The 238,626-nt window shown below is 52.3% G+C and overlaps 4 protein-coding genes and 2 long non-coding RNA genes across 12 annotated transcripts; 1 reads left to right on the forward strand and 5 right to left on the reverse strand.

Annotated features, from left to right (window-relative positions):
- Positions 1 to 8,296: 8,296 nt before the first annotated feature.
- On the reverse strand, positions 8,297 to 54,493 carry LOC109494175. Of its 2 annotated transcripts, XR_006589598.1 has the most exons (6): positions 54,039 to 54,493; positions 47,206 to 47,328; positions 46,475 to 46,571; positions 41,856 to 41,926; positions 10,798 to 10,887; positions 8,297 to 9,694 (listed from the first exon to the last, which is right to left on the reverse strand). It is a non-coding gene; the product is annotated as an uncharacterized LOC109494175 (long non-coding RNA). The 2 variants fall into 2 exon arrangements; XR_002738261.2 differs by lacking the exons at positions 8,297 to 9,694; positions 10,798 to 10,887 and adding an exon at positions 38,347 to 38,777 and having other exon boundaries at positions 54,039 to 54,191.
- A 684-nt stretch (positions 54,494 to 55,177) lies between these two features.
- Positions 55,178 to 67,589, reverse strand: CCDC42 (coiled-coil domain containing 42). Of its 2 annotated transcripts, none has more exons than XM_023244099.2 (8): positions 67,494 to 67,589; positions 66,654 to 66,914; positions 66,269 to 66,374; positions 65,909 to 66,013; positions 64,210 to 64,407; positions 58,788 to 59,009; positions 58,544 to 58,702; positions 55,178 to 55,462 (listed from the first exon to the last, which is right to left on the reverse strand). In XM_023244099.2, the coding sequence occupies exons 1-8, from the start codon at positions 67,562 to 67,564 to the stop codon at positions 55,385 to 55,387; spliced, it is 1,200 nt and encodes a 399-aa protein (XP_023099867.2). In that variant the 5' UTR covers positions 67,565 to 67,589; the 3' UTR covers positions 55,178 to 55,384. The 2 variants fall into 2 exon arrangements, with proteins under 2 accessions (XP_023099867.2, XP_023099868.2); XM_023244100.2 differs by lacking the exon at positions 55,178 to 55,462 and adding an exon at positions 56,777 to 58,327.
- A 22,298-nt stretch (positions 67,590 to 89,887) lies between these two features.
- On the reverse strand, positions 89,888 to 92,029 carry MFSD6L (major facilitator superfamily domain containing 6 like). The gene has a single exon (XM_003996281.6). It carries the CDS (start codon positions 91,935 to 91,937, stop codon positions 90,174 to 90,176), a length of 1,764 nt encoding a protein of 587 aa, XP_003996330.5. The 5' UTR covers positions 91,938 to 92,029; the 3' UTR covers positions 89,888 to 90,173.
- A 2,323-nt stretch (positions 92,030 to 94,352) lies between these two features.
- Positions 94,353 to 155,499, reverse strand: PIK3R6 (phosphoinositide-3-kinase regulatory subunit 6). Of its 3 annotated transcripts, XM_023243588.2 has the most exons (20): positions 155,301 to 155,499; positions 139,211 to 139,318; positions 130,259 to 130,342; positions 129,736 to 129,827; positions 129,063 to 129,131; positions 128,069 to 128,201; positions 123,887 to 123,956; positions 122,504 to 122,687; positions 119,535 to 119,700; positions 119,170 to 119,256; positions 117,439 to 117,862; positions 117,065 to 117,143; positions 116,222 to 116,344; positions 112,503 to 112,613; positions 110,604 to 110,691; positions 110,253 to 110,323; positions 109,675 to 109,765; positions 107,966 to 108,081; positions 95,622 to 95,734; positions 94,353 to 95,047 (listed from the first exon to the last, which is right to left on the reverse strand). In XM_023243588.2, exons 2-20 carry the CDS (start codon positions 139,221 to 139,223, stop codon positions 94,894 to 94,896), a joined length of 2,268 nt encoding a protein of 755 aa, XP_023099356.2. In that variant the 5' UTR covers positions 139,224 to 139,318; positions 155,301 to 155,499; the 3' UTR covers positions 94,353 to 94,893. The 3 variants fall into 3 exon arrangements, with proteins under 3 accessions (XP_023099356.2, XP_044900435.1, XP_023099357.2); XM_045044500.1 differs by lacking the exons at positions 139,211 to 139,318; positions 155,301 to 155,499 and adding an exon at positions 131,778 to 134,797; XM_023243589.2 differs by lacking the exons at positions 130,259 to 130,342; positions 139,211 to 139,318; positions 155,301 to 155,499 and having other exon boundaries at positions 128,069 to 128,235.
- A 9,328-nt stretch (positions 155,500 to 164,827) lies between these two features.
- Positions 164,828 to 235,653, reverse strand: PIK3R5 (phosphoinositide-3-kinase regulatory subunit 5). Of its 3 annotated transcripts, none has more exons than XM_023243500.2 (19): positions 235,502 to 235,653; positions 189,539 to 189,654; positions 187,427 to 187,527; positions 185,132 to 185,200; positions 184,142 to 184,280; positions 175,908 to 175,977; positions 173,323 to 173,497; positions 172,745 to 172,898; positions 172,107 to 172,190; positions 171,114 to 171,837; positions 170,836 to 170,986; positions 170,496 to 170,603; positions 170,139 to 170,264; positions 169,930 to 170,023; positions 169,762 to 169,838; positions 167,497 to 167,590; positions 167,340 to 167,422; positions 166,793 to 166,905; positions 164,828 to 166,677 (listed from the first exon to the last, which is right to left on the reverse strand). In XM_023243500.2, the coding sequence occupies exons 2-19, from the start codon at positions 189,639 to 189,641 to the stop codon at positions 166,530 to 166,532; spliced, it is 2,613 nt and encodes an 870-aa protein (XP_023099268.2). In that variant the 5' UTR covers positions 189,642 to 189,654; positions 235,502 to 235,653; the 3' UTR covers positions 164,828 to 166,529. The 3 variants fall into 3 exon arrangements, with proteins under 3 accessions (XP_023099268.2, XP_023099265.2, XP_023099266.2); XM_023243497.2 differs by having other exon boundaries at positions 170,139 to 170,267; XM_023243498.2 differs by lacking the exon at positions 235,502 to 235,653 and adding an exon at positions 234,715 to 235,385 and having other exon boundaries at positions 170,139 to 170,267.
- Positions 175,168 to 177,705, forward strand: LOC123381860. Its single transcript, XR_006589364.1, has 2 exons — positions 175,168 to 176,871; positions 177,427 to 177,705. It is a non-coding gene; the product is annotated as an uncharacterized LOC123381860 (long non-coding RNA).
- Positions 235,654 to 238,626: the final 2,973 nt, after the last annotated feature.

Consider the following 238,626-nt stretch of genomic DNA (forward strand, 5'->3'; position numbering starts at 1 on the left):
ATGGGGCACCTGGGTGGCTCAGGCGGTTGAGCGTCCAACTTCAGCTCAGGTCTAGATCTCATGGTTCGTGAGCTCCAGCCCCATACGAGCTGTCAGCACAGAGCCTGGACCCTGCTTCAGATTCTGCGTCTCCCTTTCTCTGTCCCTCCCCTGCTCATGCTTTGTCTCTCTCTCTCTAAGAATAAGTAAACATTAAAATAATAAATAAATAAATAAAATAAAAAGTTATTGTCTTCCACTGGCTTCCATTGGCCTTCCAATACCTGTCTCGGAACCCAGCTTTCTTTCTTTTTTATTTTTTTAAGGTTTTATTTATTTTTGAGAGATCTACAGAGTATGAGTGGGGGAGGGGCAGAGAGAGAAAAGGAGACACAGAATCCAAAACAGGCCCCAGGCTCTGAGCTGTCAGCCCGGAGCCTGACGCGGGGCTCGAACTCACGAACCTCAAGATCACACGCAGAGGCAAAGTCAGATGCTCAACCAACTGCACCACCCCAGCTACCTCTGAACCCAGCGTTCAAGGCTGCCTGATTCCCCCGTCAGACTTCTCATCTTCTACAACTGTGCAATTTTTGGCCTGTCCCCTTGTCCCTTTATAGTTTTTACCTTATTCAAGAAGTTCCTCCTCTGGGAATGCCCCTCCATTCCACATTATAATTTGGAAACACGCCTTTAGCATTCCTCGTTGCCCAGGAGGGCCCTGAAGATGGGGCTTCTGTCTTACTGTATTCATTTTAACTCATTCTTGAAACTAGCAAAGAGCCTGGCTCTTTGTAGATCCTTGATAAGGATTTGTTGGACAGACAGGTGGATAAATGGATGAACGGGGCCTGGTCTCATTCCTCCGTTATCACAGGTCAGCAGCAAACAACTCCACTCTGATGACCCCTGTAAACCTCTCCCTCAGTCTGGTGGGAGATCCATTTGCCACAAATATGTCACCAGGCCACAGATTCTGTGTCTCAGCCCTGCTTTCTTCCGTCTTGGTTCCTTTCAGAGGCAGGCTGTCCCAGGCAGGGGTACAGATGGTCCCTGGAAGCCTCACATCCTAACAGTTTAGCAAACCCCCGCGGAAAAGAACGCTTCTCTCTACCAGTAGTTCTAGAAAAAGTCTAGCAATGAGGACCCACCAGACACACCGGAGGCCTTTCTCGGTGCCAATCGCTGTGGCCAAGGGGGTGACGGACTGTGCTGATGGCCAGTCCCGGCTTTTCAGGAGACCACCCCGGCCCCCCCAGAGCTGGAACGGAGGTAGTGGGGGGATTACCCTAAAGGAATATGGCGGTGTTGTTACCAAAGGGAAGGAGAATAAAAGCAAGATAGGGGAACTAGCAGATTCCACCCCACCTGTTCTAGAAGGAGATATACCAAGCTTTGCACAAAAAGAGTGATTTTCTTTCAGACTGATGCTGGGCACCTGCTTTTTTTCTTGTCGTTGTTTTTTTTTTTTTAATTTTGATCACTGAAGTCTAGGTAACATCCAACGTCATGTTAATTACAGGTGTACAGGTACCTGTTATTTCCCGAACCTTAAAAAAAATTGTTTTTTAAATGTGTATTTGTTTTTGAGAGAGAGAGAGAGAGAGAGAGAGACAGACAGACAGACTCTGGAAGAAACTAGCCTTGCTGACGCCTTGACTTCAGACTTCTAACGTTCGGGACTGTGAGAGAGGAGTGTCTGAGGTTCTATGCCACCTGGTTTGTGGTCATTTGTTGGGGTCTCTGAGAAGGAAACCTATTCCTGTGTTTCTCCTTGACTCTCTTACGACTACCGCACTCACGCACCTCTGACTCCAGATGCGGTGGGGGGGGGGGTTCTCTCCCACCAAGCACTTCTCAGGCACCAACTGGGCATCGTAGGACTCGGCTCAGTTCTGGCACCGTCCACATCAGAGCCCCCCCCCCCCCCCCCAGCTCAAGGGCTCCATCCCGCAGGTGTGCCCTCGGGCACCAACTCCAAGTCCCGGTTGTCACCTGTGCTTCCCAACGAACGGCCTGCTGGAGATCGGAGGTTCTGACGACCTCCCCTCGGGCTTGAGTGATTTGCCGGAGCGGCTCACGGAACTGGAGAAACCTTTTATTTACTAGATGACTGGTTTGTTATACAAGGACCTAGCTCAGGAACACAGCAGGTAGATGGGATCCAGAGGGTGGAGTATGGGGAAGGGGCTCAAAGCTTCCATGCCCTAAGTGCACCCCCCCCCAAGTGCCCAAGGACTCCGAAGCCCCTCCTTTGGGGTATATACAGAGGCTACATTACGCTGTCACAGTTGACGAAATCACGGGTCTCTGGCGATTGATTCAACCTCCAGCCCCACCCTCGTCCCCAAAGCTCCCACCCTCTAATCCCACCACTGGTTGTCCAGAAGACGCCTCTTGACCGTAACAAGGCACGTTTTATGGCTCTCATCCCTTAGGTAAATCCAAGGGTTTTTGGAGCTTTGTGCCAGGAACTGGGAAGAAGACCAAATGTCTATTTCTTATTACACGTCACAGTGTCCCAGCAGCGCTAGCAAAATCACATGCCCCCTCATTTTCTCCCCCCGTCTTGCGAACCAATGCATTGCCAGGTTGCCTAAGGAAACTGTTTCCGTCACTTGCTGCCGACGTCCTAAATAATCCGTGTTACCTACTCTGTGGGGTAAGGATGCAAAGGAGATTAGACCCTGTTCCCTACCTTTGGGTCATCCTTCCTGTGGCACTAAGCCCAGCACCGTCTGACATGACTGCGGCCCAAACTAGTGAGGAGGACGGGGAAAAAAAATCCAATTTCTTACCCCCTGATTAACAAAAGTAAGTCACTAGGGACAGTTCGACTCTGATCAAAAATGCTAATGGCTTCCCGTCTCATACAAGATGAAGGCTGAACTCCTTAACCTTGCGCTTGAGGCCCCAGCCCGTATTTCCACCATCTCCCACCATCCCAGGCTCCCTCCGTTCTACCGCCTTGCCTCCAGCCACATCCAATTACTAATTATTCCATGAGGGCACCATATGCGTCCGAAAGTCGTGAGAATCACTAGAGGAACCTCGTGCAGTCTTTTTCTGCGTCTCGGAGTCCGACCCATCTACACTGGTTTCCCGGGGCTGATGATAAATTACCACCACTAGCTGGGTGGCTTACGTGGACAGGGATTTGTTCTCTCGTGGCTATGGAGGCTCAACGTCTGAAATCAGGGGTTCGGCAGGGCTGTGCTCGCCCCAAAAGCTCTACGGGAGGATCCCTGCATGCCTGCTCCTGGCTTCTGGTGGCTGCCAGGAATGGTGGGAGTTCCCTGGCTCGTAGACCCATCACTCCAGCCTCTGCCTCTGTTGTCACATGGTGTTCTTCCTCCATACCTGCGTCTGTGTCCGACTCTCCCCAGTCCTTGGATGGGGGCTCACCCTGCTTCAGTATGACCCCCGCCCCCTCCACTCGATCACACCTACAAAGACCCGAAGTTCACATAAGGTCACATTCGCAGGTGCGGGCGTTAGGACTTGCGTAAATCTTTTTGGGGGACGCCACCCTCCAAAGCCCAGCTGGAATCCACCTGCAGAAGCTCGCAGCCTTGCCTCATGGGCAATTGTGAACTTCCTGGCGCTCGCAAGCCACAGGACAAGACTTCAACCCTCGTCCGTACGGCCCAAAGCCCTTGGCCAACCGGTAAGCAGAAACGCGGTAAAATGAGACAGAAGATAGCTGTACTGTGAGCACGCCAGGATGGCTTTTGAGCCACTAGAAGGGAACAAAGGTAAAGCCGTCCTCCTAAGGACTGACGTGGGTTCAGTGTCTCTATCCCTCTTTTGCAGGCAACTCGCCTGCCTCGGTTTCCCACTTGTAACAGGCAGCGTATCTGCCCTTGCACCCTCTAGATGGGAGGGTTCTGAAATGCTCTGAGGCCCGAGAAGAGCCTTTGAGACCCAGGAGTGGCCCCTGTCCCGCGCCCGCAGCAGCCTGGAGGCTCCAAGACAGGCAAGAATCCCCTCGCTCCCTACCATTCCGTGACGGCCTCCAGCCCCAGACTCTGACGACCCCGTCGAAAACCCCAAATCAGACGCCCACCGGGAAGCCTTCTGTGCCAGCCTGCCCGATGGGGCGGCGCGGATCCCGCGATGCTTCCGGAAACCCATGGGCCAGTGACTGAGCCCCGATGGTGCGGCCCCCAGCAGCACTCCCTCCCACCCCCCCGTGGCGTAAACACTGACAGCAGTTGGAGGCATTGTGTCTGCCGGGAGACGAGAATAACACTGCGGAGTCCTACGCCTCCTGAAATAACTGAGAAATCATCGCCTGGTACCTTGACGCCTGTCTTTCAGGGCAAGACTTGCAGACAGTGGCCCAGCAGCACAGCTCGGTTTCCGCCTCTTCACTGGACTGTTTCCATCGGACCCCGAATCAGGCTCTGGGACCCGGATTCCAGCAACCTCTCGGTTAGGGTTCGGCTCTGCTGTTTTGGCGGTTCTTGCAGAATTGGGCGGTTGACATACGGACTGAGTGTCTGAGAGCAGCCGGCCTCCTTAGGAAAACCACCAAGATAGTCAAGAGGAAAAGGAGATGCTGGTAACGGTCCTTTCCTAGCACTGACACCGCCTCATCAAGCACTGTTTTAAGCGTTTTGCACAGGTAGGTATCGCAACAGATTGCTGGGATCGTCTCAAATAGTCTCTGCCTTCTACTCCTTGTGGGAGAATTCTGTCTCCCCCACCACACTGACACCAAGCTTAGCCAAGGAAGTGTTCGCAGAGAGTAACATACGCCATTTTCAAGAACGAGCCTTAAGAGCTATTAAATGGATCCACCCTTAACCACCCTTTCCCGGCTGCCCCGATGCCAGCAGTGTTCCCGGTAAGAAACATTCCTTCAGTCCCGTCCCAGGGGGAAGACCCAAAGTCTTGCACATGTGACATGAGCAAGAAACAAACCTTTGTTTTCCTGAGCCACTGAGTGTTTGGAGATGTTCTCTACTACAATGCAACTTAGCCTAAGGTGTTTCTTATGGTAGGTGTCGCCTGAAATCCTACAACCAGGATTCCCATGCAGGCAGTCCCGCCTTAAGAGTCTATGCTCTCGACCACTTCACCACGTCCCCTCCGAAAGCGTCTTGTCGTCTTCCCGCAAGACCCCTTTAGCTGACAAGGTCCCCACGTAGGCTCTGTTTTTCTTCATCTCCCATGGAGTTAATGAAAAAAAATCAGATTGTTTGGCCCTCGGGAGGTAGAATAGACCAGGTAGGCAGACTCCGCACGATCAAACACAACTGGTTATTGAGTGAGCCGGACTCATTGGTACGTAAACAGGAAACGATTTTATCTTTCCCACACCGGAGTCTCTCAGGAATTGAGAAACTCTGAAATCAAATTTTGCATGAGAACGCCGATCTCAGGGTGCCTGGATGGCTCCGTGGGTTGAGCGTCCGACTTTGGCTCACGATTCAGGAGTTCGAGTCCCGCGTCAGGCTCTGTGCTAACAGCTGGGAGCCTGGAGCCTGCCCTGGGATTCTGTGTCTCCCTCTCTCTCTGCCCCTCCCTTGCTCGTGCTCTGTTTCTCTCTCTCAAAATTAAATAAACATTAAAAAAAAAAGAGAGAAAGGAACTCTGATCTCTCAGCCATCTGATCTCTTTGATCTCCCCTGCCCCAGGTTCGGAAATTTGCAACAGGCAAGGGGTCACGGAGGTGAAGGGGGGTCCCCCTGATTTCGCTCCTCACTTTCACTGCCTCAGGCTCTTGTAGAATTAGGGCTGAGGATAGCATGGGGAATGAGGGGCAGGGCAAGTTTTTCTTGGCTTGAATGCTCTCTGCATGTGGCAGCTGGTCAGATTCTGGCTCCTTGTGACAAGGGGTTCTTTTATGACTTCCCCAGAGAGCCTCCCACTGGGGACAGCCCACAGCACTACTTTGTGGTCTGGATAATGATCCACCTGGCTCACCACTCAGGGCTAAGTCAGCCCTCTTCCCCACTAGCTTCTGTATCCAACCTCTTTCTGCTGGAGTAGACGGGCTCTCCGCAGAAGGTTCTCTTATCCTGGAGTCCTTTTTTGGTTCAACAACTGTATCTGGATATGTGTAGCTGGCATACAACAGATTGCACATATTTAGAGTTTATTATAAGTTTTGACTTTTTTAAAATGTTTTTTAAGTTTTTAAGTTTTATGTTTTAAGTTTATTTCTTTTGAGAGAGAGAGAGAGAATGGGGTTGGGGCCGAGAGAGAAGGAGAGAGAGAATCCTAAGCAGACTCTATGCTGTCAGCACAGAGCCCCATGCGAGGCTCGAACTCCCGAAGCAGCGTGAGATCATGACCTGAGCCGAAATCAAGAGGCGGATGCTGAGCAGACGGAGCCACCCCCCAGGCGTCCAAATAAGTTTTCACTTCTGAAGGAGCCCTAGGAACCAAAATCAAGATAATGAACATTCCATCACTCCCCCAAATTTCCTCATGACCTTTGGCGATTCCTCTCTCTCAACCCTCCCCAACCCCCGGGGGAACCCTGACCAGCTCTCTAGCGCACTGTAGATAATATGGCGCTTTCTAGAATTTCATATATAAATGGCACCACACACAGTGTGGGCTCTAAGTGGGCCACGTCTACTCAGCATCATTGTTTTTCGCTTCTTCATGGAGGCCCTTTTCAAATAACATAAGCCTGGCCACTTTCCATGGGCACACAGGGACCACCGGAAGGTCCCTGCACCTGTGTCCGGTCACTCAGTGGAACTGCAGCTGTCCTGAGCCCCTTTGCTTTCCAGGTGTGGCAGGCTCTGGCGAGAGGCCACCCCTCGGAGGAAGCCAGGCTCTCCAAGTACTTGAAGGTCCCTTTCACCGGGCTCCAGGAAGGGAAGATCACCCCCTCCCTTCCTTTGCACCTCATCGTGGATGACTCAGGGAAAGCCTTCCCTATCCAGTCTCCTGTGCACGCCTCAGTTTCCCTTGCACAACCTTCAGTGGCTGATGCTCCGAGGGTCCCCCACCAGTTTCTTGGATCACTTTAGGGAGTTCCACACAGATGGTTCCGAGCCTGTCTTTAGTAGGTACGTGGGCACCTGACATCCCGTGTTCTCAGCGTGGGCGGCTCGGCTGAACCAGAGACAACAGGGTAAGTTTCATGTCAATACCCTGTGTGATAATTCGGAGGCTCAGGGAGGCCCTTGTGTAGAAACGCCCCTATGAGGGTTCTGTACCCAATTCCAACATCGGGGTGTGTGGGAGCGGGGAGGGGAGGGGAGCGGAGGGGAGGGGAGGGGAGGGGAGGGGAGGGGGGGCCCACCCCCGACCCCCCACCCCAACCAGCTGGGTTTCCTACAATTCAACTCAGTCACCAACTACAGGTTATCACCTGCGCTTCTGCCGGACCTGCTGGAGATGGGCGGTTCCAACGACCCCCTCCTTGGGCTCGACTGATTTGCTGGAGAGGCTCACAGAACTCGGGGAAACGTCTGTTTTGCCGGATTACCGGTTTATTATAAAAGGATGTAATTCAGGGCCAGGGGGAAAGAAGTGGGACAGGCAGGACGCGGGGGAAGGGGCTCCGAGCTTGTGTCCTCTCCAGGCACCACCCCCTCCCCCGCATCTCCGCGTGTTCACCAACCTGGAAGGTCTCAGAAGCCGTCCTTTTGGGTTTTTATAGCGGATTCCTTGCACAGTCATGAGAGTCACGGTTGATTAAATTAGTGGCCTCTGGCAATGGATTGGAGCTCCAACCCTTTTCCCTTCCCAGAGGTGGGGGTGGGATGAAAGTTCCAACCCCCTAATCACGTGGCTGGTTGTCCTGGCAACCGGCCCCCTCCCACAGGTGTAGCCCGAGAGAGTCACCTCATTAACAAAAGAAAAGGCACCTTTTATGGCTCCCTTCATTTAGGGTATTCCTAGAAGTTAAAGAAACCCCACGCCAGGGGCACCTGGGTGGCTCAGTCCCTTAAGCCTCCGAGTTTGATTCAGATCATGATCTCACGGTTCATGGGTTCCAGCCCCACATTGGGCTGTGGTGCTGACAGCTCCGAGCCTGCAGCCTGCTTCGGATTCTGTGTCTCCCTCCCTCCCTGCCCCTACCCCCCTGGAGCCCTGTCTCTGTCTCAAAAATAAATAAACATTAAAAAAATTTAAGAGCTCTGTGCCAGAAATGGGGTCAAAGACCAAACATACATTTTTATTATACATAACGGTATCTCAGTCCTTAACCCTGATGCCTCATGTTGGAATTGTAACCCAAGTGTGACAGACTTCAGGTCAGGAGATCACACCGCCCTTTAATGTCCAAATTCCAATAGCCCAGGGCGCCCCCGCCCCGCCCGCCCCATCACCGCCTCCCTGACCACAGACTTTTCCTGGGTTCTCCTCTGCAAGTTTTCCCGAACTCCAGAAGAGACGCGCACAAGAGCCTACACAATTTCAACTTCAAATAAACAACAAATGGTTTTGCAGTGTAAGTATTTCCTGTGCAATATTAGGAACCATGCAATATTTGGGATGTACTTATGTTAAAATATTATCTGTTGTTGATCGGGAATGCAACCGTACCACAGCATCCGGCATGTGAACTGGGAACCCTGTCCCCTCCTGGTGTCTTTCTGTGGCCCTTGTCACGTCCCCCCGTGCAGATTTCAACAATCTCCCACGGGGGGAGTAACTGGGGGAAACCCTCCCTAGAGTCTAGGCTTTTCAGACCACAAGGCTCCAAGAACGAGAAATGGTTTTTCCCTTGGAGAGTCTAAGGCGCCTTCCAAGTTCCTATTTCGGGGACCCCAGGGTGACATTTATGGGAGCATCCATTCCTTTTTGGGTAAACCCCACCCACACCCGGAAGAATGTGGTCCTGCTCTTTGTCCCCAAAGGGCATCCGAGCAATATTCTGGAATCAGCACATTTCCAAAAGTCTAGATGACACGGTTGTTCTAGAATAATGTGGCCTGGGGGAATTTTAAGGATTGACTCAGGTCATACCTATCTGTCTGCCTTTAGGGGACCTCCGCCAGCTGGCAGTGAAGATAAGCCTGTAGACATCTTTCCTGGACCCTCTGATAAGTGTCCCCAGTCTTGGACAAGACCACGTCCGTCACACGCGGTCCCAGTAGAAACAATTTGAGGCCCTGCCCTGATACAGCCCTGCCCTTGGGGAAGACACTGGTTTACATTACCATGCAGAGAAGCAAAGCTCCCCCGTTTCCCTAGCAGGGGACACGTTGACAGAATCAAAGACCCTTTAGAGGGTTTCCTTAAACGAATGCAGCAAGGTGCCGTTGGGTTAAAATCCCAGCTTCTGCCTACACAAGAGGACCACCCTTGCGTTTGAGATGGTGGTTTTCCCAACATTTGGGAAATCTAGGAGTTAGTCTTACCCAAGACTTCCCCTGCTCCCCCTGCTTGGGGAACACACCAGTGGTGATTCATCCAACTGATAGATTTTTTAATCTATCTTTGAATGCCTTGCTAGGCTTTTTGATTCAAAACATAATGGCGCTTGACATTTCAATTATAAATAGCTCTGCTGACACCAGATTCTTCAAAAACAGTTAAGTTTTCTAGGTAACGGAGGCTCATCTTTACAAAAACTGGACGCTTACTTTATTCTGGCCGTTTTGATTGGGGGGTCTGTCGGAAATGTCACAGCGCAGTGCATCATGGTTTTTTTAGTTTTCCTGTCTCCTTTGTCCCCAGGCGATCAGATGGTTTAGCACTGTTGCTGTCTGTCTTTAGTAGCCCCCTCCCTGTTATCCGTCTGTTGAGAAGGATGCATTAAAAAAGAGTAAACAGAATTTCCAGGGCTAAACACTTTTCTCACAAATACAGCTCTGGTCTTTAGCGCGAGACTTTATGAAGGTTATTCTAGGGGCTCCAAGGGTTTCCTTCTGCCTTGTGGCTTAATTTTAGATTTCCATCCTTTTGAAAGGTTAAAATTTCTTCCCTTCAGGATCATGGAGGTGTTATTTTCATGAAATCCACAAGTTCCTTTAGAAGGAGCTCCGAGCAGGCTGTAAAAGTTAGAGCCGTTGCTAAGGGAACCAGGCAAAGCTTGCCTCGTGTATAAACCTGGTTATTATATTTAAAATTCAAGCAGCAGTTGGAGATTCCTAACGGGAGAGAGAAGTCGGCTCTTGAAGAAGAAAGTAGGAAATCACTCCTCTCTCACAGAACAGGGCTGTCCCCGAGGCTCATCTTTTGTGGCCTAGAATAAACTAGGTGACTACTCTTCTCTTTGTGAAAAAAAAAAAAAAAAAAAAAAAAAAAAGGTGGAGTGATGGTGGAATTGCAATGGTGGAAGGGAAGGGAAGCCACGCCTGTGGTAGGAACGTAGGAACGTGGAAGAGGAAACATCAGCAGCCCTGTCTTCCCTGTTAGCAGTTTGCTGATTGAGGTGGGAAAGGCCGAAAGCAGACAGTCTGGAGCTATGATACCTGGTCTGCAGAGTTTTTAAAATTATTTTTAGGGAGAGAAAGTGTGAGCATGAGCAGGGGAAAGGGGCAGTGGGAGATGGCATTAAATCGCCCCTACTTCAAAAGCTCATCTGGTTCATCACACTTCATTAACCATGGCCGAAAGTAGGGACCGCAGGGGTCCTCCTCAGGGAGGCGCGGGAGTACTAACTCCTGACCCGGATGCTTTCCCACCGAATCATTTAAGGCAGGAATGTCCCTGGCAAATTTTCTCGCTTAAGAGGGCTCCCTCAGATCTAGAAAGAGCATCGTTTCCAAAGCATGTTCCGCAGAACCCTCGCCCAAGAGATGTACTAGCCGTCGCTTCTGGGTCTATGTTACGAACGTCAGTGAACATCAGGGACAAGAGCTGACTGAAAGGGGACAAATATCGTATGATCCCACTTACGTGAGGTCCCTAGAGGACTCAGATGCACACAGCTGGGAGGGGGACGGGAGTTGAAGGAGCAGCGTTGCCAGCCGGGAAGACGAAACCGTCCTGGAGAGAGAGAAGGTCATGGCCGTCACACAAGGGTGTGAGCGCGCTTAAGGCTCGCGAGCCGCGTTTCTTTCGCCTTACGTGTGCCTCGCCTCACACACGCAGAAAGAGCCGTTTCCACCATTTTCGGGGTGTCACCAAACAAACCGGCCTGAGGACGTCTGAGTCCTACCCCCTCCAGCCCCCCACACGCCCCCTTGGTCCTGGCGGAGCGCAGCGCATTCATAAAGGACTCAGAGAAGTCCTAGATTGAAGGCTGTTTAATTCAGTTTAAGTCAGGCATTTCCTCCACTGACTACAGACACTTTTCTTTTCACGGAAGACTGTTAATAGCCCGCACAATGGTGCACACTCCGGGAGCCGCTGGTGAAGAGTTTTATACTGTTCAACATCCTTCTATCGATGCCTCGCTGGATGCTGTTGGCAAGCCTAAGAGTTAGACCCGGGTGATGTTCCCCGATTACCATAAATATTACAGTCTATCAATTACTTCAGCAGTAAAGAAACGGGGGCTCAGAGAAGCCAAGTCCTGGCTCAAGTTCAGCGGCAGAGACGAGCCAGAACCCCTGTTTCTGAAACCTGGATCTGGAGAGAGCCCCGCAGGCTCCCTGCTCGTCACCTGCTACCCCTTCTGGGTGCCCGGATGTGTGAGCAAGTCCCCCGAAGAGACTCAGAACCCCGGGGCTGCTGAACGGCAGGTCAGGTGGGAGACACCACAGGTGACGGAAAGACCCCAGGATTGCGGGCTCCTGTCCCTCACAACGCAGAGCCCTTGAAGACCCGTGCTCCCAGCCTCTTCTCCTCTGTTCCTTTCTCCAAAATAGGGCAGGGGGAGTTTAGAGAGGTCCCGTCCCCTACAGCAATTCCTGAATTTTCTTGAGGGAAGACTCATCAGGGTACCGACTAAAACAGAGATGCCGGTGAACTAAGCCAGACACGGAAAGACGAATGGCGCATGATCTCGTTCATAAGTGGAATCCAGAAACCTCAGCAAACTCGTGGGAACAGAGATCAGATTTGGGGTTGCCACAGCTGGGGGTGGGAGGGATCGGGCAAAGGTGTCGAAAGGTAGAAACTTCCAGCTGTAAGGTAAATAAATACTGCGTGACTGTGGTCAACCATGCTGTATGGTATATTTGAAAGTTGCCAGGAGGGGCACCCGGGTGGCTCAGTCGAGTGAGTGTCCAGCTTTGGCCCAGGTCATGATCTCACAGTCTGTGAGTTCAAGCCCCGCACCGGGCTCTGTGCTGACAGCTCGGAGCTTGGAGCCTGCTTGGGATTCTGTATCTTCTCTCTCTCTCTCTCTCTCTCTCTGCCCCTCCCCTGCTGTGCTCTTTCTCTCTCTCAAAAATAAATAAAAATGTTAAAAATGTAAAAAAAAAAAAAAGAAAGAAAGTCGCTAGGAGAGTAGGTCCGAACATTTCTTATCACAAGGAAAAGAGAATTTTTTGGTAACTGCTTAATATTAACCCACTGCAATCAGCATTTTGCAACATATATGCACATCAAGTCATTATGCTGTACCCCTTAAACTCATACCGTGCTGTACATTAATTACATCTCAATAAAACTGGGTACATAAATAAATAATGCTGGGGCGCCAGGGTGGTTCAGTCGGTTGGGCGTCCGACTTCGGCTCAGGTCATGACCTCGCAGTTCATGGGTTTGAGCCCCATGTCGGGCTCTGCTGACAGCTCAGAGCCTGCTTGGGATTCTCTCTCTCCCTCCCTCTCTCTCTCTGCCCCTCCCCTTCTTGTGTGCTCTCTCTTTCAAAAATAAACATTAAAAAAATAAGGCTTTAAGGCATCTACTGAAATCATTGCTTCACTATATACTAACTAATTTGGGTGTAAATTAAAAAAAAATAAAGTTAAATAAAAAAAATAAGACTTCAGTCTCCTCCTCTCTAAAAAATATTAAATAATTAGTAAAATACAATACAGATTCTCAGGCCCATTCCCTGGAGACTCTGACTAGTAGGTCTGGGGCAGGACTTGGGAAGGTTTGAGTATCTCTGACCTTCACACTAAATGGGGTCAAAACAGAGCTTCTCTCTCTCCCTCTCTCTCTGCCCCTCCCCCCTCCCTCCCCAAATAAACAAATAAATAAACGTTAAAAACATTAAAGGGATCGTGGGGCGCCTAGGTGGCGCAGTCGGTTAAGCGTCTGACTTCAGCCAGGTCACGATCTCGCGGTCCGTGAGTTCGAGCCCCGCGTCAGGCTCTGGGCTGATGGCTCAGAGCCTGGAGCCTGTTTCCGATTCTGTGTCTCCCTCTCTCTCTGCCCCTCCCCCGTTCATGCTCTGTCTCTCTCTGTCTCAAAAAAAAACAAAAAACAAAAAAAAAAAAACAAAAAAACATTAAAGGGATCGTAACAGAATATCCTCTGGTTTTGTTCCCCATTGCACAGGTAGGAGGCTCAACAGAGCTGAAATGATCGTCCAGATTCACAGAGCTACTTTTCCTAACTTTTAAAACAGACACAGAAGCAAAATACTTGTTTCCTCCAGGAAAAAGATGCGGGTTCATTAGGGTTTTATGATTTTATTGTAAGTGTATTTATTTCCTTTAGAGACAGAGAGGGACAGAGCGCAAGGGGAGAGGGACAGAGAGACAGGGAGACACAGAATCGGAAGCAGGCTCCAGGCTCTGAGCTGTCGGCCCAGAGCCCAATGCGGGGCTCGAACCTCCGAACTGTGAGATCATGACCCGAGCCGGAGTCGGACGCTTAACTGCCTGAGCCACCCAGGCACCCTGGGTTTTTAGTCTTTAAAGAAAAAATGCATCTGTACGCTCCCCTCTGTCCGTCCCAGCAAACCGGCCCCGTTCCATCCCTCCTGGCCCAGGGGGAGACCCTCTTTCTCTCTAGCTTCCCTACCTCTTTCCTGCTCTTTCGGGAGGTCCAGCCACCGCGGGGAACATCCAGGCCGCCATCTTCCTTGCTGGAGACCCAACTCTGCCTGGAGCCCTGACCCAACTTGCTTCCTGCGTGTTGATGGAGGCCACACGGTGTTTGACTCTGACTTCCTTCTGAGCGCACGGCTATCTGGGGGTCCAACTATGCAGCGAGAGGGAGCCGGCAGCCCGGAGCTCTCCCACCCCGAGGAGCTCACCCCCACCCACCCCGGCTGCAGGACCTGTGCCCCAGCAGGATGAGCGAGCTGGATGAGCCTCGGGAGGCTGGGCACACGCAGGGCATTGCATTCCGCGGCCGCTTGGCAGGGCTCCGCCGGAGAGCAGGTGGAGAAGTCTGAGGACACTCAGTTCCCCAAATTCCTCTTCTGAGAGCCTCAGCAAGTTAGAGTCTTTTCAAACGAGTTAAAACCCAGCTCCTCCCCACGCACATCTACACCAGTTCTCTTTATTTTGGGTCACAGGAGCGGCGTAGCTGAGATCTAGATCCATAGATCACTGATGCTGTGGAACTAGGAACTGTCCTCCTGCCTTTGCCGGGGACGCTCTGCTCCCGATTGGGGCGAAGGAGCCTGGGATCAGAGCTGCTCTGTCCGCAGGGTCTTCCCTGAGCGGGCTTCCCCCCCGCAAGGGCCTCAATGCTGCACGGAGCCCTGGGGTCCTTGCCAGGTAGAGGGACATGGCTAGGAGCCACAGACCCGGCTTTCAACCCTGGTCTTCGGGCTGCCTGGGGATAGCGCTGCAACGGTCTGGGGCTGGTTCCCATCTGGAAAATGGGCATAATGCTATCTGGTTCACGACGTATTACACGAGAGGCTGTGTGTGCCGTGCTGGGCGCCCCGCTGAATGCCAGCAAACGGCAGAGATGATTATTTCCTTGAGCTCTTGGAACACATCTCACTTTTCCACGGCTCCCCTTTGCTACGAGGAATGCCACCAAGTACGACGAGACGGGAGCTAGACTGTGGCCATCACGGAGCCTAAGTGATGACCATCGAGAAGTAATTGATTCAATCAAGTAAAAACTCACTGCACACACACACACACACACACACACACACACACACACACAGGCCATTGGGGATCTTAATTTGTGGGTTTTCCAGTAAAATAAACTTGGGGGATGTAAGGGTACCTGGAATTTGACCCAAGAATGAGTAATTTGAATTTTTTTAAATGTTTTTTTTTGTTTGAGAGAGAGAGAGGAAGAAAGAGGGAAAGAATGAGTGGGCGAGGAGCACAGAGAGAGGGAGACACAGAATTGGAAGCAGACTCCAGGCTCTGAGCTGTCAGCACAGAGCCCAACGCGGGGCTGGAACTCACGAGCTGTGAGATCATGACCTGAGCCAAAGCTGGACGCTCAACCGACTGAGCCACCCAGGTGCCCCTAATGTTTATTTATTTTTGAAAGAGAGACAGAGAGACAGAGCACGAGCAGGGGAGGGGCAGAGAGAGAGAGAGAGAGGGAGACACAGATTCGGAAGCAGGCTCCAGGCTCTGAGCTGTCAGCGCAAGCCTGCCGCGGGGCTCGAACCCGGGAACCATGAGATCGTGACCTGAGCCAGTGTCAGATGCTCAACTGACTAAGCCACCCAGGCGCCCCCTTGCAGTTGGACTTACGCCCATACAATCACAGAGTGACCTTATCTGGCTCCTGTTTTCTCAACTCCGTCCATCTCCCATCAAACTCTGTGCTCTCACCAGACATAGCAGTTCACCCTTGTGCACCCAGGCTCTCGCTCTTCTCCCTATCACCGTGCATGTTCCTCTCCCTGGAACTTGCTCCCCTGATCCACTCAGGACTCTGGCTCCTTCTTCCAGCTCAAAGCTCCCTGTCTGCGAAGCCCCCTCTGAAGCCCACGGGGAGATGGAGACCCTTCATCGACTGCCGTGTTTTTTATGTTCCTATGATGGCGACTGTGTATCTGTTAACAAGTCTGTCTTCTCACTATGGAAGACAATTTGAGGATGAGGACTGTGACCTTTCCACTTTGAATTCCCATAACCTGCCACAGTACTTGGGCTCGGGGTCCTCACTCAAGCGAATGTAGGGCGACAAAGAGCGTAACTCGCACAAGGCTGGAAAAGTTGAAGCGATACCTGAATTGGAGGACAGAAGCAACAGAAAGCCAGGAACCGGATAAGAGGCCATGACGACATTTCGGGGCAGACAGAGGCAGGTCTGAATAAGGGCGAGGGGCTGAGGCTTGGGAAGGAGGGCACATTGTTGAGGGACGACGCACGGTTAGAACGATCAGGACGCTGAGGTTGGACAGAGCCAAAAGTGTGACCAGGAGCCGGGAATTCTCATGGAATTTTCAATGCTTTTACGTGTTTTGTGTCATTTGCAAACATCGCAAGGGATGTTCCTGTGAAATATAAATGAATTATTACAGGGTCGCCGATGACTGTTGTAGAACCAGCTGAGGTACCTGAGCCAAGTCTTTGTCACTGTCTTGTCGCCTGTGAAATGGGATCATCATGGTGGCCCCCCTCCACCCCTGCCTTGGGGCTGTGGTAAGGATTCAGTGAGTTAACCCTTGGGACGCTCTTGGAGCAGCGTCTTGCACACAGTCGATGCTCCACAACTGTTGGCTGTTTGAAATATTATTATTCACACATTCCCATCTCAAGAGGCACCCATTCATCCCTGTATCTACGTAGCTCCCTACTTGTGACAAAAAGTCACTAGTCATTCAGTGGCTCCCGGAGACTTGCATGGGGCAACTCATCGAAGGCTTTCTGAAGGGTGTGGCTGGGGGACTGAAGGCCACATAGATGGAGAGAAAGGAGGCCACCCCAAGCAAGAGCCACTCATGTCCCAAGAGGAAGGGCAGGATGCTATTTTTTCCACATGGCTGCCAATGGGCAAGCCTCCCAACGTGAGTTGAGAGGGAGAGACTGGAACTTGAACCCCTCTCGTTCTTCCAACCCGCCATTAATCCCACCATCTTGCTCATGACAAAAGTGAACATATCACAGGGTTTTGATTCTGTCCTCTTACCCAGAACAAGGGTGAGAGGTGCCACTGTCTCGATCAAAGCTGCTATTGGTCCCTCCTTGTGAACGGAGGTTCAAACGTCAGAGACTCCGTGGAGCTATTCTGGAACTCTCCATCCATTCTGCCCTTGCCTTCAGACTTGCCTGTCTCAGTCCTCCGGGACAGGACTCTGACGCTGTAAGGTCTTTGGTTAGCACTGCCATGTTTTGAGGGGGTCACACAGTTAATGCCTTTGTGTTGGAACAAGGTCTCCACTGTGCCTCTCTGGGTGAAAACAAAATCCCTGAGACACAGAGCTGACTTCCAGAAAAGACTCCCGTGCTAAGTCAGCCAACAGACTCCAGAGCTAATCGGAACCAGATGTGAGTTCTTTCACTGAAATATATTGCAGATCACAGATTTATTTTTTGAGAGTACCTATAATAACAATTAAAATCATAAAATGTGTTTTCCCTAGATATTTTCTCCTAGTCAACCAAGCAATATAGTCTGATAAGTTGGGGCTAACCTGTGCCAAAACCAACATATTTGCTTTGTTAGAAATCTGCAGAATGTGTCTGTCTGCGGAGGTGTGCTGGTCAGACTAGGGACAGCCGCCAACATGCAAACAGTTTCCTAAAATATCCGTGCACGCAGGAATGATAAGCAGACTACACGGGTTTGCGGCTGGGAGATGGGGAGAGAGAAAAGCCGGGGGGAGAGGCACACAGGAAGCGGCATTAAGCATAATTCGCGTAATGTGGCGATACTTCCTGCGTTTACAAAACGGGGTCTCCCAAAGAGCCCAGCGGCCCATGACTTTCTCCGCACCGGCATCTGTCCCAAGGTCAAACACTGGGCTCACTGGCCACCCCTGGGAAGCACAACTAGGAGATTCACCAGGTCATCCCGCCAGCAGGAGTCTTTTACCGAGGCTCAGTTTTGTTTTGTTTCGTTTTGAAGATGTGTTCCGCTTTCCCAGGAGCTGATCCCCCGGCCCCCCGAACAGCCTACTCAGCCAGCTGGGGTCAGCTGGCCCCGCTTGGGTCCCTACTTTAGGGACAGTGACCCAGCATGCAACTTGAAACACCAGCAAGCAGGGGCCTCCCGGGCCCCGCACCGTCCGGCCCTGGGGGCCTGTTGCTTGACTTGCTGGCATTCAGTTCTATTCCTCTGTTTCCCCTCCTTCCCACCTCCAGTCACAGCCCCTTGTCTGTATGTTGTTGTTTCCACACCCGCTATGGTCTTTCATGACTACTTTCTGTTCTCCCTGCTTTTGGTAACAGCCACCCACCTCCATATAGAAGAGCAGCGCTCCCACTCTCAGCCCTGGGTCCCACTGGGGTTGATGACACCCGCCCCTAACCCCACGCACATGCCCAGGCACCTTGGGTGGCACACACCCTCAGCCTGGTCAAAGGATTAATGATGGCTTCGGTGAAGGCGTGTGATCGGTGACGGTTTTAGACTTCAGGTCCTTTCTTTTAAAATGTCCCCTTTTGGGGGCTGCCTGGGTGGCTCAGTCGGTTGAGCATCCAACTTCAGCTCAGGTCACGATCTCGCGGTCCATGAGTTCGAGCCCCGTGTTGGGCTCTGGGCTGACGGCCTGGAGCCTGCTTCCGATTCTGTGTCTCCCTCTCTCTCTGTCCCTCCCTCGTTCATGCTCTGTCTCTCTCCGTCTCAAAAATAAATAAACGTTAAAAAAATTTTTTTTAAATGTCCCCTTTTAGGGGCGCCTGGGGGACGCAGTCGGTGAAGCATCTGACTTTGGCTCAGGTCATGATCTTATGGTTCATGGGTTCGAGGCCCTCACTGGGCTCTGTGCTGACAGCTGGGAGCCTGGAGCCTGCTTTGGATTCCTCGTCTCCCTCTCTCTTTGCCCCTCCCCTCCCCACCCTCTCTCTCCCAAAAATAAACATTAAAAAAAAAAAGTTCCCTTTTAGGGGCCCCTGGGTGGCTCAGTCGGTTAAGCATCTGACTCTTGATTTCAGCTCAGGTCATGATCTCGTGGTTCGGTTTATGGGATTGAGCCCTGAGTCGGGCTCTGGGCTACCAGTGTAGAGCCTGCTTGGGATTTTTTCTCTCCCTCTCTCTCTCTGCTCCCCCCTTGCTTGCTCTCTCTCTCAAAATAAATACATCATCATTAAAAAAAAAAAAGAAATTATTTAAAAACAATAAAAATAAAAAATAGTTTTCAAATAGTTAATACATTCACACGGTTCGAAAAAAAAGTAAAGCTTAATAAGCTAAAGAAAATAAAATAGGGGGGCGCCTGGGTGGCTCAGTCGATTAAGCGTCCGACTTCACCCGGGTCACGATCTCGCGGTCCGTGAGTTCGAGCCCCGCGTCGGCTCTGGGCTGACGGCCTGGAGCCTGCTTCCGATTCTGTGTCTCCCTCTTTCCCTGTCCCTCCCCCGTTCATGCTCTGTCTCTCTCTGTCTCAAAAATAAATAAACGTTAAAAAATTTTTTTTTTTAAAAATAGGGACCTATGAGTCTCTACGTTAAAAAACGAATGCACTGAAAATCTGAGATGGCACAGGACATTTTACATAGTCTCAGAGGACCTCCCCACGAAACACCCGTTCGTTACAAAGGGATAAAGAGTAATTTTACGGAGGAGAACCTTGGCAGACAACACCTTAATGAAGCCGTTAGAGTTGATGACCTCATCAGCGACGCGACAAATCAAAATCACGTGCCACCTGACGGGATGAGATGTGAGAAGGTCACAGATCACTTCGGTGACGGCCCTGCCGGAGATTCCAGAACCCAAATCTAATCGTGAGGAAACGTCAGGCGCACCCAAGTTGAAGGACCTTCTCTAGGGCTACTGGCCTATAATCTCCACGTCCTCGAGGGCTGAGAAGGCTCTTGAGGACTGTTCTAGGCTCTCGGGGACTGTTCTAGACCGAAGGAGACCAAAGACACCTACACAGTCATGCGTGATTATGAACCGGATCCTTTCATTTCTAGGAAGGACGTTGTTTGGCCCTTGGCGAAACGTGAATGGCGGAAACGGGTCTAATGTTAATTTCTGGTTTTTATTGATCGTATCGTGGCTATGTCAGAGAAGGTCCTGGCCGTAGGGGATCCACCAGGGATGATGGAGACATCCTATCAGCAACTTATTCTCTTTTCTTTTTAAGTTCATTTATGTATTTCTGAGAGAGAGAGAGAGAGAGAGAGAGCGCGCACAAGCTAGGAAGGGGACACAGAGAGAGAGGGAGACACAGAATCCGAAGCGGGCTCCAGGCTCCGAGCTATCACTGCAGAGCCCAACGTGGGGCTCAAACCCACGAGCCGTGAGATCATGACCTGAGCTGAAGTCGGACGCTCAACCGACTCAGCCACCCAGGCGCCCCTCGGCAACTTATTCTCAAATGGCTCAGGAAAAAAAAAAAAAAAGTTTTTTGCTTTTTGATTTTTTTGCCTTGTTTTGGTTTTTTGGTTCATTTGTTTTTCGTTTTTACCATACCTGCCGCTTTCATATAAAGTGGAGATTGTTTCAAAATAAAAACAATTGTTTGAAGCTACCTGGTAGAAATGTTGCCTCTGATCCCTGACCCCCTCCCCCTCCCCCTCCCCAAGAGTAGGCAACCATATAGCCTGGTGTATTCTCTAGAGATCCTCTCTCTCCTGTACGTGTAAGAATGAAGAAGTCAATGCCCATGGTTTAAGAGGCACTGTTTGCCACCAGGTTCTCTGAATCACAATCTGCTAGAGGGTCTTAAAACTTTGCCGGGGCTCAAGCCCCAGTCCTGGGTACCTTGTCCCTCATCCCCATGGCCCTTGGGGATTCCCAGTGTGGCGTGTGAAACATCTGGCTCACAGCTGACCCTTTCCAAGTCACCCTGCACTCTTGGTTAGCGCTCTTTATCTCCTCCGTCATCAAAAGTCACACAGCTTTGCAGAAATGAAAGGGACTCCGGCTCACATAGCTCATCGGTCCAAGGCCACCAGCCCATGGGAAACATATAACACGGAAGAACCTCATTTGGGGACACGGAGGGACGCTTAGATTTTTTTTTTTTTTTTGAGTGCGATATTTCGAAGAGTTCAACGCATCCAAACGTTGAATAACATTAGGTTACTTGAAACAGATAGAGTCACTGACGAACAAGTTTTCACTCCAAGTGAAGAGGGAGACAAGGAAGGAAACAGGGCTGAGAGAGAAAAAGGTTGAGAGAAAATTTCCGGCGCATCCTCAGAGGCCAGCGGCCCTGTCAACGGTCCTGACAGGACCGGCTTCCCGTTGGCTTCTTGTGCCCTAACCTGGGGGGTGGAGAGAGGGAATTTCTCCTTTTGAGACTGAGTCACGGAGGCCTTTCCCACAGTAGAGCTTTCTCTGTACCTCATCTGTGGTGATTTCTCATCGACTCCCAGCTCAAGAGCCAAATTACCATTCCTCAGGAAGGAATGCCTAGTGTACAGATTCTCTCCTGTCAGAGGCCCGTCTCTAGGTCAGGCCCTTGGTACAGACGCTTCCTGGTGTACGAGTTCCTCCCAGACACGGCCTGGGATTTTCCACCGCACGGCTCCTCTTTGCGGCTCCCATCATGGCTGACCCTCCTGCCAGTTCACACTGCTGTCATCCCCTGGCTGGGAACCAACTTGGCCTTTCAGGGACCTCGCTCCTCAGGGAAGCAGGGCCTCTTTGTTTCGGTTTTTCATCGGGCAAATGTGTTCGGGAAGCCCTCTGGGTGCCCGGCGATGGCGAAATGCTGAGGCTGCCGTAGGGCACCAAGATGGCGCCCCGTAGCCGTGGCCCCTTCATGGGGCCCGTCGGAGGGCACGGGAGGCCACGATTTAAACCACACATTCAAATATTTCATTACCAGGGTAGCCGGTGCCCTGACAAAGTATCACGTGAGAGGCTCCTGACTTAGGTTGAAGACGAGATATCGGAAGGGAGAGAAGAAGGATGATGGGGAGTTAGCCGGGGGTGTAGGAGACGGAGGAGAACAAGGAATCGCTGAAACATTTTCCACAAAGAAGGTTACGTGACCCAATTTATGTTTTTTTAATGCTTATTTTTTTTTTAATTTTTTTTTCAACGTTTTTATTTATTTTTGGGACAGAGAGAGACAGAGCATGAACGGGGGAGGGGCAGAGAGAGAGGGAGACACAGAATCCGAAGCAGGCTCCAGGCTCTGAGCTGTCAGCACAGAGCCCGACGCGAGGCTCGAGCCCACAAACTGAGATCATGACCAAACTGAAGTCGGATGCTTAACCGACTGAACCACCCAGGCGCCCCTAAAGTACCTTTAAAATTTTTTTTTTAATGTTTATTCATCCTTGAGAGAGAGAGAGAGAGAGAGAGAGAGAGAGAGAGAGGTAAGCATGAGTGGGGGAGGGGCAGAGAGACAGGGAGACACAGAATCCGAAGCAGGTTCCAGGCTCCGAGCTGTCAGCACAGAGCCAGATGTGGGGCTCAAACTCATAAACTGTGAGATCATACCTGAGCCAAAGGTGGATGCTTAACCAACTGAGTCACCCAGGCACCCTGACACAATTTATGTTTTTAACAGATTGTTCTTTTTTTTTAAATGTTCATTTGAGAGAGAGAGAGAGAGAGAGAGAGAGAGAGAGAGAATATGAACAGGGGAGGGGCAGAGAGAAGGGGGGAGAGAGAATCCCAAGCAGGCTGCATGCTGTCAGTGCAGAGCCTGATGCAAGGCTCGATCTCACAAACCGTAAGATCATGACCTGAGCCGAAATCAAGAGTCTGATGTTCAACCGACTGAGCCACCCAGGCGCACACCCCCCTCCTCCGCCCCACAACAGGTCATTCTTTTTTTTTTTTTTTTTTAATGTTTGTTTATTTTTGAAAGAGGGAGACAGAGAGCAAGCAGGGGAGGGGCAGAGAGAGAGGGAGACACAGAATCCAAAGCAGGCTCCGGGCTCTGAGCCGTCAGCACAGAGCCCGACGCGGGCCTTGAACCCACAAACCGTGAGATCGTGACCCGAGCCGAAGTCAGACGCTTAACCGACTGAGCCACGCAGGCGCCCCTCATTCTTAATAAGAAGATAACCCAATTTTAACGAGCAGAAGACTTAAACAGACGCTTCCCTGAAGATACGTAGATGGCAAATAACGCATATGAAAGGGTGCTCAACATTATCAGGCGTTAGGAAAATACAAATTAAAGCAACAATGAAATATTCCGCCAGAATGGCTGTGATGAAAAAGAGTGACGATAACCAAGTGCTGACAAGGACATGAAGGAAATGAAACCCTTAGTCCTTGCTTGTGAGAATTACAACCATACAGTCACTTGTGCAAACAGTTGGGCAGATTCTTAAACATCTTTCTTCTTTTAATGTTTATTTATTTATCTTGAGAGAGAGAGAGAGTAATAGCGGGGGAGAGAGGCAGTGAGAGGGGGAGAGAGAATCTCAAGCAGGCTCCACGCTCAGCACAGAGGCCGACGTGGGGCTCGATCCCACAACCATGAGCTCATGGCCTGAGCCGAAATCAACAGTGGGGCGCTTAACTGCCTGAGCCACCCCAGGCACCCCAGATCCTAAAAGTCTTAACAAACTCACCAGATGACTTGGCAATCCCATTCTGAGGTCATACACCCCAGAGGAATTAAAGCGTGTGCTCATACAAAGTCTCGTATCAAAAGTTCACGGTAACGACTTTCGTAATAGTCCCAAACTGTAAACAACCCAAATGTTTTTGTCAGCTGATGAAACATAAACAAAACGTGGGATAAGCATACGATGAGAGACGACTCAGTAATGGCATGAACACGACGTCAGGGTGAAGGACTGATGTATTCTACAACACAGAGGCCCCTCAGAAATCGGGCGCTGACCGAAAGAAACCGCGCTTATGTTAAGACTACATAGGGTACGGCTTTATTGATATGAACTTTCTAGAAAAGACAAAACTATAGAGCCAGAAAGCAGATCAGTGGTTGCCTAGGGCTGGCGGCGGGAGCAAGGCACGAGATAAATCTTTGGGGTGACGGGAAAAATTCTAGAAACTGGACTCTGGTGATGGCTGCACGGCTGTCTAAGTTTTACTAAAACTTGTCTGACTGCCCCTTTAAAATGGGTGGGTTTTACGATATGTAAATTATGCCTTCATAAAGCTACTTAAAAAGAAAAAATATTTAAAAATCATTGGGGGGCAGAGTTAAAGATAGAAGACGATTTGGAAGTCTCAGAGTTCAGAGTACCTTCTCTGGTGCTTTGTTCCTTAGACTCTCGTCTCCAGAAGTCAACCTCCCTTAAAAACTAAGCCCCAAACCACCTCTCTGTAGAAAAGGCCAGAACACTACCACATTCTTACACACTCTGATTCAGCAGACAAAGAGAATGGCACGAGGAACCCACCACAATTAACAAAGGCACTCAGGGCGTGTTGACCGCACAGCGTGTCTAAGAAGAGTGGGTGCGTACCTGCGTCATAGTCGCACGACAAAGGGTCAATTCTAGCGTTGCTTGGCCGAGACAAACGATGATAAAAAGCAGTTGGTCTTAAAGAGAAGTTGCAAAGTCCCTCTTCGGTAACAGAAAAGTTGTTCCTAATTTTTAAATTGCAGTCCCCGCTGCCGCCCCCTCAAAGTTTCTAAATTCATAGACTCTCTTCTCCACCCCTCCTTACCCTGGTATTCCTCACTGCATCTAGCAGAGGGAAGGCAATGGCAAACATATATCAAGGACCAAGTGGTTGAGTTTTAGAATGTCTCTAATTCCACCCCCACCCCCCACCCCACTGTCTGTCCCTTCTTCCCCTCAATCCATCTTTCCAATGTTGGTTCTATTTTTGGTATCACCCTTTTCTTCTCCTGGGTTCTGTTATTGTTGGGTGGCCCTGGTTGTTGGGGCCTGGGCCAAGAGTATAAATGGAGGCCTGGTCTGTTATATGTCTAATTATTTAGAAATTGCAAACCAGGGGCGCCTGGGTGGCTCCGTCGGTTAAGCGTCTGACTTCGGCTCAGGTCACGATCTCACGGTTCGTGGGTTTGAGCCCCGCATCTGGCTCTGTGCTGACAGCTCAGAGCCTGCTCGGGATTCTGTGTCTCCCTCTCTCTCTGCCCCTCCCCCACTCATGCTCGGTCTCTTTTTCTCTCAAAAATGAACAAACATTAAAAAACACCCTTTTTAAATTAAAAATAAAAAAAGAAATTGCAAACCAGCATGTCAAATTGTTCAATAAAGTATGTGCCACCCTTGAGGGCACGGACCCAGGCAGCCCTTGAAGTGGGCTTGGGGCCAACTGGGCGGGTCATTTTGGAGTCCCAGTACCGAAAGTGTGGTCTACTAGGGAAGAGGGAAGGACAAGTTCTTCTTGGCTGAGAGGAATCCTTTAACCTTTGGGAGGAGGGCTGGAGGTTGGTGGGGGGCCGGGGCGGGGGGGGTGCTGTTGTCTTGGCCCAAGGGCAGTACTGATTGTCTCGATAGATTATATGAATAGATTTCCTGATATTCATCCATCCTCGTGATTCTGGAATGAACCCTGCTTAGTCATGCTTTTTTATATACTGCTGGATTCCATTTGCTAATGTTCGACATAGGAATTTTCCATCCATATTCAGAAGTGACATTGATCCCTAGCCTTCTGTATTTGTGCTAACGTTGTTGCGTTTTGATATCAGGGGTGTGCTAGTTTTGTTAATTGAATTGGGAAGCCTTCCATCTTTTTCCGTGTTCTGTAACAGTGCTTTCTTTTCCTCTTAATATGCGAGGCATTTGTAAAAACATTCCCACTGTGAAGAATTCAAACCATACCGAAAAAGCAAAAATTCTCCTTGACTCTCCCTTCAAATCCTAAGCCCCTGCCAGAAGTGACCACATTACCCATTTGCTGGGTTTTCTTCCAGAACATTTCATTTCCATCCATACATGTACCTATATATAACATGGTGCCTTTTTTTTTTTTTTTACATAAATGGGATTAGGGGCGCCTGGGTGGCGCAGTTGGTTAAGCGTCCGACTTCAGCCAGGTCACGATCTCGCGGTCCGTGAGTTTGAGCCCCGCGTCAGGCTCTGGGCTGATGGCTTGGAGCCTGGAGCCTGTTTCCGATTCTGTGTCTCCCTCTCTCTCTGACCCTCCCCCGTTCATGCTCTGTCTCTCTCTGTCCCAAAAATAAATAAACGTTGAAAAAAAATTAAAAAAAAAATAAATAAATGGGATTAAATTCTACATACTGGATTGTAGGCTTTAGGTTCTATGTGTTTTTTGTTTGTTTTTACTTAACAACATTATATCTTGGAGAATTCATCATGATGTCAGTACATAGAGACCCATTTCATCCTTTTAAGATTCTATAGAATGTATGTATTTATTTAAAAATATTTATTTTTGAGAGAGTGTAAGCAGGGGAGGGGCAGAGAGAGGGGGACAGAGGGTCTGAAGCAGGCTGTGTGCTCTCAGCACAAAGCCCGACGTGGGGCTTGAACTCATGAACTGCAAGATCGTGACCTGAGCCGAAGTCAGACGCTCAACCGACTGAGCCACTCAGGTGCCCCTTATTTATTTTGAGAGAGAGAGAGAGACCCAGAGACAGAGGGAGAAAGAGATAATCCCAAGAGGGCTCTGTGCTGTCAGCACGAAGCCTGACCTGGGGCTTGAACTCACACACCCACGAGATCATGACCTGAGTCCAAAATCAAGAGTTGGATACTTAACCGACTGAGCCATCCAGACATTCCTAGAATAATTTATAGTATGGGTATTTTTAATATATATATTTTTAGACAGAGAGAGCAAGAGGGAGAGAGGGGCAGAGGGAGAGAGAGAGAGAGACAGAATCCCAAACAGGTTCCACACTGTCAGCACAGAGCCCAACACGGGGCTCGATCTCACGAACTGCGAGGTCAGGAGCCGAGCCGAGAGATCAAAAGTCAGACGCTTAACCGACTGAGCCACCCAGGCGCCTCTGAAAACGCTTTTCCTGATGCCCTGTTCTTGTTGTGTCTAAAACTGTGGTACACAGTAGGCACTCGAGAAACATTCACGGAATAAACAGGTGAACGAAAGACATTTTTGTAAACGGCTCTTTGGATGAACGGATTCTTCAGATTAGGTACCAAGCGGCGGGGCTCTCGAGGTGGGGGGGGGGGGACGGGGGCAGGCATTACAACTTCAGTAGATACTGTCCGATATCTCCAGACCCCCAGTCCGACCAATCTACAGTTCCAGTAATACCTGAGAGAATTCGCTTCCTCTGTGGTCAACATTTGCCATGAACACACTTGACTCTTTGTTCAATTTATGAGTGAAAAACAAAAAGGTATCTTACTGCTGTTCTAACTTGTTCTTCCTTGACCATATTTTTATTTCTTGGCCACGTGGAAATCCTTATCTGCGAACTACTGTTCCCATTTCCCCCTGGTCATTGCTGGTACTTTTCTTACGGACTTGTTGGAGAGTTTTCTTTATTTTGGAAAAACATGTGGCCAGCATTTTCTCCTAACCTGTAGCTTTTGACTTAATTTTGTTTCGCCGCATTAAATACATTCTGTTTTTTTGTTGTTGTTGTTTTTTTTTATTTTATTTTTGGGACAGAGAGAGACAGAGCATGAACGGCGGAGGGGCAGAGAGAGAGGGAGACACAGAATCGGAAACAGGCTCCAGGCTCTGAGCCATCAGCCCAGAGCCCGACGCGGGGCTCGAACTCACGGACCGCGAGATCGTGACCTGGCTGAAGTCGGACGCTTAACCGACTGCGCCACCCGGGCGCCCCTACATTCTGTTTTAATGAGTCAAACTTGTGAATTTTTCCTTTATGCTTCCCCGCCCCCCCCAATTTGCATCTTGTCTAATATCAGACTCACCGCTGTGGATAACGAGACATTTTCATACTCAGGGAGCGCCTGGGTGACTCTGTCGGTTGAGCGTCCGAATCTCGATTTCGGCTCAGATAGTGATCCCAGGGTTATGGGATGGAGCCCTGCATCGGGCTCCATGCTGAGTGTGGAGCCTGCTTTAGGTTCTCTCTCTCTTTTCCTCTGCCCCTCTCCCCTGCTCACTCTCTCTCTTAAAAAAAAAAAATTAAGGGGCGCCTGGGTGGCGCAGTCGGTTAAGCGTCCGTCTTCAGCCAGGTCACGATCTCGCGGTCCGGGAGTTCGAGCCCCGCGTCGGGCTCTGGGCTGATGGCTCAGAGCCTGGAGCCTGCTTCCGATTCTGTGTCTCCCTCTCTCTCTGCCCCTCCCCCGTTCATGCTCTGTCTCTCTCTGTCCCGAAAATAAATAAATGTTGAAAAAAAAATTAAAAAAAAATTAAAAAATATTTTCACAGTCATAAAGATTACGTTTTCAAATAATAGTCTTTATTAAAATTTTTTCTTAATGTTTATCTTTATTTTTGAGAGAGAGAGAGAGAGAGAGAGAGAGAGAGAGAGAGAGAGAGAGAAACAGAGCATGAACAGGGGAGGGTCAGAGAGAGAGGGAGACACAGAATCCGAAGCAGGTTCCAGGCTCTGAGCTGTTGGCACAGAGCCCGACGTGGGGCTCGAACTCGTCAACTGCGAGATCATGACCTGAGCCGACGTCGGACGCTCAACCGACCGAGCCACCCAGGCTCCCCACAAATGAGAGTCTTTCAATACTGACTATAGACTTTTATTTAAGAGGACAGAAAGGAGCTCTCTTTCTTTTCATTGTAGTGGAACGTGGCTTGCTTTATAAACCACATAAGGGACTTAGCCTAGGTCCCGATGTCACAGAGCATCTTTGTGTTTTAGCATCATCTGTCCGTTAGTCCTCTCTTGTTCACGGATAGACTCACAAAGTATGAAAGTGACCTGTGCGACAACAGGCTTAGGTCTTGTAGTAGAAGTCTGTTCTTTCTTACAGTCAGACTCTTGGCTCCCCGGTCTAAACTTTCAAGCCGGCAAGTTGAACCTCTTTTATCTCCCCCCCCAACAATGCCGTTCTAGTCTAACTTAGTGCTAGGTGCTCAGTAGCTGTCTGGTAACAACTCCTCCTCCCCTCCCTTCCTCTCCCTGCCCCCCTCCCTCCTGCCCTCTTTCTTCCTTCTTTCTCTCCTTCCTCCTTCCCGCCCTCCTATCTTACCTTCCTCCTTTCCTCCTTATTCCCTTCCCTCCTCTGTCTCCTCCTCCTGTCCCTCCTCCCCTCCCTCCACCCCTCCCTCTTCCTCTCCCTCCTCTCCTCCTTCTCCCTCCTCCCATCCCTCTTCCTGTCCCTCCTCCCCTCTTGTGTCCCCTCCCACCCCCTCTCCTCCTTCTCTCTCCTCCTCTCCTTCCTCTCCTCCCTCCTCCTCTCCCTGCTCTCTCTCCTCCTCTGGGATAATCAGCAGCCCTTTTTGAGAAAAGCCCAACTATGGGGTCAGTGGTTCTCAACCAGGGGATACACAGCAGAATCAACAGAGCAACTTAAAAAAAAAAAAAGAGGCTCCGGGCTCTACCCTACATTTGCCGAACCAGAACCACTAGGGGCAAGGCCACGGATTCTGAAATGTTGCACATCTCCCCAAGTGACGCCGATGCGCCTCGAGGGCTGAGAAAACCCAGGTCCTGAATCCAAACGTATGCTTTTGGGGCGCCTGGGTGGCGCAGTCGGTTAAGCGTCCGACTTCAGCCAGGTCACGATCTCACGGTCCGTGAGTTCAAGCCCCGCGTCGGGCTCTGGGCTGATGGCTCTGAGCCTGGAGCCTGTTTCCGATTCTGTGTCTCCCTCTCTCTCTGCCCCTCCCCCGTTCATGCTCTGTCTCTCTCTGTCCCAAAAATAAATAAACGTTGAAAAAAAAAAATTAAAAAAAAAAAAAAAACAAACGTATGCTTTTACCCTCGAGGGACAGCTAAGGCACTCAGCGAGGACACAGTCAGCCGACGTGGCTAATTCTACAGGACAGATGACCCCGTTTCTTCAACGATAACAACAGAACGACATGAAAACCAAAGCGTCATAAACGAAAAGACCCAAAACATCTCACCCTGAGGCCGCGCGCAGACCTTGTCTGGACCCCGAGCCGAACAAGGCCAAAATAGGCATTTCTGAGGCAACCAGACGAAACAGAACACGGATTATTTTATCTGAAGGAATGACGGTTGGTTTTGTGGGATGTGATGACCGTATGATGGTTGTGTTAAAAACAAAACAAAACAAAGTCCTTATCTGCTAGAGATAAAAACTGACGTATTAATGGGTGAAATAATATATCTGAAATTCCCTTTAAATATTCCAGGAAAAAAACCCAAAACAAACAACCCGCATGTGAGGGGGTCATCAGGCAAGAGCTCGAGTGTTGCTAAGTGTTGAAACAGGGAGGTTGGTATGAGGGGGTTCTCTGTACTGTTTTCTCTGCTTCTGTCCATGTTTGAAAATTCCAAAGGGGCACCTGGGTGGCTCAGCCGGTTAAGCATCTGACTCTCCTTCTCTGCTCGGGTCACGATCTCGTGGCTCGCGGGTTCACCACAGGGAAGGAAGAGAGGCAAGAACCCTGGGAGTCTGGCCTCCATGAAACGGGAACAGGTTTGTTGTTGTTGTTGTTTTAAAGTGTGTTTTTATTTATTTTGAGAAAGATAGAGAGAGCCAGTGGGGCAGGGGCAGAGAGAGAGAGAGAGAGAGAGAGAGAGAGAGAGAGAGTGTCCCAAGCAGACTCCACGCTGTCAGCCCAGAGCCCGAGGCGGAGCTCGAACCCACGAACCGTGAGACCGTGACCTGAGCTGAAATCGTGTCAGACGCTTAAACGACAGAGCCCCCCAGGCGCCCCAAAACTTGGTTTTCTTGATTTTTAACTTAAGCATAAGACGATAAAGCATAAGACCTAAATTCCTCCTCCTTCCGATTTTGCTCAAAAGAAGGTAGAGGGGCACCTGGCGGGGCGGGGGGGGGGGGGGGGCTCGGTCGGTTGAGTGTCTGACTCTTGATCTCCGCGCAGGTCATGCTCTCACGGATTGTGGGTTCAAGCCCTACCTCGGGCTCTGGGTTCACAGCGTGGAGCCTGCTTGGGATTCTGCCTCTCCCTCTCTCTCTGCCCCTAACCCACTCACATTCTGTCTCTGTCTCTCTCAAAAATAAATAAACATTAAAAACAACAACAACAACGCAGAGGCAGGCTTTGAGACCCACTCGTCAGCAGCCCACGGCGGAGGGCATCTCTCTGCATGGCCTCAAGCACTCTCCCAGAACTGGTCTTGCCTGGGTTGGCCTTGACATCCCCCCAAAGACGGCCAGGAATAAGTCTGGTGTGTGCCTACCAATCGTGGTTTATAGGCACGCACGCTCTGGAATTGTATTCCAGTTCCCACACGCGGTTAGTGACCTTGGCCAAGGGACTTAGCTTCTCTGGGCCCCAATTCTCTCATCTTTGAAGTGGACAGGGTAGCAGAAGCAAGTGAAAAAACACGTCTTCGGCACCCAGCATCGTCATTGTCCAGTTGTGTCCCTACTGCGTAAATGATCTCACTGGTCTTTATAAAACTCGCCTGGCTCCAGACCCTGTGGTGGAAGAGACTGGGGTTTTAAGAAACTGGGAGGGTCGAGGAATGGGCTCTGGTAATTCAGGGCAGAGACGGGCGGGAGTCAGGATTCTTACTACCAGTCTGGGACTCGTCCTTCCTGACCAGCTAGGTCCCGTCTGCCTCCTGGTCAGTGGCTTTGCTAGGGGGACCTAAGGCTGGCCCGGCCTGCGATCAGGAGCTGGGGGTGGGGGGGCTCATGCCCCAGGAAGCCCCAGCTTGCTTTGTGGCACGCACACATCAGGTCACCAGGACAGCTTGGGGAAACAGATATATATCAGATCACACGCCAAAGACCTACCCCAGACCATTACGTCACAAGGCATCGGGCCTGGACACCCGCGGCTTATAGAAGTTGCCTCCGGTTTTTCGCGTGCAGAAGGCAGTGTGTATATCCTGGAACAACACGTCCCTGGGATTTGGAGCGAATTTAAAGACGGGGGTCACCAAAGCCACACTTCCCCCAGAGTGCATGTGCTCTGAAGCTGGTCTCTTCACACTGGGGGCTCGGCCGCTCCTGCGAACACCCTCAAACGTGCACCCACCACTCAAGAGCTGGTCTAACCTCGATCCGTCTGTCTTTGTTTTAGGCTTTTAGGCTTGGGTCCCCACCTGTGACGCCAGCCTGGGGCTCTGGGGGAGATCCGGGCTGGAGGTGCGAACCTCAGAAATCCAGAGACCTCAGGCTGGATGGAGAAAGTGAAGTCCTGACACTGGCTTTGGGGGAATCCCAGTATTTATTTATTTGGGTCTCTTGGAATTTCAGGATTGGCTTCCTGTGCTGGCCTTAAAGCGACCTTCAGGTCCCTAGGAGGGCTGGAGTGCCACCTCCTGCTTGGTCAGACAGTCTGGGGGCGGGGGGACACGACCAGCCTCCAACATCTGGCAAGGGCAGGCTCTGGGAGCTGGGGGGGCTGTGTCCACACTTTGAAGCCCGCCCAGCCGTGGGCTCCTCTGCACCTGGCCAGCCTCACCTGGGCTGGAGGGGTGGGGAGTGGCAGGGGTGGGGGGTGAACGAGGAGAGTCAGCAGAGGGGGGCCCCTCTGCGGTGGCGGTGGCTGCGTGAGAAAGACTTCAGGGGGGTAGGAGGGAAGAAGGCGAGAGGAGGCGGGGAGGGTCACAGGCTCAAGGAAGGGAAATGACCCGCGTCTCTCTTCCCCCCACATTCCTGCCGGGATTTTTTTTCGGTTCCCTTGGTTATAGAATAGCAATTAGCAAATTCAGTAAAAAGAGCCAGAAATGGAGATTGTTTGCGCATTTGGGGGCCAACATGCATTAGTGAAGGAATGTGACCAGAACTATATATAACCCCTCTCTTGGCCCACCCACCTGTCCGGCCCAGTGAGCGATGGTCTGTTTGTTCTGAGCTGCTATGTAGCTCATTTCGCTCTGGGAGCCCACCATCTGGGCCCGAGCCTCGCTGCCAGTAGCGTTTGGTGACCATATATGGCAAAATGATATATGTGATAAAAAGAAGCCAAATTCTCCAGTTGCGTCAGCCCCCGGAGCATGCGGCCTGCCTGGCTCGAACCCCTCGCAGCCGGGCTCCCGGACTCCTGCCCCCACCCCTCGCTCCGGAAACCCCAGGGACTCAGCGATTGGCTGGGGGAACGGGGCGGGGGCTCGGGAGGCCCCGCCCCGCTCGCCCAGGCCCGGGGCCGACTTCCCCGGGAGTTTGGGGTGGGATTGAGGACGGTTAGGGGAGGCTCCGAGCTGCAGTGTGTTTGATCCTGGCCCCAAACCAGCAAGTTTAGAATTTAGGAGTGATAAACCCACGTTCTTTCCGGAAAGCAGCCTGGTTGGGGGGGTGAGGGGGAGGAGGGTGCCGGTGTGTATGTGGGTAGCGGGGTGGGGGGCACAGTCCCCCTGCATCTCCAAGGATATGATGAACCCTCATTCCTCGGACATCCCTACAGTGGCCTTGACCTTAACACACCAGGAGAAAGTTTAGGCTAGACTGTTTAGTGGGGGGAAAGAAAAGAAAAGAAAAGAAAAAATATATATATATATAATATATATATTTATATATTTATACATATTATAAATTTATAAATATAAATTTAGAAATATAAATATTAATTATAAAATATAAATATTTATAAATATATATTTTATGTGTATATTATATATATTTTTACATATATTTCATATATATATATATATATATATATATATAAATTTTTTTTTACCCTCTCCAATTCTTTCTAATCCCAGTGCCCTGTCCCCAGCAGCCAAACCCCACAGATACGTTCACCCCCTGTGCCCTGAGTTCCCACTCTGGGCCAGGTGCTGTTCTGGATGCTGGGGGGACGGTCACCAGCACAGGCAACGGCCTGGCCCTCCAGCAGCGCCCCCCCCCCCCCCCCCCCCCCGGGTACCTAGCCATTGCTGTAGGGGACACCCAGCCCAGACTCAGGGGCTCCAGGAGGGTCCTGGGAGGAGGTGACACACAGCAGAGCCTTAAAGGACAAGCAGTAATTTGCCTAATAGTGGCTGGGGATTGGGAACAGAAATTCCAGGCTTAGGGGCAAGAGCTGGGGGAGTGTGGGGTGATGCGAGGCAGGGGGTGGGCAGGGGCCAGAGCAGGGAGGCCTCTTCCGGCCCCAGTCTCCTGTGGCATCTGAGCCCATCCCCCCCCCCCCCCCCCCCAAGCAACACGGGCACATACCCCCACACCGGCTTCCGGCATGCGCACGCACACAGGGAGACGCGCAGAGACACGCGCTCCTGCCCTCCCACTGCCCGTGACATTAACAAGGAAATTTAGCAGAAGGGAAGAAGAGGACGTTGGAGTCCAAATGAGGACGGGAGAGAAGGCAGGCCTGGAGGAGGCGCTCTGCCAGGAAGCGGGGCGTGTGGGCGGGAAGGCCAGGAGTCGTTGGAAGGGGGTGGACGTTCTAGCAGGCTCTGGGCTCCCCCTTTGGAGAAGGCACCGACAGGGAGGGAGACAGCTGGTCAGCAGAGGTGGGGTGGGGGACCCGAGCGGAGGCTAGTAGCTCGATCTCCTGACACTGACGGTTCAGCTCAGGACGTGTGTGTCTATGTGTGGGCACCTGCTTTGGGACGGCCACCGCTCCTGGCCCCGCGGACTGTGGCCCCTCCTTCAGCTCCACTTCTCTGAGCTACCGCAGAGGCAGGGGGTCCCCGAGGAGCTGCTCTGGTGTGGCCCTGCAGGAAAATTGGGGCTGGGGGCCTTGGCTGGCTTTCTGCCCTGGGGGGTGCATACATTGACGAGAAGTGTCCCTGGGCATCCTAGAAAGCTCAAGAGACCGTCCTGAGGGGTGAGTCTCATCACCGAACATGCCTTCAGAGACCTGTGTCCACTGAGCATTCGGAGAGGAGGATAAGACTTTAGGGTATGGTTCGATCGTTGCTTCCTCCAGGAAGCCCCCCAGGGCTGTGCAGTGGGAAACGCCCAGCGGGAACAAGGGGCAAAGCGCGATGTCTCTTACGACCCCGACTGGAAGTCGCACGTGATCACTTCCACTCTATTCTGTTGGCCTCAGCAAGTCACCTTGATAGGACATGGGAGGGGACTGCACCAGGGGCATGGTTACCAGCCAGTGAGGATCTTTCAGGGCCGTCTTAGAGGCTGGTCACTAAGTCTGGGATAACTCGTTATGCAGCGGTAGATAAGCAAACGGCGGATGCCCTTGAAAGGGTACTTGGGCCCAGGGTGACAGGCAGATAAGGTTGGGTGGGACGAAACTCTGGGTCTCTATAATTAGGCAGGATTCTTTCCATTACCAGAGGAAGAAAATTCACTTCGAAATGAAGTCTCGAGAGAACTCTATGGACTCACGTTGCAGAAGAGCCCAGAGATGTAGTCGTGGTTTCGGGAGTAGCTGAAACTGAGATTTTGTGACAAGACGCAGGATGGACTGCCGGCGGGGGGGGGGGGGGGGGGGGGGGGGGGCGCACAGACAGAGGTGTGCGGTGGAAGGAGGGGTCAGTCCTAGAGAGGATGACGGGTTCTCGGAAGTTCACGGCGCTAGTCTCTCCGTCACCGTCCGCGTGTTCAAGCGTCTATCACGAAAGTGAAAGGGGGCAACAAGAAATCAGAGAGGGCACGCTTCCTACAAGGGCGTCACTTTCTCGATCCATCTCTCTTGCTTTGCACGCATATGATCGACCGCACACAGCTGTACGTCACAGCCCTCAAAGCCCAGAGAGGTTCTCTGCATCGAGCTGCCCCAGAGACGTATCTGGACACACACACCCCCTTTCCCCAAAGGCCCCGAGACGTTCCCCATGACAAACCCTCCCCAACAGCCCTCTTCCTGGTATGGGAAGTCCGTTCCCCCCTGGCCCCCATATCCGTCACGTCTATGGGTCCAAACCGAGGGCACCTGCCTCGCCAAAGAGGTTGGGATCTGTCTTCTTGACTTTTCTACCTGCAGCGCTCAGGATCAGGCTTGGCCCATGGCACATACTCCATAAATATCTGTTGGACGGATGCACGAAATATTTTCAAGAAAAAGGGGGTTGTGAGGCTCCAGAGGGTCCAGAACTGGAAGCCACCCCAGGGACCACCAAGACTCCGCTGCAGACTTCCCCCCTCCCGCCGCTGCCCCGCTCTGTTCCCTCCTTTCCACTGCCTCTCCCCTGCTTCCTCTGCTGGCTTGTCTCCATCGCACGGCGCCTCCCTCGGTCTGTCACCTCCGGTTTCCAGGTCCCGCCTTCCAGGAACCTCACCTTGTCCCTGACCGCCTTCTCTTGTGCATTTCGGCCCTTGCAGTCAACATCTGAAGGTTCTCTAGCTTCTCCCGCCGAAAGAGCACACGAGTCGTCTCTACACACACCTCGTTCCCCTCCAGGTAGACAGCCTTCTTCCCCTCCCCGCCAGCGTCTTCAAAGGGTGTCCGAACATATTCCGCGCTCCTGTCTCCACCTCGCGCTCAGTTCTTACCCCTTCCACTCTGGCTGCCTCCTCTGTCGCTCCACTGACATACTGGTGACGTCTGGTGACGTCCTCATTGTTCTCACCCTTGTCTTACGTGACCCCTCGTTCACGTCGGAAGCAGTGGGCCCATCTCATCACGAACACATTCGGTCCCAACCCCACCCCTGGTTACCCCATCTTGGCCTCTGTCACGGGCTCATCCCCTCTCTCAGGGTGGTGGCATTTTTAAAGGCCAGGTCCCAGGGTCCCCGTGTTGTCCACTCTGTCCTCTCTCACTGGGCGAGTCACTCGCATTGGGTTATTTAGGCTCTTCTGTCACTATGTATAGGGCTGTGGCTCCTGAGAGAGTCACTGTCCCTTCTCCCTGGCTGAGCACATGTGAGGACTTCCCCATCTCCTTGGGACATGGTCATGAACATGAGCACAAGTGAAATAGGTCATTTCAGGGCAGAAGCTTTAAGAATCGGTATGCAATTCACCATGTCTCCTTTCTCTGCCGTGATCCTAGTGAAAGCAGGCGTCAAGATGGGTGTTTCATCCACCTGATCCTTGAGTGTCTATGACAAGCACAGCCTTCCTGATGACCTATTTCTAGATAGGTAGCATAGGAAGAAATAAATCTTATTGAACTGAGATATGGAGACCTGGATTCCATCCGTCCATCCGTCCGTCCATCCATCCATCCATCCATCCATCCATCCATCCATCCATCCATCCACTTATAATCTCTTTGTTGTTTTGGTGTCAGGGTATTGCTGGCCTCATAAAATAAATTCAGAAGGGGTGCTTGGGTGGCTCAGTCGGTTGAGCGTCCGACTTCGGCTCAGGTCATGATCTCACAGTTCACCAGTTCGAGCCCCGCATTAGACTCACTGCTATCTCCCTCTCTCTGCTCCTGCCCCCCCCAAAATAAATAAACATGAGAGGAAATAAAAATAAATCAGGAAGTGTTCCCTCCTATTCCTTTTTTTTTTTCCTCACAGATTGTGTAAGTTTGGTGTTGTTTCTTCCTTAAATATTTGAGAGAATTCACCAGTAAAACTATCCGGGCTTGAAGTTGTTCTTTGCTTCTGTTTGTTTGTGGGAAGGGTTTTGATCATGAATTCAATTTCTTCGATAGATAAAACTATTCGGATTTTCAATTTCATCTTGTATCAGTTTTGAGAGGTTGTAAATTGTTTTTTTTTTAATTTTTTAATGTTTATTTGTTTTGAGGGAGAGAGAGAGAGCATGAACAGAGGAGGGTCAGAGTGAGAGGCAGACACAGAACGCGGAGCAGGCTCCAGGCTCTGAGCTGTCGGCACAGAGCCCGACGTGGGGCTCGAACCCACAAACCACGAGATCTCCTCCTCTCTCTCTCCTTGATCCATCTAGTTAGGAATTTACCAATTTTCTTGATATTTTCAATGGATCAACTTTTGGCTTTGTTAATTTTCTTTTCATCTGTTTTCTTTTTTTTTAATTCTTTTTTTAATGTTTATTTTTGAGAGAGAGAGAGAGAGAGAGAGAGAGCAAGAGAGAGCAGGGGAGGGACAGAGAGAGGAGACACAGAGTCCAAAGCAGGCTCCAGGCTCTGAGCTGTCAGCACAGAGCCCGACGCGGGGCTCGAACCCATGGACCACGAGATCATGACCCGAGTTGAAGTCGGACACTTGACCAACCGAGCCGCCCAGGCGCCCCTGTTCGTCTGTTTCCTATGTCACAAATATTTGTTCTTATCATTATTTGCTTCCTTCCTTCTACTTACTGTGGGTTGACTTTGCTTTTCGTCAAATCCTCTAGCTTTTTGAAGTAGAATCTCAGACTACTGACTTCATATCTTTCTTCTTTTTTTTTTTTAAATAAAGCCAAGTGTGTTCCCTTAAGCACCCCTTGAGCTCTCTACTACAAATTTTGATGGACTATCTTTCCATGTATCATTCAGCTCAAAATATTTATTTTCTTATTTTCCTTGTCTTAAACACAAAACAGACTCCATCCAAACTGAGCTGTTTATGCTAAGCCCCGCGTCCCCAAACCAAGATTCAATTTTTTTAAGGAATTTTTTTCAAGTTTCCTTATTTGAGAGAGGGAGAGAGTGCAAGTGGGGAAGGGGCAGAGAGAGAGAGAGAGAGAGAGAGAGAGAGAAAGAGAGAGAATCCCAAGCAGGCTCCACGCTGTCAGCACAGAGCCCGACGTGGGGCTCGAACTCATGAACCGTGGGATCGTGACCCGAGCCGACGTCAGACGCTTCACCGACGGAGCCACACCCAGGTGCCCCCAAGATCCAACTTAATTCCAGTCTCGGCTCTCCCAGAAATGGCATCTTGGGCCAGTCAGCCAAGAACCACCTAATCAGCACCGATGGTCATCTGCCTGGTAGACCCCAGCCATCCATTAAACGAAAGTGACCCGGTAATAACCAACCCACTTCTTATTTATTTATTTTTGCCAGTACAGAACTTCCTTTTTCCTGCGCTCCTCTGCGTATAAAAGTCTTTCATTTTGTACCGCAACTCAGAGCTCCTTTCTCTCTGCTAGATGGGACGCTGCTGGACTCATGAACTGTTGACTGCAGCCAACGAGACCTTCCAGATTTACTCCGTTGAATTCTGTTCTTCGACAAGAGGCAGATCCCCAAGTGATGTGAAGGGGGCAGGGAGGGGTGGGGAGCCTCTAAGTGGGGAGAGGGAAACATGAGCTTCAGATTACACTACAGCCTTGAGAGCGTCCCCGCCGGCAGGTGGCCCTGCCACGGTGTCCCCCCCCCGTGCTCCCTCCTTGGCTAGCAGCTGCCTGGGGAGGGAGCACTCGGTGTGAACACTGAGGCTGAAGGTGTGGCAGCCGGGGGCCACCAGCCAAGTACGTCCCTCGCAAGAGGGCCTCTGGAAGGGACAGGCGAGCGGTCCCCCTCCGTGGCCACATGGCTCCCTACGCTAGATCATGTTCCTCTGAAACATACCGTCACAGAACCCTGTCCTTTCCCTTCAGAGGACTTACTTTGGCTGCAAGGACACCACTCGGGAGCATTATCTTTAAGGCGTGTCTCTCCCGGAGAACAATAGATTCGCTCGCCACCGTGTCTCCCAGACAGGGCGCTGTGTTCCCTCAGTGAACGAGGGACTGGTGATCCAGACTCTCCGAATGCCCTAGGAGCAGTCTGGCCACCCGGGGGTGACGTTGGGGAGGGCAGTGGAGCGGTACGCATCTGGGTGCACGGTGGATGTTTCTAGAATGGGCATCTTTGAACCTCCACAAGTCTTTGTGTGTCTTTCTCCTTTGTGACCTCCACCTGACCGGCCCCAGAGACTGGTTCCAGTCATGAGGAGCAGCGGAGATGTCTGAGTCCCTGTCCCCATCACAGCTGTGAGCCTTTACACCTGACTCTACATATGCCTAACGTGTCCCCTTACTCTCTCCTCTCCTTCCCGCCAAACCCGCCCTTCGTTCTGTTTCCTCTGAGATGTCTCAGCCGGGACAAAGGCAGCCTCTCAGGGCCCGTAACTTCTTTCTGGAACTTACTAACATGGGGAGAAAAATAGAGCGTCGTGTTAGGCACGTGGCCTCTGGATTCAGATCCCGACTCCTTCACGTGCGAGTCTCTCTGAGACTCCTTTTCTCATCTATAGAATGGAAATAGCACAATGGCAGAACCACAGTGCTATGAAGGGTAAGCAAAACGTCTGTGGCTCTGTACTCAAGGCACCTTAGCCTTAAAGGCTCTGAGAAGTCCTGCAGCAAAGCAACCTCGCTTTCCCCAAACGTATCGGACAACAGGTTGACGAAGGCCAAGTGCATTTGTGATCCTGGTGTTCCGCGGAGAGCAATTCGGGAAACTCTGCTCTAGAAGGTTGGGACGGACCTTCAGAACGACTGCAGGTGGGATCCAGATGGGCCTGGTCTCCCGCAGAATTGTTCTGGGTTGATTTTGGAGGGTTATGCCTCTGGATTTCCTCGAGGGATGCTGGAACTCGGTATGTGACATCACTGCTGCTCTCAGGGATGCGTGGATGGCATTCTGTGATGCTCCTCTCTTTGATTATTAAAGGACCATTTCTTGGGTAAAAATGGTCACGCTCGTAGAGGCATGGAATTTTTTTTTTTTAAGTTTATTTATTTGAGAGAGAGCAAGTGTGAGCAGGGGAGGGGGAGAGAGAGGGAGAATCCGAAGCAGGCTCCGCGCACTGCCAGCGTGGAGCTCAGTGTGGGGCTTGATCTCACGGACCGTGAGATCATGACCTGAGCCGAAATCAAGAGCCCGCTGCTTGGGGCGCCTGGGTGGCGCAGTCGGTTAAGCGTCCGACTTCAGCCAGGTCACGATCTCGCGGTCCGTGAGTTCGAGCCCCGTGTCGGGCTCTGGGCTGATGGCTCAGAGCCTGGAGCCTGTTTCCGATTCTGTGTCTCTCTCTCTCTCTGCCCCTCCCCCGTTTATGCTCTGTCTCTCTCTGTCCCAAAAATAAATAAATGTCGAAAAAAAAAATTTTAAAAAAGAGCCCCCTGCTTAACCCACCGAGCCAGCCAGGCACCCCGCAGGCACGGGCCGTTTCAAGCGGGGCGCACCGTGGGGGTGGAGGCCCACCCGTCCCACTCTTCGTTTTAGACTAGGAGGGACTAGGAGGTTCTTAGCTCCTTCTCCCAGCCTGGGCACGTGGAAGGAGGCGACAGAAAGGCTGCTGGCTGGAGGTCGGGGGTTAATCGGCCTGAGTCCAGATGGCCAGCAGCTGGCCGAGGCACAAACCAAGGACGGCTTCCTCCCCTTCCCGGCGATTGCAGAGATGAGAAGACAGGGCAGGAACTTGCCACAGATGGGAGAGAGACCGGAGGAATTTGGAAGGCGCCCAAGGGGCCCAGCTCGGAGATAGCGAGGGCGACACGCTTTCTGCTCGGAGAGAACGTTCTTTACGCGAAGAGCAGGCACCGGGTCCTGCCCGGGTAGCCTGGTGAGGCTCTGGCTGAGGCTTCTTGGCCACGACCTATCATACCCGTTCCCGTTTCTAAGACAACCGGAGAACCAAATAGGAAGAACGTGAATGGTGATAAGTGGCTGTTGCAGGCTGGGCCGAGCCAGGCGAGTCGAGCTCAAAGATCAGAAGTTTTGAGGCCGGTTCTAAATTTAGAGCCCGATTTTGGAGGGAGCCAAAATGCGCTCTCTGTGCACAAAGTGTATCAGGAGAATAGAAAATACAGATCCCAGGGAGCGACCGGTACAGAGGGGGGTGGGGAACCCCCTTTCAGCCAACAATGCTAAGAGTGAGATCAACCAGGCTCCTTCCCTTTTTTTTTTTTTAAGTCAGTATCTTTTCAAAGTGAGACCTTTGCAAGCCCTGTGTATCCCACCCCCTCTTGTCTCTTCCCTGCTGCTTTGAGAAAGTTTTATTTAAATTTTTTTACACATGTATTCATTTTTGAGAGAGAGCGAGCGAGCGAGTCGGGGAGGGGCAGAGAGAGAGAGGGAGACACAGAATCTGAAGCGGGCTCCAGGCTCCGAGCTGCCAGCACGGAAGGGTACCCTGTCACCCCCCGGGGCGGGCTCTTTCTGTTGACTCAAGCCGAGTCACCCCCTCATTGGACAGCGCACTGGACCGACAGCCATGCCAGGCTGGTGCCACGTGTCCCACACTGAAGTCAACGGAGCCCCGACTTCCCTGCTTCCCACCGCGAACGGTCCTACTGCACTTGAATGCATTGGGGGTCATGAGACCCAGACCCCGGGCCCCCACCCTCCGCTTACACTTCCACCCACAGGCCTCTTACCCTCTGCCTTTGCCGGTGGCTTTGCTAGGACATCCCGGAGCGTTGACCTCTCGGAGTCACGATTTCCTCACCTGTTAAATGCCAAGTTGCAGGGTTAGGTGGGATCCACCCCGGATGTCTCCTGCATACACACCCGCCCCTCTCTTCCCTGCTGTGCTATCCGGGTCAGATCAGAGAGCATCACTCCGGCAGTGTCCGCATTCACCGGCCCGCCAGTCTCCCAGTGTCCCCAGGGCACGGTCCTGGACAAGTCCTTCCGCTCCGGACCTTCTCGCAGCTTCCCACTGCCTACACGGTCAAGTCCAGACAGCTTAGCCTGGCACTCAAGGTCATCCGCGGCCTAGCGTTTTTGCCTCATTCTCGTCAAGCGGCGACCTGAACGGTTACGCTCCAGGCTCCGTCGTTCGCGAAGCTTCTCCACGCTTCTGCACGTCTCACCTGCACCCCGCTGACCGCCCACAGCCTGCTTACTAGCGGTAGGACGTCGAGCAAGTCACTTAAACCCCACGTTGGCGTAAGATTGTTTCCAAAGATGACCAGAGCAATCCCTTCCATCCCGCGTGGCTTTTGCCACGTGACTTTGCCGCGCCTTGCCTGTCGACCGAATCCCTTCCCCTCGAACCCGGGCTGGCTCTGCGCCAGTCGCTGACCAGCGTTGTGAATGTGGCGGATGCGATGCCGTGCCACCCAGTGGTGCAGAGATGAGCTGTCCCCGCTGAGCCCTGAGTTCCTGACCCGCCCAATAAACAGTAAGATACAACGGTGGCTGTGCGAAGCCATTACATTTCGGACGGGAGGGGACTGCTGTGCAGCCACAGGCAAGCGAAATCAGTCTCCCGACCCGCAAAATGGGGGCGTCGAGGGTTTCCTGCCTCACAGAGGGCAGGGAGGACTACACAGGTCAGTCTGGGTAAAGCCCTTAGAACAGGGTCAGCGGGACGGAAGCGTTCAGTGAACATCAGCCCCTCGTAACCTGCAGTACCTTGCTTAGCTCTTTCTTGTTCGTCCCCAAGCCCCTCGGGCATATAGTAGGTGCCCAGCAAACACAGCCGAATATCGAATGTCCCCTCCTTCACGAAGCCACCTCTGATCTCTTTCCACCAGAGGGAGATGACCCTCCCTCCCCAGCCTCCGGTGACGTAGATTACATTCGGCCCCGGCTCCGGCCACTGCTTTGGCTGGGGACCGTGAGCTCCTTGAAGGCAACGCCTTGCCCGAAATACACGCGCGATGAATACTAGTTGGATGAATGAAAAATGGGAACAATCCATCCGCCCTATCAGCCTACCCGGGCTTAATGGAACTCGAAAGGAGATCAATAAACAGGTGTTTGGGCCCCTCTGTGCTGCCTCGGGAGGAACCTCTCTCTGCTGCTCCTGTCTTCTGGTCCCACCCGGGTGACCTTTGTCCTTTAGGGCAGGAGAGAAGGCAACACAGGATTCTTGACGGAAGTCTCCCCGTTTCCCGGCCTAATTGCTGGCTGACCTCCCAGGTGGCAGAAGAATGGGGTGTGATGTCACAGACCTGGGAAGAAACTGGCGGCCTCCCCAAGTCCCCTCCCGTTGTTGGCGGACGCCTGAATTTCCACCACTCGGTGGAAAAACAGTTGATTCCTAAACCATGATTCAATCACACATCAGTTTAATATCTCTAAGCCTTGCCTGGTCCACAGCGGCCGTCAAGTAGGGAAGAATGCTGGATTCCATCTGGCTCAGAGATCTTTAGCTTTAGAAATGACCTGACTAATCTTTTTTTAATTTATTTATTTTTTAAATTTTTTTCAACGTTTTTTATTTATTTTTGGGACAGAGAGAGACAGAGCATGAACGGGGGAGGGGCAGAGAGAGAGGGAGACACAGAATTGGAAACAGGCTCCAGGCTGCGAGCCATCAGCCCAGAGCCTGACGCGGGGCTCGAACTCCCGGACCGCGAGATCGTGACCTGGCTGAAGTCGGACGCTTAACCGACTGTGCCACGCAGGCGCCCCTCTTTTTTTATTTTTATTTCTTTGTTGTTAAAAACATTTTTTTAATGTTAATTTTTGAGAGAGAGAGAGAGAGACAGAGACAGAGCATGAGTGGGGGAGGAGCAGAGAGAGAGGGAGACACAGAGTCAGACGCAGGCTCCAGGCCCTGAGCCGTCAGCACCGAGCCTGACGTGGGGCCCGAACTCACGAACCCCGAGATCATGACCTGAGCCGAAACCAAGAGTTGGATGCTTAACCGATTGAGCCACCCAGGCACCTCTGGCTTTAGAATTTTAAACTGAGAATTTCTTAAACTTATACATAGTATTGGAACATTTCTGAGAACTCAAATTTATTGATTTGAGTTTAATTTATTGGGTGAATCATGCGAATTTAAATACTTGGAAAGATTTTGTCTTGTCACACCATTAAAGTACACTAAGAGGAAACCGAACACGATAGATGTTTGCCCGCAATTTAAAATGTTTACGGGAGTTTAACTTGGTCACTGGAATCAAACGTTCAAACTCCTTTTAGAAGTGAGAGTTAAAATATGTTGGGCATAAATAGAATAAGATTTGTAAGCCGGAGCTTAAGGAAGAGAGCTAGATGTTCTGAATTGTAATTTCAGTAAATTAAATACGAATTTTAAAAGTCAGCTAAACCTCTGAATCATCTTTGTCCAGAAAATGAGATTTACGATAAAACCCGCCTGGCAGGATTATTAAGAGGATTACATTAGAGACACCAGGTTTAAAGGGTTTGGCATCATGACTGTTACACGGGGTGCATGCCAGTGATTATTAGTACTATTAACTCTTTTTTTAAATGTGTATTTATTTGGGGGGGGCGGGAGGGGCAGAGAGAGAAGGAGACACAGAATCTGAAGCAGGCTCCAGGTTCCGAGCGCAGAGCCCGACGTGGGGCTTGAACTCACAAACTGTGGGATCATGACCCGAGCTGAAGTTAGAGGCTTCACGGACTGAGCCACTCACGCGCCCCTATTAACTCTTTCCTAAAGGGGAGTATAAAAATGTTCCAGGGTAAGAGGGATGTTCTGAGATACGGGATGTGAGGCAGAACATCGTGGTGCCAGGGATAAGAGTCCAGCAAATACCGTCATCCCTCAGTCCCTCTCTGGCTAGCAGGGCTCGCCCTCATCCTGTCCGGGTCTCCCCGAAATGCGGCCAAGTTCTCCAGCAGAGATGGCGCGTGGCCCATTATCATTACACCACCCAAGGTCCCCTTTGCCAGAGCCGGTGGGAGGCACATCTCTAGGCTCGCGCCCAGCCTGCAACCAGCCGCCGATGTTTGCTCCAGGCGCCGTTCTAGGCGGTAGAACGTTGCAGAGAACACAGACCACAGCCCTTGACCTCCCAGGGCTCCCATGCTGGTAGGGGAGACACATACTACTCAGAATCGAAGAGGTTCCAAGAGGATACTTTGTGTAGAAACATCCACAGGGCAAGGGGATGGGAGAGCCGGGGGGGGGGTGGGGGGACTGAAGTTCAAGAACGGGTAGTCATGGTCAACCCCCTAGAGGAGGAGCCATCTGAGCCAAGACTTGAAGGAGATGGGAGCAAATTGGACACACAGGGAACAGCCAATGCACCTTGGTGGTGCCTCGTGGCCTCCATGAGGACTTTGTCTTTTGCTCTAAATGACGCCGGGAGCCATTGGGATAGTTGGAGAAATTCATCAACTGTATATTAGATATTAACCCATATCGAATTCATGGGTGCGATAATTCCTATTTTTAGTGTAGGTGCTGCCGTGGCAAATACAATGGGTGTCATAAATCCTAATAAACTGAAATAAAATTATCCAGTGTTACTGTTCTTAGAAAAACACGCTAAAGTATCTGGGCCCGAAGGGTCGCAATGTCCGCAACCTGTTTTCAAGTGAGTAGGAAAAAAAAAAGAAAAAGAAAACTAGTTCTTTGTCATAGTTATCTGCGGTAGGTCTAGGGAATATGCTACCTCAGACTTAGGGGGCGTAAAAGAATATCACACGTATTTTATGAGGGGTTCGGGGATCACCACTGTTCATTTTTCACTTCGTTACTGTCTTACAAAGTTATTTTTGTCCTGGAATGTTAGGGGAGCTCTGATCACGCTCTAGCTACTGCGTTCAGAATCGTGGAGATGCGAAGATCAACACAGATCCTTCCGTGAAAGAATATACCTTTCATTCGTTTGATTCACCCCCCCAAACACTTAATGAGTACCTACGGTGTACCAGGCATGGCTGCCGATAATGTGCACACACCTCTGAATACGCCAAAACCTATTCCTGCTCTCGTGGAACTTAAATTACAGTGGAGCTAGCTAAAAACCATGAACAAAGAGGAAAGTTAAGTAGTCATAGGTGGTATAAAAGAATATATGGGATTTGGATAGTAGAGAGTGATGGGGTGGCTGCTTTAGACTGGCTGTCAGCCAAGAAAGGGCTGAGAAAGTGAGATCACGACAAAAGAAAAACAAAAAAACCAAACCCCAATAATATGATTTCTGAGGATCCGAAATCTAGAGCAGCTTAACTGTGTGATTCTGGCCCCGGGTGTATCATGAAATGTAGTCAAGATATTGACCAAGGCTACAGGCATCTGATGGCTCATCTAAGGTGGGAGGACCCACTTCCGAGATCTACTCACATGGTTATTGGTGGGGGAGGACTTTGTTCGCCATGTAGACTTCTCCACCAGGGTCGCTTGAGTGTCCTCGTGACATGGCAGCTGTCTTCTCCACAGACTGAATGGAACCGAGAGAGAGAGAAAGGATGAAACCACAGTGCTTTTTATGACCTACTCTTGGATGTCAGAAACCCTTACTCCCGCCATATTCCTTTCTTCCCAAGCGAGCTGGGAAGCCCAGCCCACACTCAAGGGGAAGGGAATTAGCTCCACCTCTTTGTAGAGCAGAGTATCAAAGCCTACTCTTTGCAAGTGCTATACAAGCTTTGTATCTATAATGATTATTAGAAGGAGTATTTTAAACTCTGCTGGTACCTCCCATGAGGAGGGGCACTGTGTGGACCGTCCGCTAACCAGTCCTCAGCTTGCTCTCTCTAAGAGGCAGAGGGGATCCTGGAGGGCACATGCAGGAAAAAATTGTGGGGAAGGAGAAAAGGATGGGCCAAAACTTGGCATAAACACCACCCATACCCTCTGTCTTCATCACTCCTGCTGTGTCTCAAGAAAGAAGAGGCCACTAGGAGTTACCTTCACGTTTTCAGCGATACCTTCCCCCAGCAGGGCTGGGGCAGCATGGGGAGGTGGGTGATCACTGTCTCCAGCATCCCCTCTCTGGTGCCTCAGACCCACACTTGGAGGGGACTGCAGGCACTCAACATGCACACGATGGCAACGATGCTGGAAGTTCTCACCCTTGCTATTTGTTGATGCGGCTGAATCTTCCCATCTGTGTGTTCACTCCTGATGCTCGCTCGTTAGTTAGGGACCACAGTGTTGATGGAGACAGGCATCCTGGCCCCAACCTCCAGGCTCCTCTGGAGCAGAGTGAAACAGAATGATGGCTCGTGAATTCTTTCAATCACCGGAATCACAATGACAGAAAATATTCCAGACTTCCTGTGTCCCAGGTACGTAATACGATGTACGTACATTTACTGATTTATGTCAATTATGTCATAGCATAATTGCATATGTCATAGCATAGCATAGCATAGGTTGTCATAGCAATCCTATGAGCTGCTTGCGAGGCTCTCCGTTTTACAGATGGGGAAACAGAGGCACAGAGAGATTAAGGAACATGCTCGAGGTCATGGCGCTCAGAGTTTATGAGTCTGCATTTAAAACCACGATGCTAGATTGCCTCTTAAAAATTGCATCCTTTTAAAAAAATTTTTTAAATGTTTATTTTTGAAAGAGGTTCAGAATGCAAACAGGGGAGGGGCAGAGAGAGAGAGGGAGACACAGAATCCGAAGCAGGCTCCAGGCTCGGAGCTGTCAGCCCAGAGCCCGACGCGGGGCTCGAACTCACGGACCGTGAGACCGTGACCTGAGCCGAAGTCGGACACTTAACCGACTGAGCCACCCAGGCACCCCCCAAATCGCATCCTTAACGTTGTAAGTAATAAAAATTCAAGCAGGAGATGGAACTTAAATAGTATATAAATAATCAAGAGTTAAGATTTGGGAACCCAGAGATCCCAGATAATGTGCAATGCTAAGCAGGCAGGAGCCTTCAAAATACTGAAGCCAAGAAAGTTTCCAACTGGATTCTGAAGAGCCCCAGGCTTCCTGAGGCATCCCAGGATCTGCTGTCGGGAGCCGGGAAGATCTGTGGACCCTCTGCACCCCGGTCCACCCACAACACCCCACTTGGATCTGTCGCATTATTGTTCCCCTGCAAGTCCTTGGGATTCTCTCTCCCTCTCTCTCTCTGCCCCTCCCCTGCTCCTGCTCTGTTTCTGTCTCAAAAATAAAAGCATTAAAAATTTTTAAGTTAAAAACAATTATCCCTCAGTAACATGGTCTCCTGCGGCCACTCGAGCCACCTTCTTTTTTTTTTTTTTTAAGTGTATTTATTTATTTAGACAGAGAGTGCGTGAGCACATGAGCAGGGGAGGGACAGAGAGAGAGGGAGAGAGAATCCCAAGCAGCCTCCGTGCTGTCAGCACAGAGCTCTATGTGGGCTGGATCTCATGGACCGTGAGCTCATGACCTGACGGAGCCACCCGGGCCCCCCTTGGCCCCCTCCTTTTGTGCCCCATCCAGTTCATTCTACACACTCAGGAGGTAGAGCCATCTTTTCCGAGGGCAAGTCTGACCATGCTCTTCCCCGGCTTAAATCTGACATGCTGTGTAGACCACGCACAGAAGTGCAGGTCTGGCGTGCGCTGAGACGTGTGAGCCGTCACTCTGGGCCGGGCGCCCTGCCTGCCATCAAATGGTGAGGACCCCGTGCCCACCTGACGAAGCTCGGATCTCACCAGACTTGCCTTCCCGGCACAGGACAGAGATGGTTTGTGAGTTTTGTTTTTGTTTTTCAGGTTTAAAGACCTATTCCTTTTCTCCTTGCCCAAACCTCATTCCCCAGATCCTAGATTGGGTGCCAAACTGGGTTTCTGAGCCTGTCACTCTAGAACAAAAAAACAAGAAAACTTCTGCTCAGAGCGCAGTCTTTGGCCTCGTATTCTTTATTGTGTTTCTTTAATAAAACCCTCTATGTGCCCTTCAGGCTAGAATAAAACACAAGATCCTTGGAAAGACCTCCCCACGAGTCCCAGCGTGATCCCACCCTGCCTATCTTCTGTCCTCGCTGTCTCTGGTCCAGCGACCCCAGCCCTTCCAGACCCAGGGTGTCCCCATGTTGTGTTAGGACAACCTTCTTCTCGTTGTTCCTCCTCCTCCTCACCGTCGTGTGACTAACCACTGGTTTAATGTCTCTCCCAAGAGACCATAAGCTCCAAGAGGTAGAACCCACATCAATTGTTTCCCCATCTGTCCCCTTCGCTTCTATCTGGGCTTGGCACATAGGAGGCACTCAATGTCACCGCTATCTGTTGATTGACAGAAGACTGGGTGTGAGGGGGGAGGGTGGGTGGGAGCAGGGATGCTGCCTGGGGTGGCTGTGAAGTGAATTATGGGTAGGGGAGGGTGGCTTCCTGGTCCCTAACTCACAGTCCAGCCTCCTTCCTTGGATTCTGGATGCCACGTAATTGGGCATCTCATTCATTGATCTTCAACTGTGTCCTGGGCCATTGTTTCACCAAATTCTGGGTTTTCTTCGGACTCTTCCTGGCCAGCTGGCCTTCCTTTTTGCTAATTTTCCATTACTCCTTGATACGAAAGCACTCCCGGTATCTCAAGATGCAATAGCTCCCAATAGTTTAGCCCTTTCTAGAAAGGTTAAACAGAGTTCCTGCATGGAACCAACAGTTTGTCTCCTAGGAACATAACCCAGAAGAGATGGAAACCGATGTCCCCAGAAAACCTTGCACAAGAATGTTCCCAGCAGCACTATTCACAAAGCCAAAAAGGAGAAACAATCCCAATGTCTGTCAACTGATGGCTGGATATGAAAATGTGCTGTGTCTATACAATGGAATATCATTCATCCATAAAAAGGAGTGATGTACCGACCCATCCTATGGCGTGGACGAACCTTGAACACATTATACTAAGTAAATGCAGCAAAAGGCAATAGAGTGATTCCACTTATACAAAAGGCCCAGAATAGGGCCCCCCGGGTGGCTCTGTCGGTTGAGCATCCGACTCTTGATTTCAGCTCAGGTCATGATCTCACGGTTCGTGAGATCCAGCCCCGGGGCGGGCTCTGCGCTGACAGTGTGGAGCCTCCTTGGGATTCTCTCTCTCTCTCCCTCTCTCTCTCTCTCTCTCTCCCCTCATCCACTCTCAAAATAAACATTTTCAGAAAATGCCAAGAATAGGAGATCCAGAGAATAGATTAGTAGTTCCTGAGTGCTGGGGGTTTGAGAGAAAATGGGAAAGATTGCTGACGGCTATGGAGGTGTTTTGGGGGGGGCGCAGTGATGAAGAGGTTCTGAAATTGTGTCGATGGCTTCACGACTGGAGCCACTGAAATGTATACTTTCAGTGAATGAATTCTATGGTATAGGAATTCTATCTCAATAAAAATGTTAATTAAAAGAAAAAAAAAGTACTTCCTAGTCTTGTTAAGATTCTTGGGAGAATCTACCGAAAGGTAGGGAATTTCTCCTGCCCCCCCCCAATCCCTCACTCATGAAAAATCCATACATGCATGTACGTAAAAGTTTCATGAAATGTCAGGAGATTCTCAGACTGACTCAAGTCCATTCGTTGACCCCCCAAGAAGGCAATAAGCCCCAGGGGAACCCCAAAGCTATCACTAGCGCATAAATGGGAGGTCAGGTCCACATCTGAAAGGGTTCCTGCCCTCCGTGCCTCATCTGGGCCTTCGACACCCCGCCTTGTCACAGTCCCTCTTGTTCTGAGGTCTTTTCTGGATTAGTGCGGAAGACAAAGTTTTAACACGGCTGCTAAGACCATCACCCCCCGGTATGACTCCCATGTTACATGGCAAGGGGGAGATGATCTGGATGGGCTTAACCTACTATCATGAGCCCTTTACATTTTTTTTTAATGTTTATTTTTGAGAGAGAGAGAGAGACAGAATCTGAAGCAGGCTCCAGGCTCCGAGCCGTCAGCACAGAGCCTGAACTCATGGACCGCGAGATCGTGACCTGAGCCAAAGTCTGACGCTTGACCGACTGAGCCACCGGGGTGCCCCTCACGAGTCCTATAAAAGCAGAGTTTCTCCGGTTGGGTTCAGAAGAGGAAGCCAGAGGGATGGAAAGCAGGACAATGACTCTGCTGCTGGCTCCAAAGATAGAGGGCATAGGACAAGGAATGCGGGCAGCCTCTTGCCAGAGAGCCAGCAACCAGCAAGGAAATGCGGACCTCAGGCTCCCGGCTGCACAGTTATTCTGCCAATAACCCGAACGGGCTCGGAAGTGGGTTGTTCCCTAGACTGTCCAGGAAAGAGCTTGGCCCAACCAACATTGTGACCACAGTCCTGAGGGCAGAACCCGGTGCGTCCTCGGACTCCTGGTCTACCTGTGAGATCATTAGTGCGTGTTGGGCTAAGGCTCCAGGTCTGTGCACAGATTGCACGCGCTGGAAAACACACACAGTTTTGCATCTCTGTGCAGCTGGCTTTGGCTCCATTGGCTGTTTCTGGATCCAGCCCATGGCCCTGTGCCCTCGATCGCTCCTGGTCTACATGGGGAGCGGTCTCAACGTCAAAATGTTAAATTTTCAAAGGGGGGAGGGGCGCCTGGGTGGCTGAGTCAGCGAAGCCTCCGACATCGGCTCAGGTCATGATCGCAAGGGTCATGAGTTTGAGCCCCACATCAGGCTCTGTGCTGACAGCTCAGAGTCTGGAGCCTGCTTTAGATTCTGTCTGTCTGTCTCTCTCTCCAAAGTAAATAAACATTAAAAAAAAAAAGTTTCAAAGGGGGAAAGCACGTGGGAACATCAGGCCATTGGGGGTGAGTTTCCCAGGCGAGGCCTGCACTCAGCCCGCGTCACAGCGTCTCGGTGTGGGAGAAGAGAAGTTCTGGAGGCCTGGGCCCGGCGGGCACCGCTTGCCCACGCCATCCTGCTGCGCGCACACACCTGCTTCCCATAGAGATTGCTAAGATTGAAGGTCCTAGAGTCGGGGAGCTTGCTCAGGGAGCTGAGTGATCCACCCACAGCTGGCTTGAAATAAGAAGGTTCCAGGGGCGCCTGGGTGGCGCAGTCGGTTAAGCGTCTGACTTCAGCCAGGTCACGATCTCGCGGTCCGTGAGTTCGAGCCCCGCGTCGGGCTCTGGCTCAGAGCCTGGAGCCTGTTTCCGATTCTGTGTCTCCCTCTCTCTCTGCCCCTCCCCCGTTCATGCTCTGTCTCTCTCTGTCCCCAAAATAAATAAATGTTGAAAAAAAAAATTTAAAAAGAAGGTTCCAGAACCCCTCCAGCCCCCTCCCCCTTTTCCGGCTGGAAGGGCTAACAGGCTCCATGGGGATCGGGGTGTTCTAGCATTGAGAGGAAGTCTGTGAAGGTCTCCCCTCCTCTTGCCTCCCTTTACCCAGAAAACACGGGGAGCCCTGCTTCCTGCCTTGGCTGATGAGAACCACCCATTTCTGGAACCAATCCGTTCTTTCTGCTTTAACGAGCTGGTGTCTTTTCTAGTTGGGAATGCTCTAATCAGGCCCTTTACTCCAGCTTTTCCTTGGAAGGTGATCTCATGCATCTGGGAGCCCAGCTCTGCCCTAATCGGGCAGGCCTTGGACTTCTTTCTGGGGGTCCAGGGCCCAGGGCAGCAGGTGCCGAGGGGCTGGGGGAGGGGGGAAGGCCTGTCCCCGGCTGCCCCAGGCGCTCTTCAGTGAGAGAGTCCTTGTGAGGATCCCTGGGCTTTTCTGCATGTGCTCTGCCCCCTTCTGTGGGCTTGGGAAGGAGTTTGCGGGTTTGTGGCTTTGCTCGTAATCAAGAAATCTGCCTAGACCCACAGAATTTCTTCTCCCCGGCCGGGGCTGGGCCCCTTTGGAAACCTGAAAAGTGCAGTAGTGTTGGAGTGATTTGTACACACATGTGCACACACGTGCGGGGGAGGTAGACCTGAGCGTGTTCAATTAAGCAGGAAACTGGACAGTCCGAAGATGAGGAGCAGGGGGGAGGGGGGGGGAGGGAGGGGAGGGAAGGGGAAATGGGAGGAGGGGAGAGGGGAGGGGAGGGGGAGGAGAGGGGGGGGAGGAGAGAGGGAGGGAGGAGAGAGGGAGGGAGGAGAGAGGGAGGGAGGAGAGAGGGAGGGAGGAGGAATGGGAAAGGTAGTGGGGAGGGGAAGAGGAAGAGAGGGGAAGGGGGTTGGGGCAGGGCTGAGGGGGTCCTAGGCCACCCAGGACCTGGGTTCAGTCCTTGCCGGCTGGTTGTCTCAACCCCCACCTCACAGACACAGGGTTTTGGGGGAACTGTGGGTCCCACACCCTCTCCCGCCTCCCCGGACACAGCCCAGGAGGCTCAGAGGTTCGGGGAAGCTGGGTTAGAGGCACGGCCTCCGCCCACAGATCCGTTCCGGGAGGGCCCTTGACGCCCATGTCCCTCCAGTAAGAGACTCGACCCTTTCCCTCCGAGCACCACCCCCAGAACTGGCCACCCTGGGTTTTCCAGATGGCCTCTCCCCCCGCCCTCCCACGGAGAAGTCCCTCTGGCCGGGGCCACGTGACCCGGAGGGGATGGCCGTGTGGGCACTTGGGGCCCGGGCAGCAGGAGCTCCCGGAGCCACTTTCCCTGGGTGTCTCTGGGGAGGGGGCCTGGGGTCCCAGAGAGACTCCGTGGGAGGCCTGGGGGAGCAGAAATGAAGCTCAGCAGTCGGCCCCCCTTCCCCGGGCCCCCCTCCTCCGGCTCCTGGGCTCGGTCCCCGGGCCAGGTGTGCGTGCTCGGCTCCCCCAGGCGGGATGCGGCTTCTGTGCGTCCTCGCGGACTCCGGCTTGTGCGTGCGGATTCGGACTCACCCTCCCCGTCTCTCTTCCCCGGCAGCCTCCCGCTGTGGGCTCCGAGCCCCAGCGTCAGCTTTGTACAGGCCACTGACACCTGCCTGAGGTCAAATCCCTGTACTGTAGCCCTTTACACACATCCGTGTGCATCCTCCGGGAGGCTCTAGTCTCTGCTCGCACCCCCACTGGCACAGGCTGGATTCCCGGTACTGTTACTCACGCGGGAGGAGCCGGAAGGAGCCCAGGTCCTTGAAAGCGGCTCCCGGCACAGCAGTGGCCCTCAATCCACCGGAGCAGGCAACCGAATCACCTGGCGGGCTTATTAAACCCCCTCCGTGGCTGGGTCCCGCCCCCGGAGTTGCTGATTTTCGGGTCTGGGGGCGGGGCCCGAGTATTTGCATTTCTAGTAAGTTCCCAGGTGCTGCTGGTTCTGCGGGTCTGGGGAGCGAGCCTTGAGAACCACCTGGCGGATGCAGAGGGTGTATTCCAAGGCCCGGGCTGGCCGGGGCCTCCCGCAGGACCCCAGCGGAGAGGAGGCTGCCCAAGTGTTGTCAGTTGGGGATCCCAGCGCCACCCCCCCATCACCTTGTTCAGTCCTGTTCTGCTACCCGCTTCGGAGGGGAAGCCATGGGTGGTCTCGCTTTCTGAGAGGCGCCTGGCTGAGCTGAGCACCTGCCCAGGGCAGGCAGACCCAATGTGAATGGCGACCTTGTCCCTGAGCAAGCGTGCTGTCCCGTAGGACGGGGACGCTGGTGCCACACGGGGTTTTCACCCGGATGACGTGCGCCAAGTCTAGGCTCCATAAACGCTTTCTTTGTCTGGTCTCGGACCTGCCCTGATGGTTTTGAGTTTGGGGCCCCGAGTGCAAGACTTTGCATTGGTCCGCATTTAGTTCAGTTTTTGCTGGTTTTCAACTCTCATTCCAGCCCGCCAAGACGCGTCCGCGGGCAGCCTGCCTGCGATACCCACGTTAGTGCTGCTGGTACCACACTGCGTGTTGTGGGTCCTCAGGGGGAGCAGGGCAGGGCTCGTTCCCTGGGTTGGGGAGGGTTCTTGACTCCCCACCTGTCGAACTCCCACTCGGGAAGCTGCCTCCATAGTTTCTAGTGAGTCTTTGCACCCGGTTAGAAACACCGACTTCAAAAAAAGAATCTTTTCTTTGAAGTGATAGGGGAAAGAAGCGTCCTGCGTTCTCACCCTGTGCTGGTCTAGTTCTGTGTGCAAGTCCAAAGCCTGGGAGCTGCCAGGCCTGAGATTTGTTTTCTGGTCCCTGGGCAGCCTAAGTGGCCAGCTTCAAGAGGGGGTGTCTTTCTCCCCTCGGGGGACCCTCTTCCCCCCTGAATAAACCAAAAAGAGAACTTAGGAACAAACGTCTGATAGGATTTAATGTTTTTGGGGATGGGAGGGGACTGAGGCCTGAAGGGGTAAATGGCGGGGTGCTCGCCAGCAGGAAGGCATTGGGGTCCCAGAGGGCTAGACGGAGCTGACTGGGTGGGCCACAAGCTCACCAGGGCCTTATTCTCTCTCCGTCTCTGTCTCAGAACATTCTGGAACCACCGCTGCTCCTTAAACCCGGACTTGCTGTTGTTCCTTCCTCCTCACCTCTGTCCAGATGTCTGACAGATCCTGGATAAACTGTTGGATCTAACAAGGCAAGGGGACCGGGGCTCAGCCCAGCCAGCAGCAGGCCACCCCACCCCCAAACGGAGCATGGCCGGGCAGAGCTTATAAGGAGTCACTGTCTCCCTGTGACTGATTTCTCGGGGCCACTTTCCCTTATTTGACAATTATTCTAGTTGAAGCTTCGGGCTTGGCAGACTAGAAGGCACAAACAGGGAACTCCTGGAGGCACACACCGTGACAGCACGAAGTCCAGCTGACCGTCTGGGGAGGGGAGGGGCGAGGGGATGTCAGAGCAGACCCTGGTACTAGACGCCTCCGGCAGGCAGGGGCCAGCAGCTTGGGGGAGACGGCTCTCCACAATTGAACAGCCTTCACGGTGGGCGTTTGCTCGCAACCCAGAACTGACGCCCCTTATGATCCTCTTGAGTCATCGACGGAAGCTTGAGTTCTATTCGCAAGCTTCTGTTTCAAGGAACACGCAGTCGGCGTGCTACGTGGGCACCTGGCCTCCGCACGCGGCCCTGGGGAAATCGGTTCAACTTTCTGGCACTCAGCTTCATCTTTAAGAAGGGAAGGGGGAGAACAGGCTGGCCTAGATGGCCTCTAGGATCTCAGTTCTAAAGTCTCTCCTTTTCGGGGCGCCTGGGTGGCTCAGTCGGTTAAGCGTCCAACTTTGGCTCTGGTCATGATCTCATCGTTTGTGGGTTCGAGCCCCGCATCGGGCTCTGTGCTGACAGCTCGGAGCCTGGAGCCTGCTTCGGATTCTGTGCCTCCCTCTCTCTCTACCCCTCCCCCTCTCTCTGTCTCTCTCTCAAGAATAAATAAACGTTAAAAATAAAATCAAATTAAATGTCTCCTCTTCAAGGATGTTCCTGGGGATGGGACCACGCGGACCGTCCAAAACTCTCAACAGCCCCGTTCCCCGCCCCCATACGGTTACTATTGCAGATACAATTCCTGTTTTGCAAAAGAGGAAACAGAGTCACTGAAGGAAAGTAACTTCCCCAAGATCACGGAGAAGCGATCACACTCCGCCGCCCAAGAGGGTTCTGTGGTCAAGTAAATTTTGGAAATGTTATCTGCTTGGAGAGGCTGGGGCAGAGCCCCAGCAAAGTCCTGTGTGTCAAGACCCTTTACTTTTTTTTTTTTTTTTTAACGTTTATTTATTTTTGAGGCAGAGAGAGACAGAGCACGAACAGGGGAGGGGCAGAGAGAGAGGGAGACACAGAATCGGAAACAGGCTCCAGGCTCTGAGCTGGAGCTGTCAGCACAGAGCCCGACGCGGGGCTCGAACTCACGGACCGTGAGACCGTGACCTGAGCCGAAGTCGGACGCTTAACCGACTGAGCCACCCAGGCGCCCCTAAGCTCCTTTTTCAATAACACTAAGACATCATTTGTCTTTGTCTCTCTTATTCACTCACGAGCGAACAGTGGCTTTTACCAGAGCGGGACGTTTCCGTGACATAGGCTGTCACAACAGGACGAATGCTGAAGCCGAAGGGAGAACCCACCTGGCCTCCAGGAAGCCAGACATTAAGTGGATTTGCAGAAATGTTCCTTGTCCCACAGAGCGTTCTTTTGGAAATGTGCTTTGCGTCAGGAACGCCATTTACATTAACATGCTTCTTGTTGTCCTTGAACAAGGAATTAAGGATTTTTAATTTTTCCCTTCGAATGTCTCCTACGGTAAATATCAGCAGCTATAACCCATACAAACAAAAGCTCTTTGAGGGTCTTCAACAAATGTGAAGGGTGCACAAGCCTCCTGCTCGCAGAAAATTTGAGAATTGTGGCTTCGGGAGCAAGCTTTCTTACAAACTGCCTTCGACGTCTTTGAACTATCGATAATTCTGTTCTATGTGCTCTGAGCTGCAGGCTGATTCTCCGGGTTGAGGAAATCCCTCCTCCTGGCTGGTCAGCGGGGTGAAATCTTTAGATTTCACGGGTTTTACTTTGTTGTTGTTGTTGTTAAATAGGGGAGATGCCTTCTGGCCCATTGCTTTCGTTGGCTTGGATTTGATATTCACTCACCAAACGCTTATTGAGCGCCTACTGTGTGCCAGGCACTGTTCTAGACACCGAGATACAGCAAACGACTAAACAAACACAGACCCCAGTCTTGAGGAGCTTTCTGTTATTTGACAGCAGCACTCAAGGCTTTTGCCAAAGGAACAAATAATTAGTCATGGTTCTGCGCATCTGACAGGAAGTATGGCTAACCCGTCTTCTGGTACAGAGCTCCCCAAAGTGCGGGATATCTGTGCCTTTGGTGGGAAGTGAGATGATTCTGGGGCGCCTGGGTGGCTCAGTCGGTGAAGCGTCCGACTTCGGCTCAGGTCCTGATCTCGCGGTTCGTGGGTTCGGGCCCCGCATCGGGCTCTGTGCTGATGGCTCGGAGCCCGGAGCCCGCTTCGGATCCTGTGTCTCCCTCTCTCTCTGCCCCTCCCCGGCTCACGCTCTGTCTCTCTCTCTCAAAAATAAATACACGTTAAAAAAACATTTACGGAAGGGAGACGATTTGGGGTGGCACGTGCACACAGCATCACATGGCTTGAAGCATAGTGAGAAAGTTATTTCCTTTCCAATTTCCTTTTAGTTACTTCAAAGAGAAGAATCTCAGGGTGCCCCTAATAAGACAGACACCAACACTTTCCTAGACTTGCTGACTCCCCCCACCCCCAATTTCTTCTTTTCCCAAAGCGTGGGCCCCAGGCACGGAGCTTTCAGCACGTCTCTAGAATCTAAGAAGACTGTTTTTGCACCAGCGATGAATTCAATCGTGGGTCCCCGCTGGGGCCCGCGTTCACCGGGGCCAAAAGGGTCTCAGCGCTGATGCCGTGGTTCTCAAAGCGTGGAAGCCAGACCAGCACCATCACCTGGGAACCTGTTGAAAAATGAAAATCCCTGGGTTCTCATTTCGGACCCACCGAGTCAGAGACTCTGGAGGCGGTGACCAGGAGTACTCCCCCTGACCTGGTGACTCTGATCCTGTTAAATTTGAGAACCACTGCTCTGTGGGGTTCATTCTTCCGCTGGACCAATGGACAGCCATCTTGGCTCAGTCGAGGCAGCTGGCCAGGGCACCTGCACCCCCCCTTACCATGTCCAGCTGTTTGTGGGTGTCCTCCAGGGACACGGCGGCGGTCTCCTTCAGCTGCTTGCTCACGATCTGGAAGAGGTTCAGTGCCGCCATCTTGATGGTGCCCAGCAAGAGGGTCTTCTTGGCGGCCGTGTTCTGGATGTGTGCCCAGCGAGATTCCTGGGGAGGCGACGGGGCCGGGGCATGAGCAGGCGCGTGTGTGTGTGTCCCTTGCTCACCCAGAAGCCCCCACCCCCGCGCTCACCCAGACGATGACGTCGCTGCGGGCTCGGTCAAAGCGCATCTGCAGACGCGCCAGCTCGTTGTTGTGCTGCAGGATCTCGTCGTCCTTCTCCTCCATGTAGCGTGCCAGCCGTGCCTTGGCGCGCTCGATCTTCTCCTGGCCCTCCTGCGCCGACTGCATGAGGTCGTGGTGCATGCTTATCAGCGTCTTGTAGCGTGAAATCACCTCGTGGATCTCCTCGAACTGCAGAGGGGGCTCCCGTCACGGCACGGCCGCCCCCCGGGCCCGCCTGCCAGGTCCCTGGCTGGATGCCTCAGCCCGGTGGGGAGACCCTCGGCCAAGGTCAAAGGGCAGAGGCCGTGAGGAGTCCCCCCGCTGGCCCTCCTGGGTTGGTATGGGCCATGGGACAGGTGTCGGGGGCACGTGCAATCGGGAGCTAGGGTCCTCGGTCAGCACGTGGCAATCACTGGGAGCTTTACATTTTTTTTAATGTTTATTTTATTTTTGAGAGAGAGGGATAGAGAGAGAGACAGAGTGCGAGCAGGGAAGGGGCAGAGAGAGAGAGGGAGAGAGAGAGAGAATACCAACCGGCCTCCACACTGTCAGCACAGAGCCTGACGTGGGGCTCGAACTCACGAACCGTGAGATCTCGACCTGAGCCGAAATCAAGAGTCGGAGGCTTAACGGGCTGAGCCACCCAGGCTCCCTTCCACCAAGGCGTTCGTTTTAATAAACACGAGGGGGTCTGAGGGGGTCCCTGGCACCCGAATTTTGCACAAAGGTCCCCCAGCTGGATTCTAGAGGACCTGGTGGCTGGGGCTTGGGGGGCGGGGGGGCGGGGAAATGCATTTTGAGATGTCTCCCAAGGCAGTAATGACCATATCCAACAAGAATGTACCCAGAACCATTTGTAAGCCAGGCCGGATGCTAAGCACTAGGCCCAGAGCAGGAGATAAGAAAGGCAGACCCTGCTCTTAGGAAGCCTGAAACTCGGGGTGGTACAGAGTGAGGACAGACAGACAGGGAAAGAGTTACAACTCCGAGTGATAAGCCCTATCTAGGACTGGAGGATGGGGCCGGCCAAAGACTGTAGGGTAGTATCTTCAGCCCAAGGCTCTCTGGTATTTGTTCACACTTGCTGAGGTCCGCCTCCAGCTGGGGGCTGGAGAGGGCACCGGTGGGGCGGGTGGCCTGCCTGGCTCAGCTGTCCCCTCCAGCACGGTGCCGGGCCGTGACGTTCTGACCCGACCCTGCAGACCACGGGCGGCAGAACAGAAGCCCTGTGGCCCTCTCTCCGTAGAAGGTGGCGTGGGCACCCGATCCAGGATGCCAACTCACCTCCCCAGGGGTTTATCGGAGTGGGCCTTCCGGCTGCCCAGGGGACACGCCCTGAGCGCCTTCTCCATCTCGTGACGTTCCCAGTGACAGACTGGCGTTCCGGGAAGTGCCCTGTGGGCCTTTCCATCAGCATGCCCCTGTGGGGGAGGGACCACCCAACCCGGCATTAGAGGAGGTGGGGACAGCCAGCAAAGTTTTCCTGGGGTGGCCAAAGTGAGGCCAGAGGTATGAACATAGCCGGCCAGGTGGGGGCAGGTGGGGGAAGGCGAGGACAGGTAAGGGAGCAGCCAGCCCAATGATGACAGGGGAGGGGCGGGGGTGTGTGGCAGGTTTAGGACGAATAGCCTGGGTTCAAGATGGGGACGGAGAGGTCCACCTGCAGGAAGTAAAAAAAAAAAAAAAGAAATGCCCCGTGAACCCAGAAGAGGAGAGTGGACTTCCACCATTCAAGGATTCTAAGAAGCAGAGAGAGAACGTTACGTCTGCATTTCCGGAAGTTCACCGAGTCCACGACCCAAGAGCACATGACAGTTAAGTTGAACGGAGCTCCCAAGGGTACTCAGTGTTGATGTCAAAGGGACTGGGGTGCCCACCTGCAGAGGCTCCCGCTGTTTAAGGATGGGACACTCCGGGGGCACCTGGGTGGCTCAGTCGGTTAAGCGTCCCACTCTGGATTTCGGCTCAGGTCGTGATCTCGAGGTTCGTGGGTTCAAGCCCCGCCCGCGTCGGGCTCTGTGGTGACAGTGTGGAGCCTGCTTGGGATTCTCTCTCTCTCTCTCTCTCTCTCTCTCTCTCTGCCCCTCCCCCCAATAAACAAATAAACTTAAAAAATAAACAAGTAAGGACAGGACATTGAAACATCAGCCAGAGTGAGCGCAAAGGATCACAGCACACCAAATGTGTCAACAACCCACGAATTCGTAACGATACCAACAACATTACAGGTCACTTTTGGAAGCTGCCAGAGAATCCGTTCATCAATGTGAAAACGGGAATAGAGAGTCCGGCACTTAACAAGCCTTTCCCTTAGGACTCACGAGGTCATCAAAGGTAGCTGATGAACGGAAGAGCCCGTCTATGACATCTTTCTCCCGGTGGTAGTTTTCTCACTAATACGTGAAGAAGGGAAGACAGAACATTTCCAGCTCTAGAAGGATCTTCCACCCCCTTATGGTTCAGTAGCTGCCCGCCCACTATCAGAGAACCCAGAATTGTGGATTCTATCACCAAGGATTCACTTGTGCCTGTTTTTAAATATATCAGCAGGATCATACGTATGTTCTCTTTTCTGTTCGGCTTTTTTAAAAAAAATTTAAAAATATTTATTTATTTTTGAAAAAGAGAGAGAGACAGAGCGTGACTGAGGGAGGGTCACAGAGAGAGGGAGACACAGAATCCGAAGCAGGCTCCAGGCTCCGAGCTGTCAGCACAGAGCCCGACGCGGGGCTGAACTCACAGACCGTCAGATCATGACCTGAGCCAAAGTCGGACGCTCAACCGACTGAGCCACCCAGCTGCCCCTGTTTGGATTCTTTTGATCAGCAGAATCATGTATGTGACACTTGAAAAACAAACATCCCAACCAAATGCCGTGTGGGGACCTTGTTTGGACCATGATTGGAACGAACCAACTGCACAAAAAGCACGTGTGCCACAGTTGGGGAAAGTTCAATGTTGACTGGATATTTAACATTAAGGAGTTACTGTCACATTTTTACGAGGTGTGACAATGGCATTTCCCTTATCTTGGAGAGTCACGTATTGAAACACTTAGAGGCTAAAAAAAATATCATTTGCTTCACAATGGCGGAGGTGGGAAGAAGGTATGGGGAATGATAGGATGAGCTGATAATTGTTGGACTTATGTGGTGAGTAACGGGCATTCAGTAGACTATTTTTGTATACGTTTGAAATTTTCCATAATTGAAAAGATTAGTGTTTTTAATTTTTTATTTATTTTTACATTTTTTAAATGTTTATTTATTTATTTATGTATTAAAAAAATTTTTTTTAATGTTTATTTATTTTTGAGACAGAGAGAGACAGAGCATGAACAGGGGAGGAGCAGAGAGAGAGGGAGACACAGAATCAGAAGCAGGCTCCAGGCTCCGAGCTGTCAGCACAGAGCCCGACGCGGGGCTCGAACTCCCGGACCGTGAGATCATGACCTGAGCTGAAGTCGGACGCTTAACCGACCAAGCCACCCAGGCGCCCCTAAATGTTTATTTTTGAGGGAGAGAGAGAGAGAGAGAGAGCAGGGGAAGGGCAGAGAGGGAATCCAAAGCAGGCTTCAGGCTCTGAGCTGTCAGCACAGAGCCCGACGTGGGGCTCAAACTCACAAACTGTGAGATTAAGACCTGAGCCGAAGTCACTTAACCAACGGAGCCACCCAGGTGCCCTTATTTTTACATGTTTAAATGTTTATTTATTTTTGAGAGACTGAGAGAGACGGAGCGCAAGCAGGGGAAGGAACAGAGAGAGAGAGAGAGAGAGGCAGACACAGAATCGGAAACAGGCTCCAGACTCAGAGCCATCAGCACAGAGCCTGACTTGCGGCTCCAACTGTGAGATCATGACCTCAGCTGAAGTCGGACGCTCGACCAACTGAGCCCCCTGGATCTTTGGATACGTAATACGTCACCAAAATGGTAAAAGCAGGCATGACAATGAGCAGTTTAAAAATCAGGATACTGGTGGGGCGCCTGGGTGGCGCAGTCGGTTAAGCGTCCGACTTCAGCTCAGGTCACGATCTCGCGGTCCGTGAGTTCGAGCCCCGCGTCGGGCTCTGGGCTGATGGCTCGGAGCCTGGAGCCTGTTTCCGATTCTGTGTCTCCCTCTCTCTCTGCCCCTCCCCCGTTCATGCTCTGTCTCTCTCTGTCCCAAAAATAAATAAACGTTGAAAAAAAAAAAATCAGGATACTGGTTACCTCCGCAAAGAGGGGAAAGAAGGATGGGGCTTGGAAGGGGGGGGGGGGGCTCCCAAGGGCTTTCAATTAAAGACAGGGTTTTATTTAAGGAAACAGAACTGGGGGGAAATACTAAGATTTGACAAAGCTGTGACGCCTACTCGGGTGCTATGATATATTTCTCCGTACTTTTCAGTATGCTTAGAATATTTTGGAAGACATAACGGAAGAAGGAGAAAGAGAGAAAGAAAGAGGGGCGGGGGGGGTCACGCTGGCTGTAGAAAGAGGGACAGGCTGGTGAGCAGGAATAAGGCTGTGTTGAACTCCTCCGGATGAGGGATTGAGGTACCTTGGGGGTCTGGATGGGGAAGGGACAGGGGCCAGATTCCAGAAATATTTCGGAGGCAGGATAGGTCAGATCTGCAGAATGATGGCTGCAGGGAGGGGGGAGGGGAGGGGTGAGGATGAGTCCTATCTTATCATTTATCTGCTGCTTTGATATGTGGTCTTCCCTCACTACCCGCCCCCCCCCCCCCCGGAAGAACTGAACCATTTACTACACAATGGATCCACCTTAGAATGGAGGGCGTAACACAGATCTGTGCCTCACGCACAGATAAATTAGTTCTACATGGAAGCTGCTGGAACTTTAAAAAGCGGAGCATCCTTTGCCTCCCGGCTCTGCCCTCAGGACCCGGATCCACAACCCCCACGGAGGACACACTTCAGGACTGGCTCCCTCTGGGGAGGGGGCCCTGCCTGCTGCTGTCACCAGGGGGGCGTGGGGAGACCGGTGGCCTGGGAGGCATCCATGGGAGGTCTTGAGTGGGGGGGGGGTGGGGATGCCCAGGGAGAAAAGTGGAGGACCACTGAAGGAAGGGGCTGGGCAGAGGAGCCCGGGAGGAGGCTGAGGAGGAAGGCCCAGAGGCGGGAGGAAAGTAGGAGACAGGAGGGGAGCCCCTGTTCGAGGAGGAGGTCGGGGAGCCCCGTGCAGGCGGGTAGTGGCCTCTGTAGCTCTGTGCTGGGTTGGGCATCTGCTACCTTCTCCCCCTCGTCTCCACTGCCTCTCGGGTCAACAAAACACACCCGGGGGCGAGGGCAGGGAGGGTTGGGCTCAGGCCACATCCGGCTGCAGGCAAAGCTTATCACACACACACACACACACACACCCCTCCCCAGCCGCTCCCGCCCCCCCTCACCTCCGAGTGCTCCACCACCTTCTCCAGGTACTTGTTGAAGACGGAGAACTCCTGCATCCTGGTGCTCAGCCGCTGGTGCTGCAGCCGCAGGGCCCCCATCTCCTGCTTGACCTTGGCCAGCTCGCGCACCCGCTGCCTCTTCAGCTCGCGCTCCTTGTTGGCTTTCTTCAGGGCGCGGATCCGTTTCTGGTCGTTCTCCTGGGGGGGGGGGGGACGGGAAGAGGGGAGGTGGGGCACCCGTCACACCCTGGTGCTGCCCTTCCCCCGGCGAGGCCCTCGCCCCTCTCTTGGAAACGCTGGGGGTCCAAGCCTAGGGGCCTGGGGTAGGAGGCAGGCGGGGCCAGGCCGCGCTCCCATAGCTCACACTGAGGCCCAGGAGGTGGTGCCCTGAAAGACAGACACGAGGCTCAGCTCGGGCCATCGGGCTGACCCCCCTTCTCCTTCATCCCGCAAGGTCTCCCCCCCACCCCCCCACCCCCCCCGCAGAGATCAGGGGCCACACCCACCCCTCCCAGTGCCCCCGTGTGGCTCCTTTCCCTCCTCAGGGGCTCCCGGGATTCCACACGGATGGAAAGTGTTTGGAAGCAGGTGAAGGCACGCGTGACATTTGCCCTGTGCCCCGGGGGCCCCCCAGAGGATCAAGGGTCCCCTAAACCAGCGGCTCTCAAGTCCAGCTGCGTATCACAATCCCCTGGGGAGCCTTTTATTTTATTTTCATATTTTTTTAATGTTTATTTCGTTTTGAGCCAGAGAGAGCACAAGCAGGGGAGGGGCAGAGACAGAGAGAGGGAGACAGAATCGGAAGCAGGCTCCAGGCTCGGAGCTGTCAGCCCAGAGCCCGACGCGGGGCTCGAACTCACGAACCACGAGATCATGAGCTGAGCCAAAGTTAACCAACTGAGCTGCCCAGGATCCCCCTCGTCCCCCCGGGGATTGCAAGCAAACAGACACCCAGGGGTCCATATTTGTAACAATTTTTTTTTTTTTTTTTAGGATTCCCACGCCGTGGAACCTCTGGCAGCCATTTGGAGGACCTCTCACCCCCAAATCTCCTGCCGCCCCAACCACACGCCACTAGCTTTTCTCTGGCCAGTGGGAAGGACTGGACCCCTGGAAGATACACGCAGGCCGCCAGCTTCTTTCCCACGTGGATTACGCACAGAGCAAGACTGGAAATGCTTAGGAGCAGGGGTCCCCCGTGGGATCACCCCTGGGAGCTGGGCCAGGCCCCTCAGGGCCCCATCAGTGCTGGCTGGAGCTGGTCTGGACAAATCCGGATGGTTAAATCCTCCTCTGAGGACGGATGGAGAGGAATTGGATTGTGAGGCCTGGGCCTGGGCCTTCAACCAACCCCTGCCTGGTCTTTTCAGTACAAGGACGGAGGGGTGGCTGAGTGGCGAGGAATAAAATTCTACCTGGTTCCCCTTTGTATCCCCATGTGCCTCACCCTGACCGCGGCACACTCGTTTATTCGTCATCATCCACCCATCCATCCGTCCATTCATTCATTCGTTCACTGGAGACCCTGTGTGTACCAGGGAAACACGAAATTACGGACAGTATTGAGGACGCGCAGGGAGAAGCCCCAGGCGTCGCTGAGCCTCAAAGAGACATTTAACCGGGGTGATGAGTGGGCAAGAGCAAGGAGGAGGAGGAGGAGGCCAGTTTGCGAGGGTGGGTTCCCCCCGGCCCCTCACACCTGGATGAACTGCTCGAACTTCTGGATGTGAGCCTTCAGCTGGGCCTCCTTGGTACCCAGCTCCTCCCAACGCAGATTCAGGGTTTCCATCCGGCGCCGAAACATCTTGGGGGATGGGGAGGGCAGAGAGGTCAAGAGGGCCCCTTCCCCCGCCCCGCCCCTCCCTCCTGGGCGCCTCTGTCCCCAGGCCTGCCCGCCCAGGACACTGCTCCCCTCGAGGCTCAGGTCCTTCCTCTCTCCTCCCTGGAAACACAGAAGCTTCACCAGGACTCCCAGCTCTGGCCGCCCACACAGAGGAGGACTGTCCCGGGGCTCTGAGCCCCAGGGCCCTTCCTGCCCTCCGCGCCTCCAGTCCCCCACCTCCTTCTTCTGCTCCATAGCAGTGTGCATGATCTTGGCCTCTTTCTTCTTCTCCAGAAGCCGGATGGATGGGGACTCCGACTGCTCCTCAATGTTGGGGAACTTCCTGCCCAAGACAGGGGCAAGACAGGCCGGTGGGTTCCAAGCGCCTGGGGCGGGCCGGGGCTGGTGGTAACCCGTGGACACGGAGGGGGAAGGGGGTCCTGTCCCCCACGGGAGTGAAAGGGACGGTGTGTTGAGAGGGGACAGGGCTGTCTGTGTTGGCGCCTGGGAAGCACGCTGGGGCAGGGCGATGAGGACTGGTGGGGGGGGAGGGGCGCAGGGTTGTAGGAAGTGGAGGGGACGGGCTGGGAGGTGGGGCGTGGGGGGTGTGGGGGGCACTCACTGCAGCAGCTGTAGTAGCCTCTCCCCATACTGTAGCCGGAAGTACTCGGCCAGCTCGTCCTCCTCCATGATGCCCAGGCTCATGCTGGTGGTGACCCGATGGGCCAGGCGGCCAGATCCTCGCAGTGAACTGGTGGCTGGGGGTGGCTGGGGGTGGCTGGGGGGAGGGGGCGGTAGCTGGGCTCTTGCTTCTCCCTTCCTCCTGCTTGTCAGGGTCCCCCGGAGGGTGAGTGTCCGAGACCCGGGAAAGATGGCTGGACACCTGCGGTGGGCAGCTCAGGATGATGTATTGGGAAGTGAAGGGAGATCTGGTTACCTAGCAACGGATCTCCTGGTTCTGTGGACCACCCACTGGAACTCAGGCTTTGCTCTCTGACCCTTGTCCCCCCTGACCCCAGTCTTGCTGGAATCCCGCCCCCTTGCTCCTGCATTTACCCCCCAGGAGCTTGGGGACGAAGTTAGGACTGAATAGATGCTGGTGTCCAGGCCTGGGAGGGAGGGTCTGGGTGGCCATGGCCCAAGAGGGGGTTTTGGTAGAGGGGTGTCCTTGGGGGTTCAGGTGTGTGTGTGTGAGAGAGAGAGAGAGAGAGTGGGGGGGGGGTGAGGGAGGGACTGGAGCTGGGACAAATGGCCCAGAAGAAAAGGAGGCAGGGGTGGGGGCCTGCAGGAGGGTGGGAGGAGGCCCGAGGTTGAGAACCAAGTGGTGGGCGAGGGAGGGATGCGCCTGGGGATAGGCGGGGAGCCTGGGGACCAAGGAGGCCAACTGGGGGGTGGGGGGGGGTGGGGAGGCGGGCGCCGAGGAGCCCGGGGCGGGGTGGGGGTGGGGGGTGACGGCGGCGACCTCGAGTCGTTGCTGCGGGACACGGTTCCCGGTTCCGCACTGTCCCCTCTGCTCCCCGCCGGTGCCTGCATTGGACTCGGCCCCTCCGCGTCTGGGGACGGGGGTCCCTCCAGGGAAGGGCGGCGCCCCCCAGTGGGCGAGCCCTCCCCGCGGCACTGCCAGTCCTCTGGTGCCCCCTGCTGGCCGCCTGACGCCGCACCTTTTCCGGCTCCCCAGCGCCCTTGGCGCTGACCGCTGGGGGGGGGGGGGCGCGGGGATGAGGGGGAACACGACGGTACCCCCACCCCCACCAGCCTCTCAGCCAATACGGGTTCTCACCGGGAGCGCCCCCAAAGAAACAGGCCCACAGCAGGATGACAAGAGCGCCAGTAAGGACGGGACGCTTCGCAAAAGGGGACGCTTCTCTCTTTGTTTATTCCTAGAGCCCAGCACGGTCTTCGTTTGGGGTTTACCCTCTTTCCCCCTCCTCGGGGGCTGCCTGTTTCTCGAGTCACCTGTTTGCCCTGGTATATGGCACGTGTCTGGTTGCATCTATGGCATCAGGTGGCCCAGGGCCAGGTGGGCGCCTACAGGCAGCTGCTAAGGCATCCTCTCCTGCGCGTGCACCCCGCCTGTCTGGGAGCCCTTTTGGTTGCTTCCTCTGTACCTCGCACGGGAATCTTCCTCTCCACTACCCATCCCTCTTTGGGCTCCCCCTGCCTTCCCAGGGGCCTTGGGGAAGATGCAGGGCTGTCTGGGATTCACAGATTCCTTGCCTGGGTGAGCCCAGCTTCCCCTCCCCCCTGCCCCCAGCCCTCGTGCATCTTGATGTTTGCCTTTGAGGCATCCGGCAGGATCTCCTGTTGGCTTTAGGTTGTTGGAAAACAATTAGGCATTTCTGTGTTTTTGGTCAGGTCCCATCCTCCCTCTGAGACAATTAACTGCTTAGAAAGGAGAGGAGGAAAATATCAGGAGAAAAAAAAAAAAAAAGATCTAGGTCAATGTCTTAAAAAATGTTATCCCGCCAGGCAGAACAGCATAGTGCTGGGTGCACAATCAAGCTCTGGATGGGAAGAAACCACTTTTTGTCTACGTTGTGTTCCATCCCATGTGTGTCTTAGGTTCCCTATAAGTGGAATCACACCCTATAAGTGGAATCACACGGGCGAATTGTATTAAATAGGTTTCAAAATGGTTGTTACAGAAGAACTTGTATGGGTCAAGTGTATTGCTGTTAGTTGCTGTAATAAACAATGGCTTGGGGCGCCTGGGTGGCGCAGTCGGTTAAGCGTCCGACTTTAGCCAGGTCACGATCTTGCAGTCCGTGAGTTCGAGCCCCGCGTCAGGCTCTGGGCTGATGGCTCAGAGCCTGGAGCCTGTTTCCGATTCTGTGTCTCCCCCTCTCTCTGCCCCTACCCCGTTCATGCTCTGTCTCTCTCTGTCCCAAAAATAAATAAAAAACGTTAAAAAAAAATTAAAAAAAAATAAAAATAAACAATGGCTTAACAAGGTCCAACTTTGCCCAGTGCTCCCCCCCCCCCCCCCCGTTGAGATGATCCTGTGTCTTTTATCTTTCGCTCTGTGACTACGGTGTCTCACACGGATTGATTTTCACATGTTCGACCTACCTTGCATCCCCAGGGATCGATCCCACTTGGTCTTGGGGTCCCCTATTTTTGAAGAGTTGTTGAATTCAGTTTGCTAGTATTTTATGGAGGACTTTGACATCCGTGTGCATCAGAGACACTGGCCTGTAGTGTTCTTGTGGTGTCTTTGCCTGACTTTGGTATCTGCGTGATGCCGGCCTCATAAAATGAGTTTGGAAGTATTCCCTTGCCTTCTATTTCTTGGAAGACTTTGAGATGGTTTGGTATTTCTTTGAATATTTGCTAGAATTCAACCGTGAAACCATGAGGGTCTTGGGCTTTTCTTTCCAATTTTCCGCTTTCTCTCCAGCTGCTTTTGGGGAGGGGTGCTTTTCCCGGATGCTCCCCCCCCTCCCCAGTCTCCGTCCTCCCTCCGCCCACAAAATGGGTTCCCTACCTTTCGGGGCTTCTCGCTCCCCAAGTTCAGCTCTTCGTGTCGCGTACCTGCTGAATTCTGTGGTTCAGGTTGTGCAGACTGTTGTGTTAATCTTCCAGTCGGTTTTCTAGGTGTGTAGGATGGTTCAGTGTTGGTCTGGCTGTATTTCATGGATGGGAGACGCGCAAAAAAACTTCCATGCTGTTCTGCCATCTTGGCTCCTTGGCTTTTCTGTGTTTGGAGGTTTTAAATGTTTTTTCTCCCGCCTGTAAGTTTATTTATTTTGAGAGAAAAGGTGTGAACAGAGCAGGGGCACAGAGAGAGGGAGAGAGAGAATCCCAAGGAGGCTCCGTGTTGTCAGCACAGAGCCCGATACGGGGCTGGATCCCACGAACTGGGAGATCATGACCTGAGCTGAAACCCAGAGTCGGATGCGTAAGGGACTGAACCACCCAGGTGCCCCGTGTCTATTTTTTGTTGATTCACTCTTGGTAAGTTGTATGTTTCGAGCAATTTATCCATTTCTGGGCTATCCAGTTTAGATACATGTAATTGTTCATAATAGGCCATTATCTTTTTTATTTCTTTTTTTTTTAATTTTTAATGTTTATTTATTTTTTAGAGAGAGAGAGAGAGAGAGCGAGCAAAGAGACAGGGAGACAGAATCCGAAGCAGGCTCCAGGCTCTGAGCTGTCAGCACAGAGCCCGACGCGGGGCTCGAACTCACAGACCACGAGACCATGACCTGAGCCAAAGTCGGAAGCTCCACCGACTGAGCCACCCAGGCTCCCGTGATAATTTTTAAGTTTCCTTTTGATTTCTTCTTTGACCTGGTGGTTGTTCAAGAGTCTGCAAATTTAAGTTACACATGGCTATTCTACTTAAATGTAAAAGTAAGAGACATAGCAGGATATCCAGTGAAGGCGGCATGGCTCTGTTTTCTGCGTCTGCCAGAATATAGCCTTGATTCAGTGAGATGCATAAGCCACATGTAAGTCTCCGGACACTCTGTAAGTTTAAGTTCTGACCAGAAGCATTTGGAGCCTTCATTTCCCCGCATCCTCACCAACACCGTATGTTACCGATCTTTGAATTGTTTGCCAGTCGGGTGAAAATGATACTCCGTTGTTGTTTTAAATTAATTTCCTCTAATTTTTGGTGAGGCTATGCACCTTTTCATACACAGAGCCATTTGTCCTTCTGTGTGTTTCTTACTTGCATTTGATGCACATTGTTGTGTTGTATTTTCTTTTTTTCTTTTTTAAAATTTTTTTAAGTTTGTTTATTTTTGGGACAGAGAGAGACAGAGCATGAACGGGGGAGGGGCAGAGAGAGAGGGAGACACAGAATCTGAAACAGGCTCCAGGCTCTGAGCCATCAGCCCAGAGCCCGATGCGGGGCTCGAACTCACGGACCGCGAGATCGTGACCTGGCCGAAGTCGGACGCTTAACGGACTGCGCCACCCAGGCACCCCTGGTTGTTTTTTAATGTGCTGGGGGTTTTTTATCATAGAAATTTAAAACATTTATCCAGCCAAATCTGTCGATCATTTTTTTTTGGCGGGGGGTGGGGAGGGCTTTGATCTTTTGTTTAAAAAAGTCTTTCAGGGGCAGCTGCGTGGCTCAGTCGGTTGAGCATCCGACTTCGGCCCAGGTCATGATCTCACGGTTCCTGAGTTCAAGCCCCGCGTCGGATTCTGACAGCTCGGAGCCTGCTTCGGATTCTGTGTCTCCCGCTCTCTCTGCCTCTCCCCGACTTGTGCTCTTGTCTCTCTCTCAAAAATAAATAAACATGAAAAACAAGTTTTTAAATTAAAAAAGTACATTTATTAAAAAAAAAAGTCTTCCAAACTGAAAATTATAAGTGTATGCCAACCCATTTACTTTTAGAATTATGCTTATTTTAAAATGTTGCTTTTGGGGGGGACACCTGCGTGGCTCAATCAGTTGAGTGTCTGACTCTTGATTTTGGCTCAGGTCGTGATCCCAGGGTTGTGGGATCGAGCCCCGTGTTGGGCTCTGTGCTGAGTGTGGAGCCTACTTGAGGTTCTCTCTCTCCCTCTGCCCCTCTCCCCTGCTAAAATTAAAAAAAATAATGAAATGTTATTATTAAAAAAAATTTTTTTTGATGTTTATTTATTATTGACAGAGAGAGACAGAGCATGAGTAGGGGAGGGGCAGAGAGAGAGGGAGACACAGAATCCGAAGCAGGCTCCGGGCTCTGAGCTGTCAGCACAGAGCCGATGCGGGGCTCGAACTCACGAACCGCAAGATCATGACCTGAGCCGAAGTCGGACACTCAACCGACTGAGCCACCCAGGCGCCCCGAAATGTTATTTTTAACTGTGGTAAGCATGCATCACATAAAATTGACCATCTTGGGGTGCCTGGGTGGCGCAATCGGTTAAGCATCCAACTTTGGCTCAGGTCATGATCTCACAGTCCATGAGTTCAAGCCCCGCGTCAGGCTCTGTGCTGACAGCTCGGAGCCTGGAGCCTGTTTCAGATTCTGTGTCTCCCTCTCTCTCTGCCGCTGCCCCACTCATGCTCTCTTTCTCTCTCTCAAAAATAAATAAAACATTAAAAAAGTCTTTTTGAATTTTTAAAAAAATATTGACCATCGTAACCATTTTTAAGCATACCGTTTAGGATTGCTAAGTATCTTCGTTTTGTGGAACTACCAACCTCCGGAACATCTTCATCTTGCAGAACTGAAACTCTGCACCTATTAATCAACATCTCTCCAGTTCCCCCTCCTCCCCAGTCCCGGGCAACCACTAGTCTACTTTCTGTTTCCATGCATTTGACGACTCCAGGGGCCTCAGATAACTGGAATTATACAGCATTGTCCTTTTGTCATTGGCTTATTTCGGTCAGCATAATATCCTCAAGGTTCATTTATATTGGAGCATGTGACAGGATTTCCTTCCTTTTCAGGACCAATAAGACTCCGTTGTATATATACACCACACTTGATGTCTCCATTCATCTGTTGAGAGACCCTTGACGTGGGTCCACCTTTTGCCAATCGCGAACGAGGCTGCTATGAACACGGTTGTGCACATACCTCTTTGAGAACCCGCTTTCAGTTCTTCTGGGTACATATCCAGAAGTGGGGTCGCCGGGTCATATGGTAATTCGGTTTCCAATATTTTGAGGAAGCACCGTACTCTTCCATAGCGGCCCCACCATTTTACATGTCTACCAGCAGCGCACAAGGGTTCCAATTTCTGCGCATCCTCATCAACTGTTATTTCTGGTTTTTCGACAGTAGCCACCCTGATGGGCTGTGAGGTGATATCTCCTTGTGAAATTACATTATCTTTTAATTAGAGGAGTAATACACGAGTATATTCTCGTTAGACATCATTCAGATGCCACTGATACAACTGGAGCCCAATTTATCCACCATCCAACCTCGTTTCCCAGAAGGACCGTGCACTCAACGAAGACTTGTGTTGAGGACCTGTGATGTGGCTGACACTCTTCTAGGTGGGGGGGAATAGAGCAGTGAACAATAAAAAGTCCCCACTGTGACAGCGGTTGAGGCAGGAAGCAGGGAATAAACGGACTCTAGTGATGACATCTGGGGCTGTTGTCTTCAGGGTACTTCCCTCGCTACCACCGTGGGTGACCGTGGGTGAGGAGGTGGGACAAAGGAACCAGTCAGTGCCCACAGACCCAGCCACGCCCCATAAAAACTCCCCCACTGGGTTGTCTATCCTCCAGGCTCCGTGGACACAGAACCCAGGGTCTAGGAGCGTTTCAAGAGCTTGAACAATGCTCCAAGTTTCAAGAGCTTGAACAATGCTTGAAGCCAGGAAATGATTATTGGCTCTAAAATACAAAAAGGAAGCCACGAAATAAAGAAAAAAATGTTTAATTAAAAGCATACAAATGTAATATTCCAACTCCATGGGTTTTTGACTCCAGCATCCATAAGCATTTCACACATTTGAAAGTAATCTGTGCCCCTGATTTTCTCACTTCTCAAGAATGTCCAATTATGCACAGATTTTTGGAGAAAAATCAAAGCAAATTGCGAACTAAATCGGTTACTCGTTGACAATTGCCGAAGGGAAATCGTAAAGATCTTCTCACTTCCCCCCTCCTCCAAATTGTGTTTAGTGTTGACGGGAGTGCGTTTTAATTTGTTTGCTATGGCGGGGTTTGGGCCTTAATTGTTTTGTTCCTTGTAGGGTTGGGTTTCTAAAGATGGGCGGGGGGGAGGTTTCGCTTCACAGACTTGTGCAAGGCAGCGGCCTCGCGGAACCCAGGAACCTGTTACTCTCTTTTGGCAGTTTCTGAGGCTGAGCGTGACGGGCACCAACAGTGGAGGTTTCAAGTGAGTCTTGCAGAGAGCTTCTGCCTCTCACTGGCTAGTTACCAGCCAACCCTGATCTTGGAGCCCGGCCCCAAACCTCAGCCTGCTCCATGGCTTGTCCTTGAAATAGTAAATGACTCCCTGCTGTGTCCTGATGCCCAATTCCCCAACGCCTGTGTTTCTGAGAACAGAATCCCCACTGGTCCAAACCAACAGCCCTGCTTGGCAGTAACTGAAATCGGCCCTTCCCTTCTGACCTTGATGTTCTAGGACTGTGGCCCTCTCCCTGCAAGCGGGATGCCGGCCGATGCTCTCGGTCCATCTGTGGGAGCTTCCCCAGTGACCTTGTCACCTAGGAGACACCTACCTGAGTAGGAAGTAGGTTCTCGTGCTGGGCTCCAAGTTATGCCACTCATTTTATTATTCTCCTTGCTGGGACCTGTTCATCAAGGACACTTAGCTGTACTTCAAACAAGAATTTCAGTCGTCTTCAAACGTCAAACTTGGTTTTCAAGAGCTAAAATAATTGCCTTTGAATACATACATCTGTAATAAGAGCATAAAGAACTATGGGGAATGGTAATCAACAAATTCAGTTACTACCTCTTGGTGCTGATGGAGGGAGGGTTACTAGAAGTTGGTGGAGAGTAACATTTTAGGTGGCGCACTGGGGACACAGTGTTCGTTGTATTATTCCGGGTACTTCTGTTGTGTCAGAAATATTTAATAATAATTTTTACAAACTTTTTATGTTTATTTATTTTTGAGTGAGAGAGAGAGAGAGAGAGCACCAGCTGGGGAGGAGCAGAGAGAGAGGGAGACACAGAGTCAGAAGCAGGCTCCAGGCTCCGAGCTGCCAGCACAGAGCCCGACGCGGGGCTCGAACTCATCGTGACCTGAGCCAGAGTCAGACGCTTAACCGACTGAGCCACCTGGGCGCCCCTTTAATAATAAATTGGAAAGGAAATGCTTTTTCTTCTGCTCCCATGGTGGTTAATGGTGTTTGTGATTCTCAACACTTGGTTCTCCTCTTAACCTCCTTTCTGATCACTGATTTCCCCTTTCTCTTGTGAACCTCTGCCAGTGTCCTCCCTCTTCCCCTTGTTCCTTGAAACGTGATTGACGTTCCAGCCTCCAAACTTGACATCCTCTCTTATTAATAACGCTCTTGCTGGGTGTTCCCCCATTATGCCTCTTTATCTCCTTGGAAACTGCGTAGTCTTAAAATACCGATGTCTCTTACCTGCCGCCTCTTCATTTACTGCACAGAATCACAGAATGTTAGGCTAGAACCACTTGAGATCATCTGCTCCAAACTTCTCATCATGTAGAAGAAAAAAAGGAAAAAAGGACACTTGGAGATTTCCGTTCACTTTCAGCAACAGTAAAGCCAGGATTCCAAATGAGGCTGACTTCACGTTTCCCGTAAGATTGAAAACCAAGAGAAGGTCTTTTCTCCTGGCCCTGGAAATGCTGTTGAGGTGGGAGGGAGGCTGAAGCTTCCCTAAACTGAACACAAAAACTAAGAGGAAAATATTTATAATTAAACCAAAAAGAATAAAATACCTAGGAATAAACTTAGCCAAGGAGGTAAAAGACTTGTATTCAGAAAACTTAAAACATTGCCGAAAGAAGTTGAAGATAACATAAACAAATGGAAGAATTAGGTTAGAAGAATTAACATTGTTAAGATGTCCACACGACCCGAAGTAAGCTACAGATTCAGCGCAATCCCTCTCAAAATGCCAACAGCATTTTTCACAGAACTAGAACAAATAAGACTAAAATTTGTATAAAACTACAAACGACCCCAAATAGCCAAAGCAATCTTGAGAAAGAAAAAACAAAGCTGGGGGTATCACAATCTTAGATTTTAAGATCTACTACAAGGCTGTAGTAATCAAAAAGTATGGTCCTGGCACAAAAGTAGACACATTGATCAATAGAACAGAATAGAGAGCCCACAAATAAAACCACACATATATAGCCAATTAATCTATGACAAAGGAGGGAAGAATACACAAGGGGGAAAAGATAGTCTCTTCAGTAAATGGTGCTGGGAACACTGGGCAGCTACATGCAAAAGTATGAAACCGGACCACTTTCTTGCAATAACTTCTCTGACATTGGCCATAGAAACATTTTTTAGAGATATGTCTCCCGGAGCAAGGGAAACAAAATAAAAAAGGAACTATTGTGACCATATCAAAAATAAAAAGATTTTGCACAGCAAAGGAAACCATTAGTGAAACAAAAAAGGCAACCTACTGAATGGGAGATGATATTTGCAAATGATATACCAATACCCCAGTAAGGATATACATACCCCAATAAGGGGTTAATATTCCAAATATATAAAGAACTTATACAACTCAACCCCCCCCCCAAAACCCAATATGATTAAAAAATGAGTAGAGGACCCATAAAGACTTTTTTTTCCCAAAGAAGACATACAAATGGCCAACAGATACATGAAAAGATGTCCAACATCATTGATCACCAGCAAAATGAAAATCAAAACCACAATGAGACATTACCTTGCAGGTACCAGAATGGCTAAAATAAAAAAGACAAGAAATTATAAGCATTGGCGAGGATATGGAGAATAAAACAACACTCATGCACTGTTGGTGGGAATGTAAATTAGTGCAGCCACCGTGGAAAACAGTATGAAGCTTCCTCAAAAAATTAAAAAGAGAACTACCATATGATCTGACAATTCCATTACTGGGTATTTGCCTAAGGAAAATGAAAACACTAGGAGCACTTGGGTGGCTCAGTCGGTTAAGTATCTGACTTCAGCTCAGGTCACGATCTCACGGTTCATGAGTTCAAGCCCCACATGGGATTCTGGGCTGATAGCTCAGAGCCTGGAGCCTGCTTCAGATTCTGTGTCTTCCTCTCTCTCTGCCCCTCCCCTGCTTGTGCTCTCTCTCTCAAAGATAAGTAATAAACATTAAAAAATTAAAAAAAAAAAAAGGAAAACACTAATACAATAACACTAATTTGAGGGGCACCTGGCTGGCTCAGTTGGAAGAGCCTGCAAGTCAATCTTGGGGTCATGAGTTTGAGCCCCATGTTTGGTGTAGAGATTACTTAAATAAATGAATATATATATATATATATATATATATATACAACCCCCCCAAACCCCACGAATTCAAAAAGATATATGCACCCCCTATGGTTATTGCAGCATTATTTATAATTATTTATAAGAACCAAGATATGGAAGCAACCTAAGTGTTCATTGGTAGATGAATGGATAAAGAAGGTGTAAGATTATGTGTGTGTGTGTGTGTGTGTGTGTGTGTGTGTGTGTGTAATGAGATCATGCCATTTGTGACAATGTGGATGGATCTAGAGGGTATTAGGCTAAGTGAAATAGGTCAGACAGAAAAAGACAAATACCTTAGGATTTCAATCTTATGTAGAATCCAAAAAAAAAAAAAAAAAAAAAACCAACACAACAAATGAATAAGCAAACAAATTAAAAAAAAAACCAGAATCAGACCTATAAGTACAGAGAGCAAACTGACAGTTGCCAGAGGGGAGGTTGAGGAGACGGGCAAATTGGGTGAGTGGGAGATACAGGCTTCCAATGATGGAAGAATGAAGTCACAAAGGTAAGAGGGACAACGTAGGCATATAGTCGGTGGTATTGTCTTAGCGTTGTATGGTGGCAGATGGTAGCTACACTTGTGAGCACAATATAACACATAAACTTGTCAAATCACTATATTGTACACCTGAAACTCAAGTCACAGTGTGTGTCAACTCTATTCAAATTTAAAAAAAGTAAATAAAAAATAAAGAGGAGATTAGGGTAAAATAAAGTCATTAAGCTGGGTCCTAGTTGAGGATGATGGTGTTCTTGTAAGAGAGGAGATCAGGACCCAGGTGTGCATAGAGGGGAGACCAAGGGAAGATTCAGGAAGAAGAAGTCTACCTGCAAACCACGAAGAGATGCTTCAGAAGAAACCAACTCTGCCAACACCTTGAACTCAGACATTATTGCAAATTTCTGTTTAAGCCAAACAGCAACAAAGCAAAAATCTGAGAGGAAAACCCTAGGGAGGCACAAAGTGATCGGGTGTCTCTATCTCTATATCTCTCTCTCTGTCTCTCTCAGCAGTCTAGAGCAGAAGAGGGCTGATACCTAGAATAGGGGTCATAGCCTTTCATTTCTCCTCCTCACATTGCGGTGGGGACATTGCTGCATAGAGAGAACTGGCCTCTTTGTGATGTTGAGTCTACCCACCAAAAAACACGGTATGCTTTTTCATTTGTTCCAGTCTTTTTTTCCTTTTGTCCCTTCAACAGAGTTTTAAAGTTTTCTTTATATGGGTCTTGTATTTGTAAATGTATTCTCCTATATTCTATTATTTTGTTGTTGAAAGAGAAAATTCTAAAAGCTTCCCAAGAAAAAACAGATCACCTACAAGAAACAATACACGTGTTGACATCAGACTTCTTAACATCAAACTGGATGCAAGATAACAACGGAGTGGTATTTTCAAAGGACTTAAGAACTTTTTCGGGGGTGCCAGGTGGCTCAGTTGGTTAAGGGTCTGACTCCTGATTTTGACTCAGATCATGATCTCATGGTTCATGAGTTCAAGCCCCACATTGGGCTCTGCACTGGCGGTGTGGAGCCTGCTTGGAATTCTCTCTCTCCTTCTCTCTCTGCCCCTCCCCTATTCCTGCTCGCTCTCTCTCTCTCTCTCTCTCTCTCTCTCTCCCAAAATAAATAAACTTTGAAAAAAAAGTACTTTTCAAATCCTAGAATTATTTTATGCATTTTAGCTGTTATTAAACGTGGCCATGAACTAAAGACATTGTCAGGCACATATATCCTCAAGGGGTTTACCGCTTCAAGACCTTCTTTGCTTTTTTTTTTTTTTTTTAAGTTTGTTTATTTTAGTAATCTCCACACCCAATGTGGGGCTTGAACTCACAACTGCGAGATCAAGAGTCACATGCTCTTCTGAGCCAGTCAGGGGCCCCAAGACTTTCTTCGAAACCATTTAACAAATTATTTTCTTAGTGGCTGCCCTGGGGATTATAATTAGCACTTTAATTGAAAACAATCCAATTTGTATTGGTAATAATTTAATTTCAATAGTCGACAAAACTTTTGCTCCAGTATACCTCCAATCCCTAACTCTTTCTTTATGCTATTATTTCATGAAAATTACATCTGTATACATCATAAGCCAATCAATAAGTTTTATAATTATTGCTTTATGCAGTTGTTTTTAAATGAGATGGAAGAAAAGGGTTATAACAAAAATACATTGGTATTATCTTCTATCATTATGTATATAATTACCTTTACTAGTGCTTTTTATTTCTTCACATGTATTCAAGTTACTGTCTAACGCCCCTTCATTTCAGCCTTAAGGACTCCCTTTAGTATATCTGAGCAGATCTTCTAGTGATGCGTTCTCTATATTTGTTTATCTGGAAATATCTTAAGGACAGTTTTGCTAGGTATAGAATTCTTGACTGATGGTCTTTTCTTTTAACACTTCAAAGATATCATTCCATGGCCTTCTGCCTCCATGATTTCTGATAAGAAGTCAGCTGTTAATCTTTTTGAGGTTCTCTTGTACATGAGAAACAGTTTCCCTTTTGCTGCTTTCAAGATTCTTTTTCTCGGTCTTTGACTTTCATCAGTTGGACTGTGATGTGTCTAGGTGTGGATCTATTTGAATTATTTTACTTGGAGTTTGTTAAGCTTCCTGGATGTGCACAATTAATTGTTTTCATCAGATTTGGGATGTTTTTAGTCATTATTTTTTCAACCATTCTTTATTTCCTTTATGCTTCTCTTCTGGGACTCATATTAGGTGCATGTTGCTGTGCTTGATAGTATCTTACAGGTGTCTCCGAGGCTCTGTTCATTTTTCTTTTTTCACTCTTTTCCTTAGACTGGACAATCTCTATTAACTTATCTTCAAGTTTGCGCATTCTTTCTTCAGACAGCCCAAATTTGCTATTAAGTCCCTTTAGCGAATTTTTCATTTCAATAATTGCGCTTTTCAACTCCAGAATTTCTCTTTAATTTTTTTTTTGTAATTGTGTTGTTGTTGCTGTTAATATTCTCTGTTGGTAAGACACCATTGTCATACTTTCCTTTAATTCTTAAGTCATGGTATCCTTTAGTTTTTTTAAACATATTTATAATAGCTGATTTAAAGTGTTTGTCTAGTAAATGAAACATCTGTGCCTCCTTGGTGATATTTTCAGCTGGCTATTTATTTTCCTGTTCCTTTGCATAGCTTGTAAATTTTTGCCTACAATTAGACGTTTAAAATAATATATGGTAACAACTTGAAATCAGAGTCCCTCTCCCAAGGCTTGTTGTTGTTGCTGGGCTTGTTATTGTTTTTCTTGTGGCTGCCTTTTTGTTTAGTGAATTTCCTGAATGAATTCTGTTGATTCTATATTCCTTGCAGCATGCAGGCCTTTATTTATTTATTTTCTTAAAGTTCTTATTTTTAAGTCTGGTTTTTGGGGGTTCACTCTTGGTTCAGTATCATTTAGTGGTGAGCCAATGATCCGTCTGAAGATTTCCCTGAATGCCTTGTCTATATGCATCCTGCCCTTTGACAAGGAGAGCTGTGTCCGAAGGAACACATCAAACTTCAGGCAGTTTACAAAACAGCTTTAGCTCTCATATCTTGCGTGCACGGGGCCTGAAAGTCCACCAGAGGTGAGTGACTGGGGCCTTCTTCTTTCTGAGGTCTTTCCCAAGCATGCACTCTGTGCAGCCTTCTAGACCCCCAAGAACATATTGGAGCTTTTCAAAGTTCTCAGTGGTTTTCTAGTTGTCCAGAACTTACTTTTAAACTGTTGTTGGTGTTGGCCAGACTCTTGATTCCTCTAACCAAAATCACAACCTTTGGCAGCTGATGTATTGCCTGAAGATTGCTCTTGTTTTCGGTAGTGCCCTAGGGATAGTTTTTATTTCCACCCTGAGCTGAGCCGGGGGTCAAATCAAAGAACCACAGCACCTTGGCAACGAAGGTTTCCCAGGTAGCTGCTAAAGTGGACAAAATGTTGACTGTGCTCTAGGGATGGGGCTTTTAACAGAACTCCAAAAGAGTCAGTCTTCTCCGTTAGCTTTGAGACTGTTGACTTTTCATGGCTACTGGGCCACCAAGCTGCGGAGGGAGAAAGGATAAGAATAACCCCAAGTTGAAGTGTGACAGGCACCACTGCCTTACTGAAGTTCAGTAATTTCTCTTGGATAGATGATTCCCAGTTCATTCGGTGGCTTTGGTACCTTTCCAGAATGTTGAGACGGTTGATTTTAGTTGTTTTGTTAGTATTTTTGTTGTTTTTATGGGAGAGTGGTTCACCAAGGTCCTCACTTTACCATTCCAGAAGTCAATCTCCCTTGAAAGCATTTTCATTTATTTATTTTTATTATATTTATTATTATTTTTTAATTTTTAGAGAAAGAGTGTGAGCAGGGGAGAGGAACAGAGCGGAGGAGATAGAGATAGGGAGGGGGAGAGGGAGGGAGGAAGGGAAGGAGGGGGAGGGAGAGGGAGAGGGAGAGGGAGAGGGAGAGGGAGAGAGGGAGAGAGGGAGAGAGAGAGAGAGAGAGAGAATGAATCCCAAGTACGCTCCATGCTTGGCGTGGAGCCTGACGCAAGGCTCGATCCTACAACCCTGGGACCATGACCTGAGCCGAAATCAAGAGTAGGATGCTCAATTGCCTGAGACACCCAGGCACCCCTTGAAAGTATTTTTAAAAGAGAAGTATTTTGGGGCGCCTGGGTGGCTCAGTCAGTTAAGCGTCCGACTTCGGCTCAGGTCACGATCTCGCGGTATGTGAGTTCGAGCCCCGCGTCGGGCTCTGTGCTGACTGCTCAGAGCCTGGAGCCTGTTTGAGATTCTGTGTCTCCCTCTCTCTCTGGCCCTCCCCCGTTCATGCTCTGTCTCTCTCTGTCTCAAAAATAAATAAACGTTAAAAAAATTAAAAAAAAAAGAAGTATTTCTGCAAGATGAGGAATGAACGCAGGACAAAGCAATGAGGTATACAAAGTAAAGGAGGGAACACAACTTAGAAAGTATAATGTTACTTAAATTGGCAATGTGTCCCTCCTGAAAAAAATGTGTATATTATAGACAACTTAGAAGTAATGCCCTAGATCAGAACCATGGCTGGGAAAAGGGATCTGGGATCTGGTGGGAGTTAGGAAAGACTGGACGGTGATGGAACCTGTCCTGTTTAAGGAAACATCTAGAGCTGTCAAGGTTAAGAAACCGACAGAGGAAAGGATAAATATAAGTAAGGGTCAAGGGTTAACTAGAGGAAAAAAATATATATAACATAGTATTTTCTACAGAGTAATTTTATCTTGTCAATAGGAAGCAAAAAAATCCAAACTTTCCAAACTTCCCTATTGAAGAAAGGAAATTTTGAACTATTGCGAATATGAAAAGGAGTAGAAAGGAGGTACAATAAATAGAAAACACAAAGCGAGACAGCAGAAATATGCCCTAAAATAAAGTTAATAGATGCAAGTGAGGATGAGTCAAACTCACAGATCGGAACACAGAGAATTTCTGAGTAGATATAAGAACAAGATACAATAATATATTGTTAGCAAGGATCATGTAAACAAAACTGGAAAACCAAGGTTAAAAAATCCTGGGACATTAAGAAAAGAACTTAACTCCAACCAGGGTAGCAATTTTAACATCAGAAGGAAAAAAAGAATTTAGGGTGAAAATAAGGGACACATGGGGACTCCAGGGTGGCTCTGTTGGTTGAGTGTCTGCTTCGACTCAGGTCATGATCTCGCGGTTTGTGAGTTCGAGCCCTCAATGTGCGGAAGATATTGTCAGCATGGAGCCTGCTTTGGATCCTATGTCCCCCTCCTCTCTCTGGCCCTCTCTCACTTGTGCTTTCTCTCTCTCTCTCTCTCGAAAATTAAAAAAAAAAAAACATTTTAAAAAAGAGGGGCACCTGGGTGGCTCAGTTGGTTAACTATCCAACTTCAGGTCATGATCTCACAGTTCGTGACTTTGAGCCCTGCATTGGGCTCTGTGCTGACAGCTCAGAGCCTGGAGCCTGCTTCACATTCTGTGTCTCCCTCTCTCTCTGCCCCTCCCCTGAGTGCACTCTGTCTGTCTGTCTTTCTCTCAAAAATAAATATTTAAAAAATATTTTTAAAAAGAAGGGACAAATGGAGAGGTTATATACTAATAAGGAATAATAAATCCAAATGAAATATCAAACAGAAGCGTATATACCTCCATCAATGTAGCCTTAAAATATATAAAGCAATAAATAGCTAACACGGGGAAATGGATACATCAATAATTATATTTGGAGGTCTTAGCACACCTTTCAGGGTATGATACAGCAAGCAGACCCAAAATAAGCATGATAGAACATTTGACTAATACAATTAATAATCTTGAGCTAAAACACACACACACACACACACACACACACACACACACCCCCTCTCTTTATACCTAACAAACAAAAAAAAAAATCTGCATATATTACAAAGTATGACCTTCGTTTCATTTTCCAACTCTAATGGAATAAATTTACAATTTAGTAAAAATAGAACAATTACAAATCCCATGTTCCTAGGAAAAAATGAAAACTGCCTTTAGGCTGAAGGGGAAATGACAAGGGAAATCGTGAAATACTTAGAACTAAATTACGATGTCAAGGTTTGTGCTGAGTTGCAATGTCAACATTTGTACTAAAGCAATACCTAAGGGAAATTAAAATTTTTGACATTTATCGGAAAACAAGAAACACGGAGAACAAAAGAGGTGAGTGTGTAACTCAAGGCGGCAAAAAGCAACAGAGCAAACCTACAGAGATGAGAAGAAAGGAAGCAACAAAGCTAATGGCAGTGATGAAAGGAGAGAACAAAAACAATGGAGAAAATGAGCAAAACCTAAAGCAGGTCCTTTGAAAAGTCTAAACACAAATTTCTGATAAGAGTAGCTAAGCAAAAAGCACTGTGCTCAGCTAAGTATGGCTTGTTCATGCTTGTCAACTTATGGTTGCCAGACAGTTGTTTCTACTCTAAGGAAAGAAGAGGAGGAGGTGGAGCCTACGGAAGAGGAGGAGCCTATAGAGGAGGTGGGGCCCATAAAGGAGGTGGAACCTATAGGGAGTGGAGCCCCTAGAGGAGGTGGAGCCTATAGAGGGGGTGGAGCCTATTGAGGAGGTGGAACCTACAGAAGAGGAGGAGCCTATAGGGGAGGTGGAGCCCATAAAGGAGGTGGAGCCCCTAGAGGAGGTGGAGCCTACTGAGGAGGTGGAGCCTATTGAGGAGGTGGAGCCTACAGAAGAGGAGGAGCCTATAGAGGAGGTGGAGCCTACAGAGGAGGCGGAGCCTATGCCCAGGAAAGCAAATACTTGCCCAGACTTCCCAAGCAGATTTCCACCTGCAAGGGAATCTGGGAAGGTAAGCATTTCACTTGAACACAGCTGCTGCCAGGAACATGGTTTGGGTGGAGGAGAGAGAGGAACGGGCGGTGAGTAGGCAAACTGCAGTCACTTGAAAACTTTGGTAAAAAGGGTACAGGAAAACATAAAACGGCATATGAGCTAATAGAGAACTGTATCAACGCTCGTTTATAGGAAAACTTGTTCTCCTGACTGCTGGCTACAGTTCTACCATTTGTTGCCCAGACAAGTCTTATCTTATACAAGTTGTTCCATAAAATGGAAAATATAAAAGGTGAGGCTGGGATGACCATAAGGACAAAACTGGCCAAGAAAAGTGAAAGAGAAGAAAAGCAAAGGGAACATTAATGCAAAAGTCTTAAAGTATTGGTCAGCCAAATCCAAGACTGTATTTAAAAAAAAAAAACATAATTTCTCAGGATCAAATAGGGCTCATCTAAGAGTTCATGGGTTAGTTAGGGGTGTCTGGGTGGCTCAGTTGGTGAAGTGTCTGGCTCTTGGTTTGGGCTCAGGTCATGATCTCATGGTTTGTGAGTTCAAGCCCCGCATCGGGCCCTGTGCTGACAGCATGGAGTCTGTTTGGGATTCTCTCTCCCTTCCTCTCTCTGCACCTCCTTTGCTCACTCTCTCTGTCTCTCTCAAAATAAATAAATCAGCCAAAAAAAAAAAAATAATTCATGGTTAGTTAAAACTCAAGAGTATTTTGATGTAAAATTCACCACACAAATGGACTAGAGATGAAAAAAATCACATGACCTTCTCAGGAGATGCGGGGAATTCTTGATAAAGTTTGCGATGAAAATGTTACAAACACCAGGAAGAAGAGGGAAGTTGTTTTTTTTTTTTTAACTTAGTAAAACCTTCAGTAAATATCATACTTAAAACTTTAGACGCATTTTTTTTCAAGATGCAAACATGGTTCCTTTCCCATTACTGTCCAATACGGTATTAGAAGTCTTTGCTTCTAAGTCCACACACTTCCTGCCTAGACAGTTGCAATGGTCTGTCCAAAACAGACAGCCCAGGGGCGCCTGGGTGGCGCAGTCGGTTAAGCGTCTGACTTCAGCCAGGTCACGATCTCGCGGTCCGTGAGTTCGAGCCCCGCGTCGGGCTCTGGGCTGATGGCTCGGAGCCTGGAGCCTGTTTCCGATTCTGTGTCTCCCTCTCTCTCTGCCCCTCCCCCGTTCATGCTCTGTCTCTCTCTGTCCCAAAAATAAATAAACGTTAAAAAAAAAAAATTACAAAACAGACAGCCCAGACCCCAAAAGCTCCCCCAACTCAGACCCACTGTTCACAATGCAACTGACAAGAGAGGGTCAAAAACTTTCAGCGCACCCCCCGTGGCTGGTAAAACCTTCCTAGAAAGAGCATGATGTCCAGAGAAAGGACCATGGGATCTACCGTGGTTGGATCCGCACTCACTCCATGCTTCACCATCTAATAGTCCTGACGCCAGGCAGCTAAATCAGCTAACCTCTCCCAGCCTCGGTTTCCCCTGCTGTGAAATGGGCATCAGTGTTGTGAGAATTACAAGCATTACCATGCGCAGAGAGAGCCCAGAGAGTGAAGGCACAGTTCCCTTAGGTAGGCATTCAGGGCACCCACAATCTGGATCCCACCCATATCTCCAACCTTATTTTCCATGACTCTTCATGCAAAATCCACCTGGATTCCCGTCGCGTCCCTGCCTCCGATCCTCGCTCCCCGGCAGGGAATAAACTCTCCACTTCTCTGAGCCAGCATCGAGATTGAGAGGGCGGCTCAAACAGACCTAGCTTTGAACTCTCGCCTTTCGGAGCCTTAGTTAACTTCACCTGTAAAGTGAGTTAATGCTCTGACTCAATGGGAAAATCTCTGCTGGGCTCTTAGCACAGATTCTCAGGACACTTGCCAGTCTGGGGGTGGGAGCCCAGATTTGTCCCTGAGCACCCCCTCGGCTGCGTTGCAAAGGTCACGCAGAAAACTACCAACGTTGGTATTTTCCAAAGCATCTTCCGGGAAATACTAGTTCTGTAAGACAGTGATTGGCGTTACCTGGAAGAAGGCTGCGATACCACGTGGGTAAGGGGACTTGCAGGCCCGACAGAGCGAAACGAGTTTGTTGACTACAGGGCTCTACGGAGCCTTGATTGCTAATCTGTATTGCGAGTTTCTAAAGGATGATACTAATTTCCATCATTTTCCCAACTAGGTAGCTACAGAATGCTTTTGAATGCTCGCCCGGGCCCCCCACACTAGGATTAAGTGTTCTGCCAAACTCGCTTGGAACATAATGGTCGACGTAAGCCTGAGCGTAAAGGTTAATGGCTCATTCAATATTTGCTTTCCTCTTTGATGGAAACAGGATACGTTAGAAGTCAGTGGCTGTGGCAGCCATAAGTCTGGGAGCTAAGAATTTCATTTTCTGTTGGCTTTAGGAAGCTTCACTGGCCTACTGGAGAGTTGATGGAGTAAAAGCCGTGACTCGAGTCTTTGGGACTCGGTCCTTCCTTCGGTGTGCCTCATGCCGTGAGGGTGTGAGTCACCTTTGGGGTGACTCATGCCCACTTCATGGTCCCCACGAGGGTTCCTTCTGAGTGGCCCCAGCACTCAACTATCCCATCTGTCCCAGACTTCCGAGGTACCACTTGAACTTCTCACTTGGTATCGTATCCAACGTGTCCTACCTTGCTCTGCTCGTGCACGTGTGTTCTGTTAGACCTTCTGGCTGGCCTTGTCCCTGGTTCCTGGGACGTGGACTTAAGTCCTTGGAATTTTCCTGGTTATAGTCGTGCCTCTGTTCATGACGGGCTGCTCAGAATGCACCTGTGTTTATGCTAACGGGGTGCACCAGGATAGGGGCAGGCCATGCCAGAAAGGCCAACCGCGTGGTTAGGAGTTTGGGGCTTTGGGCTATATGATGTCAGCCTGACTTCTGGGGACGAGAGGAGAACTGAAGACCGAGATTCAAAGAATCATACCTCCGTAAAGAAGCCCCAGTAAAAACCACAGACGGGGCTGGGGGAAGGACGTGACCCTCCATGTTAGGAGCCTTCCAGAACTCACCCCATACATCTTCTCTTCTGGATGATTCTGAGTTGCATTCTTTGGCTATAAGACTGTAATCATGAAGTATGGCACTTGGTCCTGAGTTCCAAGAATCGTTCTAGTGAAATATTGAACGTGGGGGGGGTGGCGGTGGGAAGCCCCAAATTTGCAGCCAGTTGGTCGGAAGTGAGGGTGGCCTTGGGGGGGGGGTCTGAAGTGAATTGGGGGCAGCGGTGTGCCCTTAACCGGTGAAATTTGGCCTAACTTGGGGGAAGCTGGTGTCAGAAGTCTCTGCAATGGTGGAAGATACTAGATGTAAAATAATGCATCCCATAGTCTTTAAAAATGCAAACCAGGGGCGCCTGGGTGGCTCAGTCGGTTGAGCGAGTGTCCGACTTTGGCTCAAGCTATGATCTCAGGGCTCCTAGGTTCAAGCCCCGTGCCGGGCTCTGTGCTGGCAGCTCAGAGCCTGGAGCCTGTTGTGGATTCTGTGTCTCCTTCTCTCTCTGCCCCTCCCCTGCTCACTCTCTCAAAAATTAATAAACATCGGGGTGCCTGGGTGGCGCAGTCGGTTGGGCGTCCAACTTCAGCCAGGTCACGATCTCGTGGTCTGTGAGTTCGAGCCCCGCATCAGGCTCTGGGCTGATGGCTCGGAGCCTGGAGCCTGTTTCCGATTCTGTGTCTCCCTCTCTCTCTGCCCCTCCCCCGTTCATGCTCTGTCTCTCTCTGTCCCAAAAATAAATAAAAACGTTGAAAAAAAATTAAAAAAAAATTAATAAACATTAAAAAAAATTAAAAGTGCCATTACCAGTTCATTGAAAAAAGTCAAAAACACAAACCAATATACAGTGATGGAAAACAGCTCAGTGGCTATTTAGGACCAGGATGGAGGAAATTTTGGGGGTGATGGATATGCCATCTTGAATGTGGTGATGGTTTCATAGGTGTATATATGCATATATATCAACATGTATCAAATTGTACCATTTAAATGTATGCATTTAATTATATGTAAATAATACTTTAATAAAGCTAATTAAAAAAAAAAGCTCAGCATAGTCCTCACCTGTCATGACCCTGTCCAGAACCTTCCATGGTTTACCCAAGTGTAAACAGAATCCAGACCTTCTGTGACCCGGCCCTAAGATATCTTCCCAGCCTCGCCTGTCAGCACCGCACTACACAAACGATATTATTTCTTGCTATTCCCCCCCAAGTATGCACCTCGGTCACTTTGTCTGTTACCTTTTGTTTACATTAGGGACAACAAACCTGTCAAGTTTTTATTTTGGTATTACTGTGTGTTCTGTCTACGGAGTAAGTTCCGTCTACCGCCCAGATTTCAAGTGATAGCTGCCTTCAATCTTCACATTGAATGTCCCTCCTTTCCCCCCCTTTTAAAAAATTTTTTAAATGTTTTTATTTATTTTTGAGACAGAGAGAGACAGAGCATGAGCAGGGGAGGGGCAGAGAGAGAGAGAGAGAGGGAGACACAGAATCCAAAAAAGGCTCCAGGCTCTGAGGGCCGGACGCGGGGCCCGAACTCACAGCCTGTGAGCTCATGACCTGAGCTGAAGCCGGACGCCCAACCGACTGAGCCACCCAGGCGCCCCAGGCAGAGGTAACTTTTTGCTGGTTATTGATACCCTAAAGCTTTTTAGGGAAAATTTTGAGAGAATAAATTCCCTGGAACCATGTCTGACCCAGTGAACCATTGTGTGTTTCCCCCCTTCTCCAGCTATGAGACTTTTTTTTTTTTTTTTTTGCATTTGTAAAATGAGACGCTTCTAAATCTGATATCCCGCACTTACCTGATTATATAAGGTGGAAGAATCGGTCTCTGGCGTCTGGCTTCTGGAATAAGGGGCCCTATCCTGGGGGGTTGGGAGGGTTTGAGAAGGTACCCCATCTAGTGGCTACCCACGGGCACAGCGTGGACCATCCGTGGCACCCTCACCCTACAGGGGCTGCCGCACCTGTTTCCACCTGCCGACAATCTCCGTGGACTCTCGCGAGGTGCGGCACGTAAGACAGGCGTCCGAAGACGTGACATTGCCCTTGCTCTGATGGAAGTCTGGAAGGCAATTCTAGGGATCCTACCCCTGGGGACACACACGTTTGAGAGTAAGGATGAAAACGGACTAACCTGCGTCCGCTCTCCCCCAGCACATATTACGTTTCCCATCACCTCCCCTTATCGGAAACCTAAGAGCCTGGCTGTGAGTGTGGGCGCCTGTGTCTGGATGCGGACTTCTGGTGTTTGTTCTCGTTCTTACCTGCTCTTAGCGCCCTCCCCGAATAATCTTCTAGATCCTTAAACCATCACATCACTCAGCCTCCGTGTGGACGCAGGCTCGTGCTTTCCGGACCCACGGGAACACACGTGACTCACGAAAGCCAGCAGCCCCCCCTCCGCCAACTGAATCCTGCGGGTCCCCTTAGCTTTTCCTGGCACCTGCCAGTTTGAGCACGCCAGTGTGGCTGGAATCAATGGCACTGGGGTCAGTACCAGTAAAGCTCTTTGCTAACCTTACACACCAAAATACAACGAATAAGTGAACACTAAGGGCACATTTTTGTGAGTTTTTGTTTTTTTTTTTTTTTTTTTTTTTTAGCAAATGTATTCTTCCTCCATTATTTAAAAAAAGATTGAACGGCCAAAAGTTAAATCTCCCCTTACCACAAAAGTAAAGAGAATCATGCATCGAGGTGATCCCGTGGGACTTCTGCACACACACTCGTTTTCTCTCTCCAGGCGCCCTGCAGCCCCAGGACCTTGTCCTCGGCAGGTGAGTTTTGTCCACCCCCCCGCCCCCCAGCCTTGGGCACCTTCCCCGATCAGGGCATCGTGACCTGCCTCTCCGTCCTCCTAGCCTGAATGCTCCTCCCTCATGGCCTTCACGAGCCAGTCCCGTTCCGTCCCCTGCTCAGAGTCGCTCGTGTCGCTGGCCTCCACGACCAGCAGTTTCGAGTAGTTGATTCTCTGCTCCTGGGGCAGTGTCCGCTGGACGGACAGGAACAGGGCCAGCCAGAGCAACAGGCCCGCGCAGCAGGCCTGGTACAGAACGGCCAGGCTGAAGGACATCACCACGAAGCCCCCCACAAAGCTGCCCAGGCTGGACCCGCCCCCGTAAAAGTGGCCTTGGAACATGGCACTCAGGGGCCTCTTCATTCCGGGAGAGGCCAGGTGCTCGACCGAGGCCTTCACCGCCCAGCCCAGAGCCCCGCTGCTGATGGCGCTCAAGGTCTGAGCGGGGAGGACGGACCACCAGTTCCAGAGGAAGGCGTAGTAGAGTAGCTGCCCGGCCAGACAGCCCAGCCCCAGCCCCACGGTGCCCACCCTGGTCAGTTTCCTAAGCAATGTCGCTCTGAACGGATGGACCGCAACCTCCCCCAGCCAGCCCAGCGCCACCGAGAAACCCATGACCAGCTCGCTGCTCCCGCGGTCCTTCATGTGCCAGAACAGAAAGTTCTGTACCGTGCTGGTGGCGGCTCCTATCAGGAAGACAGTGAGGGCCAGGAGGGTGAGGCGGGGGTCGCCGGCCACCAGAGACAGCGCCTTGACGGTTTTGTAGCTGGGCTCCCGCCGCCTGCACGTGGGGACGGGAAAGGCGATGCTCACCAGTGAAGCCAGCGTGCTGACCAGTGAGTAGCCATAGAAGTGCAACACACCCCGGGGGCCATTTGTCACCAGGGAGCATTCCAGCCGTCCCGCCAAGGCTGCGATGCCACACGCCCCCGTGGACATGCCCAGCAGCCTCCAGATCCACAGGCTTCTGTAGCGGTCCGTGGCGTCCACACAATCCAGGTACTCATAGAGGCTGTCGTCTGCCACCTGCTCCAGAGGGGCCGTCAGCAGCTCCCAGAACACCACGGACCCCAGGGAGAGGAAGAAGGTCCACCGCAGCCCTTCCGAGGACAGGCCAAGGGCCCGGGCGTGGCCCTCGGCTGCCGACCAGTTGGCTGGGCTTCCCAGCGCTGTACCTCCAGCAAGCAAAGGGAGGGCGGTCCCGCCCACCTTAAAAGCCCCTTCCCGAGAGGGAGCTTTCACCCCCGAAGTGACAGGATGGACAGCTAGGGACGTGGTCCTGGCTCCCTCCACGGAGCCCACGGCGTGGCCAGGAGGATGACCGGACGGCTCGTGGACACTTCCCGCGGGTCCTTTCCCCACGCCAGAGGCCTCCACGGTCCCAGGACTGCTCTTGGATGCGGGGCTGGGCGCCCCCGGCGGCTGGTTCGAGGCGAAGGTCCCGGTCAGCGCGGCCCCCGGTGGCGGCGCGGTGGGGGTGGCGCCGTCGCTGGCGTTACAGGAACCCGACCGCAGATCTCTGTCCAGCGGCGGCACCAGGACCAGCAGCAGGCTGGCCCCCACCGAGCCGAGCAGCGAGCCCATCAGAAGCACCCTCCTCTTCTGGTAGCTTTTGGCCAGGAAGGCACAGAAGGGACCCCAGAAGGCTGCGATCAGGTGCTTGGTCCCCATCAGGATGCCCACCCAGGGCGCGGCCAGGCCCAGCTGCCTCAGGTAGAGGGTCAGGAACGGAGTCACGCAGGCGTCCCGGACCCCGCACACCAGGTGGAAGAGCCTGGCCACCCCCAGAGCCCGGCTGACGTCCCACTGGGGGTTGGCGCTCATGGCTGCCCGGCTCCGTCAGTCCCGGGCGGGCGGGGGGCGGAGCTGGGCGCGGGGCGGGCGCGGGGTCACGGCCATGGGCCGGGAGGGGGGCGCGGGGCGCGGGGCGAGCGGGGAGCCCCCTCCGGCCTCGGGCGGCGCCGCGGTCACCGGGTCAACGGCCGCCACGCCCACCCACCCCCTCCACGTCCGGCCGCCGCCCCGGAAGTAGCCCCGCCCCCTGACGCCGCACCTGGGGGGCGGGGCCGGCGCACCTGCGCGCCGCACCTGCCGGGCCCGCAGCCCCTCCCGCCGTGCGCGCGTGAGCGAGGGTGGCGGCCGGTGGCCGGCCCCGGGTCCCCCGAGAACCTGAGTCAGTTCTCTGAGTCGCTTCAGGCGAGGAAAACTGGGGGCCGGTGGGGGGGCGGGGAGCGGGGATGCGATTCACGATAGGACCTACCTGTTACCCTCAGGGACCGTCCCTGTCCACCCTCACTGACAAATCCCACCCGCTCCGCAGACTCGCGCTCCCCTCCCCTGCTTTATTTTTCTCCGCAGCACGCATCACCACCCAGCGCACGACCGGTTTCTATTTCGCGTGTTTCTGTCGTTTCTTGTCTGGGTCCATCAGAGGCAGAACTCCAGGAAGGCAGCTATTTTCGTCACCAGGGCATAGAGCTGTTTCCTTGGATGCCAGCTGCCCCCGGGGGACAGACACTATTGGTGACACGGGTCTCTTCAGTGCGGACAACCCCCAGAGAGCAGGGCTGGGTCTTGGGGGGTAGGCCCCTGCCCCCCACGCAGGCAGCCGTCCCGGCCCCTGGAACAGTATGTACGTAGTGGTTAGTTTTCTTTTTTTTTTTTTTTCTTTTCAACATTTATTTATTTTTGGGACAGAGAGAGACAGAGCATGAACGGGGGAGGGGCAGAGAGAGAGGGAGACACAGAATCAGAAACAGGCTCCAGGCTCTGAGCCATCAGCCCAGAGCCCGACGCGGGGCTCGAACTCACGGACCGCGAGATCCTGACCTGGCTGAAGTCGGACGCTTAACCGACTGCGCCACCCAGGCGCCCCGTAGTGGTTAGTTTCAATCCACATCTCAGGGAGCTCAGTTGTCCAATTTGAGGGCACACCTCCCAGAGGCGGTGAGCTAACATTTGGGGCAGCAAATACAAACAGGTCAACAATCTTAGATCAACTGAAGTGTTTTCATTAATTGGCATGATAGATACTGGCAGAATTTCACTGATGACATTAGTGGTGTCTGAGTCCCATGGACTGGTTACCATTTTGCTGGAGGCCTTTCGTCTCTGGGCACGCATTTATAAGAATCTAGAGAGTCAGGTCGTCCGGCCCTTTGAAATGGTGTTGTGGGCTTTACTCCCAAATGGTCCAATGTCCGCCTACTGATTCGGTGACCCTTTCATGCAAGGTTTGCTCAGAGCACCTAATTTGGCTGGGGTGGGGGTTGAGGGGGGTGGCGATTTGCCCACACAGGTCAGAATGTGTAGGGGACTTTGGTCTATGACTTGCTTTCGTTGTGAGCTGGTGGATTCTTGCAGGAGGGGCCCAGAGACCTCACCCAATTCGAACTTCTGGTAAACTCGCAAATGTTTACTTAAAGATCCTAGTAATTGCGAATGCCAAAACTGATACAAATCAGCATCCGTCACGCCAACGGCAGGAAACTAAACGTAGCCACCTCCAGGTAAACCCACTCAAATCCAGTGATATCGGTCATTTCTGGTTTGAAACCCCCTCAGTCTCAGGCTTGCCCCTAATCCTTCTCTCCCCGGGTTCTGCAGGGGGGCAACTACAGTGGAAGAGCTCACATCCATCCACTCCTTGGTCTTCATCGATCCAGAGCTGGAAGGCACTCTGTCATGCTGGTGTCCCTTGGACCCACCTGCCTAGACCCCCAGGCAGCCCCTCTTGCAAGGGGTCTCGCAGACTTGCCCCCCACTGCTGGGGCGATGAGGCCAAAAGTAAAGTGCCTCCCTCTCTACTCTTGGATCCCCTCCTCCCACCATCCCCTGGGGCCCTGCCCAGGCAAGAGACATGACCTCAAGTCCATGCTTTTATGTTTCCTCTGTTACTTTTCTTCCCACCCTACACCTAGTCCCGAGGGTGAAGAAACTGGCCTGTGTCACCGAACGTCCCTATGTTGCATCTGGATACACGTTTTAGAACTCAGGGCACCTGGGTGGCTCCGTCGGTTAAGCGTCCGACTTCTGCTCAGGTCATGATCTTGTGGTTTGTCAGTTCGAGCCCCACATGGGGCTCTGTGCTGAGCTCAGAGCCCGGAGCCTGCTTGGGATTGTGTGTGTCTCTCTCTCTCTGCTCCTCCCCCGCTCATGCTCCCTCTCTCTAAAATATAAACAGTGAAAAGATTTTTTTTTTGAATCCAGATGTTGCTAGGTATTAGATAAAAGCAAAAATACTTTAGTGTGTTTATTGGAACTGACGATTTCCTCTCACTCGGGAGAGACACCTGCCTGGGAATGCAGGACGAGGAGGTGGCTGGAAGGAAGAAAAGGAACACTCTCGGAAGGGAGAGGCTGCAATTATCTTTGCCTGCTTCCCATCCCCCACCCTCCCCCCCCCCCCCAGGCCACAGAGCCCTGGCCGATGGAGCATCTCTCACTGGGGGCGGTTTAAGGGCCGAGGGGGGATCTTGGGAATTGAAGATCAGTGGAGGCGTGGACATTTGTGCACGGAGCCGGGTCTTGCTTGCGTGTGTGCAGCTTTGCTGGGACCTTCCTGGGGCCTGTGTGTGGGCCCTGCTCCATCACCTGCCACGGCCCAGTAAGCGCCCTATGCTCCGGTCACTCGCTGGCTCCTACTCACAGCCAGAAGCCACCCAGGGCAGTCAGGCCTCGTTCCGGCGGCCGGTGTGAGTGTTTGGAGGCTGGTGGGGTAGTGTATCCGTACTCTTGGGCCTGGGCTCTCAGACTCGGCGCTTCTGCTGCCCCTGCGGGCTCACTGGACGATGCCGGAGAACGTGTTGATGGGCATTAGAAGGGGCTTGGGCTTGGCTTTGGTCCCTTCCACCTCCTGCCCGTGTGAACCGAGCTGTGACGCCTCGGACTTGTGGGCCTCGGAACATGGCTCTGGGCAGGGAGAGACCTCGAATCTGTGGGTGGAGAGAGGCCAGCTCAGGAGACCCATCTCTGGGGTCAAATCTTCCCCGGGGGGGTTTTGAAGGTAGACCCTCTATTATAGATTATACAGAGGAGCCCTCATGGAGAGAGGAGGGAGTCAGGACAAGGAAAGAGCATCCTGGGCGGGGTTGGGGGGGGTGGACACCGAGAGAGGAGGCGTGCCTGCGCAGTCACTCGGTGTATGCCTTCCTTACCCAAATACACCGCCCCAGGGGAAACCTCTAAGCAGCCCCAGGTTAACCTTTGTGGGAGGGACTGTGCCGACACAGGGGGTCAGATCTGTGGCCGCGGGCCGAGTGTATGTAGAGGAATCTCCGGAAACCTAAATAGCAGGGGCTGACCAGAGTCAGCCATTCATTAGTTCTTCTCCCTGGATTCATAGGAAGTCACAGGGCAGTGGCCTCAGTCCATCCCACCAGGGACACCTGCCCGCCACAGGGTCTGCCTGCGACAGGTGTCCCGGGCTAGAGGCAGGAGATAGGAGGGGCCGGCCGCCGCTCACGTGTGCCCCGTGGGGCACGCAGGGGTGGCGAGGCCCGGCCTCACCTGACCACGTCCTTGAACGCTCGCCGACTGTCCTTGTCCAGGAGCAGCGTCAGGAGCCTCTGGTCCTGGCTCTGGATCTGGATGTTGGCCGTCCGGAAGGTGTTTGTCACCATCTGCAAACAAAGAGAGCTCGTGTGAGTGTCACCTTCGTGACAGATGGCCTTGCCAACACCTCCTACCCTCTCCGGTGTCTTTGTTCAGTGCACGGGGTCCCCAACTCTCTTCCTGCAAGTGACTTGGAGCAGTGACAGTATTCTGCAGAAACTGTGTCTGGGCTGCCCCGGCCCCCAGGTGTCTTGTCATTTCTGCAGTTGTCCTAAATTTCGACAACCTAGATCTTGCCAAGTTATCAAGGTACCTGAGACCTCCATAGAACGGGCGTGTATGTTACATGTGCAATTTTGGCGGGTGGGGGTGGGGGTGGGGAATATTTCAGGGATTTTAGGAGTCCTGACCGCTGTCCTCAGAGTTGAATTACATACGAAATGATTTCCCTGGGGCCGAGATAGACGGTCTAGGAAGCGGCCACCTACCCTCATGACGCAGACCAGCCCTGTATCTGTTTGCACCATGGAACTGTCTAGGGACCAGGCACAGGTGGGAAGGCATCTATTCCCTGCACAGGAAACCTGGGGCAAAGGGCTTCCTGCCTTCTATGCTCCAAAGCCCTGCGTGGCTTCTCTAGAAAGTACCCAGGACCAAAGGAAAGCAGCCAGCAGGCTCTAATCCCCTGACCCGAGGGGCTGCCCGGAGGGAGGGGACCTCTCGGGAGAGGATTGGGAGCATCTTGCGTTCCAGGTGGGGCCTTCAGAGGGACTTTCCGGGTGGCTGGCCCACTCTACATGCAGACAGCAGCTTTGGGGGGCTTGTCCCCCCCCCCAACATTCTGGACCTCTAGAGTTCATCTTGCTCAAGAACTCTCAACCCTGGAAATCACCTTTCCAAAACAACATTAGAGATTCCTACTGACGTGGTCTGGACTTGAGCCCAGGCACAGGCATCTTTAACAAACTCCCTTTTGCAGGCAGGATGGGGACCACGGAGCTGATCCAGCTTTTCCCTGTGTGAGAGCAGAGGTACAAGCAGGAGCCGAAACTGGGTGGAGGTGGGGGTGGGGGTGGGGAGTCAGGCACGTCTGGGCATTTCGGCCGAACATTCGTCGGAGTGGGGGTAGGACACTGACCAGGATGCTAGTTGGACAACCATGAGCATTGGGATGTCATCCGTGGCCTTCCAGAAGTATCTGGAGAGACTGCAGGGAGGCTAAATTCCTGCGTGGGCCGGGGGGTGGGGAAAGCCAGATGCATTACGATGGCTTCGGGGACCCCGCTTGAACTGACCCCAGCTGGTGAGGGCGAAGACTGAGGTCTGGAGGGATTGACCGTGCCCTTCTGAAGCTTTCACAGTAGTAGGCGTGGGAACCAGCTCCCTGACTCCCCACTCAGTGCTCTTTCTCTGCGTCAGGCTGTTCTAGGTATCTCCCAGCAGGATCTGGGCCTGCCTGACCTTGCCCCCCAGATAGCCGGCGGCGGTCTCCGGGCCTCCTTCCACCTGCCCGCCGTGCACACAGAGGCCTTCATTTCCCCCTTGTGGTCTGCGTGCCTCCCCACACCCGACCCTGCCTGGCTTTGGCCCTGTGACGACCACGGGGCTTTTGGATTTCATTCTGTGGATGCGTTGAAAGGGCGAGACTCCGTATTGCAAAAGGTCTCAGCCTCAGCTCGTTAGGGGCTGAGCAAAATGCTGCTATTCACGGTTCACTGTCAGGGGCTTCCTGCCTCCCGTGCCCCCAAAGCCCCAATTCTACCATTCCTGCCTCATTTCCCACCGCTTTCCTCTGTCAAACTTCCCAGCCAGCCCAGTGAGTCTCATTGCTGCCCCTTAAACTCACCAATCCAGCCACAGTGCCCTTGCCCTGCTGTTCTCCAAGCGGAGAACGCCCTCGCTCCAGCTCACCGCCAAGCTCCCCTACCACGCGGTGTTCGTCTAGCCGTTCGTGCAGAACACATAACTGACCCGCCTGGGTTCCAGGAGCAAAGCAAAGCACCTGGCGCTTCCTCCAGCAAGTCAGTGCGGGGGTAAAAGGAAACACGAAGGGGTGGTAAGTTTAGAGTCTCAAAAAGCCTCCAGGCAGGTTGTTTCAAGAGGTCATGAGACATAGGAACTGTTAGGGGTGCCTGGGTGGCTCGGTCGGTTAAGTGTGGGACTTCCCGATTTCGGCTCAGGTCATGATGTCACTGTTTGTGAGTCCAAACCCCGAGTGGGGCTCTGCACTGACAGCTCAGAGCCTGCTTGGGATTCTCTCTCTGTTCCTCCCTCGCCTGCTCTCTCTTAAAAAAACAAAAACAAAACCAAAACTTAAAGAAAAAGAAACCCTTGTAGGGAACGGACTTGGGAAGAGGAAATACAGGAGTGTAAACGGGGCCACCTTGCAGCCTACTTGAGGCTTAGGTACAGAGCTGTCCAATAGGAAGGAGGTGTCCCCTCAGCACACGTGACCTCTCAGCCAATCAGAGCTCTCCTACGGTAGACCTGTTGGCGCAGAGAAAATGCGCGCATGCGGGTTAGGGATGAGGTCCTGGAGACGCGGGGACAGACTAAAGGGCTCAGCAGAGAGCACCTACCGGGGGCCAGACAGCTGCACTGAGTGCTGGGAAGGATGGGGAAGATCGAGACCAGGGCACTCACAGTCCATGGCTGTACAGAGATCATGCCCCTTACAGTGTTGCCCATGCCCCCATGGCTGTGACCCCAGGGCCGTGTGGGCGCACAGAGAAGGGGCACCTAGCTTACCCAGGAGGGGGGGGGAGGGGTGAGCATCAGGGAGGGCCTCCTGGAGGAGAGGACCCCTGAGTTTCCTTTTGAAGGAGAAATACGAGCTATGGAAAGAGGACGGGGAAGAGAAAGGTAGGAACAGGTTTCGGACCAGGCACGGCGCACGAGCAGGACACAGAGGTGTGTCTGCAGGGACTTACGCACGTGCTGTGCGGCAAAGGGTCTGCAGACACAGGGCGGAGTTGCTTATGGAGCCGAAGGGAGCCATGCTATGCAACACTGAAGAACTTTCCTGCCCTTCAGTCATACAGCTTGGGAAATGACAGAGGGGTTTTAAGCATAGGCAGGTCCGAGTTTTATTTTATTGGTTTAAGTTTATTTCTTTATCTTGAGAGAGAGAGAGAGAGAGAGAGAGAGAGAGAGAGAGAGAGAGAGAGAGAGAGCATGAGCAGGGGAGGGGCAGAGAGAGAGAGAGAGAGAGAGAGAGCATCCCCAGCAGGCTCCGTGCTGTCAGCGCAGAGCCCCACTTGGGGCTTGAACTCACAACGGTGAGGCGATGATCGGAGCTAAAATCAGAGTTGGTCGCTTAACCAACGGAGCCACCCAGGTGCCCCTCGTTTAGAAATACCGCTCAGGCGGAGATGTGGAGGTGGGCTTAAGGAGCATTGCGGTGGCATCAGCGAGGAGGCTACTGTGTTTGTCCCGCAAAAGGGGATGGTGGAGGTCTGGACCGAGGGTGACCAAACCTGTCCTGGTGTGCCGGGGGCTCTCCGGGAGTTAGCACAGAAGGCCGCGCACCCCAGGAAGCAGTCCTGAGTCCCGGGCAAATTCGCGTGGTTTGTCAACCTAAGTGGCTCCAAAGGAGGGAGATGAGGAGAAGGAGAAAGTTCGAGAAGTGTTAAGAGAGAAAACCAGCAGGACAGGGGAAAGTGAGGGAGACGAGGCATCTGAGGGGACCCCCAGAATCCTGGCAGAGGTGATGGGTTAATGACGGTACCATTAAATAAGAGGCCGGCCATAGCGGGGAGAAATAACAGGAAAATCATTCTTGGGGCGCCTGGGTGGCGCAGTCGGTTAAGCATCCAACTTCAGCCAGGTCACGATCTCACGGTCCGCGAGTTCGAGCCCCGCGTCGGGCTCTGGGCTGATGGCTGGGAGCCTGGAGCCTGTTTCCGATTCTGTGTCTCCCTCTCTCTCTGCCCCTCCCCCGTTCATGCTCTGTCTCTCTCTGTCCCAAAAATAAATAAACGTTGAAAAAAAAATTAAAAAAAAAAAAAGAAAAGAAAATCATTCTTAGCACATATACAGCTCTTTCTTGGTCCCACACTCTTCTGAGAACTTTACATGTGATAATCATTCCTTCCCCACAACAACTGGGTAAGGTCTATTTTATGTTATTATTATATTATCTACTCTTATTATTACCTATCTATTATAGTATCTATAATCTATTATCAATACTATTATTATCATCCCCATTTACAGATGATGAGATTGAGACATAGGCAGCCTGATTAACTTGCCTGAAGTCACATAGCTGGTAAATGGCAGAACCGAGTTCCGCACCCAAGCAGCCTTGGTCCGACTCTGGAGAGCTCTTAGCCAAAGTCCTGGCTTTTTTTTTTTTTTTTATGTTTATTTATTTTCCAAAGAGAGAGAGAGACAGAGCATGACCGGGGGAGGTCAGAGAGAGAGGGAGACACAGAATCCGAAACAGGTTCCAGGCTCTGAGCTGTCAGCACAGGGCCCGACACGGGGCTCGAACTCACGGACCGGACCGTGAGGTCAAGACCTGAGCCAAAGTCGGATGCTCAACCAACTGAGCCACCCAGGCGCCCCCTGGCTTTGGTTTTGAATATCTTGTGTTTGGGGAGTTGTGGGACATCCAGTTCATGCTGAGTTGAGTGTAGGGTTGGAAACTCAGGGCATGACTATCAGAACAGGAGATACAGATTTGGGAGTCCTTAACACATTGGACTCAGACCACACATGTGGGTTAGCTGGTCCAGGGAATGAGAAAAGAAGTGGGCCATGGATGGAAGTTGAGAACAGTAGCTATTTAAGAAACTGGTTTAGGAAAAAGAGCCCAGGGAAAGAGGCCAAAGAGTCATGGTCAGATATGTAGAACTTTGAGAAAGTGGTGTCTCCAAATTCACAGATTTAGGGAATTTAAAGACTCGGAGAATAGGGCATCAGTTCTGGTGGTGGAACTCATTAAAAATTGATCAAAATGGGGGCAACTGGGTGGCTCAGTTGGTTGAGCGCCCGACTCGTGGTTTCGGCTCAGGTCGTGATTGCAATGGTTCATGGGTTCCAGCCCCACATTGAGCTCTGCGCTGATATGTGGAGTCTGCTTAGGATTCTCTCTCTCTCTGCCTCTCCCCTGCTCATGCTCTCTCTCTTTCTCTTTCTCTCCTCTCCAATAAATAAATTAAGTAATTAATTTAAATAATTGATCAAAGGAATAAAAACCTAGAAAAATTGCCTATGACAGTGTTGGAAGCCAGCTTTATTGGCATATCAACATATAAGTGGGACTTTAAATATATATTTTTTCAATTTAAAGGTAATCATGACAGAAAAAATAGCATATATAGCTTGCAAATTGTCAGAGGGGGAATATAAGCTAACAGAGCTTAAGTCCCTCCCTCCCCCCAAACAGCGAAAGCATTACAAAAATCAGAAAGCACAACAGAAAAAGACAGCAGAAAAAGATCAAATAGTGCGTAAAATTAGTGTTGATGGATTAAACTATAAATTGTAAAAAGCACAGACTTTCAGACTGAGTCAGAACAAAATCCAACTGTATGCTATTTACAAGAGGCATATCTAAAATAAAATAAAAATGTTTTAAAAGTGAAGGATGAAAAAAAATAATAAAAAAATAAAAGTGAAGGATGGGGTGCCTGGATGGCTCAGTCCATTAAGCATCCAGCTTTAGATTTTGGCTCAGGTCATGATCTCACACATGGGTTCGAACCCCACATCAGGCTCTGTGCTGACAGTGTGGAGGTTGCTTGGGATCCTCTCTCTCCTTCTCTCTCTACCCCTCCTCTGCTCACTCTCTTGTGCTCTCAAAGTAAACAAGTAAACTTAAAAAAATTTTTTTAAATAAAGGGATGAGGATTTCTGGTTTCAAAATGGCAGAGTGTATATTTTCTTTTTCCTTGCCTCTTATAATTTGCCTCAAAACAAGGAGCTGCAGAATGTCCATCGATGGATGAATGGATAAAGAAGATGTGGTATATACATATAATGGAATATTACTTGGTGATCAAAAAGAATGATATCTTGCCATTTGCAACTACATGGATGTAACTAGAGGGTATTATGCTAAGTGAAATCGGTCAGTCAGAGAAAAGACAAATATCATAGGACTTCACTCCTATTTTGTGATAAGACACAAAACAGATGAACATAAGGGAAGGGAAGCAAAAATAATATAAAAACAAGGAGGGGGACAAAACATAAGAGACTCTTACATACAGAGAACAAACTGAGGGTTGCTGGCGGAGTTGTGGGTGGGGGGATGGGCTAAATGGGGGAGGAGCATTAGGGAAGACACTTGTTGGGATGAGCACTGAATGTTATACATAGAGGGTGAATCACTGGATTCTACTTCTGAAATCATTATAGTACTATATGCTAACTAACTTGGATGTAAATTAAAAAACAAACAAACAAACAAAAAAACAGGTGTGTTTTTCATGAAACTAGAAGACACCCAAAGCCCTAAAGCATGACATTTAAGGACAGAGGGAGGAAGGTCCAACACAAGGATCAAAACTCTGGAAAGCTTCTGAACGGGAGGCCGCATATCCCTCAGATAGTGGTGATGAGATAGAGCCCGAATAAAGGGAACACACTGTAAGTTCTACAAGGAATGGTTAGATAGTTTCAAGTGCCCACTTCCAGCCTGAGCAGCCAAGCAATGAAACTCTCCCGCTGCCACAGACACCACAGAAGATGGACCAGAGAGACTCTGGACTTGGGGACACCACAGTTGGAGGAGGACGGTGTGAACACCATCCATGTACTGTTGTCCGGGTAGATGGGCTACATGAATGTCTGCTCACTGAATGGTAGGACCCCTAATCCCCTTGCCTGGCCCAGCCCCAGAGTACAGACACCAGCAGGCCTACTCCCCTTTAGCCCCCAAGGCAAGAGTCTGAAGGACCCTTTTCTGGGAAAACAAGACTGTCCTCACAATGAGACTTGAACATACTGACATTTGGGTTTCCCCCATGGAAAGGTCTATGGCCTTCGGAATGCCCACCGTTGACTCAACTTTTTAGTACCTCAGTCTTTTCCCCCTCCCCCAATCTTTTTTTGGAAGTTTATTTATTTATTTTTAGCAATCTCTACACCCAACGTGGGGCTTGAACTCATGATCCAGAGATCAAGAGTTGTAGGGTCTTCTGACTGACCCAGCCAGGTTCCCCTAGTGCCCCACTCTTAAATTTGAACATCAGCCAAGGATCACCAGATTTTTGGAGACACCATTTAATGTTAAAAAGAATACTAATAAAATGAAGAAAGAAAGAAGAGAGACCCAAACAAACAGAAGGAATTTACAGGAAATAAATACAATGTAGGGGGAAGAAGAAAATTTCAAATAAACCACAGTTAATTAATATCTTCAGAGAAAGCAGATACTGCATCGATGACACAAGAATCAAATGATATTAAAAATGAATAACCAGAGGGGCGCCTGGCCAGCTCAGCTGGTAGAGAGTGCGACTCTTGATCTTAGGGTTGTGAGTTTGAGCCTGAGCCCCACGTTGGGTATAGAAATTACTTAAAAATAAAATCTTAAAAAAAAAAAAATCAGAAAACAAGAAAAAAATCTTGAAGTTTAAACATTCAGTAAGTGAATTTGAAGAAAACTCTCAAAACTTGAAGAAAGGAAAGAGAAGGATGGTGAGACAGAAAAGATTAGAAAATCAAAGTATCCCTCTAGGAGATCTAACACCCAGCTCTCTGTAGTTCCAGAAAGAAATAACAAAGAAACAGAGGAAGGAAATAATTTTTAAAAAGTACATTAGAAAATATGTTAGCACCAAAAGATGTGTCTCCAGATTAGATGATGTCTTTTTTTTTTTTAATTTTTTAAATGTTTGTTTATTTTTGAGAGACAGAGAGAGACAGCATGAGCGGGGGAGGGGCAGAGAGCGAGAGGGAGACACAGAACATGAAGCAGGCTCCAGGCTCTGAGCTGCTAGCACAGAGCCTGACGCAGACGGGGCTTGAACTCACGAGCTGTGAGATCATGACCTGAGCCAAAGTCGGATGCTTAACCGACTGAGCCACCCAGGTGCCCCTAGATGATGTCTTTTAAAGATCCACAATAACGGGGTGCCTGGGTGGCTCAGTCGGTTGAGCGTCTGGCTTCAGCTCAGGTCATGATCTCACAGTTTATGAGTTCGAGCTCCGCATCGGGCTCTGTACTGACAGCTCAGAGCCTGGAACCTGCTTCTGGTTCTGTGTCTCCCTCCCTCTCTGCTCCTCCCCCACTCATGCTCTGTCTCTCTCTTTCAAAAATAAATAAAAACATTAAAAAAAATTTAAAGATCCACAATAATGAATGAAAACGATTCCACCAAGGCATATGCTTGTGATATTCCAGAACCTTTGATGAAATGAAGCCTCAGAAGCTTCTAGAAAGGGAGAGAAAGGAACAGCACAAGAAGTTATCATATTTTTCAGCAGCAGTGCCAGAAACTAGAACATTCAGGTTTGAACAAACTGAGATCCCATTGACAAAATCAAAGCCATACTGGGAATGTGGACCAACCTTTCCTATTTTGGATAGATGAAGTAGACAAAAAAAAAATGTTTAATTGCAGATTAGAGTAATATGGTGTGTCTGACCTAATAATTATATGCCATATTTTGCATTCTGTAGACAAAAAAACACACGTGTCTCTCTTCAGTTATCACAGGATATTTAAAAATTGATCATGGACCGGGCAGTGAGGCTAATGCCATAAATCCTAAAGTTGAAGTTGTGTGGGTCAGAGGCTTTGGTTGTCTCGGGGGAATTTAGTAATCTCAGGAATCAAGGGGCTTGGGTGTCAATAGCCATGGGTGCGGGGGACAACCATGGGCTCATATGAGGCAGGGAGTGGGAACTGAGATCCCCCCCGCCCCCCGCCCAAGGACTCTTGAACACTATGCTCTCAGCAACACACTCTATTAGAAAAAAAAATTGCAGCCTGTGCTATGAATGAGGAGGACAAATATTCCCTGGGAATTCTTAGCCACAAGTCTGTCCTTAGGTGGATCTGGGGTCTGGGAATTTCTGAGCCAAGAAATTAACTCAAAATATGGGCTTGGGCTGATAATATCCCGGGGGCCCGTGGCTAAGGCAAATACAGAATTTCTCTAGAAGGTCGCGTTTTCCACCCAGATTTCCCACAGACAAAGCCCCAACAGGTAGGAAACACACCTGGAAAACACACCTCCAGTTGAGGAAACATACAAAGAATTAAGCTGCCACGGGTTCAGTGGACCCAGTAAACGCAGGGATTAAACTCCTGATAAGTACAGATAATGTAATTATATACATCAGACTATAAAGTGAAAATCTTTAAAATGAGCAAAGAAAAAAAATAAATAAAATGAGCAAAGAAACCTAAGAAGGAAAAAAGCTGTATTATTATTATTTTTTAATATTTTTTCAACGTTTATTTATTTTTGGGACAGAGAGAGACAGAGCATGAACGGGGGAGGGGCAGAGAGAGACGGAGACACAGAATCGGAAACAGGCTCCAGGCTCTGAGCCATCAGCCCAGAGCCTGACGCGGGGCTCGAACTCGCGGACCGCGAGATCGCGACCTGGCTGAAGTCGGACGCTTAACCGGCTGCGCCACCCAGGCGCCCCAAAAGCTGTATTATTAAAGGAATAAGCGTGTCATTTTGATTCTTATTTTTTTAATGTTTATTTATTTATTTTGAAAAAGAGGGTAAGGGCAGAGAGAGAGAGGGGGAGAGAGAGAGGATCTGTGCTAACAGCAGAGAGCCTGATGTGGGGCTTGACCCCACGAACTGTAAGATCATGACCTGAGCTGAAGTCAGACACTTAACTGACTGAGCCACCCAGACGCCCCTCATTTGCATTGATTCTCTCCCCACCCGCATGTTTTAACATCTCTGAAATTAGGAACTATTTTGCAACCCAGGTGATAGGAAAGCATTGCTTGTCCTTCAGGAAGCATTGTCTCCTTCTGAGCGGTGTGTACAATTATGGTCTCTCTTTAACTTGATGAAACATAATGTTTGAAGAAGAATCAGGTGCCTTTAATGTGTGATCATAGCAGGGGCGGAAATCAAAGGAAAGTAACTGGTAGTTTTTGCTTCATCAAAATATAAATCTATTTTAGGTAAAAAAAAAAACAAAGAAACAAACCCATAACACTAAAAGACAAACTTCAGAAAAAAAATATTTCTTAAAACACGTGACAAGGGCGTTTGGTGGCTCAGTCAGTTAAGCACCCGACTCCTGTCTGCTCAGGTCATGACCTCATGGTTTGTGAGATCGACCCCTGCATCAGGCTCCGCACTGTCAGCTTGGGATTCTCTCTGTCCTTCTCTCTGCCCCTCCCTTGCTCTCTCTCTCTCTCTCTCAAAATAAATAAATATTTACAAAAATATGACATAAGGGGTTAATATTCTCATACCATAAAATAGAGACCACAATAGTAACATCACATGAGAACAGAAACAGAAAATACACAAATGAAGAAATAGAAATTATCACTGTGTAGAAGAAACTCTTCAACTTAATTGGTAGTCAAAGACACACAAATGGAAATAATGAAAATCCTGACAAATTTACAAGGAGGAAAAAATTAGTCCACGTGTTAATTGTGCAGCAAAATTGACCCTCTCAAACATCATGGAGGGCAATATATCAAAATATATCAAAAGTCCTAACATATGGATGCCATTTGACTGAGCAAGCTCACTTTTAGACATTTTTTAAAAAGGTTTAACTGTGATTTTTAGTACCTATTTATCCCTATGCATGTTCCTTGCGGTATTGCTTACAATTATTATAATTATAATAACTATATAATTATTGCTTATAATACGCAAACATGAGAACTCACCTAAATGTATTATAAGCAAATCAGTTAAATAACCACATGGACCTATGTAGCCATCATAGGAGAAATATCGACCGTAACATATTTAGTGACATGAACAAGATCTCGCCCAGGCAGACTCACAAAGCCTTAGTATATTTTGGAATAGAAACGTCAAGTTTTTACTCCGTACTTTGATAGTACGTAGCGATCGATTAAGTTAAAGACATACAGAAAACCGGCTGGATGCTTGCACCTCGAAATAGTAACAGTCATTCCTTCTAGAAAATGGGACTAGAAGTACATTTGCTTCTTTGTGGGGTGTTTTGTTTTTTGTTTGTTTGTTTTTTGCATTTCCCCCAAATCACTGAACTTTTCTTTACAGGTTAAAACATTATTTTTTTTTTAAGTTTATTGATTTATTTTGAGAGAGAGAGAGAGAGCAAGCAGGGGAGAGGGTAGAGAGAGGGAGACAGAGAATCCCAAGCAGGCTCCCCACTGTCAGCACAGAGCCCGACGCGGGATCTCAAACCCTGAGATCAGGACCTGAGCCGAAGTCTGACGCTTCACGGACTGAGCCCCTCAGGCGCCCCTAAAACGTTATGTTTAAAGGGGAAGATAATCATTGAGGACCAGAAAGACAGCTTTGGTCTCAGCGACCACGGAGGCGACTTTGCCACAGTGGGGAGGGTGTTACCCAGATGATAGCGGGGAGGAGAGTTTTTGGCGGGAGACTGAAAACTAGGATGGAAAAGACCAGAGCACGTCTCCAGGCCACGAGGGAGGAGTGGTAGAGAAGGTCCACGCTGGAGGAAAGGAACTAGCATAGATGAATAACGAATAAAAGCCCAGAAGACAGGCAAGAGAAGGGCGTTGGGGTACAAGGGCAGGGGTCTGCTCCCATGGACGCAGGATTTATTCCAGAAGCACTCAGCCACTGAGCATACGGACTGAGTAGCGACTTGATGCCTGGGAGCGGAGCGGGGCTGAGAACAGGGTTCAGGTGTAATCCTGGGATCCACAGCCCAGCTGAGTGGGGAAGTGAAGTCCAGAGAGGCCATGAGACGGGGGAGAGTGGGTGGGTGCTGGGTCTCTATCAATAAGGGAGTCCAAATCAATAAGTATCAATCAGGGCAAAGGGCAGCGGTCGGGGCGATGAGGTTAAGGAGCCGGCTCGATGTGGTTCAAGGTTGGGCTGTTGCCGCTTAGGAGTCTGGCTGCTGGGGAGCGCTCGGGAGGCCAGACCTGGGCCCGTCCTCGGTCCTTCAAGGGCCAGCGGGGGGAGGGGGGGCTTGACTCTCCCCGGGCCTCAGTTACACCAGTCAGTGCTCCCTGGTACTCCACACACCAGGGGAGAGCAAATTGTCTCCAAGGGGAATACCCAATCCGACAGCAAAGGCTCAGAAGCCATCTCCCCTTCTCCGAACACCCCGGCCCGGGCCACCTACCTCGTTTGAGTATCCCGTGCTGCCCAGTACTTACAGAGAAGGACCTTCCCGCCAAGTTGGAGGACTTGATGACCTCCGTCACGTTGACGTTCAGGCACGTGTGGTCTGTCACGGGGACAGCAGGTGGCGGGGCGGGGGCGGGCCCAGAAACTGGGGGGAACAAGATGGGAAGCAGGTGGCTGTAACGGGCCCCCCAACTTCCTGACTGCGCCTTGGTCCCGACCGTGTTTCAGTTCCTTCCTGAACATCCATTGCCTTTCCCTGGGGGACCCACAGGGTATCCTCTGTCACGGCAGCCACCTCCCCATGCCTTTCTGCACCCCCTCCCGCACCCCTTTTCCGTGGAAGAAGGTGCCGTGGACCCTTCTTGAAGCCCTCGGCACGCGATCAACGGGAGGAGCGCAAGTTAGCGTGGGGGTGGGCGGGTGGGGGGATGCTGGTGAAAGAAATGAGGGAAATACAACTTAACAATTAGAGCGAACACGATAGTTTTCTAGACGCACATGAATGAGGACTTCATCTTCACTTGAGAAATGAAAGGACCGGTAGAGAGGTCACGAGGAACTCGCCCAAGGTCACACAGATGGTAAATGGCAAAGCCGGACCTTGAGGCCAGCCCCCATCCCGACCCAGAACCTGTGCTCTTGACCCACCTCTCGGCTAAGAGCTATCCTCAGGGTCACATGTCTCCCTTGTGGTGTTAAGGGTGCACGAGTGGGGGGCGCCTGGGGGGCTCAGTCGCTTGAGCGTCCGACTTCAGCTCAGGTCATGATCTCATGGTTCATGAGTTGGAGCCCGGCATCGGGCTCTGTGCTGATGGCTCGGAGCCTGCAGCCTGCTTCGGATTCTGTGTCTCCCTCTCTCTCTGCCCCTCCCCTGCTCACACTCTGTCTCTGTCTCTTTCTCAAAAATAAACTAAACATTAAAGAAAAAAAAGATGCACAAATAAAGGTGGTCTTGCTGGGTCCCCTGCTTCCTTCGTCTGAAAGCCAGCACCCGGACGGCGTGGGTGTGAATCCGGGCTCTGACCCTTCCTCACGGACGTGACCTGGCCTCCAGCATTTCTCCGCCTTCAGTTACGTCTCCAGTAAAAAGCGGCTGGTATTAATGACGCCGATCTCACAGGATTCGGAGAGTCAATGTGTTTGACACAGAACATTACCCGGCCTCTGATCAATGGGTTCGGTGACGTCCTCACTCACATCACCGAACTTTTCTTTCTTCCAGAAGACCAGGGGGCTAACGGAACAGCTCACGATTATCCTTCACTCTCGGCATTTACATTGGTATCTTTTTAACATCTCTATTTTAGATTTGGAGCGTTAGGTAAACTATCTTATTATCTATTAGACACATAGCTATTATTAGGTAATTAGCTACAATTAGAGAGTTTGGGCCGGTGGTGCCTTTGGTGAACTGGGGATTACCTGCCCCCGGTGGAGTGACATTCAGAAGAAAACATCTCCAGACGCAACACAGGCAGGAGGGCGGCAGGACCCCCTCCGTGTGGCCCCTCTGCCTTCCAGCTGCAGGGCAGGACCGAGGCCAATGCTGTCGCACGTCCCCCCGATGGTGAGGGCAGATACCATGCCGCACCCGGGCCCCCGGTGCTCAGCCCTGCACGACCTCAGGATTGGGTGGGAGGCCCGATTCCTCTGGGTCAACTCATCAACCGTCACTCGCCCCTTTTTCCTTCTCCCCCCACCCCTCCCCTTCTCGTGCCTTCTCTCTCCAGCTCTTTACCTTCAGTGTCACTGGCTGCAAAGGTCTTCAGGACCAGCCCAGTGGCCCGCAGGGAAACGGCGACCTCTTGGGCCCGGTGGCTGAGCAGGGCCTGGAGAGGGGATGCGGGCACCAAGGGGGTCCTCAGAACATCCCTGTCCCCCCGGGCACCCTCGTGTCAACAGTCCTGCTTCCCACCCCTGCCCTGACTGAGATTCTTGTCCGAGTCACCAATGTCCAAGGCGGGGCTGGCGGGGAGAGGCGGAGAGCACTCTTGGCCCCAGGGAGCACAGTCAGCCTCCCAGGCCCGAAGGGACACGTCTCCCATGCCATCAGTTCAAGCATCTGGCCAGCTAGGGAGGAAGGCATCCTCGAGCAACAGGACAGGCCCCTTGTCCCTTAAATCACGTGGCCTCCTTGGCTGCGTGCGAGGCCGGTGGTAATCCGCTCATCCCTGCAAAACTCTCCAAAGGCTGGGGAAACTGGGGCAGGAGGTTCTGGCTCTGTCTGCTCCCACCAGCCTGTCCCTGATGCCTGTTTCCAACCCTGTACCTCCCACCTCCTCCTGAGCAGCCCCCCGCCCCCCACGAACCACTCACCTTCTGGTAGCAAATGTGGAGCTCAGCCCCTGGGCCCTCGGCTGCGCCCCTCCTCCTGGGTGAAAAGCCATCTGAGGGAGGAGGAGGGAAGAGGCTGAATCGCGTAGGAGGCTCCTGCCCCTCCCGCCTCACCCAGGCCGAGCGGAGCTGCTGAATTGTGACAGCATCTCTCCTTGGATGGAAAGGAAGCATCTCGAGGGTTCCAGTCCAGGCAAGCTTTGGAGGAGCCAAGGGCACCCCGGTATTTGGTGGAGTTGTGGGGGGGGCATTAGGTGAGAGGCGGGAGGACGTTCCAGAAACAGGGCTCGGCTGGAGATGCGTCAGTGAGCTCCGGGAAGGGAGGATGCTCACCTTTGGGGGGCTTGGTGTCTTGAATCTTCACCTTGAGCTCAGTGAGAAAAATGTCCTCTGCAGGGTGTTGGCTCAGGTCCCTGAAGATCTGGAGGGAGGGAGGAGGTGTGGACGGTTGGAGAGCTTCTGGAAGGAAGCACGGCCGGGGCCCCCACCGTCCAGGCAGTGACTTCCCGGACCTGCCTGTCCACAGGTGTCCAGTGATGTAATATATTTACAACTAGGGGAAGCCACTGGTATCAGAACCCAAGCCGTCCTCGACGGTCTGCAACCACGACGGTCTAACGCGGAAGGCACGGGGCACACAATTCACACAGGGGCGGGGCCGTGTGAGAAAATCTCTTGTGGACACCAGAAGGGCCAGAGAGGGGGACCCCATTCCTGACTTGTAAGGCGAGACCAGCCAGGACGGAAGGGCTCGAGGGAGCTGAGCCATTCTGGGTTGGGGCTGGAAATCTGGGGCTGGAGGGGCGTCCCTGGGACCCTGATGGGTCAAGACAGGAAGCAGACCCTGCCACCGTCACAAACAAACACAGGACAAAACAGGACCGTGTGCGGGCCCCATCCCGACATTCTTCCAATCAAAGGATTACTCAGAATTAAGAACGATCTAGATGCCCAACCACAGAACCACTCCCGGCCTCCTGACAGCTTCTGAGCCAGGGCACAGTCCTGCTTTGGGGGCTTCTCCCCCAAATCACCTGACTTGAGCCCCAAGCCACGTTATAAGTGCCTTCTAACAGCCTCTGCCCACGGTTGTCCATGCTGTGCACTGCTCCACACCGCCGGCCTGGCCAGAACCCGCAAACCCAGGTCTGCTCCAGGGGCCCCAGGGCAGCGACGGGATGCCTAACCTTTCCATTTATTTGCGCGGCTGAGATGTTTACTCCCTTTACCAGCCTGAGATGTTTACTCCCATCCGTTTGTTTGACTTGGGTTGTTTCGTTTTGCCTTTTGGAAACCAGCAACAGGAGCTAACTGCCTCATTTAGGTCAAAAAGGGGGAAGGGCATGAAGAAAATTTCCACCACGGGATGCAGAGTGAGGGACGAGAATCTGGAACGAGAGAGGAAGCAGCAGAGGCCGCCTCCCGAAATCTCAGGTTGAGGGGGACGGTCCCGGAGGAGGCGGGAACAGACCGGAAGGGCATGCATCATGGGGTTTTGCCTGAACTGGTGGAGGGGGGGGGGCTTCATGTCCGCTGGGGAGGTGTGCATGCATGTGTAGGCATGGACAGAAGCTTTGGGGACACCTAATGGTCTCCACTTTCCCCCCAGCGGAGTGGGTGGCCAAGCCACTTGCTGAGAGTGAGGACTCAAGGAAAGCAGGGAAGGCGGGAACAGCCACTGCGGCAGGGAAAGCAGGCTGGACACCGCGGGTGTGTCCGTGTCCGGCCAGAGGGCTTCGGCTTATTTTTTAGCAGGTGCTCAGGGGCCCCGAGCTTAGCAAGAGCTGAGGTGCACTTTAGCGCTGCCCTGGGCTCGGGTTTTGCTGGGAGGGGAGACAGAGGGGAATCGAGGATGCAGGGGCGGAGGGGTGGGGGGGAGAAGGGGAGGGGGCCTCGCAGGGGCGGCAGTGTGTGATCAGAGACTGGACAGTGAGCGTTGAGGATTTCTGAGATGAGGCGATTGCTGGTGAGAACTTTCACAGCAGCCCTATCGCCAGCCCTCCGCGGGGTCAAGGCCCAAAGCATCTTTCCACGCGAAGATGTACTATCTGCTCAGGCCGGATGCCTGTGAAGTTAATGATTATCCGATTCGTCCAAAGATTGGAAAGTCACGGTTAGCAGCCAGGAGCGTCTGGGTGGGTCTGTGACGTGTGCCCTGCTAACCCGTGTCTCCCCAGAGCCGGAGTGTTTTGGCGGTGGGGTCCCAGGGGGCGGGGGGAGGGCCATACTTACCTTGACTGTGTAGATCTGGAAGTAGACGGGTTGGGTGCCCATGCGAAGGTAATAGGTGATGACATCCAGGATGAAGGGGTCCACGGTCCGGGATGTGTCCAGGGAGGGAGGCTGTGAGGGGGGCAGGGAAGGCCTTCAGCCGCCACCCTCCGGGCTATGGCGGGAGGTGCTGTTTTCGGAACGGAGAAGCTCCAAGGCTCCCGTGTCCCCTCTGTGAGGCACTAAACCCAACTGGTCCCTCAACGCAGTCCAGGCCCTGCTGACCGCTTGATGTCTACTCCTCAGGCAGATATACCTGTCCAGGGTCCCGGCCCCCCAGGGCCTCCGATGCATTCCACTTTGCACAAAGACACAGGGGGCGCCTCTAGCTGGAAGGGAAGGAGATGGACGCTTGGGGTAAGGACCAGATGCTTGAGAACATAGCCAATGATCACAGGGGCTGAACTGAGTTCCAGGTTTGGATTAGGCGTTCACTGGCCAGGTGACCTTGGGCCCGAGAGGCGAGGTGATTTGCGGTCTCCTTTAGCTCTTGTCGTATTCAAGTATTATATCATTATCTATCAATCGATCGATCAATCTATCTATGTATCTCTTACACTGTTTCCAGTCTCTTCATGTGGAAACTGCGTTTGGACTAAGTGTGGGGGCCATACAAACTGCTAATTATTAGGGCAAAGCAAGCAGGGGGAACCCTGATTTCTACATGTGTCCTGGCATGGGGGCTGGAAAAAAGGTACCAACCAAAGAGCAGAAGTGAGACCCGCATCAGATGTTCCTCCCCTAACAGCCTCCAAGTCTTATTTATTGATTAAAAAATGTTTTCATGTTTATTTATTTCTGAGAGAGAGAGAGAGAGAGAGAGAGAGAGAGAGAGAGAGAGAGAGAAAGCATAAGCAGGGGAGGGGAAGAGAGAGAGGGAGACGCAGAATCCGAAGCAGGCTCCAGGCTCCGAGCTGTCAGCGCAGAGCCCGACGCGGGGCTCGAACTCACAAGCCATGAGATCATGACCTGAGCTGAAGTTGGACGCTCAACCGACTGAGCCACCCAGCTGCCCCAAGTGTTTTTATTTTGGGGGAGATAGAATGAGCAGGAGCAAAGCAGGGGCGGAGAGAAAGCGTGAGAGAGAGAGAGAGAGAGAGAGAGAGAGAATGAATCTCAAGCAGGCTCTGCACTGTAAGCACAGAGCCCGATGCAGGGCTCGAACCCACAAACCATGAGATCATGACCTGAGCCAAAATCAAGAGTCAGATGCTCAACCGACTGAACCACCCAGGCGCCCCTGATAACCTCCAAGTTTTGAGGAAAAGGTATTTCAGTACTCAGGTAACCAGTCTTCTGTGTATGCACAAAGACGCTTTTCGGGTAAGCAATAATTCAGGAAACAGGCCCCCCCTACATTTTTATTAGAAGGTATAAGAAAGAACCCCAAACAATCAGGCAATAAAATGACACAAAGATCTCAGTAAAGTGTCAACTTAGAACATAAGGTACCTAGGAGTATTTGGGGGGGCTCGGTCAGTTAAGTGTCAAACTTCAGCTCAGGTCATGCTCTCGCAGTTCGTGGGTTCGAGCCCCGCATCGGGCTCTGTGCTGATGGCTCGGAGCCTGGAGCCTGCTTCGGATTCTGTGCCTCCCTCTCTCTCTGCCCCTCCCCTGTTTGCACTCTCTTTCAAAAATAAATGAACATTAAACAAAAACTTAAAGAAAATAAGGTAGCTAAACTCAATAGACTCCTTCACACAACAGCAAGTGCTACCCAAATATAAGGGGAAAGAGACACCACCCACAACTACAAAAAAAAAAAAGCCATCAAACGTAAGGAGCAGATTCAGCAAGAAAAACGTGCTAAAAGTGTAGCTATCCTGAGGGACATACAAGACTTTTGTAAATAAAGATAAATCCCGTGCTCCCACAGGGAGTAACTTAACATGCTAAAGAGGCTAAGTCTCTTCCAAATTTCAATCAAAATCCCAAGGTGGCGGGGGGGGGGGGGGGGGGGTGGATTAAAAAAAAAAAACTTGACAGGGGCGCCTGGGTGGCTCAGTTGGTTGAGCGCCCGACTTCGGCTCAGGTCATGATCTCGCGGTTGGTGAGTTCGAGCCCCGCGTCGGGCTCTGTGCTGACAGCTCAGAGCCTGGAGCCTGTTTCAGATTCTGTGTCTCCCTCTCTCTCTGACCCTCCCCCGTTCATGCTCTGTCTCTCTCTGTCTCAAAAATAAATAAAAACATTAAAAAAAATAAAAAAAAAACTTGACAAAATTCTAATATTTATCTGGAAACAGATATAGTCTGAAACATCTTCCGGAAGAAGAGTGATGAAGTCGGTTTATCCTGCCTGCTATTGAAATATGAAAGTACTAATGTGTCCGGAAATGGATGGATCAACAAGAAAGAATAAAAATTTAGTAAACGAGAAAAGTGGCATTTCAGACTGATGGGGCAAGATGGCTTGTGCTATAAATAGCTTTAGGACAACTGGCTACACATTTGGAAAAAAGACATTCGCATGCTTCACACAAAGCACTGAAACCAGTCGCAGGCACGTTAATTTAAATGTGAAAACCGAGGCATTAAAAGAGTTACAGCAAATCATCAGGGAATATTTATCTACTCTTGGATGTAATTTAATCAGCAGAGGAGAACCTTCAAAGCAGGACTCCAAAGGCAGGTCTCTCAAAGGATAAAAGTTCTGAGTGTGACATAAAAATATTAAACTTCTGGGGGCGCCCGGGGGACTCAGTCGGTGGAGCGTCCGCCTCTTGGTTTCGGCTCAGGTCATAGCTCACGGTTTGTGAGTTCGAGCCCCGCATTGGGCTCTGTGCTGACAGCTCGGAGCCTGGAGCCTGCTTCGGACTCTGTGTCTCCCTCTCTCTCTGCCCCTCTCCTGCTCATGCTCTGTCTCTCATAAATAAATAAACATTAAAAAAATAAGTAAAGAAAAAAAAAGAAAAAAATATATCAAATTTCTGTAAGTCAGAAAACACTGCTGATGAAATTCACAGGCAAATAACAGAGTGGAAAAAAACGTCAGGCAACACCTGACGGCTAAAAGCTTAAGATTCTCTTAGTAGTAGAGGCACCTGCCTGGCTCACTCAGCGCGTAGAGCCAGCGACCCTTAATCTCAGGGTTGTGAGTTCCAGCCCCACGTTGGGGGGTGGGGTGGCGTTTACTTGGGAAAAAAAAAAAGAGATTCTCTTAATATATGAAGATCTTTTCAAGTCACTGGAAGATGAACTCACGAGCCGCCTACCTGGAATCAAGCTGTCCGGTTCCGGGTGGGAGTCCACCTCTCGCCTTTTTACTTTGGACAAGTTCCCTAATCTCGCGCCTCAGTAGTTTGGTCTGTAAAGTGGGGAGATGGCTACACTCGCACCTGCCGACAAGAGTGCCTACTTGGTAGGGCCGTGGAGTGCGAGTGCCCTTGAACAGCGCCTGGCACCCGTAAGTGCTCAGGAAACACGGGCTATTACACTCATGGAGAGGCCGTCCCAGGAAGCACCTTGGCCTACACACTAAGGAAAGAATGTTTTGCTCGATGGTCTGCCCGGTGTTCCACCCAAAGCAGGTGCCTGGGGGAATTTCGACCACCAGCTTCCATGCTTCCTTCTGGCCTCATCCCACCCCGGGGAGGGGGGGGGTGCCCTGGGGTTGACCCTTGAGGTCAAGGGTCAAGGGTAACATCTGAAATGCCCCCCCTCCCGCCCTCGCTGCCCCCTTACCATCTCTGCCAGCTTGTGGATGGCCGGGCACAGTGTGTTCACGGTGCTCTCATACCACGGGTCTGCGCGGCCCAGGAATGTGGCCAGCTCTCTGAGCTCCGAATGTCTGCATGATGCCTGTTTCTGGGGACAAGGGGACGGGGCAGACCCATCAGGCCGGGTCTCTGGCCAGAGGGTCCCCTCCGCGAACTGGCCTTGGGATTATGGGCCGATCACTGAACCTCTTGGGGCCTCGCTTTCTCTGCCACGTGAAGCCTATTGGGTCTTATACCTCAGATGAAGCTGGTAAACCCTTAACTGAGGACCGCTTGCTGGGGACATTGAACGGCGATCTTCAGCCTTGGAAGTAGAGAGACAAATACTGCTTGGAATTGAATGCTCCCCACTAAGCAAGCAGAGCGGGGCAATCGAATAATCGAAAAGCCGCCAAGGGGAGTCTGGCCCCCAATAGATCAAAGGGCTCCCACTGCCCGAAACTTCTTTTCATGGGATCCCAGGAAGCATGCTGTGCGTGCGTGCGTGTGAGCCCCTGTTTGAGGAGAGGCTTGCAATAAAGCAATAAATCCCACCAGGAAAGCAAAACAAAACTCAGCACTGGGCGGGCAGGCTGCCTGCCCCCCCCACCCCCCCCCCCAGGGGACACTGAGCCTCCGGGGCCTGCGTCTGTGGCTTCCGGGACACAGACCCACAAGGGCTCCCCCAGCCCCGCATCCTAAGGAAGGGTGATCCTAGTCCCTGGGGCCAGGGATGGGGCTAAAGCGTGCCCCCTGCCCAGCCCCTGAGGCAGGGGACGCCCCTCCCACGTCCTCCCCGACGTGCCTCCCCCCTCCCCTGCCCAGCCACCTCGGGTGCCAGCACGGGGATGTAGTACAGCTGCAGACTGAGCCTGGGGGTGAGGCAGCACTTCTGGGTTTCTCGTTTCCTAGAAAGAGGGCGGAACACAGGCGTCAGGGCAGGGGGTTGCGCTTCCAACGGTTCCACATCCTGGTTCTGCTCTGTATTCTCTCTTGCCTGTGAGCGACCTACTCAATCTCTCGGCACCCGTTTTCTCATCTGCAGAACGGGCGCGGTGTGGTGCCGAGGGCTGCTGGGCTCGCCAGAACGTAAAGCGCCGAGCTGGTGCGCGCAGTGCCCCCTGGCGGCGGCGGCGAGCTGGGTCTGACGCAGCCCCGCCCCCCGCCCCGCCCCGCCCCGCCCCGCCCCCCTCCGGGCCCTACCTGAGGCTGTGGTAGGCCTGGGCCAGGCGCCCCAGCATCCTGTCGTCCCCCAGCACCAGCACCCTGGCCGTGTGAAGCCGCGACACACCAGGCAGTAGCTCCCCGTCCCCACTGGGCCTGCCCGTCCTGCGGTGTAGACCCGGGGGCCCGTCCCAGCACGCGGGCATCAAGACGTCCGGGAGCCGCACCCGCTTCTTGACGCCGCCTTTGCGCTGCAGCCTGGCGCGCTCCATCTCGGGGCTGCCGGGTAGGGGCAGCTCGTCGGCCCCCGGAGGAAGGTCCCGCTCGATGCCGCTGTCTGTGGACAGCATGGACACCCGGGCCAGCTCCCGGTCCGGCCAGAGGCCCTGCAGATCCAAGGCCTCCAAGTCGGCGCTGAGGCACAGCTGGGATCGCGGGCGCAGGAAGAGCACCAGTTCCTTCCCTGGGATGCGGGGAGCGGGGAGGAGAGGTCAGAGGAGGCTGGCAGGGCCTCACCCCTGCAAGGCCTGGGCTCCCGTGTTTCTCAAACACCGTTCAGCTGGACAGAAGCCCCATAAGATGCCCCGCGAAGGAACAAAGGTCCTGCGGTGAACAGAGATGGCGAAGCCCGCATATTCCTGACACCTCGTGTTGAGTACATGTACTCAAGGCTCTGAGAAGTCCTGCAGTAGTCAGCTACACTGGGTACCTTCCCCTTCGCTGACTCTGGAGCCCTCTTTATTAGCTTCCTCCTATCCTCTTATTGTCTGTGGCTTCCCCTGGGACACAGAGAGCAGACCCTGCCTACTCCAGGAAAGACTTCTAGGCTTTTCTTTCTTTCTTTCCTTCTTTCTTTCGAGAAATGTTTTTTTATTTTTATTATTTTTTTTAATGTTTATTTATTTTTGACAGAGAGAGAGAGAGAGAGACAGAGCATGAGCAGGGGAGGGGAAGAGAGAGAGGGAGACACAGAATCTAAAGCAGGCTCCAGGCTCTGAGCTGTCAGCACAGAGCCCCACACAGGGCTCGAACTCACAAACGGTGAGATCATGATCTGAGCTGAAGTCTGACGCTTAACCGCTGAGCCACGCAGGTGCCCCTAGGCTTTTCTCATCTACTTTCATTTTATTACCCATGAGGAAACTGAGGCCCAGAGAGAACACAGAGGCAGTCTAGGATGACCCAGCCCATGCAAGGAGGGACTTGGGCCTAGTTCACCAGCCAGCACTTCCCCCCACCCCCACCTCTCTTGAGAAGAGCCAGGGACAGTGTAAGGGGAAGGCCAGTGTGGACAGAAGTGTGAGGCAAGCAGATCTCTCTGGAAAGACCCCTCCAGCTCCTGGAACTGTAACTTCTGTGTGACTGCCTCCTTCTTGGGGACATTCATTGTCTGTCGGCATCAGCTTGGGCATGTGGCCCTTTCTAGGTGAGGCCAGTGGCTAAGGCACCGAGCTCTTCTGGCATAGAGAAAATGCGTTCCTCCAGACGTGCAGAACAGCTCAGGGAGCAAGGCGCACACACGTGAACACACACACACACGCAGATGTGCACACACACACGCAAGGACATAAATAGATACACACACGTGATACACGCAGTCACGCAGACACAGACCTATAGGCCCATGAAAGCACACTTGCACGCACACACACAAACACGGACACGCGAATGCACACACACACAGTGAGAAACACACACACACACACACACACACACACACACACACTCATGTCCCTTCAGCTCTGCACGGAGGAGGTGTGAGGCACTTACAGAGCTGTTCTTCATCCGTCCACAGGTGGAAGGTGATGTGGGGGCTGGGCAGAGGGATGTTTGGCTGCGGGGACTGCAGGGGGTCACCTGAAAGAAGGGGGGGGGGAGGGCTGTGGGATTCTCCTCTGCCCTCCCCTGCGGCTCCTGGAGGGCGCGGGGGGCGTGCAGAGACCCTCTCTCCCCCATATGGTCCCGTCCAGGCTTCCTCTCTGCCTGCTTAGCCCGGGACCGTCCAGCTTCCCCGGGCGGCCCTCGGTCTCCAGGCCCCCCAGGAGCCGCGCAGGCCCGCCCGCCTCAGGTGCAGCGCTGCTCTCCGGCGCCCCCCTGCGGGCCCTCGCCGGGCCTCGCCGCCGCCGCCCGCTTACCGCCGCAGCGCCCCCTGGCGGCCGCCTCCGGCCCCAGCAGCGAGCAGTAAATCTCCTCCAGCCTCTCCAGGTGTCCCTCCCGGCTCGGGCTGGGCTCGCTGGCCATCTGCTCCACGGCTGCCACCACGGCGTGGAAATAGCGCTCCAGGGCCTGGCGAGGGCTGGCCTGTCGGGGAGGGGCGCCAGAGCCTGGGTCCCGGCCCAGCCCCCCACTCCCACCCACCCCCACCCCCCCGGGCTCCGAGGTTGCCCGATGCTGCCCACACCTGAGCGTCCTCTCTGTCCCCCACACGGGGCTGCCCCGCAACGGCGGGACCCCAGAGGGGGCAGGGAGGGCCGCCCTTGGGTCAGTGTTCTGCTCCCGCCTGGATGTAAACTCCAGGAAGGCAGTCTGTTTACAGCGGCATCCGCAGCGCCTAGAACACGCCCTGGCGCATGGTGGGTGCTCCCTAAATAGTTGCTGTGTGATTATTTTCTCGCCCTTGTTCTTTCAATCAGCTCACTTTGGTTCCCAGCTATTTCAGAAGGACAATTTATGTTGGTAATCTGTATAAAAAGGCTAGAGTCACACGTCCCACTTAGAAAAATAACCAAGATGAATATAATCCTCACAAACCACTATTTTTAAGTGCCAGCCTGCCAAGGCTTTATGGCTGGAAGTTTGCCTTCTCTTTTTAAAAAGAGAAGTTAGGGGCGCCTGGGTGGCGCAGTCGGTTGGGCGTCCGACTTCAGCCAGGTCACGATCTCGCGGTCGGGAGTTCGAGCCCCGCGTCAGGCTCTGGGCTGATGGCTTGGAGCCTGGAGCCTGTTTCCGATTCTGTGTCTCCCTCTCTCTCTGCCCCTCCCCCGTTCATGCTCTGTCTCTCTCTGTCCCAAAAAAATAAATAAACGTTGAAAAAAAAATTAAAAAAAAATAAATAAAAAATAATAAAAAGAGAAGTTAGGGGCGCCTGGGTGGCACAGTCGGTTTAAGCCTCCGACTTCAGCTCAGGTCATGATCTCACGGCTTGTGGGTTCGAGCCCTGCGTCGGGCTCTGTGCTGACAGCTCAGAGCCTGCAGCCTGCTTCCAATTCTGTGTCTCCCTCTCTTTCTGCCCCTCCCCTGCTCTCTCTCTCTCCCTCTCAAAAATAAATAAACTTAAAAAAAAGAAAAAGGGAAGGGACTGTTAAAGAAGTTAGGGGTAGAACACCAAGCTGAGCCTTTCTCCTTAATGGGAATGGATGGGAACAGGTTTTGAAAGCTTCTCACTGGGCAATCCCATGCTCTTCAGCTCCTCCCTCCCGTGGTGCAGATCCGAAACCCTGAGAAGAGCCCTGCATTATGTTGTCTGCACACCAGGGCTTGTTTTCCTCTCTGGTCTGTGCTTGGGGGGGGGGGGTCTGCTGAGCGGGATCCTAACTTCCTGATTAAGGGAGGGAGGGTCATTCTGGGTGGCTAGGGCCCCAATAAACACTTGTGGAGCGAACAGATAATGCAACGAGAAGGTGACCGAATCAGAGTTAGAAGGGGCCATCGGGTCCATTTCATCTCGTTGCTTAATTTATAAATACACTAATATTTATTGAGCACCCACGATATGCCAGACCCTGTTCTAGATGCTGGGATACAGCTGTGAACAAAACAGATGAAAATTCCTGTTCCCAGGGAGTTTATGTTATAGTGTATGTCTCTCTCTCTCTCCACCCCCCCCCATGATAATAAACAAGAGAAGTAAAATTTATAATACGATAAATTGCAGAGAAGAAGGATGTGAAATTGGGGCCAGGGGCTGACATTTTAGATAAGGTGATCAGGGAGGTCTCACCGACAGGTGACTTTTGAGTAAAGTCCTAAAGGAAGTGAGAGAGCGAGCCATGTGGATATCTGAGAGAATGTTCCAAGCATCGGAAACGGCATGTGCAAAGGCCCTGGGGTGTAAGCATGCCTGGCATGTTTGAGGGACAACAGGGAGACCTATGTAGCTGGAGCAGAGAGGAAGAGAGGGAAAGTACAGAAGTTGGAATCAGATGGAATCAGATGGAATCAGAGAGGAAGCGAGGAGGTAGGACAGATCTCGAGGGTCTTGTAGGCCATTGAGATGTCTTTGGCTTTGATTCCATGTGCAACAGTGTGATAAATGCCATGGTGGCTCCCCGGATTCCCACCTTCAAGACTGAGGCACTCGTTAGCCCCGCTGCTGGGAGCATTAGCAACCGTCAGCTGTCAGCTGAGTCCCTTTCCATAGTCAGCCTCCGGCAAAAAAAAAAAAAAAAAAAAAAAAAAAAAAAAAAAAAAATGCCACTCCCCACGGTCATGTCCCTTCCTGAGGACCGTCCACGTCCAATAATTAATAGGTGCGGGAGTATTGAGGCCCGGCCTCTCACCCCAATTCGGGACAACTGTATGCAGAGTTTGGTATCTCCTGCTAAAAAGGGGTGGTGGGGCTGTGGGGCCGGGAGGCGGTGGAACATAAGTTTGAGGTCAGAGAGATCTGGGTTCAAATCCTGACCCACTTTGTACCTGTGTGACCACGGGCAGGTTATCAACCTCTCTGTGCCCCAGTTTTAATGATTATACCCGTTTCACAATGTTGTTGACACGTGGTGAGCCTTTTTGAAACGTGATACATGTAAAAGTGTCTAACGCTGTGCCTGGGACACCACAGACATTCAGTCGACAGCACCTGTCCGGGTTACCGTCGTCTGTGTTATTAAGGAAATAGACCAAAACGTTGATTGGAAATACATCTGGGTGGGGGGGGGTGTGTGAGCGATTTTCCTTTCCTCTTTTGGCCTGCGTGCATTCCCGCCCCGGATTTTCCTTAACGAGTGCGTACTCCTTCCTCATTGAGGGGTCAAGGGTGGTCTGAACCGGGAAGGAGAGCAGACGGGGGGGGGGGGGGGGGGGGGGGGGGGGGGGGGAGAGCTGGCGTGTGCGTGCAGGGCCCCGGGCGCAGCCAAGGAGGGCTGGGGCGGGGCGGGGCGGTTACCTGCAGCTTCCTCTGCAGAGCGCCTGCGTGGCAGGCGTCCCCCAGGGCGGCCTGCAGGGCGTGGGCGACCACGTGGCGCATGCAGGCCTCGGGCGTCTGCTGCGCCTGCGCCGCCTCGAGCTCCAGCAGCAGCGCGCTGCACACGGACGGGGACACCAGCTCGGGGTCCACGAAGAGGAATGCTCTGAGGGCAGAGGTGGGGGGGGGGGTTGCTGCAGAGGATGGCTGCGGCGGGGAGAGCGCCTGGAAGGGCAGCGTGGAGCCCTGCAGCCCGCGAGTATTTTGTTCCTCCAAAAACAGGAGCCTCGGATTCCAAAGTCTATGGGGGTTGGGGCGCCTGGGTGGCTCAGTCGGTTGAGGGTCAGACTCTTGATGTCGGCTCAGGTCATGATCTCGCGGTTGGCGGGGTGGCGCCCCGCCTCGGGCTCTGCGCTGACTGCTTGGGATTCTCTCTCTCCCTCTCTCTCTGCGCTGCCCTCTCTCAAAAATAAATAAACTTAAAAAAGAAGTCTCTGGGGGGACAGCAATAGGGAGGAGTGGGGACTGTGGCAAATCAGAGAGCAGGCAGGAACAGCTGGCCCCCGTTGGGTGCCCCCTAGTCTCGCGTCCAGGCAAGTCCCAAGCTAAATCCTGTCCCCCACCCCCTCAGCTCTGTGGTCCACTGATGACATCGCCCTCCAGGAGGGACCCTAATTCCTTCCTGCCCAAGCGGACTCTGGACCCTGAGTGAGCCCCGCCTCCTCCCATCACCCTATCATGCCAGCGCCTGCTCTCCCTCCCGCCCCTGCTCTCCTTCCTGGCTCCCGGCTCTTCTGGGTCTCTCCACCTCACCTCCCTGCACCCCCCATGAACACAGCCTCAAGCCACACCTTCCAGGGCCGGGTCAGCAGCGGCACCCCCAACTTCACCGGCCCCTCTTCCCCACACCAACAGCAGACATTTCCTCAATCTTATCGGAAGGGCCAGGCACACACAGACGAAAGCCCCAGATTTCACGGTGTGACTGTGGCCTGGACCGTAAGCAGCCGGGAGCCACCTCTGGCCAGCAGGCTGGCCGGCTGATGCTGCATCATGGCCAAGGGCGGGACGGAGGTGGAACGACAGAACTCCAGACCGGCCCAGTGCTCCTATCACCTTCTGCACGTGAGCGGGAGGGCTCTGAGCCAGCCCCAGAGGACAGACCCACCACCCTGCTTCCGGTGATCTCCAGAGAAGGCAGGCCCCGCCCACCCTTGCAAATACACTCCGCCCCCGGACAAATGCCATGGACAGGAAACTCTGCTGGGGTTCCTCTCCACCCAGCCTTGTCCCCCTCAGTGAGTAGTCATGGCGTCCCAACACCTGGAGGGGACGGAAGCCAGCATGCTGTCAGGGGTCACTCACCTCTCCTGGTAGGGGTACAGCTCACTCGTCAGGTTCTGCTCGGCAATGACCAGCCTTTGGTACAGTGTCCCTGCAAAGCAGACCGCATCAGCCAACTGGCTTCTGGTCTCTGACCCCCATTTCGTACCCTCCACAGAAGGTGCTGGGACTTTTGAGCTCCAGGAACCTCGGAGGAAAAGCAAGACCGTGGATGTAGCTGCACTGCAGCTCTTACCTGAGACGGCTCTCACCTGGGACAGGTCTCACCTGGGACAGGTCCTACCTGGGACAGGTCTCACCTGGGACAGCGCCTACCTGGGACAGGTCTCACCTGGGACAGAGCCTACCTGGGACAGGTCTCACCTGGGACAGAGCCTACCTGGGACAGGTCTCACCTGGGACAGGTCCTACCTGGGACAGCTCCTACCTGGGACAGGTCTCACCTGGGACAGCTCCTACCTGTGACGGGTCTCACCTGGGACAGCGCCTACCTGGGACAGGTCTCACCTGGGACAGCGCCTACCTGAGACAGTTCTTACCTGGGACAGGTCTCACCTGGGACAGCTCCTACCTGGGACAGGTCTCACCTAGGACAGTTCCTACCTGGGACAGGTCTCACCTGGGACAGCTCCTGCCTGGGACAGGTCTCACCTGGGACAGCTCCTACCTGGGACAGGTCTCACCTGGGACAGCTCCTACCTGGGATGGGTCTCACCTGGGACAGCGCCTACCTGGGACGGGTCTCACCTGGGACTGCTCCTACCTGGGACGGGTCTCACCTGGGACAGCTCTCACCTGGGACGGGTCTCACCTGGGACAGCTCCTACCTGAGACAGTTCTCACCTGGGACAGCTCCTACCTGAGACAGTTCTCACCTGGGACAGGTCCTACCTGGGACAGTTCTTACCTGGGACAAGTCCTACCTGGGACAGTTCTCACCTAGGACAGCTCCTGCCTGGGACAGGTCTCACCTGGGACAGCTCCTACCTGGGACAGGTCTCATCTGGGACAGACCTCACCTGGGACAGGTCCTACCTGGGACAGGTCTCACCTGGGACAGGTCCTACCTGGGACAGGTCTCACCTGGGACAGCTCCTACCTGGGACGGGTCTCACCTGGGACAGCTCTCACCTGGGACAGGTCTCACCTGGGACAGCTCCTACCTGAGACAGTTCTCACCTGGGACAGGTCCTACCTGAGACAGTTCTCACCTGGGACAGGTCCTACCTGGGACAGTTCTTACCTGGGACAGGTCCTACCTGGGACAGTTCTCACCTAGGACAGCTCCTGCCTGGGACAGGTCTCACCTGGGACAGCTCCTACCTGGGACAGGTCTCATCTGGGACAGACCTCACCTGGGACAGGTCCTACCTGGGACAGTTCTTACCTGGGACAAGTCCTACCTGGGACAGGTCTCACCTGGGACAGCGCCTACCTGGGACAGGTCTCACCTGGGACAGCTCCTACCTGGGACAGGTCTCACCTGGGACAGAGCCTACCTGGGACAGGTCTCACCTGGGACAGGTCCTACCTGGGACAGCTCCTACCTGGGACAGGTCTCACCTGGGACAGCTCCTACCTGGGACAGGTCTCACCTGGGACAGCGCCTACCTGGGACAGGTCTCACCTGGGACAGCTCCTGCCTGGGACAGGTCTCACCTGGGACAGCTCCTACCTGGGACAGGTCTCACCTGGGACAGCTCCTACCTGGGACGGGTCTCACCTGGGACAGCGCCTACCTGGGACGGGTCTCACCTGGGACAGCTCTCACCTGGGACGGGTCTCACCTGGGACAGCTCCTACCTGAGACAGTTCTCACCTGGGACAGGTCCTACCTGGGACAGTTCTTACCTGGGACAGGTCCTACCTGGGACAGTTCTCACCTAGGACAGCTCCTGCCTGGGACAGGTCTCACCTGGGACAGCTCCTACCTGGGACAGGTCTCATCTGGGACAGACCTCACCTGGGACAGGTCCTACCTGGGACAGGTCTCACCTGGGACAGGTCCTACCTGGGACAGGTCTCACCTGGGACAGCTCCTACCTGGGACAGCTCCTACCTGGGACAGCTCCTACCTAGGACGGGTCTCACCTGGGACAGCTCCTACCTGTGACGGGTCTCACCTGGGACAGCGCCTACCTGGGACAGGTCTCACCTGGGACAGCGCCTACCTGAGACAGTTCTTACCTGGGACAGGTCCTACCTGGGACAGGTCTCACCTGGGACAGCTCCTACCTGGGACGGGTCTCACCTGGGACAGCGCCTACCTGGGACAGGTCTCACCTGGGACAGACCTCACCTGGGACAGGTCCTACCTGGGACAGTTCTCACCTGGGACAGGTCCTACCTGGGACAGGTCTCACCTGGGACAGCTCCTACCTGGGACAGCTCTTACCTGGGACAGGTGTCACCTGGGACAGCTCCTACCTGGGACAGTTCTCACCTGGGACAGGCCTCACCTGGGACGGGTCTCACCTGGGACAGCTCCTACCTGGGACAGCTCTTACCTGGGACAGGTGTAACCTGGGACAGCTCCTACCTGGGACGGGTCTCACCTGGGACAGCGCCTACCTGGGACGGGTCTCACCTGGGACAGTGCCTACCTGGGACGGGTCTCACCTGGGACAGCTCCTACCTGGGACGGGTCTCACCTGGGACAGCTCTCACCTGGGACAGGTCTCACCTGGGACAGCTCCTACCTGAGACAGTTCTCACCTGGGACAGGTCCTACCTGGGACAGTTCTTACCTGGGACAGGTCCTACCTGGGACAGTTCTCACCTAGGACAGCTCCTGCCTGGGACAGGTCTCACCTGGGACAGCTCCTACCTGGGACAGGTCTCATCTGGGACAGACCTCACCTGGGACAGGTCCTACCTGGGACAGGTCTCACCTGGGACAGGTCCTACCTGGGACAGGTCTCACCTGGGACAGCTCCTACCTGGGACAGCTCCTACCTGGGACAGCTCCTACCTAGGACGGGTCTCACCTGGGACAGCTCCTACCTGTGACGGGTCTCACCTGGGACAGCGCCTACCTGTGACGGGTCTCACCTGGGACAGCGCCTACCTGGGACAGGTCTCACCTGGGACAGCGCCTACCTGAGACAGTTCTTACCTGGGACAGGTCCTACCTGGGACAGGTCTCACCTGGGACAGCTCCTACCTGGGACAGGTCTCACCTGGGACAGAGCCTACCTGGGACAGGTCTCACCTGGGACAGGTCCTACCTGGGACAGCTCCTACCTGGGACAGGTCTCACCTGGGACAGCTCCTATCTGGGACAGGTCTCATCTGGGACAGACCTCACCTGGGACAGGTCCTACCTGGGACAGGTCTCACCTGGGACAGGTCCTACCTGGGACAGGTCTCACCTGGGACAGCTCCTACCTGGGACGGGTCTCACCTGGGACAGCGCCTACCTGGGACAGGTCTCACCTGGGACAGACCTCACCTGGGACAGGTCCTACCTGGGACAGGTCCTACCTGGGACAGTTCTCACCTGGGACAGGTCCTACCTGGGACAGGTCTCACCTGGGACAGCTCCTACCTGGGACAGCTCTTACCTGGGACAGGTGTCACCTGGGACAGCTCCTACCTGGGACAGTTCTCACCTGGGACAGGCCTCACCTGGGACGGGTCTCACCTGGGGCAGCTCCTACCTGGGACAGCTCTTACCTGGGACAGGTGTCACCTGGGACAGCTCCTACCTGGGACGGGTCTCACCTGGGACAGCGCCTACCTGGGACGGGTCTCACCTGGGACAGCGCCTACCTGGGACGGGTCTCACCTGGGACAGCTCTCACCTGGGACGGGTCTCACCTGGGACAGCTCCTACCTGAGACAGTTCTCACCTGGGACAGGTCCTACCTGGGACAGTTCTTACCTGGGACAGGTCCTACCTGGGACAGTTCTCACCTAGGACAGCTCCTGCCTGGGACAGATCTCACCTGGGACAGCTCCTACCTGGGACAGGTCTCATCTGGGACAGACCTCACCTGGGACAGGTCCTACCTGGGACAGGTCTCACCTGGGACAGCTCCTACCTGGGACAGCTCCTACCTGGGACAGCTCTTACCTGGGACAGGTCTCACCTGGGACAGCTCCTACCTGGGACAGTTCTCACCTGGGACAGGCCTCACCTGGGACAGCTCCTACCTGGGACAGGTCTCACCTGGGACAGCTCCTAGCTGGGACAGCTCTCACCTGGGACAGCGGTCTCGGTTTTCAGCCTTATGGCGCAGTCCAAGGCGACCGTGCAGTAGGGGGCGGGCAGGGTTAGCAACCTTGTGCAAAAGGTGTAGGTCCTCCGGTAGAGCTCCTCCGTGATGCCCGTGGCCTGGGTGGGAGGGAGGAGTTGGGTGCCCAGAGCCCTAGGTCACAAAGGGTGCTGGGTGGGTGGGAGGGTGGGGTGGAGAGGAGGAAAGGCAGGTCTGACAGCCAGACCTGGGCTCACACCTCCCTCCCAAACGTACACCCCTAGTCTCTTCGCCCGGCACCTGAAAGACACCTCTCAGACACCCCACTCAAACTCGCCCCAAAGGGGATCCATCTCACCCTGTCCTGCTAGCAAATCCACTCCCCTCCCCTCCCCTCTGCTTGTCCGGGCAGCACATTCCTGCGGGGCTCTAGGCTGAAAACTTGGAGTCTCGTCTCCAGCCTGCTGGGCGCGATATCCCGCAGGCATGACGCTCCCAGTGCAGTGGCCACGGGGCTCCGCTTCGTCCTGCGCCTTCTGCCTTGGCCCGAGCCCAGCCCCCTCCTGCCCCTGGATCCCGGCAGCCCCCGAACTGTTCTCTCTGCCCCTCATCTCCCTCGCTGCCCTCTCCCACCCCCTGGGATCGTACACAGCTCCTGATCGCTGTTGTCGAGACATTTTCTCCGTGGCTTGTCCCTTTCCTGAGCAGGGGTCAGTGATGGCCCCCGGGGCGCATGGGAGCAATCCCGAGGACCCCATTCCGGCATTCGAGGCTCTCATGCCTCCCACGCACCGCTTTCCCAACTTCCTCCCCAGTAGCCCGCTTTGTGTATTAGGGGCAGGGCACCGCGAGTGTGGGGAAGACGGTTTGGGGCAGGCCACCCAAGAGTTCTCCTAGGCACGCCCAGGCAGAGACTGTGTGTCTCCTGCGGGAGAGGACAGTGTCTGGCCCTGCCACGTGTGGGTTGCCACGACCGCCCTGACCCTCGGCGTCACGCTCACCTTAGTGAGCACATACATTAGCGTGTGCAGCAAGGGAATGATCGCATGCCGGATGTCCTCGCTCTCTGCCTGAAAAACAGGAGATCGCAGGGCATTTACTGGTCTGGGGGCCCGGGGGAGGGGGCATGGGGTGGTGTGGAGGGTCACTTTCAGCGGTCCAAGAACGATTTTGAAAACGTCACCCTAAGGGAAGGAGGGGAGCCCCGGAGGCGGGGCTTGCCCCGCGCCTGGGGGCGGGGTGGGAAGTGCCAGCCCCCCCCCCCCACTCTTCCCCTTGCAATGCAGGAGAGAGCCAGAGTGGATATTATTTTTTTATTCAATGTTAATAAAAAATCACGTCAAAAAAAAAAAAGAAGAAAGAAAAGGTCATAAGAAATAGGCACTTATGTTTATCGATATTCTGTCTCTCTGCCAGTGGGGGCTTTTCCATTTACGGTCCTGGGGGAACGGGCTAAGTCACGTGAAGTAATGCGAGTCAGGACCAAGAAAATCTCACTGACAGAAGGGTGCAGGAGGGAGACACGGCTGGCAAACATCATGCTGACAGCCCACAAGTGACCGGAGTCTGGGGGACGCGGCTCTGATGGCCCCGAGGCCCCAGCTGGCTGGGACTCTCTTTCTCCCTCTCCCTCTCTCCTACTCCCGCCCGCCTCCCCGAAGCCCCAGAACCCACCTTCTCCAGTTCTCTGAGCAGAATGCGGACCAGAGCCGGACTCTTCCCAGGATCTCGCTCCACCTTCTTATGCAGGGACCATCTCCACATGCCTGGCGGGGAGAAAGGGGAGCCCGGCACACGTAGGTGGGGCAGGGGGCTCTTAGCGGGGGACCCCCGGAGCGGGACCCTGCGCCCTGGAGCCCCAGACCGTGACTCTGAGCAGCCACGAGTCTGACCCCTCAGCTGGGCATCTGGCTCTGGGGCCACATGGCTGGACTTCTCACCCGTGGAATTCTGCTCTGCTGAATTTTGAGGACAGGGGGCTCTCAGGGCGGAAAGGCAGGCAGAGGGACACTAGGGGGACACAGGTGTATGCCTGTGGCTTAGGGACCGGCGATGTTTGTAGGTCTGCACCCGGGGCCACGTTTCTGGGAGTCTGGCGGGCGCAGAGGGTCGAGGGGAATTTGGTTCGCCGGGGGGGGGGGGGGGTTGGGAAGGTGGTTGGGAGAGATCGTGGCGGAGGCTGCCTGCTGGCTTTTACCTTGGTTGCTCTGCAGGGACGGGGCCTGGGCGCCGAGCTCCCGGAGCACGGCCTGCACGCTCCGTTGGAGATCCAGCTCAGCATCTGGGCGGCAGGGGCAGGCGAGCATTGAGGCCAGGAGCTTTGGGGCCCCTGGCGTCCCCCTCCCCCCCACCCCTGCACTCCCTGAGACCGTCTTCAGCCCCCCTTCTCCAAGCCCCGAGAGGTGCCCCAAAGTGGCCAGCTCGGAGCAGACAGCGGGCACACGGGCCCGAAACACAGCCTTTCAGTCACCATCTCCGTGTGCTCCGTAAAGCCAGAGTGCTGTCAGTGTGCCCCCGGCGGTACACGGGGTGGTTTTATAGGGCCTTAGAAGGTCCTAAAACAATCGAATCACTAGGCTGTTATTTTAATGTGTGCTCGAAAAAAAATTTTTTTTAAATGTTTCTTTATTTTGAGAGACAGAGAAGTGTGAGCGAGCAGGGGAGGGGCAGAGAGAGAGAGAGAGAGAGAGAGAGAGAGAGAGAGGAGAGAGAGAGAACCCCAAGCAGGCCAGCGCAGAGCCCGACATGGGGCTCGAACCCACAAACCACGAGATCATGACCGGAGCCGGAATCGAGACTCAGACTCTCAACCGACCGAGATACCCAGGCGCCCCTGAAAAAACAACATTTCTAAGGGGTTCCTCAATCGATACATGAAGTGAAAATTTAAAGCCAACCGAAAGAAACGGGTCAGATAAATGCTGGGGCAGGAGGTGATCGTGCCCCTGATCAAGTGAACTCAGGCTCTAAGTAACCCTTCCCACCCCCACCCCCCGTCTTGGCCCCGGTCCTGCCTTCCGCCTGCCTGTGGACTGGTTTTAGCAGAACCCTCTCAGCAGGAACCTACACCCTCGGTGTCTCCTCCCAGGGATCTCCCATCCGCTGGCCCCCTCGCCGTCCACTGGCTACAACCCCCCCAGCTGTCTGTCTCTTTGGGGGCCGAGCCCAATCTCTGTCCCCTGTTGAAATGGCCTCAGATCCAGTCCTCACCATCTGAACAAGTGAGGTTCACTGGTAACGGGGAGGAGGCCCCTGGCTCATCTCCCACTATGGGGAGATTAGCTGGGCTCTGTGCGGGCAGCCCGTCGCCCGCTATGGGGCCACTACGGGGAGCCGTGGGCCCTCACAGTCTCCTCCTCGGACACTGGGGCCCTTCTCCATGCCTGACTTCCATGCAGGGGTCCCCCAGCCGCCCAGCTGAGCCCTTCTCTTTCTCCTTCCCTCGGAGCCGGATGTCGGTCCGCACCCTCTCCCTTTCCTGCCCCCAAGGTGTGCCCCCCCACCTCGGTCCCCGCGTGGCCACCCTGCTTCTCGAAGGCTCCGGACTAACACAGGAAGCCCGGGAGACGCTGTCCACACCACAGACCCCTCTTTACCACCAGCTCCCGACAAGAGATCGAATTTACAGGCAAGCGTGTGCGTTCTTGGGTTCTCGGACGCTGCAAACCACACGCATGTCTGGGGTTCCTCTTTCGCTTGCTTGTCAGGAAACTTACGGTCAGACTGGGGCCCAGCGTCACAAATCAGCTCATCTCAGGGGTCAGGGACCTCTCCTCCCGCATCCTCTTCCTGCTCTTGGTTTACATCCTACTGAACATAGATCTTAATTGCCTCGAGCGCCTTGGGAAGCAAGCAGGATCGAGATCACAATTTTCAGAAGCCAGCGGGTTGCAGTTCAGGAGTTAGAATGGGGTTAGCCGAGGACCCGGGGTGAGCCGGGGGTTTGGGGACCGGCCCCTCCAAGGCTCTGGCGTGAGGTCTGTTAAGTCGGCCACCTGGCTTCTCCAAAGCCCTCACCTTCTACCTGCCTCTCCCCTGTCGCCCTGGGGCACATCGAGGCCCGTTCTGGAGCCTTCCCTGAGGCCGAGAACGGGCACTGGCTGTTACACCCCACGTTTGGCCACCCAGCCACCCTGCTGGGCACCGAAGCATCCCCCACACTGGCCAGGATCACGAAGCCTGGCACGAAGGCTGGCCGCAAGCTGTCTTCCCATCTACCTGTCTCCACCTTGCATGAAGATTTAAGGAGTCAGTGCAGGCTGAGTTATGAAAACATTATGTTATTTCTTCTTTCCTCCTTCCTTCCTCCTCCTTCTCCACCCGCCTCACCAAGGACCACACAGGCTGGGAACCGTGAACGCGGTGATCTCCCCCCTGCCCCCTCACTCAAAGGGCAGTCAAGCCTTTGTCTTCTGAGCCCTGGGTTCCTCCGCTTTGCAAAGGGAGTTCAGCTTTTATGTTTCAGAGAAAAAAATAGAGAAGTTGCCAGGAGCCCCAGGAGACAACCCCAAATAAAGTGTGTTTTCGAAAGTCTGGGCAGCCAGAACAAACTCTCGGGCTTTGGTCCACATCTGGCTTGCAGACGTGTTTTGTTTGGGCTTGCAGAGTGTCTCGAAAGGAAAGAAGAAAAAAGGAATCAGCTGCCAACATTGACAAATCAGGAGATTTTGCATGAAAGTTGGGTTTCTGGCATCTCTTGAAAGTCCGTTGACATCGGGCACGCATTCTCCTCACATGGGGGCAGTCGATGGGGCACAGCTATTCTGGTTCCTCACAGTGCTCCCCTCTTGGTTTCCCCCATCCACACCCTCTACCCGGCCCCTGAGTTTGAGACCCCTGTCAAGGGGACGGAGACGATGAGCTGGATTATCTCAGAGGGGTGGGGGTGAAGGCTGATGCTTTTAGTTCTAGAGGAGAGTGATAACCCAAAGGGAAGCAGAGAGGCTACAGTCCCCTGGATTGGGAGAGCCCAGACCAGGGCCGGCTGGGACACAGCTCACCGGGGGGTGGCAAAGATCCCGGCTGAAGGCAGGTGAGCACGAACCTCTGACCTTGAGGGTCACTGCTGTGGTCTCCTGGGTCACCTTTGCCAGCACTCAAGAGTGTCCCCAAAGGAACCCCCTCTCTCCCTATGCACCATGCAAGCCTAGCCAACCTGTTCAGGGGGCTGCAGCTACAGAGGACTGAAGACCACGGACTTTTCCATCATGAAGACTTTGTAACCCCTGGGCTTACAAGATCACAGAGAGGGGGAACCACCCCCAAGGGAATGACATTGGAATTTGTACTGGCCGTGGCAAAGGAGAGCTTGAAGCTGGATTTGATTGCATGAAGCAAGAGAAAGAAATGGAATATTTCTTGTGCCTCAAGCGTCTCAAGGTTGTTCATATACGACATGCACGTCTACCGTCATTCTTGACTCAGAACGGCCAATAAAGAAATAAACATTCCTAATTATTATCCTCCCCTCCATCCAGGAATGTGGGATATTGTCACGTTACTATTAATATCTGACATTTAAATAGCACTTGAAAGGAAGACACACAGAAAGTCGTACGCAGGCATGGCAAGACAATGTCATGTGTTCATCAAACCAATCTCACGGTTGTCGCGGGTAGACGGGAAGACTACATTTCCCAGACTCCCCTGCAGTTACGGGAGCCATGTGCTGAGTCCTGTCCAATGGAATACGGTAGACACAACATATGACACATTCACGCCCGGTCCTAAAATCCTCTGCACTAGCCTCCACCTCTCTCTTCCCATCCCGTGGGGACCTTGGAAGACATGTTCAAGATGGCGGTACCACAAGAAGGAGGGAGAACTCAGTCCCCGGAAGACTGGAGCCCACGCTGGATGGCGGTGTGCGAAATAAGCATTTGTTGTGCTAATCCACTGACATTGGGGTTATTTGTTACGGCGGCTAGCATTCTCTGACTGACCCGTGTACTTGCAGAGCGTTTTCTGGCATATTACCCCATTGAATTCTCAGCAGAGCCCTGGGGGTTTGCCCTCCACATACTCTTCTCTCTGTTTTTTAGATTCCAGGTCGAGAGCTCTTACCCTTGCCCCACATTGCCTCTCCAAGCGCAGAGGTCAGGCCCAGAGGGATCGGAGAGGCTCTCGTCCCATTTTACAGACGGGAAAATGAGGCTCTGAGGGGAGACGTGATTTACATAAGGCCACAGAAATGCGGGAAGAGAGCTTTCTCTTCGGCAAAGCCTCTTCTTCTAAAGCGGCACTCTTACGTGTGTCCATCCACCTGCTCACCCGGAAAAGGGAGAGGAGGAAATTCCCAGGTGAGACTCTGAACATATGTCTTATCTATGAGTGTCTGGGCTTTGAGTGCTGAAAATCAATATGCTGGATAAAGTCGCCCGCACAAAGATGCCCAGCTCTCAGACCAGGGTAGGTGTTATGAGGCTAAGGACCCAATAGGGAGGGATGGAGAAGTAGGGTTTCAGGGTCCTGACCACAGTAGGACTCCCTTAGCTCAAGGTCCACTCTTCAATTTCTGGCCATTCCAGCCTTCTGTGATCCCAGACAGAATCACATCTCTCCCAAACGCTTCATAGAATGTTTTCCTTTTCCCCCCTTCCCAATCTAGGCTTCACAGGAGAATCACTCAGAAAGCTTTAAAAAACACTAATGTACAGGGCGCCTGGGTGGCTCAGTGGGTTGAGCGTCTGACTCTTGATCTCATGTTTCATGAGATCAAGGCACGTGTTGGGCTCTGTGCTGACTGTATGGAGACTGGGATTCTCTCTCTTCCTCTCTCTCTCTCTGCTCCTCCCCTGCGCTCTCTCTCTCTCTGCTCCTCCCCTGTGCATGTGCTCTCTCTCTCTCTCTCAAAATAAAATAAAATAAAATAAACTTTAAAAAACCTCACTAATATACAGCTCACCCGAAACCAATTTAAATCAGATATCAGAGTATGAGAACTAATGTTTGTTTGTTTTTTAAATTTTTTTTTCAACATTTATTTATTTTTGGGACAGAGAGAGACAGAGCATGAACGGGGGAGGGGCAGAGAGAGAGGGAGACACAGAATCGGAAACAGGCTGACGTGGGGCTCGAACTCATGGACTGCGAGATCGTGACCTGGCTGAAGTCGGACGCTTAACCGACTGCGCCACCCAGGCGCCCCTGTTTGTTTGTTTTTTAATAGCTCCCCAGGACAGTCTAATGTATCATCAGGATGTGAATTACTGTCTTAAGTGATAAGCTTAGAGTTCTGGGTAATTGACCTGTTAGTCAAGAAAGGAGTCAAGTGCTAAAATGCTCAGGCTTCACAGAGGACAATCATCCCTGCATAAGAATGAAGGTCACAGGGTCAGAATGGCTCCTTCCTGGCTGTCACGGTGGCAGAAGGAGATGCAAAGGAAATAATTGGAGAAAGTTGAAAGTTGTCATTGTTTGTTAGCTTGTTTTGCAATAGGTGTGGTGTCTGTTCAGAAATGTAACTGTGGTGGGGAGGGGCGCCTGGAAGGCTCAGTCTGTTAAGCGTCCAACTTCAGCTCAGGTCATGATCTCACGGTCTGTGAGTTCGAGCCCCGTGTCGGGCTCTGTGCTGATGGCTCAGAGCCTGGAGCCTGTTTCAGATTCTGTGTCTCCCTCTCTCTCTGCCCCTCCCCCACTCATGCTCTGTCTCTCTGTCTCTCTCTCAAAAATAAATAAACATTAAAAAAATAAAAAATAAAAAAAGAAGAAACGTAACCCTGGGAGCTGGGCAGTAGACATCAGTGCTCGAGGTCCAGCCATGACATGAAGAAAATCTTCCAAGATTTTTCCAAGCAGACCAGTCTTTGTCTTCTGCAAGTTACCCCACACCTACTTGTCATGGTTAATTTTATGTGTCAACTTGATTAGGGCTACAAGGGGCCCAGATATCTGGTCAAACATTCTTCTGGGTGTCTCTACGAGGGTGTTTTTGGATGAGGCAAACATTTAAATCAGTAGACTGAGTCGGCAGGTGGCTCTCCCTAACGTGGGTGGGCCTCGTCCAATCAGTAGAAGGCCTGAATAGAACAAAAGGCTGACACCCTCCACCCGCCCCCAAATAGCCTTCATGGTAACGTGAATAAATCTTCATAATAAATATAATAAATCTCCTTATAATAAATATATATCATAACTCTCATATAATAAATATAATAAATCTTATAATAAATCTCACGCTAGAGGTGCCTGGGTGGCTCAGTGGGTTAAGCATCTGACTCTGGATTTCGGCTCAGGTCGTGATCTCATGGTTCGTGGGACTGAGCCCCGTGGCGGGTTCTGTACTGACAGCATGGAGTCTGCTTGGGACTCTCTCTCTCTCCCCCCGCCCCGTCCCTCTCCCCTCTCTAAACAAATAAATAAATAAATAGATAAATAAATGTTAACAGAAATAAATCTCATCCCAAATATGTGTGTATATCCTACGGGGGCTGTTTCTGTGGAGAAAACCTCGCTAACACAGCCACAGAGGACCACGGCATCCATCCGCATCAGGAGGAGTGGACATGTCCCTCCAGACGAAAGGGTGACAGGCAACCTCAGGTCACTTGGGACACACAAAATTATCACCCAAGAGGTTGAATTTGCGACTCCCAAGGGACGTCTCCCTCCAACTAGGGCGCTGGAAAGAATTGCCCTATTCTGCTTTCTGGGCATCAGCCGCCAGAATCAGCAGCCCCTCCCTGGACGGAGAGGGAGAACGCACCAACAGACTCTTTCTGGTCCCCTCTCTTTGAAAACTAACCCCAGGGCCCGTTACTTCACGTCGGGTGAGCCATAAAACAGTCGAGGACAGCACAGGTCACCTGTGGCCCTGTTCAGACGGGGGACTCCTAAGGCAGGTTAGTTCCGTGCAGGGGAATGTCACTTAGCAGCTTGGTTCCCATTTCAGAGGGTGACTTTTCCCCCCACCTTGACCCCGGAGCTGGGGTCCGTTCTCCCAGATCCCACGAGTCCCCGCACGCTGACCACACGTGGACTTCGCGGACCGGCCTCCCAACCGGGGACTCAGGACTCGCCTGAAAAGCCCCGGTGCTCCCACAGCTCCATCTCGACATCTCAGTTTACTGAAATCTGCCCTCAGCACCCAGACGCACCATTGGCTGGAGTCATGTGGCTTCCACTTCTCTTTTATGCCCATGCCCGGGGCCCCCTGACCCCCACGTGGAACAAGGGCTCAGGTCGTTCAAAAATGGTTTGCATTCTTGGCCCTGTTTGCAGGGATGGCCAAATGACAGTAACTCGGGCGCCTTGGAGCGTTGCCTTTTGCATGCCTCTAAAGAAATACCTTCCCTTTCGGGGGCCCCTCTTCTGAACGCTAGGATGAGAGAACCCCTTAGGGCTACAGGAAGGTGGGGCAAGTTCTAGGCATCTGTAATTTGGGAAGACAGCCGGGACAACTTCAGTTCTGATCGTGATGGCGAGACGCCCCTGGGGAGCTCCCGGGGCCAGCATCCTAACTGGGGGATGTCTTCTTTCCCCCATCTGATTCGGGGGCGGCCCTCTGTCACATCTTCGGTGGAGGCTGCCGGTGGTCTCGCCCGCCCAGCAGCCCTCTCTGCTCATTGTAGTCCAGGCGCCCTGCTTCGCCTTGGCCTGGAGCAGACACAAAACCAAGCTGGCCAGTGGACTCTCTCTCCCTCTGGGTGAGCCCCGCGCAGGTGATGGCCGGCAGGCAGGAATGCGGGAAGGGCACTCTTTGTGTTTGGGAAATTAAACCAGCCACATGCGTTTCTACTGCTCGTATCCAAAGGAATTTCACTGGTACACCTCTCTTCCTAAAACGCAGCATGGCGTGCATCTAATGTTCTACGTAAAGCCAGCGCAAAGTAAGTTGGTTTTGAAATGTTGAGATTTTTCGGGGCGCCTGCGCGGCTCAGTCGTTTGAGCGTCCGACCTCGGCTCAGGTCACGATCTCACAGCTTGGGAGTTCGAGCCCCGCGTCGGGCTCCGGGCTGACAGCTCGGAGCCTGGAGCCTGCTTCTGCTTCTGTGTCTCCTTCTCTCTCTGCCCCTGACCCACTCGCATTCTGTCTCTGTCTCTCTCAAAAATAAGTGAACACTTAAAAATTTTTCTTAAAAAAGAAATATTGAGATTTTCACACTGCTGGCTCCACTCCGCCACCCTCTGGACCGGGCAAACCCCAGCTGGTGAAAGATAACCCGGAATATCGCAACACAGGGATTTGCGGGCTTGCTTGATTCAGCCCGAGCCTCTTCCGGCTGTGGGAGGCTCTGACGGTGACGGGGTGTGGAAAGGATGCGTGTCTTAGGGATAATAACGACCCGTGGAACTGCACTTGCCTTGGCTGTGCCTTCCCCTTCCCTGGGATAGGGGTCTTCCAGGGCATTAGCGTCTAAGCCTCGTGAGAAGTGCTCTGTGACTTCCTGGGTGACCATTAGGGGATCCGCATCTTGAGGGAAAGGTCATCCCTCGTCCCAGGTTGACAAAGTGTGAAGAGCGTGGGCTTTGCCATGAGCTAGACCTTGGTTCCGATATTAGCTGTGCAGCTTTGAGTAGATGACCTAACCTCTCTGAGCCTCTGTTCCCCTTTTCCATAAAACAGGGACAAGGGCATTGATATTGTCCCACACAGAATCCTTCTGACGACTGCCCGGGAAAAGCCACAGCGAAATCGTTAAGGGCACGGCGCTGGAGCTAGCCTGCTGGGGTCAAGTCCTGGTTTGACTGTACAAAACTATGTGGCCTTGGGAGCAATACCTGTCCCCGCTGGGCCTTACTTTCTCTTTCTGTAAAATGGGGGTAGCGATAACATCTATCTCAGGGGGCCTTTATGAGGACTCCGTGAGTTAATACTTGTCAAGGGCTTTTATCACGACCTGATAGATTGTAACTGCTACCGAGGCGTTTGGTAAATGAACCCAAGCATCTGGCGATAGATCTTGGTTATTGTCATTCTCCTCCTCAGTGTCCAGCTCAGTGATCTGCAAGGAGCCGGGGCTCGTACAAGGGCGTGGAGGTCCGCTTCTCAAGATGTTCTCACACTGGGGCGGCTGAGATGGGGGTCTGAGATGGCAGCCCCAGGGGGGCACTGTCACCTGCCAGGGAGGCCTTCCCCTGCGAGGCAGCCGGACGCACTCGACCCCTCTCTCTCCCCTCCCCCCCCCCACCCCAACCTGGTCATACTGACCTGAGCTCTCCATGGGAGCCCGGGGTACGTGTGAAGAGGATGTGGTCGTCTCAGCAGCAGAATGGAAAGTAAAGTGCTTGTTTTTCCGCACAGACGTGGTTCTGCAAACTAAGAGGCAGTTAGCGTAAGTGGTTGGAAGGTACAGAAAATGCGTCTGGGGGAATGGAGGGGCTCCTGGGGGACCCAGGCTCCCAGCACGTCGGAGGAAAGGCTACATTTATTTCAGAAATTCCTCTGCGGTGCTGGCTCTGAGCCTGGCCCTCTTCTAAACACTGAAAAATGACCAACGTTTAAACATTTGCATTGACCTTAGGAGGTGGGTACAATTTTCTCTCCATTCTACAGGCAGGGACGTTGAAGCACAGTGAGGTTAAGTAACTATGGAAGGTTTGGGCGCCTGTGTGGCTCAGTTGGTTAAGCATCCGACTTCTGCTCAGGTCGCGATCTCACGGTTCATGAGTTTGAGCCCCACATCGGGCCTTCTGTTGTCAGCATAGAGCCCGCTTTGGGTCCTCTGTCTCCCTCTCTCTCTGCCCCTCCCCAGCTAGCACTCTCTCTCTCTAAAAAAAAAAAAAAGACTACAGAAGGTCAAATAGCTTTACCAGCTCAGTAAAGGACTGAGCACTGGACTCAGACTATCCGGCTCAAGCCTGTGCCCTCAGTCACGACCCCCGCCCGCCCCACCGTGACCGCAGTGGGAGACCCCCCCCAAACCCTGCTTCCCAGAGCAACAAACTCCACAACTAAGTGAACTCCACAATAAATGAATGAAAACATACCTGGGAAAGCTAATTTGGAGAGAGAGAACAATAAGTAAATATTAGGAATGGTAAAGGCCATATATATACAATGAAATAAAATTATAATGCACTCTGAATAATTTTAGCCTACTGATAATCACAGAATGAGTATTAAAACATGTTATACCATTGGCAATGTTTAGAAAGAAAACACACATACATATCATATATGCATATATATATGATATATGTATATAATGTACATATGTACGATGTATATCATATACATATATCATACATCATGATGTATATCATACATGTATATGATGTATATGATATGCATATGTATATCATATACATATATCATATATATGCATATATGATATGCATGTGTGTTTTCTACATATGTATGGTGTATATCATATACATATGTCATACATATCATGATGTATATCATATACATATATCATACATGTATATGATGTATACATATATCACACATATATATATATGTGGCAAAACAAAATTCTGAACCCTATATATCACACCTGGTTTTCTAGGAAAATAAAAATGACCCAAAGTCTCCAGAAGAATTAGGAAAACTACTTATGTTAGTGATCAGTGAGCAAATAAACAAAGTTGTCAAAGAACCAGTTCTTAAAAAGTGATACATGTCTCAGATGGTTCCTCTGATAAGTTCTCTCAAACCAGCAAAGAAAAATGTTATGCCATTACAACTGTTTGAAAGCATAGAGAAAGAAGGAAAGAGTCTCTGAAAAAGCCAAGTTATCCCTGATAGCAAAATCTAATAAAGATAGTTTAAAAAGTAGACGAAGCACTCCACACCCACTGGGATAGGTATTTAGGGGTGCCTGGATGTGGGTGGCTCAGTCGGTTAAGCGTCAGACTTCGGCTCAGGTCATGATCTCATGGTTCGTGGGTTCAAGCCCCGCGTCGGGCTCTGTGCTGACAGCTCAGAGCCCGGAGCCTGCTTGGGATCCTGTGTCTCCCTCTCTCTCTGCCCCTCCTCCACTCACGCTGTCTCTCAAAAATAAATAAACATTATAAAAAAGAAAATAACTGATACTATCAAGTGTCAGTAAGGACGTGGAGAGATTAGAACCCCTGGCGCACTGCAGGTTGGAATTCAAAATAGTACAGCTGTGGTAGAAAACAGTACAGTGATTCCTCAAAAAGTTAAACACAGATTTACCATACGCCCCACAAATTCCACTTCTAGGTAAATACCCAAAAGAATTGAAAATAGGGATTGTAACAGATACTTGCACACCAATGTTCATAGCAGCATCATTCAAAATAGCCAAAAATTGGATACACTTCAAATGTCCATCAACAGGTGACCGGATAAACAAAATGTGGTCTATCCATACAATGGAAAATTATTGAACCTTAAAATGGAATGCAATTTGGATACATGCTACAACATAGATGAGCCTTGAAAATATCATCCTAGGTGCAATTGGCCAAAAGGACAAATATTATATGATTCTGTTTACATGAGGCACCCACAATAGGGAAATCTACAGAGACAGAAAGTGTAACGGAGGTTATCAGGAGCTATGGGGAAGGAGGAACAGGGAATTATTATTCAATGGGTACAGAGTATCTGTTTGGGATGTTGAAAAAGTTCTGGAAATGGACAGTGGTCATTGTACAACATTGTGAATGTACTTCATGACACTGAATTGTACACTTTAAAATGGTTAAAATGGAAAATTTTATGTATGTATATTTTACTACAATAAACAGATATCAAAAATATAAATATTGCTAATGAATTCAAATTATAATGTATTCTGAATAATTCTAGCCTAGAAAGGAATATTAAAATGTGATTACATATCGGCAACAATTAGAAAAGATTAAACGTTGGCAATGGTTGGAAAAGATAAAAATATCAACTCTTGATGAGGATGTGGAAAAATTTTGCTCTGCCGTAGGGAGTTGGTGAGAATGGAAATAGGTATAGCTTCTCTGGAGGGTAGCTGGCTAATAAGTATCAAAATTCAAAATGTGCACACTCTTTGCCTAAGCCACTCCACCACTAGGAATTATCCTAAGGAAATAACTGGGTGAGTGAATAAGGATTGTGTACAACAATGGTCATTGAAACATTGTTTATAAGGGAGAAAAAGAGAAGAAACTTAGAGGCCCGACTACAGAGTATCAATTAAGCAAATTAAAGTAGTCTGTGCAATGGAATACAAAACAGACATAAAAATGATGATGTATATCTACATTTACTGACTTGAAAAGATTTTCAGAAGTACCCATTGAATTTGTTTTCATCTTTATTTATTTATTTTTGAGAGAATCCCAAGCAGGCTCCGAGCTGTCAGCACAGAGCCCGACACGGGGGCTCAATCTTACAAACCATGAGATCATGACCTGAGTCAAAATCAAGAGTCGGATGCTCCACTGACTGAGCCACCCAGGGGCCCCTGGAAGTACTTGTTTTAAACACCAGGTAACAAAACAGTTAACACATTCCTAACACATTAATTTTAAAAAGAATACTTCTAAATTTGCTCAGACGTATGGTAAGAAGTCAAGAAAAAGTAAACATCAAAATGTGACATTGGAGGTCCTCGTTCTGGTTAAACACGGAGTAAGTACACTCCACTGTAACTCTCCAACTCAATACAACTAAGAACTCTGAATAGTATGCGTGCGATCGCTATCTGAGGATTCTGAAAGGTAAACGGTAGCAGGCAGAATGGGGAAGAAAACCAGTACTTGAAGCAAGAATAATCTGGCAATGAGTTTCCTGCACTCCCCCCACCCTCCCCATTATATACTGGCTTAGACACAAAGGCCTCCTAAAACTCACAAGTGCACACTTAGGGCAGACAGAAAGAGCTGGAAGGAAGCCTCCCTTCCTGCTGTGAGGAGCAAAGAAAGGGTCCCCAAAGGATTGGAGAGATGGGGGAATTTACTTTTTCTTTTGCATTTTGTTCTGCGATAGCGCCCAGGAAATCTTGAAATAGCAGTAGCAGCAACAGTGATGGCAGTGGGGGCCGTGCAGATGCCTAAAATTCTGAAAAAGGGAAATTATTCCCTCTGACTAGAGGAACTATAGTTCCAAGGGCATGGGAAGAATCCTTAATACTTTTGTTCCCCCCTCTATCACAGGAACAAAACCCAGAAATAACAAATAGAAGATAAATAATAAAATGGTAGACATGAATAAAAATATATCAATAGTTATATTAGATGTAAATGGTCTAAACACACCAATTAAAAGACAGAGATTATCTGGGGGGCGCCTTGGAGGCTCAGTTGGTTAAGTGTCTGACTTCGGCTCAGGTCATGATTTCACGGTTTGTGAGTTCGAGCCCCGCGTCGGGCTCTGTGCTGACAGCTCAGAGCCTGGAGCCTGCTTCGGATTCTGTGTCTCCCTCTCTCTCTGCCCCTCTCCTGTTCACTCTCTGTCTCTCTCTCAAAAAATCAACATTAAAAAATTTTAAAGAATTAAAAAATAAAAGACAGAGATTGTCAGCATTTAAAAAGAAACAGAAAACAGGGGCTCCTGGGTGGCTTAGTCAGTTAAGCCTCCAACTTCAGCTCAGGTCATGATTTCATGGTTCGTGAGTTTGAGCCCCACATCAGGCTCTGTGCTGACAGCTCAGAGACTGGAGTCTACTTTGGATTCTGTGTCTCCCTCTCTTCTCTCTCTGTCTCTCCCTTGCTATCTCTGTCTCAAAAAGAAATAAAATAAAGTAAATAATAATAAATAATAAATAAATAAAATTAAAAAAAGAAACAACTCTATGCTGTTTGCAAAGTTCACTTCAAATATAATGTCATAGGTAAGCTAAAAGCAAAAGAATACAAAAAATACTACCTGACTATTAATGAAAAGAACACTGAAGTAGCTGAATTAATATGAGACAAAGTCGATTTCAGAGCAAGGAAAATCCTAATGATAAAAACATAATGATAAAAGACACATAATGATAAAAGGGTCAGTTCATGAAGAAGATATAACAATGCTAAATATGTTTGCACCTAAAAACAGGGCTTCAAAATACGTAAAGGAAAAACGAATAAAACTAAAGGATAAGTAGGCAAATCCACAATTAGTGGGAGATGTTAACAATCCTTTCTCAGTAATTGATAGCACAAGCACATGGAAAATCAGGAAGGACACAGAAAGAGCAAATAATACTATCAACCAACTGAATATAACCAGCATTTATAGAACAGTATACACAACAATAGCAGAATATGAATTCCTTTCAAGTGCATGTGAAATATTCACCCAGATAGACAATACCCTTGGTCATTAAACAAACCTTAACAACTTGAAAATAATTGAACTATATAAAGTAAGTTTGCTGATCATAATGAAATTAAACTTGAAATCACTAACATGAAGATAACTAGAAAATATCTAAATATTGAGATATTAAACAACACATTTCTAAATAACCCATATTCCCCCCCCCCCCAAAATATGAGGGACTACTTCGCAACTCATTTTAGGAGTCTAGTGCTCTCCTGATATCAGAACCAGACAAAGATAGCACAAGAAATGGAAACAGACCAATATCCTTATAAACATATATGAAGAAAATTCTCAACAAAATATTAGCACACTGAGACTGGCAATATATAAAAAGAATAATGCATAACAACCTGATGGGGTTTGTCCCAGGAAGGCAAGACTGATTCAATATTTGAAAATCAATCAGTTTAATATACTATATTAAAGGTTTAAAAAGAATAACCATATGCTTCTGTTAATGGATGCAGTGAAAACATTTGACAAATCTTAACATTTATGATTAAAACTTAAGAGTAAATTAGGAATTTAAGGGAACTTCCTTAATCTGACAAAGAGCCTTTAACCAAAAAACCCCACAGCAAACATACGTAATAGTAAAAAAAAAAAAAAAAAGTGAATGTTTTCCGTGAAAGGTTAAGAAAAGGCAAGGATACTCTCACCACTTCTATTCGACAAATCAACACAATACTGGAAGCCAGTGTAATAAGACAAAGGAAAAAGAAAACAAAGTAGAAGGTAGGAAAAGAGGTATACAGATTGGAAAGGAAGAGATAAAACTATTTGCAAACAATACGACCCTCCTCACAGGTAACAGGTGTACAAAGAACACCCTAAGAATCTACGCGGAAATCTCCTAGAACTAATAAGTGAGTTTGCCAGGATCACAGGATATAATGTCAGCATACAACCTCGGGCAATGTATGTATACTAAAAACGATTAGAAACCAAAATTGGAACCACAATGCCATTTAAAATAGCTCCCAAAGGAAAAAAAAAAAAAAAAAGAAAGAGAAATACTTAGGTATAAAGCTAACAAAACACATATAGGATCTGTATGGTGAAAATCACAAAATGCTGAAGAAAGAAATCGAAGAACACTGAAAATAAATACAGACACACACAGTTTATGATGTGGAACATCCAGTATAGTTGAGGTGTCCATTCTCCCCAACTGATTTTTAGATTTAATGTAATTCCAATAAAAATACCATATTTCTTAAAAACAAAATGTTTAATGTTTATTTATTTTTGAAAGAAACAGAGCGCAAGTGGGGGAGGGGCAGAGAGAGAAGGAGACACAGAATCCAAAGCAGACTCCAGGTTCTGAGCTGTCAGCACAGAGCCCGACGCGGGGCTCGAACCGACGAACCACGAGATCGTGACCCAAGCTGAAACCAAGAGTCAGACTCAGCTGACTAAGCCACCTCCGCGCCTCTCAGCAGATTTCTTTTGTAGATAGACGATAAGCAGATTCTAAAATTTATGAAGAACTGAACTAGCCAAACAATTTTGAGAAAAAAAAAGTTTGAGGACCCATCCCTCTATTTTAAGAAGTACTACGAAGTTATAAGTGAAGGAGTAGACACAGATGGAAGGAACAGAATCGAGCGTCCAGAAATAGACCCACGTAAAAAGAGCCAATTGATTTTTTACAAAGTTGCAAAGCCAAGTCAACGGGGGAAGGCTAAGTCTTTTCAACAAATGATCTGGAGCAATTGATCATCAATAGGCAAAAAAAAAAAAAAAAAAAAAAAAAGTATCTCAACTTAAATCTCACAACTCAAACCAAGGTAAACTCAAAATGTTTCACAGATCTGAATGTAAAAGGCAAAACTATAAAGGTTCAGAAGAAAACATAGGGAGAAGTCTTTGTGCCCTTGGGTTAGAGAGAATTCTGAGATACGATACCAAAAGCATGATCCATAAAGGAAAAAACTGATAAACTGGACTTGGCCAAAATTAAAAACTTTGGCTTTGCGAAAAGGGCCTTTAAAAAAATGAAAAGACAAAGTATACAGTTGGAGAAGATGTTTTCAGATCGCATATCTGACAAAGAATTTGTATCCAGGATGTATAAAGAACTCTCACACCTCGACAGTAGGAAAACAAATGATACCCCCGAAAGGGAAAAATATTTAAACAGGCAGTTCATCCAAAAAGTTATGGGGATGGCAAGAAAGCACAACAAAACAACGCAAAAATCATGTTACTAGTCATCAGGGAATGCAGATTAAAACTGGGAGACACAAACATACACCATTGGAATGGCTACAATTTAGTCACAGGCAATACAAAGCGCTGGAGAATAGGGGCGCCCGGGGCGGGGGGGGGGGGGGTGGGCGGCTCAGTCGGTTGAGCATCCAACTTCGGCTCAGGTCACGATCTCACGGTCTGTGAGTTCGAGTCCCGCGTCGGGCTCTGTGCTGATGTCTCAGAGCCTGGAGCTGCTTCCGATTCGGTGTCTCCCTCTCTCTCTCTGCCCCTCCCCTGCTCGTGCTCTGTCTTTCTCTCTTTCTCAAAGGTCAATAGACATTAAATTTTTTTTTAATTAAAAAAAAGACATTCGTTTTGATATACAAGTGCTTTGGATTACACGCGTGTTTCCAGAACGAGTTATGCTCGCAAACCAAGGTTTTACCGTACTGTCTTTGACTTTATTGGTATTACGTAACAGCTGGTGCACAGGAGCGAGCTAACGTACACGCACGTTGTGATCCCTAACGAGACAAACGGTCGCCCGTGAGCCCGCCACCCAACTCGGGAAGACCTGCTATCACATTGCCCTGCGCGTAACGCAAAAGCAGGGTAACAACAAAATGGTAAGGCTCCTAAAATAATTACTCCTCCTGCCCGTCCCTTCCTGGGTGCCCGTGTGACCCATCCCTGACTGCTCTGACTTCAGCCTCCTTTGTGCCCAAAAGTGCCAGAAATGTCCAGCTCTTTCGTGACAACATTTTGATAAACGCTGGGTGTGTCGACCAGTCATGTCGTTCGTTCTTTCTGAAGATGGTCTGTGGCATGTTTTTGGGGCGACAGGAGACATCGCAGTCTGGAGGGAATGTGAAATATCAGACCTGAAGATCCAGCCGTGAATCTAAGCGTGTGGCTGATCCCGGGGTGCCTGCAGTCTGGGGAGGGGGTGGTGGAGCTGGGGTGGCCTGAGGCGCTGCCCGGTGGGGGACGGGGCGGACCCTGCCCCCAAAGCCACTGATGCAGGGAAGCCGAGGGAGGCTTCCCAAGTGGGACCCGGGGAGCTGGATTCCCAGGTCGCCCTCTGTTAGTGGTGAAAACTGACCGTGATGACCTCTGCCCCAACCCACCGGGTCCAAGCTACCGTCACCGCATGCTGAGATTGTGGCCATGCCCCCAAAAAGTCCCCGTGCTTCCCCGCTCTCCCTACAACCCAGTCCGTGACTAAAGCCCTCCAGTGGCCTCTCTTAGATCTTAGAACACCCCACACCCCTCGCCCTGCCTAAATCTGGCCTCATCTGGCCCCCGAGCACCTCTCCACCTTTATCTCTCCCCCCTCTCCCTCTGGCTCACCCGGCTCTCACTTCGTGGCTCATTATGTTCCTCGCACCTGCCAGACCCAGACCTACCTCAGGGCCTTTGCACACCTCTGCCTAGAACGCCTGTCCCCACAGCTAGGTACTTCTCAATATTCAGGTCCCCCTAAAAAAAAATTTTTTTTTTAACATTTATTCATTTTTGAGAGACAGAGCGTGAGCGGGGGAGGGCAGAGAGAGAGGGAGACACAGAATCCGAAGCAAGGCTCCAGGCTCCGAGCCGTCAGCACGGAGCCCGACGCGGGGCTCGACCCCACGAACTGTGAGATCGTGACCTGAGCTGAAATCAGACGCTCAACCGACGGAGCCCCCCAGGCGCCCCTAGATCTCATTTTATACGTCACCTCCTTAGAGAGAGAGGTCGCTCTATCTAAACTAAACTCCTCTCCCCGCCCCGGGCGATACCCCAGCGCACTCTCCTTTCATTCACAGCATTTATCGGTATCAGGCGTCTTCCCATGTAATGATTAATTTTCTCGGCTACTCGTTGGAATGTGCTGCCGTATCTATCCCCTGCTGCAGGCCCAGCACCTCGGGGCCGTGCTGGCATCCGGGAGACAAGGCATAAATATTTCGGGGAGCAAAGGTGAGGTATCTTGCCAAAAGTCACATGGCTAATGAATGATGAAACCAGGACTAGAGCCGAGATCTCAGCTGGGGGTGTGAGGTCACGGGCCACCCCCCCTTACACTCTCCACCCCTTCCCCCCCCACCCCCACCCCTCGCAGGACACCTGCCGCCCCAGGGAAGGTAGAATGAACACACAGACAAGCTTCTGTCCAGGTGGCGTCAGCGGGGAAGGAATACGGGGCAGCCTGGAAGGAAAAGACATCCCAGAGATAGAGACGACAAGGGGGTATGTGTGTCTCAGGACTCACGGTGCGAAGCCGGGGCTATTCTGGGCTGACTTTTAATGGAAAATGAACTTGGAAGAAGCGTCACCAATGGGTGCCCGAAAACCGCCTTATCCATTTTCCTATTCGCTCATTTGCTGACTCATTCACCACACATTTATTCGGGGCTTATATGTCCTCCTGCAGGCGCTGGAGAGGCTTTGTGTCTCTGTAATGGATTTCCCGTCCTTTGGGGGCTGTTGACCATAGTGGGGGGGGGGGAGCCCTCAGGGGACAGGCGACCAGACAGGAAATGGAAATATGCAGAACCCGGGTCATTCTCAAAATGCATCAACATCACCTTTGTCTCCACTTGGGCCGACATGCATTTCTTAGGAAATGAGGCTTGCCCCTTTTAGCCCCCAAACATGCCTCTGAAGGTTTTCTAGATGCATCTCACGGGAACTCATTGCATATGGTCACATGGTGGAGATTTCGGGAGCTGTCGGGGGACAACAGAAGCCTCCACCCCGTCCTGAATGGCTCATACTTTCTGACTCCTCAGATATGATTCTGTCTCAGCACTGGGGGCTGTTCTTTGCTCCTAGTGGGTGAGTGGGGGCTGTTATCCGGCCCACCGGCCCACTGGGCTTTGGGTAATTTACCCCGCCAGGGAGGGCGAGGGTTTGCAATTCATCTTTATTTTTTTAGTGTTTATTTATTTTTGAGAGAGAGAGAGACAGCGTGCAAAGGGGTGTGTGTGTGGGGGGGGGCACAGAGAGAGTGGGAGACACAGAATCCGAAGCAGGCTCCAGGCTCTGAGCTGTCAGCACAGAGCCCGACGCGGGGCTCGAACCCACCAACTGTGAGATCATGCCCTGAGCCAAAGTCGGACGCTTAACCGACAGAGCCACCCAGGCGCCCCAATGATGTTTCTTTCGAATTCCCAGCAAAGGGTCCCCTGTGTTGGCAGCAACCTGTCCCGGCCCTCTGCACCCTTCCAGAAGGCTGGGACGCCACGTAAGCACAGGCGATGGTTTTGGAGGTAAAACACAAAAACAAAGCCTGAGAAACACATCTATGAACAGAGAGCGAAGCTTCCAACCACAGACATGGAACCTCTATCTGGGCGGCTCAGAGGCCCTCTTGGCTGTCTTCCTAGTTCCTGGCAGGGTCTGGAGTGATGGCATTGCTGAGCAAATCAAAGAGCATCTATGGAACACCCACGTGTCCTGTCCGGGCAACAGCAATTGGACAAGGGCCGGGGAGTTCAGAGATGAATGAAAGAGACGAGGTCCTTGCCCGTCAGACTGTGGGGCCTCGCCACTCCGTGACTTCTTAAGGACAGCAGTGTGGCCCTGGCCACCACACTCCTGGCCCACCACCAGCACACTGACGCCCTCACGGACCCGTATTCACCACACGCCTGACAACGAACCCATTTCACAGATTCGCACTGGGGCCCTGGAGGCATGCCCTGCCTACTGTATCAATACAATTCACCTTTCAATTACAAACCACGCCGATGGTAAATCCAAAAGGTACAAACCGCTCTCCAGTGAAAAGCAAACATCCTCACTCCTCCTCTGGGCCACCGGCTCCTCTGACCTGCTCCCCAGAAGAATCCATAGCTCTAGAAAATTTGCAACTGTGGCCAACTTTTTCAAAAAAAGGCCGTATTTCACATAAAAATCGAGATTCTCAGCTTTCCATAGAGGCAGAGCCCAAGCGGGAGAGGGGCAGAGAGAGAGGGAGACACAGAATCCGAAGCAGGCTCCAGGCTCTGAGCCGTCAGCACAGAGCCCGACGCGGGGCTCGAGCCCATAAACCGTGCGATCGTGACCTGAGCCGAGGTCGGACGCTTGACCGACGGAGCCACCCAGGCGCCCCTTGAGATGCCCAGCTTTTACATAAAAGGAATAACTTGGAGATCTGGCCACGGCCAGCCCACAGTTCTTCAGGGCAGCGACTCATGGGTGTCGAATGGCTGCTGTCCCCGTGCAGAGGGCCGGGGCCCTCCCCCCACCCCCTCCGCCGTGCCCGTGAGCTTGTCTGGGGCATCATTCGTGCCCCTGCCTGGCCCCTGGAGGCGGGCAGTGAGCAATCCCCCAGCTTTGCTGTGGCTCCAGTCCTAACGCTCCAAGAGGAGTTATTATGTGAGCTGGGCACCGGGGTTGCCCACGGTGCCCCTGTGAGTCAGTCAACAAACATCCACGGTGCCAAGCACCACACATTACATCCTGTTTCCTTTAGTGCTGGGTCCCCTTTACCTGACGCTGCTTCTACCAATAGGAAGCCCTTGCTAAATATCCTTGAATGACAGACCATCAAGGCACTCGTAGGACAGGGTCACCGTCCCCAACCTCTCTCAGGCTAGGGAGCAGAAACTAGTCTGTGGGGACCGGCTGGTTGGACAAAGGGTACAGGAAATGAAGATGATGCTTAGGATGCTGGCCAAAGAGACCCAGGCTCAGCGCCCTGAAACCAGTGGGAAGGGGGACCCAGGCTCAGTGCCCTGAAACCAGTGGGAAGGGGGATGCAGGCTCAGTGCCCTGAAACCAGTGGGAGGGGGGACCCAGGCTCAGCGCCCTGAAACCAGTAGGAAGAGGGATGCAGGCTCAGCGCCCTGAAACCAGTGGGAAGGGGGACCCAGGCTCAGCGCCCTGAAACTAGTGGGAAGGGGGACCCAGGCTCAGCGCCCTGAAACCAGTGGGAAGGGGGACCCAGGCTCAGCGCCCTGAAACCAGTGGGAGGGGGGACCCAGGCTCAGCGCCCTGAAACCAGTGGGAAGGGGATGCAGGCTCAGCGCCCTGAAACCAGTGGGAAGGGGGACCCAGGCTCAGCGCCCTGAAACTAGTGGGAAGGGGGACCCAGGCTCAGCGCCCTGAAACCAGTGGGAGGGGGGACCCAGGCTCAGCGCCCTGAAACCAGTGGGAAGGGGGATGCAGGCTCAGCGCCCTGAAACCAGTGGGAAGGGGGATGCAGGCTCAGCGCCCTGAAACCAGTGGGAAGGGGGATGCAGGCTCAGTGCCCTGAAACCAGTCAGGAAGATTCCCAGCAGCTGGCGTGGGCAGCATGGAAAGCGGCCGAGGGGTGGATCCCGACCACCTGGGAGGAGCCTCCCCACCCCACCCCTGCAGGCCCTCTCACCCTGCCCTGCACACAGCGTTCATTCATTTCATTCATTATTTCTTTTGCTCCGTCGTCATGGAGACCAGCAGCATGCCAGATACCGTCCTACAGACACAAGGTAAGAAAGCCAGGCCTTCAGCGGGAGACCCAGTAAACGGGTGTCTTCATTCACTCACTCATTCATTCGTTCAGCCCCTTCTGTACGTTAGACCCGGTTCCAGGTCCTGGGGATTTGGCAATAATTTCAGATAGACAAAAACACCTGCTGTCATAAAGGCTACAATCTAATGGGCGTGTAGGGAGTGTGCAAGGGGACACCCAGGAAACTCGAAAACTAAGCTGTATATTAGCTGATAAGGCCGGGAAGTGGGGGGGGGATGTGCGGTTCCAGAGCTGGCGGGGACTGGTTTCTACAAGGTTGACCGGAGAGGTCTCACTGAGGAGGTGACTTCTGGGTGGAAGAAACCTGGGTGCGGGGAGGGGGGAGGATGGATGGGAGCGAGTGGGGCCATATCTGCCCAAGACAGGGTCCAGGTGACAGGATAAGCCAGGCCAGGTGCCGAGGCGCGGGGACAGTGTGGCCACAGCGTGGCGGGAAGGGGACGGCGGGAGGGGGCTGGGAGGCAACCCTTCACGGGCGTGTTTTTGTGCACACGCCTTGTGAGCTCTTGTGCCAGGTCATCCGAGAAGGTACGTATCGTGCACAGCCTGGGAGGACCACGGCAGTGTCTCCCTGCTGGGGACACGGGGCAGATTTACTTGCCGTCCAGCAGGGTAGCAGCAATGTCCCCTTCCCGGGCAGAACTGGCACTTTGCCTGCTGCCCGCTGTGAAAGCCGGGGTTCCCTGAGGTCGGGGCTCCTTGGCTGATGGTGCACAGCACCCCCTTCCATGCTGCCCCCCCTGGGACTTGGGGGACGAGGGGGACCCATCAACCTGACGCTCATGTGCTTGTGGGGCCACAAGTAATCGAGGCCTTCGCCTCAGACTCCAGAGTCTCCCGTTTCCTGCCGGTGACAGCGTGACAGGCTGACTTAAACAGTTACGAGGAGGGTGAAATCTTGGACGCTTCACGGGGCTCGGCGACGTAGGGACAAGATCAGAGGCAAAGAAGGAATGAATGGGTGAATGGATGAATGGATGAATGAATGAATGAATGAATGACGTGGGATTCAGAGCATACTCGTCCTTAAACGTAGAACTTCAGCAGTAAACGGTCCCCAGGCCAGGTGCAGACACACAGCTGGTCACTGCCATGGGGTAAAAACACGTCTGGGGACCAACCACAGAACCGCAGAGGTGGCCACAGGGATAAGTCAGCGGGACCCCGTTTCCTGCCGCTGTTACTGCTCGAGACTGGTGCCAGGCAAGGAGGGGGAGACTTCCAGGAACAGGCCCGGCTGGGGGGTCAGTGTTCCCAGCAGTGAAGATCCCGGCTGCTGACCTGCCCACCCCGGCGCCCCAACCCCGCCCTGCGGGCTCCTCGTCCAGACCGTTTGCACAGAACCCTCCAACCAGCCCTCCCTGCGGCCATCCCTTCGGGCTTAAAGGCCAAGAACAAAGACACAGAGTTTCCCAAGGTCGCAGCTCTGTCCCCCACCTGTCGTCTGCCTCCCCCCCACTCTGGCACAGGGACAAGGGACCCCCTCCCTCTGCCACTGACCCACTTCCCCCTCCTCCTGCCGGCGCTGACTCACAAACCCCTGAGTTTTGGGGGCAGATGCTATTTCCAGTGATCTGACCTTTTCTCTCCATGGAGAGAGTCATACTTGCCCGGCTCTTTGGTTTAGAGCATGTGATTCGTGGGCTCACAGTAGGAATGCCGAGCTCTGAGGGGACCCCTCGACCCTCGACCCTCATCCTACGAGGCCCACTCGGGCTGTCCAGGTTCCCGAGGCGCCGGGGACGTGGGGGCCCTGCGCTCTGCTGTTCCCTGGGGATGGGGCAGGCCTGTTTCCCTTGCTGTGTCTGCCACTGGCCGGGGAGGAAACACCTGGATGTGAGAGAGACAGTCTGGAGGAGGCGGGGAGGAGAGCATTGTTCTGGGGGGCGGGCAGGGAGCCCGGGAGGAGTCTGACGGGGCGTGGGTGTAGACCAGGAAACCCCTGGGGGCCAGATTCACGCCCACCATGTCGGCCAAGAAGCAGGTCCTGGTGAGGGGCTATGTGGCAGTGTGGCTGGGCTGGTGGCACTTGGTGCCCGACTGCCTGGATCCCAGTCCTCTCTCTGACTGTCACAACTTGGGCTGCCTGCTTAGAACACTTTGTGCCTCAGTCTCTCTGTCTTTAGAGGAGAGCTAGGCATAGCACCTGCCTCGTCGGATTACTGCAAGGACGAAATAAGATGATCCTCGGGGCGCCCGGGGGCTCGGTCGGTGGAGCATCCGACTCTTGGTTTCGGCTCAGGTCACGATCTCACGGTTCGTGAGTTCGAGCCCCGCGTCGGGCTCTGGGCTGACAGCTCAGAGCCTGGAGCCTGCTTCACATTCTGTGTCTCCCTCTCTCTCTGCCCCTTCCCTGCTCACGCTGTGTCTCTCTCTCTCTCAAAACAAATAAATAAACATTTAAAAACTGACCCTCTATGAACTCTTCAGCAGCCAAATGGACTCACCAGCTGTGTTTTGCCGTAAAACCCCCTGCTTTGCACCTGCTCTCCTGCTATGGGTTTGCACACTTTGTTCTCAACCGGGATGCCTGCTGCCTCACCTCTGCACACAGACCCTCCCTGCCGCTCAAGGCTCGGGTGCGGCCTCCTGTAAAGCCCCCTGGAGCCCCCGCCCCGAGGTCACCTGCGTACGTGCCTCCGCTCGCCTCGGGACCTTGCGCACTTTGCTTTCTGTTGGTCACTTACTTGTGCTGCGTCTTAAGGCCCCACCAGCTGGCCAGCTTCTTGAGCACCGGGACCTGGCCTTGCTCGGCCTCTGGCCCCGACTGCACAGCTAGAAGACGCTCGATCGTGCGTGTGGACGGAAGCAACCGGACCAGCATGATTGCCACCTGGCTCCCCAGGAGGGACAGACACATGATGTCCCAGAAGGGGTGTAGACGGGTCCAGAAGGCCGACTTGGGGGCCAGTGCCTTGCTCACCTGCCCTGTTGTCTTTGGCAAGACGCCGCATCTCTCTGAGCTATAAAACGGGCATTAAAATACGTATCCGGCCCACCTCTGACGGCACACGAGAGTCCAGTGGGACGATGCGTGTGCTCTCCTGCCCCGGGCGTGTGTAACCAGTTATAATATTGATACTTACAGGATCCAGAGAAGAAAGGAGGGGTCCCCTCGCCGGGTCCTGGGTGAAAGGATCTTAATTTGGCAGAGTGATCCTGGGGGCCACCGCTTCTGGTAACCCTTCTCAGCAAGGCTAGGCCTCACGTACAGAAGAGCCAGGGGCGTCTTGGCCCCTCAAGGGCTCCCTGCCTTCCTCCTCCTTCCTCCTGGCCCCTCCACCTGCTCTGCCCGGATCTGCCTCTCCCGGCTTCCTCCCTGGACACCTTACCCCAGCCAGCACCTACCTTAGCTCGGCTGGAGCTCGGTTCCCTAAGTCTTTCTGCCGACTGGCTCCCCACCGTCTGTGCAGGGAGGCTGCCGGCCCCAGAGAACCTGATGGCTCAGAGGGGCTCCAACGGGTGTCTCTGGTCCCCGCTGCAGCCTGCAGATCTGCAGAGAAAGGCCCAGTGTGGCACAGGCCCGACTCTGTCCCTCCTCTTCCTTCCCCTTCCCCGTGGCCCTCAAAGCTCCTCCCAGAACACATCCTGCTGTGAGGCTGCTTTCTGCAGAAGCTTTGTGGTCCCCCGCGGTCACTGGAGGCTCTTCCTTTTGATGGGGCAGGAGGGGGGAGCCTCCATAGAGTCCCCCTGTGGTGCTGACTGGGCTGTGATGCCGGGACCCTGAGCTCCCTCCAGAGCTCCAGACACGCCAGCCGCCATCCACGCCTGGAGACTGGCAGCCAGAGGGCCACCTAGCACTTTCAGTTCAAGGTGCATGAACCGAGCCTTCCTCCCCCGCCCCCACCAAGCCCACCTGTCTGCTCCTCACCTCAGAATCAGAAACTTGGGGGGGCATCCTCAACGCCTCCCTCTCTCTCCCCTGTTCCATCTAAATGCAACCAAGTCCCATGTCATAAACCGTCCCCTTTTCCCGCCCCCACGACTGCCACCATCGCCCTCCTCCTGAGTGACCGTAGAAGCCTGATCCACAACCGCATCACAGCCAAGAGCCCCTCTCTGGTGCTGAAACACAAATCGGATCACATTACGCCCGCAGTACAGCCTTCAGTGGCTCCCTGTTACCTTTAGGAGAAAGGCCAGACTCCACCTCGCGATTTGCACGGCTCCTCTTGACCCGGTGGCTCCTTGATCCCCAAGCCCAGGCTGTGACCCCTCCCAGGAGTCCTGATCGCCGGCAGTTCTGTGATGGTCCAGGTGGCCCCTGGGCTCCAGGCCTGCACGTGTGCTGTGGGCTCCCCTTCTGTCCTCCTCCTGGTTCCAGCAGAGAAGAGGAAAAACGTAGGTCAGAGAGGAAGGAGGAAAGTGGGGTGCCTGGCAGCTGGGAAAGGAGACGGGGTCCAGGACATGGTGGTCAGCGGTGTCAAAGCCTGCGGAGAGGACGCGGATGAAGGGAGCGACAAAAGCAGCTGCTGACCTGGGCACTTAGGAGAGAGCAGCGTGGGGGAGCGGATCACCTCCAAGGTGTGGACTTGCTGGCTGGCCCGTTGTAGTCTTTCTTTTTCTCACAATTTGAAGCCAAGCAGTATTTTGGGAAATCCACACATTTCTAGACCTTCGAAAAGCTCACAGATGCTCTGCTATCACCTGGTTTGGCCTAATGGTAGATGTCTCTGGAGAGAGACAGATCGCAGACAGCATGGCCTGAACACCTGGATTCAGCCGTGCCTGCAACCCTCATGCCTAGATCTACTGCTGATTGTTGGACTATGTGATCTAATAAATTCTCCCTCCTCCCCTTTTTGAGTAAGACGGTTTGACTTGGATTCTATTACTTGGGTTCCTCCTTTGCGGCCAAAGAAGTCACTGATACTTTTTGTGCAAGGGTTTGCATGGCCTCTGCTCCATCACCCTCACTTTGCAGAAGAGCGCATTTGAAAAACAGCAACACCAAAAAAGAGCCCAGACGTTTCGATCATCTACTCCACGACTCAATCTTCCTGCCCTATCTGTTGTTTTTCTGCACCCCCTCCCGTGACTGGAGTGATAGTCTATCTCCTATCTTTGTATTTGAGTTCTTAGGTCATGTGTCTGCCCCATCTGTCTACCCTTCCCCCACAAGTTCTGGGGAAGCAGAGGCTAGGTCTTATGCATTATCCTACCCCTCACGGGATAAGAGAGTGCTAAGAGAATGTTTGGCTCATTAAATACAACAAATGGATGGGTGGATGGATAGATGGATGGATAGATGGATGAGTGGATGGATGTTGGATGGGGGGATGCATAAGAGAAATGGGTAAGTCCAGGACAGGATAAAGGACCAGGGACTCTGCCCCTGCAGGTCTGGTACTCAGCAGCAACCAGGCAGTGTGGTGGCCACAGTGGGCAGCCTCCTCGCCTTATCAGTTTTGGCCTAACTGAATCGGAAATCACAAGTCGACGTTGTGGCTGGCTGCACCCTCCTCTTTCCACAGCTGCTGTCTCGGCAGCCACACTGGGTGTGGCAGCCACGGGTTGCTTGGTGACCGTGGACGGCCCCAGAGCTGTCCCCTGCAAGCATGGGCTGAGGCTTCTTCATGGGTCATGGACATCCAGGAACAGGAAAGAAGGAAGAGAAGGGAGAGACGAAAGACTGTGGGCTGCTAGCTGCCCCCTGAACCATCCTACCATCCCCAAGGCAGGGGCGGGGCGGGGGGGGGGGGACTGCCCCTTTGATCCCAGGGACGCCTTGCCTCTTGGGGGGGGGGGAAATTCTGCTTTCCAGGTGCTGAGGCCAGGCTTCCCATCTGCACCAATGTCCCCGGAAGAGCCCTTCCAGTCCCTTCTGTTCAGGCAAACACTTTATTTTCCCACCCATTACTAAGCAGCCAAGACCTTTACACAAATTAAAATTTTAACCCGTAAACAAATTCAAAGAAACCCTCCTGACACTGTGGCAGCAGAGGCACCGGCCCCGGGATCAGGGCGCCCTGGAGGACCAAGGGTATTGGAGTCAGGTGAGATTATTGGCTTCGGACGCAAGAAGCCCAGGTCGCTCGTGCCCTCACCCCACCTTCCGGGGGAATGGTCTCGGGAGCCTCCGGCAGCAAATGCAGAATTCACCATCTTGACCTTTTCTTTCTTTTTTTTTTTTTTAATTTTTTAACGTTTATTTATTTTTGAGACAGAGAGAGCCAGAGCATGAACGGGGGAGGGTCAGAGAGAGAGGGAGACACAGAATCTGAAACAGGCTCCAGGCTCTGAGCTGTCAGCACAGAGCCCGACGCGGGGCTCGAACTCACGGACCGCGAGATCATGACCTGAGCCGAAGTCGGACGCTCAACCGACTGAGCCACCCAGGCGCCCCACCATCTTGCCCTTTTCTAAGGAATCCGCCCACAGAAAATCCTAATGAGCGAAGTAAATCTCACTGAGGATCACAGGGGCGGGGTGGGGGGAGATAGGAGAGGCATGTACGTTACACGTCTCTTAGCAAACGATTGAAAAAACCTCTGTGGATATTTCTGTCGTCCAGACCCCCTTTGTCCACACCAAGCCGCCGGACTGGTGGGCTGGGGTGGGATCAGAAGGGCTGTTCTGCTTTCTCCTCTCTCCCCAAGTGACTCTGAGTCAGAGTCATGCATTGCTGGTTTCTCCAGCCCAGACTTTTTCACAAAGGGAAGTCCTCTCAGGATCGGATTCGGAGAGGGGTGCCTGGGTGGCTCAGTTGGTTAAGCGTCCGGCTCTTGATTTCAGCTCAGGTCGTGATCTCACGGTTTGTGGGTTCGAGCCCTGCATCAGGCTCTGTGCTGACGGTGCTCTCTCTCTCTCTCTCTCTCTTTCTCTGCCTCCCCCATCACCCCCCCACTCGTGCTTTCTCTCAAAAATAAACATTAAAAAAAAAGGAAGTGCTTTCAGAGCACTTCCAACCCCATGTGTTTTAGAAACACATCTCACTTCACGTATACAGCTACTGTAGGAGCTAGCGTGTTCGGGAGGGGGCTCACCTAAGTGGTCGGGAGGGCGCTTGAGCCAGGGGGAGCCCAGTCCAGCTCCAGGGAGCACTGCGGGCCGAGTCAACTGGAAGCCTGGCCCACGGTCCTCGGCTTCCATCCCTCCTCAAGGAAGACCCAGGCATCGGCGTGGCTGGTGCCCACTTGACGGGCACCTCTGCTTCTAGTGGATTCCCTCCAGCCCTCACGGCCACAGCCCCGGGAAACAGGGACTGCGGGACGACCTCGTGCTCTGAAGGAGTGGTTCGCGGAGCGTGGCCCCTGGACCAGCAGCATCGGTATCCCCCGGGAGCTTGTGAGCACCTAGTAGCATCTGCTGTGGGTGCAGAGAGGGAGGAAGAATCAGGAAGAATCAGGGGGAGTTAGGATAGTGGGGGGACGATTAGTAGAAAAAGAGCTCCGGGCCCCGTCTTCCCAGTATCCTTTTCCTCTCCACCCGGTGATAATCGCTGTTGAAGGCCTGGGGTGATTGCACAAACTGATCTTCCACTGGCTTTGTTTCCTTGGAGATCATGAGAGGTGTGGACCCAGGGATCAGCCGCTTTCTTTTCTTAAATTTAAGTGTCTGTATTTTCTGGCCCCAGTAACATATTGGCATGGGTCAACATTCAGAGAAAAACCTGCCCACTCCCTCTCGGGCAAGCCATTTGGGGAAGAAAACTTCCCTCCCCAGGATTTTCTTGGCAGGTGCACCGGTCGCCCCTCCCAGACTCCTCTGGGGCGGGGGGAGGGGCAGGGAGAGCCTGCCGTGGGGGCGGGGCCTGCTCTCCGCGCACCTCCCCTCCCCTGTTCTCCGGTGGGGGCTGGAGGAGCCTAGCTGGGGAGCAGGTCTGCAAGCTCCCTGGAACGTGAGGGGGGCGGCGTGAGCCTCTTGAATGTATGAGATACTTAGCACAGTCGCTGTGTCTTCTCACAAAAGAATTCCCACTAGGAACAGGGACCGGCTGGCAGGTCGAGAAAGCTGGGGGCGTCAAGAAGGCTGGGGGTGACCAGGATCGTTGAGAAAACTCGAAGACTCCCTTCATTACTCATGCAAACTGCCTGGCACCCACGCGCGCACCCGTACTCGCACCCGGGCGCACAGATACACCCCAAAATGGGGACCTGGCTGGGCTCTGTTGTAACATTGCTGTAGCTGCACGGGCCCCTTCTCCTGCCTGGGTCTCAGTTTCCTTCTCTGTAACCGAGGGATTGCAGCGCGCATTTGCAAGGCCCTTGCCAGCTTCCTCACCGCCCCCCCCCCCCAACGACCCCCAACAATCCTGGTGGGGTAGGGCTGCTCCCTCCTCTCCCTCCCCTCCCAACTCCCCCTCTCCAGAGGTCTCTGAGGACCCCCTTGAGACAGCCCTTTGGCCTGGAGTGCATTCACATAAGGCCTCCCTCCTGAATGCCTCCCCCTCCCTGCGCAGGGGAAGGCACAGACTGGCCCGGGCCCCGCCCACCTGCTCAGACCTCAGCTTCCCTCTCCTGCTCCCCAACCCCACCCACCCCCATTGGCGGGGGTGCCTGCAGACCGTGGCTTCCATGCTGAGAGCGCCAGAGCTCCTCCAAAATTCCATTACAATGAAGCCAACCCTCTGGGATATCTGCCTAAACTTAATTTTTCTGGGCCTCAGACATGAGTGGCTTGGGGGAGTAGCATAGCTTAGTGGTTAAGAGCAGGGACTCTGGGGCCCGTGGACGTGGGCTTGAAGCCTGGCTTCCCCTTTCCCGGGTTTCTGTGACCTTGGGCAAGTTCCTTAACTTCTCTGTCTCAGTTTCTTCCTCCGTAAAATGGATATAATAGTACCCGCCTCATGGGGCTGTTGGGAGACAGAAGCTTGGTAACAGAAGCGTGTAGGGGTGCCTGAGTGGCTCAATCCGTTAAGCGTCTGACTTTCGGCTCAGGTCATGATCTCGCGATTTGGGAGTTTGAGCCCTGCGTCTGGCTCTGTGCTGACAGCTGGGAGCCTGGAACCTGCTTCAGACTTTGTGTCTCCCTCTCTCTCTCTGCTCCTCCTCCACTCGTGCTCTGTCTCCCTCTCTCTCTCAAAAATAAACAAACATTAAAAAAAAAAAGTATGTAATGCACATGGGTAGTGCTTGGCGGGTATATATACAGTAAGTGCTATAAAGTGTTGACTGATAGGGGCGCCTGGGTGGCTCGCTCAGTCGGTTAAGCGTCCGACTTCGGCTCAGGTCATGATCTCACGGTCCGTGAGTTCGAGCCCCGCGTGGGGCTCTGTGCTGACAGCTCGGAGCCTGGAGCCTGCTTCAGATTCTGTCTCTCTCTCCCTCTCTGCCCCTCCCCCACTTGCTCTCTCTCTCTCTCTCTCCCCCTTAAAAATAAATATTAAAAAATATTAAAAAAAAAAAAGTGTTCGCTGATACCTCCCTTTGTGCTCACTTGATATCCAGTGGCGATTTCCGGGCCAGATTGCAATGACCACGAGGCTGGGCCTTCCTGCCCTAAATTTCTGCGAGTCCCCTGAACGGGAACTGTTTCTTCCCACTTGCCCTGTGCCAGAGGCACACGTGTGGTCACAGTCGCCTTTCCAGGGACCACACGCTCAGGGCTGCTGAGTTATGGACTGAATGTTTGTGTCCACCCAAAATTCGTGTGTTGACCCTCCAACGTGACGGTCATCGGGAGGTGGGGACTTTCGGAGGTAATTGGGGTTGGAGGACATCATAAGGAGGGTGGAGCCCCAGCGTCCCAAGGGGAGGAAGAGACACTAGACAGGCAGAGGCACCGTGGGAAGGTGAACGTGTGCAAAGCGGGAAGTGGGCTCTCACCAGACACGGAATCTGTCAGCACCTTGACCTTGGATGTCACAGCCTCCAGACTGGGAGAAATAAGTGTCTGTTTAAGCAGCCCCACTCTATGGGTGGCCTGAGCAGCCTGAGACACAGGAGGACTGTGTTGTGGTCTGAGCCAGGATGCAGCAGGTGCACCTGCTGCAAGGAACAGAGAAATAAAGTGGCACAGGTAGGGGACAGTCTGGCACCTGCCTGTCTCTGCCCCCAGAGGGATGGGGAGGACACCCTCTTCCAGGAGAGCCGGCTTCCTTTATCCTGATTTTACTGGGGGGGGGGAGGGGTTGAGGCCATAGAGGCATTCAGAGATGGGAAGGGAGAGAGAAGCCCCCAGTACTGTACCCCAGAGCTGTCTTTCAGTAATAAATAAATGTTAAAAAATTAAAAAAAAAAAACACAAAAAAACTAAACTAAACTAAATGATCGAGCCATTGTGCTCCTTGGTGTTTACCCAAAGGAGCTGAAAACATATGTCCACACAAAAACCAGCACATAAATGTTTACATCAGCTTTATTCATAATTGCCAAACATTGGCATCAACCAAGATGTCCTCCAGACTGTGAGTAAAGAAATGAACTTGGGTACGTCAATAAAATGGAATGTTATTTGGCAACAAAAGGAAATGAGCTGTGAAGCCATGAAAAGACAAGGAGGAACCTTAAATCCATATTGCTAAGCGAATGAAGCCAATCTGAAAAGGCTGGTGACGGTACGGTTCCAACTATACGATATTCTGAAATACGTATGAAGTATGGAGGCGACAACAACAAAATATAATTGGTTGCCAGTCTAATTAAGAAAAGAATGGTTTGGGGGGGGCGCCTCGATGGCTCAGTTGGTTAAGCGTCCGACTCTTGGTTTCAGCTCTGGTCATGATCTGACCAGGTTTCGTGAGTTTGGACCCCATGTCGGGCTCTGTGGTGGCAGCACGTTGCCTGCTTAGGATTCTCTCTCTCCCTCTCTCTATGCCCTTTCCCTACTTGCACTGTCTCTGTCTCTCAAAATAAATAAATAAACTTTAAAAATTAAAAAAAAAAAAGAATGGTTTCAATTTCTTTAACATATATTTGCCTACCTGGGAAATCCATTTCTTTCACAGTGGTATTTCTGAGAAACTTCTCCATCTTATCCAAATCACCAAATTTATTGGTCAATGTATAGTATCCTTTCATTATATTTTTAGCGTGCATAGGATCTGTAGAGACGTCCTCTTTTTCACACGCGATATTGCTGATTTGTTCGCTAGAGCCTTATCCACTAGTACGTTGCTTTTCTAATTCATAGATTTCTGCTTTTACACTTTTTCCTACTTTAGGATTTATACCTTTCTTTCTGTATCTTCTTGAGATGAAGATACTCCCTTTGGTTTCAATCATTTGAAATTTGATACTCTACTTGTGCTTGAAATAATGTGAGTTCTGTTGCTGGGCGGTATTCTATTTCAACAAGATCAAACGTGTTAATTGTGTTGTCCAGATCCTCTGTATCTCTATTCTTTCTTGTCTGTTTTTCTTAAGCCACTGAGAGAAGCGTGATAAAATCCTTCATTCTGGTTGTGGAGGCATTAATTCCGTCAATTTTTGCTTTACAGTTTACGTTGATGTTATTGCATGCATACAGATTTATGATCATGATAACTTTGTTGGATTGACTTTTTGACCTTTATAAACTGTCCCTCTTCATTATTTTTTAAAATGCTTCTTGCCTTAAAATCTTTGACATTAGAATAACAACACCCTTTTGATCTTTTGCTTTCAGACTTTGTGTTCGTATACTTAACATGTGTCTCTTGTGAGCAGCGTATAATTAAAAAAAAAAACATTGAAGTCTAGATTGAATTTTTTCCAGCATTTTAAAGATGTCATTTCATTGTCTTCTGGCTTCCAATGTTTCTGTTGAGAAGGGAGCTGTTTGTTGATCCTTTGAAGATAAAATACACCCCCCCACTGCTGCCTTTGGTTGTCTTTAAGATTCTCACATTACCTTTTTCTTCCCCAGGAGTCTTACAATGAGGTGCCTGTGTGTTTCATGTGTGTGTGTGTTTGGGTTTTGTTTGCTTTTTGATTTTTGAAAACTACACTCCAGGGGCACCTGGGTGGTTCAGGTGGTTAAGCACCCAACTTTGGCTCAGGTCACAATCTCACAAGTTCGTGGGTTCAAGCCCTGTGTCGGGCTCTGCCCTGACCGTGAGGAACTTGCTTGGGATCTGCTCTCTCTTCTCTCTCTCCACTCACATTTTTCTCTCCCTCTCAAAATAAATAAACTTTAAAAAAAATTGAAAAACTAAAACTCCAGCCTTTATGGGATTTCACCAGTTCTTTCATTAACCTTTCTCTGTTTCTGGATCCAATCCAGGGTACCACATTGCATTTAGTGTTCAGGTTCCCTTTCTCCTTGCTCTAGGAGTTTCTCGGTCCTACCTTGTTTTCATGACCTCCTGGAAGGGTACTAGTCAGATTAGCCCATAAAGGAAGGTCCCACAGTCTGGGTTTGTCTGGTATTCTCCTCGCGATTAGAATGGGGCTATGGGACTTTGGAAAGAGTATCAGAAGTGAAGTCCCGGCCTCCAGATGGGAGTGAGGGCTGCTGAGTTTATTGGGATCCCTGGGTTAATGGGTGTCGTGGATTTGGGCCGATTTAATTTGGGCAGCACAGACACCTCCCAGGCCGTTAGGGGAGCCCCACCTGGATCAAGAGATCCTTGGATGTCCCGTGGATGCATGTTGGGTGTGTTAGGCGTGTTTTATTGTTCGCAGTAGCTAGCTGGGGCAAACCTAGAGCATCTCATGGTTCCTTCTTCCTCCCTCCCTGGGGGTTAGGCTGCGAGCCTGATGCCTACGTATTCCTCCCCAATAACAGGTGTCTTCCCACGACCAGCGATGAGCTCACCTCCTTCCTCTCAGCAGGACGATGAGGCTTCGACGGAACAGCGTCAGAGAAAATTACAGCACAAATACATTTTCTCCAGCTCCAAAAAGCTACACGCAACAGCCCCCCAAGAAACCTGATCGTTGCTGCCTGTGAAGCGGTTTATGCGAACGAAGCAAGTTAATCATCGTGTGGCGAGCTAACCACGGGTCATCGCGTACAAGACTAACCAAGTTTTATTCGAAAATAATATTAAACCGTTTTCATTCTTGGATATCTGTTTATCCTGTAGTAGAACTTGTTCATGCAACAACAAACTATCAAGGGTATACGGTCGGCTACTCTCTGGAGCCTGGAACGTGGACAGGTGGCTGGTTGGGGGCAGGTGGCGGGGGCGGGGGGGACAGCTCTGTTCACTTCCATCAGGCTGTCTTGGCTGGCGTTTCAGGGGCTCCCGCAAGCCCACCAGCTTTGGAGTGGGTGAAGCAGGAGGAAGCAACGGAGGGGCTCTGGGCGGGATACAGTCACCTTCCTCCACCCCCAGCGTCCAAATCCCGGTCCTCAGCCCTGCCCTCCACCCCACGACCCTAGTGCGCACTTGCTTCCTTCCAAACCGCTCCCACCTGGCGGCTTTAACATTTTTGGCTCTCGAGTTCCGCCACCCCCCCCCCCCCACCGCCGCCCTGCCCCCAGCCAGGCACGAAGCCCCGCAAAGCCAGGCTCTTGATCTACCCGCTCTGGGATCTCGCCCAGGCACCAGAACGGTGCCCGTGAACCTTCTGGGCTGCAAGGCTCCGCACATAATGTGCACCAGCCTGAGGAGTGACACGGGAGCGGGGGTCACGGGGTCCCATCTGGGAGAGAAGTCGGCAAAGGCTGGGGACTCCCGTGCCACCCTCCTCTTGTCCCGGTCAAGGTCGTTCCTCCTTCGGAGGGTAAAACTGACCCCTCCCCACCTCCTAGTCTTGGTCCTGCTTCAATGATGAATCGGAAAGGCGTGAATGAGGACTGTCCCAGGGGCCGTGAGAGTGTCCCAGCACCACACAAGGGGAGTCAGCGCCTAAGGGTGAGGCTGCTAATCTTTCCTGAGCACTGGCCATGAGCCAGCCACGGGCCAGGCACCTTGCGGACAATTTCTTTTCAACCCCCGAAGGTCGAAGGTCGTAGAGCCGAGGAGGTGGAGGCTGGAAGAGGCTAATTAACTTCCTTCGGGTCATTCAGCTAGAAGGTAATCGAGCTGCTCCTGAATCTGTGCCTGTCCTGTCCCCCCAGCTCTCAGACCCAGAAAGGGGCTCGCAAGAGAATGTCTTCTATGTCCTGACAGCAGGCAGGTAAAGGATTAGTGCTGTTTTTCAGAATACCCGGGAATTTGCGTGCGTGTGTGTGCGTGTGTGTGTGTGAGAGAGAGAGAGAAGTGGGGGTGGGGTACTGAAGGTCTGGAAAAAAATTCTTATCCTTGTTTCTCCCACCTGAACTGCATAGTAGAGGGGACTCTGAACCACAGATATAAAGGCTTCCCCAAGTCTTTGACAAAGTGAGGGGGGGGCCTGGACAACGTTGGGAGAGGAGGCCTAAGCCACACCCCAGAGCACCAGAGCTCAGATCTTTCTAGAAAGGATCCCAGACCACACTAGTGGCCGGTGCCTTTGGAGGTCAGCCCCTCCATCCCTCTCCTGTCTACGTGAGGGATCTGAGGGGCTGCGTGGCCAGCCGCGCCCTCCCTCATCCCTGTGTCCTTCCTAAACAGAGCCCCGAGGACCCAGAAACCGCCAAGCCCCTGCCAGCCGCAGGGACCCACAGCAGGACCCAATGCAACAGAGGGCCGTTCAGTTCCCCACAGGGAGCGAGACCCTCACGGCCGCCCCCCTTGTGTGGGGAGGGGCTCCGAGGAGGCTTCCCCGCCCGCTGGTGAGGGCCCCACTAAGGCAGAGCTCCGCTGAACGTCATGATTGGCAGGCAGAGGAGGGAGCAGAGGTCGGGCACGGCCTGGGCCGGCTGGTCGGGGGTCCTCTGGGGTTGGGGGCGGAGGCCGCTCTTCTCCGGCTTGTAGCAGGGCGAGACCTCACACCTGTGGGGCAGGCGGGAGGTAAGGGCAGCCCCCACCTCTGCATCCCTGCAACTCCTTCCGGAGTCCCACGGGGTGGTGCAGGAGTGCGCCCCTTCCCTGGAGGGCCCCTTCCTACCGGACCACACTCTGCACGATCTTCCTCTCGTCCTGGTCCAGACACACCGCGAAGGAGCAGCCGTTGGAGCCGATGATCTGAATCTTGTCCACTTTCATCTGTGACGTGCTGATCTGGAAGCAAGGCCCCCGTCAGCCCCGATCGCTGGCCCCCTCGAACTCCAGCCCTCGGCAGCTCTGTCCCTCGGGCCTGTCCCCAAGCCCGGCAGCAGCTCTCAGGGGCTGACGGCCTCCATCAGGCCCTGCCTCCTCCCCGGCCTCTACCTTCCCCGAGTCTGGAAGAAACAAGCCCTGGCCCCCCCCCCACCCGACAAAGCCCACTGCCCCCCTCACAAGGCCCGGGGTCCCTGACACGGGAGCCTTTGCACGCAGACACGTCCTCCCACAGGGCTCTCCTTCCTCCCCTGATACCCACGGAGTACGCACCCCAAACCGCACCTCATCCATTCGCGCATGCGCACACCCTCAGGCACCTGCACACGCCCGGGCCGTGGCCGCAGGCCGCGTGGCTGCGGGCCGCGTGGCTGCGAAGAGAGGGGTGCCCTTACCTGGTTGAAGCCCTTCTTGGACTTGGGGTTCTGCCTCTTCACCACTTCGGTCAGGTTTAGCGTCAGGGCCTCCATGCTGGAGTCTGAGGGGCAGGGGGCGGCTCAGGCCAGGCTCGGGGCCCCGCCCCCCGCCACCTGCACCCCGCCGCCCGCTCACCTAGCTCCTCCGGCTTCCGGCAGGCCTTGCTGAGGTTCACGGACGTGCACACCTTCTCCATGCTGCTCCAGCGGCTTCGGCCACTGATGGCCCCCTGGGAACACAGCGGGGCCGCACCCTCTCAGCCGGGGTCCCCCAGGGCCCGCTACCTGCTCTCGGAAGAGGTGGCTCCAGACCCACCGGTGGCACGCGTTCACCCGAGTCTGCTAGCTCGTGCACCAAGAGCAGTCTGACCCCGTATAGACCTCGACGACTCCAAGAAGGAGCGTCGGGTGCCCGGCCTGGTCCACGGATCGGAGGGCTCCAGAGCTCAGAGTATCTCAAAGGGTTATCTCCGGGACGGCTGAGCCCCAAGGGAGGAGGAGAGGGGCCCACGGGCATGAGGTCCCGGCCACAGCCAGGCTGGAGCCCCCTCTTGGGGTCTGGACGTCTCTTTCACCGGGACCTCCGCATTGCCAGATGCAAGTGCGTTTCTCAGTCCTCGGCTCCCCTGACCTCATAGGAGTGCCTGGCTGTGCTCACTCACTACTGTCTGCACCCCCGCCTCGCCCACCTGCCCCTGGTCGGGGCCTGTCTGCCTGCCATCACACGGCACGGGGCTCGGGGTGCCTCCTCCTGGCCCCCCACTCTCCGCCCCACTAGTCTCTCCAAGCACGAGCCTCCCGTGCTCCTTCCCCGAGGCCACCTACACACCCATCTCCCCCCTGCACCTGAGGCCAGGCCCATCCGTGCAACTGCACTTCTCACTTCCTCCTGTCTCTCAAGGGCACCCAAACTCGACCTGTCCCCAACTCACGGCCTCCCCGCACTGGACCTGGGCCGCTTCTGGTCCCGGAACACTGAGAGCCAGGAGTTTGGGCCTCCCGTTTTCTGATCCGCCCCTACGCCCTGCTGCTCACAGAACCCACCACCACCCCCATGCAGGCCACCCCCATTTCTCCCCGGACAACCAACTCCGGAGCCTCCTAACTGGCCTTCCCGCATCCCCTGCGGACCTCTCCAAACCGAGGGAGCTTCCAGACCTCAAATCTAATCATGGCACACATCCCCCAGCCCCACCCCCAACTTGAGCCCCTTCAAAGGGTGTCCACGGCTCTTGGGACAAGGACAAAAATCAAGGCCCTTGGTATTGTGGCCCTGCCAGCTCCTTTAGCCTCACCCATGCACCATCTCTGCTCTGGCCCCTCTGGCCTGCCTCAGTGCCCTGTGATGACATGTTCCCTCTCACCGCAGGACCTTTGCACATGCCGTTCTCTCTGCCTGGAGAGCATATCCCTCTCTTCTTCGCCTAATTAACTAGCTCCTCGTTTTCTTTCCAGTGCTGACTCAATGTCCCTTCTCAGGAAGCCTTGTGTAGCCTTCCTGACCAGGTTGAATGATCCTCTTAAAGGTTCTCAGGGGACCATGAACCTCTCCTTCACCTGTCACAGTTGTAATTATGTATCATGTGGGATCATCTAAGCAATATCTACCGCTCCCTCTAGACTGTAAGCACTTGACTCTTGGGAATCCCCCGGTCTGGGACATGGGAGGTATTCCCCAAACACCCAACATGCAGAGCTCTGTTAGTCAGTCCTTCCTGCCCGCTTCCCTGGCCGCCACACGTAAGTGGCCTCAGCATCACTGTCCCATCAACCCTTTTACTGCCTTGTCACCCCTCACCGCTCTTTGACACTCTCCTGGTCATTTCTGTTGTTTCCTGTCTTGCTCCTCCAGGAAAGTCGCAGAGAAGGCCTAGCCTTCTCTGCTCACCACTGTCTCCCCTCCCCAGCAGAGCTCAGCATGAGTAGGGGCTAAATGAGTATCTTTCGAATGGCGAAAGGAAAGAAAGAAGGAAGGAAAGAGGGTGGGGGGAGTATCCCCACTTTGAGGTCAAGGTTCTCGTGGCCTGTACCCCGGGTGTGATGCTCAGAGACCCATGCCACCCTCCCACCTGCACCCCACAAATCCTATGGTTCCCTTCTGACACGGGTCCCAGTTCCCACACACCCCGCGGGGCACCCCAGCCCTGCAGACCCTGGGCTCTCCCTCTGGACACTGCACCCTTGCCCCTCTCACCCTCAGCTCTGCAGCTGGGTGCTGCTGAGCACATCTGGGGGGTGGGGGCAGGGGGTGGGGGAAAGAACACTGGACGGGAGAAGGACGTCCACCCCCTCCCCTTCTCCCCGCTGAAAGACTGGGGCCCAGGAACACAGGGGGCTGCCTCTGGGTGAAGCAGGGGCAGGAGCAGGCCCCGGCGGGCCGGGCCCCCAGCACCGGCCTCACCTTGCTGTAAATAATCTGTAGTGTTAGAGGGATGGCCTCCCGGTCACCATCGATGCCCAGGCGCTTGCTGCCAGGACCTGTGACACACAGACAGACCGTCACTCCCTCTCCTCTCGGGGAGGCCCCTCGCCGACCCCGTGTCCCCCCTGAGGCCCAGGCGGCACCCACCGGAAGCCTTGATGGCACGTGTGGCGGCAGAGTGACCCAGCTCCAGGGAGTGGAGGAAGATCTCTGTCATCTTCTCCCCGGTGACGAAGGTCAGCTGCGGAGTACAGGGGCGGCATCAGAGGGCAGCCCCCGCCCCCCTCTGCTCGAGGCGGCGGGCTGCAAGGGCAGGGGGCGGGGCGGGGGCGCCGGCGTCGGGGGGCGGGGCTCACCTCCGTCTGATAGACCTGCAGCAACACGGGCCGGGCGGCGAAACGGCAGTAGTAGAGCAGCATGTCCGCCAGGATGGGCAGCTGGGCAGAGGAGCCGTCCAGGGGCCGAGATTCAGCCTTCAGAGACTGCTGCGGGTGGGGGGCAGAGCCAGAGTGAAAGGTGGCCGGCAGAACACAGAATGCTGGGGGGGGGGGGGGGGGGGGACACCCACAGCCCAGCCTCCGTCCCACCCTTCCCGCTCAATTCCAAGGACCTCCTGGTCCTCCCTGGAGGCTCCAGGCTGGATCCCACCCCCCCAAAACCAGGGGGCCTCCAGCAGGTGCCCCCACTCCCCCCGCCCCGCGGGGGCCACCGACCTGGCACAGGACCTCCGGCGGCAGGTGCATGAGACCCAGCACGTTGCGCTCGTACCAGGGGTCGAGCATGCCGAGGTAGTGGGAGATATCATTGGTGCTCTCCAGCTCCTGGGGGAGGGCCCAGGGTCAGTCCCTGCGCCACGGCCCTGCGCACCCCCCACGCCCTCCGCGGCCCCAAGCGGAGCCTCCCCCCACCGGCCCTGAGAGAAGTCTAACAGCTTTTAGTCTACGTCACGCTGCGAAGGGCCGCCCCCAAGCGCGCGGAACGAGGTGCCCCTCGAGGCACAGGCGATGGATGGCGCCCACTCTGCGCCCCCACGGCGCGTGGCTGGGGACGTACTGCAGGGCTGGGTTGCCTGGGGGAGTCCGCGGGGAGTGGGGGCGTCTGGCTCGCAGGGCTGGGGCAGGCGCCGGAGCCCCGCTTGACGGGCACGTAGAAGAATTGGAGTTTGAACAACCGCGTGAGGAGGGGGCGGTTGTTCTCCAGCCGCCTGGTAGAGGAAGAAGGTGGTAAGAAGCGGGGACCCTAAGGGCCCTAAGCCCGCAGCCCGGCCCCCCCCCCCCCCCCCCCCCGCCACCTCCCCGTCCCGGCGCCCGCACCTCCGCCCCCGCTCTCACCGCAGATTGCTGTAGGCCCGAGCCACCTTCCCCGAAATCCGATCGGAGCCGAAGACCACGACGCGGAGCGTGGACGCCTTGGGGTCCTCATCCCCGCTCAGGAAGGGGCGCCGGCGCTGGTGGCGGGAGGCGGGGGCCAGGAGCCAGCTGGGCAGCTGGGCGCTGAGCTTGGGCTGCGGCAGAGAGCGGGAGCGCTGGGGCCGGGAGGCCGGCGGCGGGGCCGCGCCGTCCAGGGGGCCGCAGAGGCTCCCCGCCCGTCGCAGGGGCAGGGCTGCGTCCGCGCCGCCCTCCGCGCCCCGGGAGTCCCGCCGCAGCACCAGCTGGCTCGTGCTCTTGAACAGTTTACAGATCCTGTTGAACTTCTGCCCCGGCCGGCGGTGGAGCCGGCGCCCCTGGCCGCCAGGCCTCTTGGGCCACTCTGAGGAGGAGCTGTCCTCGCTGTCCTCCACGTAGCCGCTGTCCACGCCGTCCGAGAGGCCTGACACGAAGGAGGTCAGCAGCTGGCGGGACAGGGTGGGCCCTGAGGCCTGGGGCGAGGCAAGGGACAGGGTGGAGTCGTGGAAGACCGCGGAGCTGGTGGAGAGCAGGGAGTCCCTCTGGGCACAACGCCCTTCCGTCTCCAAGTCGTCGTCGTCGTCCTCCTCCTCCTCTTCCTCCTCCTCGTCCCCCAGGATCCCTGGCTGGAGCAGCTCCTGTTCTTGGAGCAGGATTTCCTGCAGGACGTCTGCAAGGGGAGGCACCGTCTGGGTGTCTGGGCCCTTGCAAGCCCTCTCGCACACCCTGGGGACGGGCGACAGGCTCAGGCCGACTGGCCCGGAGGAGAAGAGGGCGGAAGGGAGGTTAAAGGCCAGCCCGGGACTTCAGCGCTTCCCCCTGCTCTGCTCAGCTGGTGGGGCCGCGGCGAGGCGGGTGCACAGACCCGGGAACAGGAAGCGCCCTGGCCGCTTTGGGGGACAGGATCGGGCACCGCGAGGGCCCCAACCGGGGGCTCACCGAAGCTGTCCTGGTTCCAGTTGTAGGTGTGGCACCTGGCCACCGGGATGGGGATGGTGCAGAGTTTGCCGGGTTTGGCCGTGTCTGTAATGACAGGGGGACAGGCGGTGAGGGCTGCAAGGGTCTCAGACAAGACGCCAGCACGGGCCACACGAGACTCAGTGGGAAGCTGGGACACCTGGCTCACAGCCCGAGGACCCTCCGTTCAAGCAGCCCAGGTAGGTGCCAGGCCTTTTTACAGGCTGTGCGGATGCGGCCAACTCAGCCTCCGAGCCTCCCCTGACAGGACCGGAACGGGAGCACAAGGGCACTGTCTCATCAGGCGTGGGTGACGGAAGACCGCGTCCCTTCTCCTGGAAGGGGCGGAGCTGCAGAAAGGATATTTTCTAAGCTCCTTGGGGGCGAGGCGTGGCCTCCAAAGGGACTGCATCCTTCTGCATGATCTCTGGTGGGAAAACGAAGCCGCCCGCCCCCAGGTAGCACTCTCTTTCTCTCTTGCCACGGCCGGCCAGCCCTAACACCAGGTAACGACAGCCGGGGGTCCCCGAAGGACTGTATGGAGCAGACCCACCGGCCGGCTGGGATGCTCACTTGGCCGTGGGCAAGACGCGCCCGCCCGGCTCTCCCAAGAGCCTCACCTAAGACACCAGGGAAGCCGGCTTTCTCTCCCACCGCCTGCAGCTTGGTCCTGAGCCACTGCCGGGCCTCGGCCGCGTCCCCGATGCTGGACGCCAGCTCCTGTGCCTCCGCGGTCTCCGTGAAGATGTCTTCCAGCTCGGCCAGGCTCTTGGACTGAAACCCCAGGGGCAGACGGGCTTGCTGCCGAACCGCAGCTCGCCGGCCCCACTCCTCCAGGTCCCGGGGTCTCGCCGATGGCAGCACCCACCGGTCTCCTCCCTGCCTTGTCACCCACCTGCACTCACAGCTGGCCAGGGAGCCGGGCCTCCTGCCCGGGGCCCCTCTTCTCGGGACATGGGCGCCAGAGAAAGGCCCAGACCAGGGCCAGAGCACCGCCAACTTGGGGGGGGGGGGGGCGGGGAGTGCTAGTCCCGAGCTCGTCACTGTGGCCCAGAGAGGGGAAGGGGCCGGGCTGGCCCGGGTGGGGGGAGGCCGGCGTACCCGGAGACGGCAGCACCGGGACAGAGCCAGAGAGGGACTCTGCTCTGATGGGAGGGGGAGTGATGCTAAATAAACCCCAGGGGCCCCGGGCACATACCTGCAGCCTGCAGTGCAGGCCTGGGAGGTCGCAGTGGGCCCCGAAGGTGGCCTGGAAGGCGTGAAGGAGCAGCGTGGTGTAGGCGCTGTGGGGCGAGTGGCCGGGTGCACTCAGCCTATTGGCCACGGCGAGGAACTCGGCCTGAACCTCCACCGGGTTCAACAACAGCACGGTGCTGGGGACACAGAGACGGGGCTGTGGGGAGGGCAGCACAGCCACGCACCTCACGTCTGGCGTCTGGCGGTCCTCAGAGCTCGCCCGGCAGGGCCTGCGGCCAGGCGCCGGGCCGGGGGCTCAAGGGTCCCAGTTCCGAGGGGAAAGCTTACGGTCTGCTTTTGACAGTTTGCAGCCAGTATTTTCAAAGACGCTTTGCAAGTGGAACTTCTTGAACTTGGGAGAGCCACCTCCCAGGGTCTCACGGGGATGGGAGGGGAGCGTGTGCTCAGCCACCTGTGCGTGTCCCGTCACCGGACCCTGGGCTCCGAGCCGGCATTTACGTTTGCTCGTCATGGAAAATCTCAGCCATGCCCAAGCGAACCCCCAAGGTGTCAGTCACTCAGTTAACAGTTAACCGCAGGTGACTGTTCTCACTTCACCCACACCAACCGCCCGCCGCTGCATTTTCTCCAAGTGTGTTGGAGCCATCCCGGTTGTCCCAGCTGTCGATGTTTCAGGATGGCCTGCCCGCACGGCTCCCGTCCGCACTGGCCTGTGCGGTGTTTAAACCCGGCGCAGAGAAGCAGGTGCTGTCGGGACCGGGCTCTGCCAGAGCACCCATCGTGCAAGGGGAAAACTAATGTCGGTTTCTCTGTTTGTAAGGATAAGGGGGCAGGCCTGCATGAGTGACTGGGCCACCCTCCTTCACTGAGCGCTTGATCACTCCTTCCAGAGACCCGTGCTGAGTCCTCGGACGGGACCAGCCGGGCACGCGCTCTCTCCGCCTGCTTGTTCCCTCCTGCTGACGGCGAGACCACCACTCTGTTCTAAGCTCCTCCTGCTAACCTCTTTGGGCCCCAGATCTGACAAATCCCTTTTTCCAGGGGCCAATGTGACACTTGGACATCATACTATGCTTTACTTCCCGCAATGCCCGGAGCTGGGTAAGTGCAGAGGGGTTGGTGGTCGGCCCCGGGTAAGCGTTGTTTACTCACGACACGAAAGCATTTTTGTACCCTTTCTGCCTCTCCCAAAGCCTGCCTCGGGCTTGTTTTGTTTGTTTTTATTAGAAGGAACTCATAGGTGTTTGCTCTACGGTGTGAATGTGCAGCGAGCCCCTGGCGCTGGGGGTGAGAGGGCCGGGGTCTCTGGGCTCTCGAGCATTCGGGTGAAACGGCAGCCACATGCCGGGACCCATGAGTGGATAATGGAATCATTCTGGGGGATCACAATCACAGCTGCCTTTTAAATAAAATAGAATAGACTGAGACACAGCCCATCCTAGGGGTTAGGGGTTAGGTTTCACTCTTTAACATTTATTTATTTTTGAGACAGAGAGAGACAGAGCATGAACGGGGGAGGGGCAGAGAGAGGGAGAGACAGAATCGGAAACAGGCTCCAGGCTCTGAGCCATCAGCCCAGAGCCTGACGCGGGGCTCGAACTCACGGACCGCGAGATCGTGACCTGAGCTGAAGTCGGACGCTCAACCGACTGAGTCACCCAGGTGCCTTGTGAGTTTCACTTTTTAAAGCTTGTTTCAGTGTGTGTGTGCGTGTGTGTTTGTGTGTACAGCAGGCTTTCATATAAAATGCATTTTTTTAGGGGCGCCCGGCTGGCTCGGTTAGTGGAGCACGGCACTCCTGATCTCAGGGTTGTGAGTTTGAGGCCCACATTGGGTGTGGAGATGACTTAATAAATAAATAAATAAATAAATAAATAAATAAATAAAATTCATTTTTTTTTTTTTTATGGTAGGTCCTAGTCAAAATGGTTTGGAAAATGCTATGCTATTTATTAATTTTTTTAAAAGTGTATTTATTTTGAGAGAGAGAGAGACAGACAGAATTCCAAGCAGGCTCCGTGCTGTCAGTGCAGAGCCCGATGCGGGGCTCGAACTCTTGGAACCGTGAGATCGACCTGAGCCGAGATCAAGAGTCAGACACTTGACCGACTGAGCCACCCAGGCGCCCCGGAAAATGCTATTTTAGTAACAGGCGGAAATACATCGTAGAAAGCTCGTGGGCTTTTGAGTAGGACCGAGGTTTAAATCCTGGCTCAGACACTCAGTAGCTGTGTGACCTTCGGGAAGTCACTTGGCCTCTCTGACCTCCAGTTTCCTCATCTGAAAACGGGAGGTAGAGCGAGGTTATCCTTGCCCTGTACCTTGCCGCATGATCGATGCGGGTGGTTTTTAACGTTTGTTTCGTTTTTAAGTCTCAGAGCCGTTTAGCAATCTGAGGAAAGCCTCTCAGCCCAGAGAAACAAACCTATGTACCAAACGTCACCAGCTATCCCAAGGGATTCCTGGTCCTCTTGAAGGCTTTGTTGGTGGCTGGGGATTTGGGGGTGCAGTGATGGAGGGAAAGCCAGATGCACGGGGGGGGTGGCATGGGTGTGGGAATGTGGGACCCCCCTCGAGAGCACTCACACGGTAGAACTGCGGTGACTCCTGATGGACAGGCCCTGCTCAGCCCTCACCAGCCGTTGGTAGGAGATTCCTGTTGCCAAAACAAACGAGAGTCGGTAGGTTTATCATGCCTCGCTGTGACCCCACACTGGCCAAGGAGGTCAGGGGCCTGGGGACGAGACTCAGGCCCCGTGCAGATCCGCTCCCCTGAGACGGTGGGCACAGGGCCCGAGGCTGCGAGGCGGCCGGCCTGCTGTCACCTAGGAGTTCTCTGGCCATCTGGAGGCACGGGGGCCCTCCCAAGAGTGTGCAGGCCCCCAGCTGGGTCTCCAATGGCCCTCCGCGCCCCTGCCTGGCTTCCCACGGGCTCTTAGGACAGGTGGGTCTCCCTGACCCTGTCCTTCCCAGGCTGGGTCCTGTCCCTGCCCCTGGCCACAACACCCCCACCCCCAAGCCTTTCTCTCCAGCCTCATCTGCCTCATCAGCCCAAAGTCTCTCCTTTTCTCCTGCGACCTGACTGGAAAACAGAGCCTTGAGAGTAAGGATTCGGTTGTGTATCCACCACGGTAAGGTTAAACAACACTGGCCCTCCTCACCGACAAGGGCACCAGAAGCAGGGGCTGGGATTCAGGGGGGCAGGCAGCCTCAAGGGGGCCCCTGTCAGGGGGCAAGGCCCCTCTGCGACTGGGTGTGGGCCGGGAGGAGGAAGGCAATCCCCCTGGATAGGTGCAAAGCCAACACCGGGGTCAGAGACAGCTGTAAACAGAAAGGCCACGATTTTTGTGTCATCGATGGTGGAAAATTGCTAGTTCATGCTATTCTAATTTAGGACCTAACTGTTTTGATTTGGGGCCTTTTGTTTGATGTTTCTCTTAGGTAACTGTCACATGTTCAGAGGTTGAAGTTATGCTTATTTTGATGGGAAAGTCCCTGAAACGGTGGCTACTGCCATCGGGACCTGGGACACCATCTGGTGGCCACTTGGGTGAGTGACAGAGGCCAGCTCCCCTCCTGGCCCCCTGCAGGCCCCCCAGTGAAATGCTGTAGTGGAGACATCACTCACCCTCCCGACAGTAACCCCCCCCCCCCCCCCCCCCCCCCCCCGCCACCAGACCTCAGAACACACAGCCAAGTGAGGTCTCTTGACCCTTCTGTACACATTCCTTTTGCTATGGAAGAAAGCTCAAAGGCCTTGCCTGCATACAAGGAGCCCCTGAGCAAGCCCCACCTGGTTTCACGGAGTCACTGGGACTCAGGTCCTTGGTTCGTTCTATAGAGAGTCTGGAGGAACCCACGGAGATGCCTGCGGGATGGCCTCCAGCTCTGCAGGGCCACCAGGCCTGGGGGGAGTGAGGCGTGGTGACCCTGCTGCCCCAGCCGGTGGTCCCCGCCCCCCGACAGGCCCAGTCCGGCTCCGCCGGGCCACTCTTACTCGTGGGTCACACATGGCGGGGACCTGTTCGCATCTCCCCAACACCCTTCCCTCTTCTTCACCAAAGGGCACAGGTTGATAGATCACATTTTTTGACCTCCCTTGCAGGTGTTGGATGGGGGCTTCTGGAAGACCCCATTTTGCAACCTCCCTTTCCTCCTTTCTGTTAACTGGAATGGGGACATGATGGCCACAGCTCCTGCGGTCATTAGACCAAGAAGTGACACCGAGGGCAGTGTTTCCTGCTAAGGATGGTGAAACAGAAAAAAGAAATGATTCTGGAATGTTCAGCCCTGCCTGTGCCAACCCTGGGCTGCCTTCCACTGGGATTTTTTTTTTTTTTAATGTAAGAAAAAAAAAATAAACCCCTTTGAGTTGCCACAACTATTATTCTGGGGTTTCTGTTTTGGGCAACCAGCTTACTTCTAACTCATCACGCCCTGTGGTTTCTGGAACAGCTGCTCCCTCCTTTCCCAACATCTCTCCCCCGTGACTCTGTGATACAAGAAGTCTATCTTTGGCCATGATGTTGTCTTTCGGTTCCAGGATCCTATCCAGAGTCCCACACTGCATGTAGCCTAGCCTCCTCTACCCTGTAATGGTTCCTCAGTTTCTCCTGGGACACCTGTGCATTTGGGGTGAGATGTTCTGTGACTAAAACCCCCACCCCTGGGGCGCCTGGGTGGCGCAGTCGGTTGAGCGTCCGACTTCAGCCAGGTCACGATCTCGCGGTCTGTGAGTTTGAGCCCCGCGTCGGGCTCTGGGCTGATGGCTCAGAGCCTGGAGCCTGTTTCCGATTCTGTGTCTCCCTCTCTCTCTCTGCCCCTCCCCCGTTCATGCTCTGTCTCCCTCTGTCCCCCCAAAAAAAAAAAAAAAAAAAAACGTTGAAAACCCCCACCCGCTAGTCAACGATGTTTGACTTTGCTTCAAGGAATCTATGCCTCTTATTCCATCATCAGAGACTTAAAAAAAGTATGAAATATAAATGTCTATGATCACTAAGATCCCAAGGGAGACTTACTGCTACTGAAGAATATTCAGAATTCACCTGCTACCAGTTGTTGGGCAGAGGTGATCGAGCCCAGGTTTGTACCTGCTTTGATAGAAGGTCAAAGGCAGCAGGAGAAATGGCCCAGGGAGGAAAGTGCTTACAAAACGGTGGCTGGGATGGGGCACCTGGGCGGCTCAGTCGGTTAAGCGTCCGACTTTGGCTCAGGTCATGATCTCGAGGTCACAGGTTCAAGCCCCACATCGGGCTCTGTGCTGACAGCTCGGAGCCTGGAGCCTGCTTCTGATTCTGTGTCTCCCTCTCTCTCTGCTCCTCCCCTGCTCGTGTGCTGTTTCTCTCTCAAAAGTAAATACACATTAAAAAAAAAATGGCAGCTGGGATAGCCCAGGATTTTCCAGTCACGCACAATGGTCTGCCTGTGCCTCTTGGCATAGAAATAGCTCTATGCAGATGTGAGAATACATTGCTGGCATCGAAGGATATGGTTTTGGGAATCAAACAGACATAGCTTCAAGGGAGTAGAGCTCTTGTCAGCTACGTGAGCGTAGGCAATGTCTGGAGTTCAGGTTCATCCTCTGGAAGGTGGGAATAATAGTAAATACCCAGGTCGGGGTGGGGGGGGAGGTTCCTGAGGATGAGACCAATCCAACCATCGTCATCATCATCATCACCATCGACAATGATGGTCCTACTTTTTTTAGTGTTGATTTATTTTGAGAGAGAGAGAGAGAGAATGTTCTTGAGCAGGGGAGGGGCAGAGAGAGAGGGAGAGAGAGAGAATTGCAAGCAGGCTCCGAGCTGTCTGTGCAGAGCCCGACACGGGGCTCGATCCCACGACCCGTGAGATCATGACCTGAGCCAAAACCAAGAATCAGACGCTGAACCGACTGAGCCTGAGCCGCCCGGGCGCCCCACGATCCTACTTTTGACCGGGAGGCTCAGAGAGCTCCCGTCACCTGTCCGAGGAAACCAGCTAGTAAGTGACAAAGCGTAGGTCATACCACAGCCCGCCCATGTTCCTCCTTCCCTCACACCCGACTTTACAGCAAGAAACATGAAACTTCCGAGTGTCCGTTTTCTCAGGTCTGACGTGGGAATAGTACTACTCTTCCCTGCACCCCCTTGGGCTGTGATCGGGGGAGGGGAGGTGCAGCCACGGAGGTCTGTGGGCTTTGAAAGCCGCACAGTGACTCACACATATGATGCCCCCTGTCGCCCCTCGGGATTACAGATACATTCTTTGCAGGCGAGCGGTGTGGTCTACACAGCTGGCGGGGGCTTGGAGTAAATATTTGACAAACATGTGGGCTGAATCCAAGGGGCTGCGGTGGGCAGGACCCGGTGGCACTGACGTGAGGTTTCCTGCCACCCTCAGAGTGGAGGCAGCCAGGCCACCCTACTGGGGTGGAGTCAGGAAGAAGGGGGAGGCCCGAAGGCTTGATAACTTGCCCACTTCCTCCACCACCCAGCCACATCAAAGCAGGATCGGCTGTTTCACTCATCGCCATGGCAACTGGCTCCATACGGCTCCTTGGGTGAAGGGCCCATGGTCCCCTGTCATCTTCTCCCCGTAACCTGATCAGGACCTGTCTCTCAAGGTACCGCTGCCCCATCCTTACTGTCCCCAGCAACGTGAGATCCACGGAGGCCAGTATTCACCTTCAAATTGCTCTGAGGGAGGAGGCATTATTATACTCCCATTTTACAGATGAGGTTAAAAAAAAAAAAAAAAAGAAAAAAGCTCCTATAAATTAAAGAAATGTCTTGCCAAAGGCCTCACAGCTCCAGGATGTGAGGCCACGGTGGCCTCAGACCAAGTACTGGTGACTCTGCTGAGTGGTTCAGCCTCAGCTTCTCCTGTGGCCTCCACTCCGGCCTCCGCCCCACTGCCTCCCTCAGCTGGGGGCGGTGGGGGGGGGGATTGCGGGTGGGGGCACTCAGGAATCAGGCAATGATAGTCCCACAGGCCGAAACGAAAATCTCACTAAAGCACTTTCTAAGAAGCCCACTGAAGGGTCATGCAGAGAAGGGTAATTTAGCTTAATTTACTCTTCGCTACTGATGAATCAGGCAGGGCTCAGGTTCTGGAAACGAGAGGCGAACCCGGGGACGTCAGATGAGGGAACTGGCTTTTGTTCGGTAGAAAAGAGAACCCCGCAGGGTATGGCGTTATCCTCCTCTATCATCTCAACTAATTTCGTATCTAATTTTGCAAACGTATTCTCGCTTCTATGAGGAACTTGTCTTCAAAACTTTATCTATCTATCTATCTATCTATCTATCTATCTATCTATCTATCTATCTATTTTATTTATTTATTTATTTATTTATTTATTTATTTATTTATGAGAGTCAGAGAGTCAGAGAGAGAGCAGAGCGGATAGCATGGAGCCTGACGCGGGGCTCGAACTCACAAACTGTGAGATCAGGACCTGAGCCAAAATCAAGAGTTGGATGCCCCACTGACTGAGCCACCCAGGCGCCCCCTGTGAGCAACTCCCTCAATCAAGGGTCTCATACCCTCCTTGAAACGAGTTCTGCCATCTTGCTGGTTCCCTCAGTAACGAGCGCAACGTGTCTTCCATGAAGGCTTACTATACATTTGCGCAAGTTAGGTTTTGTTTTTTTGTTTTTTTTTAACTTGAAAACGACTCTCTGCCGTGAGAAAGAGTTCTTGATTTCCTATTTCGGTTCTGCTTTCCCCGGAAGGGGACAAGTTGTGAGCCCAGGCGGCCTGGCATAAACTGCCTCTCCAGGCATCTGCCTTCTCTGCCATCACCAGGACATCGGAGGCGTCACACGGTCCCCGGGCACTGTTGAGGGCAAGGTGCTCAGCAGTGAGTGACTGGGGCTCCCAGGGTCCTCTTGCTTGGAGTCCAAGAACCCTCATTCCATCTCTGCCTCCAGTTCCTCCTCTGCCTGGCTCTCGTCCCCTAGGCGTAGAACCCCACCGTCCCCAGCATCCGGCCTTCACCCTTCCCAGGCAGCCCTCCACGCCACCTCTGCTCGCTGGGCTGCCCAGAACACAGTCTCTGCTCAGCGGCGTCCCCAAAACATCTCAAGGCATAGCGTGCCTTCAGGGGAGAAGAGTCAGCCGGTTCTACCTGAAACTGGGAAGCGGTCTGGTCTTCCAGCGTGCAACTGACACAGCCCTCCATCTCCCTTATCCATTTCAAAGTAAGAGTCACTTAGATCTTTGATTAGCGACTGAAGGCCCTGCCAAGGTGTTTGCATTTTAAATCCTTTCTGTCTAAATTAGAGAAGGGAAGAAAAGCTCAACATTCTTGTTGAAGGAATTCTGGCCGTCGACAAGACGCCCAGAAGCAATACAGACCTGTTGGTCTGGGGGAGCTGTTGGAAAGAAGGGAATGAAAGAGAATGACCCTAAACTGGCTTGTTCACTTAGGGTGCCTTGGAAAGTCAGATTGGCAAAGCTGTCTATTCCTCGTGTGCCTGACTACCTTTCCTCCCACAGCACCTTCTCCTTGAGGCCTCCCTGATTTCTTCGTTCCTCCACCCAAGACTCTGGCATGCCGCGAGGTCCCAGGAACAGGTGGGCTTTGGCATTGGCCAAGCCTAACCAGTGCCTGCTCCGAGCCTTGGTAACCACAGACAGCTGACTGGTTGGGCAGGGAGGTCAGGTGATTGGCTGGCAGGAGACAGACAAGCTGATTGGTTGGGAGAAGACCGCCCAGCTGACTGGCTGGGAGGAGAGAGATACACTGATTGGTTAAGAAGACAGATAAGCTGATTGGTTGGGGGAGGACAGCTCTGCTACTTGATTAGGAGGAGACAAATCAGATGATTCCAGAAAGAAGTCAGGAGTCCCTCCAAAGGAATTTACACACAAAGCTGCAGTCCTGAGCTTTCTAGGGTCCACGGATTGCTGGGGAATAAGACGTAGTACTCTTGTCCTGTGTGTGTTTAATGTGTAGGAAAAGAATTAAACGCTGCGAGCATTATATAGGGCCTGATGCATTTTCTCTTAAAAGAAAAGAAAAAAACAAAAATGGGATTATAACATACAGTTTTTGGGGGGCCAGCATTTTTACTCAACAAGTTACTCAACATCTTTTGCCCTGGGTAACTCTGTATCTATGTCTTTAGTGGCTGAATAAAACTTTGAATAATAAAAGCTTTGAATTTTATGCTCTCAGATCTGTCAGCCTTTTCTAAATTTTTTCCTTGGGGGCAGGCATGTTTGGTATCTATTCACTCTAGGTAGTTCATGTAACCTAGTTTTCTTCTATGATATTCATGGTTTTGTTTTCCACACTTCAACCTTTCATCTACCTGCAATTGATTTTATGTTTGAAATAGAATTATTACATTTTTTTGAGATAGAATTATAACTCATTTTTAATAATAATATTTATTAAATGACTGATTTTATTCATCACTGGTTTCAGGATGCCGCTTTGTCATAGAACAAATCTTTCTATATTTAGCCTGTTTCTAGCCATTCTACGTTGTTCCGTTAACTTATCTATTCTTCTACCAATAGCGCACTATTTTAATAATTTAAGCCTTATAGTTATAGTTGTAACAGACCTAGTAAAGGAAATACTCCATTCTTAGACTGTTAAGAATACATAAATGCATGATAAATGCATGAGTAAATGCTACCAGAGAGCATTTATTCTTTCAGATAGATTTTACTTTGTTAAATCTTAAAAGATATTGTTGGTATTTCTTTTAATCACTGTTACATTTATTTCCACGACACCTGCTGTTACTACAATATTGATTCAATCTGGCAACATGTCTCTTAAATTACTTACCCTTCAGTTAAGTTTGTTTCTCTATGTAGGTTACTCACATCTCTCTTCTTTTGTATTTTTAGTTGCTATTATAAATTGCTTTCTTTTTTTCCCCCTCAACTATGTTTTCTTACTGGTTAATGACATTATACGGAAAAGCTCTTAGCTACCTGTTTACTAGTTCGGACAGTTCTTCAGGTGATTCTCTTGGCCTTGACAGATAAGCAATTGTTTGATTTCTGCATAATTAAATTATCTTCCCGAAAGAGGAAGTAGTCTTTATTTTTGCCTTTTTGCATAGGCAAAAATACTTGTAAGCACAAAGATAAAGGTTATCGACTTAAATGGAAATGCCTCTAGTATTTCGCTGCGGGCTGTTACCTTATTAAGAACACTCCCGTGTATTACTAGTTTCCATGTATTAGAGGGGTTTTAAATATTAGGAACGAATGTCAAATTCTATCAAACGTTTTAGGGGCATCTATTGAGATGTTTATGTGACGTCAGTGTTTTGAGCGACTGCTGTTGATGAATTACTTTATCAGGCCACCTCACAGTAAATCTTACCAATTAGGTTTTCTCTTGCTCCGTAACCGTTTTCTAGGACCTCGTTTACATGTCTATTATAGCACTTGCAATTTTGCGAGGATTCCTACTTACTTCTCAGACCCCACAGGTGAAAACTTAGCACGAGGCCCTTGTCCACACCTGTCAGGGCACCCATCAACCTGCCTGTTCCTGTCACCCCCCACTTCCCTGGCCAGGACCCAATCTATGCACACAGCATTTCCCTATTTGATCCTGAGGCAAAGAGAACAAGCCAGGGCCTGTCGTCAGTATTGTGGGGGCTTCTCTGTCTGGCCCGGGCAGTCTCAGAGACCCTTTGGCAAAGCACAGCACAGGCAAAGACCACGTAGTGGGGTCTCCTGGCCTTGAACCCCTAAGGATTCCTCCTTGAGTTACCTCCTGTGTTCACTGCTCTCAGCCATCCGATGCTGTGTGCGCCAGGAAGGGGAGATCCCGGCCCTGTGCACCTGCCCCCCTCAACACTCACCTGGGGCCTTGAGTTCAGCATCAATGAAGGTGAGCAGCTCCTGGCAGATACTGCAGTAGGGAACAGGCCAGGTCAGGAAGCGGTGGTAGGTTCTGGCTGCTTTCAGAAGGAGATCTGAATCTGGCGGGAAGTGTGGTGTCTGGGATGGAAAGGGAGAGGCAAGCAGAGACGTCTGGGTAAGAGAGAGCTCACCGATATTCTAGAACATACCCTGCTCCTTTCTGATACGTTCCGCAGAAGGCACACTGCTCCTGGCAGCAGTGTGTCCAAGGACGAGGGCAGAAAGAACCGGAAGTTACCCACAGGGCGTGACTTACAGATGGTAAAGATGGCACCCAGAGGCACCTCTACTGTAAGGGCCGTGACTTTACCACACGTAACATCTAATGCACGAGAGCGCCCCTCTGAAAAGCTGTCACCTTGGGGGTCATACTAAATGGTGGCGTTGCCGCAACTCATCTGGGGTAATGGTCTCCGATGCCTAAACTACCTTTCTTTCAATACTCTCGTTGAGGCAAACGTTTATGCTTTGCATGGATTGGTTCCATGTACGTACGGTCATCTGATGATGCCACCGGTCTGGTGAATACGGGATGATCACACCGGGGGACACGGACTCCTGGGGTACAGAATAAGGTGGACCTAAGATCTCTCAGCAGGATCTGTTTCCTGGCTCGTGAACAGGCTGTCGACAGCAGTCCCCTCCACGGGAGCCTGGATACACCAGGCACCATGGCATCCGCACAGACTTATGGAGGCCTTTCAAGATGGCCGCTCTGATGCCATCAGAGGCTTTGTATATTTAGCCTGTTTCTAGCCATTCAGGGAGTTATGGGGCTGCTCGGATGCCAGAGGGTTGACACCCATTTCAAGGGCGTGGCTTGACAGATACCCTAAGTTGTCTCCGGAGGTGTGAGGGCTCTGTCCCCATGGAGACCGTCCCTCCCTGTCCCCTCTCACTTCCCCAAGCTAGCCCGCCCCGGAACTTACGCAGAGAACAGTGGAGTAGAAAAGCAGAGCCAGGGGGGCGAGAAGGTCATAGGTGCCCTTCTCCTGGACCTGTGGACAGGACAGGAAAGCAGCGTGAGGCTCATCACAGGTGCAGAACAGAGCAGCGCTTTCTTTTTCTGCACTTTTTTTTCTTACGGGAAAGGCAACTTAACCACAAGGAAACAATGGGGGAAATTCAACTTAAAAAAAACCAAACACTCACAATATCCCCCCTCCAAATGAACGTAACCACAGCTAACGTGACAATGCTTATCCTAACACCATTTTTCTCTTTGTACTTGGAAATCATAGCGTGTATGTTTTTACTCCTAAAGTTTTTACCCTATAATGTTATAAATGAATTTGTTTTGCTGCATCACCTCTAAGACCACCTTTCCCCCACCCCTGGTGCTCCTGGTTACACATTTCCTTTTCATTTGTGTGGTAAATCTTTTTTCAAATTTGTTGTGTGTCTTACTTGTACAGATTTTCTTCTGATGTCCTGATATTACAAATGTTTATTTGTCTTTTATGGATTTTTCCTTTTGTGTGCAAACACCATGTAAAATCCATATTTCCTTCCTTTTTTGAAGCTTCATTTTCTTAAATTTAAATCTTCAATCTACTTAGAATTCCATATGCTGTATGGCATAAGCTAGGAATCTCACTCTGTATTTTTCCAAATGTTTCGTAAATGTTCGCTAAATCATTTAATAAACCTTACTGATGCAATTTTTTGCATATTAAAATCTGTTTATACCTTTGGATAATATCCATCTTTTTATTACCTGTAATAATACTCCTTCTGATAGATCTCCGTAATTTATTATTTTGGACACATGACATTATTTTCTTGCTACCCTAAATACTTTTGCAATGAAACACTTGGTGCACGTTACTTTTTCTGTAATTTGGATTATTTATCTAGGTTAGGGTTCAGGAAGTGGAGTCGATGGATCAAAGACTACAAACCTCTTTCTGACCTCTGAAACGTGTTGCCAAGTTGCTTTCCGAAAGGACCGTGCCAGTTACAATACCCTGCGTGTATGAAAGTACGAGTCTCACTATAGCCTTCCCCGCACTGCTTATTACAATTTTTGACCACGCTACAGACCCATGTGATTTAGAATTCTTTGGTCCACATGGTAAAGGTCTCGGCCCCTTCCGGAACTCGTGGGGGTTGAAGATGCAGAGAGGACCCCACCACCGTGCTGTGCCTGGTGGCCTCGGCAGGCTCAAACAGAATTCTCCCTCTCTTGGCCCCGAACAGACCAGGTGCCTGATACACCTGCTGCTGGGCCCCTTCTACAAGACCCTCCCCTCTTGTCACGCGGTAGTTGATATTTGGGCTTATAAGTTAAACACTCCAAAGGTGGCTTAGGCTCTTCTGAGTTGGTGTGCTTGTGGATCAGGGTATAACGGTACCCGGTAAATGATGGTGCCAGAATTGGAACCTTGAGTGTCTTGGTAAGCCAAGACTTCCCAAGGGACAGCTTGAGAAAGTCACGTTTTCCAACACAGTTACATACTTAAAACAAAAAATGAAAAAAAAAAAAAAATTAAGCACAGAATTCTTTATAAAAGAGCCAGAATCCTCTTTAGGGACTCACAATTATTCTGGAACCCCAGCCCAGCTGAGCCCTTAAACACACTGCTGTTCTAAGTCATCAAAGCCTATTTCTTACGGACCGGCCGTGAGACAAGGTCTCAGTTTCCCTTTCTAGTCAGTTTTCTCCTCTGTGTCTGTTTTTACGGATCTTTTCGAGGAAAGGAATTCGGGAGAGCTTCCTCTCTCCTTTCTAGTCAACACTTGGACTTACAAGCCATGTCTGTCTTAAGAAGCAGCTTAATTAGGGGCGCCTGGGTGGCGCAGTCGGTTAAGCGTCCGACTTCACCCAGGTCACGATCTCGCGGTCCGTGAGTTCGAGCCCCGCGTCGGGCTCTGGGCTGACAGCTCAGAGCCTGGAGCCTGTTTCCGATTCTGTGTCTCCCTCTCTCTCTGCCCCTCCCCCGTTCATGCTCTGTCTCTCTCTGTCCGAAAAATAAATAAACGTTGAAAAAAAAAAAAAAAAGAAGCAGCTTAATTAAACTCAGATCCACGGCTCACGAGTCCTCGTCTTCCTGGTGAAAGGACCACAGCCCTTCCTAGAAGCCTTCAACTCACAAGCACCACTGGAACAGAAAGCCCAGGGGTTCCCAGCGCCTTTGCCAAGCCCCTCGGTGGGCCAGGCACCCCAGAACTGACACTCCGTGGGGACCTTTCCCTTGGCTCTTCAGTCGCAGGCCGGCCCTCACCTCTCGAGTCTTCTGCAAGATCTGCTCCAGGAGGATAAGGAAGTGGCCCGGATCCCTGCTGACCAGCTCCTGCAGGCTCCAGCAGTTGAGACACAGCCCGGCTGGAAAGGCAGAGAGAGAGAGGCAGGTGTTCAGCTTAAGTCTGGAGAGAAGTGGGAATCCCTAGGGGCACTCCTGGGGTATTCCTTTCTAAAGAGTCTGAGAAAGCTCTGAATCAACAGTCAACTCTCTCCTTCCTCACCAAGACACAATGACAAGCTTTTTATTCCTGCAGATAATGGCTCAAGAGACAGAGATGGGCTGGGATCCCCCTTAGGGGCCATGAGTCTGCACCCCTTGCCTCTGGAGAGCCACGGTTCTTCCACCAACCCGGCTCCCCTGGTTTCCTATAGGGGGTGCCGGAGCACGCAAGGTGCAGGGAAGGAGGGCAGAGGCAGAGGCAGAGGGCGCTGGAAGAGTAAGGGGAGGAGCCACAGCAAGCCCCGCCCCAGGAAGCAAGACCAAGGCTACCACAGCCCTGGGACTTCCCAGGACCGCCTGGCCGCGGAGCCGAGGAAGGCGGAAGCTACATCCATCTACCTTTTGAAAGCTACAGTGAGCACTTGGTCATTCTGTAACTTCCCCAGACTTTTGCACTCTGTCAGGCTCTGTTTCCCCTCACTCGGCCAGGGTAAACCCCTAGAGATTAAAGGCGCTGTCCTAGAGGCCTGTGTGTGCACGTGCACACGGGCGCATGCGTGCAGTGGAGGGGAGAGGAGTAAGGGTGGAAACGGATCGACCACGAATTTCTCGGAGCCCAAGCTCCGGGAGCCTTCATGTGCAGGGGCTCCTTCCAAGGTCGGGGAGGCGCAAATGGTGCTTTCGTGCGGACATCGGTTCTCAGAAAATTTGCAAAAGTCGGATCTTTTTTGTGTTCTTTTCTTTAATGATGTCGTCCCCCTACCTCAATTCTATACGCTTAGGCTTCGTCAACACCTAGGTGGGAAGTGAACAGGGAGCAAACTGCCATCTACTGACCACCTAGTGTGTGCCAATAGGATGCTAGGTTCTCACGTGATCTCCACTGAGTCTCCTATCCTCCCTTCAGGAAGAGGTTCCCGTGGTTGCTATTTCACAGACAAGGCAGGTGGAGTTGTGAGAGGTTCAGTGACTGGGGTGAGGTTATAGCAGCCAGTGAGAGGCAGTTTTAATACAGATCTGTTGAATTCCAAAGACCGAGGAAAGCCTCTCAAAGGCGGTGGCATTAGAGCTGAGACCTGGGTGAGAAGGAGCCAGCTACGGGCAGTTCTGAGGGAACAGTTCCAGGCAGCAGGTGCAAAGGTCCTGAGGGAGGGAGGAACCAGGTGTGTTCAAGGAGCAGTGGATGTCTACCTCATGGCGTAGTTTGCGAGGCAAGTGAGATACGAGACGTGAAAAATCTTAGAAGCATGAGAAATTATTACAGGTAGGCCCCGGTCTTCAGAGATACAATTGCCCCAGCCTGTATGTGGAAAGATCTAGAAACCAAGGGAACCATTCCGGGAAGAGCTATCTACGAAAGCCTAGCCGCTCTGTTGGAATCAGTAGTTGTATTTCTTTTTTTTTTTTTTTTTAATTTTTTTTTCAACGTTTATTTATTTTTGGGACAGAGAGAGACAGAGCATGAACGGGGGAGGGGCAGAGAGAGAGGGAGACACAGAATCGGAAACAGGCTCCAGGCTCCGAGCCATCAGCCCAGAGCCCGATGCGGGGCTCGAACTCACGGACCGCGAGATCGTGACCTGGCTGAAGTCGGACGCCCAACCGACTGCGCCACCCAGGCGCCCCAGTAGTTGTATTTCTAAGCAGGTTTGATAGCTTCTTCAAGGCTGTATATCGGCACATGGGAAAAAAGCAAGATACGGTCCCGGGAGAAGGAATATGTTACAGGAGCACAGACAAACTGCCATATACCGAGGGCCTACTCTCCATCGGGTGCTGTGCCGAGCACCAGCCCACGGGAGGTCCAGCCCACGGGAGGTCCAGGGGCTCGGGACCACAACCTGCCGGCTTCTGTGAGCTGCCCAGTGCTCGCCATAGCCCCTGAGGCTTTCTCAGGCCCCGCGGACCCCACCCCTGCTCCCCCAGACCTACCTGACCAGGAGGTAGAGCAGCGGCTGAGGCTGAGGCCATGCAGGCAGCGCTCCAGGGCATGCTGGATACGGTCCTCCGTGCACGTCGTGGCCCCTGGCTGCATCCTGAGTCATCGCCTGCATGCGGGGGGGGGGGGGGGGGGAGACAGACACCGGTCAGTCTGGAGAGCCCCAGGCTTAGGGAGCAAATGGCCCAGCAGAGCAGATGGCAGTCCACAGGCACTCCCAGCCCGGCCCGATCAGCCCTGCTGTGGCCCCAATGCCAAGGGCACAGTGTGGAGGCAGAGAGCCTACAGCTGTTGGAGCCCAACGGCACAGAGATGCAGGCTGCCAGGGGCGGGGAGCTGAGACGGAGGCCCCCTGGCCCACCGGGCAGTGGCGAGCATCCCCACGAGTGCCCGGGAGCAGCCACACCCCAGCGGGCAGGGGGACTCCTTGAGAAAAATCAGAATCTTAAAGCCACCGAGCAGGGACTTTAAGAAAAGGTTGATTAGCAACAGGTGGGGAGCCATGAGAAGCGCCAAACGCTGAGAGCCTCAGCGGGGCCAGCGCGGCTCCTTGGCTAACGTGTGGGGGCTCCTGGGGCCCCGGGAAGACACAGCAGGTGGTTTAGCACGGTGAATAAACCCGGTTTCTGGCAGCAACAGACTCGGACTCAGAGCATGACTCTGCTGTTTAGCAGCGCACTTTAGGCAGACTTTTGTTACCTTTTCCCAACCTCAGTTTACTTCTCTGCAAAATGGGGATAACACGGCACTGACCCTGTAGGGCTGTCGGGAAGAATGCCACGGTGGATGTGCCAAGGAAGCTTTCGAGACAAGAAGACTATCCTGCTCTAGCCCTGGCCACACTCACACTCTCCCGTGTTCACCCCTCTCAGGGCGGACCCCGTAGCTGGCCCGTCAGGCCAGGTCCTGGAGGGAAGCCGAGGAAGCAGAGGTCCGGCTCTGTGGAACTGGGGACGGACCAGGAAACCACAAGCAGAAGCACAGAGCTCAGAGCTGAGCCATGCAAACGAGATGCAAAACTGTGAAGTCCTAACGCGGACCCGGCTGCATGACCGGAACACTAGGTGCGTGGAGGCCCCGCGTAGGCAAATAATCCCCCTACTGCCCCAGCCTGGGAGGAACCACACGCCGGCCGAAGGGAACATAGTCCCTTTGTGAGCTGTCCAGCGTCACCTCACCTCAGTGAGGTCCCCGGTGGGCCACGCATCGTGGGGCTGTCTCCCTCTCTCTGCCCCTCCCCTGTTCATGCTCTGTCTCTCTCTGTCTCAAAAATAAACAAATGTTAAAAAATAAAAAACAAAACAAAAACAAAAACAAGGATTGGTACTGGCATCAGGCCAAAGGGGGAGCCCACTCTGGGTCACTGGGAAGCCTCCCGGAAGGGACACTTAAACCGGATGAGGGAGCTGGGAGAGAAGTGAGGGGAAGAACATTCCAGAAAGAAGAGACAGCATCTGGGTACAGGAAGGAGCCTGCCAAGGACTGAGACCCCGGAGCCGAGGGCCAGGTGCCACCACCTCCTGCCTGTTGAGGCAGCCGACTGAGTTCAGAAAAACTGCCACGGGTGATTCAGGACCATGGACACTGGGTGCTTCCGTCAGCAGCCCCTGGAAGCCCAAAGTTGTCCCCAGGCCCTCCCAGGGCAACTTTCCCAGTCACCTTTGGGCCCTTTGTCTGCTGACTCCTCTACGGGTAGCCCGGGCAGCGGATCCACTGACACTGGGCCTGACCGGGCCGATTCCAGGCTGTCAGGCCCCTCCCTCGCCTCGATGTGCTGGTCCCCGGCGTGGATGTGCCTCCTGGGGACGAGTACTTGTCATACACCCTCAGCCTTCTACCTTCAGCCCCACTACAACACCCCGTCCAGCTCAGAGCTCTTCGGATTCAGAGCTGACAGAACCTGCCGCAGGAGCTGGAAAATCAGGCACCTTCCAGAGGATGACTTTGGGGGCATGGCTGGCTGGCCCACATGTCCACAAGGGACCCTTTGCCCGAAGGATAATCTCTCCCCGTTAGCGCCAGGGTGGGTTCTTGGAGGGAGTTCAGAGGTCACCCCCCTCACGCCCTTCATTCCACAAAAGGGGAAGCTGACACCCAGAGAGGGTAAGTAAGGGGCAGCCCGGGGGGCGGGAGCCAAAGCTGGAAGAACCAATGTGGACATCAACAGACCACGGCGTCAGGCGGGACTTCTGTATTCCCGAATTGTGGGGACAAAAGGTGATCCATGGACCTACCCGCTCCTGTAATAAGAGTCACGGTGAATGGCGGGGACGGCGCCCAGCCACCACCTTGGGGGCCTTGCCGGGAGGGGTCCTTCCAGAACTAACACAGCTGCCTACCTGCCCCTGCCAACACGGGAAGACTGAGGACACGAGGGGCTTATCCAGCATCCCAGACGGCTCTCCTTTGCCGCCCGGGGCCAAGGGCAGAGGGGCGTTAGGAGAATCCCTTATTCAGACTGGATGCTTGCCAGGTGGGGATGTGCTGTTGTGTTCTCTTGTCACTCTACTCGGCCAGCACACCTGCTCCCTGCGAGCCCCGCCAGGGCTGAGAGAAGACGTGAGCTCCTTGGGGGTGGGGATAGGGAGGTACCAGCAACAAAAGCTGGACTTCAGCTGTTTTGTTGATCCTTGACCCTGGAGGGCTCCCACCGGGGTGAGGGCAACTTAGGGGTAAGAGGCTGAAGGCTGGACCACCTTTGGGGGAGACTGGAGGGAGGGGGGATGGAGAGATGGCTCATCTGTGGCCCAGAGAAGTTAGACAACTTGCCTAAGGTCACACAGTTAGGAGGTGGCAAAGCCAGGATGCGAACCCAGGGAGCCTGGCCTTGACCGCTAAAGTGCACCGCCCCCTCGGCAATGTCAGATGCCAGTCGCCGGAAGAAAAATAAACTCAATTCATGTTTCTACACCCAGAGGTGAAGATCCTGTGAACTGTAACACGATCTTGCTTTAAGAAACCTACATTCCCGGGGTCCCTGGGTGGCTTAGTTGGTTAAGCGTCCGACTTCGGCTCAGGTCATGATCTCGCGGTCCGCGGGTTCGAGCCCCGCGTCGGGCTCTGTGCCGACAGCTCGGAGCCTGGAGCCTGCTTCCCATTCTGTGTCTCTCTCTCTGCCCCTCCGCCCCTCCCATACTCACATTCTGTCTCTCTCTCAAAAGTAAATAAACATTAAAAAAAAAAAAAAAAAAGAAACCTACATTTCCAGTTGCTGGGAATCTCGAGCCCACCATGTCTGTCTACACCAGCTGCTCACCCTCTGGAGAGGGGATCAGAACTCACAGAGGCACACTGTCCCTGTTCCGCTGAACTGGGGCCAGCGATCTCTAGCCTGGAGAAGGGCCGAACCACACCAACCGGGTTTAAAGTCCCCTCCGCCCAGTCCCTGCCGCAAGGGACGGCTGGGTTGTGTCACGAGGCAGGAATGAGTCACCCTGCCCTGTTGTGTCCCACCGTGACGATGCAAACACGAGACGTAAATGAACATTCTCGGCCAACGCTGCTTCTGCTGCACACACACCTACCCTCAGGGGTCGGCACCCCGGGTCCCAGGGCCCTCGCTGCACCCCTCCGACGCCTGCTGGCCCACGCCGCCTCCCTCCTCCAGGCCCCTGACACTCCCACCTCCTGGCCTCAGTGTCCCTGGCTGTTCACTGGAGGCGATCAAGGCCTTCTCCACGGGTGAGCCAGACGTCCCCAGAGGCCTCTGGCAGATCTCCCGGTGTGCCTGTCTCCCTGACGCCATCTAGGGCTTGCCCCACGCTGCTCTAAGAGGCAGGACTTGCCCGGGGCACTGGGTGCTGGGGGTCAAGGGAGGTGTGAGCTCGGCCCGGGGATCCTCAGCCGAGTTGCCCTGGGGGTTGACCCAGCACACGGTGGCTGGCCACCTGGACCTTCAGCACACTCATTTCCGTCCGATGAGTCAGCCGTCAGCCGTTTCTTCTGACTTGTCAGCAGAACCCCAGTGGCTTTGGGGTGGAGATTAAGAGGGAGGAAGGTGGTACCCCCTCCCTCCCCAAGGACGATGCCTCTTTGTTTCAGAGACTTGGCAGGCAAGGCCTGGCTTCCCCCGGCACCTTGCTGAGAGGAGCATTTGTTGTGAAATTCCAGCTGCTGCCAGTAAAGGGAATGTCCGCTCACCCACCGGGGCGGGGGGGGGGGGGGGGGGGGGGGGGGGAGGTGTTGAAACCTTCAACTACCATCTCCAAGTTCCTCTTCTGAGCCGGTAAGGATGAGTCTCTACTGGGGACCCCGCAGAGAACAGAGAAGCCTGGAGTTGGGGGGGTGACCTCAGAGGGCACAGAGGAAGAACTCATCTTCACATGCTGACCTGATCCGATGACGCAAGACACAGGTCATCTTCCCTCATGTGGGGGACCTGGTCAAAGGTGCTGCCTGGGTCCAACGTTCCCGGGGCAGCCCCCACACGGGGCAGGGAGGACGGCTTCTTTTCCCGGGGGATGCCTCAAACGGAGTGGAATAGCACAGGTGGAGGGCCGACGTCTCACTGGGAGACAGGCAGGCACCTCCAGGCACTGGTGGGCACCCCACACTGCTTCCCTGGTGTTCTGGAACATTCTAGGCCCGTGCTTTGAAGCCTTAGTTCCACAGGTGGGACTAAGAGAGGCACCAAGGCATGTGGTCCTGCACTGACCCCGCCCACTTCCGTCCTGGGTCTCTCCTCCCTCCTTCCCTTCCTCTCGATCCCTGGGGTTTGACCTCCCTTCTCTAGCCCCACTCTCCTCCACGTGACTGTTGAAGGCAGAATCTCTTCCGTGACCTAATTTTATTTTTTTTAATTTTTTTTTAATGTTTATTTATTTTTGAGACAGAGAGAGACAGAGCATGAATGGGGGAGGCTCAGAGAGAGAGGGAGACACAGAACCGGAAGCAGGCTCCAGGCTCTGAGCTGTCAGCACAGAGCCCGACGCGGGGCTCGAACTCACGGACCGTGAGATCATGACCTGAGCCGAAGTCGGACGCTCAACCGACTGAGCCACCCAGGCGCCCCATCCGTGACCTAATTTTAAAACCTCCCGTCTCCAAAGCAGGAAGGATACACCTGAAACTAACAATACTGGGCTAAGAAAGGGTGAAAAGGAGAGGAGAATGAGATGGGGAGGGGGGATGAGGAAGGACAATACTTCTCTGGGGGTACTTTTAGGTACCACTTTGACTCTTAGAACCAGAGCGATAGTCCACATACGCCAAATTAAATAAATAACTCTAGTCAACTAGGATTGCAAGGGGGGGAGGCAGGTGGGGTGAAAAACACAAACAAAACAAATTAACCGGACTACATTATAAGTGAGTAACGTAACTGCATTGAAAGGGTGGGGGATGAAAGAATTAAACTGAGGAACGTTGGAAAATAGTATTTTGACTGGATGCTGTAAGGCTAAAGACAAAAAGAACTATGCACATAGTTTTCTAAGTATTCAATCTGTTTATCATAGGGACGTGTGTTTAAAACCCTGAGACTTCTTTTATGTGTGTGCTGTGACCAAACAAATAAGTAAACCTATCATAGATAATGAGAGCCAGCTTCTCACTATTGGAGAAAGAAGTTACAAATAAGGAAGGAGGGAAATCTAGGGTGAGTCAATCTTACTGGACCGGAGTTGGAGAAATCAGCATGAACTTGTGGTTTTTAATGTATTAACACAGAGATACATACAGAAGTGAAAAAGATGTGTGTATGTTTGCATTATTCGCATTGCAGTGCATACATACTGACATACGGGTGTCTGGGTTAGCATCCGACTCTTGGGTTTCATCTCAGGTCATGATCTCACGGTTCAGGAGATCGAGCCCCACATTGGGCTCTGTGCCGACAGCATGGAGCCTGCTTGGGATTCGCTCTCTCCCTTGCTCCCTGTCCCTCCCCCACTCACTCTCTCTCTCTCTCTCTCTCAAAATAAATAAATAAACATTAAAAAAAGGAAAATGCATACACGTATTTTCTAGCTCTGCTGAGAGAGCCAGGAAACGACATCCCAATAACAATGAGCACATCCAGTACCCAGGTCTTGGTTTCTAAATACCATTCTCCACTCAAAGGAACCAGGGCTCCTTAGAGAAATGGCCAATTCTAGGAGCAGGGCAGGAAATACACAAGATCAACCTGGCACATCTTACAGTGCCAGAATATAAGTCATCCCTTGAAAAAGGACGCGAGTGTCAGAAGGATACGGGAGCCAGCTCAAAGGAGCTTCCATCGGCCAAAGCCAGGGCAATTTGAACAACAGAATAAACAATGACAGTGTTGGATTACAATTCGTAGGATGAAATAAATACCCATGAGTGTATACTAATGTTATAAATAAGAGAATATGGAGGGGAAGGAACAGGTCCTCTTTACAAAAGAATTCCAATTAATGTGGATAGAGGGAGAGAAACGCAAAACCACCATTAGGCAAACACCACAGTAATAACTGCCCTCAGTACGGATGCTAAAATCCGTGCATGAAAATCTGAGAGGAGACAGGATATTTGCATAGTCTCAAAGTATCTCTTCCGAGAAATTAATTGATTGCAAGGGAAAAATAGTAATTTCACAGTGGAGAAACCCAGCACTGCCTTAACCTCATGATCCAAGTTAACATTATCAATAATAAGACATATGAAGATCATGCATCCCGATATGATGCACTGAGAGGGACATAGGTCACTTCTGTGGGATTCTTACCAAAAATGCATACACACAATCGAATCATGAGAAAAATACCATTCACAACCCAACTGAGAGAAATTCTGTAACATCACCGACTAGTACTCACCAGAATGTCAAGGTCATAAAAGATAAGGAAGCCAGAGGAACTGCCACAGATTGGAGGAAATTGAGGACACAAAAAAAACTAGACACAATGTGAGATCCTGGAAGGGATTCTGGAATTAAAAGACGACATTGTGGGGGCGGTGGGGCGGGGGGGGGGACTGGCTAAAATCCAAATGAGGTCCACAGTTTAGCGAACAGTATTGTACCAATGATCATTTCCAAGTTTTGGTAACTTCACCTTGTCATGTAAGTTGTTAACATTAGGGGAGGGGTGAAGGGTCTCCACGGTTCTAAGACCCTTTATGTAGTTACATAGCCTGACGGATCCTTCGAATATCCTTCCGGATAGTTATTCAATGCTTTGCTGTCCTTCATGATCTTGTTTGAAGTTGCTACTTCATGTGTAGTCGCACGTCCTAGTCATTGGTTGGTCGGCCAGCCCTCACCCCTGACTCAATGTTCCTAAGCTGGGGTGGAGAATCTCTGGGGCTCTTGGAGGACCGAAAGTCCTCAGAGAGGATGCATTTTGATGGCAATCCAGAAGTCAGTATATTTTGGACCACTTGGATGTCACCTATGAGCGAATGTTGCCATAAAAATTTGGTGCCCCGTTTGCGTTTGTGTCTATCACCAATTTGGTGTCGCCTAAAAGGACAGGGCATGTCAGATGTGTTCTTGGGATCTACTAGAGCTCGAGGTTGAACCCAATGAGTTGACGGAAAATGTTTGGTAAGAGGAGAAAAATTTACATGATCTGAAGAGAAACCAGAAGATAAATTAATGGAAAATATTTAGAGAAGTGCCTGGCACATAATAAGTGCTCAGCAACGGCTATCTATTAGCTGTCAGCATGCTTCCCTCACACAGACAATTCTATGGCCCCATTCCAGACGGCGCTGAGATTGGGCCAAGAAACGAAACACCCCCTGGATGACTCTGATGCATGGTCGGGCTTGGAAAGTAACGTTTTCTGGTTTTCAAAGTCACACACATTCTAGACTATATGACTAGGCAAGCATCCTGGAGATGAGGTGGTGCAACCTTCCCATTCTACGAACGGGAAAACAGAGGCTCTGAGCAGTGAGGAGTCTTCCTCGGATCAGAAAGTGGCAAATCTATAGCTAAAATCTGAGCCTAGAACCCAGGAGAGTCATGACACCCTCTTGCTTCGGTGGGAATCTGCTTCCACTGCCAATCTCTGAGTGACCTCAGCTCCCTTTCTCAAGGTTATTTTTGGAATCCTTTTGTCAATTTCTTTTCAGAGTTATTGTGTAGGTATCGAACTCCTTCGTGTGTCAACTCTGTGCATTTAGGTTTTCTGACAATACCATTCATCTTAATCAAGATTGGAAATTTTACTAGAAAAGATTTAGGCCTAGAATTTCTTTTTTTTTTTTTTTAATTTTTTTTTCAACGTTTATTTATTTTTGGGACAGAGAGAGACAGAGCATGAACGGGGGAGGGGCAGAGAGAGGGGGAGACACAGAATCGGAAACAGGCTCCAGGCTCCGAGCCATCAGCCCAGAGCCCGACGCGGGGCTCGAACTCACGGACCGCGAGATCGTGACCTGGCTGAAGTCGGACGCTTAACCGACTGCGCCACCCAGGCGCCCCTAGGCCTAGAATTTCTATGTGATTTAAAAAATTGTTTCTGAACCTGTGATTTTAGCCCCTTTCTTAATCTAAACGTTGTAAAATCAGGTTTTAAGATACAAACCTGGATTGGATTTATTTTCAATATTTTTATACTGTATCACCATTCTTTCAATAATCCTTTTTGGACATTTATAATAAATGTCATAACTATGAAAATAGCAGTCTTTTCGGGGGGGGAGGCAGCAGCTTTAAGTGTGATTTACTTCATTGCTGTTTATTTTTTTATTTCTTTGTTTTCATATCGTATCATCTCTAGTTATGAGTTCTTTATTTTGATTCATTTCTTGTTCAGCTGGAGTACTCTGAGTAACTTCAGGATGAGTGTGTGGGTAAGGTAGTTTCTGAGACTTTAGATGTCACGTTCATTTCATTCACTGAGGCTCACAATGAATTCTACCTTTGCCAATTAAAGAGGTGGCATAATTCTTAATCTTTTCGCCTTCAAAGTGTTTATAAACCCCCCAAATTATTGACTGTAAAAAAATGGCTACAACAAAGAGAATTAGCTAAGGTGGTCTGGTCCAAGTCAAGACAGAAATTAATATTGTTCAAGAATATAAATTAAAAAAACAGAAACTGCATTAGGAAAAAGACCCCACCTATAGGCACAAGAAAAAAAAATGAGAGAGAATAGGCTTTACAAATATGCAAGATTTTAATGAAGTAAAACTTTGAGGGGACACAAAAGAAGGCAAATAAACGTAAATGCATACCCTGTTACGAGACGGGACGATTCAATGTCAAAGAATTACTTCGAAATGGATCAGAGCCTCAATGTAAACAGCTTAAACTGTAAGAGTCTCAGAAGAAAACAAAGGAGAATGCCTCATCATGCTGGATATGTCAATAATTTCTTGGATATGACAACAAAACTACAAGGGATGAAATAAAAATAAAGTGGATGTACATCAAAATCTAAAACTCTGTGCATGAAAGTCAACAGGGTGAGGAGGTAAACCTAGAGAATGGGAGAAAATATTTGCAAATCATATACCTGATAAGGAGTTATTATCCAGAATATATAAAGAACTCCTACAACTAACTCAGGAACAGCAGCAACAACAACCACAAAAACATTTAACAATGGACAAAGGACGTGAAAAAACATTACTCCAAAGAAGACATACAAATAGCCAAGAGCACATGAAAAGATGTTCCACATCATCAATCAACAGGGAAATGCAAATCCAAACCACAATGAGACCCCACCTCACACCCATTAAGATGGCTATTATAAACAAAACGAAACAAAATTGTTAGTGAGGAGAAATGGGGACACTGAGCCACCGTTGGCAGGGACGGGGCGGGGGGTGGGGTGGGGATGAGAAATGGTGCTGGTGATTTCTCGAAAAATTAAAAATAGGATTACCATATGAGCAGCAATCCCACTTCTTACATATATCCAAAAGAACTGAAAGCAGAGACTTGAACAGATGTTTGTACGGCCAAGTGCACAGCGGCGAAAAGGTAGGAGTAACCCAAGCGTCCATCAACAGGTGAACGGACCCACAAAATATGGTCTAGGCCAAAATGGGATGTTATTCAGCCTCAAGAAGGAAGGAAATCGTGCCATGTGCTCCAACGTGGATGAATCTTGAGGGCACTGGGCTAAGTGAAATAAGCCCATCACAAAAAGAAAACTGTACAATCCCACTCAGATGAGGTGCCCAGAGTAGTGAAATTCACAGAGACAGAAAGTTGAATGGCGGTTGTCAGGGGCTGGGGGAGGGGACACGGGTACGGAGTTTTAGTTCTGCAAGATGAAGCGTGCCGTGGGATACTGCACAACAAGGTGGACGTGCTTAGCATTAGCGAACCACACACTTACGACTGGTCACGATGGTAACCTTTCCTGACATGCGTCTCCTACCACAACGTTTAAAAAGGAGGAAAGAGGTAATTAACTGACATCTTCACAGTATTGCATAGGGAGGCCAGTTCTCTCTACCTTTTCGCCTAGAGAACAGGAAGGAAGGAAAGAGGGAAAGCAGGCAGGGAGACAGGTTGGCTATTACAGAGCAGCTGTTCTGTGTCAGAGACCACGCTGGGCACTTCCACGTGATTGCCTAGTTTGACGGTCAAGATCACCCCATGACATAATCACAGTTATCCACGGTTTCTGCAGTTCAGGGAGAGTCGACCGTGTCTTTGCCCAAGTTCCTGTGGTCACAGTTCCTACAACCTGAGCCAGAGGTACATCCCAGGTGGCCGGACTCTCAAAGCCCACATTCTTTTCTATGCCACGTTCATAGGAAATCATCCCTAACATTTTCTGGACACTCGAAGGGCTAAGAATGTGGTTTTGCCTCTGTGTTATAATTTGAGGCTTTTCAGAGAAGACATCTTGCACACAAATTGCCCGAATTCTTGCGGCCAGTGGTTCATTCTCCACGGGTTAGGACTGCCCACTTCGTCTGTCCCTAGCCTACTTTTCAAGACTTAGGATTAGTGGAGGGGCGTGTAGCTAACACACGTGTCTACCACAGCAGCGGCAGGGGCGAGCAGATACTGGAAGGACTCCAGGGCCAGGAAAGGGAAAACCTGAGAAATGGTAGGTGGTGATGGAGGGTGGAGGTGTGTGCAAGGAACGGGGAGGGAACAGGGAGGGAGTAGGGCTGGAGCAGACGTGCAGGAAAAGGGAGAACCATCAAGGAAACATAGATAAGCCTTGGCTGACTTCCCAACTTTGCCCGTGACCTTCTTTACCAAGGAAAGGGCACGGAAATGCTTGGGAAGACCAAAGGTGCGGTTAAGACCAAAAGGAAGTAAGAGGAGGGAAGAGAAGGAGTCTTACTTAGCGCCTTTGGTAACATGTGTGCAGCCCTAACTCTATGACAGACACTGCTCAGGGCTTGAAGCCCACGATCTCATTTATTCTGAACAATCTTGTGAAACTCTGAACTTACAAAGACGAGAAACATCCTGGTGGCTATATGACTTTCCCAAGGTCGCACAACTAGCCAATAGCATAGGCAAGACTCATTTGAACTCATTTGAACCCAGTTCTATCTGACTCCTTTTTTTTTTAATGTTTATTTATTTTTGAGAGAGAGAGACAGACAGAGTATGAGCAGGGGAGGGGCAGAGAGAGAGGGAGACACAGAATCCAAAGCAGGCTCCAGGCTCTGAGCTGTCAGCACAGAGCCCGACGCGGGGCTTGAACTCACAGACTGCAAGATCGTGACCTGAGCTGAAGTCGGACGCTCAACCGACTGAGCCACCCAGGTGCCCTTATCTGACTCCTTTCTACCCAGATAATCATCTAGAAGAATACAGAGAAGAAAACAGGATGCATGATGCTGTCTTTGCATATAATAGTTAGATAATAGCAGCCGACGCTAATTGAGGGCTTACTATGTGCTGGGCACTGTTCTAGGCTCTTTCTACAAATTGACTCATTGAATTCATATGAGGTAGATACGTTCTTGTCCCCAGTTTACGGATGAAAGGAGGAAAGCATACAGCGCTCTCTCGGCTGGCGAAGGATGCGTGGTCTTTCTTGGCATCCCCCAAGCGACTCAGCTTCTTGGCACACTGAAGGGGACGCAAGAGATGGGCAACGAGAGAAGGAGTGTCGGAATTCGCCAAGGTGTCCACTCCCAGGCTGACCTCTGGGCCCTTGGCGCCACAGACTGTTTCCATCCCGCCATCTGTCAAACGCAGAGCCTGCCTGGTTTGCCAGCAAATGCTCGCACGGTGACAAAGTGACAGATCAACAGGTAAATGGAAAAACGCAAGAGAAGGCCAATGACACGTGTCTTGGCAGCTTTCTGATTTCTCTGGGTGTGGCGAAACACGGTGGTCGTGACAAACCGCACTCGTTACGGGCTGCTCACTCTTGGCAGGATCCTTCCAGTTTGTAAGACGGAGCGAATGAACGTTTTATCGTCGGGGGCGAAAAGACTGGATGGGGCCCTGTGACTGCCTTTATCATTGGGATAGACTCGGCACACAGTGGTCTCACCTGTTCTCTCTTCCCTTGACGATGTTTTCCTCCCCCCCCCCCCACCCCCAGGGTCCCCAGCCCCATCTTCTCTCCATTAACCCAACAGCGGGTGACTGCTCTCGGCCATTGGCACATCCACCTTCTTTAGTCTTCTTCTTCCCCCTCTTTTTAAACTCTTGCCAATTATATTAGAAGAATCTGTCACCTCCTCCCTTTCCATCCCATTCATGAATATGGCTTATTGGCACAAGAGAAACTTCTCTCACAAGAAATCAACAAGGTTTGTGGACGGAACTGAAATCAGAAACTCGTCCCGATACTTGGCCAGGTGTGGTTTTTACAACTTTTTATGAAACAGACACTGATTTCGAGAGTCCCAGTGAGCTGAGTCTAGAACTCTCTAGGACTCTAAGGGGCTATTTACTGACATTAGAGCAGCAGGCACAGATACAGCCTTTAACTAGTCTCTTTTTTTTATGTTTATTTATTTCTGAGACAGGGAGACAGAGCATGAGTGGGGGAGGGGCAGAGAGAGAGGGAGACACAGAATCCGAAGCAGGTTCCGGGCTCCGAGCTGTCAGCACAGAGCCCGATGTGGGGCTCGAACCCATGAACTGTGAGATCAGGGCCTGAGCCGAAGTCAGTCGCTCAACCGACTGAGCCACCTGAGCGCCCCAAGTCTCTCTCTAGTCTTACTAAATACGCTCACGAAGACACAGGAAAAGGAAGACATATATACACAGCCCACACTGAAAACCAGTATTTAATATGGTTTAATATGGTCTGGCACTGTGTCCAATTCAGATGGAAATGGATTGGGAAAACCCAGGCTTCGGCTCTGGCCAAAATCTCTATGGAAAGTGGGCAGGGCTTGTATCATGGCTAATTAACGTTTGCCCCCCGCCCCCACCAAGTGGATATGACCCCCTTCTGGAGGCTTGGATGCCTTCTGTCTTCTCCATTAATGAAGACTGGTGGGTCACGTTCGCTGACATGGGGAAGTGTGCACGGGAGACGATTTGGGAGGAGAAAAACAGAGTCCCACTTTGCCCATGTAATATCACGTTTTGAGCATCCAGGGTTAAGAGGTGGGTCCACGAAGGATTAGCAAAAGGACGCTGGGAAGGTGAGACCCATGGAACCATGAGATAAGAGAATATGATGTCAAGAAACTCAAGAGTGGTTCAAACAGGGAGAGCAGAATACGGCTGCAACATCCATAAAATCAGGACCGGAAAGTGGCCCCTGGACTTGGTGACGTGGAGGTCTTGGCGACCTAGAATAAATACTGGGAGGGCAGGAAGACCCAAAGGAATAGGATGAGGAGAGAAAAGGAGGTGAGAGAGCGCCGACTCCTTTGAGAAGCTTTGCTTGGCTGAGTTTTAGGAGATGCCCCAGTATCCTTCCGCGAAGTTCTTTTATTTTTTATTTACCTAGCACAAATTCCTTCCTGCCAAATGTGACCAAAAGGACACTAAGATGCTTCCAATGATGAGTCTTAACGTCCTGTATCTACATCTAAAAAAAAATGAGATAGGGTTACCTGCCAAAGTGTTAACAGAGGTTATCTCTGAGGGGCAAGAGAGGTATCACTGTTTACTTTTCTCGAAAAACATTTTTATGATAACACATTGTTTTTAGACATTATTTTTTAATCACACAAAGAGTAAGTGCTAAGTATATGAAAAAACAGACAGTGGTTCTGGCAAAGTAGAGTGGATGTTCCTCCTGCTAAGTAAAGCTACAAACTCTGGATATTATATACAAGACTAATATTCGAGACCCTGAAAGCAGAGAGAAGGGAGATGAGCTAAGGACCTGGAGAAAAAGAAGGGACATGGTGGTGGCTGCCCCGGGTCTTCTTGCTGCCTCCTGTATCCCAGCCTTGGACTCGAAGAACCCACAACCCGGAAACACCAATGGGCACAGACAGAAAGAGCCCCAAGGAGAGCCCGCCCACTCTTTCCAGCCAAAGGACCAGGAGAGGGGCAGCCTAGAAAGACACAAAACTTTTAGATGATAACCATTCTGCTTCCACCAAACATGACAGAAAGAAGTGTGGCACCACAGCCACTAGCAAAGGCCAGATGGGGAGGCTGAACTGCCTCTAGCCAGGCTCTAACGAGGTGCCCCACTCCTCCCTCAACCACCCGTGGTGTCTGAGAAAGCCAGCCCTTTAATCTTCTCTGCCATCACAACCCCACCTACGACCCCACAGTGTCAGTGAGTGAGGGCCACCAGGGGTCCTGGACTTCCTGCCCCAGCAGACAGTCAAGAGTGCCCCCTCCACTCCCTTGACTGGGGTGGTGTCGGAGGAAGCCCAGTGGGAGAGCCAGGACTTTCGCTGCTGCCCAGGGGGATGAGGTCACTTCCTCCACCCCATGGCGTCCATGGAGCAATGGGGCTCTCTCGTGCCTCCCAGGCAGGGAGAGGTCAATGGCAGCCAGAATTCCCACTCCACCCAGCAGTAACAGGGGCGCCTCTTTTTGTCAATGGAAGCTGCGAGCAGAAACTTACGTCCTCACCTGGTAATAATGAGGCAGCGCTCCCCGCTTCCAGGGAAGTGTTAGAGGAAGCCAGCGAAAACAGAGGTTTCAATGAGATCCAGAGCCTCACAACTCTCATAATACCCACAATGCCAGGTTTCAGCGGAAAATAACTTGTCATACCAACAACAAGGAATGAAATGAAACGGATTACATAAACCGAGTGAAAAAAAGGCAATCGGTAGGTGCCAACGCTAAACCCACAGATGTTAAAATTATCTGACAAAGACTTTAAAAAAAACTTTTTTTTAACATTTATTTATTTTTGAGAGAGACAGAGACAGGGCATGAGCAGGGGAGGGACAGAGAGAGAGGGAGTCACAGAATCCGAAGCAGGCTCCAGGCTCCGAGCTGTTAGCACAGAGCTCGACACGGGGCTCGAACTCACAGACTGTGAGATCATGACCTGAGCCGAAGTCGGACGCTTAACCGGCTGAGCCACCCAGGCGTCCCATCTGACAAAGATTTTAAAGCAGCTTTGTTAAAAATACTTCGATGGAAGGCGCATATGCACCCCAATGTTTATAACAGTGCTATCGACAATAGCCAAAGTCTGGAAAGAGCCCAAGTGTGCATCGATCGGTGAATGGATAAAGAAGATGTGGCATATATATACAATGGGGTATTACTCGGCAATCAAAAAGAAGGAAATCTTGCCATTTGCAACTACGTGGATGGAACTGGAGGGTCTTATGCTAAGTGAAATTAGTCAGAGAAAGACAAAAACCATATGACTTCACTCATATGAGGACTTCAAGAGACAAAACAGATGGCCCTAAGGGAAGGGAAACAAAAATAATATAAAAATAGGGAGGGGGACAAAACATAAGAGACTCTTAAATATGGAGAATAAACACAGAGTTACCAGAGGGGTTGTGGAGGGGGGATGAGCTAAATGAGGGAGGGACATTAAGGAATCTACTCCTGAAATCATTGTTGCACCATATGCTAACTAACTTGGATGTAAATTTAAAAAAATAAATTTAAAAGAAATTAAAAATAATTAAAAATAATAAAAAATACATCAAGGGACAATTATGAACAAATAAAAAGGAAGAACGTCTTGGCAAAGAAATAGAAGATATGAATACACAGTCATGGAAGTTCTAGAACTTTTGAAAGACAGAATAACTGAAATAAAATCCTCAGTGGATGGGCTCCACAGCAGGTGGAGGGGACAGAGGGAAAAATCAGTGAGCTTGAGTCCAGAACAGTAACATTACCCAACCTGAACAACAGAGAGAAAACCAGCCAGAGAAAAATGAACAGAGGGCCTCAGGGACCTATGGTCTAACATGCATGTTGTCTGGAGTCCCAGTGGCAGAGGGCAGAGATGGGAAAGTACCCAAATGGCAGAAAACTTGCAAATTTGGCAAAATACATAAAACTACAGATTCGAGGGGCGCCTGGGTGGCTCAGTCGGTTGAGCGTCCGACTTCGGCTCAGGTCATGATCTCACGGTCCGTGAGTTCGAGCCCCGCGTCGAGCTCTGTGCTGACAGCTCAGGGCCTGGAGCCTGCTTCGGATTCTGGGTCTCCCTCTCTCTCTGCCTCTCCCCTGCTCATGCTCTGTCTCTCTCTGTCTCAAAAATAAATAAAAACATTTTTAAAAAATTAAAAAACAAAACAAAACGACAGATTCGAGAAGCTATGTGAACCCTAAACAGGATAAGGCCAAGAAATACGCACCAAAACACATCGTAGTCAAGCTTCTGGAAACTAGAGACAAGGAAAAGTCTTGAAAGCAGCAAGAGAGGAATAGCATTTTCCCTGAGAGGGAAAACATTCAAAGCACAGTAGATTTCTCGTCAGAAGTCACGAGAGCCAAGAGGAACGAAACATTTTTTAAGTGCGCAACGAATGGCCAATCTGGAACCCCACATCCAGAGAAAATATGTTTCAGGAATGAAAAAGAAATGAAGACAACTGGCATATTTACCCTAAAAGAATGGCTGATGGAAATTCTCTAAGCAGAAAGAATATGATTTAAAAGAAAAAAGAGGGGGCTTCAGTGTGGCTCAGTCGCTTAAGCGTCCGACTTCGGCTCAGGTCATGATCTCGTGGTTCGTGGATTCCAAGCCCACGTCGGACTCCGTGCTGACAGCTCGGAGTCTGGAGCTTCGGATTCTGGGTCTCCCTCTCTCTCTGCCCCTCCCTGACTCACACTGTCTTTGTCTCTCTCTCAAAAAAAGTGAATAAACATTAAAAAAAAATTTTTTTTAAACATATCAGATGAAGTGGACTTCAGAGCAAAGAGAGTTACCAGGGACCGAAAGTGACATTACAGAATGACAAGAAGATCAAGCCACCAAGAAGACACAGCAATCCTAAATGTTTTCCCCCCAACAATGACACTGCAAACTATGTGAGGTAAAAACTGGTATAAAACGGGAAGGAGAACTAGGCAAACCCATGATTATAACTGGAGATGTCAACCTTCTGTATCGTTTCTGAGCAACGATGCAGAATATCAGCAAGAACACAGAAAAACTCAATAACACCATCAACCACTAGGATCTAATAACACTTACACACCCAACGACAGCAAAACACATACACAGTCTTTTCAAGTACCCACGGGACAGATCATATATCCTGGGGCATAAGACCAACCTCAACACATGTAAGAGAACTGAAATCATACAGAGCGTGTTCTCTGACCACAATGGAATCAAACTAGAAAGCAAACAGAAAGATAACACGACAATCTCCAAACACTTAGAAACTAAACACACATCAAGGGGTGCCTGGGTGGCTCAGTCGGTTAAGCGCCCGACTCCAGCCGAAGTCATGATCTCACAGCCCGTGAGTTCGAGCCCCGTGTCGGGCTCTGTGCTGACAGCTCAGAGCCCGGAGCCTGCTTCAGATTCTGTCTCTCTCTCTCTCTCTCTCTGCCCCTCCCCTGCTCATGATCTATCTCTATCTGTCTCAAAAATAAATAAAAAACATTTAAAAAAAAAAAAAAAGAAACTAAACACATATCTGAAGACTCCATTGGCCAGAGAGGAAGTCTCAGGGGAAATCCAAAAATACATTGAACAGAAAGAAAAGAAATAAACAACATATCAAAGGTGGCGGGACACAGCGAAAGTGATTCTGAGGGGGAAATTTATAGCATGAAACACACACTTTATTTATTTTTTAAGTTTATCGTATTTTGAGAGAGACAGAGATCATGTGAGTGGGGGAGGGGGGAGAGAGAGAGAGAGAGAGAGAGAGAGAGAGAGAGAGAGAGAGAGAGAATCCAAAGCAGGCTCCATGCTGTCAGCACAGAGCCTGATGTGGGGCTTGAACTCACAAAATCGTGAGATCAAGACCTGAGCCGAAGCCAAGAGTCAGATGCTTAACTGACTGAGCCACCCAGGAGCCTGTATGAAATGCACACTTTAGAGCTGGCACATGGCCCAGAGGTTTATACCCCAGGGCATTTATCCCAGAGAAATCACAAGTTATGTTCATCCAAAAACCTGTACGTGAATGCTTGCATAAGCGGCTTTATCCATAATAGCCCCAACCTCGAAACAAGCCAGGTGTCCTTCGGTGGGTGAAGAGGTTAACAAACTATGGTACGTCTACACCATGGAATACTATTCAGCAATAAAAAAGGAAATAAGTGTTGATATACAGCACACACTGGATGAAATCTCCAGAAGATTACGCTGAATTGAAAAGCCAATCCCCAAGGATCATCTACAGTACGACTCAATGTACGTAACATTTTTGAAATGACAGAAAGTATAGAGCGGCCACAGCCTGGCATTAAGACGTTCACGATACACCTATCTGACAAATGAAATTGAAACAAATAGGAACGGATACTTCACAAAAGATAGGCAAATGATCGATAAACACATGAAAATACGCTCACCATCGCTGCTTATCAGGAAAATGGAGAGCTGAAACCACGATGAGATTACACTACGCCAGAATAGCTAAAATTACCAAGATTAACTATAACAAGGGGGCCAGCAAACAGGAACCACCGTGCATTCTTGGTGCTATCATCATAATGGTGCAACCACTTTGAAAACTCGTTCGGCAGCTTTGTAAGGTTAACAGATACCCACCAAGAAGTGACCCAAGAACGCCACTCGTTTACCCAAAAGAAACGAGAATATATATTGATAGAAAGACTTGTACAAAAATGTTCATGGCAGCTTTGTTTATCATGGCCTCAGACCGGAAACAATCTGGTCCGTCCACAGGGGAAGGGGTAAACATAGGTGGTATATACTACTCAGTAATGCAAGAAACCAAAACACCACGTGCTGATACGAGCAACAATATGGACGAAGACCAAAAAACACGGTATGTCTACGAAGCTGGACGCAAAAACTTGGATGCTCTAATGGCTGCCTTTACAAGAAGTTCTAGAATGAACAGGCAAAACCGATCTATGGTACAGTAAATAAAAATGGCTGTTGCCTCTGGACGGTACGGGGAGAGCCAACCAGGAATGAGCACGAGGAAACTTTCTGGGATGATGGAAAGATTCTCTAGCTTGAAAAGAGCACAGGCTAAGTGGGTACACGCATTTGTCGGTAACTCATCCCATTGTACAGTAAAATCTGTGTGCCCCACTGTATGAAACCATACCTCAATAAAGATGTTCTTAAAGACTCACGTAATACAAACCAAATCTTTAGTTTCTCTTAGCCTGCCCATTTATCTGCACCCCATTTTCCTTTTTCAAACACACAGGCATTGGCCACCTGTCTGGCCCGTTACACGTCCGGTCCTTTTCAATGCCTTGATATGCCCACATAATGCACCTAGAGTTGTCTCCCAAAAGGTGCATCTGATGGTCACTCCCTCCTTGCCCCTCAAAGCTAATGGCCTTATCGTTGCCTTAGGACGAAGTTCAACCCCCAACCTGGATTGTAAGACCCTGAGGGGTCTGGGCCCTCCCTCCCTGGCCAGTCTTACACCCTCACGTTCCCTCTCTGCAACGAGTGTCTTTCTGCCTGTGCTCCCTCTGCCTGGAACATTTCCACCACCTTCCCCCGCTTCTGCCGTGGCTAATACGCATTCATCTGTCTTCGTTTATAAGGTCACTTCTTCAGGGAAGGCTTCCTGACTCCCAGGCTGGGTTGGGTGTCCCCCACTTCCCCGACACCTATGTCGTAACTGCTTCCCCTACCGGGCTTTTCAATGGCAACAATGGCCCATCCATTATACATATGGTTCTAACCCCAGTATCTGGTGTAGGGCCCAGGCAGATTCTTCCTGGACAGCTATGTGAGCGTGCAAATGCGCTCCGCAAACCAAAAGCCCCACCCAGGCATGCGGCCACGATGTTGTGACCATACGAGCAATAGGGGATCTTCCTCAGGCTTTGGGGGAAATCACATCTGTCGCCTCCCAGTGAGTCAGTCCTCGGAAGTGTCGAACAGGTCACTCTGGGCCACCCACGGTGTGGCAGGCTATCTCAGAGACCTGCTTCCTCCTGCGTTTCCTCGGCCAGGGTCTGAAGGAAGAGATCGAGGTCAGAACCCAAGCTTTCCAGAAGCTGTTCCTATGGCCACAGAGCACAGGACAACATATGGTGCTATTAGTATGTTTCTTTCTGTACGCTGTTCCCTCCCCTCACTAGTGAGGCAACCACCTCGGGGAAGGTTGATGGCAGAAAGGAAGAAAGACCTCTGAGCTCCTGGACAGCTCCTGGCAGGAAGGTTGGACCTCAGAGCTGGATTTCAGCTGATGTAAGGAGAGTAAAGCAATGGTTATTTTCTTTTTCTTTTCATAAACTTTGATTTGTAGAGCGGTTGTAGGCTTAGAGAAAAGTTGATCAGAGAGTACAGAGTTGCCACATAGTCCCTCCGACCCCCTCTGCCCACCGTTTCCCCCCATTATGAACACCTTTCATCACTGTGGTACATTTATTAAAACCGATGAACCCGTATTGGAACAACAGCATTAACCAAAGTCCACTGTTTATATGAGGGTTCTGTCTTGGTGTTATAGAGTTCTACAGTGTGATACAGTCGGTAAAATAAAAAATGTCATGTATCTACCATGCCAGAGTAATAAAGAATAGTTTTACTGGCCTCAAGTTCCTCTGTGCTCTATCTATTCATCCCTTCTCCTCTCTCCAACCCCCGGCAACCACTGGTCTTTTTTACTGTCTCTACAGTCTTGCCTTTTCCAGAATGTCACACAATTGGCATTATACATGAGTAGACTCATGTCTTCAGACTCGCCACTTTCACTTAGTAATATGCATGGACGGTCCCTCCCTGTTGTTTCCTGTCTTATTTCTTTCCGACACTAAATAATAGTCCCTTCTGTGGATGTACTATCGTTCGTTTATCCGCTCACCTGCTGAAGGGTATCTCGGCTGTTTCCAATTGTTGGCGAGTATGAATAAGGGTGCTACAAACCATTGCAGGTTTTCGTGTGGGAATAAGTTTTCAACTCGTTTTGGTAAATACCCAGAAGGCCAACTGTCAGATCATATGGCAAGACTTCTTAACTTTCCAAGAAACCCCCAGACTAGTCTTCCAAAGTGGCTGTGCCAGTTTGCTTTCCTACCAGCAATGAGTCCGAGTTCCTGCTGTTCCACATCCTCACCAGCATTTGGTGTTGTCAGTGTTTTGGATTTTAGCCATTCTAACACATGGATGGTGGTATCTCATTTTAACTTCCAATTTCCCTAGTGACGTATGAGGGGGGCCATCTTTTTATATGCTTATTTGCCATGTGTGTATCTTCCTTGGTGAGCAGTGCAGAACTCACACCTGTTTATTTTTAAAGTGAACTTTTCATTCAAGTATAACATCATGGACATACGTACACAGATCATCGGAGTGCAGTTTGATGGGCTTTCGCAAAGTGATCCCACCCACAAAACCAGCACCTGGATCAAGAACCAGACTACCACCATTGGGGCAGGCGGGTGGCTCAGTCAGTGCAGCGTCCGACTTCAGCTCAGGCCATGATCTCGCGGTCTGTGGGTTCGAGCCCCGTGTCGGGCTCTGTGCCGACAGCTCGGAGCCTGGAGCCTGCTTCGGATTCTGTGTCTCCCTCTCTCTCTGCCCCTCCCCTGCTCGTGCTCTCTCTAAAATAAATAAACATTAAAAAAAAAAAGCAGACCACTATAGGTATCCTTAGGGACCCCACCTCCACCCGTGCCTCCTCTGGTCACTACACCATTGCCTATTTTTTAATTGGGTTGTTTATTTTCTTATTGTTGAGTTTGAAGAATTCTTTGCATATTTTTGATACAAGTTCTTTATCAGAGAAACGCTTTGCAAAGACTTTCTTCCAGCCTATGGCTTGTCTTTTCATTCTCTTTACAATGTCTTTACCAGAGCAGAAGTTTTCATTTTGAGTCCAACCCCTCAAATTTTTCTTTCATCGATCACAGTTTTGATGTCACCTCTAAAGACTCAGGGGCGCCTGGGTGGCTCAGCAGGTTAAGCCTCCGACTTTGGCTCAGGTCATGATCTCACGGCTCGTGAGTTCCAACTGTGCATCAGGCTCATTGCCAAATCCAAGGTCATCTGGATTTTTTCCTATTATCTTCTAGGAGCTTCACAGTTTTGCATTTTACCTTTAGGTATATGATCTGTTTTGAATTAATTTTGTGAAAGGTTTAAGCTTAACGTCTCAATTCACTTTTTGCTGTGGATCCTGTGTGCCAGCACCACCTGTTAGAAAGGCTATCCATTTCTCCTTTGTTCTTTGCCAAAGATCAGTTGATAACACCTGTGTGGGCCTGTTTCTGGGCTCTCTATTCCATTCCATTCATCTATTTGTATATTCTTTCACCTATATCACAGCATTTTGGCTACCATACCTGTATAGTAAGTCTTTTTTTTTTTTTAATGTTTATTTATTTTTGAGAGAGATGGAGACAGAATGCGAGTGGGGAAGGAGAGAGAGGGAGACACAGAATCCGAAGCAGGCTCCAGGCTCTGAGCCATCAGCACAGAGCCCGACGCAGGGCTCAAACTCGTGAATGACAAGATTATGACCTGGGTCAAAGTCGGACGTGTAACCGACTGAGCCACCCAGGCGCCCCTACAGCTTTATAGTAAGTCTTGAAGTCAGTTCTTCAACTTTGTTCTTTTTCTTCAACACTATGTTAGCTATTCTGATCTTTTTCCTTTCCATATAAACTTTAGAATCAATCTGTTGACGCAGACAAAGTAATTTGCTGGGATTTTCATTGGAATGGCATAAAATCTACAGACCAAGTTGGGAAGAACTGCCATATTAACAGTATTGATTCTGCCTATCCATGAACATGGAATATCTTTCAATTTATTTAGATCTTCTTTGACTTCATTCACCAGGGTTTTGTAGTTTTCCTAATATAGCTCCTGTACATATTTTATTAGATTTATTCCTGAGTATTTTTTTTTTTAGTGCTCATGTCAATGGTGTGTATTTTTTATTTATTTATTTTTTTAAATTTTTTTTTCAACGTTTATTCATTTTTGGGACAGAGAGAGACAGAGCATGAACGGGGCAGGGGCAGAGAGAGAGGGAGACACAGAATCGGAAACAGGCTCCAGGCTCTGAGCCATCAGCCCAGAGCCTGACACGGGGCTTGAACTCACGAACCGCGAGATTGTGACCTGGCTGAAGTCGGACGCTTAACCGACTGCGCCACCCAGGCGCCCCTTTAGTGTGTGTTTTAATGTTAATTTATTTTTGAGAGAGCGAGCGTGAGAAGGGGAGGGGCGGAGACAGAAGATCCGAAGCAGGCTCCACGCTGTCGGCACAGAGCCCGACATGGGGCCCAAACCCACGAACCGCGAGATCATGACCTGAGCCGAAGTCAGATGCTTAACCGACTGAGCCACCCAGGGGCCCCGAGTGGTTTTTAACATATTCACTATATTGTACATCCACGACCATGATCTAAATCCAGAACATGTCCATCACTCCAGAAAGAAACCTCATACTTACTAGCAACGACTTCTCCCTCCCTTTATCATCTGGCAACCGCTAATCTACTCTCTGTTTCTATGAATTTCCTTTTTCTGGACATTTCATATAAATGGAATCACAATACATCATCTTTGGCATCTAGCTTTCTTCACTTCGTGTGTTTTCTAGGTTTATCCATGTTGTAGCACGTAACAGTAGTTATTCCTTTTTGTGGCTGAATGGTATTCCACAGTAGGGACGTGTCATGGCCATTTATTAAATACTTCAGTTTATGGACCAACATTCATATTGGATACCTGAAGGCGACCTGCTCCCAGCCCAGAGCAAAAGAAAAGATGAGAGGCATTTTCCAGGTAGGTAGTTTTCCCTTCTGCAGGAAGGCCAGTAAGAAATCAACCTAGCCTGGAGTCTCCTCTGTAATATAAAAGAATCCTGCTTGAAGCTTAAATAAACCATTGCCACCACCGTTAGGTCCTTCCCATGATGGAGTCCCCTCTGCCCACCAGGCGCCTGACCAGGCAGGCATGTGCACATGCCTTCAAGGCAGACCTCCTTTTCCCTCCATTTGCACATATGGAAATACGGCTGAGAAATAAAGCCACTTTCTCAAGGTCTGCTGGAAGGATGCCAGCTCAGGACTGCCCAACGTCAAAGCCCTCCTTGGCTGTCATGTGACATGTCGAACTCTCTACCTGATTGCTCTAGCACTGGGAGTTCCTAACCTTTTCGTGCCCTAGACCCGCTGGCAATCCGGAAAAGTCCACAGACCCCTCTTCCGAATGACGTTTCGAACGCACCAAACAAAACGCACGGGACTGCAAAGGAAACGAATTGCACCGAGTTGCAATGACCAGTGTTTTGTGCGTGATAATCAGACTTGCGGAATGGTAATTTATATTTTTCTCAACGCATTAAGTGACAAAATCCAGCCGTGGGTCGGAGGACCGTCATCACCTGAAAGTAGCAAAAAGCATACATGACATCTGAGGGACTTCCAACACGAACTGCAAAGTGATACGAACACATCTGGATCCCTCCTGGTGACCCCGTCCCAGGTGCTACCAATATGACTATGGCTTGTTGTCCGCATTCATAACGGAAAGAAACGCCGAACTTCAGTTAGAGGGGAGTGAAATCAAAGATGGCAACCGTTTCCCATCCAAGTCCTTGGACCCCTGGGCGAGAGTCTCTGCTCCCCAGAGGCTGTGGGACCCACAGGAAGAGAAATATGGGCCAAGGGAGCAGCGAGGTCCTGTCCCCCTCTGGGACCCGTTGTCGTCTCTGGCTGGTCACCGTGTCCAAGGGGGCCTGCCGTGGGGAGGGGTCACCCTCCTTGCTCACTCTCCTTCCCCGGTCTAGAATTCCTCCAGTCCTCTCCTCTTCTGGGAACCTCCCTAGGTAGCGTTTCTGTTTCTCCTGCTGGTTCCCCTCTTATCTTGGTCTCCCTGAGCCTCTCTCTCTCTCAAGACAGTTGAATGCCTTCTTAAAACAACACCCTAGAGAGGTCTGGGGAATTTCGAATCTCTCATTTCAGACTTCTTGTATGACTTCAGAAGGGCAGCCCCTGAGCACAGGTCCCTTGGGAGAGGGGGAAGCCCCGGCTGAACGTGTGCTACAGAAGCACTGAATGAAAACCCAGGGCCGGCCCGGCAAGGGGTGGGGGGGCATGGGGGCCCAGCGGTTCCCTGTGCAGAGAGCCGCCCGTCCTCCCTCCTCGTGGGTAGTGGAGAACGACGGGAGAAGCCACGTAACCTCCCTGAACCTCAGTTTCTTCACCCATAAAAGGGGAGACGGGCATCTTCACGGTGGCAGATCACGGGGTGGGGGCCGGACAACGGGGATGCTTGAGTGCGCCCCCAAACCAACCTCCAGGCATGTTCAGAGTTGGCCCCTCACAAGACGAGTCCCAGGGAAAACTCACCAAGTGGCGAGCACCAGAGTGGTGCTGCTTTCTGGTGCTTTACTAAAGGCTCCGGGCACAAAATGGTCACAGCTTCCCACCCCCCCCCCCCAAAACCTCCTGCCTTTCTGAAACTCGGCCAGGGAGGGGACGTATATTGGGGCACAGCCAGAGCCCGGACGCAGACCTCCTCACCCCCTTCCCTTTCCTCCTCTATAATCAAGGTGCTCTTGGAGGGCTTCCTCTTGTCTCAGCCCCGGTGTCTCCATGGAAAAAGGGACTTCTGAGGGCACTGCAGCTCCAGTCTGGGCCAAGAGGGATAAAGCATTTGCCCTCCCAGCCACATCACCGCCCCCCCCTTCGCCAGCCAAGAGCAGCGGCCTCAGCTGCAGTGGTCCGGGGCCCAGAGACCATTCTGCGTGCTGTCTGACCACGGTGATCGAGGTGGGGGGACCACAGGCAGGGGGAGGACAGGTGCAGGGAAGGCCGACTCCACAGGAGCACATGCCCACAGTGACCTACATGTCAGCAAGACAGGGCACCTGTTTCCATGGTTCCCGAGACCTGCCCGCTCCCCACAGCAGGGACTGGGGGTGGGAGGGCAGGGGACAGAAGGCCGGAGGGAGTGACAGAGACAAGAGAGGATGGGCGGCGGAGGAGGAATGGTAAGCAGGGGGCTTGAAGGGCAGGGTTGCCTAGAAATACCCTTCAAGCGGCCTGGGCCTGGGCCTGATGAAAGACAGTCAAAAACAAAAACAGAAAAGCCAAAATGTACACCAGCAGCCCCAGGGTTTCCTGTTTTTCTAACAAATCACCAATGATTTCCAAGAAAAGCAAGCCGCGCTGCGCTCGGGCCCCGGGCACAGCCGCAGAATTTGCACATCTGGCCTGTGCTTCGAGAGCGCCGCGTACCCCCCTGGCACAGGATGTGGCGGAGCCCGGGAGGTCTGCAGCTCCGGGGTGCACGGGGGCGCGGGCCAGGAGCGCCCCGGGGCCTCGCGGACCCTCCCCGGGGTCACGTGGGTGGGCTGCCCCAGGCCCGACGATTTCGCGGCGCAGGGGCTCCAGGGAGACCCCGTGGGGCCAGCCTTCCCGAGAGGAGGGCGGGGCGCCCCGCGAGTCCTCGCAAGCGCCCCCCCCCCCAACACACACAAGGTCCGGGGCGCTTTCCGAAGCCCCTGGAGGGATGCGCAGGCCCTGCGGCTGGGCTGAGGGTCCGTCTCCCCAGCCCATGACGCTCGCCCCTTCTCACCTCCCTCCCCCCCGGGGAAGCGCCCCCTGCCCCTGCCGACCCCAGCCCTCTTCCCTCCTCATCAGGAACCAGAGCCTCCTCAGGGACTCCTGCATGGCCCGAGGCCCCAGGACCTGAGCACATGACCCCTTCTCTGCCAGCCCTTCCATCGAGGAGGGGGCGGGGGGGGGGGGGACCAAGGGTTTGCAGGCGCAGAAATGGAGCGACCTCGCTTCACCCATTCAGGCTGAGGGCAAGGCCCGCAGGGCCCTCCTGCTCCCCCTGCTCCCCCCCCCCCCCCCGGGGGCGGGCAGAGTCGTGGATGGAAGGGAGGCAGAGCGATCGTCAGGCTAACACCAGGCACACAGGCGCATCTTTTGCTGAACCACCCGCAAGTGCGCTCCTGGTTGCACACACGATGAGTCACTACCAAATACTAGACTGAACTGTATCAAACAGCAGCGAGTATCTACTGAGCAAGAGGTTCAGTCCGCTACCTCAGCGTGCATCCCTTAACAGCAAGGGCATTCTTGGGGCGCCCGGGTGGCTCAGTGCGCTGAGTGCCCGACCCTGGCTCAGGGCACGATCTCGCGGTTCACGAGCTCGAGCCCGGCATCGGGGCTCTCTGCCGTCAGCAAGGGGCCCGCTTCGGATCCCCTGTCTGCCTCTCTCTCTGCCCCTCCCCTGCTTGTACTTTCTGGCTCTCAAAATAAACATTAAAAAAAAACACACACACACAAACAAGGACATTCTCCAATCTGAAGACGCTATAATCACACTGAGCAAAAGAATAAGGATTGTGCAATGATGTCTGCGGTGCCCCAGGGATGTCCACACTTTGCAGAACACCTGCTCTGTGCCTGACCGCCCACCATCCCCATGTCTGGGGCTGGGGCTGGGGCTGGGGGCGGGGGCAGCTGGGGGACCACCCCACGCTGGGAGTTTACTCTGGCCAGGCTGCAAAGCAAACGTGTGAAATTCCTCCGCAGCCCGGTGACCAACACAAAATGAGAATTCTCTGATTTATAGTCCAGTCCCCCGGCTGCGCATGTCTTCCCAGCCGAGGCCCCAGACACTGGACCATCCCCATCGGGCCCTGCCCAAAGTCCTGCCCCGCAGAATCCATGAGCAGACACTACGTGTTGGGGTCGTCTGTCACACGGCCATAGTGTCTGGAACCATACATCATCCGGTAGGGCCCACATGGTCACAGAGACTGGGAGCCGCTGGACCACGTGGTCAGAAGAGCCCGGATGGAACAGCTAAAAAGCAAGCTGCTCAGAGACGGGTGCCATCCACTGGGCAACCGAGACCATCGCAAGCAATTCGGAGGCGAAAAGGCCCTTGGAGAGGGCGTCCAACCTGAATTCATCTACTCAAATACAAACTCTTCATATCAAGTGGATGTGACCACAAGGTATTTTGCTGGATGCTGTGGAAGAAACAACCAGGACTAATATACCGCCCTGCATCCCAGATGCTGAGCTTTGCTGATGCCAGCATGGAAGGTGCTACATTCTGGGGACTAGAATGACCACGGCAGCACATCAGGCATGCTCCTGCCTCAGGACCTTTGCACTCGCCGTTCTCTCTGCTGGGCGTGCTCTTCTCCCAGATGTCTGCTAGGTTCACTCCCTCGCCTCCTCCAGACTTAATGCTATATTCTCAATGAGGACTTCTGGAAAACCCCACCTTTAGCACATCCTGTTTTATTTTTTCCACCTCTTACCACCAACTGACACACTGTTCATGATACTTTTTTTTTAATGTTTACGTATTATTTTTGAGCGAGAGAGAGAGAGAGCAAGTGGGGTGGGGCAGAGAGAGAGGGAGGCACGGAATCCAAAGCAGGCTCCAGGCTCCGAGCTGTCCGCACAGAGCCCGACGCGGGGCTCGAACTCACGAACCGCGAGATCATGACCTGAGGCGAAGTCGATGCTTAACTGACCGAGCCCCCCAGGCGCCCCCGTTCATGTTACTTATTGGTCGCACTCACTGCCCATCCTTTCCCTCCAGCTCCATTCGAATGTAAGGCCACAAGGCTGAATGAATGGATAATGAATGAAAGAGGGAACACGAAAGGGAGGTCAAGGATGATAAAAGGAGACAGGCATAGGATTGCACACACCTAGCTCGACTGAGATACAGGTGCTGCTCTTCTCCTATGAATCATCAAACTGACCCACAGTGAGCCCTCGGGACGGTCGGCTGCTTGACCTGGACGGCGGCCGGGAGGCATCCCTGGGTTCAAATGAAGCCATCTGCCAAATCGTTGTTCCTCGGATCGACTCGCGTCTTAGAAAGTCAAGGAAGCAATGAGGAAAACTACTGTTTCATCTTGTGTCTTTAATTCTGACCAAAAATTAAACAACAACAACAAAAATGTTTGTAAAACAGGAGCCGGAGAAACACGGGGAGGAAAAAAATGACCATGTCGCCCCAAAGTCTGGACTGATGGTGGGAGAAGGCACTAGGCACACCCAGGCACACGTCTCGGATGTTAAGAAAGCGGATGTCTAGGGGCGCCTGGGTGGCGCAGTCGGTTAAGCGTCCGACTTCAGCCAGGTCACGATCTCGCGGTCCGTGAGTTCGAGCCCCGCGTCGGGCTCTGGGCTGATGGCTCGGAGCCTGGAGCCTGTTTCCGATTCTGTGCCTCCCTCTCTCTCTCTGCCCCTCCCCCGTTCATGCTCTGTCTCTCTCTGTCCCAAAAATAAATAAACGTTGAAAAAAAAAAAAAAGAAAGAAAGCGGATGTCTAAGGGATCAGGGATTAGAGAGCGGGGCTTAACATGAAAAGGGTAAACAGTGGAGCCAAGTCAGAGAGTCTCACGAAGGAGGAAAGGGGGAGAACATGAAGGGGAAGAACACGAAGCAAGTCAGGAAAGGAAGGCTTGAGAACAACCCGGAAGCCTTCAAAAAGGGCTTGTGGAGTTATTTTCAGATCCCAAGCTGGAGATGAGGCTAGGGAGCTATCATCACAGATGCTCCAGAGAAGGCAGGGCAGACGGAGCTATCATCACAGATGCTCCAGAGGAGGCAGAACTGTTCCACAGCTATTTCCTCCGACTTTTTTCTCAAAGAGAATGGGCATCGTCCTGGAAAGTATGGATTAAAGAGGATTTCGGGGCGCCTGGGGGGCTGAGTCGGTTGAGTGTCCGACTTCAGCTCAGGTCATAATCTCAGGGCTCGTGGGTTCAAGCCCCGCATCGGGCTCTGTGCTGATGTCTTGGGACCCGGAACCTGCCTCAGATCCTGTGTCTCCCTCTCTCTCTGCCCCTCCTCCTGTTTGCCCTCTCTCTTTCAAAAATAAATAAACTTAAAAAAGATAAATACGGGCTCCTGCGTGGCTCAGTTAGTTAAGCATCCGACTTCTGCTCAGGTCATGATCTCACGGTTTGTGAGTTCGAGCCCCGCGTCGGGCTCTGTGCTGACAGCTAGGAGCCTGGAGGCTGCTTCCCATTCCGTGTCTTCAACTCTCTCTGCCCCTCCCCCTGCTTTCCCTCTGTCTCTGTCTCTCTCTCTCAAAAATAAATAAACATTAAAAAAATTTTAAAGAGGATTCATTTAATCAACAGCAAGCACATTTGGGGGAGGGGGGTCCAGAAATCTCCAGGAGCTCAGGGTCAGAGGGGAAGACGGGCTTCTGAGAGGTCTATGCACAGCGGCAAAATCATCACTACCAACGACAAACACAAAACAGAGATCACTAGAAAAACACGCAAAAGACCTGAATAAATCCTTCATGAAGGAGGCTCTCCAAATGGCCAATAAACACGAAAAGGCGCTCAATTAAAAAACAATTTTTTTTTAACATTTTATTTATTTTTGAGAGACACAGCCTGAGCAGGGGAGGGTCAGAGAGAGAGAGGGAGACACAGAATCCGAAGCGGGCTCCAGGCTCCGAGCTGTCAGCACAGAGCCCGACGCGGGGCTCGAACCCACGAACCGCGAGATCGTGACCTGAGCCGAAGTCGGATGCTCAGCCCGACGGAGCCACCCAGGCGCCCCGGAGGTGCTCAGTTTTGTTAGTCAGAAGGGAAATGCAAATTCAAACCACGACCCACCCACCAGGATGGCCCAAATGGAAAACACAGAAAACCCTGTTCGTGAGGACGTGAAGCACCTTGAACCCTCGCGACTGCAGGTGCGCTCGAGCGCAACCCAGTACGGTCGTTTTCCAAGTGGAAAACCGTTTGGCAGTACCCGCTCAAGTGCATCTCGTGCGTGCCCCGCGACACAGCAATCCCACTCCCGGATGCACCCTCGAAGGACGCGCACCACAGAGTCCGGGGCAGCGCCTTTCAAACTAGACCCTACCCAGTGAGTGAGGCGTCCCAGGGGAGGTGAATAAGGGCAAGGCGCAATAAAAACCTGGAGGAGGAAGAAGGTCAACTAGCAGCACTTGGCCGAGAGGGCAACTCCACACCAGAATTTTCAGCCTTGGGATTCAGAAGATCCCACCAACAAGGGGGCGGGGGAGACCAGGGGAGAAAGGACCACCACCGAGGGAACAGGGTCCTGGAGTCAAATAGAGAGTCTGCTGCTTAAAACGAGCCGAAGGTTGCAGATGCCGATAAATCCATCTCAGAGTCATAAGGAAACCCGAGTCCGTCAAAGGGAACCGCGGCTAATCGCCTTTGAAGAACTGGAGAAAACGAAAGACGGACACGGGAAAGATGGAGAGTGAGACAGACAGACCAAGGCGGAGACGGACGCTAGGAAAGGCCGTCCCAGTTTTAGAGACGAGCAAAGTCGTAGACTCTCGGAAGCCACAGTCTCTGAGCCGGGCAGCCCCCATGCCATCAAGGCAGTTTGAGGGTACTCAGGGAAGGATCCAGAGACCGCCAGGGGCTAGAATGGCTTCACGAACAGAAGACATGACACAGAAGTGGCGTATCTGGGTTTGAGCGAGTCCTGTGAGAGCCTCATGACAACGTGGAAAAGCACGAACTGCGGGTGACACAGACGGGTGGCTTCAGCCCTGGCTCCATGACTGTCCCCAAAAGGGCCTTGAGGGTCTTTATCTGCAGGGACGGCTCTCTTAAAATGCCAGAGAGCTCTGTCTTTGGCCCTTCAAAGCATGTCATTTTTTAAAAATTACTTTTTTAGGGGCGCCTGGGTGGCTCAATGGGTTAAGCATCTGACTTCGGCTCAAGTCGTGACCTCACGGTCCGTGGGTTTGAGCCCCATGTCGGGCTCTGGGCCGACAGCCCAAAGCCTGGAGCCTGTTTCAGATTCTATGTCTCCCTCTCTCTCTGCCCCTCCCCCCCACTTGCTCTCCCAAGCAGGCTCTGCACTGTCAGCGCAGAGCCTGATGCAGGGATTGATCTCCCAAACCATGAGATCACGACCTGTGCCGAAATCTAGGACGATCAACCAACTGAGCCACACAGGCGTCCCCAAAGCATGCCATTTTAAAAACTGTGGTGTAATGTGAATAGCATAAAATGTATCATTTTAATCATTTTAAAATACGCAGCTCAGTGGCATTAAGAACATTCACGCTGTCCCATAGCCACTACCGCCTCCCGTCTCCAGATCTTTATCCTCCCAAGCTAAAGCTCCATACCCATGAAACAAACGCTCAGTCCTCATTCCCCTCTTCCTATTCCCCAGCCCCTCTAGTCCCTACCCTTCCTGCCGTCTCTATGAGTCTGATGACTCTAGGAACCTCATATACGTGGGATCATACTGGATGTGTCCCTTGTGACTGGCTCATTTCACTTAACTTGAAGTCTTTAAGGTTCATGCTGTCGTGACATGTCAGAATTTTACTCCTTTTTCAGGCCAAATAATATTCCACTGCATGCATATGCCGCATTTTGTCTGCCCGTTCATCTGTAGGTAGACATTATTGATTCCACCTTTTGAAACAGAATGCCATTTTTTATGAACGGTTTCCAACAGAGCTCAGAAGGCATGTGAGCCACACGACAGAAGGGATAAGGCACCTTTATGTGACAGTGTCGATTCAGGAAGATCTCAAACCGATAGAGTTCAAACACGGATGAGACTCCTGATTGTCCTCCCATAATTCTCCTTTCTTCTATAATAACACGATGTTCAGAAATTTCAGATTACGTTTCTCAGGATTCTCTTGTTAGCCCAGTGTGGCCATGCGGCTACATTCTGGCCCGTGGAATAGAAGTAAATGTTGAGGAGTACAATTTCCGAGGCACGCCTTCTTTCTCTTTCCTCCTCCTGCTAGCTGGAATGCAGATATGATGGCAATTGCTAGAGCAGCCATTTTGCACCATGAGATGAGAGCCACATGTGGAGACAGAAATAAACCCCTCTCATCTACACCACCGCCCTGCTGTGCTTCTCTGATACAACAACAGGCAAACCAATATACTAACTGTTTCCATCAATACTGAGTTGTCAAAGAAGCAACGTTAGATTTTGGGAGTGGGGGGAGGGCTGTTACTACATCATTTAGGTACACCTGGTAGGATTTTCCCCCAATTTGTGGAGCATGGTTTATGAACTGACCTGAAACGGAGACCGCAAAGCATACCTCCAAATTCCCTTACAAGGAGACACATCAGAAAAGCTGAAGCCATCCTCCCAGAGAAGAGGTATACATCTCCTAGATGGCGTGCCCGCCTCTGGGTACCCCGCTTTGGGGGAGCGACAGCAGGGACTGAATTCTTTAAATTAGTTATCCAGATATTCTTCGGAGCAAACGGGGTTGGCCAGCTAGTACGGAAGCAATTCAAGTGGAGTGGGCACGGTTTTGATAAACGTTAGTAGAGATAATCTCTCGCTGGTTGCGTAGACAGCAGAGTGCAAATGCAGTATGGGCATTACAAAACCGTCCCTCCCAAACCGTTTCACGAACAGCGATGTCTCCAAGGCAAAGCTATGAAGACAACAAAATGATCGGTGACCGCCAGGGGTGGGGGGCAGGGGAAAGGGAGAGATAAACAAGAGCACAGAGGAATTCTAGAGCGTTCAAAATGCTCTGCGTAATATTATAATGACGGACGCAGGTCACCGCACATTTGCCGAAAACTCACAGAATGTGCCACGCCAGCAGCGAACCCTAAGGTAAACTATGCATCCGGGGCGGTGATGATATGTCAATACAGCTTCATCCTTGCTTAGAAATGTTCCACTCTGGCAGGTGGTGTTCAGAACGGGGGAGGCTATGCATGGGGTCGGGGGTATATGGGAAAACTCTGTACCTTCCTCCCAATTTTGTTGCAACCTTAAAATTGCTTTAAAGGAATTAAGTCTCTTTTAAGAGAGAGAGAGAGAGAGAGAGAGAGCAGGGAAGAGGGGCGAGAGCAAGAGAGAGAATCCCAAGCAGGCTCCACACTCAATGTGGAGCCGGACCCAGGGCTCGATCCCGTGACCCTGGGCTCATGCTCTAAGCCGAAACCAAGAGCCGGATGCTCAACCGCCTGAGCCGCCCAGGCGCCCCGTGAAGTCTTTACTAAAAATAATAATAATCGTGTTGCCATCTCTGTCCACTGAGCGGGTCGCAGGAGTGACAGCGGGATGGAATCCCTTATCTTCAAACTCACTGAATGGGGAGGGGGAGGGGCAACACCCGAGGCGGACTGAACCGCGGCCCCCACCCCATCCCTTCCACACCCTACATACGGCAGCGTTGATGGGGACCCAGCAGCACAGAGCCGTGGCCCAAGGAAGGGCGTTCTCCATGCCTCTCGGGACAGTGGCTGGACCGGCACAGCACGCGGCCTCGGGCAGGGGGCAGGACGACAGGGGAATGGGGCACTGTTGGCCCCTCCTTCTTCATCCATGGCCTCCAGTACACAGCCATGCGGCCTTGAGGGCTCGCTTCCGACAATTCCCACGGGTCCCCCGGGTGCCTTGTTTTTCCACCTGACTCGGGTACCTTCTAGAAGCCCAAACGGCTCGCATGCCGTGGGCCTGAGCTCCTTAGCCTCACTAGTTCAGAAATGTGTGTCTAGATTCTAGATGCCACCCAAGGCTAGTCCGTCCCAACCCGAGCCCACCTCTGCGTCTCTACACTAGCAGGTTTGATGACCGACCTCTTTAAAGGCGCCTAGATTTCCCCCCCTCCTTTCACATCTTACGGCACCTTACATGCAGACAAACCGCCGTGAGGGCACTCTGACCCGCGGGCTCGTGCGTGGATGCCACGGAGTCCTCTGCCCCTGTGCCCTGTGGCTGGGCAGCTCGCATCTTGCGACCTCTCTCTGATGGCTTCAGAGGGCCAGCTCACCACAGAAAACAGCCTCGGGGCAAGAGAAGTCAGGACGCCTGGGTCACCCGCTTGCTGCGGAGGGGGAGCTACAGGATTCCCGTCCCCGGGGCCACCAGAGCCTGGGGCACTTTACCCGTCCGGACGGTCGTGTTGGGTCACAGAGATAGTAAGGGGCCCTGGACGCAGGCGCGCACTCTCCCGTGGGGGCCGTGGAGGTGGCCCCAGGCTGGCGGGGGGTGGGGGGGGACCCCAGGGCTGCCACAACTGTCTGAGGCGGGAGGCCAGTGTCAGCCTCCTTGGCCCATTTGTCAGGTGGGCACAGAGAGGGCTCCACCTTGGATGAATCAGGACAGGAGGGTTCTGGCTCCTGGGGCGTCTTCCCCACTGCTCTCTCCTCCCCCCAGAAGGTCCCCTTTTCTCCAAAGCATTACTCCCTCTCGAAGGGGAAAAAAGAAAAAAGGAAGAGAAAAAGACCCTCGTCCTTGCTTACCCTGACCCGTCACCCTGCTTGTGAGTGACAAGTGACAGAAGGGAGTCGCCCGTCACTCTGAAGGTTCCCATTAGGCTACCAGAGCCACATTCGTGAATATGCAAGTTAATAACGCTTACTGGTGGGGCGCCTGGGTGGCGCAGTCGGTTAAGCGTCCGACTTCAGCCAGGTCACGATCTCGCGGTCCGTGAGTTCGAGCCCCGCGTCGGGCTCTGGGCTGATGGCTCAGAGCCTGGAGCCTGTTTCCGATTCTGTGTCTCCCTCTCTCTCTGCCCCTCCCCCGTTCATGCTCTGTCTCTCTCTGTCCCAAAAATAAATAAACGTTGAAAAAAAAATTTTTTTTTAAATAAATAAAAAAATAACGCTTACTGGTGATACCTTACTTTCTCCCAGTTTAAAAACTTGACTTCTCGGGGCTCCTGGGCGGCTCCGTCGGCTGAGCGTCCGACTTCGGCTCAGGCCATGATCTCGCGGTTCGTGAGTTCGAGCCCCGCGTCGGGCTTCCTGCCGCCAGCCTGTCAAGGCAGAGCCTGCTTCGGATCCACTGTCCCCCTCTCCGTGCCCCTCCCCTGCTTGCCCTCTCCCCAGAATATTAAAAAAAAAAAACAAAACTTGACTTCTACACTTCCCTCGGCCTCCTCCAGGGTCAGCAGGGCCAGGCACCCTCGGGGATGTTTAAAGAATCCCCAGAAAAACTCCAGGCATCTCTCTGCCTCCCTCCCCGGGAAAGCAGGGCTCTGGATTGCCCCACAGCCCGCCGGACAGCCAGGACAGGCATCCCCTCTGCCTAGTAAACGTGTAAACATCATGTTGCAAACACACACTTACTTCCTCAGGCCCCTGTTGGGGAGGGGGGGGCGGCGGCTCCCCAGGGCTTCCCCACTGTCAGACTTACTTCTGACTGACCTGGAGGGTGAGCAGAGGGCTCCCAGGGGGTGGGGTCTGGGCACGCGGAGTTGGCCAGGGGCTCCTGCGGCCTGAAGGGGCCCAAAGGGAGACGCGTGCCTTGTCCCATAACAAAGACAAGGCCACAGGGTTGTTTTTTTTCTTTTCCTTTTTAATGTGTTATTTATTAATTTATTTTTTTAAGACTGAGAGAGAGCATGAGTGGGGGAGAGGCAGAGAGACAGGAAGAGCAGAAGGCAGGCCGTGGCCCGGAGGCCCACGGGCGGGCGTAAAAGGTGACGACAGCTGAGTGTCCTGGCACAGAGAACGCCGGGGAAGCGAGAGGGGCCGGCCGCACCATGGCACTGGCTGGAGAGCGGAGAACAGGAAGGTGGAGGGGGGGGCCCAGGGGTGGTGACTCCAAGGTTTCAAGTCTAGGAGTGTATTGTCACCAGAACCACGAATGGGGAAGTCTGTAGAGGAAGCCTGCTTTGTGGGCGAGGCGCTGGGCTCTGAACGGGGGCTGAGGTGGGAACAGAGCCAACGGCCCGCATGGGCTTCGACACAAAGGTAAGGGAGGTAAACGCACCCGAGGGGTGGCCAGAAGGGGAGGCGCAGGCGGCGGAGAAAGAGATCCAGGTGAGCCTCTGTGGGGTTTGCGGGGGGACCGCCCAGCTTTGGGATTTGTCTCCTCGAGGCCACTGAACTTCTTAAGTTCAAATTACGTGCTCAGAACAACCAATCTGCCTCCGACCCGTCAGACACGGCCACTGTGATCTGGAGAACTGCAGACTTGGGACCGGAGCATCCTCGGTCTCCATTCTCACGGCAGTCACGTCTACGTGTGACACGTACTTCTCTTGAATGCCTCCCTGGACGGGGAACTCATGACCACAAGGTCACCCGTTCCATGGTTGATGCGTTCTGAATTTGGCTTTGTTGCATCATATGCTACAGAGCCTCCAAAGAGAGACGCTGGGTAGGAGGGGAACACTGGGTTTATCACTGCAAAGCCGCCAGCAACCTTGGAGGAAGCCAGCCTACTGAGGAGACTGGGTGGAGGGCGACAACACAGTGCCACCGTATCCAAAGGATTTGCAGCTGCTTGGAGTCCTGCCGTGAAATGGGCACCGTGACGAAGGAAGAACTCCCACAAGTCCTGTGTCGGAGGGCGGACTGGGGAAAACGCACAGGCTGTCGGAATCTCACAGCCCGTTTGATCCAGAAGGGAACAGGCTCAGACCCGTGGACAGAGGCCGGAACGGGGAGGGGTCATCTCCTCCTCCCACCCTGGGGTATGAACATCACGCCATAGTCCCCTGCCCTCACCCCTCCCTCCCCCCATGTTCTCCTAAGCACAATCACAGACCAAGGAAAACTCTTGACTTTTCGTTTTCTCAGAATGAAACTCCCAAGATGTCAGCACAGAAGTGAATGCAAAACTCACAGCCTATGAAACACAGGCCCCGAAAAACCCCCCACACAAGGGGCCATCACTCCCCAGGCCAACCCGGAGACGGGGCGGGCTCGCCCCAAGAGCAGATCTGGGTCAGCCGCGCAGGAAGGTGATCCTCGCGGTGGGACCCGGTGTATGTATGACACCGGGTGTCAGAAGAAGTCCAAGAACACGAGATACCACCAAAAGCTCAGGCTCCAGCTCGGGATGTGGCCGAGGATCCCGGGCTCCCGCGGTGGCTCCGGGGTCTCCTACCGTGGCAGGCTACACTCTCCTGACCACAGAAGCGCCCCTGCTCCGGGGGAAGAGCTGGGAGGCAGGGCTGTGGGGTTTGCGGAGGAACTGTCCAGCTTTGGGATTTGTCTACTCGAGGCCACTGAACTTCTTAAATTCAAATTATGTTCTCAGAACAACCAATCTGTCTACAACCCGTCGGACACGGCCACTGTGATTTGGAGAACTGCAGACTTGGGAACGGAGCATCCTCGGTCTCCATTCTCACGGCAATCGTGTCTACGTATGACACGTATTTCCCTTGAATGCTTCCCCTGATGGGGAACTCATTATCACAAGACCACCTGTTCCATGGTTGATATGTTCTGAATTTGTCCAAGATCTTCCTTGTCACAAGCTGAGGTCTCCTGAGGTCCCGCTTTCTCCTTCCTGGAGTATGACACCCCCCCACCCCCCGCCCCAAGCAGGTAGTCTCCACCTTCTCCAAAAAACACCACCCTCCAAACATCTGAAGATAGACATTACTTCTCCCTTGTGTCTTCTTCTTGGAGGAAAACCTCCGGGCTTCTTTTCTCATTTTGTATTATGTCATCACCACCTCTGGTGACCTTTCTCCGTGTGTGAATGCGTTATATCAGCATCCTCGCCGGGCCAGAGCAGCTCCGTGTGGAAACAGGCCATCCCGTAGCCAAAGGGCACGGAAAGCAAGGACTCATGGGAGTTAGTGGCGGCCCGGCGGAGGCCAAGAATCAAAGATGGCTCCCAGGCTCCAGCTGGGGACACTGAGGCAGCAGGTCTATGCCTGGAAGGCTGGGGAAGGGACAAGAGGGGAGGAAGGCCGGGGAAGGGACAAGAGGGGAGGAAGGCCTGGGGGCCGGGAAGCCAGGAATGAGCAGCAGAGGAACTAAAAACCAGAGCCTTTCTCCCGACTTTCCGGGAGCAGATCACTTCCTTGCTCCGGCCGCTCTCCCTGGGGGTGCAGGAGAAGACGAAACGCCTCCCGGGTACCGCCAGCGCGTTAAAACCCCGACAACAGCAGGACAGCAAAGGAAAGTGCAGGCCAGCCTTACTTGCGAGTATGGATGCAAAAAATCCAAAAGAGAATCCCAGCAGGTCAGACCTAGCACTGTATTAAAAGAAAAAACCACCTTGGCCAACTGGAGTTCGTTCCAGAAGTGCAGGGAGGGCTCCAGTTAAGGATATGATGCGTCATACAAATCTAAGGCCAGGCAAAAGGATACAAGGATCTCCTGGTAGATGCTTAAAGAAGTATTTCGCAGGGGCGCGTGGGTGGCTCAGTCATTAAGCATCCGACTTCGGCTCAGGTCATGACCTCACGGTTCGTGGGTTCAAGCCCCGCGTCAGGCTCTGTGCTGATGGCTCAGAGCCTGGAGCCTGTTTCAGATTCTGTGCCTCCCTCTCTCTCTGCCCCTCCCTCACTTGGACTCTCTCTCTCTCTCTCTCTCTCTCTCTCTCAAAAATGAATAAACTTTAAAAAAAATTTAAAAAGAGAAGTATTTGGCAGACATAACTTCCATTCATGCTTTTAAAAACCCTTAGCAAAATGAGGAACCGGAGAAAACCCCCTTCCCACGTGGCACTTGATGGGGACCACGTATCACAGAGACCAAGCCCCCGGCTCATTCCAGCCCTTGGAAGCTCGAGACGCTGGGAGCATCTGTGGTAACGAAACAGCCGTGGAGGGAACAGGAGAGCTTCTTATAAGGATACCATGAGCAAAAGTAATACTTTTGCTCGCAGATGGTCTTGAATTCCATCGTCTCGAAGATGGCTTGAATTCAAGACTTGATGAGACATTCAGAAAGTGATAAGCGTGGCTGGGGCTCAGTGAACGGTCAGGGAGCTCACCCTCCCACCCCCCACCCTGCACGGGCCACCTTGACACCTCACCAGTGAGTCACCGGTGACCTCCCGTGCAGTTTGCAAGTTTCAATCATCGGTCACCACCCCCCGCTGGCCTCTAGCCACGGCTGACTCCCCGTGTGCAGCGATGCTGGGGGGTTACCCCAAAAAATCGGCGGAAAGAAAGTCCTGTTTTTGAGAACAGGGGTGAATACCCTGGCTTTGCTGGTGAACTGCAGAGCTCTGAGAACACCCTGACCTTTTACGCAGAACTCTGGAAGAGAGGGGGAGAGAGACCGTGCGTGTGTGTGTGTGTGTGTGTGTGTGTGTGTGTGTGTGTGACACTTCTCCTGCCAAGGGTCAAAACGACCAAGCCCAGACCCCAAACACCTGTGCAGGCTTCGTGGTTCCGGGAAGACGAGTTTGGATGGGGAAGAAGGGTGCGGAGAGTGAACGGACGGCAGACAATCAGGGGTTCCTAACCCTGTAAGTGAGCAGGTTTGGAGAGGGGCGGAGCGGAGGCCCGGCGGACAGCGTGCTTGTTTTCCAAGCGTGGAGGCTTCCTCTGCCGCGGATGCAGCGGACTCTTGCAGGAGCCCCCGGGGACATCCGCAAACCATGCTCCCCGCTGATGACCGGTGCCCAAGGAAAAGGGAAGCGCCAGTAATAGAACTGATGGCCTTCATGTCCTTGAGCCGGACTCGGAGTCTGGAGCAGGGGCAAGGGAGGAAGAGATAGGGCTGAGGGCTTGAGGCCCTGGTCTACGCCAGACCTTGGGTGGGGTGCCTGACAGCAGGTGCCTCACCGATGCCCCCAGGAGAGGAGCCCCCGCAGCCCTCAGGACGGTTAAAAGGAACGCCTGCAGGGCTCAGTCGGTTAAGCATCCAACTTCGGCTCAGGTCATGATCTCGCAGTCTGTGAGTTCGAGCCCCGCGTCGGGCTCTGTGCTGATGTCTTGGAGCCTGGAGCCTGCTTCGGATTCTGTGCCTCCCTCTCTCTCTGCCTCTCCCCTACTTGCGCTCTGTCTCTCTCTCAAAAATAAATAAAATGTAAAAAAAAAAAAAAAAAAAAAAAAGGAACACCCAAGAGGATGCACCCAGGAGCACTTAGCACGCATCCGCTAACATTAGGTACTACTGTTCTCAGCATCCCTCTTTCCATCTTGTATCTCTCAAGTGTCAACGAGAAAATGACATCGTTAGGGAAACCTTGCCTTCACCCCCCAAATGTGTGGATCAACCTTTATGTAATCTCACAGCCCCCCCTCCACCGCCCCCATTCTCACCATTGCGATTACACGATGTGTGTGTCTAGTGTCTTGCCTGCCAGACTAATTTCCCAAGCGCAAGAACATTGTGTTGTTCAGGGGTCCCCAGAGCCCGGAGCTTTGCCACAGTCGTGTCTCATTTATCCAGAAGGCACTGGACTGAAAAGCCCCATCATCCAGAGCCCCACCGCCGGTCTGGAGGCCCTGTGGTTGGCCACGGTTCATGCCCCAAAAGTCACGCCCTAGAGGGCACGAACTTCACACCCGCAAGCACATCCAGGCTGCCACTGGGGCCTGGTGATCTCAGAGAGTCAGCCCAGCCCTGGCACGTTCTAGCAGCGTGGCCTTGGTCCTCCGTGTCCGCATCCGTAACATTCGGATCGTAGCTTTTGCTACCTCGGAGTGCGGCCGTGAAGGACCAAAGAACGTGAAATACTCCGTCCAGCGCCCAACACCGCGAACGTAGAGCGGAAGGAGACAGGAGCCGAGAGCAAGATGAGCGAGAAGGGGCAGACACGTTGTCCCGAGCGGAGCCAAGGTACGAAAGGGAGTGGCAGGTAGAACCAGCTGACGAGTCCCAGGAGATCATCTGACACTGGGAGGACACGCACGGACCGACCCAAGGTCACATGCCTAGCAGTGGAGGAGGAGGCGGGCAGACACAAGGCCAGTCGACTCCATGGGGGGCAGGTCAGGAGCCACCCTCGGCCCTCACACCCCAGCCCTGCCCCCAACAAGGAAACCACACAGAGTCATTTGCCTAGGTCAATAACAGCGCTGACGAGACTCGGGAGGACACGAAAAGCACACCCCACCCTCCTGCCCCCCTACACCCTCTGGCGAGCGGGCAACTCCCACTGCCGGGTGTGCGTGGATTTCTTGCCTGTGACACCCCGGGGAGTGAGTTCCACGGTGACAGCTGAACAGCCACGCTGAGCACAGGGGGCTCAGGCGAGCCAGCCCATGAGCTACTGGTCAGACCCCGTGGGCCAGAGTGGTCAGTGCTCCGTCAGGAGGGCGCCCGAGGTGCGGGAGGGGGGGACTGGAGGTGGGGCCGGTGCCGCGGGGCGAGGCGGGGGTTGGGAAAGGCTTCCAGGATGATGAGGTCTGAACGCGGAGGGGAAGGAGTCATAGTCCACTGGGCAGTAGAGGAAGCAAAGAAGGGTAACGTGGTGAGAAGGACTAGCACGTGCAAAGGTACAGAGGCCTGCCTGAGCTTCAGGACATAAAGCGGCAGGGTGGGCCGGAGCTGGCTGGCGGGAGGCCTGGCTACCATGCCAAGTGGGATGAGCCTTCTCCGGGGGGTGGGGGGGAGGGGGCCACGGCTGCTCTGAAGGGTTCGCAGTTAAAAATCTTGCTCAGGTTCGTCGCCTTACGTGACCATGGCCGCAGGAGAAAGTCTGGGCCGGCAGCCGGGGAAGGCCGGAGGCTGGGGTCTCCCACTGAGGCCAAACTCTAGAGCCCAAAGCCTAGAACCCCAACTGGTAGACCCACCAGACCCAAGAAGGGCCCAGCGTCTGCTCGGTGCCACCACCAGTCACCCCCCTGCTTCCGATTCCTCAGCCCCCACCCTCCTCCTGGGTGCACTTGTCACAGCTGTGTCTCGCTTATCCAGAAGGCACTGGACTGAAAAGCCCCATCATCCAGAGCCCCACCGCCGGTCTGGAGGCCCTGTGGTTGGCCACGGTTCATGCCCCAAAAGTCACGCCCTAGAGGGCACGAACTTCACACCCGCAAGCACATCCAAGCTGCCACTGGGGCCTGGTGATCTCAGAGAGTCAGCCCAGCCCTGGCACGTTCTAGCAGCGTGGCCTTGGTCCTCCGTGTCCGCATCCGTAACGTTCGGATCGTAGCTTTTGCTACCTCGGAGTGCGGCCGTGAAGGACCAAAGAACGTGAAATACTCAGTCCAGCACCCAACACCGCGAACGTACAGCGGAAGGAGACAGGAGCCGAGAGCAAGATGAGCGAGAAGGGGCAGACACGTTGTCCCGAGCGGAGCCAAGGTACGAAAGGGAGTGGCAGGTAGAACGAGCCGATGATTCCTAAGACGTTATTATGTACCGTTCGATGTACTTACTATATGTATGAAAGCGAGCCACACAAGTGACAAGGATTTCCTCTACAGGTGGGTACAGTGAAAAGTTTTGGTGTCCATGAGGTCAAGCTACTGGAAAAATCCACGCAGATTCACTCAGGGGAATGACATAATTCTGTGCGTACCTGGGTATTTCTACAGCATTCCCCCAACCCAAATCTGTAAAACGTACATTGCATTTAACAGGATCTGACATCAACGGTTTTTTTTAATTATGATAATAATAATAATTCTTCTTCTTATTATTATTATTATTGTTTAGAGAGAGCACGAGCAGGAGAGAGGGGCAGAGGGAGAGAGAGAGAATCCCAAGCAGGCTCCACACTCAGTGCAGAGCCCGACACGGGGCTCGATCCCACCACCCCGGGATCATGACCTGAGCCGAAATCAAGAGTTGGACACCCAACCGACCAAGCCACCCAGGCGCTCCTAAGATGCCCTCAATCGTAAGGTGAGCTGTTATTTTGCGTGCCACTAAGAACGAAATATTGCTGTCGGCTATGATGGTACGATGCCATAGAAGATAAGACGGATGTTGATTTCCAAGCTGTTAAAACGTGAACATATATAGTTACGTCTTCAAATCAATGGGATATCCTCATAGGTCATATATGTTTGCTGTGGGGACGTCTCATCTGCAGAAATCAAGTGCAACCTCTCCTTTGTTCCCTTGCACACATCTATACCAGAGGCTCAAAAAGCAAACTGACCACCTCTCTCCCCCCCAACCCCGAGTGACGGCTCATCACCATCTTGCCCCTCCAGAAGCTTCCTCTCTTAAGGAGCTGATCCAGAGGCTTTCAGCCCACCCACAGCTGAGCCAAACAAGACTTCTGGTTCACAGGGATCCCGCTGGGGTGAGCCTCTTGGAACGAGGGCAGAGTCAGAAAGGCTCAAATACTCAGCTGAACCCAAGCTGGGGCCCCCAGGCTGTCCGGGCCACGCTGGCTCTCCTCCTCCGACACTCCTCAGCCAGGAGGCCCACGATCCATGTGTGGTCTTAGCATCGTTACCCCTCTGGGACCCCCAAACATGCTTTTCATGCAGTCCCCCCACTCGGCTTCCCCTGATTATTCTTGAAAGAGACAACCAGAGCTGCACGGGAGGGAGGAAGGAGAGGCAGAGATGGGGAGAGAGCATGACCACGCCTCACTTAAGCTGGAGGTCAGGAGGGAGGGGGTGTCTTAAGACCCCACAGTCCTGGCGGCTTATGCTCCAAAAAGCAAGGAACGGTATCCTGAAGCAGGAAGAGAGAGCCTGACTATCTGAAACCTTCTTTTGTCTTCCTGGACCCACACGGCGGCGGGGCAGGCTGAGGAAGGAGGGAAGCCTCTGATCCCCACACTCGTTGCTGCAGATAAATACCCAGGAAGCAGCTTCCGTGCGCGGCTACTCTCCTCACGCTTTTCTCATCTATTTCCCCCCAGCCCCGTGAGGTCGCTATTAGAGCCCATTTTAGAGACAGGACGACCAGTCTGGGAGAGGGGTGGTAAGATACTCCGGGTCGCACGGCAGGGCCTGGCCGCCAACTCAGGTCTCCCTTCCACATCACACGGGGCTCTCGAGCAATGGCTCCAACGGCATCCTTCAAGGAGCTTGCTCAAATTTTAGAAAAAGACAGATTCCAGACCTGCCCCCAGCGGCACCCCCCCCCCCCGCCCCCCAAAGCTGGGGCTGGGGCCTGGGGCAGGTGTGCTTTAACAAGATCTGGGAACCCGGGCCCTTACCAGGTGGTCTAGGCCAGGAGCAAGGGGGCGGATCAGAAGTTGCAGCGACCAGCGGAGGGAGGAAGCGAAGGGCAGCCCAGAAGGGGCCTTCCGGGCCCGGCCGACCTGGCCTACTTTTAGCCCTCATTTCGCCAAACCTCCTCTCGGCGCAGAGGCTTGTTAAACTCTTCATACCACATCCTGCTGCTTTCAACTCGCCTTCCTTCTTCCCTCCGAACCATCTCCTTCCTCCTCCTGACCCGAACCTCTTGCCGATGTACCCGGAGCCCTGGGATGGGCCAGCGCGCGCGCGCACGCGCACACACACCTGCACGCACGCACCCGCGGAACCACGCAGGGACACCCGGGTGTAAACACGGCTCGAGCCACCGCGCCGACGGGCGGTGCTCTAGGAGAGCGGCCGGCGCCCGGGCACCTCCGCGACCCCCCGGGTCCCGACGGCGGTGCCCGCATTCACCGCGACAGTCCCCAGGCGGAGAGGCGCGCGGGCTCCGCGACCCCCTCCTCGCGCCGGCCCGCGACGGAGGCAGGAGGCCGCGGCCACACGCGCCGCCCCGGCCCTCCGCAGTGGCTACCCGGCGGACGCACCCCACCCCGGGACGCCCCTTCTGTCTCCGGGATTACCGGGCGGGCAGGTGCGCGGACCCCGTGCCCACGGAGAGACACCCCGACTGCCCAGCCCGCCCGCCGCCGCCGCCGCCGCCGCCGCCGCGGCCCGAGCGCACGGCTCCCCGACGGTGCGCGGGCCGCCCCCTCTCGCGCCCTCGCCGCCCGGCCGGCCACGCACCTGCAGTCCCCGCCGGGCGCCGAGCCCCTCTCCAGCGGCGACTCCCCGCGGCTCGCGTGCGGTCGGGACCACGGCGCCGGGCAGCAGCCGCGCGGCGAGTGCCAGCATCAGCCCCAGCCAGCAGCGCTCCGACGGCGGGGCGGGCCGGGGGCGGGGCCACTCCGGGGGGCGGGGCGGGGCGCCCAGCCGGCCTCTAGCGCCCCCTGGCGGCCGGGCGGGCGAGGGGCCGGCGGGCCCCCGCAGCCTGAGTCCCCTCCTGAAGCCCGCGCAGCGCGCAGGAGCCGCGGTGCCAGCGACGCGCGTGTCTACCCTGGAAGGGACAGGCCCCGCGGGCGGGCGGCCACGGCCGGAGGGGCACCCCCGAGGGCCCGCGATCCCCCGGGAGGCAGGTGCGGCCGGTCCCGGGGAGCGGAAGCGGGCCTCGGCCCTGCAGGAGGGGTGGGCGGAGCAGGAGGGGAGGGCTTGGGGTGGGGGCTTCGGGGAAGGAGGAGAAAAGGGAAGCTCCGAAGAGCTGCTTCCTTCTCTCGCTGCGACCCAGCGCCCCACTTCCTCCTGCTACTTCTATTTTCTCTGGGTGCTCTTAACCTTTAAAATGCCTGCACCCCTGGTGCGCAGACGGGCGCCCGGACCCTCCCCCCTGGGCCTCCCCCTCCTCTGAGAGAAGGCAGGCTTTCTGCCCCGCACCTCCAGTCTCCGGGCTGACCCCCCCCCCCCCGCCTTTCCTTCGCCAGTGGCTGCCACTTCGGCCATTTCTCAGCCCATGAAGTGGGGAGGGGTCGTCTCCGGAGTCAAGGCCCTCTTTTTGCCTCCTCCCTTTTCCCCCTAGACGACGCTGGCAGGAAAAACGCATCGCGGAATCCCGGGAGTCAGTGCACTTCCCCGTGCCTCAGTTTCCCCACTTACAAAATGAGGGTAAGAACGTTGGCTACGGTGCAGGCCGTCCTGGTGAGGAAAGAATGAGCCCTTCGTTTCGGAATTAACAAAGGGCAAGGCTGAAATTCCCACTTCCACTATTGAATGGGACTCTGTGTCACAATAGCTGTTAAAGGCGTTTGAAATTGGCCACAAGCTCGTACGTTACTGTTGGTCCAAAGCCACAACCCTACCTGAGGCTTTGTTTTCTTTTCCTGACTCCCTAAATACCAAGAAAAAGCAACTTCCCCAAAGACATAGAAACAGAAAGTACCCTTGGGCGAACACGGAGGTCGGGTTCCAGAAAGGCGCTCAGAACCTGTCTGGTAGTTCTGTGTCTCATCCTCCACCCCAACCCCCTCATACCACCTAGTCTCACACACACACACACACACACACACACACACACACACAGGAACCAGAACCAGGAAAGACAGAGAGGACATGCTTGGAGTCATATGACTTGATAAGGGTGGGCGTCTTGATAAGGGTGGGCGAGGACTCTGGTTTCCCCAATCCCTACTTTTTCCCCACCACCAAACAGGAGAAGGGGGAATATGGAGACAACCCAGAGGTGGCCAGGTGGGGGGGCAGGATGGCTTGGAACTGCTCTGGAATCAGGAACCGAGTAGTAAGGATGACACGGTGTATGCCAGATTGGCATGGTGAACTGTGAGATCACTCTGAAAGTTAGGGCATCCCTGACTTGGCCCATGTCCTTGGTATTCCTGAAACTGAAGGTAGAAAGCTGAAGCAAGGTAGCCTGTGAGAGTTCACTGCCAGGGAGCTGAGCTTCCCGTGAGGACCACTTAGTCCCTTCCTGCCTCCCCCCCCCCCCCCCCCACCGGGCTCTCCTGTTATCCCACCCCTCCCGAGCTCCACCTTGTCTCCCTGTGCCCAAAGGGCAAGCCACTGACCAGGAGATCTGATCAACACCTGACACCTATTGGCCAGAACTTAGAACTACACCTTCCCACCCTCTTGCGCTGTTGGTGGGAATGCAAGCTGGTGCAGCCGCTCTGGACAACTGTGGAGGCTCCTCAAAACGTTAAAAATAGATCTACCCTCTGACCCAGCAATAGCACTGCTAGGAATTTACCCAAGGGATACAGGAGTGCTGATGCACAGGGGCACTTGTACCCCAATGTTTAGAGCAGCATTTCAACAATAGCCAAATTATGGAAAGAGCCCAAATGTCCATCAACTGGTGAATGGATAAAGAAGATGTGGTTTATATCTACAACGGAATACTACTTGGCAACGAGAAAGAATGAAACCTTGCCATTTGCAACAACGTGGATGGAACTGGAGGGTAGTATGCTAAGTGAAATAAGTCAGTCAGAGAGAGACAGATGTATGTTTTCACGCATATGTGGAATTTGAGAAACTTAACGGAGGACCATGGGGGCAGGGAACGGGAAAAAAGTAATTTCAGACAGAGAGGGAGGCAAACCAAAAGAGACTCTTAAATACAGAGAAAAAACTGAGGGTTGATGGGGGGGGCGGGGGATGGGGAAAATGGGTGATGGGCATGGAGGAGGTCACTTGTTGGGATGAGCACTGGGTGTTGTATGTAAGCAATGAATCATGGGAATCTATTCCCCAAACCAAGAGCCCACTGTATATAAGCTGCACGTTAGCTGACTTGACAATAAATTATATTTAGAAAAAAAAAGAAAAAGAAAAAAAGAACTATACTTCCCCAAAGCAGCTGGTAAGACTCAAGGTGTCCCTGTCACTCACGAGGCACCTGGTTAGGTACGACTTTGTACCGCTCTTTATTGTAGCCCCATTAAAAAAATATATGTCTATCTGTAATCTCTCCCCTTCTTTTTGCTGCCTTCCGTTTTCAAGGAGTCTACCCCTGTCTCTTTTTACATTTATCCCTAGTGCTCTCAAAAAAAAAAAAATCACCAAGGAAACATTAAAAGAGAGTAAGTAAATAAACTAATGGAGAAGAAACAATGCTTCCTTAACAGGGAGAATCCCAATGACTAAATGTAGCAGGAATGATGGAATTAGAAAATCACCACGTGGCAGACATCACCGTAATAATTTTTGCGGGCAAGAATCATCGATGCACTCTCAGCACGGTGGGCAGAGGTGTGATGATGAGTGGGTTATTTGCTTCGGCTTAAAACAGCTCCCCACGAGACACCTGTTAGCTACAAAGGAAAGAACAGTAACTTGAAGCAGAGACAGCAGGGAGCCTC

This window comes from Felis catus, chromosome E1 (assembly GCF_018350175.1).
Source record: "Felis catus isolate Fca126 chromosome E1, F.catus_Fca126_mat1.0, whole genome shotgun sequence".
Taxonomy (NCBI): Eukaryota; Metazoa; Chordata; class Mammalia; order Carnivora; family Felidae; genus Felis; species Felis catus.

Bases quoted from the DNA above. Each gene is read 5' to 3' on its own strand.
- CCDC42 (XM_023244099.2), bottom strand. From the start codon at position 67,564: ATGCAGGCACCGGCGGGGAGCAGAGGGGACAGTGCGGAACCGGGAACC. The intron at 64,408-65,908 runs GTGTGAGGGGCC...CCCCCCCCCCAG, and splicing joins AGTTCGAGCAGTTCATCCAG to GAGAACGACCAGAAACGGAT. The intron at 59,010-64,209 runs GTGAGGGGGGGC...CCCCCTCTGCAG, and splicing joins AGGTGGTGGAGCACTCGGAG to TTCGAGGAGATCCACGAGGT.
- MFSD6L (XM_003996281.6), bottom strand. From the start codon at position 91,937: ATGAGCGCCAACCCCCAGTGGGACGTCAGCCGGGCTCTGGGGGTGGCC.
- PIK3R5 (XM_023243497.2), bottom strand. From the start codon at position 189,641: ATGCAGCCAGGGGCCACGACGTGCACGGAGGACCGTATCCAGCATGCC. The intron at 170,987-171,113 runs GTGAGAGCGGGG...TTCCTCTACCAG, and splicing joins CGGGCCTACAGCAATCTGCG to GCGGCTGGAGAACAACCGCC. The intron at 170,024-170,138 runs GTGAGCCCCGCC...TGTACTCCGCAG, and splicing joins TGCAGGTCTATCAGACGGAG to CTGACCTTCGTCACCGGGGA.
- PIK3R6 (XM_023243588.2), bottom strand. The intron at 112,614-116,221 runs GTAAGGGGGCAG...CCCCCCTCACAG, and splicing joins TCCACAAGCTGGCAGAGATG to CCTCCCTCCCTGGACACATC. The intron at 95,048-95,621 runs GTGAGGCCGGGC...CTCCACCCACAG, and splicing joins GCGTTCAAGGACGTGGTCAG to ATTCGAGGTCTCTCCCTGCC.